At 43.9% G+C, this 285,603-nt stretch overlaps 9 protein-coding genes across 28 annotated transcripts; 3 read left to right on the top strand and 6 right to left on the bottom strand.

Annotated features, from left to right (window-relative positions):
- Positions 1-43,478: 43,478 nt before the first annotated feature.
- On the bottom strand, positions 43,479-52,410 carry CLEC19A (C-type lectin domain containing 19A). Its single transcript, XM_052773016.1, has 5 exons — positions 52,136-52,410; positions 46,271-46,436; positions 45,682-45,775; positions 44,783-44,915; positions 43,479-44,015 (listed from the first exon to the last, which is right to left on the bottom strand). The coding sequence occupies exons 1-5, from the start codon at positions 52,224-52,226 to the stop codon at positions 43,936-43,938; spliced, it is 564 nt and encodes a 187-aa protein (XP_052628976.1). The 5' UTR covers positions 52,227-52,410; the 3' UTR covers positions 43,479-43,935.
- A 4,044-nt stretch (positions 52,411-56,454) lies between these two features.
- On the bottom strand, positions 56,455-98,314 carry SYT17 (synaptotagmin 17). 2 transcript variants are annotated; one of them, XM_052773350.1, is made up of 8 exons: positions 98,140-98,314; positions 94,684-94,701; positions 93,169-93,317; positions 87,823-87,971; positions 86,779-87,398; positions 74,899-75,019; positions 73,939-74,094; positions 56,455-57,646 (listed from the first exon to the last, which is right to left on the bottom strand). In XM_052773350.1, exons 1-8 carry the CDS (start codon positions 98,152-98,154, stop codon positions 57,450-57,452), a joined length of 1,425 nt encoding a protein of 474 aa, XP_052629310.1. In that variant the 5' UTR covers positions 98,155-98,314; the 3' UTR covers positions 56,455-57,449. The 2 variants fall into 2 exon arrangements, with proteins under 2 accessions (XP_052629310.1, XP_052629309.1); XM_052773349.1 differs by lacking the exon at positions 98,140-98,314 and adding an exon at positions 94,845-95,450.
- A 13,352-nt stretch (positions 98,315-111,666) lies between these two features.
- On the bottom strand, positions 111,667-126,166 carry ITPRIPL2 (ITPRIP like 2). The gene is made up of 5 exons (XM_052772554.1): positions 126,150-126,166; positions 125,851-125,907; positions 123,903-123,969; positions 120,791-121,014; positions 111,667-117,066 (listed from the first exon to the last, which is right to left on the bottom strand). Exons 1-5 carry the CDS (start codon positions 126,164-126,166, stop codon positions 115,503-115,505), a joined length of 1,929 nt encoding a protein of 642 aa, XP_052628514.1. The 3' UTR covers positions 111,667-115,502.
- An 11,066-nt stretch (positions 126,167-137,232) lies between these two features.
- On the bottom strand, positions 137,233-141,298 carry COQ7 (coenzyme Q7, hydroxylase). 2 transcript variants are annotated; one of them, XM_052773271.1, is made up of 6 exons: positions 141,184-141,298; positions 140,789-140,988; positions 140,268-140,382; positions 140,020-140,159; positions 138,528-138,596; positions 137,233-137,829 (listed from the first exon to the last, which is right to left on the bottom strand). In XM_052773271.1, exons 1-6 carry the CDS (start codon positions 141,257-141,259, stop codon positions 137,752-137,754), a joined length of 678 nt encoding a protein of 225 aa, XP_052629231.1. In that variant the 5' UTR covers positions 141,260-141,298; the 3' UTR covers positions 137,233-137,751. The 2 variants fall into 2 exon arrangements, with proteins under 2 accessions (XP_052629231.1, XP_052629232.1); XM_052773272.1 differs by lacking the exon at positions 137,233-137,829 and having other exon boundaries at positions 138,527-138,742.
- A 354-nt stretch (positions 141,299-141,652) lies between these two features.
- On the bottom strand, positions 141,653-158,663 carry TMC7 (transmembrane channel like 7). 5 transcript variants are annotated; one of them, XM_052772995.1, is made up of 16 exons: positions 158,469-158,663; positions 158,005-158,251; positions 155,186-155,334; positions 154,668-154,835; positions 154,402-154,487; positions 153,731-153,876; positions 152,978-153,125; positions 151,250-151,420; positions 149,636-149,793; positions 148,600-148,717; positions 147,951-148,048; positions 147,445-147,628; positions 145,902-146,032; positions 145,474-145,629; positions 143,940-144,018; positions 141,653-142,266 (listed from the first exon to the last, which is right to left on the bottom strand). In XM_052772995.1, the coding sequence occupies exons 1-16, from the start codon at positions 158,527-158,529 to the stop codon at positions 142,243-142,245; spliced, it is 2,124 nt and encodes a 707-aa protein (XP_052628955.1). In that variant the 5' UTR covers positions 158,530-158,663; the 3' UTR covers positions 141,653-142,242. The 5 variants fall into 5 exon arrangements, 4 of the variants coding, with proteins under 4 accessions (XP_052628955.1, XP_052628954.1, XP_052628953.1 ...); XM_052772994.1 differs by having other exon boundaries at positions 141,653-142,865; positions 158,469-158,623; XM_052772993.1 differs by having other exon boundaries at positions 141,653-144,018.
- A 2,095-nt stretch (positions 158,664-160,758) lies between these two features.
- TMC5 (transmembrane channel like 5) lies at positions 160,759-193,067 on the top strand. Of its 2 annotated transcripts, none has more exons than XM_052772404.1 (23): positions 160,759-161,059; positions 173,677-173,822; positions 174,424-174,623; positions 175,028-175,132; positions 176,741-176,833; positions 177,630-177,729; positions 178,322-178,412; positions 178,726-178,974; positions 180,240-180,391; positions 180,950-181,094; positions 181,657-181,812; positions 182,414-182,580; positions 183,241-183,319; positions 183,684-183,781; positions 185,513-185,608; positions 186,198-186,273; positions 187,137-187,270; positions 188,453-188,626; positions 189,917-189,995; positions 190,336-190,428; positions 191,478-191,579; positions 191,879-191,924; positions 192,505-193,067. In XM_052772404.1, exons 2-23 carry the CDS (start codon positions 173,752-173,754, stop codon positions 192,624-192,626), a joined length of 2,628 nt encoding a protein of 875 aa, XP_052628364.1. In that variant the 5' UTR covers positions 160,759-161,059; positions 173,677-173,751; the 3' UTR covers positions 192,627-193,067. The 2 variants fall into 2 exon arrangements, with proteins under 2 accessions (XP_052628364.1, XP_052628363.1); XM_052772403.1 differs by lacking the exon at positions 160,759-161,059 and adding an exon at positions 164,197-164,342.
- Positions 193,068-194,926: 1,859 nt separating this feature from the next.
- GDE1 (glycerophosphodiester phosphodiesterase 1) lies at positions 194,927-201,751 on the bottom strand. Of its 4 annotated transcripts, XR_008232783.1 has the most exons (7): positions 201,405-201,751; positions 199,514-199,689; positions 198,107-198,212; positions 197,242-197,334; positions 196,392-196,603; positions 196,080-196,198; positions 194,927-195,988 (listed from the first exon to the last, which is right to left on the bottom strand). XR_008232783.1 is itself a non-coding variant. In XM_052772410.1 (6 exons), exons 1-6 carry the CDS (start codon positions 201,657-201,659, stop codon positions 195,841-195,843), a joined length of 990 nt encoding a protein of 329 aa, XP_052628370.1. In that variant the 5' UTR covers positions 201,660-201,747; the 3' UTR covers positions 194,927-195,840. The 4 variants fall into 4 exon arrangements, 3 of the variants coding, with proteins under 3 accessions (XP_052628370.1, XP_052628372.1, XP_052628371.1); XM_052772410.1 differs by lacking the exon at positions 196,080-196,198 and having other exon boundaries at positions 201,405-201,747; XM_052772412.1 differs by lacking the exon at positions 196,080-196,198 and having other exon boundaries at positions 199,514-199,685; positions 201,405-201,537.
- A 576-nt stretch (positions 201,752-202,327) lies between these two features.
- CCP110 (centriolar coiled-coil protein 110) lies at positions 202,328-222,907 on the top strand. Of its 8 annotated transcripts, XM_052772394.1 has the most exons (16): positions 202,328-202,551; positions 203,271-203,551; positions 204,818-204,974; positions 206,350-206,478; positions 207,926-209,570; positions 210,523-210,647; positions 210,792-210,975; positions 211,661-211,791; positions 212,169-212,285; positions 212,552-212,653; positions 212,930-213,046; positions 213,547-213,626; positions 214,223-214,285; positions 215,233-215,292; positions 215,855-215,937; positions 220,571-222,907. In XM_052772394.1, the coding sequence occupies exons 3-16, from the start codon at positions 204,828-204,830 to the stop codon at positions 220,621-220,623; spliced, it is 3,036 nt and encodes a 1,011-aa protein (XP_052628354.1). In that variant the 5' UTR covers positions 202,328-202,551; positions 203,271-203,551; positions 204,818-204,827; the 3' UTR covers positions 220,624-222,907. The 8 variants fall into 8 exon arrangements, with proteins under 8 accessions (XP_052628354.1, XP_052628356.1, XP_052628357.1 ...); XM_052772396.1 differs by lacking the exon at positions 202,328-202,551 and having other exon boundaries at positions 202,993-203,551; XM_052772397.1 differs by lacking the exons at positions 202,328-202,551; positions 203,271-203,551 and adding an exon at positions 203,777-203,843.
- A 302-nt stretch (positions 222,908-223,209) lies between these two features.
- On the top strand, positions 223,210-283,244 carry VPS35L (VPS35 endosomal protein sorting factor like). Of its 3 annotated transcripts, none has more exons than XM_052772400.1 (31): positions 223,210-223,295; positions 228,618-228,717; positions 229,676-229,843; positions 230,167-230,289; positions 230,643-230,667; positions 231,709-231,785; positions 233,248-233,376; positions 236,592-236,676; positions 237,672-237,731; positions 239,925-240,021; positions 240,435-240,482; positions 241,530-241,623; positions 243,883-243,960; positions 244,337-244,459; positions 245,177-245,223; positions 247,390-247,501; positions 247,708-247,824; positions 248,193-248,246; positions 248,671-248,751; positions 249,613-249,675; positions 250,744-250,829; positions 251,893-251,973; positions 254,429-254,492; positions 256,553-256,651; positions 257,466-257,543; positions 258,725-258,839; positions 269,656-269,795; positions 271,755-271,920; positions 273,673-273,791; positions 281,747-281,893; positions 282,475-283,244. In XM_052772400.1, exons 1-31 carry the CDS (start codon positions 223,279-223,281, stop codon positions 282,571-282,573), a joined length of 2,892 nt encoding a protein of 963 aa, XP_052628360.1. In that variant the 5' UTR covers positions 223,210-223,278; the 3' UTR covers positions 282,574-283,244. The 3 variants fall into 3 exon arrangements, with proteins under 3 accessions (XP_052628360.1, XP_052628361.1, XP_052628362.1); XM_052772401.1 differs by lacking the exon at positions 223,210-223,295 and adding an exon at positions 224,953-226,690; XM_052772402.1 differs by lacking the exons at positions 223,210-223,295; positions 228,618-228,717 and having other exon boundaries at positions 229,737-229,843; positions 230,129-230,289.
- The last annotated feature ends 2,359 nt before the right edge of the window (positions 283,245-285,603 follow it).

Below are 285,603 nucleotides of genomic sequence, written 5' to 3'. Positions count from 1 at the left end.
ATAACGCCATTTTGATATGATATGGCCCAGTGCCCATCAGACTGCGTTTCAACTGACATATGCTTGTGTATCTTAAGTGAATCAGTTTTGTAAAAACAATCAATTCCATGAGCCATGATAGATCTTTTTTCCCCCTTCTTTATAATTGAGATGGACATCCAGGATTACACAATATGCAGCAAAAATAGCTTTTTATAAGTATAGCAACAATACCTACTGCAAATTTGCTCACCCTTTCTGACAAAGTCTAGCAGACCCTCTGCCCCTGGTGATGCAGCAGGTGATGATTTTTCTTTTTATTTCATGACTGACTAGTATCCCAATGGCAACAACATGAATAACTTGAGGGGCAAGGTAACACTAGGAATATATTTTTAACTACCTTTCAAATTAATGTAGCAAGGGGAAGCAAGAAAGCAAGCTGACATACTATGGCCAACAACTGCTTGCATATAGCAAGAGTTTAAGAACCACTGATTTAGTGTTTGGTACAGTAAATTTTATATCAGAAATCCTGTATTCTAGTGGTGAATTTGCTGCAGTCTGTGTGGTCTAATGCAGATCCCTCTTCTGAGTGCAGTTGTCTCCATTTGTAAAATGGATCAGTGATGTTTAGCTTTCTAAACTGCTGTTGTGCACAGCCTTAAAACTGTAAAATGTTATATAGTTGCCAAATGAAAAGACGTACTGGATCCATTTCTACAAGGATGATTATATTGTGAAATTTGAATGGTATTATAGATAATAGTTAACATGCGCTTCAAGATTTGTGAGATAGAGCAGTAATCGTTTGTATAGCACTTTCTCAGTTGCAGATTTCAGTCAGCCCCTTTGCAAAGATGGATACGGTCATTCAGACGCCACTGTATGAATGAAGAATCCCAGGGAAGCTGAGGCCAGGATTTTCAAAACCGCTTTCTAATTTTCTGTCCTCAAGTTTGGGACTTCAGTTTTGGATACTTAGTGGACAGCACCGACGTCAGTTGGAGCTATAGATTCTTGAGTCTTGTTAAAAAATAAATAAATAAGGTGTCTAAATCTGGACCCTCTCAAAATAGAAATATATGGACTGTCTTAAGTCTCAGAATGAGTTGATGACACTCGCAGAGATACGTCTCCTCCGGTCTCACTCCTGGGCGTACGCTCAATCCACTCCATCAGACTGTCCACATCCATCCTAATGCAGAACTCTGGAGTAACAGACACTGTGAACCACACTTTTTCTGCTTTATAATTCATGGTAATGATTTCTGTATTTAATATATAAAAGAAAGCTGTATTGATCTGAGTGTTATTTTTAGTTGGAATAAAATGCAGATTGTATATATTTAATGTGCTGAAATAGGGTAGTAAGCACCATATTGCATCTTTTACCCCTTACTAGTTTATTTCCTTACTAAGCAGTATGTTGAGAAAAACCAGCATGTGCTGAGGATTACAAGTCACTTTTGGCCCTTGGCTCCCTCTGATCCATAACAAAGCTACAGATTGAGAGAAAAACAATCACCAACCACAAGAGGGAAAGAGATGCTATTTCCTCTTCTGGAAATAGGACAGAAGCCAAGGAGCAAAACAGTATTTAACTAGAGCGGAGAAGTACCAGACGCCAAGATCCTCTAGCCTGTATATTGCAGATGGATGCCTCTTAAAAATTGTAAAGGATTCCTAGAATAGTTATTCCCTATACCTGCCAATTCTACTGCTTTGATGGCAGAATCCTGTTTTTATTAGTAACTTAGCAGATTTTCAGCTGAATGGCCCCATACACTATTTTCTGGACATAGCACACGCAAAGCACATCTGATGTATGGCCAATCTGTGCAGGCATAGAGAGCCCAGAGTGTCCAGAACATATTGTACCTGTGGTGCAGGCACAGCCCATCAGCGCATGCACAGTAGGTCCCGCAGGACTCCTACTGTTTTCTTCATTAAAAATGTCGGCTGGTATAATGATCCATGGAGATTGTACTGCCAAGCAAAGATGCCGTCTATCACGAGCAAATGGTGCAGTCTGTATTGGGGCCTACCTTGTTTCGTCCCAAACTGGAATTTTTCCTTATCCTATGGGGTGTATTAATACAGAAATCCAATGTACAAATAGTCCTAATAGCAAGGCATACTGAACCATTCTAGAGTTTTGTGTTGAAAATCTTTCTAAGGCAAAAAAAGTCAATCTTATATTTTAGAATTCCATAATAAATGCACTGTTATTTGAATACTAACAAAAATAATTTTTACCTTCTTCTTGTTATATAAAAGACTAAGGAAAATATTATTTTACTTTTTCTGAGTATTTATAAAACCACTTTGAATTTAAGTGGGATAGCACATGGAACCATCTGCTCCATTTCCTCAAGGTCTTTTAGAGGATAACTTCTACTGAACAGTATTCCTCTACATCAGTGCAACAAATACAATACATTAACTTTCTTAGAACTTGCATTTTGCTCTACTGAATTTCTTTAAGGCTATTACATCTTTAAGGTATTTTACATCTCCTAGGTAAGGTAGCATTAGATACAGTATATGAGTAAATATTTGAGTTCCTGTCACAGGCATTCATTATAGATTTATTACATCATGGACTACAGAAGTCCTTGGTTGTATGCATAAGCTGTTTCTTAATTTTTTGTTTATTGACAGTATGCATTTCTGTTTATTAACTATATGCTTCCTTAAATGTCCTAGACATCATTTACATATTACCAGCAACAGTCATACATATTATATAAACTGAGCACTTCCGTTTAAGCGACTGGTTCTTAAACGAGTAGTCCTTGGAGTTACTTTGACCTGACAAATACATAGCCTAAAACAGTTGCAGGTCTTTAAATATTTAGGTCCTGAACTGTCCAAGGAAATACAGTAGAAAAGTAAATTTTTTGTCAATACAATCAGCCACACTACAGCTGTTAAATTTCAGCCAGGGTAAAAATGGCGTGATAGCCCAAAGCAGTAGTTTCCATGCTGGTCTTCAGGAGAGCAGAAGCTGCAGCAATCCCTTTACGAGTTTTGGAAGCCACACAGAATGCCTTAGAGGAAAGTCATAGTCTGCATGCAGTGTGTTATGTAGTTAAATTAACAGCATCATAGCAACTCAGTTAAAAAAACTTCTCAACATCTCTGAAAATCAAACTCTTTGTGGAACAGTTGCATGTCTGATTGGTAGACAGCACCGGGCAAGACTCAAGTATGCTTTTACTCATACCGAATAAAATGTGTGCCACAAGCAGTAGTTCCCTCTCTTCTGTTCAATGAGACAGTGCCGTACCCAAGGTCCTGCCCAGGATGTTCTGTTATCTGCAAGCCAAACAGCGTGGCTGCAGATTAGTTCATGTTGCTGCAAGAGTTGGCTGTTTCGACTGGCAGCTGGTGGGAGATTTGTGCTGCTTGCATTATTTCTGGAGAGCCTGAGCAGAAGCTTAATGAGAAACACTGCATCCTGCAAGAGTGAAAAGCTGAATCAGGACTTATGAGCAATTGCATATTATGAAATGCTGCACAATGCTGGAATGGAGCTGGCGTTCACTGTACTGCACTGCAGAAAAAGACGAAGTTGGAGCAAGAAGCAGTTATCTTTTACCGTGGATGCCAATATTACAAGACTATTATACTGTGAAGTCCTTTTGAAAAATTGATAGTGTACTTGATGCTTCACCTTTCTGGTGAATCTGAGAATTTCCATCTGTCAAAATAACTGCTCTCTCACATAAATTTTCATGCTCTACAGACCCAAGTTTATGTCATGTTTGTTGAAGGGGTAATTTGAAAGGGGCTGCCAGGAAAGTATCAAGCCCTTAAGGCATAATAAGCCAGGGAGATTTGTTTGGATGGTGCAATGAATCCAACTTGATAATTTAGCTCAATTTGGTGCTTATTGCCGATGGTGGAGTGCTATGAAAATTAAAAGAAAAATTGGTCTAAGACGTGCAGTACAATTAGAAGTGAAAAATACAGTCAACTCCCCCAAGGTATTTATCCTTTAATCTTCTCTAATTTTGACTGCTTTTTCTAGGCTTACTGTCCTACCTGTTTTTTAATGTCTTCCAGGTCTCGACATTACCAAGTTCTTATCTCTCCGTCTTTCCTTGAAGCCTCTGGAAAAGACTTTGATGATATCACTAGAGATGTCACTTGGGTCATACTTCAAATGACAGCTCAATAATCAGCCTCTATGAGAAAAAACGTACTATCAGAGCACAAAAGGGAGAAGCCATGGGGCCAGACTCAGAGACAGATTTAAGCATCAGGTCCTTATCCACCAGAGTTCACTGCTCTGAGCCAGGCGGTCTTCCATGGGACTGATTTTATATGTGAAGTACAACCAGATTATCTGTCAATTCTGCACTTTCAAGTCCCACTTGGGTTTTCTCACAGTCCCACTCAGGTTTTCTCGCAGTCCTTCTGAGGGGTGTTTTTGTGGAAACTCACAAGTTGAGGTGTTTGACCACAGAGCTGGCAATGGGACCAAAAGTTATCACTAGAGGACCCACGGCCCACCTGCTGCCCAGGGAACCACGTAACCTCTGCTTCCATAAGAAACCAGCTAAAACGACAAAGTCTTCCATGCCTCCGGATGTTTGCATGATAACATGCTACCAGGGTGGAAAAAACACTCACCAGCAGAAAACAAATGGAGTTGGACTCCGTCACTTGTGGCGTGTGGATAAAGCTGGGGTAAACTCAGGGTCAGCAGCAGCAGAAGTTGCTCTGCTCCAGCTCGACTGTGGCTCTTCTGCTTGGCGCTGCAGAGGACAGGCATCTCTGTGGCCGCAGTCACCTGGCACTATCTAGAGCAAACCCGGGAGGGTTCAAAGTCTCCACAGGGGGAATTGAGGCCCCAGGCACTACTTGGTTGAAATCTCATCTGCATAGTTGTTATTGCATGTTATTTTTGTGAGAAAGGCTGTGCCCATGTCTAAATAATGACACAATTCAAGCTGAATCAAATGAGAATAAATTGCCTTCTACTGCCAGATACATTCAGTGCAAAGACTTGGTATTAATTTGAGCCTGTGAAAAGCTTGGTGTGGGAGAGCTGTCTAGCATTATGTAAAAGAGAATCTGATTTCCCAAATAACATACATGCATTGTAACCACCAAATCATCTTCCTGTAGTGCCCTATCTAAATCACTACAATTTCCAGCTTCTCTAACAACAGCCTTACAAACCACAGCTTCCTTCAATACGCAGCTTTGACTCATCTCCAGGCCAGGATGAAAAAATAGTATGAGTTCTTGTGCATAAAAAGCATACATTATTCCTAGTCAACCTGACTTCTGACTTTTTCCCAATTTGCAAGTTTTGCTTTTGCAGCCTTCATAAAATTCTCTTAATTCAGTTATTGCATGTTTCCAGAGAAAACTCAAAGGATTTAATCAGAAATAAACAGAAGAAAGACAGCAGATCTCATCATGCAGTATTGACGTGTTCTTTTAACTTTTTTTTGGTGATTTACACATAATTGATACTCCTTAGTCCCCAATACTTGTGATTTCTCCTGTAAAAAATATATTATTCTATAAAACTCTGTATATTGTAAAGCTTTCTAGGCAGAAATTACATCTTTCCTTATGTTTAGCACAGTAAGACCTAGTTGCAAGATCTAGTTGCAATCTTGGAGCTCAACATAATGCTAAGTCTAATAATTCTGCTATAGAAGAGTCCAAGAGCCCGAAGTCTGTGGGAGCTTCATCATTTGAAGCAGAGTGAGCCCTTAAACAGAGCACATCTGTCTCTTTCTCTCTTTCATTGTTTTTCTAGACCATAGTTTACACTACGCTTTTGCCTGGTTCCTTGTAGCCAGCCATCCTCCTTGGACCACAGCTCACGCAGCCAATGCACACAGCAGCATTACAGCCCTTTAACCCAAAGGCCTTTTGACAAACATGATCAGCCTTTCATTGAGCTAGAAAGTAATTGATAAGTGACAAATTTATTGTTGTCTTTCATGTAAGTTCCTTTAAATTCTTTTTGAGATATTAATTAGATTGTTTTCAGCCTATGGTTTGTAAGTACTTAATTCTCTCGGTTCCTTGAACTTGTTCCTCAGTCTTGCAGATACGGCGATCATTCAGAACAAATAAAATTAATCTTGAAATAATCAGTAATGCACAACAATAGTGCTTCATCATGGTGCTTTTTCTTGTTATTTCTGTTCACTGAATATAAAAACAGGAAATGTTTTGCTCTCTCAGCTCGTTCATTCAGATGTTTTTGTAAAACACTGACACTAGAAGCTGCCCTGCATTTAGTCTATGTCTGATGTGCCCATTAGTTAAACACCTGCTCTCCAGATAAATGGAATTCAGCTCCAAGCATGCAGACCCAGTCCACCAACCCCATAATGACATGTTCACAAATCCATAAATCCTGGCTGTATGCTTTCACCAACACACAACTAAAGAACAAGCTAAGCATTTAAACGCTGAGACGAAAACCCATGATGAGACAAAAAGTGACACTGAGAAATGTAGCAGTACAAACCAGAGCTGCACAGGTAATTGCCGTTTGGGTGTAGTTACCCCTCTGAAATGCATTTGCGTGTATGGTGTATAATACATACAAAGACATTTCTGTAGACACTAGCTGGATCAACATAACTGATTTCCTTTAAATCTGGATTCCAAGTTGAAAAGAAGAACATCTAAGTTTGAATGAAATATATCCTTTAAATTTTGAACTTCATAAGATCAAAAATGACACTGAAGCAAATTACAAAGCAACCCATCACTTCTAAGACATACTGAAATCGATTTTTAATGCATTTCCCTGCTCTTTTCGTTCTCCACTCTCTGCAAGTGTGTCGGCTGCAGTGTGCTGGCTCCCTAACACTGAGGGTACTTTCAGGGTATGCTTCCTACACCGGCACAGCTCTGCACTGTGCTGAACCAGCTACAGTCCAGCATACATAAACATGGCCCAATACTTACCAGGGAGATGCGCATCAGCATCTTAAAGCAGCTTAATATATAACTAACTGATTTTTTAAATCAGTGAATAGAATGATTTGCCTAAGTGACAGGGTATGCATGATTCCTTTCGGTTCCCCAAACCCTACTTCATTACAAATCATGTGCCTTAGTAAAATATGTAAATTTGATGTACATTTTTGTAAAATGCCTGAATTGATTAATTACTTAATTTTATTTATATGTTTAGATTCTTTTGGCTGGATTCAGCTGTTCGTAGTACCTGCTGAATATTTGCGGCTCTGTGTTGCACTGAGGCGGTGATTTGGAGACTATCTGGCTACTTACAGATTTCTGGATACGGGTGTGCTCTGATTTACCCAGGGAGGGTAATGGAGTTACTGTCCCCATCTCAGAGCCCTCCTACGGCCTTCTAGCTCCAGTAGCTGAATGACAGTATATCTGTTCCTGAGTTACTGCAGGGCATAGACTGACATATTAATGCAAACTGGAATTGAGGATTATGCTAATATGTCAGACTGTGCACTGGAGTGGGGAAATAGGGCAGGGAGCTGGGAACTGCAGCCTCAGCTGCCATCTCAGCATGAACCGCAGAGCTCACGAGAGGGGCTATAGTTCCCACCTTGAATGTGGAACTTTATTATTTTATAGGCTGCCCTACTTATTTCTGGTTTTTGCCTGCTCATTTGCATCCTCTTTGAAAGGGGTCTTCCCGTGGTACTGAGTCCCTGTTGGACTGGGTTGCGAGGATTATTCTCCCTCCTATCTCAGAAGGAAGACACTCTGGTGTGCTCAAACCCACTGCCTGCTGGCCCTTCAGCCCAGCAGTGACCGCTTTCCTGTGTACCAGCTGTTGTAAACCCCAAATGATAACTTCTCTTATGTCTTGGTTTTCTTAGTAAAGCCTACACTTCTGTACTGGCCAAAGTGGTTTGAGTGCACAGTGCCAGCACACGGTTGGGTTCCTCCAGCCTGCTGTTGCCACTTCTATTGCTGGGATGCTGCTGCTTCTAGCACAACTGCCCTACTGCTCTCTGGGAGTCAAAGTGCCACTGCTTGGCTGACACAAATTCAGGTACTGCTCTGAGGGAGATGCAGCCTTCACCTGCAGTGTCGGGATGCTGACAGTCTTGGGAGCTGGTCAAACCAAGCCGCAGATCCTCCCTCTCACTGCGTACCTCCATGCCCCTAGCCCTGCTGCATGGTTCTCTCTCTCCTGCCCTGCAATGGTGGCCAACAGATCGGTTCTGTTTCCCTCTCTTTTGCACCATTATAGTTAGGCATTTCCCTTAGTTTCATCTGGTTTGCTTCATGTAGTATCCATGAAAGACCACCATACCTGTGTTCTCTGCCCCGATCCTCAAGTCTGTGAGCTGCTTCTGCTGTTATCCCAGCAAGTTCAGTCCCTATTGCTATTTGGAGATTTGTCTCTTAATAGTCTTTCCTGTTCCTCAAAATAAATTATTAGGAAATCCTTAAGGTCTCCAGAGCTACAGTTCACCTACAGCATGCAAACACTTACTCCTTGATCTGAAATGGTCTGTTTACTGGAGATAGCAATGGCATGAGAACGCAAGCTGAAGACCTGGAGAATAAGAGGGTTTTGGACTTGGAGAGTCATGCCAAGTAGCCAGGGCAAGCCTTCGGCTACCTCCCACATGCAAGGTTTGCCTCTGCTTCAAAACTGTCCCCACTGAAGACACCTTTTTTTAGCCCTTCCCTTAGACCTGTGCTGTGTCAGTTCAGAAAGTCTCAGCGCAGACAGTCCCTGGGGTAGCCAGGCTGGACAGTGCAGGTGAGAGGCCAAAAATTAAACAGCACTCCTCATTCTGAGCAGTGAGTTATGAAATACACATTCTTCGTGGGGCACTGGGAGTTGCTAAATGAGTTTCTGATAGTCTCCATAGCAATGGAAAAGCATACTAAGAAGAGAAACCACAGAGAAGATATATGCCAGAGATATGTCTCCTTGACAACAACCGAGGCATGGGACTGAGCGAGCTGCCTGGAGAAGATAAAGCTGGATCCTCATGTCCTCCTCTTCTGACGTGACTCAGGACATCAGAAGGGGCTACTCTAAATAAAAGCAATGAGCACCAAGACAAGAATAAATGGAATCACTAACACCAGGAATGAAACTACCACTGATTTACACGAATTGGAAATATATGTCTGGGTATATCAGTTCCTTTGCCTACCTATATGAATTATGTATGAGTTTTATATATTCACATGCTGCGAAGTCAAGTATTCAAAAATTATCAGGCTTATTATAGGCCATGCAGCTGTCTCCAGTCCTCCTGTTTCTTTGTCTTATGAGATATTCCTTAATAACGTGATCAAGGGAAATTTTTTGTATAGGACTATAGGACCCCTGCCTTGTTCAGCACACTAGGCAGATGATGCTTACTGAATTGGTGAGTCAATATTTTGTCTTTTCCTTGTTGTTCGATAGCTTGCCTCAGGCCTTCTTTATTTCATGCTGTACAAACATATTCACAAAGACAGAATAAATTCCCTCATGACAATTTCTGCAGCAGTTATTATAGCAGCAACGTTAAATGCTACCAAACTGGAATAATGCTAAAAATACTAGCAAAAAATTCAACTGCAACTACAAAGGCAAAAAAAAGCAGGAAGCAGCAAGCCAAAACCATTCTACAGCTGTGCCGCTCATCAGCTCGCCTGCAGCACTCCAGTAGCCAACTAATCCAGCTGTTACTTTTGCTCTCATTTCCCTTTCTGTTTACCCAGATTTCAGTAAGTTTTTCCAGCCTGGGAGTACCCAAAGGCCCCCCTCACATTCCCCTTGCTGAGCCCTTAGCCCCTCCAGGGAGAGATCAAGTTAGTGGTGTGCTCTGTAAAGGAACTATGGTACTTGGGGGGGGGGGGGGGTGTCTAAAAAATATAATTAATAAGTAATACCCAACCAAACAGGGCATCATTCAACTTAGTGCTGGGTTCTCCCAGTGAACTTTGGCACTGAGAGCAGATACTGCTGTACAGACTTGGGATTATAATTTAAAAACAAAGTGTAGGGCCCTGGTTTATTTTTCAGTCAGGTGCTGAGTGTTAAGCAAAGTCCATACCATGGTTTATCGTGTCAATGGTGAAGATAAAGCACGGTATTTTCAGGCACATAGAGTATCGCAAAGCAGGAAGTTCCGTCACTTTTGTGACAGAATAAAAATCACAGCTGAGTTGGTTGAGATTTTATTGAAATTAAATCCTATTGTTTCCCCCATCTTGCTTGTAATTAAAGGAAGTAATTGCTCTTTGATTTGTTAGGCAATTTAAAATGAATTCCATTGTTATACCCTACATCAATTATTAGCTGAAGGATGCAGATCTCCCAAGACACTTGAATGGCTCCTGCCATGTTCCTCCTCCCTCCCTCACAGCTGACTCTTCCCTGCCTTGGAGTTTTCAATATTTCCTGGAAACCAAGAGGAATCTGTGAATCTTCCTGCAGCACTGTCAGCAAAGAGGGCTTCTACCATTTGCTACCAGCAGTCAGCTTAAAAAAATTAAAGAAAGAAAAAGAAGAAAAAAGGGAATCCATGGTCAGAACCTGGGGCCCAACAGGCTCTAGTCTGGAAGTGACAGGTTCCCAAGACAGGAGGCTCGCTGAGGAGCCCTACCTTCCTTCAGACAGCTGCTGCTGAATCCTGGCAGGTCATTCTGGACCACGGTTTGCCCCTGTAAGAGGGAAAGGGCCACCAAGGCACGAGGATGAATTCACTGAGGGCTGGGGCTCGTCCTACAGATGTAATCGCTGGTACAGTGTACAGTACAATCACATTGACTTTGGGCTCATCCAACGTGTCCTCTGCTAGTAGTCAACATTATAATTCCCTTTTATCTTTCTGAGCATATTTTTCATTTTCTGCACAAAAAAAGTGGATTTGTTTTGTAGTTAGCCCAAAGCTGCACGTACTGCCCCTGCTCCCCAAGGAAGTTTTTCTTCCAGAGACCATGATATCATCAGTGACTTGGACCTGGCTATTCTGGACACTGTGTACAGACACTTGTGTGCCAAATGAAAAAGAACAATGGCAAAATATTTCACAGACTGCCAACGAGACAGACTGTGTTGTGTGAGGTGCCTGCCTGTGAAGCCAATTAAATACACAGCACTTGAAGAGAGCTTCAAAATGCATTCAGCATGAGAGCACAAACCCAGCAAATGGGCAAGTCCCGGAAAAGACAACACATCGAAAAAATAAGGGAGATTTCCTTAATGCCTTTTATCCACGTGTGCAAAGCTGACAGTTTTCATAAGCCCTGGGCTAGATCTTGTTCACGCTGTGTGAGTAATACCATTTGTCTTGTGGCAAGAAATGACTCCGTGTCTGCTTCAGTTTAACCTTGCAGCTCTCCAGCCCAGGGTTTCTTTCACTGTTGCTGCAAGGCAGCCACCTCTGGAGCAGGGAGCAATAGCCTGAAATACAGCTCAACGATTCCCCATGGCAAATGCACAGAGGACACCTTTACCATTCCAGGCTATGGGGGTTGCTCAGGCCCTTCACAGGTCAAATATTCTGCTTGAAGTTAGGTGAATCTATACATAAAGATCAATATGGCCCAGCCTGATACAGTGACAGGGGTTGTATGTCAACTTGACTTCAGCTGAGCTACAGGTAAGCAAGACCAAGAGGGTGCACATTGGGAACACTAACATGAGCCCACAGAAACCGCCTTTTCTCCTCCCTTTCTTTTTCAGAGTTGTTTTTAATTTAATTGAAACAGAAGGTGTTAAAGGGGAACACTAAACAAATCAACAATGAACTCAGCATAAAAAAGTTTTCATGAATATTCCAACTTCCAGCTTTGTGATGGATCGATATTCATTCTGTACCAGATGTGGCAAGTATAACAGTAACATTAAATGCTACTCAGAATATTATTAAACTATCAAATAAGAGAGGAAATTGGAATACAATTGCTATGAACGCTGTTAGGCCACAGACAGATCTCAGCCACGCATGGAAAGATTTTAACTTGCAATTAAGGACTGTGGTAAGAGAAAGCGCGAGCCCAAAGCTTTTCACTTAGCAGGGTGAAGGAATTGCACAGGATTTTTGGCCAAAAGAACATCCCACCCCTGGAAGTCAGGCTCTCCCCTATAGGGTCCCCTAACAGGGAATTTGTCCCCATACCTCTAACACAAGTACCTCGCTTTTCTGTATGGCATCTCCACCAATTCCTTCAATATATGTCAGGTTTATTTTTTACTCTAAGCTGAAACAAAAACATAGTGCTGCAGCAAAACAGCTACAACAGCTCCTTAATACAGTCTTGGCTGCATTGATTTGAAACAGCAGCTGGATCAAAATTTTGCAAATTGATCAGGTCTTTATAAAAAGCCAAGCTGTAAGCCATGGAGCAGATATCTCTTGTCCAAAACGTGCAGTTTCGAGTTTGAGGATGTGCCCTGTCACAGAAAGAGCATAAACTTGAATAGCTTCTGGTGAGACATTGAGAAATGTGAAATGAAAAACTGAGTTGGAAAGCAAATGAGCAGACGCGTGTCAATACACTGCCTGTCAAATATAGAAGCGGTTTTCAAACTGATGATAGCTGAAAGTAAAACAATACATATTTTTTTACAGATGCAATCGACAGAGTCCCTGCCTGGCACAAATTCATTGCAGCAGTGGAATGACCCCAGGGCTGAACCAGGGACTCAGGGGTTTCACATGATGGCTTTTGACAGATGATGAGAATTTCTCCTTCTCCCCCAAGAAAGCTAGGCCAGCAGCGACACACACACCAAAGACTACTCCTCATGCTGGAGGCTCTCAGCACTGGCCAGCCTGGGGACCGTACACTGATTCAGCATCCCTGCCATGTATTTGTCACCTTCCCTTACCTGATTCTAGCTCTCACTGTAGGACATGGTCCTCTGTTCCCAGCTCACGACCCACAGCTGAGACTCAGGGTTTGATGGATACAGGTGGGACTGGTGTTGTTATAATGATGCCAGATGCCCCCATCTCTGTTGGGGGTGGGCTTGCAGGGAAAAAACTCTGGCTGTGCTGAGAAAATTCAGGATTAATTCAGCAGAAAGGGGTGTAACAAACATGTTTAGGAAAGATTGAAAGAAAACACCTATAATATTATTTTATCTGTCTCTTCTAGAAACCTTCCCTGACTCACTATGTTTCTGTAGGTTTAAAAGCAAAGTCCTCCTTTTTCACCTCCTAAAACACCTCCTCGATACCTTTTGTGGGATGGCAGGGATGAGAACTGAAAGCTCCCTCTGATGGGAGGAGGATAAGGTAACCAAGTACTGTCAGAGCTCACCTGGCTGCCTTCTGCTGGGCAGACTGTAAAATCACATCCCCTTACGCAACCTTTTTTTGTAAAGCACAATACCAATATCCTGCAATATGTGCGTGTGATGAGGGAAAAGCAGGAAAGGACTGTGAAGACTTCAGCACCAAGTGTCTCCTAGGTGGCACAGTCGGGGCACCCATGTCCCTGTGTCCACCCTGGCCAGGGCCACTGCAGTGCCGGTCTGTGCTGCCACACGAAATGGTGCGGCCGGTCTCAGAGAGGAAAAGGAAAATAAAACCAGCGATAAAACCTTTAACCAATTTCTTTCAGTTCTGAAATGGAGTTGAGGCAAAGTTAGACCGTACCTCTGCTGTCACGGTCTCATGTCCCTGCTGTCACCCCAGCACACAGGGTGTTTGCCCCAGCTCCTCCATCCAGACTGACTCCAGCTCATGAGTGTAAGACCCGAACCCGCCGTTTTCCCCAATCCGTGGGGAAAGCCAGCAGGCTGGAAGGGCACTGAAAACCCCACTCTGCCCATGCAGGGACAATGCATCCCCCTACCATCAGGCACACCAAGCCGAGAAGGTATAAAATACAAATACTGCTGCTGGCAGGGCTTGGACAGGAGTGGAAAAGTCCTGCACCCTCCCCTCTTCCCCCCTGCCCCACAGCCTGTGCAGAGAGAGGAGAAGCACAGGGGACTTTCAAGGGACGAGTTTTTATAGATCATGACCTGGACGGCAGATCCTAACTTCTGAGTAGGGCTCATCACTTCCACCGCTCCTTGCCTTTCTCCTTTTCTCCTCACCACATCTTCCCTCATCAGCTTCTCCTTACTCGCTCAACCTCCATCTCCTCCTTCACACAGCCTCAACCACACAAGCCAAGACCTTCCCACCTTGCTTTTATTTAGACCTTTTCCATTTTGTCTTTTTCTCATCTCCCCTTCTTTCTTCTCCTTTTCCTCTCTCACCTAGATATCGTGCCCTGGTTTTGTTCCTGCGTGCAGTCCATGACCCTATAGGTTACAGGCATTAGGCAAATGCATTTCTAGAAATACCTCCAGCCATTGAAAGCAACAAGCGGTCAATAGCCTGGGGAAAACTTACCGCGGGCCAGCAGGGTCATCTGCTAGCTGCCACCCACAGGTACTATTACAGACCGAGGTAGTGATCCCCAACATGGATTTAGGTTTCTTTTGATGTCAGGAAGACCAGATTAGGCTGTCCCCCCCATCCCGCCACGTGGGGCAGATCCTGGTACCTCTGCGGGGTGCTGGGTTCCCCGCGATCTCTCCTCCACCCGCAGCAGTGCAGTTGGCTGCGGTGCCCGCAGAAGCCAGCGTGAAGGGGCTCCGTTCTGCCATGCCCATGCAATTCTTACTATCATCAGCAGATGGCCAAATATTACCACACATTCATAACATTTACATCAAAAAGGCCACATAATAGGGTAGAAAATGCCTTTCCTTGCCAGAAGCATTTATTTATAAAATGGCATATGTACATTTGGCATTTACCTTTCTATATGCAATATTACAAAATGTGTGACAAATGTTAACACTCATTTCCTTTCCCACTCTTGACATGCTTGCCAAAGTAAAGAGCATTAAGCAAACAAGTAGCAGGATAAAGCTCTGCCCTAAAACACCTAAATATTATTTCTTATTTCGAATTTATTTTACAATAAAGAAAAAAACCCAAAGGCCTGGACCTGGCTGCAGCGAAGCCAGCGTTCACAGCAGCTGGCAGCATGTGGCAGAGTGAAGGCGCTGTCACACAGAGAGGCAACTGGAATTTGAATGCAGAAAGTGTTTCATTAAAAACGTAAAAAGGCCCAGCGTGGGATTGTTTTTGCAAATCCACGAGTTTATAGTTTTAGCTGTTTTGAAGAAAAGCATGCAAATCTGCTCTCACACTGCCTCACAAGAGCGGGGGGGCTTTAACTTCATGCTTTAACATTGCATAATGTCTGAAAATAATCAATACGGGCGCAAGCACTAACATGACTAATAGGAGCAAAAAGCCAAGGAATAACCTTTCCAGCATCACCTCGGGGCATGCCTGTGCAGACAGTTGGGCGCACACTGGGTTGATTCAGCCAGGCCACGTGCCAGACAGTGAAAATGAGCCGGCTGTAATTGCAGAGGAACAGGAGCACAGGCACAGCAGTATTCGATTCTCCATCGCCTTTTCAGGACCATGGCAGAAACACGCACCTGCATTTTGCTGCTTTGGCCAGGACTCCCAGGCTGTTGCTGCTGTTGTCTGCCAGATCCACCTTTCCCCAGGGCTGGTCAGGAAAAACAACTTACTAACTGGCTTTACATCCTTTACTGTACATCAGTTAAAGAGGACAAAGAGCAAGGAAACAGCTCCATCACTCAAGCATGCTTTAAGAGACTGATTTTCCTGAAATGCTGAGTTACCAGCAGCTTGGGAATTGCCATTTAAACTTTAAGGGATTAAAGATAACTCTAGGGCACCAACCATAACCAGAGTGAAATGCCTTCTCTATTGTGCAGTACTGTATTTTACTTTTCCCCAAACTGTTTGAGCTCTATTCCAGCTTGCCAGCTAGCTGGGTAGTAACACAGGCCACCAGGAAGGCTTTTGGTGTCACCACCACCTGCAAAAAATGCACGACTGCCCCATTCCCATACCCTGCTTAATTCTTGGCTGACATTTATCAAGAGTGGTGGCCCATAATTCTCACTTACATGAAGGATATAGGATGGCTTTCTAAAAATGCATGATCTGTGGACCAAGCTGGCACAGAAGGCTGAATTCATACTTGATTTCTGCCTTTTATGCTAAATCAGTAAGACTACAGGTATGCACGCAGGGCTTTCATGCTGGGAGCCAGTGCTCCCACCTCTTATCCCTGCCCACAGCCTAGAAGGAGTGTGGAGATGCTCCAGATGAGATCCTGGGCGTAAAACACACAGCAGCATAACCTACCCTGGATTAAACAGCAGGTGATGTTCAGAGATCACTTCCCCTGAGTAGGAATCTGATCTCTGGTTTGGATGCCGCAGGACTCCTCCTGGCAGCTTCTGACACGCAGCAGAAACCCTCTCCTGCCAGCAGTGTTCAGGCCCTGGTGCCTGACGGAGACCTTCTGTCTCACACAGCATCGTTCCTGAAATAGCATCTGTCCTTGCAATGACATGTCCCTCCCTGATAACCAGGCAGTGGGTTTTTGAGGAGATAGATCCCAGACCTCTGTTCCCTCCCTCAGCTGCCCAGATCAAGCACCTTCCCACCCCAACAGCCATCCCCGCACACCCTAACTGCCTTCCCCTTCCCAATACCTCCTTTGCCTGTGCTCAGAGCGCTGTGGCTCTGCATCACCGCTCTCCAGCTTGGATGCACTCCCAGACATATCTAGTCATACATGGTGAGGAGATGCAAGTGCAGGAACAGAAGCTACAGCACATCCCTGAGGGTCTTGGGCAGACAGGAATAGGATGTGCCCCAGAAGGCGCACACAGCCTCAGCCTGATTTTTCAGGTTTATCAGATTATGCCTGATTTTCCACTTTGTGCAATCTCCAGTTTTGCTCCATGTCCATGTGCAAGCTTTTGGTCACTCTTGAGGAATATTATTTACACTATCCTGGAATTTAAAAAGGATTAAAGGTGCGAACGAGGAGCTGCTGTCCCCAGCTAGGGCCCTGCTGAGGAAGTTCTCGTTCTACAACAGCTCAAAAAAGAGAGTGCTGAGGGCCAGACCATGGTCAAGGATGGCATTAAGATGGTGGATGTCCCTTTCCGCCCATCCACGAAAGCCCCTGTCTTTGCCACCTAATCTCCAAGACCTGTCTGTCCCTTTATGGAGGCTCCTTGGGGCAGGCACTCGCTTGAACCATGCTGGCTGTCCGTCTGCACAGTGGCCATCCCGAAGAGACACTGTCCAACACTGCCACTGAGCAAGACCATCCCTGAACAGAGGCTGAAGGACAACTTTTCTGTCTCAATAACCTCACGTAGTAACTCCTAGGAGGAGCTGCAATACTCTGACTGTTGGAAGGCTGCAGTGGTCTCCGTGTGCAGACGTCACTTTGTCAGCAGCTGGGACGTGCTTGCAATTGCACATCAGCTTGGGCTCCTGCCATTTTGGAAATCAGTCCCTAAAAGTCCTTTTTGTGTATTGTGTTTGTACCTACAGTAACTCATTTCAGGATTTGCCAGCCTTAAAAGGAGCCTGTCAGGGCATGGAGACTTAAAAGACGTTTTTTCTTCAGCTTAACGTATTTATAGAGTTATCTGTGGCTCAGCAATCTGATTTAATCAATTTAAGCAGATATAATTTAAGTACCAAACTTTTCAATTTGAGAAAATAACTCCCTTTGTCTTCTGAGAGCCCTATTATGACTGAGGGTATAACTGACTTTACGACAAACATAATTCCACTCTCAGACACCAGCAATCCTGGTAGGCAGTTTTAGAAACATGCAATTCTATATATGTTAGAGAAAACATATCATCTGAAAGTAAAACAGCTCACCAAAGAATAAACAAAGCATCCTGCCAATCTTTTGTGCACCATGTTTTCTTGGCTGTGTGCTGGGGACTTCCACAGAGGCATATTTTGAGCCCAAGCCCCCTTTTTGATGCATGTTCCCAAACAGAGCAAACCCAGAGGGAGGGGGTCCCCTGTGCCAGAGGGGTGAGCCCAGGACGGGGGATGCAGGCAGCCCCCGAAGCCGGTGGGGGTTGTCACCGCTGCACGCAGGAGAGATCAGCCCTCGGGGCAGAAAACCCCTGTCCCCAGCCCCGCGGACACGAGAGCTGCTAGGTTTTTGGGCAGCAACTGGGTGGAAACCACAAGGTAATCTCCGCACGTGTGCATTAATAACCACCTGCTCCCATTCTAATCATGCCAGCCACGAGGCGGCTGCTAAGCAACTAAACCCCGGCGAGGAGGCACTTTTGAGATAATGCTAAAAATAGTCCCCAGCAGGCGAGACAGAGCGAGCGGCCGTAGCGGGTGACGTCAACTTTCTTACTGCTGCCCGCCCTGCCGTCGCTCGCAGACGCCTTCGATGACAGGGTGAGTTCCTCCAGGCCTCTCCAGGGACCAGCATCCCAGCAGGCACCAGCACCGCTGGCGGTCCCCAACACGCTGCTTCTGTGCATCCAGCCCCAGCCTGCGCCCGAAGCTGGGTGCAGCCCCCCCAGCAGCATCCCTGGCCACCAGCCTTTTGGGGAGGCTTCAGGGCATCAGGATGGCCTTCCCCTGCCCTGCCCGTGCTGGATCCTCGTCTGGCATAGGAAGGAATGGAGAGAAGCCCCTGAGCAAATCTAGTGTTAAAAGGAGCAATTTGATTAAGCTGACAAAGTCACACACATGATTGGAAATGACAAATAACATCTATGACTTCAGTATAAATGAGAGGCAGAGCATGCTCATCCCTCTCTCTTTCCAGTCTGTGGTTCTCGGCAGTTGAAATCACTTTTGTAGCTAGTCTGTACCAAACTCAGTTTGCATCTGTCTTCTCACAGGGATGGAAGAGAATAAGCCAAAACACAGGATAAGGTGCCCTTATGCAGCAGCGTTTGAATTTCTGGGTCCAGACGAGAGAGAAATGGCAGGAGGGAGCTTTGTGTTTTGCCTGTTTGGCCCCCAGCACACTGCCCTCCTCTCAAAGGCAGAGCCTCTCCCCGCTGGCTCAGTCCTGCCCAAATTGGGCCACTATACCTTTCTCAGGGAGGCACAGTGCAAACTACACCAAGGAACTCCTGTGCCTCCCTCTTGTGCTGGTTTCTTTCATTTTATAAACCCTGAATGATGGCTGAAGCCAGCACAGCTGCCGCCTATGACCACCTCTCGGGCATTTCTTTCGGCAGCAAGAGATTTCTTGAGCACACCCTTCCTCCATGAGCAGCAGCCCCCCTCCAGCCCCCTTAACGACATCAGGGAAATTATCAGGCTGAAAAGAGCCCCCCAACCCCCTTTCCCCAGGGTTATTTTGGCCCAGGTCTGCTCATGCAGAGCCCCGTGCCGGCCACCCTGGGTTCGAGCAGGGCTGGGGTGTGATGGAGCGTGCCCGTTCCCTGAGAGAGGAGTGGGCAGGGAGGGTGCGTTAGTCACAGGCATTGAGCAACAGCCTCCTCCACCTCCTTGCAACACCAACCACAGGAACAGGAAAGTCCAGGCAGGTGCCACCCCACATTTAAGGATGACTGTTACTTTAAATAATGCATCCGAGAGATGTGTTCTACTCCTCAAAATACCACTTTCTTTTAAAGCAGCGGCCCAAGATCACAGGGAACTGATAAACAAAGCTGCTTGAGTAGAAAATCAGCAGCAAGAGCCCCCCTGTTCAAACCAGCAGAGGAGCACCCCAGCAATCAGCAGGGCCCCAATGCCACCCATGTGGGGATGCCTGTGGGGAGAAGCTTACCTCAGTGTCTCTGGTAACCCAGGCAATCACCTTTACCATACTTTCTCCTACCTCATCTCTTCTTCTGGTAGAGCAGCACAAAGCCCTTGGTACCAGCCTTGCAAACCTCTGCACCAGACCTCACAGCACTTCCCTCGGAGATACCTGTGATGGTGCTTCCCCTTCTGCCCTTAAGCTGCTGTTATTGACCCCAGGGGTGCAGCTCTCACAGCAAGTGATGTGTTTCCACCTGCAGCCCACACACATGATGTGAATCGGCTCCTTTGGTTACCCAAAATAAGCCCCAGGAGAAGGGAGCAAGGTCTGAAGAGCAGGCAGCTCCCAGCCTCTCCCAGCTGGCACTGACCCACTTGCCCTTTCCAGGACTTTCCTTCCTGCACACAGAAACATAGTCAAATGGAGAAAGAGCAGAGCTAGAAACCAAAGTGTCAGTTTGCTGCAGAGGAAATGGCCTCTCTGCAGCTGGGGACAGGGCCATAATTTTCCTGGCAAGCATAAGTGGGGATGTGGGTGCACATATGTCTTCCAAATACCGATGTCATTTTCAGTGGGAGTAAAAGCTAATGGATCTTTAACATGCAGCACTTAATTTCAATGCCTTTTGTACATCAACACTACTAGTGAAACAAATACCAGATTTTACTAAAATGAGTATGTGTCAACATATTGATGACTCACACACTCTGTTGCAAGGGAGACTGAATTACTGAGCAGGATTCTGCTTCAGTGCTTTTTATCCAGCAATGATAGAAATATCCTGGCTGGAAATCCTGGTGTGTCCTGGGTCTTTCTTGCTCTTGCCCTGAAGCTGAGGTCTCAGTGCATTTGGAAAGAGATTTCCAAGTGAGAAATACTGTACATGTCAGCTGCACACATGCAGCATTGAAAACATCAAGGCAGCAGCCACCACTAAACCTTTCTACAAACCCAGATGGAGAGGGTTCAGCCAAAATAGGATGCCTGTAAACATTTTACACCAGGCTTTTCGTTACCCTTCCTGGGCCGTCCCTGCCACTGAAGCATGCCGGCAATGGGACAGCATGATGAGCACTGGGAAAGCAGAGCTGCCTGGGGCCCACAGATGTCCAGCCTCTGGTTGCAGACTGCCACAGCTCCACGTATACTTGCTGCTCCTCTTTACAGCTTTGACTGAATTACCATTAAAAAGCTGAGGGTTTGATACCTCACAGCTGTGAAGTATAAAGACAGACCTTTAGAGATATCTTGCACCATAAATGTACTTGCCTGTGCTGGTCTATATCTAGGTGATAAATGAAGCCTAAGACACTTGAAAGAGCTTCTTAATCTTTGAAAAGCAAACCAAAGCCAATAATCCTTTGTAGTTTTATTATACCATCCATCCAATTTCTTTTGCTCTGCTTCCAAAAGCGTTTGTGGCAGATGGGCAGTTGCCATTTTCCAGCCTGGCGGGGTTTGCTGCTGGGGTTCATTGCACAGTGCCGCAGGCAGGGTCACCGGCCCCGCTGAGAAGGTGTGGGGTGAGGAGGGGGAACAAGCTTCAGCTGTCCTGGAGAAAAAGGGATGTGGAGGGACAGCCTCAGATTCAGCGAGGGGTGCCTGGACCCTCGAGGCATCTCCCTTCCTAACTGCGGTCACCTGCTGCTCCAAAGACTCTCCCAGGCACTGCAGCCAGCAACAGAGTTTGGTTTCTCCTGTAGGAGTATGAATGCTCTTTTCCAAGAGGTATTACAGCATCCCAAGCCATCTCTGAACTGCCTGAGCACCAGTAACTCTCAGCAAAACCCTCAGCAGTTCTAGATTTTCTGGTTTCTTTTCCAAAACACCTTTTCCGGCCACAGCCCTGACTCATCCCAGGCAGCCAAAGGGCTTCTGGTCTACCCTCCTATCACTGTTACAAGGAATACAGGAAGAGATTCAAGCTCTCCACTATGGGATGCTTTAAAAAAATTACTCAAGGGATCAGCAAGTTGGCCAAATCCAGCCTTCTTCCTGCGTCCTCCAGACCAGAACATTTTTACCCTTCAACCGTTAGGGCATGTTTAGGTCCTTGGTGGGTGAAAGGGAAGGGAATACTCCTGGCACCGGTGCTCTGTGCGTTTGCTAGTGAGACACATTAGGAGGCAACTGAATATGAATTTGTAGTTGAAAAGGGCCAGTCTGAGGATCTCAGCTGTTCAGGAGCTGCAGCTCAAATCGGCTGGGACCTCCACATCCCCACCAAGTTATCCCCACCACACCAGCCTCAGACCTCACCAGGTTTGCAAGCCTTCTTCCTCAAGGCCAATTCTGACAAAACCTCAGATCTAAACCAGAAAATGCAGGTTGACCTTAAATATCTACTAGATACAGCTCCACAGGCCATCTCTCATCTCCTGGGAAATCTCCTTACAGAGCTTTGGTGACTCTCACAAGTCCCAGGCATTCACCCCAGCCTACAGCCATCCACAGCTCTCTGCAGACCCAAACCCAGCTGACGAAGATGGCCTACAACCATCACAACTCCACAGCGAGGTGGGAGGATGCTACAAAACCAAGATCCTGTTGCTGTGCTTTATTTTCCCCCTAAGCTCCACCATGAAGTCTCTTCAATAATGTTTTTATGGCTCCATCAATCTTATTTAAACTTCAGTACAAATAAATTGCAGCACATTCACAGTCCCATCACAGTGCTCTGACTCACCCAGTCCCAGCAGACATCGTATATTAAATTAATTTTGGAATGTATTCCAAAGAAATTGTTTCAGCTTCTTCAGCTAAGAACTCCCCATGCTGTACGTTAGGGCAAAGCAGCGCAAGATATCTAATAGGAGAACTTTAATTAGCTGGTGATTAGCCTCATTAGGACTCAGCTCATGAATAATGTAAGTCACCTCCTTGTCTCCCTCTCCCTTGGCTCAGGGGAGATAACTCTTCCACTGATAGGGGAAAATGCAGCATTGATCTCTGATTTCCTCCTCCTGCTCAGGACTGGATCCCTGGTCAGATGCAGGGACAAATTCTGCAGTTCGTTACACCTGGAGTAACTAACAAATTATATGGACTTCAGATTTACTCTGGCATCACTCAGAGCAAGGTTAAGCCCACAAAAATGTTTACTAACTAGGCGGAAAAAAATGCCTTTTCCAGCTATTAATTTCTGTCCCATCCAGTCCACACAGCTTTGGATACTCACACGACAAGTGTACAAGACTGAGGAAATTAGGGCCTGGGGTAACCACAGCACCTGCTTAAGACAAAAGTTTCTGTACTGCTCAGACCCGTGTCTCATTAAAAACATTCAGGCTACTATTTTCCCGCTAGCTCTGGCCCTTGTGAACCACTGCCCCCTTATAGCAGTCTGAAAGCTCCTCTTTGCTCTGGGCTTGTCTTTTGGCCCTATCCTTGAGATGTAATTCAGGGTCCTGTGGGATGCAAAAAAACTCCCAAACAAACAAAAAGCCCCCAAACCCCAATGTTTTGTCCTGCTTTGCTTTCCTGCAGCAGCGAGAGAGGCTCTGTGCAGTGTCACCCCAGAGACCACGGGTGGTTGTGAGCCCACCTTCTGGCAGAGCCAGGAGGATTAATGATCTGTAGCCTGTGCAGCACTGCAACAGTGCACAGAGATGCCAAAGTGCCAAATATGCTTCCAAATAGCAAAAAAAAAAAAAAAAAGGTGTGCTTAAACTGAATTACTATTTGACTTACTGGCTGACAAGATAATTAGTTGTCCCACACAGTTAATTAGCAAATTCCTGAGGCTGTAGTAACCACCAGACCAAAAGCATACCAAACTCCTTACTAATTCAGCCTTGCTGCATGTCTCCTCTGCCTCCTGTTATTATGCATCCTTATCTCCTTTGAGCAATGCTTATGCAGGAATAGGAAACACCTTCCTATTTAACTGCCTGTGCTCTGGAGTGGTTTCCAATCAGTGGACATCAGCATCAGCTTTGGATGCGGAAATCAGGTTAATCTAATCTGCCTGGCTGGTTGATTAATATCTGTGAGGTTGGTGTTCAAGGGAGAATGCCTTCAGAGGCTGGCTGGGCTGATGGCATTAATAGCGATGATTATGCAGGTTCACGCTTTCCCCATCCCATTGCTTTGTGTGTAGGGAGCTGCCTGGGCAGCAAAGCAGCTTGTCTTCTCCTCAAAGCCTGAGCTGGGCAGCTGGGGCTTTTGCAGGGCAAAGCCCAGGCTGTGCCGAAGCAGCAGCTTTCAGCTCTGCTTCTTTAACTTCAACTGCGTTTCCATTCCTAAGCAAGAGGTAGAGAGGAGCTGTGGCAATAAGGACTTCCGAGGCAAAAGGGCATCTCTGTTGACCTTGAAAAGCTACTGAAATACTTCCCTCAGTAGCAAACTGAACTCAATCTTCCCAGGTCCTGCTAGCATGTTTCATCATTTGCTATTTTTGCTGGCGCCGTGGGTATGTACCTGCACCCGCAAGGACTGTCAGTCGGCTCCAGCCACAGACTTTTGCTAAGCTATGCTGGTCAAGCCTGGAAAATGACTGCAAGTACGGAGGCTTTCCTTTTAAATCACATCAGGCTGCTCAGCAAAAGCTGCTCAGTGACGTCCATGTCCTGCAGCTTTCCCAGAGAAATCCAGGTATTCCCCAGTCCCTGTCTGTGTGCGCGCAGGCCTGGAAGAGAGGGCTTGCGCGGCCTGTGCAGCCCTGGCACTGCCCCGGGGTGCCCGCTCTGCCCTGCCAAGCACCACCCTGGCCCTCCTGGAGACACCAGCCAGGAGGATTTGGGGTGGGCAGTGCCTCCTGCCTGCAGGGCCACGGTGAGCCCCAGGCACTGATCACAGAATCAGAGAATCGTTCAGGTTGGAAAAGACCTTTAAGATCATCCAGTCCAACCGTTAACCTAGCACTGCCAAGTCCACCACTAAACCACGTCCCTAAGCACCACGTCTACACGTCTTTTGAATACCTCCAGGGATGGTGACTCAACCACTTCCCTGGGCAGCCTGTTCCAATGCTTGACAACCCTTTCAGTGAAGAAATTTTTCCTAAAACCCAATCTAAACCTCCCCTGGTGCAACTTGAGGCCGTTTCCTTTTGTCCTATCACTTGTTACTTGGGAGAAGAGACTGACACCCACCTCGCTACAACCTCCTTTCACGTAGTTGTAGAGAGCGATAAGGTCTCCCCTCAGCCTCCTTTTCTCCAGGCTAAACAGCCCCAGCTCCCTCAGCCGCTCCTCATAAGACTTGTGCTCCAGGCCCCTCACCACCTTGGTTGCCCTTCTCTGGACACGCTCCAGCACCTCAATGTCTTTCCTGCAGTGAGGGGCCCAAAACTGAACACAGGACTCGAGGTGCGGCCTCACCAGTGCCCAGTACAGGGGGACGATCACCTCCCTGCTCCTGCTGGCCACGCTATTTCTGATGCAGGCCAGGATGCCGTTGGGCTTCCACATGGGGAAGAAGGAGTTGGACCCTACCAACCTTGCACCAGCTCTGTGCAAGTGGGTGCAAGCGAGGAGCCCCAGTCACGGGTCTGGGGACATGCCCTGGAGGTATCTTGAATTCACACTGGGCCAGGACACCAAGGTGCCAAACACCCCCTTCCCCACCCAATGTCCCGGTCTCCACAAGACGGGCACTCAGCTGCATGGACCAAAAGGGTGCTGCGACATAGCCCAGCTGGCCCTGGCTCCCCTTTGCTTTAATCCTTGCTCAGCTGGGGTAGGGCACGGGAAACACTGGCTTTGCATCCGCAGGGATGCTCTGGCAACAGCTATGGTGGCACAGGGGTGGCCAAAGTGTGTGTGTGGGAGGCTAAAACCAGAGCTTTGCTTTGCTACCTCTTGCAGAGTTCCTGTATCACTATCACAACAGTACCATGACACTCAGCCCCTCGGGGGGCTGCATCTGTGGGATTTGCCAGGCAGGAGCACTGGGCCACCCGTCTCACAGCTCCTCTTCCCCAGCGCCTGCTCGGATAGACTTTGCCCAATCTTTCAGAGTCTCCCATCCCAGTGTGGGAGCAGGGCACCGCTTCTTTTGGTACTGAAAATAAAACATGGCGTCTTCGGCTCCCGTAACCACATTTCCATTCGATTTGATGCCGAGGATGGATGGGATCAGAGTCCCACCCCTGTCAGCAGCAGAAGAAAGCAGTGGGTTTCGGCAGCCTGCACTATGGACCGCTGCAAACACCATGGCAGCTGATACCGTCTGCCGAGATGACTCACCACTGTTGATTTGGGCAGAGGCAAGAAAAACAGCCTGAAATGCGCCAGTTCAACATTCATATTCTCAGCGATGGGCTATTAGCTCAGAGCAGGTCTCTGTGTCCCCCCTCACCTTGTTTCAGTGCAGCATCACTGAAATTTATTTTTCTGTATTGGAAAAGTGATATATTGACAGCCTTATATTTGGGAAAGCAGCTTATGTCACTGCCAGAGATGTCACATTCAAATGCATCACATCTGCATCAACAAAATACCTGGCAGTTTGACCCTCTAATTCCCCCAGGCAATTTTTCTTTCTTTTTTCACTGCTGCTCAAATATTGGCTTTATCTCCACGGGAAGGATAGGACTGACCTATAGAGCAAATGCTCATGATAGCTTTTCAGGGCTATTTTCACAGGGCTGTTCTACCAAAAACATTCACCCCAAAAGAGATGTTTAAATCAGGGTGAGCCCCCAGGGAGGTATTTCAGCCCAGTGCCACGCAGCTGCAGTCAAACCATCAGGCAGGACTGTGGCCGCAATGGAGCCGAACTGAGCACCAATGGCCAGTGCTTCCCAGCCAGGGAAGGGATCACACAGCACAAAGCGACCTCGGTGGGGTTCAGAACACGCCGCTGCAGCATGGGTGGCACCTCGGCTCCAGCCTAGCTTGGGAAGCAAGCCGTCAGGTCGCGTTTCCTACATCCAGCCTCAGCAGCCATGAGTATTCACTTATATTTTTCCAATAATTTCAATTTTCTTTTCCTTTTCAAAGGCAAAGGACCACAGATGATCTATTTGGACCCACACAAATGAAAAAGAATGGCTGCCATGCCGCAAACAACCTCTACAGCCGATGGTGCTGTGGACCTGTCAAAGCATAACCTGTTTTCTTTGAGAGACATCACACTGGTGGATTTTGTGGGGATTGATGCATGGATGGATGGATGGATGGATGGATGGAGTGAGTCATGCTTAGCTCTGGATAGTGCTCACCAGAGAGGGACCAGATATCCTACTTTCTGAAGTTCATTTCTGAAACCTGTTGTGCTTAGTGGTAGTAGTTACCATTCAATCCTGGGCAACACACACACAGAGTAAACGCTCTCTATAAAATAGGGTGCTCACTTGTTTGCTGATTGGAAACTCCATTTTTAAACCCAGGGAAGTGCTAATTACGTGGCTCCAGATATTGCAGTGCACCAGTGAAGCAAATAGATAAGCCTGAGACTTTCCATCATTCAATAATTAATTCTCAAATTTACAGAAAATCTTTATCTATGTTGGGTTGAAACACTAAAAATAGATACTTGATCAAGCATTTGGTTTGGAAGAATGGGATGCTGGTGTCCCACAACACAGTACACTTGCTCGGATGCTCAGCTTGGGCTGTCAGGAGCCACAAAAATGTCCCCTCGGCCAGCACTGAGCATAGCTCTGGGGTCTCCCCTCGCACCCAGGGTCACTTCACATGGTAAAGGGAATAATACATCGTAATGGGAATAATAGTAAAAACACACAGAACAAAGTACCGCATAAGCAACATTCTCCTAGCCAGTGCAAATTGCCATAGGCCCCCTCTATAACTCCTCTACACCTCTCCTGATTTGCATAGCCAAAAGATGGCAGCACTCTCTCACATATGTGCCACTGCAAAATTTGTAGCTCCCTACAAATGCATACAAACATGTATAACTTTCATCCAGTGGCAATGCACATTGGAGGGACATTTCCCTGTCTCGCCTGCTGTAGCACACAGCCAGACTAAGGGCTGCGGGGCTCCAGGGGCAGCCACGCAGGCTGTGAGCGCGCGGGGCAGGGACGATGCTGCTGCCTGCGTATGGCACCTGGTGCAGCAGCACCGGCCTTGCCCCCGCCAAGCATTGCCACCCATGGAAGAAACGGCACTAATCATTTCACGCACACTTGGTCATCCCCATCAGCACTGAGAGGGTGCTGGGCTGTCCACCGAGGCGTTTGCTAGGTGTCAGTGAAAGGACTTGTTCTTCATCTTCTGAGTGTTGTTTGGGGGAGAAAAAAAAATAAGTTAATAGCATTCTTTGCCAAAGTTTACATCTGGAATGACTCTTCCTTCCCCTGCCGCCCCGCACGGTGCAGGTCCCAGCTGCCCCTGGTACACACCCTCTTCTAGTTCAAGTGCCCCAGCAGAGCTCAAGCAGAGAAACTCAGAGAAAACGTTCAGTCTTGATTTTTGCCTTTCCCAAGGTGATAAATCCACCATGGGATTCTGTCCACTTGCTTTTCTTTTTTTCCCACCCTGCACCTATTTCTTGTCTGACTTTGCCGAGCTCTTTTGTGTGCACTCCCAGGAGCCTGCTGTGCATTGACCCACTGGCCCCTGCGAAGGCTTGGTTCCTGTGGGATCCCGCCAGGCTGTTGCTGCTGCCCGGGATCGCAGCCATCCCTCCTTCGTTCCCAGTGCTTTGCAAACAGAAGAACCCGAGGTTCGCTTTCAATAAGTCTGATGCAAAGATTTCCTTTATAATCCCTATGGAAACAGAAGGAACTAAGAGAGGTGGAGAGCTGCAGGGAAATTCAGATTTGCAGAGTGGATCATGGCATCTGCATGCAGAGGAAAGGCTGGAGATGGTAGTCCCTCCCCACCATGGGCGACATGGGTGCCTGCACCCAGAGGAAGCTGCTTTATATTGAGAAGGCCATCAGCAACGGGGCGTAATGGCGTGACAGGAGCCGTGCTGCGTTAGGATAATCACATCTTCAGTGCATTAAGGTCGAAGTCAGGGCTGAGCATTTCCAGCCCCCCAGGGGCCCGTCCAGCAGATCCGGAAAGCCTGCAGCGGGGAAGCTACCCCAGCACTGCAAGTCAGCTTGTGCCAAATTAAGGAGAAAAAAACTTCATTTCTCTGGCCGTGACGAACCCGACATGCAATGCTGCATCCAGGGCAGGCAGAAATGGGGGGGAAACGCTGCGGCTGCTCGGCGCTGCTGGCTCTAACCGGGGCCCCCGCTGCAGCCTCGTGCCCAGCTCCGTGCTGGGTTTCTCCTGCCGCGGGGCCCTGGCCGGTGTTTGCTGTGCCACCAAGCGAGGCAGCTGGGGGATGCTCCAACCTGACCTGCTCCAGGCACTTCCCACCAAATCCCTCATGCACACCCTGCTTCCCGGCCACAGGCCTGCCCCAATTCCCAGTGTTTTGGTTAAAACATCACTTGGATTTTAACTCACAGGGCATAACCTCCCTTACAGGATGCTTCTGGGACTCCCACCTTTGGGGACTCCCAGCCTGAAGCAATGATCTCCCATGAGCGACACAGCAGGGCACTGCTTTTGGAGAGGGACAGACCCTTTAGCCCCGCTCACAGTTGACCATGACCACAGGCAGATTTAGTGTGAACCATGAGCGCGACCTGAGCCCTCTCTGCTTAACGTTGTCATGTCAGAAGTAACAATAGTGAAAGGTGTCAATGTGAGAGCTGGGGAGGGAAAATACATTCTAATTATGACAAATTTTTACAAAGAAAAGCCTCTGAGGTGAGCTGTGTCTGCTTGGGTGGTAGCACTAACCAGAGATGCTCCTTTGCATTGGGTTTCGGGAAGACCTGCGGCTCCTTTCCATCACCCCGGGGAGCCTCTGGCTTGGGTTTCCGTGGTGGACAGCCCACTGTTACCAATATGGGAAATTTGGGTGGAGAAGCACCTGGGACAAAAATTAATTAGTGACAGCATTAATTAGGGGCAGCAAGGTGGCCTCGCCTGCAAACGCCACCATGCCACAGCCTCCTTGCCTGTCACAGAAAGGGAGACCCGAGCTGGCAGCACCTTCCCACAGGGCACCCACCTCCTCTGGCAGCCCGCGGGAGTCAGCTTCTATGGGAAACATTTCGTCAGGGCTCTTCACTTAAAGAAAATGCATCAGGCGTCTTCCTTAGCGTGGAAAACTTGCCATGTGCCAGCTGCTCATTAAGCCCGACTACTTTCTGTCCTCTGCTCTGCGAGGGCATTACTGTTCCAGCTGCCGCTCTCCAGCACAAGTACCCAGAGCAAGGCGTGCTAAAAGCCCAGGTCCAGTCTTTACAAAACAAGGAATCTGGGATTTGGACCAACTGCAAATAAAAACTGATAGAAAACATACTGAGCATGCTTGGTTTAGTGTTTTCTCCTTGATTTTTTGCAGATCTGATGAGTTTCCATTACAGTGCTCCCCAGGCTGCGGGGGCAGACGCCGTGTCTGCAACTCTCATGCAGTCACATCCTTTCCCCTCCTTTTTCTTGGTATTTTCCATGCTGTCCGAGCAGCTTCAGGGCTGGACACTGCCCAAGGGCCAGCACCTGTGCACCGTCCCTGTGGGTGCCGCTGTCGCCCTCGGGGCGAGCAGAGCCGATGCTCCCCTTTTGGGCTGTGCAGCCAGGTCATCCCTGTGCCAGCTGGGCAAGCCTCACCGTGGGGTAACCTTGGGGTTACCCTGGGATAACCCCGGTGCAACGTAGAGTCCCACCAGCCTGGGAGGAAAGGTGTCTCCAGCAGCGGGGCAGCCTCTGTGACACCTGGAAGCTGCTTTTGGCAGCCTGTGAAACATCTCAGCCCCATTGATTTTTGGGCTTCCTTAAAAGGAAGGACCCTGTGCTGGTCCAGCACTGGCAGGAGTGACAAGGACGCAGCAGGCACTGCCTTACCCTCTGGGAAGCCAAGGAGGGCCCAGTGCTTCCACCCAGGCCGAATTTGGCCCACAGCCCCAGCCTGACCTCAGCAGCATCACTAGGGGATGAGCAGCAGCAAACATTACAGAGACCTGCCATGGAAATAGGATCTTTATCATCTCTCTTGCAAAACGCAGAGCATAATGTCTTCTAGATTTGCTTACGCTGGCAGGCATTTCATTTGGTCTCTGGTGGTACTCGAGGATGCCTTGTCTGGTTTAATGGAAAAACCAAACACCCAGAGCCGTTTGGAAATTACATGTTCAAAATGAGCATAATAGAAAAATAAGAGCGCGATACTGTTTGTGTATTTGCAGATGTGCTGCGAGGAGCAGAGTGAGCATTATCGCAGTACCCATCTGTAACTCATCCTACGGGCTCCTCCGATGCCTACCTTGTGCTGAAGTGTTCAAATAAAGCAGAGCGCCGAGCTGCTTTCCTAAGAAAAAGGACCAACAGATCTAATCTCAGCAGGTTGTTTATAAGCGATGGTAACTGCCTCCCTCAGATCACAGAGCGGCATTGCTGCGACTTCAGGCATCAAGCAGCGTTTCGGGCTTTGTAGAGCAGCTCGCTGCAGGGAGGCAAGTGGCACTGGGCAAACTGGCCATCACAGGAGCCACCACATCCTCCCCGGGACACCCCACACTTCATCCTGGCCACCTCAGCAAGCACCATGCCCTGGGTACAAGGATGCCACAGATAAATACAAGTTCGCCAGGAACTCAGCTGCCTGGGGAAGAAGAAAGCCCAAGCAGGAAAAATTGTTATCCACAGTAGCAATCAATAACCTTCAAGAGAAGGCAGAGGCCAGCAGCAGCCATGGCTTAATAACAGTGATTTTAGGCTTTGTTTTTAAACTGCTTATTTAGTATCGCAGAAGGCATTTTATGATGAAAATAGGGATCTTTCTCAGTCTGACACATGGGAGCTGTGCTCTTTTACACCCTGGACATCACCAGGGAAGTCAGTGAAGGGGCACAAAGTAAATCAATGCAGAATTTGGCTCCATGAAAAATCTGTCATTAGCAGAGAACCCAGCTCCCCAAATCAGCTAGCAGGGACAAACCATTTAACTAAAATAAATCGCTGCAAGGGCAATTCAGAGAACTAGAGAGGAAACTGCTTTTGTTCTTCAGTAACCAATTCCACACTGACAATTGTACTGGATCCTTCTGGGCTTGCTCACCACTACTCCCTGTCTGATAGGGATTTTTCACTCTGGGCGTTTTCCCATGCAGAATGCCCAATTCTTTCTATTTTTCATGTACTTACCTTTCTCTTCTGGAAAGATCCCGATCAGGTTTAATTTTTAGGTTTGTTTTCCCCATCCCTGCTCTGCTGCAGGTCCTAGTTTTGCTGTACCTCTGGCTGCAATTTCTCACCTGCAGCATCTTATCCAAACCACTCTTAGTTGTTTCACTCCAGCCAGAAAACTAGTCCTTCACCAGCAACTAATTCTTGTGTGAATGGAAGAAGTGCTAATAAATGGTGAGCCATTACCATTCCCACCATTTGGGAAGTCCTTGCTGTAAAGCAGCTTTCTGCACCCTCACTACCAAGACAGCACTGCACAGTCTGGCAAGCGCAGGGCAGGTACCTGCGACAGCCCTGCCCGCATCTCCTCTTTGTAGCATCCAGCTATAGCATCTTATTTTATCTTATCTTGGAGCCTTCACTTTGCAAAAAGCTGCCACTGGGCCAAATTCAGATCACATAACAATTTGGATGATGGCAAAGGAATTGGAAAATAAATCAGCCCTATCTTTTTTCCTGGCCCTGTAGGGTTGGTTGGAGGTGATAATAGGAAAAAACCAACCAACCCACCCTTTACTTTAATCACACACATAAAAAAAGAAACACATCATGTTTGGGGTGAAATTCAGGGTCAGCTTTAGCACCAACTTCCACTCCCCCAGACCCCCACACTTGGTTTCTCAGACCCACGGAGACCAGGAAAGGTAAGCAGATTTCATCAAAACTGCCATAATCCGTAAGAATTAGGACATTTCAGAGTAAGTTCTGCTTCAAAAGTCTTGGTGAAGTTTTGAAAGCTGAGGCTTGTATAGAGGCGAACTTGCTGCCCAAGTGGGATTTTCTCTCCCAAGCAATGAAAACTCACGAAATAGGGGCAGTAGCTGGATTTCCACCCAGCTGAGGGACACCTCCAGCCCTGCAGTCTGGCTCAAACCCCAGCAAAGCCCACGGGACTTCAGCTGCTGTTGGACCAGACCTTGTGCGGGACCAGGGATGCTCTGAGTCCGACCCCGGTCTTTCACTGTTACCTTCCTGTCCTGACCCCAACCCCGCGGCATCGGTCCAGCCACCACATCATCACACTAAACTGTCATATATTATTGACAACAACAAGATCCAAGCTGGAGACGGCCACATTTCAGCCATGGGAGCCATGATTCATCCCCTACAGCCTATAGCTCATACAACATATGGCAATGCTTTTTTAGAAATCCGGGATGGAGAGATGGAGAGATAGCACGTGCCAGACCAGGGAGCATGGCAAGACTCCCGTCTGGTAACAAAGTCGGCACGTGCCTGGCTGCAAATCAGCTCCTGCATTCCTCTATGCCTGGAAGAGACACATGGACCCCAGGAAAGCCACCACGGATGCTCTCCATCCCAGCATCCCACCCTCCTGCTGTCTCACCCATGTGAGCTGCACTACTAACGCTCGGTCTGTTTGATTTTTTTAATAGTGATTCCAAGCCAGAAGATACCCACAGCAAACCATGTATCCCTCAGTAAATGAAAAGAGATGAGATTTCACCTTGCAAAAAGTATTTGGGTGCCTCCTTCTCCTGTCCTGGATGGTCTCACTTCTCCTGAGATGCCGACAGGCAGTTTTAGCCCAAACTACAGACAGATTGTAGTTTCAACCACACAAACCTAAGTCTAGAAGCAATTCCACTGCCATTAACAGTGTTGTTCTGAGTTCATTCCAGCACACTAGAAATGGGAACCTGGCCCAGCACGTGGGCAGGGATAGATGAATTATCAATATATCTGCCTCTGCCTTCTCCTCCTCTTTTCTTTTGAAGCAATTCAGGAACTATCTACCATTGCTACACACCTTAGTGACTTCTTCCAGGGACTGCATTTGCAACACACACGGCTCCGGGTCAGCACTGCCACTGCGAGCTCCAGTGCGACGTCAACACAAGCCCATCAGGCTGGGACAAATCCCATTTAAATGGAACCGCTCTGAATTCAGGACTAAATCGTTTAAAGAAAATCACAAAAAGTATCCAGGAGTACAAATGTTCAATAAGTCATTGGTGATGGCTGAAACTAATTTAACCCTGTGGTTGTGGAAGTAGCACTTAATCAGCATTCTTATTGCGGAGTCACACACACTGATCATTCAAAATCGTATTCAAAAAGTGGCCAGAGGAAGCCATACTGATGCCAGAGATTGCCAGGGATGCAGTGGAGATGTGCTGCACTATCTGCATGATGATAACTTGCAATACAAGAGCCTACAAGAGCCACAACCTTTCTGAGGAGACTCACACTTGTGACAGCCGAGCCCCCCGCAGAGTAAGGGGCCGCCCCTGACCCAGCACAGCTCTCGCCTGAAGCAGGGCCCGGAGCAACTTCCCGACCAGAGATCGGGCAGAATTGGATTTCTGATTTATCGGGCCAAGATTCAATCCCTGAAGCATGCGATGTCAAACCTGTTGTCCAGCTCTGCAGCTCTGCTTGGGACTCCAGAAGGCACCAGAGATGCAAACTCCGAGTGCTGGTTTTCCCAGGGCAATGAGCGCCATAGAGGCTAATTTATTTCTCAGTCTCCATCCCACCTTTTAATCAAACTCAACATCAGTTTCTGTCTGATGAAGCTGCATGCGAGATCACGTCTGCTTTTCTTCCTAGGATGGACAAGTGCAAGGCAGACCTTCACCATGCTGGAGGGGACACAAGAGACCAGTGACCAGCATGAGTTGCCCCAGAAAGCTGGTGCTTGAGTTCCCAGAAGTGATGAAGGGCTGAGCTGGGACATGGCTGGGTTGGATCCTCGGCAGACCTCGGCACGTTCCCAGGCAGGTGCCGACTGCCGCGGCTCTCAGGGCTCCGTGCCTGGCTCTCTTGTCACCTACTTCTTTAGAAAACTCTTGCACATCTCAGAGGTAACGCTGCTATCCCACAGCTCCCCTCAAATCAGAAAATGGGTCAGAGTCCCCAACATGCTCAAGCGGCTTGGTGCCGTTTCAGGGAGCCTGAGCAAGCACCATCACCAAATCCACTAAATCAGTGTTTGTCCACTGAATCAGTGGAGCTTTAAGCACACATTGAGAGCCTCAGGGCAGGCAGGCACACTTGGAAAGCCTCTGTTTAAAATTACAGTGAGTGGCTAAGCTACAGGTTAAAATAATTTAAATTGTGCAGCCCCTGCTCCCGTGTACAACCCCTCCATGCATGGAACCTCTGCACAGCCAAACACTCCCCTGCGAGACAGGGAGGGCTGAAACACAGCTAGGCTCTGCCCCTGCACAAGCCCAGCTCCAAAATCGGCAAAGACCTGTTATTTTCAGCAGATCCACAATAATAGGCATGGGATTATGAGGGAGAAAAAAAAAAAAAGGCAGAGCTCAGTGTGCAAAACTAATCTAATCAGGGGGATGTCTCGGTCTCCAAGCGGAGCTGAGCTGCACAAATAGCCATTTATCCAGAGGGCCATTCCCAGCACCTGGCTGATCCCAAAATCCCCGTAAACAGAATTACCCCCAAACCTGTAAATATGCTCAGTGCTGCCAAAATCCTTATTGACTATTGGCCCTTTTTCTATAAGCCATTCTCAGCAGAGCACAGAGCGCTCGTCCTTCAGCTCAGCCAGCTAATCAGGCTAATGAGGTGATATGCACTGCAGCTTCCTATGGTATATAATCAGCCTGAAATTAGGTTTTAGTGTAAATCTTACCAAATATGTCGCTTGGAACTTCAAAATGATGTAATTGGACTCTTCTGCAGAAGAAATGCCCATGGGAAAGACCTCAGTGCTGTTTAATCTGCGTGGGGTGGGAGAAAGGGAGAGCAAGATGTGGGACATGCAGAGCATGCGTGCATGTGTTTGTACATAAAATGGTCATGATGTAATAGTAATGCAATACATATATATCTATGTGTGTATTTATATATGGTTAAACACATATATATAATGAATATGTGTGTGTGTGTGTACATATATTTGTGGTTAAGTGTTTTCACTAGGCTTGCTGGAGACTGAGCATTTGCAGGATGCTCCAGAGAAGTCAAGTTTTGAAAGTGCAGTCGAGGGGAACCAACAAATGGAAAATGGGAGGAATGTTATCCTCTTTCAACTTGCATTTGGTACCCTTGAATTAACATATTATCTGCTAGACTAGGAAGGTGTTGTTTAAAGTCACACTTCAGGTGGTGTTTTGGAGGCAGGAGCTCCACCAATGCTAGGGAAAACATATTTCATCTCGTAAATAAAGGTACCATTTTAAAAAAAGCATGTTGCCTCCATCCGAGGTGGGGTTCAGCCAGCCCAGACAGTGCATTTGGTCTCTTCCCAAAATAAACTCGACACTCTTCTCCTCCTGTTGGATTCTGCATTTCCCCTTGCAGGGGGCATCTCTCACAAGGGTCATTTTCTCCACCAGCTTAACGAGGTCTGTGCAAAAGACAAAGAGCAGGGCTTTGGGATGCACTGCCCTGGCAGCCCAGATGCAGGGGCGACGGTTGCTCTCTCCCTGAGCTGCAGCCCCACTCCGTGACCATTCTGCACATCCAAAAATACCCCTCTTGTCCTCTTCTGCTTCTCTTTTGCGAGACATACCATCTGGGGAAGGATCCCCTTCCCCTGGTTATGAGAAGAATTTCAACAAATTTCTAATAAGGAAAAAGCATTAAGCATGTTGTAACTAAAAATGCCCATTAAAAAAGCAATATATCCTTTAAAAAGGCATAGATACTGAATCCGTTGCATTAGGGTGCAGCCATGTGGCATATGTCATTAATTGTATAGGTTCCCTTAGTGAGCACAGACAAGACTGCCGCCACGGCTGGAAAATTCAGACATATCCCCCAAATGGCATATTAATAATGAGATCTTTCAGAGGAAGATCCGTGACTCATGCGAGAAGAAAAATGGGTCATTCACTGCACTGAGCCGTCTGAACAAAAAAGCAGCTTTTTTTGGGGTTGCTCAGTTTAAACCAGAAAAATGGAGAAAGTAGCGAGAGAGAGGATGTGGTGGCTGTAGCTGCCAGATATGAGCAGTGAGAGCCTGCACTGGCATTTTAAAGTTAAAAACCCCACCCTGACAGTCATTTGGTGCCTTGTATGGTTGCATGCTAAAACCAGGAGTGGAAGAAACTGCAAGCATCCTTCACCATCGCCTCACCCCGCTCCACCCAAAGCCACAAACTCGCTAGTCCTTCCCCAAAAGTCACGTCCTGGTGATACCCAGGGCTGAAGGGACCAAACCCACCAGCGCCGAGATGCTTTGGGAGCCCGATGGCTATTGCAGGCATCCCTGCAAGGGACATTCCTGCAGCAGGGAGCACCCAGGGGGCCAGGATAACATGCAATGAAGGATGAATTTACTGTAGATGCAGAATACACCCAAAAATGTCAAATCTGAGCAAGGATTTTCAGCGCCCTGCCTGCATTACTGCCGGAGCAGGAGCTGCTCTGTGTTACCTGTGTGGTTATGGGGCCCAGGGCAATAAATAATACTGAAATCCCAATCGGGCCAGGTGTGCATGGGGGATCAGAGGGATCACATGCAAAATGACATGCAGTCCCCCAGACAGCTACAGCAGATCTCTTGATGGAGTCAATGGAGAAAAAAGGGCAGGTTACAAAGCTGGCATTTAAGATTTCATTAGAGCTGTTAATCTTATTGCTATTACCAAATTATAATCATTTTCACAACCCAGCTACATCCAGGGTACCTATCCATACAACGATTAATACGTTCGTCACTTGCATTCAGCATTTATTTGGGATGTGACTTCATAGGATGCTTTCGAGATTAATAAAGGCCACAGCCCTTTCCTGTGAGCACTTGCCCTCCACACTGATGAAATACCACATTTAATTGCTTTAACCCCCACTTCTGCCATTTTGTTCCCCTCCCTCTGCCTGTGACCTTCACATTCAGTGTCTGCTGGGTGCAACCCATGGCCGGTGGTGGGAGGATGGAGGAGCTTGGCTGTGATGGGGAGGATGAGGTCCGGCAGCCCCCTGGTCCACACGGGCACTGGTGCCAGCACCGCTGAGCAGACCGGGAGCCCACGAAGGAGTTACGTCCTCATGCGGACAAGCTGCACAAAACAACTTCTATCTACAGACCTGCCACGGTGTCCTGCCTCCTAATTTAATTATCTCAACAAGATAAAAGAGGAATTAGCGGCAAGTGGATTTTTGCCATTAAACAAATACTTGACAACAAACACTGAGCTCTTAAACTGCTGCTGGATTGTGGGTCAATAGACTTTTGAGAACCCATGGCCATTGAGTCTAAACAGCATCCAAATCAAATTAATTTTGTCTTCAGAATAAAAAAAAGGAAGCTTTCCACATCCTGTTCTACAGCCACCTCTGAAAATTCAAGCCAGCCCTGCAGCACTGTCCTTTCCCAGTGCTCCACAGCGAGCGCCGGCTTTGCAATACCAAAAATAAGTAAGCATTTCATCTAAGCTGGCGTTTTCCCAAACCTCAGCGTCTCCACGCACTCTGGAAGCAGAGGATGGTGGTTATCCCCCCAGGAGCAGGACCACAGCCCTCCTATCGTGGCCGGCGGCTGCTGCTCCCGGGGCCCCTCCAGCCACGCAGCTCTCACCTCCTCTCCCAATCACACGGGGAGACGGCGATACCTCAAACTACCTTCGAGTTAAACCTCCTCAGCTTCCTACCCCACGGCAGATTTCTGAGCACAGCCAAAGGAGGATCTTTTATTCGAGTCCTCTCCACGCTACGGAGGTGCGAGAAGCAAGCTTCTCCTGCAAGCCTTCCCCTGTCCCGTTCTTAGCAAGGTCTTCCACGGCAAGTCACTCGCATTTTGTGTTATCCCAAGCACAAATGGACATCAGAGGGGATGAGCAGAGCAAGCACACACTTCCTAGGCCAGGGGTTATGTTACTGGGTTTCAGCAGGAGGGATGCAGTTATAACACATGCCATGCTCCAGCAAAGTTCCCATTCAGAAATCTGCTTAACAGCAGCACCAGTCACTCCCATACAGCCCTGACAAACAACAATCTATCAGCCTCCTGACAAAGAGCTTCACAAACGATGCAATCAACAGCCCAGCATAATTTTCAAGAAATACAAATGAGCAAATATCTAGTTGCCATGGTAACCCCAAGAGCTGGACTGGACTTCTTTGCAGATTACCAAATACATTTTGCCAACGCAGCAGGAGCGTGGCACCCGGGACTTATTCGGGGACAGCAACTGGGTATTGCTGAGGAGTATCGGCTCTTTCGGCAATCTGCCCCAAAAAAACTCCACCCTCGCTAACTGACTCCAGGGGATTCACGTTCACGGTGCCAGTTGCGATTCATTTCTCTCTCACATCACCTGCGCTTTGGCTCCGTGGCCTTCAAGGCTGACCGGTTTTACGAGCAGAAACCACAGCAGGAATCACACTCTTGTTAGATCTGCCCTTTACTTCCGATCAGCAGCATCTCTGACAATTTGCACCCAGGAATGAAAGTTTCCAGCCAAGTTACCGAGCCCCTGCAAAGCAAAAGCAGTGAATAAAAAACTTTACCGTCCTTTTTAGGTGGCTGTGCCGCAAAGCCCTGCGCCAAAAGGGGGTCAGGGCTGCGGACCCATGGCCAGCGCTCCCCACCGAGGCAGTTTTTGCAGAAAGCCTGGAAATCCTTGGCCACAAAAAAAGGGGGAGACTTTTGGGGTACCAATGAGGAGCAATCCACAGCGAAATGGGCCCTGAGGCTGGCATGAGGTGGCCCCTGTGCTGAGCCAGCCCCGTCCCGGGGTGCCCCAGGCTGGAGGAGCCCCCGGCAGCAACGAGCCTCTCCGGGAGGGAACCGGGGCTGCTTGAAGTTTCACTGAGCTTTTGCAATTAATTAAGGTGCCCGCACACACCAGCAGCTTGCACGGTTTATAAATCCACCTTCGATCACGCCTCTGGCCCTTCTCTTGACGGCCGTCTCAGCTGAGCCCCCTGCCCGCCCGCGGGGCGGCTGGGCTGAGCCGTGCCTGGAAGGAGATGCATTTCCCAGCAGGTTTGTCCCTGCCGGCTCCTGCCATCCTGCTCATTCCCCAGGGAGCAGCTGGTGGGAGGTGGGACGGGAAAACCCTCCTGCAGAACGGGAGGAACGTCTCAGTTAAGCCAACAGCTGCTGGCACCCACACAGCACCGGGCCAAATCCTGCTTGCCTCGCTCGCGGCCCACTGCTCCGTCTCTCCCTGCCGCACTGGTTTGGGATGCGCTAAGCTGGCAGGTTTAATGCTAACACTATCGCACAGATTGGTAACATCATTTATCATACAGTTTTGTGGTTTGGGGGTTTTTTTGGTGATGGACCTCACTGCTACAGCCAGTAAATGTCTATAATTTACTCACTGAGCTGCTGGAAGCCTTTTTTTTGGCCCTGAGATATTTTTGTTCCCTGTGAACGGGAACCGTTCTACAGCATCCTCGCCCCAGGGCAGGAGCTGCGCCGCTACTCAGGCAATTAAAACCAAGGGAAACCAGGGCGGGAGGAAAGGAGATGCACAAGAAAAAGCTCTCGATTCAGCTGTGCAATCCTCCCAGTAATTTTCAGGGGAAAAAAATCTTACCAAATTAATAGAGGAAAGGACAGCTCAGCCCAGCCCAGCCAGCTGTCTGAGCAGTCAAGATTAGAAACCGGGGAGGAAAATCATCACCAGGCTGCCAGCGCCGGGGCAGGCTGCTGCCGGCTGGCAACACCGGTGTGCCCCGGTAAGCTGCTGACAGCACAGCACTTGTCTTTGCAGCTCCCACCCCTGGACATCCAGCAGTGTATTTCAGGAAATAAAGAATAATAATAGTAGGAAAAAAAAAGAATCAAAAGACAAATGGTGCAGGCAGGCCCATCGCTCCCGCCTGCCATGCCAGGGCCACTCTCTGCCCGAGGCTGGGGGCAATATTGTCTCTACAGACCAAGAAACGGGGTATAGGAAGGTAAAGGCATTTGTCACCAATAGACAATTATTTTTGTTCACTCCCAGGCTACATCACACACTGCTCAGGCTTACCCCAACTTTCATGCTTTACAAAGGAAGATATTCAGCTCCTAAAAAACTCACTGACATAAAAGGACCCTCAGGCATCAGTTACTTGCAAGTGATGTGCAGGAGAGGCGTGGGAGAGTCCTGCCACTGCCAGGTTTCCCACTGCCTGCACCATATGGCAAGTCAGGATGGAGAAATTCAAGAAAACAGGGGAGTTAGGGGTTATGGGACAAGGAGTACAGAAAAATAAAATAAAAAAGTTCAGCCTGAAGAGCTGGAGCTCCTCTCGGCCACCCAAAGCCTGGGACCGTCCGTGCCGAGGGAAAGGGCACGTCCCATCTTCCATCGAGCACTGACCTCACCAGATCCACTAGAAGTTCATTAAGGAGGTGAAAACTCCTGTTGTTTTCTGAATTTTACTTGATTACTGTGAAACAGAAGACACTAGTGAGGAGAGAGTGTTGGTTTTTAAGTAAGGACCCTGGAGCCTGGGGAAAAATCTGGGGGGGGTTGCAAAACAAAGCCCCTATTAACTTTGGTCCTGACTTTCAGGTCATGCATGTTCAGTTCTTTTTACCTGGAAATGAAGATGTTAATTGGAGTCGACAGCTTTCATAGGTTTCCCCATTAGCAATATTTTTAGCCACAGTAGGGCCCAAGTCTTCAAACGCTTTCCCAAGGGAAGGTTTTAACCTTTCTTTTGAAACATCTCATGCCACTTGCAGGAAAAAAAAGAGTTTTTTGGCTCGAGGCGTACCGAGCCCCAGCTGGGACGAACTTCCAGCTCTTCTGAACAGGGGACATGGGAGGAACAAGGAAAAGAAACTGGGGAGAGGCAGCCTGGAGCCTGGAGCAGAGCTTGGCACCGTGTGGCAGCATCACTCAGGGGGGCAGCCGCCCCTCCAGCACCCCGACCCTCCCTGTCCAGGTGATGGGCTCTGGGCACGGCCAAGTCCCAGGGGGGTTCTGCGGGCTGCCTTGGCTCCAGTCCCCTGCGGCACGGCCCATCTCCACCACGGAGACAGGATCACACTTCAGCATCGGCACTCAGAACCAGGAGTCGATCAGACACGTGTCCCGTGCCACACGGATGCCCGACCCTGCTGTCCTCGTGCTGGCAGCGGGCACAGGACCCGTCCACGGGTGACGTCTAGGGCAGAGACCAAAATGGTTCCTCAGATCAGATCCTATATGTCGACATTTTGTTAGCTTGATGGATCCAAGAACATTTTTTTTTACAGCTGGTTTCTTTATAGACTGTTATCATCTATATGTAACTTAGTGTTTTCAGATGAAGCAAAAGCCTTTAGAAACCACATTCAGTGTTGTCTCCTGCCCAGGACTGAAAACTATACAAATTGCTTGCTTTCCGTATAAATATATGGATTGTGTGTGTGTGTGAATATATAATCCATTAAAAATAATATAGTTTTATTTATATGTATTATCTATTTATATATATTTAATATAAAAATATTTTTATATATATAAAAAATACATAATCAGGGATGACAATATTTCCTTATTTTAGTAACCTGCTCCAACACATGTTCCACTTACACCACCACCATTACCCTCACCGAGTTCTGCAGTTTCTCTCTAAGTGGAAACGTATTTTAGCTGAAATCTGCGCTGACACCTGAGGAAGCAGTTTCAAGCTCCCAGTAGAGCCTCAGTTATTTACCTCATTGTATCCAGTGTAATCACTCTGGAAAGTCTTAGTTTTGAAATTTTATGTTTCTAAAATGGTGACATCAAGGGAGACCCAACAATTTTATGGGGATGCTTTTACTCATCTTTGCAGGCAGCAGCCGAGACAGGGCAGCCCAGGGCTGTCCCAGCTGCTTTGGTGCTGCGAGACCCTGGGGCTCTGCCAGAGCAGGGACAAAAGGGACCCAGCACTCCCAAGAAAGGGCAAGGGGCCAGAGGGGGAGGCAGCCCCCTCTGCACAGGGCTTCTTGCAAAGCCACCTGGATGCCACGGGGCTGTGTGGGACCAGAGGTCACACTGCAGGGGCTCTCCAGGGAGCACTGGATTTATTGCATCTGACTGGGTCCAGTAGTGCCCTTGCGGCCGTGTCCCCTGAGGGAGAAGCACGTTTTTGCCTCGATAGTGCTGCCCTTCTCTTGTGCCCGGGCACCATCACAGCCCCACTTGCACCCAAGCCCTGCAAATTCACCCACATGCAAGGAGGAGGGTCCCATCTCCCTGCTGAGCAACTCAAACAAGGCACACTGAGGCTGCCACAACCACACACACCTCCCCAAAAATGATTTACCTGCAAGATAAAAGTACCTCTGTGGTGCCAAGGCAGAACGGGAAGACACCAGCAACGACTACAGGAAAAAGCCTCACCTCCCTAGGAAACACGGTTGCACCGAAAGCCACAAGCTCTCCCCACCCAGGAAAGGTTTGTGAGGGTGAGCTGACCCTCAGCTGCTGCATATCAACCCTTCACCCGCCTTCCTTGTAATTCAGTCAGCCCAAAGCAGCCAGGGCCAAACCCTGCCCACCTGCTGCGGGCAGGGACGTTGCGAAGGCGTGGGGTGCTGCGTGGCCCCGTACACCCCACGCGGCGATGCCATGTGGCTGATGGGGGCCGGGCGAAGGGCAGGGTGTGCACACAGGCTGCCCCGGGGACCCCAAAACCCGGTTGGGGTCAATAAAATAAACCTTCCTAGGCATCCGCTCGCCCCCAACACACCTTTTTAATACAGAGCAGATTGGGGTAAAACCAGCTCTTTTCACATGAGACCCCACGTCCCTGGGGAGTCGCTGCTACCTGAGCGCTAGAAAGACGGAGGAGCCTCCACCTGCTGTTTGCTGTTTATTTTAGCAGAGAGAAAAATAACGCGCATAAGAGGCATTTTGCATAACTTAACAGAAAAATAACACTTTTCCTCCACTCTTCATGGATTAACGGGCAAAATCATTTCCTACACACAGCTATTTTTTGGTGCTAACAGTTTGGTGTATTGATAAAATCATGGCTTTCCTCTAATACGCTGCGATAGTTGATCTGAAACCCAAAGCCAGGCTCAGGCTTGGGGGGGCTCCTTCGCTGTTTAACACAGCTCCCACCGCCGTTTGCCCGTGGGGAGGGTGAGCACCAGGTTCGTCCCCCCAGCACTCCCAGGGGGGATTTTGCAGCCGGGGTCTGGCTGGGGATGTCGAGCAGCTCCGCGGCTCTCGCCACCCGTGCCATGTCCTGGCCGCTCTTCCCCGGCATGGCTGGAGAGGTGACCCAAAATGAGGGGGCGCGGGCAGCGCCAGCAGCCTCAGTCCAGGGCCAGCGAGGGGATCTTGCAGACGAAGGGGAAGGCTCTGCCGCAGGCGTTGTCGTTCCAGGAGCGCAGCGCTACCCCCAAAAAACCCCAAGGCGTTAGCTGAAAAAAGGTACGAGAAGGTAACCGTGCACCGCCCTCGGGACTGGGACCTCCTGCCATTGCGGGAGGCTTTCCCTGGATGTCCTCCCATCTGGGCTGCTCCCAGCCGTGCCCCCTCCCAGTATCCCCGTCCCAATCCTGCGGATGCTGGCAGGGACGCCTGGCCCCAGCTCAAATGTGGGAGCAGGGAGGCAGCTGCAAACACAGTCCCATACCGCACAAAATATCACCAGGTCGCAAGTGGAGAGGACATTTAGGTATGTTCACAAGGTCTGAATACACATGACTGGTCTCACTGGAAATGAGGGTGTGAAGTGGGATTTTTGGACAAGCAGGGTCTTGCCCCGCTTCAGCGAGACGGCCCTGGCCTGAGGGAGGGAGGGAAAAGTTGGCAAACTGAGGGGTGTTTCCACAGGCTGCATGTGGGAGGGGAAATCAGAAACTTTGGCTAAATTCAGTAATTCTTCAAAGTGATGCTCCCCTCCTGCCGCTGCTATGGGAGAGGGAGATGGGCTGTGAGTGGAGGGAAAGTGAGTGTGTGTGTGTGTGTGTATGTACGTGGTGAAAGAGAAAACACATCCCTTCTCTGCAAAGAAAAAAGAAAATAATAATAAAAAATTAAAATGCAAATCCTCAGCCTGCCAGCAACTTCTTCAGAAAAGCACGAGCCACAGTGGATTGAATTTATTGACATGCAAGTCAGACTTCAGGTGCTCTTGATGCCCGGTGCGACACTCACCGCTGCTGTGCCTGTACCAGATCTGCACGCAGTCCTCCTCCTCCGGGATGGAGTGGATCCCGTCATCGGGCTGACTGCCGTCCCAGTAGTGGTAGTCATAGGAGGAGCCGTCCGTCCACTCAAAGTGACCCTCCTGGTGTGGGGTGAGCAGAGAAAGGCCGTGATCGCAGAGCCGTGTTCGAGGCGTGGGGGGGGTCCCATTCCCAGACCCCATCCCTGGTGCCACACAGCCCGGGGACACAGGGAGATACTGCTACCGCTCAGCAAAGGCCAAACAGCACATTTGGGTTTTACAACTGAAAACTTACCTTGGAAGGCCCTAGCATTCACAGCATTCGCACAAGGGGAAGCCCAGAGGTTAAACCCATATATTTTTTAACACACCCACCCCATTCTGTGTTGTTTTTCCTTTTCTTTTCCATTCCTTTCCCGACATCTACAAAAAATTTACTGGCATGGGACTGTTCTCCTGATGGTCTCAATTTTTCTTTGTTACATGTTAGACTGTATATTTCCAACGTGTCAGCTTTGACAAGTTGCAGAGTTTCACAAGAAAGCAATGAAACTTCATGACTTTTGGCGTTGGAGATGTTTTCAGTTTATTTGCTCTTCTTGGACCAGCAGTACAATACTCTTTCTATTAATCCATTAATAAAATATGATGTGAATAATTAGTAATTGTTAATCTATTAATTCTAGTAACACTTTTCTTTTAAAAGCAGACTGGATGGGATGAAATGACAACTTTCCCCCATGCACTGCACAACAGACCCTATGCCACCACCCAATTAATGGGGCTATAAGGAATGAAGAAGAAAACCAAGTGGCTTTCCAGGGGGAAAACATAGGGAAGTGAATTTTTCAAAGCCATTTCCCACATGATTACGGGGAGCTCTCACCTGCCGCAGGTCATTGAGCCCCGTCCAGATGTCGGTGGGGATACCCGGCACGCGGCTGTTCACCAGGTCGTACACGAAAACATTTTCTTCCCAGCTGGCAAAACAGAGCAATACGAAGCCGCTGAGGGGGTTCGTCAGGCAAATGGTTAGGCATGCCCCTAAGCCCTACGGCATGGCCAAATGGGTCCCCCTCTTCTAATTGCTGTTGATTACTTTGCCGGGTCTGTGCAAGAGGTGTGTAGTGTGGGCGAGAGCTGGGGGAGAGGGCGTGGGGGGGAAAGCCCATGTAATCATGTTGTATGTCTACCCTTTTTCCAAGCAGTTTTGGGGAATTCAGGGAATATTATGTCAGTTTTCCTGCCAGCCCAGGAAAAGGCATTTTTTACATTGCCTTTGTGTGCCCAGTGCATCAGACTTGACCCAGTTGCTGCTGCAGAGGGATGCTCAGGCTTGTACAGAGGCATGCTTAGGCTGGGACATGAGCCTGCAGCTGGCACCGAGGTTGTGCTGTGGGAATGGGACTTTGTCCCCATTTTCCTTCTTCCCCAGGCCGTGCCAGGGTAGGATGACAAGATTCTGCATTCCTCACCTGTGGATGGAGGCCAGCTTGGCTGATCTGATGCCAATGGAGAACTCGGCACAATAGAGGTCAGCTTCAGCCCAGGTTTTGTTGATGGGGAAGTACCGGTAGCAATGGCCTTCGTACTCAGTCCAGAAGAGCGGGCAGGAGTAGGCATGGACGGGCTCCGGCATGGCTGGGGGCAGAGCAGAGGACATCCAGCAGCTGAGGATGAAGCAGTGTGGCCGGGCAGCCGAGCAGGCAGCGGAGGCAGCAGTGCCCAGCCCTGCTCCCCCCCACTTCACCCAGGCAAATAACCACCAAACGCACGCATGGAAAAACCAACTGTTGCAGAAGGCGTGCGAAAGTTTGCAGAAGCCCAAACAAATTTTGCAAAAGCCATGGGTTTCCCAGTTTTAGCATCTGCCTAAACCAGGAGGGCCTTTTCAAGCCAGTTTAACACCGGTTTAGGCAGTGGGTGCTTAAAATAAAGGCGCTGACTTTTGCTACTGGGCAAACGGTGATAAGGACTCCTCTCGCCTCTACCAGGCACTACCAGACCTGCCGTGCTGGGATGGGAGCTGACAGCCAGGAGCTGTGGGGTCAGGGCTGCATTCTGCCCTCCTGCAAGGACATCTTGCACCTCCTCCCTCCGACCAAAGCCCCTCGCTGACCAAAGCCCCCCACCGTCCCCTGTGTCCCCGGGCCCGGACGCAGGCGTGCACGTACACAGGGGTTGGATTTCAGCCCCGTAAATAGCCGGACGAGGCGCGCATGCCGCCAGGAGCGGTGCCAGCCTATCTCCTTCCCACCGCCAGATAAGAGCTGGGGCCCACCGAGCCGCTCCTCCTCCCTCACCACTTTTCAGCACAGTGGGGAAGTTACCCCAAAAGAGGCCATTCTGGGGGCAGGACGCATTTCTGGAGCCTTTGCAGTTGCCGCTGTGTAAACACTGGCGCGGCGTTAACACGTCCCTCTGACCTCCTCCACGTCACGCTCCCCCCGACACTCGCGGGGAGGATGCAGTACACACACAACACACCGCCCAACGCCAACGCACGCGTAACCCCCAAATCTTGTGGCACATAGCCTCAACTCTCGCAGCTGCTGGTTTTTGAGCCTTGGGGAATTGCCGGCTCCCCCAGAGCCAGTTCCCGCATCCCCATGGGGTCCCGGTCCATGGTCGGTGTTGCTGTCGGAGCGAGCAGGGAGGTGGGCAGGGTGAAGGGAGCAGGGGGTTATGGCACACATCAGGTGCCATGAAACTATCCAAGCAGGTAACAGGCTCAAGCCCGGAAAGGTCAGGGTGGTGCTACAGGCCCTCCGGTACTGAGGGGCTGGGGGGGGAATGGTTTTCCCCGAGGGTGGGGAGAGCAAAACCCTGCCAGCAGCAGCATGGGACGTGGGAGCAGCAAGGGCGGCATCGGCATGGTGAAAAGGAGAGGCAAGGTGAATTCAAAGCAGCTGTGTTCGTGGAGCTGAATCCTTCCCCATGCCAGTGCTGGCAGCTCTGGGCGATAATTTTATTTTTCATCAGCTCTTTCCACCTGGGGATCTCTCAGTGTTTTACAAACAGCCACCAGCCAGCCCCTGGGTCCCTCCTGTCACACCTCCCTCCCAGGCGACAAACCACAAACACAAAGAGCCTTTTTTTCCTCCTGAGCAAGGCGCAGAGGCCAAGCCGACTGCAGAGCCCCACGGGGCTGTCGCCCCATCACCCCGCCTGGGGACCCCCAGCAACTCCCTTTGGAGGAGCCGTGCCTGGGAGCAGCTCTGCACCCCACAGCAACAAACCTGCCGAGAGCAGCGAGGGGCTTGAGGGGCTCTCCCGTCCTCATCGGCACTAGTTATGGGCTGCGGAGGAAAAAAGATAAGACACGCGGGGCTGGAAATGAGCAGAATAGCTTTAGGGGAGGGTGGCCAAGCTGCAGCCAGCTCAGTGGCAATGCAGGGTTCAGCTCACCGATACACACCTGACCATCCTTGCATTGGGAAAAACCTCAGAACAGCCCTGGGAAATGCAAATTATTCTGTTGTAGCAATAGAGCAGAAGGACCAGGAATGCTGAGAACTCATGCGATTTCCCAGGAGCCAAGCCCTCCTCCCACCATGATGCTGGCCAGGGGTCCCCGTCCCCACCAAAAGCAAAGCAGAGCAAGGGCAGAGGGTCAAACCCACAGGACAAGGCTTCAGCTTCACTGCAGAGTCACGGATGAGGCATATCCCCCCACTCAGGGCAGGCCTGGGATCTGGTCCTGGCTCACAGCAACTCCAGGTGGCTGCTCCCTCCTGCCGAGGGCACCCTGGGGGTTTGCGGCAGACAGGCACCACCAGCTCCCCCAGCAACTGGGATTTTATTATAGAGGCTGTGAAGCGCCTCGACAAACTCTTCACCTCTAGCAGCACGGTGGCAAAATTCACAGGGCTTAACCCAGCAGCATCCCCAGCAAACGGGGCCTTTCGCTCCCGAGTGCTAATTGCAGCGGGTGTCCCAGTGCCCTGGCTCCAAGCCAGGTCCATCAGCACCCCGATTGCCTGGGAAAATCACCCTCGTTTTGTTCAGAGTGGCCGAAACAGAGTCAGAGATGGACAGAGTCCTTCTTTGTTATTCCATACTGCTTCCCATTAGGTAGCATTAATTTGACGAGCTTCAGTGAACCAGAGGTGCCTGAAGGAATTTAAGGTTAAATATACCAAAAAGGAAAATATGGGAGGTCAGCGTTTAATTAGCATCTTTTCTGTTAGGTCAGGATCAGAGGCTTTGGCTGTCTCTTTGGAGGAAAACTATTGCTCCCAGTTTTACAGGCAGGAACAACTGGGGGTGCTGCTTTATCTGGAGTGTTTGGGGGCTATTTTTAGCAGAAAGGCCATAAGAAATCGGATGTATGGTTGTGAGTATAGGAGCCTGCTCACGGCTCTGCAGGAAAACCTCATAACCCAAGCCAGCAGCTGCCGATGGCATTTTGATCTAAAATGAGAGAGGGAAAGCATTTTGGGGCTATTTAGACCAGATCCTCGCTTTTAAGCATCCCAGCAAAACATCACCCCCAGCAGCATCAGCTCCTCTGCACAGGGCAGGAGCAGCACAGCCACCGCCTGTGGGATGGGAGCTCCTGCCAACCCCAAGCGAGTTCATCCATTTGTCCCCAAATTCCTGGTGAAAAATGATGGCAAGAATCCTTCCTCCCTTTGCTTATTTGCACCGCAGCAGTTTTAAGGTCAGGGCCATGTTTTAATGCAGCACCAGCAAAATAGATGTCCAGACCTGGTTGAGGATAAGGTTCATATCAGGCAGCTGTTACTAACTCAGCAAAGCTGGAAGACAAGAACTTGGGGTCAGAAAAAGAGTTTTGTGCTCTCTGGATTTGTGTCAGTGCCAACAAAACTGGACCCTTTTTGTTTACTAGCTGAGACCCACTGCAGAACCACCAGGAAAATCACTTGTCAAAATCTTGCAGAAGCTGGCACTGCTCTGCCAAAAAGTTTCACTTCCCCAAGTGGCTACTTTCCAATTAGAAGTAATTAACTGAGAAAATCCCAGCCAGTTTCATGAGCTTTTTTTATTCCAGGATGCTACTGGAAAAGATAAAATACCAACTGCGTGACTCCCACTGACTCAGCTGGCAAAGAGCAGGTTTTTCCCCAAACAGCGTCATCTGAAGGTGCAATGCTGCCTCACCTCCAGCGACCTGCAGATTTGAGATATGAAGTTTGGGGCTAGGACAATGTTGGCAAGAGATGCCCGTGCAAGGAAGACTCCCGGGGAGCTGCAGCTCCATCAGAGTATTTTGGACAGCAGATCGGATCAGGTCAGTGCTGGCAGCAGATGCTCTTCTTGCTGCAGAGCATTGAAGAGCTCCGTTTCATCGACAGCTGACGACTTACCAAAAATCTTAGAGACGTTAGGAGACACCTCACTGAAAGGCATGGTCTTGAAACACCCCCCCCTTGGCACATCCATAAGCTAATGCTGCCGTCTGACCTGAAAAAGCAAGTGAACCTCTTCAGCTCTCGGCAAGCAGCTGCGTTTGGAGGGTGTCCATCACCGCCCAAGAGGCTTGTCTGAAGTTAATGCCAATGGAGAAGAGCCGAGGAGATCCCTGTCAGATGGAAGGCTGGGTCCTTCCCAGGGCAGAGCTGCCCACAGAGCCTCTCCGCTGGTACCCGAGGGCTGTGATGCCGAGAGTGAGGGATGGGGAGCGCTGCCCGGCTGGCGGTCAGAGCTGGGGCTCAGGACGAGCATCCTGGTCCTCACCAACACCGAGTTGTCTCTTACCAGCTCGGGACCATGGGAAGGGCCAGCAGCGTGACTTTACCCCGTGTCGGCACTGCTGGAGCAGTGGGCAGTTATAGGGGATGGGTGAGACAACAGGGCTGGGACAGGGGAGCCCCGGGACCCCCCTGGGACAGCTTTGGCAGAAGCAGCCTGCGGCGAGGCTGGGGGGTTCAAAGTGCCAGCTGAGCCAGACCTCCATCCCACCACAGCCTCAACACATCCACCAGCCCACGTCCTCTTTATTGAATAAACCCAAAGAATAAGCATTAAAACGGGGGGTTGGTGGGCAGGAGCTAAGACAGTGCTACTGCGTGATGCTGGGGTGCCTGAGGTCACCCATGGCTTTAGGAGCACGTCCTTAGGCCCTGACACTATAGTCATTACGGACAAACAATCCCACCTTCATGTTATTTGCGATATTTGTCTTTCATTAACAGATGAAAAAGTCTCAGGCTTAGTGTCCACCGTCAAAACAAGCAGATCGGGGAGGGATTTTGGTCTCCAAGTGTCTGGGGGATGCATGGAGCTGGAGGGGATGGTATCCACTGATGGATGTGAAGCTCATTAAAAAACTGGGCAACATTTTACACACTCTGAAGTGTTTTTTAAGGTGCATGTTACAAATTTCCAAGTAAAATATTAAACACCAGTTGAAGCACATTGGAAGCGACATCCTTTCACACAGAAGGCTTTGGTTTTTAAAATCCTATATTGAAACCAAGCTGGTTTTACAGCTTCAAATCTTCTGCCAAGTATGTTTAGAGTCATCAGGCTATGGCAGACTCCAGCAGCAGCTCTCCTGCAGCCGGCCCTAACAGATAAGAGTTATCTTGCAGAGTTTTTTTTCCTCCTTAATTAGTTTTGGTGAAGCTCCCACGGATTAGGCGTCTGGCAGGAAAGCTGGGCTCCTATCGAGCCTTTTTCTCACAAACTCACTGAACAGCACTTAAGGAGTCCCTTTCTGCTCACACTCCTATATAAATCTAACAGGGTGCGAACAAACTCGGAGCAGCAACTCTCACTTGCACCAGCTCCATGAAAAAGTTTGCAAGAAACTGAAGTGACATATAGCAGTGACCATCACCAACAGCTCAGAAAAAAAAAAGGGGGAATAAGGGGGAATCACATATTTGTGGCCACTTTTCACATGCAATAAGTGGGAATAAATAAATGGGGAGCCACGGCGGCCCCCCAGCCTGTCCTACCGGGCTGTGTGGCTGCAGCCCTGCACCACTCATACATGTGCCTCCGTGCAGTTATTTCTGCCCGCTGCCCCTGCCATCCACACCGGACCCACGGTAGGGACGGCCGAAGGTCCACGGCAGCGTGCCACGCGAGCACGCCTCGCTGAAGGCGAAAGCGCAGCCTCTTACACACAGAAACAAAGCCAGCCCAGAAACAGCTTTGATATCCCGGGAGAAACCGGGGCTGCTCTTGGCACGTCCCCCCAGCGAAGAAGAAAGTTGATTTCAAGGAAAGTCGGAGATTTCTGGAGCAGTCAGAGGAGGGGGAAAGCCAGCTGCTGACCCTGCAGGAGGTACGCACTCTCCGCTCCCCGCTAAAGCCGTCGCAGTTTAAGGTTACCTTCACCCGAGCCGCAATCAACGCTTTGCACTCACCTTGGCTGATCTTTATGTTTGTCTGGGGGAAAGCCTGGGCGGCGAGCAACGCCGCGAAGAGGAGCGCGCACACGTCCCACCCGGTGCCCATGGCCAGGGAGGGAGGACGGGGTGCTCCCCCAGCTCCGCGGGCAGCCGGTTGCAGGGGTCGCCGCTCGGTCCGGGACCTCCCGGCTGTGCCAGGGAGGCTGCTGGCGGGGAGGTGGATATAGGCGCCGAGCTGCTCCCTCCCCCAAAAGCAGCGGCTCTCCCAGCGACACACGCCTCCCCACCCGCTGCTCCGGCTGAGCCCGGGCGCGCTCATTGCATCCCAGCCCGAGCGACCCGCGCCCAGGGCTCTGCCCGCGGCCTGGTGCGGGGGTGCACGTCTCCTCCCGGAGAGCCTCTGGCACACGCCGCAGGCTGCAGGTGAGCAAGGGAATCCCTCACCTACCCCCCGCAATTGCCCCCTGAGGCGTAACGTGTCCCCAGTTTAGCGCTGCCCAACCGCGCTGGCTGCCTCGCCCCGCCGGGACGCTGGCGGCCGTCAACGCAGAGGGGAGCTCGGCACAGACCTTCGCCTTGGGGTGCCTGGAAAAACGCGCCCCTTTTTCCTGCCGTGCAAGGCCGGCAGCCCCTCGAAGGCAGGGCAGAGTTAGCGGCTGGAAGGCAAGGGCTGCGTTAGGGCCGGGGAAGCAGCCGGGCACCTGGGGGAAGGCAGGCTGCGCCTGGGGGAAGCGGGTGGAGAGGGTGCCCGCGGCCTCGTGCGAGGCTTTGTGCAGCACGTGGTGGTGGGGCTTTACCCATTACTGCCCCACTTTGTGCCCTTTTTTTTTTTGTTTAACCAGGGAAAGGCAATGCTTTGACACACCACAACAGCCTGGAAGGGGAAACCACCGGCTGTGCCCGGGGGTCCAAGGCTGTTGCAGGAACTCACACTGTGCCCATCTGCGAGGTCCGTGCCGGGTTGATGCAGTCCTGTAACAGCAGAAAACCTTCGGCATCAGCCAGCAGTCAACATTATAAACAGTCAGTATTAACTAGCATGTCTCTTCTCTGTGGTCAAAATTTTTTTGGAAATAAACTCGTATAAATTGTATATATTGTATAAAGTCCTTTTCTAGCTGTTGCACTGGTAAGGGAAACAGTATAGGCGCAAGTACTGTGAAATTCTGTGGTCCCACTCCATGTCCAATTTATGCCTTAAATCAGCATTGAATGAACTGCTTAGGAACACACTCAATGCTATCCCCTTTTTATTCTTAGCTACAGATCAACATTTTCAGCATTTTCTGGGACTTTCAGTTGAGATGATCCGTTTTTACAGGCAAGATTCAAGGAGAAACAATTTGGGGTGACACAAAGCTTTCAGTATCGTAAAGCATCCGGACTTACTCCAGAAACAGCAACTCATTCCGTCAACTTTCATATATTAAATTTTCTTTGCATTAAATAAAACCTTTTAAGAAAACTCCCCCCTGCCATTTGCAGTTCCATTCCTCGATCTGAAACTATACGGCTCAAAGAAAAGCCTATTGATATATCAGACCACTAAAAATGAAGCAATTCAGAGCATTAGAAGCCAAGGCATGCCTTCTCCCTTCTTAACTGTGTGCCATCCCCAGATAAAGCCAATGGTATAAACAATCATCTGCAAACTATGGAACAAAACTCTTTGAGCATATTTATCTACTCCCACAGCACAAATGTTTGTGCTTAAAAAGGGAGCAGAGATCCAGAGTAATTTTAATCCTGTTTCTAACGAAGACCCACCACAGCAGTATCCCCCCGCAGCACAGGCAGGAGCGCCGAGCCCCCCCATGCTGCCCCCCCCAAGCCAGCGGCTCTGTGCCCAGCACAGCAGCTGGGCACCAGCTTTGCTCCCAGCACTGGCAAAGCACACACGCATCACGCATGCAGAGCTGCACTTTGGGTTACCTTCCGATTTCACAAAACATGAGATGTGTTTTACCTGCTGGGTGCAGCCCCAGGAGCACAGCCACGTCTCGTTTATTCAGCCTTTTTGCTCCTCTCTCTGCCCACACTGTTTTCTGATTGCCCTCCACGTCAGGAGCTCCTCGGTGTGCTTCCATCCTCCTTTTATTGACCTTTCCCTCGCCAATTTTTGGCATCATATGTACATGACACCCCCCTCCCTGTGAAACAGATACCTCCTGGCTCCAAGGACAGACTCACGAGCAAGAGTGCCTTCTGTTAACATTTCACCCCCAGTGCTTGAGCAAGGCACGTGGCAGGTCTCAGGTCAGCTTCCGTGGATGCCCAGAGCTCATGCTGCTGCCCACAGACCCCGCATGGAAGAACATTAATGTCAATGGCAATAACTGCTGAAACCACGGCCCCTTGTCTGAGCCTTTTTGAGTTACAGGAAGAGATTGGCCTCCTCCAGCACGTGTCTGCCCAAGACACCCGTGGGCTCCCTCTCCACCGTGATTTATTGATGAGACAAACCAGGAGGAAGCCAGAGAACAGATTTGCTATCGACCTTGCTGCAGGACAAAAGAGGAATTTCACCTTGCAGAGACAGAATTGAAACCCAGCATCCACAACATGCTTGGAAAGAGGATGCCCACAGACAGACAGCCCTGCGGCAACCGCCGTCCCCATCGCTTTGTGCTGCTGCCATACAGCAGCTGTGCTAGAGAGCAGCAGGGAGCCACGTGCAGTGGTCAGTAAGAAGCGAAGGCATTCACCAAGGGACAGCGCGCACGACCACACCAACAAGGTAAGCTCCTACCTGTGTTCACCCCCAGCCACAGCCACCGGGCGATGGTTCACCACCGAGATGACCAAGGCCTTTTTTGCCATCCTCTATCCAAGGCCGTGCTGTGCTCTGCCCGGGAGCAGGGTGTCCGTACTGTCACCCTCCCCCAGCTGCTGAGAGATGGCTTCTGGATGCAGAGGGGAGACAGCATCTCTTGTAGCTTCCTTGTATTCATTGCATTCCCTCTTCCACGATGGCAGGGTCACCGTAGCAGACTTGGCTGTCACACAGAGAACGCGCACAGGGATGCTCTGAGCGCAGAAGGGAACGAAACGCCCGTGACTCAATGTAAACCAGAGCAGGTCCCAGACCAAAGACGTGCTGCAGGGATGCTGGTATCAGAGTTACAACACAGACCTTCACACTGGAGCACAAACACCCTGGACAGCAGCAAGGACTATTGACCAACACACCGACATCTGCCCAAACAAGCACTAAGCTTTTTTTTTTGGCTTTGTAAGACTCACCTGTCCTTAACTGTAGCAGCCAAACAACGAACAGAGGTGAAACAGGCATAATATGTGTTGTTTTCTTCTTAAAAATCAAAATATTAAGAGCACAGGAGGTAACGGGATTTCATTCTGGGCTGCATTTGATGAACAGGGGGGAGGGAGATGACTGCTGCCTGCCCCACCACGTGCCAGCTCTGGACTGTCATCACTCTGACCTCCAGTTTCAAAGGTCGAAGGGCCACAAGCAAAGGCAAAGCTTTCCGCAGCACCCAGCCCCAAGTCCTTGCCCCAAATACCACCTTTATTTTGCTCAAGGCAACTCTCCCGCTTCTAGCAAAAAGGGACTGAGCCAGGGCAGCCGGAGCGTGCGCTGGTTTGCACCTCTCCCAAGCAGTCAATGGGGACCGGCACGGCCACGGGAAGGCTCTGCACCGCAGGGCGCATGGAAGAGGAGCGGGCCATGGGCTACCACCCAGCAATTTCAGAGGTCACCTGGGGAGCAGGATACGACCAGAGCCCAGGGCCCTTCCCCACCTCCTCTGTTTGAGCACAGCGGCACTGATGCGGTGGCAGAGCCGACCCATCCGTAACACCCTGAGGCTTTCCAGCCCAACACAGATAAACACTGCTGAAGACAGAACAGATCCTTCCTTCTCCGAAACGAAGACTTGGAAAGACAATAAAGTCATGGGCCAGGCTCAGCTCTCTTCAGGGTAACATCCTTTTTGTTTGATTTCTTGAACGGGCTGTAAGCAAGATACAGACTTTTATGCCGTCTCAATGTTGATAAATAGAGCAATAAAAAGTAATAATAATTTGGGGCCCACTCCTGCGAAGAACCAAGACCCAGAGCCCAGTGCAGAGACTTTGACACATCCGACCCACAGCGCGCTGGGTGTGCTCTGGAGAGACCAACACATCTGGCTTGCCCTCCTGACCGATCTCTATCAGCAGGTCCCCGGTTTCTCTCAAATTGCTCCTGGGTCATCTGCAGAGAGTAACAAGGGGGTAAATGCCAAAATTTTGGCTTTTCTTGTGCCATAAACATAACCAATGGAGCTCAGCACAAAGATGAATTCTGCTAACAAGTATCACCCCAGTCCAGGTGGCACAATTAAATAGAATTTTATTTTCAATAAATATACAATCTGCATCATACCAGACAATATGCTGTGAAAAAATAAAATGTACAGAAGCAACCAACAGGACAGCTTGACCGTAGCTAAGTTCACTTGGTGGCCTGGAGAACTACCTGGGTTAACACACACAACACAGAAAGAGCCACTGCAGTCTGTGAGAGAATTAAAATTGTGTATTTTGGGTCTTCTTAATTGCAAAAGTCCCCGCAGCAGGTTTCTTTTGCACAACACAGGTTTGAAAAGACACGAGCTGGCTTTCCTGGTACAAATGCTATTGGAAATGTTTACTTTGCTATATCATTACTGTATCTACTTGACGCACACAGACTGCTATCGAGAGTGGCAGGTCTCACCGCTGACGTGACATCGGATCCGTTTGACGCGGGGCTGCACGGCCACACGTGTGCCCCAGCACACAAATGCACGCGTACGTACGAACAGGAGCTTAATTCTGTTGCAACTAGTACAAGGACAAAACTGGAGTCAGAATCGATTTCACCACAGGTTCTACCGTTTAAAAAAATATTCTAGCCTAATTACCACGTTCACCAACGAGAGCACACGGGTACTTATATCTCCGAGAGGATGAGCCATGGATTTGGACTGGAAGGACGGCGGAGGCAACTCCCAACTCCTCCACCCGCTCAGCGCTTCCCGCGGCACCTCCACGCGCAGCCCGGCCACGCGCTCCACCACGTGGGACGCAAACAGCTGAGCGGTGCCGGGTGCGAGCAGCGAGAGGGCCGGCCAGCCGGGCCACTGGTGGCCCCAGGGGAACGGCCAGGACCCGGCGGGACGTGGTTCGCCGAGGCCAGCGCGGCTGGTTGGGTGCCGGCAGCCGCTTCAATCCAACGGAGCTGCTGTGGGGTGCGTGTAGGGTGTGAGGTGGGGTGTTTCGGTCGGTGGTTTATTTTTTTTTTCCTCGTCCGCTTGCTTGGTCTGGCTGCTGTTAGTCCCCCACCTCATGTTACCTCCAGGGATGCCGGAGAGACACGGTCGCACTCCTCCCGGGACCGCAGGCTGTGCCACTGCTCCACGGCCGTCCGGTGCGCGTTGAGCATCCGGCGCCAGTGGTTGGACTCGGGGGCACCTGTCGAGTACTGCCCGATCACGATCCTCCCAATGAAGTCGTTGCTGCTCTTCACGTTGTGCCCGTACACTGGGGAGAGCAGAAACGGAGACCGGTCAAGGCAAAAGCATCGCCTGTCTACCCGGAGCCCTGCCCCCAGAAAGCCAAACGTCCTGCAATTGCCCCCTCGCACAGCACGCCAGACGCCAGTGGTTTTGGTATATAACTCAGCACCTCAGAAATATTAGAGGGACCGAATCAGGAGTTTGGAAGAAATAAGATAAGCTGTACTACAGATTGAAATACAATTCAAATAAACAGGATGCAAATCTGCAGTTATCGTGGTATTTAGCATGAACAGGTGAAGCAGAATCATAGAATGGTTTGGGTTGGAAGTGACCTTAAAGATCATCTAGTTCCAACCCCCCTGCCATGGGCACGGATACTTTCCGCTAGATCAGGTTGCTCAAAGCCCCATCCAACCTTGCCTTGAAGTAGAATTACATCATGTAAACAACTGCCAAAAGCTCTGCCTGGGCATTGTGAAATGATGAAAGCAGCCAAGCAGCCCACACCTGGGTAAATGAAGCAGCAGCATCTCAAACTGTCCTCTAAATGCAAGTGTCATGAACCGTTCCCGTGCTAATCGATAGCCTTCCTGACTCAGAGACAGGAATCACACACGTACAGGCTGTCAGCGGGATGTTTATACAGAAACAATTTGCCATAATTATCGCTGCAGCTACTTGTTAAAAGTCCAGGAAAGCAACTGAGGGAGAGACATCAACCCAACACCCTGTCCTTTGGATTAGCCCAGTCTCCTGGAACAAAAGATCGCAGACAGCAGCAAACTCTAATGATGGGCCTGATCCCGGGAAAGGCTGCACACTCCTGCCGCACAGGAGCAAAAGCACTTTGTGTTCTGCAAACTGAAGCCCTGCCTCAGCTCATTAGAAAGTTGAACAAAAAGTCTGTGCAAGCTGAAGCCAGGATATCCACGGGCACTGGCTGGAATATTAAGGATTAAAAAATCTCCTCAGGAAAGAGAGGGATTTTTAAGAACAAATGTCTGCAGGGGCTCCAAATCCACCCAGGCTTGTGGAGCAAGAGCAAGTTCAAAGGGGGAGCTCAACCTGGTGTTGGAGCCGTGAGCGTGGCACGGAGCCGAGCGCTGTCGCCACTGCCCCTGCCAGCAGCGCCAGCTCTCCGGGGCTGCTGGAAACCAGCGCTGGCAGCAAAGCCACATTTGGGATCCCTCACGGCAGCACCCGCTGAGGCAGCGCGCACCCTTCCAGGCAGGCAGGACACCGAGCACTAAGCACTCGACCTCGCTTTTAGCCACGCATCTCTGTCAAGGCTGTGTATTTCCTATTATAACGTATCCCACAATTAATTAGCGTTATTTTAACGTGCCACTCAGTATATCTACCATCTCCATACTCTGCAAAGGCTGGTTCCTAGCTACTGCACCAAAACGGGATCTTGCTCTGGGTGACTCGGGTGCCACCTGCCAGGGCAGTCCCAAAATCAAGCTGTGCAAGGTTACATCTTGCTTTATACCTTCCGACAGCTCTGACACACACAGTTTATGGGCTGAGATGCTTCTGCTCGTAAAATTACCTGGGGATATTTTTGGTAACAGCAAACCTTCAAATGGCCAAATCATTTCTCCAAATAATTGCTCTAAAAAGAAATTACCCTGAAACTCAGAGCATTGTAAGTCTATCTTCAAACTACAGTGAAGAATGAATTGGGGGGTACGGCCCCCTCCCCCGTGAGGAAGACTGCATCTCTTCTGTTTGTCGCCATCAGTTATCTAGGGGTGACGCCATCAGCTCTCTGCGACATGCCGCCGATGAAGTGCCCCTGTCAAGAGCCCAGGCTGATGTTGTCTGGAAAGGCCACCTTCTGAGGACATGGTGAAGAATTTTAAGCCATCTATCTCCAACTAGTACACACCTTGTCAGAGTTATTAACGAGTTCTCCTACAAGGCAATGGATCATAATTGTAGCTAGTATGACTATGCTAAATGTCCTGCTATGATTTATTAACCTAGAGAAATCAAATATTGTGATAAAACTAGATAAAAGTACGCCCAAACCAAATGCCTCCCTTATTTTTTATATAGGATTTTTTTTTCCTTTTTTTCCATTCTTTTATTCCAGAATGAAAGAAGATGAAGCCTAATCCTGGGAGACAATACCAAATAATTTAAACCAAGAAGTCTTAAAGGCCATCAATTAATCACATGATAAATTAACAGTGGGGATGTACCCCAGGCATACCAATTCTTCAAAAATAATCCATGTCAGGACTGTAAAATGAGTAGTTTTAGTTTAGGGTGTGCTAAGGGGACCGTTATTTTACTGTTGATCCAAGTATTCTGAATTCTTGTAAAGCATCTTGCTAATCTCATCGCGTCAGGTAATTAGCATGTTGATTCCTTTAGGGTATTAATGGGCTAATTATACAAGCATTGTTGCTTCTATCGTTAACTAGTTTAGATAGCACCGAGAGAATTCTCTTCCCTTGCTGAAGAACAGGGAAGACGTTTTCCAAGGCCAAATGCTTATTGACACACAGACCATAAGAGGTGGCACTAGATTTGACCCCAAGTTTACAAACTCACAGCTTCACCGCAGCAGCTTTCTCAAAAGATGAGATCTTTGCGTGCCAAAAATTCAGCTTCACTCATCAGTTCATGAGCCTTTAAAACTCAAGGACATGCCTTTCTTAAAGGCCAACTGCTTTATTCCACTCTTAAAATGGCCAGTATTTGCTGAGCAAATTTGCTGATGGTTGAGCTGCACAGAGTTGTTGCGTGGACCTTACCCAGGAGAAGGTGCTAAAGTTGGTATTGCAAAAATAAGCCCTTTGCTCACATTCAGGAGCACAATTTTCCCTGTTGCTTCCACCGGTTCTTCCAAGAACAGCTTGAAAAGGAAAACCGTAGGAGGCCATAAGCCCAGGTGAGAAGCTGGAAGCAGAGGCCGGCTGCGTCGCTGGCACTTGCTGCACCACGGGCTCCCGTCCTGGTGCAGCAAGGGGGAGCAGCTCTCCCCTTTTCCTTCCTCTGCTGCAGCAGTCACATCTCTTCTCAACAGATGAGGAACCGTGTCCTTGGATGCCAACAAGCATGCAACGGCCATTACGCTTACTACACCATTTACACTCATGCCTGACACTTCAGTCTGCTCCAAAGCCCAGCAGAAGGGGTTAACATCACACTCTCCATACAGACCCCATACGTACCACTCATGTACCGACCAGGACCCCCAGGAGCTCGGACACAATCCCAAAATGACAACTTTTCAAGATACAAGACGAACTGCACACCATTCCAGGGCTGAGCCCACCCTGGCTGGACGGGGACCTGCCGACGCAGCAGGCATCTGCGGAGAGACCCGGGTGCCCCTTTGAGCAGGAAAACCCTGCGGAGCTGCCGAGGGGCCACCAGGCTGGGGCTGGGCAGGCTTTGCCAGAGCCCCTCAGCTTTTTGCACACACACACGCGTGTAGTGACCCACGTACCATGGCTGGAGTCCCACCTGCAGTGGAGCCAACTCCACGCAAGCTCACGCCTTCAGCCTCGGGAGGAAAAAAGCTCCTGCTCTTTCCTTTCAGCTTCTTCCACAACAGGTGGAGGTGGAGAAGCCCCTGTGGTCCAGCCGACGGGTGCTGCACCAGGCTCTGAGCGCAGGTTACGGTACAAGTGGACCGAGCTGTATTCCCTGATGTCTGAGCATCCCCTTCCAGAGCCTGAAAGGAGCTCAGAGTAGATTTCAGATTAAATCTGCCCTTGGCCACAAAAAACAGTAACTCTGTGGAGCTGCCCAGAAGCAGAAAATGAGGTAATTATCATTTGGCGTTTTCAGACTGACCCAGACTCTGCTTATAGACAGGTAGACACTGCTTTCCATTTAAGAAACCTATTTTCCTGACAGAAACTACACACCTGATCTCATGAGCTCTTTTTCCACCATCACAGTAATTTACACAATAGCAACATCCATTTCCAGGCCAACACAGCAAAAAGCAATTAAGGAAGCAGAGTTCAAACCAATTCCTTCTGCAGCTGCTCTTTACTCAGGGATTCTTTTGGAAACAGAAAGGCTTCTTTAAAAAAAAACAAAAAACAAAAAACCCTCTTTATAATAGAAATGCTGAAATATAAAAGCAAAGTGGGTTCACTTATGTCCATTAAAAGGGTTGAAGTAATGCGATTGTGGTGGGTTGACCCTGGCTGGGTATCAGGTGCCCACCAAAGCTGCTCTATCACTTCCCCCCTCAGCTGGACAGGGGAGAGAAAATATAATGAAAGGCTCGTGGGTCAAGATAAGGACAGGGACAGATCACTCAGCAATTACTGTCATGGGCAAAACAGACTTTGACTTGGGGAAATTAGTTTAATTTATTACCAAGCAAAGCAGAGTAGGATAATGAGAAATAAAACCAATTCTTAAAAACACCTTCCCCCCACCCCTCCCTTCTTCCAGGGCTTAACTTTACTCCTGATTTTGTCTACCCGCCCCCCTCCAGCGGCGCAGGCGGATGGGGAACGGCGGTTGGGGTCAGTTCACCACACGTTGTCTCTGCCGCTCCTTCCTCCTCAGGGGCAGGACTCCTCACTCTTCCCCTGTTCCAGCGTGGGTCCCTTCCATGGGCTGCAGTCCTTCAGGCACAGACTGCTCCAGCGTGGGTCCCCCACGGGGTCACAAGTCCTGCCAGAAAACCTGCTCCATGGGCTCCTTTCTCCACAGATCCACAGGTCCTGCCAGGAGCCTGCTCCAGCGCGGGGTTCCCACAGGGTCACAGCCTCCTTTGGGCACCCACCTGCTCCGGCGTGGGGTCCTCCCCGGGCTGCAGGTGGATATCTGCTCCACCGTGGACCTCCATGGGCTGCAGGGGGACAGCCTGCCTCACCATGGTCTTCCCCACGGGCTGCAGGGGAATCTCTGCTCCGGCGCCTGGAGCATCTCCTCCCCTCCTTCTGCACTGACCTGGGGGTCTGCAGGGCTGGTTCTCTCACATGTTCTCACTCCTCTCTCTGGCTGCCATTTCCACACTGCACCAACTTTTTTTGCCACCTTAAATCTGTTATCACAGAGGCACTACCACTGTCACTGATGGGCTCAGGCTCAGCCTTGGCCGGCAGCGGGTCCGTCTTGGAGCCGGCTGGCATTGGCTCTGTCAGACATGGGGGAAGCTTCTAGTAGCTTCTTACAGAAGCCACCCCTGTAGCCCCCCCAACTACCAAAACCTTGCCACACAAACCCATTATAGTGATGTAAATAAAACATTTTCATGTTATATACTTATCGATGCAGTGCTCCTAAATGATCCATTTCAAACTGATGGGGGCCTGGGTGCTACATGAAACTTTTCTTCGGGGTAGGGGCCCACGTCCCCCGCAGGGCTCCTGCGCAGGAGGGGTGGCTGGGTCGCACCCCCAGCCTGGCTGCCGTGCTCCTTGCACGCCCGAGCAGCACGGCACAGCGGGTACCAGGCATTGCACAGCCCAGAGCTGCACCCCAGCAGTGGCAGGGACTGCCAGGAGATGCCATGGGACTTGGAGCTCCAACGTTTGGCTCCAGGTGCAACTCCAGCCTGAGCTTTCCCTTGTCACCTACCAACGGCGGTCACGTGCAATTGCTTTTCAGCGGTCAACAGTTTCGCATGTCACTATGTAACCTGGCACTTGCCTCTGACCCGTGAGCTTGCCTGGGTGGCATCAGCCCCAGCACTAGATCCAGCTAAAATGCTCTTTATCTTCCCCTTTGCCTCTACACTGAGACTTGCAAACCGAGTACCTGTGAAGGGCATGACTGCAAAGTATTTGTGATTTATGAGTTATGTGCAATAGTAAAATTTAAGCTGGCATTTCAGATACTAATTCATCCTTTGATTGAACATATTGGCAGCCTTGAAATGACCAGGAAGGAGCACTAATTCAGAAAATTTCCTTAAGCTAACTTCAAGGCTATCAGTACCATTTATGTGATGGGGGACAAGCTTTATGCAGAAGCACCTTGCTCAGCTGGGGCCAAAAAGCATCTGCATCTCCTGCAAACCCTCTGCCAGATGTGCCCAGCAGTTACGGCCACGCTGCACCGCCGAGTACGGCCGCACAGCACCTCTGCTGCCGCCTGCAGCTGCCGGAGCACCTGCTGCAGCCTCGCCTCTACCACTGCCTCTCCGGGAGTAACGGGCAGAGAAATCTCAGCACACTGGAGTGGGTGGGAGCTCCGGCACAAATAATGTAACTCTTCTTCAGTCACCTACATCAGTTACCCACAACGCAATCAAAACCATTTAACTTGGAGAGAAGAAAAACAACAAGCAGGAACGTGCCTCTGTTTTTCATCTGCCTTCTTACTCAGGCTAAACATCAGGCAGAACATCCTCACCGAGTTTATACTAGTCTGCCATTAGCTTATTTACAGCACACCACCACCCACTTGCTAACTGCCCGCAAAGTTTTTTCTTTTTTTTTTTTTCTTTTTTTTTATGAATGCAATTTGATTGCATCCTGCATATTTTAAAACGCCTTAAATAATGGAGCACCCCTCGGTGCAGCTCAGGTGCACCACTCCGACACAGGACGTTGCAGCACAACATGCCAGCCGGCACGATTACAGAGCCAGCCTGCTGCTGCGGGGCGCATTTCCCAGCACAGCAGACACAGCCACAGGAACCAGCTCCCCAGTGGAAGAAACCCCAGAGGAATTAGAGGGCCCTGCCCTTTTCCTTTCCACTACAGGATAAAGCTATTCAATCTAAATACTAGGGAGCAAAAATCCAGCTTAATTTTTATAGCTGGTCTAGAAGAGAAGATTGGGTGCCTGGGTCAATCATCAGGCATGAAAGTCATTAAAAACATCCTACCCATTATTATACACCTGCAATCGCTGTTGCCACAGCCTGTAAAAGCTTCACCTGATACCCTTGGCCCCCCAGGCTAGAAACTGAATAAACACCTACATGGTAAATATTCTTACTGCAAGGGCTTTGCAGCACAGGCACACCGAACCCTGCAGCCCAGAGACGCGACTGCACCCCTACAGCCATGCTTGCTGCCGGCTGGTGTTGTGCTGTGAGCTGCAAAACCCACAGCCAGAAACCTTCAGCCATCAGCGTCCCGCTCCGGCGGCCAAACTGCACGCTGTGCCCAGCTGCATCCTTGGATTACAGCCAAACCAGGGGAAAAGGGAAAAATAAGCCAAGACATGCCCGAGGCTGCACACAGGCAATTGAGCGGCAGAGTCTCCCTGAGGACACAGGTCTCACGAGACCACGGGGTCTCTCTGGCAGGAACCGCGATCCTGTTAGCACTGACCCATCAACACTCCCCGCACTTCCCCACTTTAGTCTCAGGGCTCGGCAGGGTCTCAAAAAGTGCCCTATTTCACATGCTCACACCGCTCACGCAGGCAACGCTTCATCCCTCATCCTTTGCAGGCGGAAACCAATGCTCAGCCTTTTCCGTGCTGGCCGCTGTGCTCTGCCATCAGCTACTGGGTCTGAGCTGTCAGGTCAAGCAGGTCTGAAAACCACTTCTGAACTCCTTGACATCAATATTAAAAAGCTGTTTAGCACAAAGAGGGTGCTACTAGGAGCAGGCAGCAGCAGGACTAATGATGCATGCTGTGAAGATCACAGGTATGGACCAAATTCTGCCCCTTGCTCCTCGCGCGTGGCCCGTAATATTTAGTAGGGAAGAGAGAAAAGCACAGGAGAAGATGCAGTGGTTTCACATTTATCAATTTAATCTCTATCAGGCTCTGATGTGCACATAAATCTCGCTTCCCAGCATCTCCTCCATGAGGCTGCTCCCTGCAACATCTGTGCCTGCCCTGCTCCAGAGGGGACTGGAACCGCTTAAGCACATGGCCGAATCCTGGCCACGCACGGACCCACCGCAGCTCCAGCATCCAGCTGCTGCTGCACGTGGGAGAACACCACCACACCAAGGAAACTCTCTTTGGAAAACCATTTCCCTCCTCGTCCTCCTGCGAGGGCAGCCCCTGTGCTCTGGCTGGGGCAGCCTGGGAAGGGGACCCCACAGATGCACCCGACGGAGCACCCCAAGCCAGGCACTTGGCTAATTGGGGTCTGGCCTCAGATAGGGAGAGGAAAGTCCTGTAGGAGAGCGCAGGGGAAACGCAAAAGCACAAGCGTGTCTTGCACAGATCTCAAGGACGCACAGGGATGACACCTCATGAAATTATCTCATCAGGAGAAACTGGAATAACAGACTGCATGCATCTATTGCAGTAGCCTGGAGGATATTGAAAAGGAGTATATACAGTTGGCTTTTTCCACCTCCAACTCCGTTTTTTGGGGGTTTTTTTTTAAATCACATCTTAATTCTCTGCAGTATGGGCCCCAGATCCAATGAAGCACATGAATGGCTTCATGCCTATTTATACACCTCACACAAACAGGCTCCAACACCGATGCCATACAGCACCCGTAAATGAAGGCAGGGATGGCCGCGCGGGAGAGGCAGCCTCTGCTGGCACGTTCATGCGTCTCCTCTGACAGCCACGGGGCCAGGCATAGGCATTTCATTTCCAGACACGGCTCTACCCCCCAGAGCGGCTACTGCCACTGAGATTTTTCCTCATTTGATACACAGAAAGATTACGGCCTTGTGAGACGTTTGAACAATTTCTTTCACCATGGCATGAGCCAAACAAGATGAAACGCTGAGGTCGAGAGAGGCATGACACTGCTTAAATTAATGGGCTTGGCAAAATGAGCAAGCGCTGACAATCAGCCTGGAGAGATGAGGTTTTGCTCCTTTCTTTAGGAGAAAAAGATTCCCCCAAAATTCCAGAGAGCTCCAGGACAGGCGGTTTCTGCCATGTCTGCAGTGAGGTACTGTTGTTAACTAAGTCAGTCTCCACTTGAAGAATCTAATTTTGCCTTCTAAGCAAGCAACAGATTGGCTCAGGAAGCATCAGCATCTTGTTGCTCTCACCAGGATTAATAGTGTTTCACTCCTCCTCGTTAAAGCAGCCAGTCTGCTGCAAAAAGCCAAATCCATCCCTGGAGCATCTTCCCTGAGCGAGCCCAGACCAGGATCGGGGCTGCAGGACCGCACGCAGCATCTCCAGCCCACCCTCGCTGCCTGCTCTGCTCTCACCTGCTCCGGGCTGGCAAACAGCACCTCTCACGGAGACCAACAAGCCACCGACGGGGATCTGGAGGATGGAGAGCAATGGGGACCTTCCTCCTCCCAGGAGGGTTTCGAAGCCCGTGCATCGTACCTGCTGCGGAGAGGCTCTGCCAGGCAGGGTGGTCTCCAGGAGGCCAAGGTCTCCTGCTGCCAGTGCACCTCCCCATGCCCCCCTCCCACCACCCCAAGAACAGGAGATGTCCTCATAAGACCTGCTGGGTCACCTCGTGCGCCCACAGGGCCCGGAGCAAAGCAGCCGGGACTGCGGGAGGCACCGGCCGGGAGCACTCTGCTCTCCCCAGACCCGAGCACGGACCATATGGTGTCTGGTGCATAAATATATGAAGTATTTTATAACGCCAGACACAAAGGCCAAATTCTGATCTAAATTAAACAGGTGTAAATCCCCAGAAAATCCAGTGCTGACATCAATGTTTTTTCCCCTTTGGCTAAGATAGGATTACACAGGTTTAAGCGCAAGATTAGATTCTGCTTCTGAGCTCCAGATATGTGGAATATACAGACAGTCCAATACTTCAGAAACACACATCTAACAGACAACAAGAAACAATTTTCTAGCAGCAAGTTGCCTAATAATCTATCCATCTAAGAGATGTTATGGTGTCCAACATGATAGCATTTCAAAACAGAAACCACTTCTTCCTCCCATGTTCCAGCACAGGGAAAAAAAACCAGTTTCATTTGCCTCACATATTAGAGGAGATTTTTTCTCCCCAATACATGTGTGCAAAAGACAAAGTGCCTGAATATTTTTTGTGAGAAAGAAGAAGCAATAGGTGAAACGAGAAATGAGCATCTGAAGCAGTAAGTCAAAATGTAGATGTGTAATGACCCCAAACACATCACAGTTTCCATCCCTGCAAACAGGCACCTAAAGACGATGCTGGTATCTGAAGGTCATGCTTTCACATGGCTAGGCAAATCAAAATTCAGGTGTATTTCTGGAGAAGCCTGAGGACAAAACCATTATCAGCCTTCAACCTGCTCAGCTAATTGGGACATTTGGAAATCAGCCTGTTAATTACAAAAATACCATTAAAAAGCCTCACTATCTCTGCATCCCATTCATGGGACGTTTACAAATCCTGTGCAGCGCAGGCGAACACCAAAAGCATCACCTTGTCTCCAGCGTCTACACTGCAAGTCTGACCACCAGAGCTGATGGGGAAAAAATGAAGAGTTTTAAGATCTGAGGAGCTTCAGCTGTCTTCTCCTCAACCAGGACTCAAGCTATCTGGAGGCCCAGTATGAATCCTAGTTAGTTTTACTTCCAGCTGCAATGGGTAAGTGTGGGTCTGAGCTGTAAGCCTTTGGCACAGCAGTTTGCCCCTCCGCCTAACCTGGGCTCTCTTGAAAGGTGAGGTCTGGAGCTGATGACCACCTTCAGCCTTGGCCCATCTCCATACAGCCTCTTCTGCCAGATCAGGGCTGCTCTCCACCCCCCCATCCCCGTCACCACCAACTGCCCCAGACACTCTGTCATGTGGATCAAGAGCATCCCAAAATATTTTCTATCGAACGTTCAAAAAATGCTCATTAGACAACATACAAAAACCAAACTGGTCTGCACCAGAGCATCTCCAACATCCCCGGGAGTGAAGGGTGACAGCGGGCCAGAGCTGTGCTCACCAGGGGCTGCCTGTGCCATTAGTGACCATTTATTCCAGGCAGAGAAACATCCCAAAACATCCACTTCCAACAAGAAGGCAGGATTTCAAGGAAGACCCAATTCCTCTCCTCTCAAGCTGTCATGCTACAAAAGGAATAAATATGCTCAAACAGGCAGTAGTTCTTCAAAAGGAAAATATTTCAGTGAAAGTAAACCAAACTACCCAGAACTGCACCATTAGCAACACACACTGACAATGAATTTCTTCCCTTCTAAAAACTCAAACTTCATTAAACGGTCCTTAAATTTTCCCAAAGGCCAAGGGAAAGGGAAAATGAGCCAACAGAGGAACCAGGTATATTGCTATTGAACAGCAATCTGTTATTTTAATCAAGTACTGACTATTAACTGGAAGTTAATTAGAGCCCTGGGATAAAGCATCAAAGCGATCACCAGCAAAGTGAAGACACATGTTGTTACAGCACTCAGTGCATGGAGATGCTTGATGGTATTGTCAGTGCCCCTCTGCAGTAGCCGTTGAAACCACAGGTATAGGTGTGCAAAGTCTCAATGTTCAACAACGCACCCTCGGGAACTCAAATACTTTAAAAAAGAAATAAAATGAAAAAAAAAATGGTCCTAAATCTTTATAGAAAACAGAGACACCGTCCATTTTTAAAACATATTGAAAAGTGAAGATAATCATATAAGATCCTACAAATGGTTCAGAAGAGAGAGTGCCTGTGAGCTGTGTCCTCAGCCAGTACTCACCAGCTGTCATGCATGTATCGAGACCGATCTCTTCATCAACAAGCAAACCCTGCCCCAGCCTGCTTCCCTCCTCTGGGCAGGGCATCCTGTCCTGCTGGAGCCACGGCCACCTTTCACACGGGAACGGCGCAGTGGGACAAGCCCCACCACTGCTCTCCATCAGACACCATCAGCCCCGATGCTTGTCCCAGCTCCAGCTATGCTCTCAGCCAGGACAGCAAAGCAGGTTTTCCCTCTGCGTTTGCACAGACGGTACCCAGAGCACAAAAATGATTTTTCCCTCTTTGGGGACCCTGCTTGCTTCACGAGACCTACGGATCCCATCGTGTGAATATGTACAAGAGCTTATTTAGATGGAGAAAGACACACAGAGGCACCACGGGACCTCAGGGAGATATATATTACCTAACTGTGAGCGCTGAAGGTTGTATTTTTTATGGTAAGTCATCAAAAGATGTTAACGAGTCACCAAGATGCGGTTTGCCCTGAAGCGCTGGTGTTTTTTATTGGGCCATCTGGGTTTTACTGCAACGCAAACAGCGTTACCAACGATTGTTATTAACAACATTATAATCATTAACAAAATACCACAGTGCTCGGATTTCAGGTGTCATCTTACCTCCTGCTGCACAGCCCAGGCTTTCTGAAGGTTAGGCTGGGATTTAGAGGACAGCCTGCCCAAAATCCCTCAGCGCGGAGAACATGGTGTCTCCAGGCGCCCGGCACCTAGCCCTCCTGAGCACAGAGGCTGCAGTTGCACCTCAAATATCCTTTTTTCTGCTTGGAAATGACCTCGGGCAGCAGCTGACAGCCCTGCTGCCAGGGCCAAACTCCACCTTCCCCTTACCGTGGGACAAAGAATAATTAACACCTTTGTTCACAGGTATATGTGGTTAGGAGAACATACTGGTTTTTAAAGCCTGCCCCATTTCTCTGCAAGAGGTGAACCCGTGACTTGCTTGCACTCGAGCAGATGGTGGCACATGAGGGATATGCGTCAAGTTGCCAAAAACCAAAAAGTGGAAAAAAGAACCGCCCAAAAAAGCGCATTTCTGTTACAGATGCTCATTACCTAGGCAACGTTTGATGGAGTAAATGAAAATCAATCATCATCTCCACTAGCTGTTGCCTCACTCATCATTTTTTCTGTCAGGACACTAGTCTTGTTATGAGTATCAGTCACTTTCCTGGTTTTAGCCTCTTTTGGTGAGAAGCTGTGAACAGACGATACTTGCAGCAGCGATCCTGACCCTGGACGCCTCTTCCTGGAGAGGACATCTCCACCTGAGCTCATCCCACCTCATTTTAGGCACTAAACTGGGACACGTGAGTACGTGACAGCTCCAGTAAGCATCTGAGCTAGGAACAGAGGGGAAGGCAGAAAGACAGCTTGTACAAGGTGTCCTGCACCAACATGGAAGGAGAAGCATTTTGGTCTGTAAATGCCAATAATTTACTGTGTTGAATCCTAGTATGTCCAAGGAGGAGGAAAGATCTAAGAACTAGCCCAACCCTCCCCAAATCTTGGCTAATGCAGAGCTCACCCTGTGCACCCCATCTTGGAGGCACCCACTGCCCATCTCCTAGTCCAGCTGCACATCAACCCTGCGTTTGGTCCAAAGTCCAGCTCTCCAGAGCACCACCAGGAAGGCAGGGAGCAGAACGGTGTTTTTCAGAAAACCATCCATCCAGTGTTTGCGCACACAGTCCTTGCTGAAGTCACAGCAAAACGGCCCATAAATTCTTACCGCAGTGCACTAAACCCAGACAGTTTGATTCAAGATGCACAGGAGAAAAATACACAGGGAAAAAAAAAAATTAATTTTACTTTGTCTAGATAGTGCCTTACTTTGCAGTGTGGTACCAGCCACACAGAGGGAGCCAGGAGTCTCAGCTGATAGGGACTGGCACAGCTCCACTGCTTTCCAGTGAAGCCAAGCCAATGTAAAGACAGCTGCAGACTGAGTCCAAAATACGAAGCCACAAAAAAGGTTCCTTTAAATTATTGAAGATATACTCACATTTGTGGCTCCCAGGACTGCTTTTACAGCTCTCTCTCCATTCAAAGCATCACCATGCACCCTTCAAGCAGGATTATTTTCCTTCTCAATTGGACTTTGACTCAACAGCAAATTTAATTAACTGACCTAATGGACTAGAGCTGTGGATTGAAAAAAATAAGAAATAAAAAACAACTCCCACAAAACACGCAACAGAAAGAACCACCACTGCAGCCAAAAACAAACCCAAGTAGAAACAAAAAACCTAGAGAAAAAAACGTGGCTTATGCTCCTGCTCTGTAGAGATGCAAAATAATAAAAAGATCCTCATGTTGCGAGGTACAGCTTCTCCATTCTGGCAACCATTTGCTCTTTATTGTCTTTTAACAAAAGATCCCAAAGCCTTTTACAAGCTTTTAAGCTGTGCAATACCCTAACATGCCAAGAAGGCAGCTATATGGGGAATACCACCATCCCCATTCCAGAACCTCAGCCAAGCTGCACGCTGATACTCATTTTATTAAATCCTCATAGATGCACACAGGAAGAAACTGGTGCTGCACTCCCCGTTGGGGACACACTGCCACCAACATCTGGAGCATGTCCATCACTTAGGTGAACACTGAACGTGGCTCAGCATCTTCACCACCACTATGTCCCCTGAACCACCTCGCTCCCATGACACCGCAGATGCCTGTGCAGGAGCCCTGATTCAAAGGTCCTCACAACAAGACGGGCTCTTGGCTCCTCTAACAACGGGAGGCAGCGCAGGCACCGAACCAGCAGACGACTGTACACATGACAACGTGACCAACACCTCTGGCTCCAGCTATATCTTGGCTACACAAACCACGTATCTCAAACTACAGAGTCCCGACCACAGCAAAAGCAGCGAGCCCAACGATGCCCACGGCAGTGCCATGCCTGAGCTGTGCGTCACCCTTCAGTCCGAGAGTGGCCAGGAGAACCTGGCCCTGCAGCTCCTCCGAAAAGCTCTGCAGGCTCCTTCCCAGCTTTGGAGCTGCTGGTGACATTTCTGGCCTGGGCTTATTTATTGCAGCGTTTAAAGCAGGCAACACGTCACTTAGAAAGTGAAGCACCACTTAAAAGGCACACCACTGAAATCTGACTGCATTACATATGATTATAAATCAGCTGACTTCCCACTGACTTATTTGAGAAGACATCAATTTGCACAGAAAAAGATAATCAGACATCCACTCATTAATGCTAACTTCATCAGCTATGGTGAGGAGCAGCATATTCCCCTCACCCTTCTGACTGCATAGAGCTGCTACTCTACCTTTTCTTCTTCTATTAGGGAAAGGGCAAAACAAAGAAAAGAGTATTTCGTGCCTGTCACAGTATCACCTGATGGAAGCTTCCAAGAACAAATTCATCATTGCACATGCAAGGTAGAGTCAGGGTGACGTGCATGCAAAGCAGTGATTAATTATAGACTTTTTGCTGAAGAAACTTCTGAGCATGAAGGGCAAAATTTAAATTGCTGATCAGCATCGCTTTTGTTATAACATGTTTGGAAACAAACTAATGGGTTGGAATTAGGCTCCTTGTACCAGCTTTGACACGTGTATCTGCCATGTAAGAAATAAAATTAAAAAACACTTCAAAATATGTTCTTTCAGATGCAGATTCCTTTCTCTTCATCAAAAGATGGTGAGTAATGGGTGGAAAGCTGCCAAAAAACGTGTTTGTGAAGCATGGGAGCCCAGTGTGGCAGAAGAGCGTGGGTCCCAGCGCCCAGCCCCTCTGCTCCTCCAGAGAGCAAGAAGGTCCAACCCTGCTCCCGATGGTGCCCGAGCTCCACAGCACACATAGGCTGGGTGAAGTCACGGCATGGGAGGGAAACCCCCTGCTTCCTAGGGGTCCCTGCAGCCCTGCTCAAGACCTCCACGCTGTGGAACGGCAGAAAAGGCCACCGGCTGCACTGGGTCCACGGCCCCAGTCCAGCTCCACCGCTGCTGCCCAGCCTGCGGGCGAGAGCACAGCTGGGGACTCAGCCCTGTGCTCTGCTACTCCTGCTCCGAGCAGCACGCCCAATTGCCAATTCCCACTGACTAGAGAATTCTATTCATGCCTAGAGAATAAAAATAGGAGATACAGAAATTGTTTAAAAATAGGAATTCCTAAGCCAGCCAAACATCTCCTGCGCTGACAAAGCTCTCGGTGAGGTTAGCTCTGGGACTCCTCCTGGCCCACAGCCTGCGTGGCCTGTGCCTTGGTCTAGCTCAGCTGTGCCACGCAGGGCTTGGCATCGAGTCGAAGCCCTTTAAAAATAAAGGCATGGACAAACCTGCTTACAAAACAGGCGAAGTCAGTGTCAAAACACCTATAGCTGCATCATCTCACTGGCAAATTATGTCAAGAACCAGAAGTTATCTTTGCCAGTGTTTGGGCTCTGGGATCATTCAATACTTCCCTCTCATTCCTCTAATTTTTGACTTTATGCCCAAGCTGGTTGCCGCCGAGAAGTGCAATTAATGCCTCCTCCTCCTCCTCTGCACAAAAGCATTCCCAATGGCGCCAATTAAGCACAGGACCCATGAGGTGTGCTCCCAGCCAGCTCCAGCCATCAGGTGGCAATGCTGGGAACAGCTTCTGCAGAGGACTGAGAGCTAATTAGGCTTCCCTGGAGACCCCAGCGATGGTCACCCCTTGCAGGGTGGCTACTGGGACAGACACCGTGCTGCACAGGCTCATCTGCACACCCACAACTGCTTCTTTGTTCACCTCAGAGGCAACCATGACCGTGCCGAGTCAGTAACACCAGCACATTTACCTGTGAACACTAGGCTGGCATTCTCCAGTTCTTCCTGTGGAACCTTGAAGCTGAAGGACTCATTGTAGAAGGGATCTATCGTCCCCCGCATGCAGGAGGTCTTCTTGGTTTTTGTTAATTTTAATCCATGAACAAGCTGAATTTTCACAAAAGGATCTGACAAAAAACACAAAACACAGGCTCTGCATTACAGGTGTCGTGAGTCAGTACCACGGTTCGTGAAGGTTGGGCACCGCAGGGATGGACCATCCTGGAAAACAGCGTTTGGAAATGACTGGGACTTGTACCACCGCACTGTTCCCAGGGATTTGCAGTGGAGACAAAAGTCAGGCAGCTGGATTAAAAACACTCGCTGCCAAAACCACAATTCACGACAGCCTTGATAGAGGCCAAGCATACTGTTCTTTTTGGAAAATGCCAATATTCTGGCAGCACCCACGGCTGGGGCAGGGAGCAAGGGAAAAACACCTGAGGACATACACATGAAGCAATTACCAGCCAGCACACTTAGAAACGGCAGGGAGCAATGCATGGACACTGGAAAAACCTCACAGCATCCACACAGCAGTTAGATGTCATAAATGAAACCACTGCAACATTAACATGCAGGCAGCATGCAGCATCTGCAAAACACAGCACCGCCACAAAGGGACTGCCTTACAGAACACAACACGGGGGTAATGTAGAGCTCCTGGTTCCTCACCTCATCCTTGTTCAGAGATTTTTACTTTAAATATGGCAAAGGTATTCACACCCTCCATTTTATCTCAGGGTAAGTGTTCCAAATACTTTCATTATTGTTGGCTATATATATAAAATTAATATCCGGAGCCTTGTATTAATAGGAACTGAGCATCCAAATCCCCCGGGTCCCCCACAAATTGCAGCCTCACCACTTAACTGCTTTAAAAGCACATATAATCTGTGCATGAGTAATGTGAGAAATGCACTGCCCTTTACCTGAACCCTGGCTCATGTCTGTCTGAAGAAGCTGTTTTGCTCTAATGATGTCCACGTTCAGTCTTCCCGCGCTGGGTAGGTAGTTTAGTGACAACAGCAGCTCTCCTAGCTCCACTTCATTCTGCAGGGAAAAGGGAACGTGGAAATTCAGAACAGAGCTCAGAGGGGAAGAGCAGGAAGAGAAGTTAAATAAATCCCATTTGTCTAAGTGCCTGAAAAATAAATTTTAGTCACGCTCTAAACTGCAACCAAGAACCACCTGGTGGTACCTTGTGCTGAGCAGAAACAAGAAAGAATACTATCCCCAGGTGAAGATCGTTCTCTAATCGCTGATCCTTCACCAGCTTTTCAGCAGTCATGCAAAGAGGACCTATAAGGAGGAATGAATACAAGGTCAGTAGTTTCTACCTGCTTCATTTTGAACTGATCTTAGCAACCTCACCTCCTTAATTAACGTACAAAACACGGACCTATTGGAGAAGACATCCTCTTTCCTTCCCAGCCCCCAAGGACCATACCAGCCTCTTGGGAAGTTCAGGCATGAGATGGTTAATGCATCCCTGGGTCACAGGAAGGCAATTCAGGAGAGACATCCCCTTGGCATACGCCCTGTTCTACCCAGAGACCACGGCACAGCTTAACTTGCTGTTCATCAGGCTGAACCACAGCCATAGCTTCACATCAATATAGCTGTTCAGCCATTATTTCTTTTCCTTTTACTTAATGATGCTTAAAACTAGTAATTAAAAAAAAGAGCTAGAGAACTGGCATCACTGCTCCTTAGACATGACAGCTTAAAATAACCTCTCCCCCCTAGCACGACCTGGCTCCGAGATGCTGTTATTCTCAGATGCAAAATACACACAATGAAACAACTCTGGAGACAAAACACACCAGCCAGCCCAGGCAAGGCATTGATCCATCCACCTCGTCTCGGGTCCATGCGGGAGTGCAGAGCTAGTTCTTCATCCCAAATAGCCAAATGGTTCAAGACCAAGCCTAGATCAGATGGTCACAGCCCGCTCCCAAATGGAAAAGGAGCTGCAGTGGTATTGCAATCATAACAAAAGGCTTAAATATCCTTACTGATGCCCCAAATATTAGATTACAGAAATCAGAGACTAAAGGACTGGGTAGACAATAAAGAAAAAAGCTCCGAGACACAGTCACAGCCTGAACTGACCCAAAGAACAAGGTTCATCAGCAGATGGGCCAGCACACGAGGTACCCATCCCTGGCAAAGCTATCAACGGCTCTGGGGAAACTGAGGGAAACCCAACCAGTTCACAGCTATTCAGCTGCAAATGGAAAAGCACAATTTCCACCGAGTGCAGATGAACCAGAGGGCTCAGACTGAACCCGAGGAGGCACTCGGGGAAAAGCCCCGTCCCTCTGCCAGGAGCAGCACAGCACCTCTTGCCTGGCCGGCCAGCAGCACAGAATGGCTCCGGCTAATGGCAGGCCATGCGGCTCCTCACCTAACGAGCCAAGCACTAAAAGTGACGTCAGGTAATACTATTAAAAGTTTTCCCTGAGGCACTTTGTCTCCTCTCCTGTTCCTGTTGACTACTCCCAGCAAAGGCAGAGGGACATGCATGGCACACAGGAGCAGGTGGCAGGCTGAGAAAGTCCTGCACCTCCGATGCTTTATAATACAATTCAGTTGAATTCAATGTCCTTTTTTTGGCTTTCCACAGAAAATATGGCAGTAGGCTGCTCAATTTCACGTAAAAGGTCTCTGCCTTTCAGGAACTGGCAAAGCAACCCCTCTGTGTTTAACCCCACACATTTAATGAGCGCAGGACAAGGGAAGCGCCATGTGGGGAGCAGGGCAAAGGCTGCGAGTACAGCAGCATCCTGACTCAGCCCCTGGGTAAAAAGCATGGATCTACATCACAGATCGTAAGGCAAACCTGCGTGCCCTCCTCACACGCCCCGCTGCCCCAGGACCCAGCTCCGGAGCCAAGCCGGCAGCATCCATCCCAAGCCGGCCCACCTTCTGCCTGACCTTCCCCACAGCCCCACTCCCCCATGGGAAAAAACATCTGATTTCTTACCCCAAACTCCTTTTGTCCCAGCATCTCTTGGGTCACATTATGTGGCAGTATACGACTACACAGCACACACTCACGCTCTCCACGGGCATTTTCTTCCATTGCTACAGTATTTTTGCTTCACCGAGAAGGCACTCCTCTTCCATCAACCTTTGCCAACTCCCATACCACAGTTCTGTTCAATACATGGTATTTTAAGTTCTTTCCATCAGAAAGCCATTCCCCAACACAAACCTGACCCAATACGCACATGACCCTCACGACTTTTGCAAGGTCAAGCCATACCTACAGACACCGTTGTGCCCAATGGTTGCACAATGTAAGGATCTAACACAGCCTCACATCCGAGGTCATTTAAATGTCATCTATCTAATTTAAACTATCATCTTTGGCTTGATTTTCCCCAAAACTGCTCCTCTTGGGTCTGTGGCTGGAACAGCCTGAAGACGTGTTTATTGTCAAGAACAGTCAGTGACTTCTAAATCTATTACCAGGACAGTAATGAAGCATCGCAGCACCCACAACAGGATCCACCTGAGGTACCCCTCGACCTCAGCTCATTTTTTATAACATATCAACAACATTTTTAACATATCCAGTCCTACTTCCATTTGCATTCACCGCTGCATTGGGTTCCATGCAGGCTTTAATTCCTAGAAATTCGGGTACATTTGGACAGCACAAATTAGGAAACTAATTAGTGACGTTATTACCTGCTCGGAAGAGACAATCAAACAGCTCTGGCTGCAAATACCAAACTTCTGGCACAGCCAGGAGGCAGGCTGGCACTGGGCAGGGATGTAGGACCTTTCAAGTTACCTCAAGCTGAGAGTGCTGAAAATCCATATTAAGATTTGGGGTAATTCTGGATTTGCCTACTGGTGGAACCTATTGACTTTATCCAAGACCTGCAGGAATTAAGGGGCTTCCCTGGGTCAGGGAGGAGCGATGAAGCTCAGCAAAGGAAGGCAGATCTCCACACTTCCGACGCATTTACATTTATACACCATTTTTTAAAAATTGCCCCACGTTATGCACTGACAATATCAGACCGGGTATGTAACGCCCACCGAGGTACAGGCAGGAGAAGGAAGCATCTGCCCCCACCTGAACTCTCCCCAGCACCGTGTCCCATAACCCCTGCAGAGGTTATTGAAGGAGCCACTATAACGTAACCACCACACTGCTGCCTAACCCATGAGCCTTCAATAGGTCAAGGTAAAACCAAATTCCATGGGACCTAACCTAACGGATATTGGCACCTCTAGAAAAATCTTTTTGACTGTCTGGGCTTAAATTTGAGTGAGGTGAGATATAAAATGCTATACTCTGTAAGTGTGATCCACTGAAGTCAGCGGACAGACTACCGCCAGCTTTAATGAGTCTCAGATCAGGCCTAATTTCCCAAATCTCAATAGCACCTTCTGCCCTATAATGCTTTTCAAGTGTGCCCAGATTTCTGTTAATTATTCTAAGGGAAAGAACGTACAATCCAGCCCACAGAGGCAGGATGTGTGCGCTCAAAGCCAGCAAGAAAGCAGCAGCCCCATTGTAGGCAGAGCACCAGCAGCGTTTGCAGCGATAACAAAAGGTGTTTGCAGAAGGAAACCCAGATCCCCGGATAGCTCACCTCCCCACACAAGTGACTCAGCCTTTTCAAGGCACTTAACTCGAGCAGTGAACTGGCTCTGATCTTATAAATGCATTATTTCTAGCTTAGCCACAAGGATCTAGGAAATGTGCTTCAAATCCTGCCACGGTGCCTGAGGGGACATCAAGCACTCGAGAAAACGAATCAATGGCCAGCAGCCACCACACGTTCCTCCGCGGCACGTCGGACCGGCACTGCCTCCGCCGTGCCGTGCAGCACCACGCTCGCCAGCTCTCTCCTGTTCTTTGGTCACCTGTCATCATTACCAAACAAGCAAGGAATTAACAGGTTGCTCCAAGAAGCCTGAGGTACAAGGCGTACCTCCTCAGGTTTTAGCTCCCCCTGCTTTCCCCGACAAGCTCACACCGCAGCGTACCTTTGCTGATGTGACAGTCTTGCTAATAAGACACGCTGGTGGCCCAGTTTGTGTCAGAGATGAAGATGAGGATGCAGACAGAGCTGTGGCTTAACAGACTCGCTGGGTCGGCGGGCAAAATGGAGGTAACTGGGGAGCACAGTGGGGTCCACCGTGAGATGGAAAAACAGGACCCTTTTTGTTACGGGCCAGGCAGGAGGCTCAGCTCAGGGAGGGACGAGTGGCCACAGAGGTCTCGGGTGGCTGGTGGGGCCACAGGAGCTGCACAGGGTGCTCCTCAAGCCCACGGACCCACCGAGCTCACCGGCACCTTGCAAACACTCTGCGATGCCATAACCATTGACCTCCATGCCCATCACCTTCTTTATAGGCATCTTTACCAGCAACGGCGTTAAGGCACGTCTTGCTGGGGGACTGCAGGCACAGAAGCATGGCTTCTGTTTTGTCACACGCCTGAGCGTCCCCAAACCTCAGACTTGGTAGGGGCTGAGCCGAGAAGAGGGATGCAACTTTATGCGCAAGAGGCATCATCGGCACGTTGTTCACCATAGGGAAAGGAAGTGCCTGAATTTTACTTCTCCTAGGTCTTTTCATCAGGAAAGTAAAATGCTGTTGGTTTTGCCTTGAATATTTTGTTCACAGAACACAGTGTGCAGAGCTACCCCTCAGGCACCACCATGAAAAGGCATCATTTCAGTTGCCATTGTTATGCTGATGACACGCTGATTTGTGCCGAGATCCCAGATGACCCTGGAAAAGCAATTTCCTGTTTGATGAGGTGCCAGAGACACCAAGTCTGGGAAGGCCGAGACTCTCCTGAAGCCCTGATTAACTTTTCACTCCCGGCTGTTCCTCTCTGCAGCTGTATTACACAGCCAGTCATTTGGATTTCCAGCCTTGGGCTCGCCTGTGATCCAGAACCTTCTGCAGTTACCGTTTGGGTTGAACCAGACACGTGTAAGAAGTTTAGCTTTCTTTTCCGTCATCTCTGAAGCACAAAGAGGCCACCTCGAGGGAAGGTGAGTTTTTAATTAATGCCATTTGCACATCTTGTTTGGATCAGGGCAATTCTTTCCTCGCAGCCCCCCCAGACTGTTTGCTGTGCATTGCTACACCACCAGTAAAATTCTGCAGCTGAAACCCTCCCCGGTTCCCAATGGGAACCAGAGCACATTACATCAGCACAGACATCTATGCAACGCTCCTAATGAAGTTTCAGATTGATTTTCCTCCTCAAGGTTATCTGTGATGGTACCTCCAGGCACATTAGAAAACTGATGGTTTAGAACAGTTTGCTCTAACAGGCTTTCTACAGCATCCTGTGACACACAGCAATCATTTCAGGAAGGCTGAGCTACTAAGAACCAGAACCTGAAAAAAAAATATATACTTACTAATGGATAAGAACAGTGTTACCTATGTAGCAGATGCCGAGTAGATGTATAATGAAAAGAGTCACAAAATCCCTTCTGAAGTCTAACTGGCTTTGCATCAGTTTGGACGGCCATGAGAAAGCCTCTCCTGTCCAAAGACCTCTGGGAAGAAGATTTCCTAGGGAGAGGTCCTGTCCACAACCCCCAACAACCCCTCCTCTGGGCTCGTCCTCAGCAAAATACACCCCACGGCACTCCAGTCCTCTGCAGAAAGGGCAAGGAGTGAACAGCACAGAGGGGAAGGCAAGTCAGCACAGACTGAGATGACAGCTGGAAGCAGAAGAGACAAATAAGGATAAAGAAGAGAAAATGATCAAGAAAAATTTCTCAGTGCTGGAGCTTTAAAGACTGGAAAAGGAAAGTGGGAAAAAACCCACTGAAACACATCTGGGGAAAAAATAAAGATACAGAGTGAAAGAAAGATGGTAGAATGTCATAAGCCAAAATACGACAACAAACCACAAGTTAAGAACCAAAAATGTTGTCATCGTGATGGACAAGTGTCTGTCATGGCATCTCATCACAGTTCCCTCAACTCCGGTGACCTGCAGGGTGGTGGCATCCTGCCTCCAGCCAGGCTTTGCCCAGGGCATCTCTCCCACCAGACACAAGTACACTGCCAGGTTGATTTTAACATCCTGTTAATGAGTGAGCATAGCCCCACGTAATCAATCCACGTTCACCATCAGGGATTCTGCATCATTCCTTTAATTAAGCAGCCGCTAAGCTTTTGGATAGCTAAAAAAAAAAAAAAAAAAAAAAAGGAGGGGGGGAAGAAAAGAAAAGGAAAAAACCCTGACAACATTCACTTTCGTATTTAATTTCCCATGACTGTCACAAACATGGACCCCAGTTCCACACTGACGCACACAGCCTTGAGTCAACTGTTGTGCCACCTCTCTGAACCAAGTCTCTGCCTGTCCAATGCTTTATACCTGTATGAGAGATGGATGCTGGCATTATTTTCAATAATACACTGTGCTAGCAAATGCAAGGTATCACCAACATTCCCCGAGGATGGCTCCTTCTCAGGGCTGCAATGGATAAGCCAAAGAACAAGGGTGTCAAGAACAAACCTGGTATACCCAAAACTGGAAGCCTCCAGCCGCACGCCGTAACCACCTGACTGCACGGCGGAATTCAAAGTAGCACCCAAGAGGAATGCTCCAAAATGAGTCATTACCTGAATTTCAAATTCCTTTCTTCCTTTTACTTTCCAGCCAAGGCACGGTAAGAACAACAGTGCAGTACTTGTTGTAGGCTTATCCCTGAGATGGGCATCAAAAATTGCAGAGAGCTGCCACAGCAAAGCTACTCCATTTGTGGAGCACATACCATTTTGAACGTAAAAAACTGACAGCTCATTCTAGTGCACTCACAGTACAAAGTTAAAAAAGCAAGTCCAATACATACTCCCTCTACTATAAAAATGGCTTAATTTGAAGGGAGAAGGAATTTTTATGCTATTTTCCCACCACGACCAGGCAATTTTTTTTTTTTTTGCTTTTGCAGAATGATCTCCAAGCTCTCATTACTGCTGGTCCAAAACATTTATTCCTGCCCACTCAAATCTGCCAAAAGAGAAATGAATCATATGTCAATAAAACTTGGGGTCCTGAACATGTGTTTCAGAATTAATCTTAACAGCAAAATGTGTGAATCTGAGCCCAGCTACAGCAAGGCCTGCCAACTTCATTCATGGTAATTAAGCAAAGCCACACACATTTAAGGGGATATTTAAGGAGCGCAGAGTGTTCCTATGGGGACTGGACTCAAGAGCTACTCCATGAGCAGCTAGTGTGCTTTAGAAACACATTAATTACCCTGCAAGAAAAAGCCTCCCAGAACTACCAAGGATAAAGAATTTGGCAATACCTGCACTGACATTTTCTACAAGGAATAAGTCCTTCCACTTAGTTGCTGGCTCTGACGATACATTGGACGGCAGCTCCCCTGTGCCTCCGCTTTGGACTCAATCCCCTTAAGTGCTCAATGCTTGACTCAAACTAAAAAAGCTTTTATGTACAGGTACAGTCTTTTGCCTGAAGCTTAGCATCAAGTGGTTTACTGCACTGATTCCTCAAGGCTGAGAGGACAGCACGCCACGCACCCATAGTCGGGTTCTCTAACAACCCATTTCTGACATAACGAGCACAGCAATGCTGCGCAGCCTGCCTCGTTACACCCAAGGTAAGTTCTCAGGCTGTTAGCTAACAAGCAACTCCATAAGGTGGTAATGAAGATATTCTGCTATTAATGACGATGGGCTTTCACCCATTGAGGAGCTGTATGTCCCATCCACAGGCCTAAGGAGCTTATCCTGGTCCAGCTGGCACAGTGGAGTCAACGGAGCTGTTGGCTGCAGAAGGTGGACCATGCCTCAGCCTGGGAGAAACCCACCCGTCCCTGCCGACACCGCACGCACCAGAAGATTGCTGGCACCCCCCGTGTTTTTTAGCAGGGCTCACTCATGCTGGCACAGTCCTGAACCGAGGCAGTGTCCCAGCTCTGGGGTTGACGGGGCTCAGTGTGATGGTGGGACAAGGACTCCGCACCAGACTTTATCAGCACTCTCTATGGCAATGGCTTGCAGGTGGATACAGCAAGTGCAAAAGAGATGTTCATCTTAGCTGATACCTTTCAGGCCACTTTCTCTGCTCTTCCACAAACCTCGTCCCATCCCGCTCCCACCGGTATGGAGAGAAAACCTTCTCCACAGCTCCTGCCATCTGGATTCACTTTCTTCCGTCTCTCCAGCTCATCATGTTTCAGTCTATAAATGCCAGTTAAAAAAAAAAAATCACGTATTTTGTCTCTTTCATCTTTACATATCACGTCTACGACTGTCTATTTTTCTCTCCCTCCTGTTACTGGCCTTCCAAGCACCTGCTTCAGCATTTTCTCCAACACAATCTTTATCGCTGGGGGGGTGCTGCTGCCAGCTGCTGCTCCGTGTCAGAGCCCCGGGGCAGCCAACCCAGCCTGGCACATTTTCATCAGCTAATGATCAGAACTGCACCGCAGCGGCTTTGCATTGCTCTCCAGAATCCGACGACACCTTCTGCAAAACAAAATGCTATTGTGTGTAGATTTTTTTTGTCTCTGTCCATCACGATCTCACAACACAAAGTACACTTCAGCAGACTCAGGTTCAATCCAACAAGAAACTAAGAAAGGCTCTCTGTCCCTCAACTAACCAAGCAAAACAGTGAGAAGTATAAAAAAATTGTCAACATGTCAAATCTATCATTCCACAGGCAGAATCTTCCAGCTAGCAATTGAAAAAACCTCACTAATTTCTAGCATAAGCATCACTCTTATTGCAAGACATTAAAATGCAGTTTTTCAAAGTAATAAGCTTTTTTGGTTTACTTCTTCTAGGATTTATTTTAACCCTTTGATCAATAAATTTAACTTTAAGCACCACTAAGATAAAACATACCTTATTCAATGAACTTTAAAAATCTTATCACTGAGAAAACATGGGAAGATGATACCAAACATCCTCCCTGGATGTCCTAGTACAAGTACTGTTGTTCTCTTTGCAGCTGCAGTCTGCCAGCTGAAGTAAAAAGAACAAGGAAGTATGACAAGACCAAAACAAGGCACTTTACTAATCAAGGTGCAAAGGACTTTTTGCTTAAATGAAATTTTTCCATATGGTAGCAAGCAGATAAATGCAAAAGGCTTGTAAGGTTAGGCCTGCCCATTCAAGTGGAGTTTTCTTTATTTCTCCTTCCTTTTATAAATATCAGAAATACCAATTTCTGCTTAAATCATTTATCTTGAATCCTGGTGAAGCAGACAGCACTGCTGAAAACAGCAGCAGCTTTCAATGAAACTTTGGAGAGGGAGGGAGGAAGGGCTGGCCCCAAGCTTGGCACACGAAGGCAGGGATGATCTTGTCTAATCAAGGTTTGCATTAGCTGTGGAATGAATCCATGTTACTAATAAAAAGATACATAATACAGAGAAGTATTTATCATGCAAAAGCCGAGGGAAAAAAAAGCAAGGCTACATGGTGTGAATCACAGAAGGATAACGGGATGCAAAGAGGAGAGCTCTGTCCTGAGATACACAACGCTGAGCCTGTGATGAACCACTAATAAAAAAAAAAAAAAAAAAATTTTTGCAGGCATTTGTAAAGAAACACTAGGAGAAAAGGCCCAGGCAGTGAGGGGTGCCCAGGAATATCTGGGGGAAAAGGCCCAGGCGGTGAGGGGAGCCCAGGAATATCTGTCCTTGTTCATTTTCCTTACGAACCGCTTCATAACACAGCTGTCCCCTCACCCCCCCACTACAGATCCCACTGACATGAAGACATGTCCTACATAAAGAAACGCTCAGGGACCCCACGATTTTGATTTGTGCACAACTTTCAAAACTTTCCTTTTTGCCCGAACATTGTTCAAGCTAATCCCATAACGCTCCTACTTCTATTAGAGCAGATCTAGTCAGCTCTCTTGCAGTTATCAGGGGTCTTGATCTTTTTTCCCCCTGTCGTGGTTTAACCCCAGCCAGCAACTAAACACCACGCAGCCGCTCACTCACTCCCCCCCACCCAGTGGGATGGGGGAGAAAATCGGGAGAAGAAGCAAAACCCGTGGGTTGAGATAAGAACGGTTTAATAGAACAGAAAAGAAGAAACTAATAATGATAATGATAACACTAATAAAATGACAACAGCAATAATGAAAGGATTGGAATGTACAAATGATACGCAGTGCAATTGCTCACCACCCGCCGACCGACACCCAGCCAGTCCCCCGAGCGGCGAATCCCTACCCCCCACTTCCCCGTTTCTGTACTGGATGGGACGTCCCATGGTATGGAATACACCGTTGGCCAGTTTGGGTCAGGTGCCCTGGCTGTGTCCTGTGCCAACTTCTTGTGCCCCTCCAGCTTTCTCACTGGCTGGGCATGAGAAGCTGAAAAATCCTTGACATTAGTCTAAACACTACTGAGCAACAACTGAAAACATCAGTGTTATCAACATTCTTCGCTCTGAACTCAAAACATAGCACTGTACCAGCTACTAGGAAGACAGTTAACTCTATCCCAGCTGAAACCAGGACACCCCCCTTACACGCTGCAGAAGGTCTGAGCAAGAGATAGAAGTGCTCTCAGCCCCCCTGCATACAGAAAGTGGGCAAACCAGACAGAGCTGGCTCCATGTATAAGCACTGCTCGGTGGATTTTACTTCCACAAGTGTCTGATCACAAGTTTCCACTCCAAATCAGACTCTCAGACACACACCATAAATCAGCAGTGAGGTCAATGATTTACTGTTCATCTCGTCTAGTAAGTCTGGCTATGCCACCCTTTTGTGAACACATAAAAATCAAAGAAGATGTGAACCATCCAAGTTCACACATGGTTTTGATTCAGCAAAGGCTCTACAACTTAGAAATTGCAATCCCAGAGCTGGCAAGGAACTGGGAGAGGCAACCCTGTTCCACCAGCCTTGAGTGGTACTCCTGTCCTTAGCGCAAACGTTTGAGATGCTGCTCATGCTATGCTCTTAGCCTGGCTTTTTACAGAGTCCTGTGCCTCTAGCTATGTGAGTGATACTGCTAGTAGCAAATTTGGTACCTAACCGCCATTCCTGGTTGCAAAGCTCAGACCTTCCCGTTGAACAGCTCTTCTCCTGGCTGGCAAGGAGGTGGCACTGACCAGGGCCCTTTCCTGAGAACATACGTGGAAGCACACAGACCCTCTGCATCTTCTCTTCCCATCCCATTGGATGGTTGAATCTAGGCAAAAACACATGCTCAAACTTGCATGCAAGCAACATGCCACTTACATCAGGCAAAATCTATGGCAAGTTTATTTCCTTCAGGGACATGATGAAAAATCTACCAATACCTTGCAATTTTTTGGTCATGCATTATGCCACAAGTCTGTAGAAATTCTGTCTTCTATACACTTTATTGAATCAAATCATTACTGAACTGGCACCAGTGGTTCCCCTCATGCCCCCAAAAGCACAGTCATGTTAACAACCACAGGAGTGACCCAGATGGGACAGCATCACTGCGGTGTCTGGGAATGGATGCAGGCCACTGCAGTGACAACAAAGGTCTTCCAAAAGGTGCGGACTTCCAAAGCAGTCTTGAGTTGTTCTCGTTAAAGCTCACATAGGTTCTTTTGTCACGCCACCTCCTTTGAATATGAAAGACAGCTCCTCTACCTCACACTATTGGTTGTAAGACCAGTTCTAGGCCCACATTATTTCAACCCAGCAGATGCTATATTAACAAGATGATAACGACTAATTAGAAACCACATTACTTGCCAACAAGCAAAAGAACTGCACAAAAAAACAGCGAGAAAAATTGTGGCAATAATCTGATAAATTCTGTTACCTGAGAACTAGGCACAAGGGCTTTCCACCAGTGTCCGCCTTTCACAAGGTCTACGTCACTCAAGGGCATTGACACTTTGCCAATAACACAATGGCGTGAGAATTTGTCAAAATCCACTACGGTTAAAAGCAGAGTTCTTCTCTGGGCTTCTAAAAAGGGGATTTCAAATGTGTACCTCTCTTCAAACACGGGGTTCTGCGTTTTGCGTTTCACTCCAGTCTGCTTGGAGTTCTTCTGATCAGGAAGAAGGCAGATCTTCACGTAGGGGTTGGAGTGAGCCATGTCTTGCCTTGAACCGTCGTAAGAAATTGGAGGAGGCAGATCTTTAGCCTCAATGACTCGCACTATTAGATAATTATGCAAAAGATCATACTGCGTGCTAAAATGCAGCATGCCCAGTTGATACTTTGATAAGATCTCCTCATCTGTCAAGGAGTCCATATCATCACTATTTGAGTCAAGAGAGTAGAGTCTTGGTTCAAATTTTCTAAAATAGTCATCTGGGGTATAGGTTTTTCGCAGGACAGTTGGCTGAACTACTTCTTTCTTAGCTCCTATTATTCCAAACTCGATAGGTTTAATGTCAATTAACGGAGAACTTGGCCTCCTCAACTCTAAACCTAAATGAGACAAATGCACAAATATGATTGTTAGAAACTCAACTGAAGCCATTACAGGCGCAAGTCAACTTGTGCTTCTTTGGGTACAGCTATTCTGTGTTTGTGCAATGCCCAGCACAGCAGGCTCCCCACTGGGACTTTTCACCATTACATTGCCAAGAATTAATAGCACCCTTAGTTACACTGAAGTGCAAGCTCAGCTACACTTTTCCCCCCCTGTCCATTTTCACATGGAATTACCATGCATATGCTTCAGCAAGAAAAACAGGGCTGGTCCCCTCCACTGCGTTCCTGCAGAACAGGATGAGATTTTAATCAATGTACCTTCAACTTGACTTGATTCCCTGTCTAAAAGATGAAAGAGCAAGCACTACAGTTTTTCTTCCCCACAAGAATTACATTAAAGTTGGAAGGACGACCTTACTTGAAATCCGCCTCGTGAGGCTGTAAGCGGACCGTGATGCATCTGAAGACGACCGCCTTCTGTCAGGGGAAACATGCTGAAGAGTGGGAGGCAGCTCACTGATTGTATTATCAGAGTCTCCATCTTTGTCCTCATTTTGGCTGTTTATCCTGTTATAACGAGAGACCTTTGGGTGATTCAACCGAGTAAAAGGAGTATATACAGAATAAAAACGCATTCCGGTATTCTGGGTCTAATCTTGGGTGTGCATCCCTGGATGCTGCAGGGTATCTCCTGATCTATCTGGCAAGCAAAAGGCTGAGCAACTGACTTCAGACCTATGTAAAAAACCAGATTCTTTATCTTTCTGCCTGTCTTTCAAACAGAGTTATATCAGTATTAGAGCACGACACAGGCCACATGGGCATGTGTGGCTCAGATCTTGATCAGAAGTATTATATTTGTCTTTAAGAAAAAAAGAAAGAAAAACAAAACCCCACAAACCACAAAAGCCAAACAGTAGCTTATTGCTGTAAATTCACAGCTACACTTTGGAAGCACTGACTTCACTAGGAATGAACCAGCATGGGAAACCACCATGTTCAGACATCTCAAACCTACCACATACCTCTCTCAGTAAAATATCGCTTTGCAGGTACGCCACTAAGGTTTGAAAATTGGATCTTATAAATATAATTCATTAAGAGCTATTTATTGGCATGCCTTTTAAAATAACTGGCTGCTTTTTATCCACTTGTATAAACCAGAGGTTTACCAGACAGTAATTTTACTGCCCAGGGGTCTCGGCGGGAGCAGGGAAGTTGGCAGGTTCTAAATAACGAAGTAAGTTTTGACGAGAGCTATAGCATCTTTGAGAAGACTCAACAGAACACTGCATCATAAAGAAGTCTATGTGTAATTCCCATTTCAGTTTGGTTTTTTTATATATATATATTCATATATATACATTTATATTTTTTATATATATATATATATATAAAAAATAAATGTATATATGTTGTTTTCATATAAAACAACATTCTGGTTAAAAACCTCAATGTGTCACAGCCACAGTGGCTCACAAAAGCAGTCAGGACCTCCCAGCCTTGACTGAAAGAAGAGCAAGAGCAGATAGTAACAACTACAGGAGATAAAGTCTCCAACTGCATGTTCAGAGGGGAGCAGCTGCCGATAGAAATGAAATCACGCAATGGTACGTGACGTGTAGTGTATCATGCAAAATAAGCCTTTTGGTTAATCTATGAGACAGACTACTCCAAAAAATAGCAGCAGATCAGAAGGAGAGCGTCAGCGTGAAATGAGCAAAGCAAAGGGGAATACTATGCGAGTTTTGCCCCTGATTCACCCCTTCTACTTGCATGGATTGGTTGGGTATAAATGAAATATGTTGAATCATTTGCCTTAGTAACCAATGACTGGAGTCAAGCAATAAATATATTCTGCAAAAAGCAGTAAACTCGCAGAAAAGGCCCCCCAAATATAAAATAGATTTAAACTGGAAATTCTTATCCAAATCCACAAAGTTCACAGCAGGATCCATGCAAATCTCACCAATTCAGAGTCACACAACTCGTCCACATCCAAAAAAAGTCTGTTAATAATCAAAACCAAACCTTATGCTAGAAGGGGCATACAATATTTGCACAACTCTGCAGCCCATTAAAGGTAGTCCAAATCATACGGTTTGACATGTAATCAGTACTTGGAACACAAATAGCTTTTTCATGCCTAAATGCGAGTCTACACAATCATAGGTAGCATTTGGATATACTTCTGTTTGAGAAGCAAATGCACAGAACGAGGAGAAGGCAGGGTGAAAAGGGAATCAGGAAGAGAGGCATTAAGGATGTTCTACAATGGGTAAACGTAATGGTGAGTTAATAACATACAGATGACCTTTAGTAAGGAAATTGCTACTGAGCCAACAATAATTTTTCCTCAAATAAACTTTGGCTCTGGTTAAAGCTGCTGTTTCTGTTTAATCCGAACCTTTGGGAAGAAGAGTCGCATCCTTGATTTCAATTCAGTCTCACAGTCTGCACTGTTTATCTTTGGGGTTTGTGTCGAATATTCCGCAACGGGCAGCTCCAACACACCCCCTCATTCCCAGCCCGTTTATGCAAAGACCAGGATGCGAGCACTCCTCATGAAATAACAAGAAGCTACCATGCATTCAGGTCAATACAATTAGACTCACTTCAGTAAGAATTTTTTTTCCTAAGTTGCCACTGTAAAAAATTCAGAAAGTGAGAAAAATCAACAGTCTCCCAAGAGGAAGGGCTTAAACTTGCAACTTTAATGCCCCCTCTTGAATTTCCAGGACAATGAAGTGTCTCGGAGCTGCCAAAGGGAAAACCTACAGGCAAAAAATAAAGGATGGATTGTTAAGCACGTGCATGCAGATGTTTGCTAGTAGGCCAATGAAGACCATAAAAGCAGTTTTCCCCTAGGGACTGGGTGGGGAGGTAAGGAAGGAGCAAATTGCATTCTGCATTACACCAGTGTCCTGGGCCCATGAAGAAGTGGCAAGATGGAAAGATCTCAGCTGAAAACCTAGATCTATTTTTAAAACACTTTCAGGTTGCAAGCAGAGAATACAATAAATTGATTTGTTCCCAAATTCAGTGCATGCATCTAAATGCAGAATATGGTGGTGTCAAATCTGTCTTCCATTTTAGGGATTTCCACTGAATCCAAAAGCCCCCTTTTCAAAAACAAAAGAAATAAAAGGACAAGGGGTCAATTGGCATACACAGATCTCTGAGCACTTAAAAACATACCCATTAAACACCTTATTCTGAGACCAATTCCAAACTCTTACTCTGCTCACACATCTAACTCCAGATATTGTTTCCTACCTCCAAAAATACATACAGAGATTTAAGAGTGTAAGATCAACACAGTGAAAACAGAAATCTTTGGCTTCTGAATTCTGAGCCAGCAGAGGCTGCGTGGGATCGTTTCCACCTTAAACCCGCACACACAAAAAGCATGGCCCTCCTATTGATCAGCAAACAAAATACGCCGTTTCTGTCTCCTGCCTTTTACTCCCCTTTCTTCTTCATCTTCCAGACTCTTGTTCCTCTACAGGCTCATCTTCTCCCCCTCTCCTCCCAATCACATCCCCTCGGCTCCTTTCCCTCTCCGTATCTCCTCTGCTCTCTCTGCCCTCCTCACTTGACTCATTTCTGGGTTCCCTCACCATTTTCCAAAAAAGTCACCCCGGAAGCTTAAAGCATCGCCATCTTCCCTGGCACCACCCTGGGTCCATCTCAGCTCAAGAGGAGGAGCCAACAGCCTTTTCAAGCAAGCAAAGCCTGATCTCCAGCTTCCACATCAACGTGTGATAACAGGCGTCCTTAGAGATCACAGCATTTGCAACGGTGCCAGAGAAGATGGTGACTCCAGTGATCCTAAGGCACGGCAGCATCCGTGCCTCCTCGCAAAGCAAAGCTACTTCTCTCACGTGCCCTCTTCTTTGGTTCCTGCTGCCCCTCTCAGGCATTACCCCTGGGAACTCACCTTCTCTCAGCACTAGAGCAGAACAGGGAGACCCTAAACTGCACCAGATCACCTGAAGCTGGAAGGAAAGGTGGATACGTGACCTAGGCTGACGTCCTGGGGACCCTACCCAGGGCTGCTAGCATGAGTAGGTGCAGCATAAAGCGCAACATGGTTGAAGAATTGGGCTTTTTTTTTTCAGAGCGCATTGTCTTCTGCTTACAGCCATGCCAATAAGTTAATTGTAGAGGCTTTCAGATGGAGCAGGACTGGGGGAAAACAATATAGGCTGGAGAGAGCATTTTATGAGTCCAAAGGTCTCCATGTTCTCTGCCTGCGACAAAGTCTAGCTCACCTGCAAAGTCACCATACATCCAAGTTTTGAGATCAAAAGAACAGAGCTTCAATGCTTGCAATTCCCCTTTAGCCAGACAGAAGGATCCAGCAGTCAAAAACGACACCATGGGACAACCAGCCCACACCCCCAAACACACGTGATGTCCCTTCTGCTCCTCAGCACACCAGAGAAACTCTGAAGCATCCTCCCACAACAAGCCAACTACTTGTTCCCAAGTACGTAATTGTTCCTGGAGCAATCTTTCTACGTCCAATACTGCACCCTCATCACTGTGTTCTGTGTGCAATGCTTTCCTATTTAGCATTGATTTTGTTTCCATTTCCCATTAGTTGCAGGTGAATCCATTTCTGGGTGTACATCAGACTCTTAAATATGCTGCTCCACATTTAAAAACCACTCTAACACATCTTGAACACCTCTGCTTTTATTGCTTCGGTATTAATTACCATCCTATTCTACCTGGATTCAGAAGAGTATATAGACAAGACTGCGATGTAAACATGAGACAATTTATTTCATGCAGCACCAAGACATGGACCTTCCAGACCTGACACAGAATAACAGTGGGTACTCACAGGAGCAGATAAAATTCACTGAGTGTCTCAGTGCCTAGGTACCAACTTCTGAGCATCATATGATGCACTAAATACACATCTCCTGTGCCACAGCTTCTGGACACTCTGAAGCTGCGTCCATCAAATGATCTGCTCTCACAGAAGACAGCCCAGCCCAGCTGACACAGCAACCACTAAAAGACAGGAGACCTCTGCTCCCTTCTTGGTTTCACTAATGCCTCCACGGGGTCACCTCTGTGCTGCAGATTCCCAATTGAGAGGGAGTAAACCAGGGAAGACTTCACTGGCTTTCTTTGTAATAGCCTTGCAAATACATAATCAAAGCCCCAGATAAAACCTGGCGCTGCTGCTCTTGTTCTTTAATGATTCAAGAGGAAATCTTGAAGAGTACTAACATGACGCAGGAGATCAAGTCTTGCTAAATGAAACTTTAAATTAATTTCCCCTTTAGAGCACATACGAGGTACGTCTTTCATCTGCCTATATGATAACCACCTTCACACTAGGATAAGAAAATATTTCAAAACCACCTCATCAGCATTTCAGCTAAGTTGAAGTGCTCCAAAGGGCTGGTCCATTTGAAGAAGAAATAGGACTGAAGATGAAAAGCATCTTTAGAAAAGGGTGCACAGCTAAACCAATTATCAACTTGCTATGCTAGCTTACAAAATAACTTCCGTCTTACCCATCAGAAAAGTGTTTTACAAAGACTAACCTTACTATTTGAGCTAACAGGGCTGCCCTTTTTCACCTTGCCGTTGCGTGGCCTACGTTTCCACCCTCAGCAGGAGATTCCTCCTTTCTACGTGGCATCCTCTGAATGTCCTATGGCCATTTCGTATCAATACTCTCATCACAGAGGAGCAGCCCTGCTCCTCAGTTAAAGCTAGGAAATTGTGCATCTAAACTTACAGCCAGGCTGGAGTTTGAGCAGGAAAAGGTCCCAGGATTTCAACTTCATCTTCATTTGTTTGACAACAGCTACAGTCGAAACACTTCTGACAACAATTTCTACAAGTCCACCGGCACAGCAAGAGATCCGAGATTCTAGCGAGCAGACCCTGAAGCCATTGGAAACCAAAGTACAAGATTACAACCCATCAATAGCTATTGAGAAATAACATTCAGCTGTATTTATGTTTGTGTTTCTGCAACAGAACATTAAGAACTATATTTATTCCATCTATATCAACAGACAAGTGCTATGCAGTTACCAGCCCAACTTCACTGATGCCATAACAAGGCAGGAAAATAAGCATTCACCGCAGGTATTTTCCCTCTAGTAGCAATGTATTATTTTGTAGGTTGGCAAGAGGGTGATTTACAAAACACTATGGCATAGCAATACGCTAGAGTGGAAACATGCTTATTCTTTCACACACATCAACAAACTAATAGATCGGCAAATGTACAACAGAAGGAATTAAAACCAGAAGGTAAGCGAAAGCTCCGATTTAATCCGGCAAGGGTCTAGTTAATTAACACAGCAACGTGAACACATTTCATCCCTGTAGATGTATCGGTATGTAGTACTTGTACGATCCATACACATACAGCATTACAGCCCAACACACTTGCCACTGAAATGGATTAGCAAAAGCACACTATCCACATGCCTCCCCTCTGCTATGATGATTAATTTAATGAAGAACCTTCAACGAACCTTGACCCAGAAAACTATTTAATTTCTTAGGTTTCCATGGTGGCACTGGCAGCATCACCCGTAACAGTGCTCCTCTGCTGTTACAACCACAGGGTGGGAGCACCCCACTGGAGGGGCAACAGGCTGCTGCCCCATTTCTATGCCATCCCTACAGCCTTCCCTCCACTTCAAAGCTCTGCTTGCTTCAAGAGAGCAGAAAGCCAAACATTAGCCCATTTCCCACCCACACCAGCTCCAACTTCTGCAGTTCGTAAGAAGGCTCATTAAGCAGCACAAGGGCACTGCTAATAAAGGGCATCGCTCCGTAGTCATGGGGGGAGACACGCAGCTGCAATAGCACAGCACGTGCACATCCAGGGTCGAGTCGCTTTACAATTGTATGTGACCTTGAAATGTTCCTATAAAGCTGAAGAGATAAAGCGTGTGAGATTTTCTTCATAGATATCCCCCCAAAATGCTTGAGACATTTGCAGTATTCATAAGTGTGCCGATACAAGGGCACTATCACACCACACAAAGGGGTTTCCTCTGAGGAACGCAGATCTGCAGAGAAGACTCCGCAGAACATTTCTTTTTCCTCCAGTAAAACACAGTTTTTTCCATAAACAAAATCTAAACATTGCAAAAAAAAAAAAAATTACCAGCCCAAAATGCAGTGCATTACTTATATCTAGGACATCAGTAAAGAGTCAGAAAATACGAGACAATCCCCTCAGGACGGAGTGAGGAGACAGAGCGGAGAGTGAATCATCAGATTAACTCACCTCATTTATTGGTTCCAACTGTCCTTTAGACATCCAGGATGAAGCAAAGGGGAACAAAATGAAAAAGACAAAAACAGGTTAGCAATGCTCAAATAACTTTAAATTTTCTGCCATGACATGCCCCGGCCTGGGATGAGCTTGAATTTCTGGCAAGACAGTACCTTGTAGATGTTAGAGGAAGGAGAGGTCTCCTGACCAGGCATCAGCTTCTGCTGTTTCCAGTCCTTCCCCACCAAGCTCCCTCTGCTCCTCCTTCCCCAGGAGTGAAATTCCCAAACCGATCCTGGAGCATGAAAACCCTGCTCATTGCCCCTTGCTAATGGGCTATCACATGCAACCACTTATTTTCTTTTCTTTAATAACGTGTCTCTAATTGCAGCAACTACTTGCTGCTGACAGCAAACCATATCCAAATTTTCCAGTTAGATGCCACAGTGGAAAAAAAGGCTTTCCTCCAGATTCGGCCCATATAAACCTAGTTTCAATGCCAACTTGTTAAAAGCAACATTCCTAGGAAGGGCCACACTCTGAATATTCTCCATTGTGTACACATGACTTGAGGTAGCTGGGCATCTTCAGTCTCATCCTCAGATGCGACTTGAAGATTACGAAAAACAGGAGTTAAGTGCTTAAAACTGGAGTCACGCACTCCAGTTTGAAAATCTGCACTACAGCCACTTCCCCCAAGTCACAGAGAAAATCTACAGTAAAGGAAGAAGGCATTGCAAGCCAGTGTTTTATTCACAAAGACACCCTTGGAATATTATACTGGACCCACTTCATTTATAAGTGGAGGCTTAGCAGCATTTCAGATGCCTGCTGAAATGTCTTTCCTATCTCTTTCCCTTGATAATGTCTAAGGGTTTCCTAATTGTCCTGGCTGTCTTTCTAAAGGGGGAATCCCTAAAAAAAAACAAAACAAAAAACCCAACAACTAAACCAACACAAAACACAAAACAAACACACACACCCCCCCACTCTTCCACATGCAGAAATTGGTTTCTAGCTTTATGCTCATGACAGGGACAAGAGCCGCCTTTCCTAAAGAAGCTGGGACACAGAAGCTGCCTTTAGTTCCAAGAACTCTCCCATGGACCACGTTTCAGTGCAAGCCTCCCTTTTAAACTTCTTGAAAACCAGTGCTTGGTGAAAAGGCCACCACTTGTTAGAAACACAGATTAAGAGACTGGAAATGCTGCAGTGCAATGTGACAAGACAGTGATTACCAGATACCCATGGACCAACTGTTTAAGAAAATTCTAAATGGTTTCAAGGGCTGTATCACTCCTTATTAATGCAAAGTTGCAGCCAAAGCACAGCAGCCAAAGCTACAGCGGTTTAGCGATGCTGCAATGAGAATATTTAAATTGCTCTAAAATGAAGCGGCTGGATCCGTGCCACACAATCGAACGCCGTAGCACGTGCTGTGTGAAGGAAGTGGCATTTCCGAATGGCCCGCGGGGATGCGCGGTAGGCTTGTGTCAAACAGCCCTCCTGGCCACGATCGGCCACCAGCGATGCGAAACCACGCCTGTGTGCCACCAGTCCCAAGAGCACACGCACCGGTCCCACAGGCACCATAATAAAGCGAGTCTGTGACCACCCACAAATCTCCACCAGGAAACGGGAGGACAGAAATAAGAGCTAAATATTACAGTACAGTAAGAGGTAAACAAGTAACCAGTGCCATACAGGGCTTAAATGCAGGGGCCCATGAAAGGAAAGCAAACACGACCAGCTGTGTTCATCCACCTCGCTCACACCGGGCAGGAGGGTCAGGGCTGGGGAAGGGCAGAGGTTTAAGGGAAGGACGCACCAGCCAGCAGGCACTGGGGCATCCCAGGGAGCACGGCTGCAGCGACACGTCAGCACCCCCAGGAGAAGGGCTCAGCCCCCGGGTCAGGGAGGCACCATCATGCCCTGCCCTGTTGTCCCAAGCCAGCCGAGCGGAGAGCCACCCAGCTGGGAGCCTCCAGCCACGAGTGAACCCTCATCGAGGGCCAACCGCGGCTGACCCAGGCGCATCCCCTCGCCCAGAGCTGGGTGCGCGGCAGGGCTGCACCTCCACTTCACACCTTGCTGCAGGGGCCCGGTCTCCCCATTCTGCCCGGGGCCCAGCGCGGGGGTCGCCTGCTCCGAGTCAGCACAGCCACCCATCACAACCGGCTCAACGCACCAGCTACAACGACCGGCCGCGGCGGCGGCCCAGGGATGCCGCAGCAGGGTGGGGTCCCCACTGGTGACAGACCGCGTTGTGCCCCTGCCGTTACGCCCCCAGGGAAGGCTCACAAGCCCCGCCGCAGCCTGGGGACAGCGCGGTCCCCCCCAGCCACGCACCCCCCCACCGCCCCAACGCGATTAACACCGCGGGGCGGGGGCGACGGGGTCTCCCTGCTGCCCTCGTCCCCACCCGCGCACCCCCGCCTCGCCCACGGGGGCCCCGACGGCGGCGCTGCCGGAGGGCCCGCCCGGCCCCACTCGAGATCCCCGCCGAGCCGAAGGGCCCCCGGGGGCCCCGCACCCACCCGGCCCTCCGCCGCCCCCGGCGGGGCTCACCCGCGGCCGGCTCCGGTCCGTCCCTTCGGGGGCAGCGCCCGCCGCGCTCGCCGCTCCCACCCGCCGGGAGCCGCGGCGGCTCTGCCCCGAGTGGGGGGGGGGGGCACGGCCCCACGGGATGGGGAGGGGAGGGAGGTCACGGGTGGCGTTGAGAGCGGGTGTCTCTGTCAGCGCCCGGACTCCCCGCGCAGCTGCAAATGCTCCGCTCGGGTTTATCTTAAAACTGGGCGGCAGCTCTGCGGAGCTACAGATGGGAAACGGGCGGCTGGAACCGCAGGGCCGGCGGGGAAAACCGCTCAGGGTTTAAACCAGCCCCAAATTTAATTCAGCCTCACACTGCTGGGGGGGGGGGGGGGGTCCCAGCCATCACGCCGAAAGGCTGGGGCTCGCCGCAGCCCAGGGCGCCTGCCCCCCCCCCCCCACCCCGCCGGGCTGTGCCCAGGCTGGCGGGGCCGCTTAAGTCGCCAGCGCATCCCGGTCCGCCCGCGGGGCTCAGCGCCCTCCTCCCTCCAAGAAGTCCTTGTGCGGGCTCGGGCCGGCCTCCCACGCACCCGGGGCCACCCCACTCCCCCCCCCCCCGGCAGAGAGGAGAGAGGGCCGAGGGCTGCCCGCCGTCCCCCGCGGGGATCCGCTCCTGCCCCGGCCCCGCCTGCCCCCCCCCCTCCCCGGGAACTCCTCCCCAGAAGTTAGCCCGAAGTTGCGCACCCGCACCGGGCATGGACCACGGGGGGGGGGGGGGGGGGTGGACGGGACGGGACGGGACACGACACACATACCCCCCCGTCCCGCAGACGGCGCCGGGAGTCCCGCCGCACACGGCCTCAGCCCGCCAGCCAGCCCACCCACCCGCAGGGACGCGGCTCACCCCGGGGGCCCTCAGCGCGGCCGCTCCGCACCCACCTGGATGTACGCCATCTTCCGCGGGGCGCGCGGGGCGCCTCCCGCCGCGCCGCTCCACCCGCGCCCGCCGCGCCGCAATACGCCCCGCGGTGCGGTGCGGCACCGCCCCGGGCGGGGGGCGGGAGGGGACGGGGACGCGTCTGCAGCGCTCCGCGGCCGCGCAAGGCAGCGCGGGGGCCGGGGGCGCCGACAGGGCGGGGGGACCCGCCGTCCCCCCCCGCCCAACCCCCCCGGCCGATCGCGTCGGTAAAACGCGCGTGGGGTTTGCGCTCCGAGGGGGCTGGCGGAGGCTCCGAGCAGGCAGGCTCCCGCCCTGCCCTGCCCTGCCCGCGGAGCCTCCGCGGGGCTGCAACAGGTCCGCTGCAGCGCGGGCAAACACTGACCTCCAGAGGGCCCGGCGCGGAAATTCAGGGCTGGAAAGCCTTCCTGGCCCCCGGGGCACACGGCCGGGGGCGGCGCGGCCCGGCCCGGCCCGGCCCGGCTCCCGCGGAGCCGCCGGCAGCGCGGAAGGTGTCGGGAGAAGCGGCGGCAGGGACGCGGGGAGCGGCTGCGGCTGGCGGGAGAGCGGTGGCCTTGTCTGAGAAAGCAGTTCTTCTAGCAGCCTTCTCCTCCAAAGAGTTCGCTCTGTGAGCAGATGCTATCAACGCACCCGAGTTTCGGCAAGGCTGGAGTCGTTTTATGAGCTCGAACCGACACAGTTAAAACACATACGCTCGCATCTTCCCAAGCAAAGGTGAGGAGCCGCAGTAAGGAGCGAGCTTTTAGCCCACAGACCACGCTGAGCGTCGCGTTGCTTGGCTTCGTGTCCCTTTGCTGAGGCATCGGGTCCTAGCCAGAGGCAGGGCGGGAGGGGACGTGGCCCAGCGATGGGCAAATCCCACCAGGCGGGTGGTTGGACCTGGAGAGCTCAAGTAGGGAAACGTTCTTTTGAGGTCAAACTCTTGGAAAGGGAAAGCACGGGAAAGGTGGAGATTTGGGGCTGTTCCTCTTGAGCACCACCTTGGTACCACACAAATTACAGGCTTCCCGACATGCTGCTATAAACAAAGGCTTCTGCCCTCAGCTTCTGGGGAAACTCTCTGGCTCCACTTCTGGCACCTTCTGGCACGTGGATTTACGCTACACCCTGGATAGAGGGAGGGAGGCAAGAGGCAGCAGCTTACAGCTCAGCCCAGCTGGATGGTCCGCAGCTGCGTGCTACAGGGCCCTTCCCTGACTCACAACAACCCTGTTACATTTCAGTTTACTGGGGTGAATGGTGAAAACACTGGGATGGTGCTCCCTGCTCTGGAGAAGGGAACACGTACAGCTTCGGATGTTGGCCGGCCTAAAAACACGGGTCACTACTGCTCCTTGTGGTAAGGAGGGAGCTTCTGGGACAGGATGGCTTTGGAAAGCTCTTGTGTTACTGATCTCATTTAATGGCCCATTTAAGTTCTCATTGAATTCGGTGAAAAATTCGCATTGACTTCCGTGGGAAGGGCCATACTCCAAATTAAAAAAATAAACTCTCTTTTTCCCCAGGGATAGCAGCTACCGCTTTAGAAGAATAATTACCACAGCAGAGATAAGCAAGAAAAAAACCCATAATACTTACTTGTTTCAGGCAGTTTTGAGCATATGATTAAACTGTGGTACAAGTTGTTTGTCAATTTTTGCTCTCCAATTCTTTTTAATTCCACTTCTTTCCAAGTGCCAGTGTTTAAAATGTCAGCCTTTACTTTGAATATCGTTGCTCTTTTCATCTTGACTCACCACCGCCTTGATGCAGCTTGCAATAAGTGAACACATGGATTATTTTTTTTTTCCCATATTGCAAAGTAGTGGAGAGAGGCTTAAACTTTTCAGACAGATTTTTTTGACTCCTTTAAGGCAGAATGCTGTGAGTCACAAAAACTATGGCATGCCTCGCTCTATAACCATCATGTGCATGTTTGTACTTACTCCTTTAAAAACGTTTAGGACAGAGAAAGATCAAATGCTGCATCAATTGTCACCAACGTTTTTTTGGCTGACACATATAAGCATTATGAACCCCAAAAGAGGAGCAAAAGCAGTTTCATAGGGGGGTTCGCTAATACTACTGATTTTTACATGGAAAAATGCCTCCCCCCCCCCGCCCCCCACATGCTTTAGGAGCAGGCTGTAGCACAAAGCCGTAAGATGGATGTGCTTCCCTTGCACACTCGTACATATACATACATTTAAGTACCTTTTACACTGTTGCATGAAGGCTTTTAGATTACATTCTCCCAGCACATATATTCGCTGAGCAAACACAGCTCTAACCCGAAGAATATGATGGATTCAAAACAGCAGACAGGTGGTTATTGTAAAATCTAATTTCAAATCTGCATATGGCTGATGCTCTGATTAAGCTCTGCTTCTACAGCACTCAGAATAAACAGACCCATTTGACATGATGACAACATAACCTTTGGATGTCCTTTGCTGTGCACGCTCTGTGTCTGATAAGACCCATTCCATACTTCCCACATGGAATGGCTACAATGGAGATGGCAAGGCTAGCAAATGCAAAATTTCTGCGCAGAAAAAAAAGGAAATTAACACTGCTTTTGCAGAATATGATTTTGTGATAGATTTCTATTCTTACTGATATTAATACACATTGGGAATAACATCAGCTACATCCAGAGCATGCACTTGAATATTACAACCAGCCCAGCAAGTAGCAAAATCTACCTCCATCACAGCAAATCAGTTCAGCAGCTTCTCAGACAAACCAGAACCAGGGCTGCCGGTATTCAAAATGCCATGCTTGCATCTGTCTTCCAAACCCTAGTCAAAGACTTTCAGCTGCTTCATGCCGTAAAGTTAAGAGAGAAGAGCATCACTCTGAAAAAGCGGAGAAAGGAAAGGAAAAGGAAAGAAGTCTGATGGCTATTTCAAAGGATTTTCATTTGAATCCTCCTAAAGCAATTGCAAGTGCTTTCTGCTGCAAGGGAGAAAGCGAGGAGAAAAGTGGTGGTGCAAGATAAGATGAGATGTCTTACTCTGCTGTTCGCACGCCAAATCCTTATCATCATCACTTGAGCCTGCTGGAATAGCCAGCTACCACTCTGCCTAAAAATAAGCTTCTTATCTCTAGATGTTTTCATAGATGGCAAGCAATTGTAGCTGGTGCTTCCCCACTGCTCTTGGCAACCCATAAAGGTCCAGCTTCTCTCGTCATTACAGGATTAGCTTCGTTCCCCCACAGCATCATCCCTCCAACAAAGGCATCTTCAATTCACTCTTCCAGAGCCATCTCTAGCAACACGTTTGTCTCCTTGCGGGTTGCATGGAAATGCAGTTTCCCTCTGTGGTTTTTCAGGCCTTTTTCTGCCTTGGGTTTGTACCTTGAAAAGGCAAGTCTGTGCGGTGCTATTCAGGAAGTTCTGGGCGACCAGGGGCAGGACTGTCCCCTACACCTGCATCTGGGAGAGACGAAGGGCTGGTAGGCACTGACACAGAGACTCCAAGAAGTGGAGTAGCACAAGGGGTGGGGTGGGGGGACCTGCGTAAATACCCCTGTTCTGGAGTGCAAGCCAGGCTCTGAGAAGCAGATCTACCCCAGCTGTCAAAGTAGAAAGCAGCAAACTCTACTCACCTGCCTTTACCCCCAGCTGCGTCCCAGCAGAGACCCGACACGCAGTGTGGGCGAGAGGGACGGTTTGTTCTGGGGCAGGACAGCTCTGCCTTGCTGGCCCCACGCCTCAGTCTTTCAGCAGTAAGGATTAGTTTTGACTTTGCCGTAGCAACCTGTATTTATTCTAGCTCTAGGACTGACTCGGTGTCAGGGTCTGTGTCATGCTTTGTTACAAGTGCAGAAAATGGCTGAAGTGACCTGAGCTGAGTTCTGCTTCCTGCTGATGGCAAGAGTGCAAGCTAAACGTCGCCGGCTGCTGCCCAGGCTCATGTGCTGATCCCTTCAATTCCTTCTCCCAAATTCCCACATAGCAGTGTGCCCAGACAGCTTTGTTTGGAGTAGGGAAAGGTTATCCCCTTCTCCCAGATCATTCCTGGTGTGCTCCAGGGGTCAGCAAGAAGCCTCGCCCCAAGTGCCTCTGTCCCAAGCTCTGGCCCCATGAGGCATGCAGGGGTCATAGCAGTGGGTCTTGTGCCAGCAATGATGCAGTTTCCAGCAGGAACTGGGCTGACATCAGCATGATAGACAGATTCCAGCTAGTGACAGAAGGGGAAGGTGCTACAACCCATTTCCATGACTCACCCAGCCTTTGGTCTCAACTGCCTCTAAATTAGCCCACCAACTCCACAGACATCTGTGAATCTGCCCGATGTGAAGCCAAGATACCATTTCCCAGGCTTCTACATTTTCAGTAGCCAACTGTTCTTTAGAATTCATTGCATTCCCCTCCTCCTCCTCTGCAATTTTCCTAAGCTGTTATCCCTTTCTGGTTTGGCATTACCTACCCCAGGATCTCCCTCTTGTCACATCTCCCGTACCCGACTCACGCCTGAAGCCAGGAGGAAACCACCGGCGCTCCCCCGGCTTGTCACTGTGCCCTGGAAAGCGCTCCTCTGCTTCGCTTCAGAAACAGCCTCTGCTGATGCTGCGTCTTCTGCAGTGCATCTGGGTTATTAACCGGCCACCTGGCCGTTCCCTAATTGGCAATATCAGTAAAAGCACATTTTTCTCTTTTCTTAAGTCTCCAGATGAAGTGGCTAAATTTGATCTAAAATCCTCAGACCTCATTGCCTCATATAATTTATAATGGCCTTGCTTATGCCATAAAAATTACAGCTACTCTCTTGCGCTCACACGCTTTCTATTTCGTCTTTAACATACGTTTCTGGCAGGGAACTGAATGATGCAGCGTAATCTACTAAAGCTATTTCTATAGTAAACAAAGATAAAAACCACAGCCAAAGGGCACGTGGCCTCCGAGGAAGCAGGCACCACATATTATTGCATCAGGCACTCGAATCCAAGTTCCTGCTCAAAGGAAACCTGTCCCCGGTGGGAGCCGTCACCGCCCGGTGAAGTCATGCTCCATTCCAACACGCTGACCATGTCTCAGCACTAGTCCCATCGTAGCAGAGCCCTCGGTGGCTTCACGCCGTGTCACTACGTGCGAGCCGAGTGTCATCAGCTGACAGTGTTGAAGGCAAATGGTGACTGCTAGGTCACGTGTAAATATGAATTTGAGGTCATGTTCTTTTGACAACCTAATTTTGCAACAAAGACAGGACCTCTGTGACCTGCGACTCGCTTGCTCGCAGGGTTCCCCCGATTCGGTGCAATTTCAGCAGTGGGAGAGTCCCCCGGAGAAGGCACCGCGCTGCCAGGACTCTTCTGCCTTGGAGCTCACTCCTTGCACTGAGGCCAAAAAAGCTTGGACACGGTACGCTTTGGGTCATGCTAAAAAGCCCAGAGTATTTTCAGAGTTCTGAGGAGAGAACATTGTATTTATAGGGAAATTCACTTTTTCAGTTGCTTTTGTAATTAATTTCATTTACGACTGGTTTATTCAAGCTGTAGGGCTGAGGAGTTAGCTGCTAGATTTCTTTTCCAGGCTCACATTTCTAACTGTTTGCAGACATAGGACAGAGCTATTTTTGTACTATAAATCATTACAGAGAGAATATCTCACAGTCCCCACTGAAACAAATTCCTAAGGAAGTGAGCTCTATTTTTAAAGAAAAGTTCTACTTAGTATTTGTTTTAATCTAATGACTGAGAAACGAGCAACATCAGCCTTTCTGAAGCCGAGAAGTAGTATCCCCATTTCTCAGGAAGACAAATTCAGCAGAACGAGAGTCATTCCTACCAAGAGGAGCTGGATGGGAGCTGCAGACGTGGCTTCCCAAGCCCCGGGGGATGCAGTGGGACCCCAGCGAGGGGCTGAGCAAAGGGGGAACAGAGCCCAGGTCTCCAAAGTGACACAACTTTAGAGGTAAAGATACTCAAGATACTTCCAGTGCCCACCTTAAAAAGTAAGAGGGTATCTTCTAAAAAGGTCAGAGTGTGGGATTTTATACAACAAGGCAAACTCAGTCTCACACTCATGCAAGGTCATCTCTCTGAGACTCAAGGATAAAATCGTAAGATAAATGCTGAGAGCTTTGGTTGCGTTACAAACTCAGGGATGACTTATTTTAGAAGAACAGTCTCATCCCCTGGAAGTTGTTTGAATAACTGTACTACAACTCTTCCCATTTGATTCACACTAATATAATAGGTCACAATTTAAAATATTCCTTTTTTATGAACATTAAAAACTATATCAAACTTAGAAAGAGAACGGGGAGGAAATGGCATTTACAGTTTTCTCCTTTCCAGCAGTGGCCTAAAGACGTAAGTTAACACAGAAACAGATGTGGTCAAGCACACTTTCTTCAGCTAAATCAGCAGGGCTTTACAACTGAGCCCCAGGGCTGTGCAGCTGTAAAATGTAGCAAAAGTTATCTAAAAACATTTAAATATGGCTGGTAAGAGAAAAGCTTTTAAATTATGAAACAAATGACCAAAACAGAAAAATAGAGATTGCTTAAAGCTTTTGGAAAAAAACAGTATCAACAGCAATAAAACCCACTTTTGAGCTGCGAAGGAACAGCTACGGGAAAGAGTTTAGGATCATTCAGCTGCAAATACCAAACCATCATTTGGAAAAACATGCCCACGTCGACTTCAGAATTCAACAGGTTCAAAAGGGCAGGACTATTTTTATTACAAAAGGCTCCATTTCCAATCATCCCCTCAGAGCAGCAGAGACCGTTACATCTGGTTTTCCCATCTCATTAAGCAGATGTGCAAAATACTGTATCACACAGTAGAGCTAAACTTGGTGGGTTAAAGGGGTAATTTGCATTCTAAAGAACTGCAATGCTGTAGCTGAGAAATAAATGGAATTACAGAATATTTCTGCCCTGTAGGGACCTCGGTTTCACCCGTCTGTTTCTGTTGTTCGATTCTTTTTCCTCCTCCCCATTCGTATGCATTTACCCTGCGGTTTTTTCACTAGGATGCAGCTCTGCTGAAGAGGGAGGCTGCAAATCCAGCTAAGTGCAACCAATATAAATGAACCGCGTCCTTTCCGAATTAAAATTTCCTTCTCACGAGGAATCTCTTCTCTGGATATTAATGGAAACCAAAATCACTACACACAGCAACACACACTGTGCTCTCCGCCGTTCAGATTCAAAGCTGTACTTGGAAGGCAAACCTATCTTCATCACAGACCGAACCAACCTCATATGCAAAAGTCTGCTCAAATCCAGGTGATAAAATTCCTCATTGCCACTGGGCATTCCCCTGGGCGTCTGCCTGAAGAAACCTGTTCTTACAGATTAGATGGTAACATGTTTGATCTCGGGTTTGCTCCCTATGTCACATGGGTAGCAGCGCGTTATGTTCCTCCCCCCATACTGCACCCAGTAACTTGCAGTTCATCAAGCACACAGCAGTGTGCCCAGGTGGCCAAGAAGGCCAATGGCATCCTGGCCTGCATCAGAAATAGCGTGGCCAGCAGGAGCAGGGAGGTGATCGTCCCCCTGTACTGGGCACTGGTGAGGCCGCACCTCGAGTCCTGTGTTCAGTTTTGGGCCCCTCACTGCAGGAAAGACATTGAGGTGCTGGAGCGTGTCCAGAGAAGAGCAACCAAGGTGGTGAGGGGCCTGGAGCACAAGTCTTATGAGGAGCGGCTGAGGGAGCTGGGGCTGTTCAGTCTAGAAAAGAGGAGGCTGAGGGGAGACCTTATCGCTCTCTACAACTGCCTGAAAGGGGGTTGTAGTGAGGTGGGTGCTGGTCTCTTCTGTCAGGTGGCTGGAGATAGGACGAGAGGAAATGGCCTCAAGTTGAGGCAAGGGAGATTTAGGTTAGATATTAGGAAAAATTTTTTTACTGAGAGGGTTGTCAGACATTGGAATAGGCTGCTCAGGGAAGTTGTTGAGTCACCATCCCTGGAGGTATTCAAAAAGCGAGTGGACAGGGTACTCCAGGGCATGGTTTAGGGGGCATGGTTAATGGTTGGACTCGATGATCTTGAAGGTCTTTTCCAACTGAAATGATTCTATGATTCTAAGCGATGCCATCAGGGAAGACGTCTCTGTTCCTGAGCAGTGTCCTGGTGTGGGTCCAGCCCTACCTGCCACCTCATCCCACTGTGCCAGTAGCTCAACCCGTATCACCTGCCATCATGGGTGACAAACTGCATGCCCACTGACCTCAGAAAAGTAGTTTAAATGAGTAAAGGACTGCACTAGCCCCTTCCCAAGGGAGGAAGCTTACTTGTCCTCCTCCCTGCAGCATCCCTTTTACAGTGTTGAACCTGGGACCTCATTAGCAACACAAATAAGTTTCCAAGCAGAAAAGGGGAAAAAGTAAATCTGATCTCATCCTGGTTTCCTCTGCCACTGGAAGAAATGGAGCAGCTGTGGCCAGCATGTGATCACCATCTTGTCCCCATTCTGCCGGATGCCATTAAAAGGTTATGAAAATACCATGCGGGAGGGAGAAGGGAGTTATCCGTCTGCTTCCTTCGCTGCAAGGGCCTGCCTCCTCTGCAAGCCCAGACCCATCACAGAGGGGGAAAATCTGCTGAAAACAAACCCTAGCTGCTCTTGAGGGGCAAAGGTGTGCCAGAGCAGCCAGGACAGTGTACCTGGAATGTGCAGGCTCCTGTGTTCAATCAGAGCAGCACATTATCCACACAAAATTAACCTTCTGCTCTGCAACTCACAAGTTTCCGGGGCAGCTGTGTTTGCTAACCAGTGAGAGCAAGAACTTTTATTCAGATAAAATACCTATGCACTTCACATGCAGCTACTCCAATGGCAGTCAGGCAAATAGATACTCAAACTCTTGTGCTGCCAGAGCCTTTTGATATGAAAGTCTCATTGTAAAGGTCTTTATCAACCGAAAAGATGAATTTCACCACTGAAACAGCCCTTTTTCAGGTAGCAGACATTGTACCCCTCCAGCTGCCAGAGATGGGTGTACAGCACTTTCACCAGCTGACATTTCAGAAAGCACAAAGCAGTGCTCAAACCACATCTTCTTCCACAAAATCTACAAGCCCTGAAAGCTTTGCCTGAAGAATCCCAGAGTTAGCCCTCAGAAAAGCTGTCATGTTTTCCATTGAGGGCTGACTCTTCTGATGACCATCCAGTTAGTTGCCATCTTCTCCAAGGTGATGCACCTGCCCCTCCTTGAAGCGTAGCTGCTGTGTTCCCTACTTTCCCTTTTCTCCCACCATCTCCCCTCCAGCTTATTGATGCGGAAGTTTCCTTTGTCACTCTAAGTTGGATACTAATTTCATACCACAGCATCTCATTATAATTAGCTCTTAATTGCCACTTAACACAGGAATCGTTTTGGAAGACCATAACAGTTCTTCCTTGAGGAATTATTGGAGAGTTGAAAGCTCGTTATGTGCCCCTATAAACGTTTTGGGTAATGAGAACGATTTCAAGAGGCAAATTTAAAACACCGCTGCTCACACAAGCTCTGCACACAAGATTTGTATGGTTTCTTGGAGCACTAGTAGCATTTCCAAGGAGCAAACCACAGAAGTCAGTGTGTTTTGCTACCAGCCTCCCTCCCTCTGGCACCCACCACGTCTTTATACTAAAAGTGGGAACATTTCAAGGAGCACCTGTAAAACGTGAGGGGTAAATGTCATGGTAAAGTTGCATTGCTACTGCTCTGCTGGAATTGGTGCACTCAGCCAGGTGCAGGACATCACGAAGACTCTGCACTTCAAGCTAGACAGCCACTCAAGGAGCCAAGAGATAAGCAGACTGTTAGAAGAAACTCATCCTTAGGCACATACAAAGCTTCAGCCAAGACTTGCTTTGCTCCTGAACAAGTTAGATTCCTGCGAGATTTGAAAATGGACAATTCGCCGAATTCTTACCAAGATCTCCTGTGTTCTCGCAGCAGAAGTTACAACAGAGTGCCAATCCACTTTATTTAGTCATCTACCTGCCAGGGCAGCAGTGAGGAGATATGGAGAGAGGACTGATGCTCTCTTACCAGGTAATGCCTCATACGCACCGTGCCTCTTAAACCAGCCATCCTGCCAACAAGCGGTTTAACATCTGTTTGCAGCTCTCTGGAAAGCAACACACTGAAATAAAAGGGGAGAGATAGGTTTATTGGTTTGTCAGAGCCTACTGCTGCTGTTCTCCTCCCCAACCCTCCCTTTTTTTTTTTTAAATATTCAGGGGATGTCATTAGTTTTGGTAGGGTCTGAATGGCTGCTGAGCTCAAGTAGCTTCTGGGAAAACACTTACAGGCGCTGTACAGAAATACTTTTTTGGAGAAGTGCCCATGATTCACAATCCTTATGACTAGCAAGTTTCTCCTTTTTGAAACACACTTAAACAAGCCGCCAAGGGTGTATGACAAAATGAGATGCTCGGAAGACACGCCGATACCCTCATACAACCGCCTCTTTGGCAGCAGCCCCTCCACCAGCAGACAGGCTCGGAGCTGAGAACTGCATGAAACACCAGCTCGAGGAAGACCCTGAACAACACCTCCCCACAGAAGCCAAGCCTGCACAACCTATTTAAAATGAAGTAAAAGTCTGTAACGTGCCTGTTGATTCACTGATGTTTGTATGCCTAAACGTGGTCCTAGGAGGAGAACTTCCAAGAAGCAGTAAGAATATATTCCTAAACGCATTGCACAGCGCAGAGAAGTCTTCTGCAACAGAAATAGAGGAATGACTCATTTCCTCTGTAGCTGCTGCTCCAGCGCTTCACTTGCACAGGCAGTGGAGAGGCTCCCTGTGCCATGCCAGCAGGAATTGGGAAACTCAAAAGCAGTTTCCAGCATGCGTAAACCTAGCTGAATTTCGACCTGGACTTATCTTCTAAACCAGTGATCCCAGATTGTCATCTGGGACAGCATCTGGAATAGGGGACAGATTGGCAAACTGCTCCCGAACACTCCCTCCCTTGATGGGAGTATTGTATTTCAGCATTTTAATTTTGCACAGAATAAAACATTGGAAGAGTGAGCGAAGAGTTGCCCTCTCCCTTGCCCTCCCCTGAAGCGTGGCTAGTAAGCACACTGATTTGCCAGTGAATTCAGCTCTAAGTTCCTCTTCTCCCCTACTTGAAACTGGAAAGAGCAGACTGAAATAGCAGTGGAGAAGTGGGCTATCTTGTTGGATTCTGCTACTGTCCTTCCTCTGTTTCTACAGCTAGTGGGTTTCTATCAGTATAGCGAGACTCTTCAAAGCAACTCTTCCACTTTCTCCGCTAGGAGTCCATCATAAGGGTAATTTTTCTTCTTTCATTTGATAGCTACTAACCTTCACAGCATAATCCCTGTGAGTTTGGTCTTCTTGATTCCTTAGCTCCCCTTTCCCCCCCCCCCCCACCCAGATTATTGTATGGACTCTGTGGCAAGGATAGAAGCCCATAGAGGATCACGAGTATCATGAAAACACTAGCAAACCCCTATTACATCCAGTGCAGCCCAGAGAACTGAGTATTCTCTATGCAGCTTTGGTACTGGTTTTGGGGGGCGGGGGAAATTCCCAGGGGTCTCAAGAAATGCAGCCTGTAACTTGAGCACACAGACATTTTCTGACTCTCTGAATCAGCATTGCTATCGTTTAAGAATAAAAAAATAAGGCTTCCTTAACACAGAACACTGGTACACGATGACATTTGATGCATACGTGTTTGTAACAACCTTTAAGAGTTTTGCATGTAAATCGTTATTTGAAACCTAACAGACTGTCGCACAGATAGAGAACATACGTTATCTGTAACTCTGTTGCTGATAGAGTATTACAGTGCTTTGAATCTCTTATAAAGCAGTTGCAAATATGCCAATTCTTGGTTACATATTTAAAACAGGACACTGCAGGCACACACAGGAGAGCACAGGTAGTCTCTTAATTAGGCATACCATATGTTTGAGAAACTCACGACGGTAATATAATGTACAGGCAGATCAACCTACAGTCAGGCCTCCATATCCTGCTTATTTCAGAGTTGTGAGCTACTCGGACCCCTCGAGTAAGCAGAGCGCTGTGCTCTGAAGCATCAGCAAGCACTGAAGGCGAATCCCCATGCTAAAGGTGTGCAGGTCCTTGCCCCTTTGTCGACTGCCAGCTTCTCAGCGCTATCGGCCCAACAAGAGTGGGGCTGGCTGCTTTTCTGCCAGCTACTCAAACTGATTATCATCAGTCAGAATGTCACTTACCTCAGGGAAGACTCACCAGGCAGACATTTAAAGAGGTGACACGGGAAATAAACCAGCCTAGAAAAGCAAATTTCTTGTGTCTGAACTCTTTTGGAGCCTTATAAAAATGGGATGCACAAATAAGAGTCCCCTTCCCCTCCAGGCAGCTTTAACTTGCATTAGCAGTACTTAATCAGCAATTCACCACTGACCTTGGCTGCATTACAAGGAAGGTATCTGCACAGGGATGGAAAGGTTTTAAACAATTATCCAATGAGTTGGATGCAAACAGGATTTTCTTTAAACACAAAGCGTGCAAGTCCTTAGGCCAGTTAATTTTTTGTTAACAGATTTATCGCAAAAGGAAACTCCTATGTTTCTTTAATGATTTTCTGCTGAATAGAAACTCAGGCTTCAAACAGAGAAATATTTCAGAGCAAGGAACGAACAGAGACCAGAGGATGGTTATCGCTTTTAAAGGAAGCCATTAATAAGAGACAATGTTATTAAAGAGGTAAAGATCTAAATACACTTCCTCCGCATTGACTTGTGTGACTGGGTGTTGACACTAAAGGAATGACATGCTTCCAGTCTTTGCCAGCGAGAAGTCCGTTAGCCAGCTGGGCTGCCCTCAGCACTGTACCAATGACTGCTGCCCCTCTTACAGAAGCTACTCCCTCCAAGGTAAGAGGCAGGCACAAAAAGATCTGGAGACAGTTATTTTCAGCCTAGCTGTGATTTAATGATTAAAAAGCTAGGGGTCTTGCTGTTATTTCATTAATAGGGAACATCAGCACAAGCCACGAGTGTATAGTTCTGGCATCTTACCAAAGACTAATACAGGACGGGTAACTTGCTGGCCCATCCACAAAACTCCTGCTGGGTTCAGCAGGACTTTTTCCATATTTAATAAAGTGCGACCTACACAGTTTGCAACGGAGACGTGTCTTACATGCCATGCTGAAAAGCTCACAACAGATACTGTGAAATGAAGATGAAGTCCTAGCTCTTTATTAAGCACCAGAAAAGCAGATTTTTATGCAGTGACCTGAAACTGGAGCAGGGAAACAAGAACTGAAACCTTCTTAACCTCTGAGCAAGACAGCCACAAACCCCAACGTGCTCCATTTCAAAAGTCAGCAACTCCACAGATGGTGCCAGCCGTGCTCTCATCTCTCTCCTGGCTCTCCTCCCGTATCCCTCTGCACAACTCCCAAGGCGTGGACTTCCTGCTTTCCCATGGCTTTGCCACTTTAGTAGTCTCCTCCTAAAGAGCACATAAACCTGCTGATCACACTTTTGTGGCTGCAGGTAGCTTTTACTGAAAAAGATAACAAGGAATTTGAATCTTGAGGCATAGATGCTTTAAAACAGCTGTTTATTACTACAGTGAAACATTAAAACAAAACCACCAACTTTTTATGGAAACAATAAAAGTGCAAATGTATTTTGATATTAAATAGGAAATGAATTTATAAACGTTTCATTAAAATGGGCTGACACTTTGAGCCTATAAACTTTTTTTTTTTTTTTTTTGTTTAAACAATAGCAGCTGAACACCTTAGTTTCATCTTTGGTCTGATTATTAACCAGCAAAAAACAGTTGTACCAAGAATGTCCATTCCAAACAGACACTTAAAATTTACATTACTCTGCAGAAATTCAAAATTAAAAGAGGAATGTTTTTGAGCTATTTAGTCAGATACGAAATAACGATGTCTTTGAGAAATACACAGCATTTTTCAATACAAAATGAAGCCATATATATGCATTTTGGTACTGTAAATAAACTTATTCTCTTGCAGGTGTGATTCTTCTTCCCAATCAATGTTCAGTAAAAACAACTTCATTTGCAGAGAGGTCTTTGCAAAATTAGGTTGCAGATAACGAGAACCAAGAACCCACATTAGTACTAAATAACACGCCCTTTCTTCTGTGTTCGTGTTTCAGTTTACCACACAGAGGCAACCATGCTGAATCTATGATACATTATATCAGTTATGACCTTAACAAAGACGCATTCATAACCTTGTTCTGTGTACAGTATCGATGGGTTGGCAGCAGAGGGAGAAGGCAAAAGGCCCATAGGATTATTCATGTAGGTCAAGTTCTCTGTACACCTCCTTGCAGATAAGGCCCTATAATAGCTCCAGCACGCTGCAGGTACCAGTGCTGTCATGTTTGCTGTGGAGTAAGATGAATACCATAACAGAACCCAACTTTTATCAGCTGCTTTTTTCTCAGTCGTATTCATGAATGCATGCTTTACAGCAGGTAAAGAAAATACACTTGATATCTCAGTTGTACAACAGAACCACAAGTTAGTCTAAGAGATTTTCTCAGACCTCCCACCAACTGCATGCACATTGCCTTACTGGCAGGAAGCCCGCTCTCCTCAAGAAAGCTTGCCCAAGCCTAAGGTTAAAGCAAATGCATACATTTTCTCCCATGACCAGCCATCACAAACTCATAAATGCCTTGCTGAGCAAAAACTCGCACTGAAGGTCTGCCTACACGGCTAATAAACTGAAGGTTTGCCTCACTGTTCAGCCCTGATGGATTCAGCCACTTTGGAAATACTGTCAAAGCAAAACCCACCCACTTAAACCTTTTCCCTACACTGCAAATCCGCCTTGCTTTCAATAGGTCTCCTCCAATTTTATCCCCATGTCCTTTGGCTTGTTTGCAGTGTGTCTTCACTGAGAGCTTACCACCATTCTCACTCACCCCTCAGCTCAACTTTCATTTTCTAAACTATTTGTATTCTCCACCATCTCTCCTTGTCACGCATTTCCTGATGCAACTGTCTTTTCCCAGCATTACTACGTTTTAGTGAGAAAGTCCTTACCAAGTCTATTACAGATTTGCATGTATTGCAGCAATACTAAACACACACCAAATGTGCATCCCTTTTCAGAAAAAAGATCACTTTTCAGAGACAGAGACGCAGTGATGTAAACAAACCAACAGCTGACTGAAGTGGTTATGATGCTAGAATTAACAGCTAAAGGGTTTTTATGTCACGAGTTCAGGCAGCCACAATACCCTGGGCCAGTCATCTAGTTCTTCTTTGGGCAAAAGATTCAATGGCAACGGCGTCGACTGCAGAACCGCGTCTTATTTCAAATACCAAGTAGCACAAGTGTGCAAAAATAGTACGTATCATGGTCTACTACCAAAAAAAAAAAAAAAAATCAAAACACCAAGGTAGCTCACTTAGCCTTAAATACCATGTGCAAAGAACATTTGATCAATACTACCTATAAATACACTATTTGTATTTGTAGAAAGAAGCACAGTGCTTCATATATAAAAATAACCCAACTTGCGGGTGTGACCTAGGCTATAATTACCTGAAAATAAGACTGCAAGAGCAGTTAAAAAAATAGAAGTAGGCAAACATCTGCCTAGGGAGTGTTTCCATTTAGAAAAATAGATTTTTATAAAGCTTCATAGATTTTGAAAATGTTTGTTTTGTGCTCCGATGCGTAGACCTGTGAATAAAGCCCACCGGTATCTCTATGTACATCAGGGAGAGAAGGACTATATTAGTAACTTCAAGTTATCCTAAAGCTTCTGAGAAGTTACACTTGGTCATTTATAATTCATTTCAGACTGCTCACCTAGGACACAGTACAGTGAGTAATAAGGCACATGCTCAGCTTCCGGAGCACCAGCAATTCAGCAACACATTTTGGGTCTTAATACATCAAATACTTGAGCAGGTGACCAATAAAGCAAGGATTTGAAATTCTGAATTTGCTGACACCCTGGGACACATCAGGTTCCCGTACACCAGGTCCCTGCACCAAGAGCTACGGACACTTGCAGAGCTGGCTGCGTTACAACTCGCCGGGTTAGTCCAGCGACTGGGACATAACCAGGCAAGAAATGGGAATTATCTGGCTAATGTTTATGTTTAAAGTACACCAGAATCCATAGCCTAAGACTGCCATTGTACCATGAATCAGTGCTAAATAATTTTGAAGTACCCTGAAATATTTCACTTCCTCCTCCCCGCAATAAGATAACGATTTGCTATAGCACAGTACTAGAAATTCCCATCAGGTTATTTGGTCAAAACACTGCCACATCAGACAACTGGTCAGGCAGTCATCCAAAAATCCCACCAAACTCCCACTGGAGAACAGGAGGGTGCAGCAGTCTGCTTACAGCACTGAGATTTGGACTCGTTCAAGGTTTGTTCCAAAAAACATTACAGAATTTCTTTGTTTTGTTGTTGGCCCTTGAGGTAAAGCAAATTCTAAGAAAAGAATACTTGAAGATGGAAAAAAATAAAACAACTCAACAAGAACCCACGAACAAACAAACCTCAGAGTATTTCCTTAAAAAAAGGTTTTCCTTGGGATGATCCAAATATCATTCCTTTAACAAAATACTAATGCCTTCTCTGTAGCAATATTTAGTGCAGCCAATTATCCTAAAAAAAGGCCTTTGTGAAAATAAAGTGCTATTTGTTTCTTTTTATCTATATGTCAATCCTTCAATATAACCTTCACTTGAACACAGAAACGTGTAACTAGATTCTTCATATTGTTATTGGAGAGGTTTCACTTCTTCCCTCATTTTTACATTAACATACACATTGTATTTCTATCCAGCACAACGTATTCGATTACACAGGAAATTTAAAGCATGTCATTGAGCATTTCAAACTGTGATCCAACACCCACGCTCTAGCGCTCATCACGTTTTAAGAGCATCTTGGTGCATTGGGGGGGGGGGAAGGGGGGGGGCAGAGTGTTGTTTGCACTTACAGGATTTTTAAATCCCAAATGGATTTTGCATCATAAAAAGCAAATCTCAGAAAAAGGTCAATTTTGCCACTAAGACAACAAGTTAACATGGATTTCCAGAAATGTCATTTTGAGGCTGTTAAAGTCAGGTTTGCAATCAGTCGACTGAACGTAACGCTGCTCGACTAAGGCATTTCCCCAGCAATTTCACAATTTTCCCACGAGCAACCAATGAGATTATAAAAAACAAGAATCACAATTTCATTAAGTCCTGGCCTCTGGTTTCCTAGTTTTCTCAGGTCAGGGACAAAGCCACAGAACCACATTTAAACGGGTCCCACCTTCCTCAGCAGACGCGGGCTCTCGACGGACCAGCGGGCTGGGAGCGCGCGCTGCCCCGGCGGGGTCCGCGGGCGACACCGGCTCCCCCGGCCACCGGCTCACTCTCCCGGCGGCTCCTGCCTGGCCTCGGCGACGTGCCGGCACGGGGCGGGCGCCGGTCGCAAGTACCGGGGGCTGCTGTACATCCTGATGAGGTGCGGGGCCTGGATCCAGGTGTTGATCAGCTGGAAGGCAGCCAGGTCCAGCGTGGGCCCGTCAAAGGCGGCCAGCAAGTTCACGGGGGCGGCTTCCTTGAGGAAGCGGGGCAGCGCCACGGCCTCCGGCAGGCTGGCGTTGCCCAGGAAGAAATGCATCAGCACCTGCTTGCGCAGGCAGTCCCTGAGGTACAGCACCAGGTCCTCCAGCCGCTCCACCAGGAACCGCTCGTCCCAGGCCTCCAAGGGCCCCCGCAGCAGCAGAGAGAAGAGGGCCGTCTTGAGCACGTAGGAGGAGAGCACCCGGCCCCACTGGGAGCAGAAGGGCTCCTCCAGGCCCTGCCCGCGGAGGTCCCGCAGGCCCTTGAGGATCTGCAGGCACTTGAGGTGGCAGGAGGAGGCCGGGGCCTGCTCCTTCAGCCAGCTCAGCAGCCGCTGCTCCTGCCGCGAGGCGTTGAGGCCCCAGAGGGCCTCGGGGGCCGGGGGGCCCTGCGGGCCCTCGGGCGGCAGGGCCGTGAGGTAGAGCGCGTCGCCGAGGGGGATGGCAGGGATGAGGCGCACGGCCATGGAGATGTGGCAGCAGACGTAGTCGGAGCAGGGCACGATGTGCAGCGTGGGCGGGCGCCCGGGGCAGGCCGAGAGGCTGACGCGGCAGCGCTCCTGCAGCCGGTACCGCACGGCGCCCAGGCACCGCTGCAGGTGGCCCTGGAACCAGCGCAGCACCAGCCCCGAGGAGAGGTGGCTGCGGCCCCGCAGCTCCACGCAGAAGCCCTCGGCGAAGGGCCGGCAGCGGCGCGGCCGGCCGGCCCTCGCCCGCAGGCCGCAGAGGAAGGCGCCGCGCGGCCCCAGCCCGTCGGCGGAGCGCGGCTGGGGCTCCAGGTGGGCCGGCAGCCGGAGGGGCACCAGGATGTCGAAGCAGTCGGGGCTGCGCACCTTGTGCTGCTCGTAGGCGCTGCCGACGCGCACGAAGTCCCCGCGCAGGCTGAGGGCCAGCGGGCCGGGCTGCAGCCCCTGCGCCTTGGCGGCGCGCACCAGCTCGGCCACGACGCGCCCGACGTGCGCCTTGCTGTGGCCCAGCACGTGGGGCGAGAGCCGCAGCTGCCGCGCGTAGAAGCTCTCCAGGGCGCCGCGCCGCGACCCCGCCGCCGCCGCCGCCCCCCCCGCCGGCCGGACCCCCCCGGGCCTGGGGCCGCCGCCCGCCGCGCCGCAGCAGCGGGCCAGCAGGCAGCCCAGCAGCAGCAGCGCCGAGCCCTTCAGGAGCGGGACGGAGCCCGCCTCCGCCGCGCCCTCCCCGGCCGCGCCGGCCCGCAGGGCCTGGTAGAGGCAGAGGAGCGCGGTGCAGACGGCGGTCGCCAGCGGCCACAAGACCCGCAAGTTGAGGGCGTAGACGGGCACGGCGCGGCGGGGGCTCGGGCCGCGGGGGCGGCCGCCGACCGGCCCCGCGGGCGGGGAGCGCCCGCCCCCCCCGCCGCCGCCGCCGCCGCCGCCCCCCCCCGCCGCCTCCTCCGCCCCGGCCGCCCCCAGCGCGGGCCGCGCCGCTGCCCCCCGCCCCGCCGCCGCCGCCGGCACGGCGCCCGCCGCGCGCCCCCCCTGCCTGCCGCCGCCGCTCCGCTGCGAGGCTTCCTCTTCCGAGAGGAGCGGCGCCGCGTCAGCCGCCGAGTGAGCTCAGAGGAAATGCCACGGGCGGCGGGCCCGGCCGCGGCGTGAGGGCCGGGGGCGTCGTCCGCCCGGGGGCCGGCCGGGCCGGGCCGGGGCCGCCCGCGGGGCGGGGAGCGGCGCCGCCCGCTCCTTCCTTCCTTCTTTCCTTCCCGCCGCCGCGCTGAGGGAGCGCGGCCGAGCCTCGGGGCGCCTCAGGGCCGAGCCCCGGGCGCCGCCACGGGGGAGGCCGGGCCCCCCCCCCCCAGCCCGGGCGGCTCCTTCCCCGCGGGCAGAGCGCCGCCGGGCCGGGTACTCCTGCCTCTACCGGCCCCGAAAGCGGGGCGGGAGCCGCTCTGTGGGCACCGAAGACGCGTTTCCGTGTCCGTCCCCCCTCACCGCAACAGGACGCTGCACGGGGTTTTTTGGTGTAAAACTGGGTGTTTCTGGATCCCCGCATCAGGGGGACGGCAAGTTCGGGAGCGCTGCTTCCCCGGGGAAGCGGTGCCAGCAAGTTCGGGAGCGCTGCTTCCCCGGGCCGCGGTGCCATGGCACAAGCTCCACGGTGCACGTTTTTCCTCAGATAAAAATGTTAAAGGTCCGTCCCGCTGCAGGGGTGTCCCTCCCGTTCACAGCTCTGCCTAAGGGTCGCGGGGCCAAAGGGACAACAATGTCTTCACCGTTAGTTCACCAGGGTGGGTAGGGTCTGCTGCTGTACTAACAACTGCTTGCAGTCGAATCGTTCAAAAGCCCGGTTTTTTTCCGTGTCCCCAAATTATTCAGATGCCGACAACCTAAAAGCAAAGAACGAAGCCTGGGGGAAGTTACTCATTTGTTGCACAGGGACTTTTGGCCTCATCTGTTGTATGACAGCCAGTATGATATCGGGCCCGCTGTTGTTAACTGTGACTGTCACGACACTTCTGCCCACAGCATCACCCTCAGCACGAACCACATGGACAAATCGAGGGTCCATCAGAAATACGACCTCAGGCATCATCCCAAGCCCACGAACAGCAGAGCCAAACATTCAGGTCAGAAGACAGGCACAAAAACATCACTGCACATGCAAAGCCTCCAGGCACTCACTGCTGGAGAGTTGAGCAGTCACGTTAAACCCGATAGAAATCACTGGGACTTGTCTATCACTAAGACTTCTTCACCCAAACTGCTTATTCAGGGCACTGCAGGTCTGAAGAGATCTTTTCAACCTGCATCTCCTCATACCTCGTATGACGTCTCCCTCATGGGTTGTACCATCCTCACTGTAACCAAGCTGGATTTCTGGATGTGTCTTTGTGTCCCAGCTAGCTTTAGTTTGAAGAGTCCTCTACAAAGGTGATGATGATTAAACCTAAAAAATAAGCATATCGAGCTCCTGCTGCTGCAAGTCTTTGGAGATTCCAATTACCTGAAGATGTGAAGGTAGCATTTCAAGTTTAGAGAAAAGGAAAATTGTGCCACATGGTACCACATAGATCCAGTCATCAAGGTGCTCTGACATTTTTCCTGTTTGGGACAAGACTTCCTTATACAGCATTTGTCTGTCACGGTATTTCTTGACCATAGGGCTGGATTGTGTATTGCTCTTGTTTTCTTTCTAGAATTCATTCCCCCTGCTTTCCGCACAGATACTCGAGATCTAGCTAAAAATGCTGCAACAAGGAATGAACGGGTCAGGGAACCAATTGCAAGAGAAAGGCTGTACAAATGTTTGGTTATATAATTCGTCTTTCTATGAAACAAAGCATTACTTCAAGTACATAAAGATCATACTTCACAGAAAGAAGCTTATGTTTTATAGCCAAGATGCTGCACTCAAAGTCAAACTAGGTAACCAAGGTCAAGCAGCCTGAATTAACTCACAGGCAACCAAACCAGGGTGAGAGTCAAGAGTACTCATGAGAGCTACAGAGAGATTTCCTAACCACTCCAATGCTGACCCTTGGAGTTACAATCAGGAGTTTAGGGTTTTTTTTAATTAAAAATAAAGCAGATGTAAAGGTAAGAAACTGTAGGCAATTTTATAATATCTCAACCAGCACAATATTCCATGCCCCACGACCAAGAGCATGTTTCCTGACAGTTGTGGCACAGCTGAAGCCACAACCGTGCTACTCAGAAATGTCATTCCACAACAGCCATATCTTTGAAAACAACCAAGAAGCGAAAACATCTTTCTTCCCCACTCCTTGTTTCATGTTTTCCTGTATTTCTTCACAAAGCCGGATAAGAAGACAAAAACATTCATCACGCTGCTTGTTGCCTGTGAGCCATCACTTCAAGCACTTTGTTCTGCACCCGCAAAACCCAAAAATGTGTAAAAAGCACAACTGTGGTAGTATGAAACCCATCCTTCAAGATGTTTTATTGAAAAATACCATTGAACTCTATGAACCCATTGGCCCATACGTTCGATTTTTACTAGCCTGTGCTTTTTTACATCCTCAAGCCCACCATGTTTCACATGCCTTCAGGTCTTGCTACAGGCATACCAATTTTTCTAGACAACCTGCACTCTCTTTTCATGCAAGGTTGATTTGATTAGCTGCATGACCATGCTCAGGAGACAGACACCTACATCTGCAGGAGCTGGCACGACCCTTCGTGCTTGTCAGGCAGCTGCTGCCCACGGAGTGACCTAGAGCTTAGCAGCACGGCGCTTGTTACTGTGGGACCTGCGTACAGGGGAACAGCTGCAGCCTCCCAGCCAGCCGCGGGCCCCATAGGCTGGAGAAAATGCAGGTGTCAGCCCGGCCAGTGGGACAAGCCCAGGGGCCCGCTGGCAGAAAGCGTGCAACCAGCCACACCAGACCCGCCAGTGCAAACACCAGCTCAGCACGTGCTTGTACACGTACCAGATGGTGCTGGTGCAGGCTCACTCAAGCTGCAGAATAAAAGGTTCTGTGCTAATAACCGTGACCTCAAAATCAGGACCAGAGTGAATCCACAACATTGGTTTTTACTACCACTGTTCAAATTACCAGCTAGTCCTTTCTTACCTCCTCAGCAAGACGAGAGCTGTAGAGCCTGGGGCTGATAAAAGATGGCCAATGGCCTATTTACAGGGACCTTGGCTGCTTCATGACTCCGTGAGCACAGGCTGGATCTCTGGGCAAAACGCTGAATATGTCAGAGGTGGGAGACTTCACACGGGTGCTCGGCTTTACTATCTGGACCTTACTTGGAAAGAGCCAATTTAAGAGGCACTCCATCTATCAGCTCACACAAGCTAAGGGCATTTGGTGGCTGCTGTACCAGAATTGAAGTGGTCATAAACACAAAACTGCTTTCAGTTACCAAATAGTGACAAGCATCATTCCTCATTACCCATCATGTCAGTCCTACTGAAATTATGCCTCGGGGGCTGTATTTACTTTGCAACGGATACAGTTCATCCACATTATCACAGCTTATCCGTAGTTTGCATTTTACAACCCATCACAGAGGAAAAGAAACAAACCATTTTATCTTGTCTGGAGTACTTTGCTCCTCTTGTCACTTCTAGTAACAAGAATATGTTGAATTTGAGAACAAGTTGCAGTGATGCGACTCACCTCTCCTGCATGGTCTTCCACCACTTCCCAAGAGCTGGACCACATGCAGTACATTTACTTCTGTGGTGGCTATCAGATTCGTTTTCCTCTTTCTGTGTCTTCCAAAGAAGTAGCAGCTCATTTGTTTGGATTAAAATATCTATAAACTCCACTGCTGGCAACTTATAATGCTGATGCTCCTCGTTTTTCACTTTAGTAGTAGTCTTCCTTGTTCCTGTATAAAACTGGGGAGAAAAAAAAAAAAGTTTATGAGGTTTTCAATAGCAATTGCATCCTCCAGAAAAATAATAGATGGTACACTAATAACCATGACCTCAAAATCAGGACCAGAGAGAATTCACAACATCAATTTTTACTACCATTGTTTAAATCACCCATTGTTTAAATAGATGTTATCTAAACACTTGCTTCAGAACGTCCCATATCCAGGATATCCTGTTCACTAAATAAGGATTAATGTTATACTTATTCACATACAACTCTGAGCTAAAAATAGGTATCCCAGTATATATGATCTGTATATCTCTGGAGGAGATTTTCAGAGGCAAAAGGAAGTGTTGGGTATATAGCATCCATTAAAGTTTCTCCACAATTAGCAGTATTTCATACATCTGTGTAACTGATCTGTTAATGCTACAGTATGCCAGACACTGTCTGAGATGTAGGAAGAGCGATCTGCACCAGCAAGCTCACCATCTGAGTAGGTAGGAGAAACTGGCGGAAAGACAGAAGGCACAGACAGGTGACATTTGTCTGGTGTTTTCATGATGTACCTGAGACACAAGCCTTAGACCTCCTACTAGCTGTCTAAGGTCGGTATCTGCCTCGGTGAACCAAAGCTGCACGTAGTCTATTGCAGGTGCAGGAGGAACTATATGGGGATCCCTTCCTGCACCAGTGACAAACAGCTGCTCTTCTACAGTGAGTGGATTATACTTCCAACTTATTATAATGCACTATTAAACAGCCTATAGCAGAAAAGTACAATAACTGATTGCAAAAACAAATACAACTCTGAAAGATCGGTCACTTAATTTCATGTCCCAATCATTACTCTTCCAAGTATTTCCTCTGAAACAAAGCTGCTAGCACATCTCCCCCAGCTCACTGGGTGGTCCTGCGTGGGAGATGCCATGATCAAAATAAACATCCTTCACCTGCCATTCCTCTGACTCTCAGGTTTTACAGAATACTATTTGTTACAACACAAACCAACATGATCAGGCAGATATGAATCCATTTTGCATTGTGGACTAATGAATCTCTGCCAGTCACAGCAACAGGGTGACCACGTCCCCATTTAGGGATGGGAAAACTGGAGAGGGTGTCTTGCTACCACAGACAGCTGAGGAGACTCAGCAACCCAGGACCAAGGAGAGCCAGACCTCCAGAGCACATGCATGGACATGGACGAGTTTGAGGGTAGGGGTGTTACTGCACATTCTCTCTTAAAATATTTTCTATTCAATAAGTGGGATGTTCTTGGCAGCTCTGCCAGTCCGTTTGCTCACTAGCTATCGGCAGGATGTAGCATTTCTGAATCAGAAAGCCTGCAAGCAGACCTGGCTGCTATAAACCACGTATAGCCCAATACAGGCTTTCCTTGCTGCAGAAAGATGGCTTCCCGAGTAATTCATACAACAACCTTTTGCCCAAGCCTGTCCTTACCACAGACAGAAATACCCTGGCTCTATGCTGGTGAACAGTACCAGCATTGGCTAGCTCATCTCCAGCTTGTCCCATATTGTTTGAAAACCCTCAAGAACTTTTTTTGTATAGAAACTTGTGTGAGCAGGGCATTTATACTTACGCATTACACTGGCGTTTAGGAAGCCATGCCTATATGTTTCCAGCTAAGCAACAAAAGAGGAACAAAAACGCCAGCCTATCTACATTAGTGTCAGTTGGCATGCTGAGTTCTGTCTGACAAGCTGTGAGCATGGGAGACTGCCATCACATGTCCTCCAGAGAGCTGGAGTTGCTGGTATTGTGAAGAAAGCCAACTACAGCATCACAGAAAGGAAACACTTTTCAGCAAGGGGAGTGCAAGCATACAACCATCATACAGAAGGGTAATCGACAGTAATTGTGAATGGAAATACCCTTAGGTATTTCCATCAGAGATGCGTCTTACATTGAAAATGGAAACATGAAAACTCTCCGGGTCAAAATCATAAGTCTTGCACTTGCTCTTTAAGTTCAGTATTTGATGTGATCCACATATGAATGACAACAGTCATGCTGATATATAGCTTCCAGTGCTATATCTAAAGGCTCCAGCCAACAAGCCCTGCTAACTCTCCTAGGGCAGCTGGTCCTCCCAGCACCCTGCTGGAGTGTGCTGCCAAAAACCAACCCTGTGGCCATGGCCTTACCTACTGCAGTTCAGGCTCTTATCTAAGAGCACAGGTGGCAGGATGAGGCCCTGGTGTGCAGGAGCCTGCTCAGCCTTTCCCTTTCCCCACCACCCCCAGGGCTCAGCAGAGTTTGTCGGTCTGAGGACCCCCAGACGGAGCCAGTTAACCCCCAGGTTTAAAAGGCATCAGGTAGAGCCAAACCTTGCACATGCTTGTGTTAAACTAGTTTAAAAAAAGTTTAATACCAATCTAATTAAACATGTTTGCGTGTGTGTTCAAATGTAAATTTAATCACTGACTGAAATGGTTTAGCTTAATTAATGGTAAGTCACTTAAACGTGTTTGCACCATAACTTGCTAAACTGATAAAAACTGATCGTATAGCTGAGCCCTAACTTGCTGATTAAAGCAGAGTAATTTAAATGAGGATTGTAACAGTTTCATTATACCAGTTTGGGGTTATTGTGCCATTTGATTGATTTTAAAATCAGTTTAGCAAGACTGGACCATTTTAAATAGGTCTGGATCTTTAATGCCTGTTTGCTACCAAAGAGAGGGCTGAGGAAAGAGAATTTAACATAGGTTTCAACTTGCTATTTATTGCTTACATTATTGGAACACACTTTTCCCTTTGCTTTCCAAGGAAACTATGCTGTTTGTCCAGCACTCCCCCTCCAAACAACTTTGCAATCAATTTGGTTGGAATTGGCCTTTGGGAAGGAGAGCCCAAAGCATTAACGTATGCAATTTCGTACAAGAAAGATCCTGTTAAGGTCCTCAGGCTGCAGCAGGATGTCGGCGCTGCCGGGCCATCTCATTCCACTTGAGAGCAATAAAGACGAAACCACATCAGCTGCTCAGAGAATCACCTGGGGTTTTGTAACTTTAAAAATATAAGTTTTCACAAAGCAGGTTAAAACTTCCCTCACCTTCACCACTACACGTATAAATCCTGTCTACCAGTATTTGTGAATTTATCCTGGCAGAGTCTTGAGTCACACAGTGAAAACAACTGCTCAGTGATACGTATCACCTTAACCACAACAACAAAAATAAAAAAGCTTCTGTTTTTCATAAACCAGTGCAAGGGAGTTAGAGAAAAGACCTTGGGCTCATCCCACAGCTTTCCGCTGGTTTCAGGAGCACTGTGTCTGTGTCACTGATGGCTTTTAAAGAGCAGCAAAGCAGCAGCAGCTGCCTCCCCTCCAGTGACTCTTGTTACCGGGTCCCCGCCGTGAGCCTGCCTGGCCTCCATGTCTTTCAGCTTTGGGCTTGTCTACCCCTAAGCTTGCCATGAAATTAGAGAAGGGGCTTTGTGCCTGACAAATAACCTGCAGCAGCGAGCTGCAAAGACGAAGCTTCGGCACAAAGCAATGGGATAGAGCACGCAGAGTCAAAGACAAGCGCACAACAGGGAACAAGCTCTGTTACCGGCTTGCAGCTTCAAATAATGAGATGATCCTGGCTCAGATGACACTCCTCCTGATCAGCCTGGGCTGGACCACCCACCCAGGGAAAAGGAGGGAAAAACCAGCATGGCAGGAAACCTGAGGGAGGGAGGATCAGTCCAGGGAAACCGGCTTATCGGCACTCAGCAATTAGGGTAGGAAAAGCTGATGCTCTGGCTCACAGCACCGATTCTGTGGGGCTGGAGGGTGCTGGTAGCTGTAGGAAGCCTTGTCCTAGACCTGTACCTCATCCCATCAAGCATAGAGAGGGGAAAAGCTCATAGCTTAAAAGGGAAGTGGCCTGTAGAGAAGGAAAAGCAACCCAAAACTGATAAAAAGGCCTGAGACAGCACTGTTTCTCACCCCAGTGTTCCCAGAGGGACTGTAACAGAGGCCCTTGGCCTCAGGGAAGTTTCACTTGACACCTATGCAGGGAGCCTGGCAACAAGCCCCAGCTGGCAGCATCTCCATCGGAGAGTGCCACCCCATCAACACCATCCCACACAGGGCAGTGTCCTCTGCACTGCTCTGGCCCACCCCATTTGGGTGGAAAGATGCTGGGGGGATGCTGCGGGCACTGCTCATCATCGGTTGAAATGAAAACCTTGCAGCACAGTGCCTGGTATAGGAGACGTCTGCACATGCAGTTGTTTAAATCATGCCTAAAAATCAGCCTCAATCATATAATCTTCCTGCTTCAAGGGAAATTCTTTACCTGCTTGGCTGCCCTGTGAGGGGACCAGCATTACAGCACTGGAGTCTGAAATCCCACCACCAGGAAGGCTAAACCTGATCTCTTCCCAGCATCCCTCCACACTGATTCCTCAGGCTGCGCCCCTTTAACTAAGATTAAACATTCCACAGATCAATGCAAAGCAACACAATTACTTCATTAGCAAGACAGCAAGTGCAGCATATATCTCTTTTTGTTTAAGGCCAGTCAGACAAGCTCATTAAATGACAGCTATTTTTACATCTGATGTCAAAGGGTGCCAACCCCTTGAACAGAGGTGGGATCATCTTTCGTGTCCTACCTAATTCAATTTAAATCTATTTTTTTAATTTATGATACAGAAGGCATCATATTTACTCCCTGGAACTGTAAAATACGAGTTGTCCTTCCCATCTCACGTAGATATAAATGCAAAGCAAGCTCACCAAAACAACAGGAACCACACAGGCTCACCTAAAGGAGTCTGAGGTCAAGCCCAAACTGCCTTTACAAGCTGGTTCATGGCTGCATTTTATTTCTTACTTTACCTCCAGGAATATGTTCTGTCTCCTGTTCCCTTTGCCATCTCTGAAGTGGTACCTGCCAACGGGGGAGGAGAACGGTGAATGCAAAAGGTTGTTTTTCTCCTGTCTTGGCAGCAGTGGGAAGGGGCAGGTCCATGACCTGGCTGAGGTCCTACTATTGCAAGTGAGTGGATGCCTCACTAGGGGCTTTTACAGCGCTTGGAGAAACCAGCGGGAGGTCTTGCAGGTGGGACACAAGAGCACCTTCCAGAGGAGCAAGGAAGATGCTGAGACGTCCTCCTCAGCAGCTGTTGGTACCTGATCTCCACTGACATGAGGCCCCTTTGGCTCCCTGCAGATGGCTTCTCATCAGCATTGGGCTCATGTGGCAGTGCCCAACATCAACACCTTCCCTAGCAGCAGGGTCACTGGTGCCTCTGGGATCTTTATGTCCGGGTCATCTCTGAACAGAAAAGAACATGCTCATAATTAAAGGAGAACATGCTCATAATTAAAGGAGGACATAAATGTGGAGAAAGCATGTAGCAGTAAAAGACCACATAAAAAGTGTTAAACAGACTCAGACACCTTTGCAGCATCACACGTTAGGGACTGTGGATGCGGCACTGCAGAGCAGAGACGTCACTAGTCACCCTCGTGATAATTTGCTGATCCTTAGGGCAGCAGAAAAAAGGGATATCCATGGTGGCCAAAGAATGAAAAGCTTGAACTGAAAAATAAAGAGGAACAGTTACCAACCTGAAAACAAGACCGCTGCTCAGATTGCAGCTCCTTAAATGACATGATATTGTCCACGTATGAATGTGTTATTCCCCTCCCATCTCTCTGCTCTGTCTGCTGCCATGGCATGACAGATGACAGAGGCTCGTGGAGAGATGCCTCAGGCTGAACAAATTTCAAGCTCTCTCTGAGAGCACTTTGATATTGAAAGTTACACACTTGAAATTTCCATACCTTTTGCTCCACTACGGTTACAGCTTTTCTGGGATCTGATCTGATGGGAGCTTTAACAACTCATCTCTGCAGGAAGATTTTTAGTCATTTAAGAAGCATGAAGTACCGAGGGTTGCCTCTGAACTCACTCAGAGATTTCAGTTCACACAATTTCAGCACCAGCCTTTGGGTCTGGAATAAATAATATACCCTTTTTCTAGATCAGGTTTTTTGTCAGGTTTATGAATTACAAGCCTAGGAAATATATTTTAAATACTGCTCCTAAACATATTAGAGTACAATGAATTATTCATGATGATTGAATGCTTCATTAGATTTATTTCTCTTGTTTTAATGAATCATTCATGGACTTTTGCACATTTATCTTACTTGAAGCTGTTCACTAAATACTTTGAATGAGCAATATTGAACCAGCAGATTTCTTGGATACCTTTTGCCTCCAGTATCCTCTGTCATTTGTAGTTTGTGCTGCACGTACAGCTGCACATGTGCTACAGCACTGATTTAACTCCCTGAGTAGACGACTAAATAAATCATAACATAAGATCAATTGAAGGCAGGTATTTGCACAAATAATAGTTATCTCCCAAACAGCCAGCCAACAAGTCCATTTACACCCTGTCCATTGATCAAAGAAGCGGCAGGGGCAGGGGGGAAGGGTAGAAACAAACATAACTTAGTTTTAGTGCCCATCTTCATCCCTCAGCAAACGGCAAGCCATCCAGGTCAAAATGTACCTGAATGGGGCGTGGTGGCCCAGTATGTGGAAGCTCAATGGCAGCCAGGTTGTCTTCTCCTGGCCTCCAGCCACGTTGCAAGTCATCATAACAGCACGAAACCACTTCTCCTCTGCTTCAGGGAAACCCAGCTCCTGCTCGCTCAGCAGTGTGAACGCACCATTTGTCACCAGCTCACCAAGAAGGGCTGGGAGGCTTCGAGTCCAGGAAAGGCATAAATATGCCTGTGCGCTCTCTCCATCCCAGGAGAGCACCCAGCAGACTTGAAGACGTGGCTAGTAAAATGGTCTTGCCGGCCCTCCTAAATGTAAATGGCTCCAACTACAGCCACGTTCCAGCCACCACCTGTCCGCTCGTCACCTACCCAGGCGCAGTCGACTCCACACCCGAACGTGGCTCATTGCTGGTGATCACAAGCGGGCCACAGCAGCTCTTATCTCTGTGAACACTCTCTCTCTGAATAAAAGGCACATTGCCCGTTCCTCGGCTCAACAGAGATATATAGTATTAATAAGAGGCACGCACTGATGTGCATTTGCATAGCTACTTTCACCCACCCATCAATAATCAAAATCAATTGTCATGATAATACTTGCACTTGTAATTTGTTACCTTCAGCCCAAGAGTTTGATCCTTTCTGTAACCCTCACAAGCAGAGCACTGCTGGATAAGGGGCGCAGCTGGACTCGCCCAATGACCTAATGATTCAAATCAGCAACACCTTATAAAATTATTTTAGAAGCCAAGGAAAGCAAAGCCCACAGAAAAATCAGACCCAACTTATGCCCAGCAAAGCAAAGAAAAATGAAACACCTAAAATTCATTTAAGAAGTTGCTTGATTTAAGGCAAATACAAATGGGTGGTGGCTATGACTTCTGAAACTTCATAGCATGCAAGTCTAAACAAAGGGGTGAGAAATGGGGGCATGGGTCCAGCTCGAGAAACTGAATGGACTTTGATCCACTTTGGATTCTTTACCCTTAACAACAAACAGAAGAAAGCAAACAAAACCAGCTACTGAATCAAGTCCATGATGGTGTGTTGTAGCAATTTCAGACTGTTGACTGTTTGCATGAGAAGCAGATTAATATCTTGGTATGTGGGAGAACTCCAGAATGAGTAAGTGTTGCCTAAGATGAACAGGGTGAACACTGAGTAAGAGCAGAGTGTGGTATAATAATTGCCAGATGCAGCAAAATTTATCATTGGTTTTACAACGTGGACGAATATTCTCTAGGAAATCTACTCTGCAAACTTCTCCTCTTGGCTTTATGCTATGTTTTCATACCTAACACATGCAGCTCATGTACGTAATTTTTCTATTTTTTTCTCTTGGCTGCAAAAATAAGACTTCATAACTGAAATGTTCGGGGTTTTGTTTTTTTGTTGGTTGTTGGGGTTTTTGGGTTGTTTTTTTTTTTTTCCAGTAAATCAGAAAGACAAGTGTATTACAGTTCTGCTGATTATTTTTAACTCCCTACAGCTCAGCCTGGAATAAGTATTCAGTACGAGATGACACACAGAGGGTATATTATAACACATCTTCTAAAAGCAAAGGCTATATCAGTATCACATGTATTTTGGTAAGTGCAGGGAAGATAAAAAGAGGGAAAAATATAACCATGGATTTTCTTGTTAATAGGAAAGTCACTGAAAACAAGACACAGGGCTTTCACCACTGTGAGTGGGGAGTTATTTCTGTTTGAATGCAAATTCACGGAGAATGATGAGTCAATTGGAAAGAAATACTGAACTATCAGGTCACTCTACAGGTCACTTCAAAGCAACAGCTTCAAGTAAGCATTTTTATCCCAACACTTTTGCAACATTATATCCAAGCAACATATCAGGCAGGTCCAGATGATGGCTGCTTCAGCAGTTACAAATTGCCAGTGATGCAAGCTGAAAACCAGGCTATATTTTGTCTGCTCCATTTGGGTTTTTTCAATGGATTAGGCAACAATCCATGGGAAGGCTCAAGGTTGCTCATACTAGCTTACCAGGATAAATCCTCTTGCTGGTCACCAACCTGAAACATCCAGTGAGCATTAGGATTCACACCACATCTGTTGGAGAGCAGCATATGTTCCAGCTTATGCCGCACTAGTACTTTGTGCTGCAAGTCTCTGCATTTATGACAAATAATAAGCAAATACAGCCAGCTCTAGAGTCTGTCTATAAACACATGTATCTGTCATCTTCCTTCGCAAGGCTTAGCTCCCTGAGAAGAGAGAACTGATTTCTCATGCATTATCCCTCTAAACATATGCCTGATATCTTACTAGATTCTCACATTTTGTGTAAACAATAGCACTTGTGTCACTTAAAATTGAGATATAATTATTTCTCATGAGGAAGTATTGCTGCGATACTTGGCTTGGAGAAATTGAAAAGCGGACAGTTGTTATATTTTTTTAACAAAATCACAACATTTCAGCCACCTTCAAAGTCCTCAGGTAAACTGCATTGTTCCTGCCAAAGTCAGAACAAAGAGGGCTGACGTGATGTGGAAGACAGCTCCTCATCTGTCACTAGCAGTTAGCTTTCCAGGTCAGGGCTGGAAACGAGCCATTAAGCTATACTTGCAGAACAATCTCACCAGTGATTTTAAGTCCTGCTGCTGTTCTTTTGCCGGATAAAAACACTTAAAAGCAGCAAAGTCTGCACATTTTCACCAGATACCAGGAGTGCTCTACACTTAGTACAGACACCCGGGAGGTTCAACTCCTCTCAAATTGTATTTCCAGTGTATTTCTGCCACAGACTTGCTAGGTGACCACAGGCAAGTCACTAAAGCCTCAGAACTCATTTAGCCTGGAGCATCCAATTATCCCCATTGCTCTTGGGTTTAGAGCCAAACATAAACTTACATCTCTAAGTAGACTTGCACCCGGTAGCCTTCTCCTAATCCAGCCCTAAAGCAAAGCCCCTTTCTCATGGGAATGCTGCAGGCTACTGGAGGAGAGACGTTTGTTAAACATGATAGCATCACTCCCGAGAGGAGAGTGGGAGTCTGCTGTGCCTGCCTAAGGATCCACAGCCGTTGGCGTGGGCAGATTTTGGACAACACATCCGGAGAGCAGAGGCTCTACTGTGTTTCAGCATCCGGGCACTAGTCCGGGGAAAGCAAGTTGTGTGCGTTCTCCTTCCTCAGGAGCTGGGTGCCATCTCGGGAGCATGTCTCTGCCCCCACAGGAGGGAGGAAACTCTATCAGCAAGATGAGAGACAGCTTTAAATTAGACATAGGCTAGTGTTTAAAGAGGAAATTTACTTTAATCCAGAGATAGCAACAAAAATCAACAGGACCAAGTCATCTGCCTTGGCACTGCACGTCTGTCTGCTCCTACAAGCAAATGCTTTTCACTCCACTAAATGTTTTATCCATTTGCATACACAGTTAGCAGCCTCTGACTATACAGCTGCCCTCAAACCACAAACTTGGGAGAAATTCATGACAGCTTGCTAAAATGCAGCTGGCAGAGCTTGACTTCAAAATGGATCACAAAAAAATTCAAATCCCCCTCACCCACTGCTGCCTCTGCTCTGACCCAAGCAGTCCCTGGCAGGTGGCTGGCCAGTGGCCACAAAGAAAACAGAAAAGCACTTCTAGTGCCAGAAATAATCTAGTGCCAGAAAAGATATTTTAAATAGCAAAAACACCCACTGTGTGTGTGTGACTTGCTTTCGTTAATACCTTGGTCTGCACATGTCTATCTGTACCATCAAATCAATAAATCCATCTGTCCTAGGCACAGGTAACATTAAAAAACAAATCACTGACATGCAAACAGTTGGGTAGAAAATACCTGCAGGGAAAGAAGACACCTTCAGGCATTCCTATGAAGCCTGGAGTCTAAAACAAATAGTGAGACTGTCAAGGTGGTCACTAGATGCATCTCTTACTTTCCTCTGTGCCAGGTCAGGAACCAGGGGTTGCAAGAAGAGCTACAGCTCTGCACCCTCCTTCCTGGGGACACAGTCCTGCCAGGAGGTACCTTTTGCTGTAAAAGCCATGACTGCAGTGGAAACGCAGCAGGAACGATGCCACCGTAAGAGGAGGAGAGATACGCACCCCAATCCATGCCCTGTTTCCCACCACCTTGCTCACCGCCTCCGAGGCTGCTCCTTAGCACAGGGCTTGGTGAAGGACACATACACTGGGAAGGTAAGAACTGAGGGATCTAACAGTCACCTAAAACCACTCAAAGAGTATTTACCAAGATAGTGGAGCCAAAACCTTGTCCGTGGTGCCACATGACATAACAAGCAGCAGCAGCCCATCTTGGAACGTTCAGGATGGATGGGGGTCAGTGGGGGGAAGCATCACTGGTAGGGTAATACAGCACCGAACGGGCTGCTCATAGAGGCTGTGGAATTTCTGTCCTTGGAGGTTTTCATCACCTGGATAGACAAAAATCACAGCTGACCTGCTTTAGTGCTGGCTGCAGTCCTGCCTCCAGCGGGAGGCTGGACGAGATGACCTCCGGAGCTCCCTTCCAAGCAACACTGCGTGATTCCTGGGCTTCCACCAGAACATCATTTACTTCCAGTTAAGAACAAGCACAAGTAAAGGCAGTGCCATGGCCTTAATTTGTGAAACAAAGATATTTAGCACAAAAAAAAAAAAAAATCTTTTTTAATATCAGCATAGGTGTATTCATCTGCATCTTAACATGATGAAATAATGATGCTGCCATAAACTGTATTACTGGACACAGAGGTGCCATCCCCTGGTCTGGGTTCTGCTCTGTAAAACTGTAGTATAAGGTGGTACTTCTCAAAAACACCTGAAGTGAACTGGAGGCTGCATTTATTGAAAGCACCTAATGACAACAAATGGAATTTTCCTTCTAACGCAATCATTTTAGAGAGCTGTTACCCACTGAACCTGTTCCAGTTAACTGTTAATTCACTTACTCAACATCAGATCAGCCCCCCAACTCTAAACAGGAGTGTTAGCAAGCTTTCTTCAATGCAAGTTAAGTTCTGTCACTCTGGGAGTACAACTGCAAAGCTGCTGTCATTCTCCTAAATCTATTCAGAATTTTCATCTCAGCCACGCTGGGGAAACTGAATTATCAAATAGAAAAATGGTACCTTTACACAATCTCATCCCTTACCACACACATTCCTCCTTTAAACTGGCCAATATTTCTGACTTAACCCTTTAAGCTCCCCAAGATGAAAATATGTGCAGAATTCAATGCAAGTGTCATGCCACAACTTTGAAGCTAGCGACAAAAAACAACTGGCACACAATTTGAAATTATATCTTTCCTGAAGTCAAGAACCAAGGCAGACACAAGGGACTGTATAGATTAAATAACCCCTAAAATGCTAAGAAAAAATAGAGACATACAATCCACATCATCCCCAGCATAGAAATTGTATGGCATATCCTCAGTCTGTATCAAGCCTAACTATTATGCTCAAGTGAGCCAGACAGATTTATTCCAGACAACGATCAAGCCCATTGGATCTGATATTTCTTCTATCTGTAATATTTATCATCTCAGACAAAGATATAGCTCTCTGCCAAACAATCTTATGAGTCCCATTTTACATAACTCATGGCATAAGTCCATTCAGCTTATGTCAGCATCATCACATTAATCACAGCCATGGGGGATTTGATTTTTGCCTAGCCTAGCTGCGGCAGCAAGAGGCTGAAACACGTAGTGGCACAGCCAGACCTACACCGCTGTGGCATCATGTGCGCCTTGCCACCCTGGTAGCTTTCTAGAGCTGTTACTAATGGGTGACAGATCTCAGAGCTGCTTTGAATTTTCATAACCATCCTTCTTACTTTGTGAGACAGAGCTGCCGTTACCTGTTTGCTTTCCTTTGCTGGGTTCTCTTCCTCCCAAGCCAGGGCAGTGCCTACAGACAGTGCAGGGATCCTGCTTCAGAGCATCAGAAAAAGCCCCAATGCTCAGCACAAGGACCACACCATCTGGCTGTGTCACTCGCCTCCAAGCACCTTCATTACCTTAATCTCTGACTCAGAGCAGCTTTGGAGAATAGGGGCCAGATCATCCCCAGCACTGATTGCAGGAGAAAACAGCAAGAGGCGAGATGCTGATCAAGGAGCAGATAACAGCCCTATGGCCCTACGCACACACAGATGGATGCTCTGCTCCTCCTCACTGAAAAATAAAACTCTCTCTCCTTCTGAAGGAGAAAATCAGGATCAAGCCCTTGGTTATCACAGGAGCAAGAAGAAGTCCTCATTACTTTGAAGGGAAGGATTTCATCCCACTGCATATTACAAGACCCAAATGACATGCTTATCTTATGGCTCAGAAGGGAGCCCCAAAACCCAAAGGCACGGTGAAGACCCTGTCATCTTCCCCACTCCCTGTTATGAAAATGCAGCCTTTCACAGCCTCCCTGTCTGATCCAAGTTCCTTTTCCTCTGTCAACATGACCAGAGTTCATCGAGAATGACTATGACAACAGACTTGTATAAGCTATATACTTTGGCCTCTGCCTGCCGTTAACCCCTGCCGGGATGGCTGACATCAGTCAGCTTTAGTTCTGCCTCAAAATAACATAAAAAAGGAACTACAGCCTTGTAGCAGCTGTACAGCACTTGAGCATCTCTAGTCCTTTTGTGACTCTACCACCTTTTGTAGTCTTTCAATAGCTGAAACAGGTTTTTAAACAAAACAAAACAAAAAACCATCTCTTTTGCACGAGGAAAATGAAAAGCAACTCCATTTTCTATGTTAAACAACAAAAAAAGAGTAACTGCCAGTGAGCAGGGAAATGCACAGCCAATGGAAGTGGCAGAACAGCTCACCCATGCTTTAATGGATGGGCACAAATATGCTGCTCCAGTAAAAAGAAGGAACAAATCCTGCTTGGGAGCATAAAGCAGAGTTGTTCTCCCGATTCATATTTTATGTTCACAGCTAGAGACAGTATTACTGTCTGACGGCCTACTCAAATGTGCAGGATGTTTTCAGCTGCTGAGGACAAAGAACTTGCTGTGAGCACTTTCACAGTTACTGCAGATACGGCCAAACACACTGACCTCACATGGTGATTTCCTGGTATTTGATGTTCCCAGCCTTTGGCCAAACTAAACGCATTAAAAATGAGATTTGTCTCTTAAATGTTGTTGCCCCAAGTGAGCAGTGTGTGATGGTCTCGGAGGCCACCTGTATCTTGGACAAAGGATCACATGAACGCTTCTCTATGTCAGCAGCAAATCCCACAACTGTTGGACACCACCACAGACATCTTCAGAGGATGTCTGTAACCACTTTCTTGGAGAATATCAGGCTTCAGCTGAGTACCATCTATCTAGGAAAGCCCCACAGATGCCTTGTCCAGTATTCAATCCTGATGTAACAGCTAAGAGACCAGGAAACTGTCTGGCTTGGTTTCCAGTTTGTATCACAAGACCATTGTATGCATGGGTGTGCAACTTCCAGCTTTGAGTCAAAACATACTGTTGCCCTCCCTCCCCAGCTCTAATAATGGACTTATAAAAGATGCTGTCCCATGCTGCCTCTGTTATTAAAGACTTTACAATGGATTATTCATCAAGCAATCTTTTTTCCCTCTTTTTTACTCAATTATTAAAGTCCATGACTTACATGACTGCACCGCATGTTCTTTAAACACCACTTGTTACCCCTTTAGCCACGTCAGTTAACCATTCCTTTGTGCTGATTCCCCTTCTCCAAATTACCTAGGAATTTTCTGCATGCCAGCTTATTGAATGCTTTAGAGAAATTAAGGCAAGAAATCTGCTAGATGTAACTTTCGTTCAGAGAATCAGTCAAGTTAGGGAAGATACTGTGTTAGTCTAATACGACATACCCTTAGTAAACTCAAGTTTACAGGCAAGCTGCTCGCAACTGTCTGGGGCTGAGGCAAGTAAAACGAGAATCCCTCAGAGCCATCTTCTTATTAGGCAGTCCCTGAGAAATCTGGGATTTAGCTTTGAGTTCCTCAAGTCAAGTTATTCCAGTAGGTGTGCAAACCAGTCACAGATAGGAGAACCAAACACTACTTTGGACAATGTAAATAACATCAGTAGTTTGAGTGTAACCAGGCCATACTTGCAATGGTGTGATAGAAATTATTTTTAAAGAATGTATAAAGTGTCAGTCATAATAAATCATACAGGAGTTTCTATATTAAGATTTAACCTTCAGTTTAAGCTCCTTCACAAAAAAAAAAAAAAAAGGGTAAATAATCCTCTTTAAGAAGTCTTTCATGTCAAATTACACACCAATCAGTACAAACACAAACAGAGCTACTCAAAAAGGTAGACTCAGATGTACCTGGATTAAAGGCTGTCTGGACCCTCAGCAAGCTCCCAGGTGCTTGGATTTGAGATGCTCCGAGATGCTCCCACAGGTCTCGGATTCCTGGCAGCAACTCTGCACTTCTTATTCTCCTCTGGTCTCAAAGCAGCAACAAAGTCAGTTCATAGCATCTGGCCAGCACAACAGAACTGGAACCAGCACACAGCAAAGCTTCATCAAATTACTTAACTGCCTCAATATAACTGTGTAGTTTTGCCATATAAAGTAAAAGTCAAGATTGGCAACGGTGGCCCCATTCCTTATGACAGTAATGGGCAACACTTGCTACTGTTTTATTTCTTGATTTCCAATTCTTTCCTTTTCAACTAGGTTTATACACATTACATCCTGCATCCATAGCTGACCTGTTCAATTAGTTATACCCCACTGCCTGGGCTAAGAAATACTGACTTCTAATACATCATAGCTTTTAACCAGAAAACAAGATGCAAGAAATTCTGCTCCCTGATCTGTCAAGTTTAACTATTCTTACTAAGAAAAAAAGCCAAACAAACAAAAAAAACCCCACAAACCTGCAGAAAGTGGAAAACCTGTAAAATTGGGAAAAAAAGTTAGCTTATGGCACATAAACAAGCTGCGTCTCCCCAAAGTTTTAGAAGCATGGATATGTGCTTTCTATGCGACCCACAATTTTATTCATAGGGTTTCTCTCCCTTACCATGTATAGTCAAAAGATGATACTTCTCAGCTATAAAAATGGAAGTCTCTCACAGGGACTTTAAATGTTTGTCTCAAAATATCAGCATCTTCTATATTATCCATATGTATTTGGAAAGTTATCCTATTTCCATAATGTTACAATAGGAAAAGAATGGTCAGGATATTCTTAAGACATAAAGAACAAGAGACACAATCTTGCACGAAGTCCCTTTCATCCCTACAAGTGTAAGACATTCTAATTCCATTGCTGTACTTTTACCATCTTCAATTAGCATTTAACAGAACAGACATGCACAATTTTGTCTTTTTTATTTCTATTGCTCCATGCCAGGAAGCCAGCAGAAAGCATGGAGAAATTGTTCTAACATGGAGAAAGCAAGAGTGTCTCTATTCAAGAGTCAATGAAGACTAGAAGCACAGTAAGATAAACTTGAAAGCTCTAACAGAATATTAAGTGCAATTCCACATGTGCTCCAAGTTGCTCTCTCCACCGGCTTTGTATCAGGGATCAATTCCTTACACACACACTCACAACAAAAAAAAACAAAAAACCCCCCCCAAAACCCACAAAGACAAAAAACCAAACCACACAACAAAAAAAACCAAAGAAAGAAAAATTCTACTTAAATAAAGAATTCAGAATTGAGCCTGAAAAAAACCAAAAAACCACAAACAAGTCTTCAAATAAAAGTCTTATAATACCAATCTTTATTCAAGACGGACTGAAAAGAAATACTTACTAGTACTTCACTTACCCTGAAAATAGAACTCAAAAATATCCTACTTAGTATTAACCACTTTAAAATGAGCTGACGAGCTCCAGCTTATTTCAAGTACATATAAATTTGAAGGCAACAGAAAATGTATTTATCATTTTTATGTGTGTGTGTATCTATACACAGACATATATTATATATATAAATCATGTATATACATACATATTTTGCTGCCACCTCGTGGACAGTCTCTGAATAAGGAGGTTTAGTTCATACAGACCCAATTCTGCCATCTTCATTCACATTTACCTCAAGTGACTTTAATATAGACACTTTTTGAACAGGTACTCAATGTGACAAAGAATGGCTGAATCAGATGCTTAGTGAAGAAAACTTTAAAAGGCTGAATAAAATAACTATTAGTCTTCTGCAATTTCCATACACTTTTGTGTCACAGTTTATTGCCACAAACATTATGGAAAATATCACTAAATTCTTTCTGATAAAAATATTGCAGCTTTGCATCCAAGTTGTATAGCTGTCTTCAAAACTGAATAAGCTGGTGCCTGTAAAACAAAGAATAAAAGATTAAATACATCTAATGAAGTGTTTTGTTTGAACCAGATTGTCGTAAGGAGTAGTAAGCATTATCTAATAAAATAAAAACAAAAAAACCAAAACAAAGTGAACCACAGAAACAAGAAAACCCAAACCACCAAAACACACCTGTATTCGTAGTCTAATCTACCTTAGAGAAAACTAAATGAAAAACTATCAACCCTGCGGAACGTTCCCACGAATGTAAGTCAAGTGAAAAAAGAAGAGAGAAGTCACACTTTCCTCATATGGTATTCAAGGGAGCACAGAATTTAGTTCAGTATTTCACACTTCCTAACATGGTTGTGTTTGCCTACCAAGATGATGCCTCAAGTTCTCAGCTGTATGGCTAGCACTTATTAGCCTTATCTTCAAAAATGTTTAATCTAAACTTAAAATAAAATTAAAAACTGCTCAGAGGACACCTCTCAGGAAGACACAATCACTTTAACACTTGAAATGAGCTCCAACAGATTCAATTCTGTTCTAGAAAAATGAAAGCTATAATATGCAGTGTTTTCTTATATTTATCTTTGGGAAAGAATATCAAGCACCTTATTTTCTATTTCTCAAATAAAGAACTACATCACAGTCACTGGATAAGGAAAATAAGAATATCACATCTACATCCTCGCTAACGGTGCCAATTAGTTAACATTGTACTTACTGCTTCTGCATCATGCTCAAGCCCAATGTCATGGTGCTCCCGTTCATCATCTCGAAATTGCTTTATTATCTTTAAAAACAGCAGTTAATTAGCAAGTCTACTTGGCAAAGAAATCAAGGCAGCTAGTATACAAAACTATATGCTGTTGACCATTGCATGCACCAGGATAGGCATCTGAGGCCCAGGTCTCTCAAAACCTCCTCAAAGACCTGAATCTGCAATTCAGCAAGAAGGGAATTATTTACAGCATTCCCCAAACATAAAGTTCTTCTAATATTCTCAAAAAAAAGTCTTTAAAAACTAAGCTGCTGTTTAACATATCACTGTGTTTTTCACTGTTTCAAGAAAATCTATAGTCATAGTAACTCGTAGCACTAATTAGTTTCACACATACAAATTATTCGGACAATTTAAATAATGAGATTAAGGTCCCTGCCTTGCCAGATAATCAGTAAGGGTGTTTCCCTGTAAGCCAACAGGGCTTTTGTCCATTCTAGCGTACTCTAAAGAACACTATTTTTCTTTTCTAATTTTTCAACTGGGACAAAAAGTTTTAAAGATTTTTCTCTTGAGATACTTGCAGATAACTAGGATTGCTTAATAGAGTGCTCAGAGTTTACAGACAGCCAAGCATTGTCCCTACGCAACAGGTTCACATTGCTTTTGGTTTCATCGCTAGTCCTCCTCATATTGACACTGTAAATAACCTTGCTGCTTAGCTTTTTCTCTTAATTTTGTGCCCTCTCAGTTTATAGTCTTTATTTGCGGGGGTAGTATTTCCCTTGTGCACGTCAGCACAACCTGGGTTACTTCAGATACAATTTCTGTAACAAGAAGACACATTTGGAGTAACCAGACTTGGCTACATGTTAAACTAAGCACAACTGAACACAGTCAGCAAAGACAGAAATGAACACGCTGACCCTAAAGCAAGGTCCCACCAAACAGAGCACAAACGAGCTCAATGTGCTGCATGCGGAAACAGGTCAGTCTGACAAGCACCCTACAGGAATGTGTCCCAGTTTGATGCCTAAAATACCTGGGAAATAATTTTCTTGCAGAGCTAACAAACATTAGCTCCTTACATGCTCTGAACAGTATTCAAGACTAGAACTATATAATCATATCCCGTGTAAGCAAAATGTTACTACACATATTTTCTCCTTTTGTTTCCCCTCTAAAGCCTTCCTTTCAATTAAAAGTAATCAAAATTAAAGCATAGTTCTCTCAATCAAAAGGGAAATGCTGAATTACTGAAAGCATGCTGAAGCTAATCCAACATACATTTTAAATTTTGGTGCTTGATCAATTCAGTGCTGCTGAAGGAAAAAACATCCTTTTAACTTAAAGTTTCTGTTGACTTCAACATTCTAAGTGATAGAACAAAAAAGAACTACCGTAAGTTCTATGAGCACATTATTTTAAAAGACTAAAGTCACATTAGATAATTCAAGGAATTGGTTAAACTACTTTTAAAGTCATACTTAAATACCTGCAGTAGTTCTTTGTACTTTTCTGGATCTTCTTCCATAAGAGTTCGGATCTGGCTATTGTAGTGATCCGATATACTCTCTTCCACTGCCACTGTGCAAGCCATTGCACCTTTCTTTCCAAGTAAAGCACTTCCAGCCCCTGTGATTGTGGTACCAAACACATGCAAACAATGAAATCTGAAGCAATACAAGTAATTTACACATGTGAAGGCTTCATAAAACAATAACAGTAACAACACAAACTCACCTAAAACAAAACCTGCTACATTCCAAAAAGGCAATAAAACAGTAGGACGAACTCTGTATGCAACCATTAGTTCATTGAACTTTTTCAGGTGGTCTTTTTCTTGATTCCACATTTGCTGCAAAAGAGCCAGATCACAGTAAAGTACAAAACCAGAAAAATTAGAGATTTCCAGTAAAACTAATAAACGAAAAAAACCCCAAACAGCTTAGGCCCCTCACACTTTAACCGCAGAGGTAACGCTATTCACATCACAAAAAGGAAAAGGTGACAAAGGGCAGATGAGGATAGTTATAAATAGGCAACATAAAAACATTCGCAAAACAGGAGTCTCTGTGACAATACCGCAGCAACTGTAGTATTGGTAACTCCCTTATCAAGTAATCCCGCCACTCTTTATAAACCCACACGTTTAAGCGTGTTTAGAAAAAGATGTACAGCTGTCATCTTACAACTTCATTCGACCATTGTTAATCAAACGCACGTTAACCAGAAACACAGCGATGGCTTTTAGGTCCACTAACCTGGATAATCGGTCCCACACTCGATCTACCCAGGACGGCCATCTGCCCCGCATAAATGCGGTTTGCCCCGTACTCCCCCGCATGGTCCACCCGGATGATGCGGTCTATGACGGGCTTGTTGATGCCCTCCAGACTCACCCGCGTGCTGCAGAGCCTGAGGGAAACCCCTCCGGCGGGCAAAGGCCATCTCCCCCGGAGACCTGCCGGAGAGACAAAGGTGACGCGAGCTCTGCCGCCGCCCAGGCCCCGGCCGAGGCGGGCGGCTGCCCCTCGCGGCCCCGGGACGGCCTGAGGCGGCCCCGGGGCGGCGCTGCGAGGCCCGCGGCCGTCGTTCAGGGCGGCGCCCCGACAGGCGGGGGGGGTGGGCCGGCGCGGGAGCCGCCCCGAGCCCCTACCCGCCCCGCAGCGGAGGGGCCGGCACGGCCCCAGCCAGCGCCGCACGGCCGGAGCCACGGCGGCGGCCACCTCCATCCCGCTGACCCCGACGCCTCCGCCGGCGCGTCGCGCCGCCCCGACGTCATCGCCGCGGGCGGCCTCCCGCCGCCATCCCTCCCCATCACGGTTCCGATTGGCTCCCCCGCGCCGCCGCACTGGAGAGCGGAGCTGTCAGTCAGGGCCGGCGTCCCCCGGCTGCCGTGGGAACGGGGGCGGGGCAACCTCCGCAGAGGGAGGGGGCGCTGCGGGGGAAGGCGCGGCGCCGGCGGGCGCTCCCCCGAGCGGCAGCGCCAAACGCCCCCTGGCGGCCCGGAGGTGCTAGCGGCCGGTGGCGCGAGCTGAGGGCCCTGAGGGCCCGGGCCCGGAAAGGCGCCTGCAGACCCAAAGGCCCGTCAAAGCAAACCCGCTCAAAAAACATCAGGCGTCATATCTAAAAAAAGAGTAGTATCATTTATTGAACGTTAGTTTCTTTAAAATGAAGGCAGAAAACATTCCAAAACACGATATAAAAAGAATAGCCTCACATACTAGCTAGCAGTGTGCTACTGGCACATTTCAAGTAATACACACAGTTCTGCACAGAAAATCCTTAAGAACAATCTTTAACGGAAACAGCAGTCTACTGAGAAATACTGTTCCCTCGAAGTCACACAGCTCCATCATTTAATTTAAGCAAGAACACACGTGAATTTAAATGGTACTGACACATAAGTTTCTGAATGCTGCACTTCCAAACTATAACTAAACTCTCAAACGTTCACATTTTAGAACAAAGAGAACAGTAGTCAAGATGTTTGTACAAGAATAAAACACAAGTAATAATGCCTTAACACATTTAAGTTAAAAAAATAAAATAAAAAAAAAAGCTACTCCACAGCAGCGAGGCTGGTACCCGAGCAATGGCTTTCCCTGTGACAGACGTGCACCGCCCGGTGACCCGCCTGGTGGTCTCCTCCTCTATCTCAGGGTTTATTCAGAGCTCTTTTATCAGCTTGTTTTCTCTGAACCATGTTGCAAAGTTATCCAGTGTTCAACTGCACTCGCTATTTCAGACCAAAATAAGTATCAAAATCTCTTCTCTAAAAAGATTTAGAAAACTGATTTCAAACCCATGCCATGTTTTCTTCTCCTGTGCACTATTTCAAAATACTGACACACATCTCTCTTTTGCTTTGGTTTTAAAACAGAAGTGAGTTGGAAACATGTAAAACCACAGACCCCCCCCCCGATTTTTAAAGCATAATTTGTAAAAACAGTACAAAGTTCTTAAACAGAATTTCAGTTCTGACCACATTTTACCAAAACCCCTGAAAAAATAGGGACTTAAACCCCAACAACCCTGAAATTGTAGCAGCAACAAAGTGTCCTACCATACAATTTTTTGGACAGGTCTAACACAATATAAATTAACTAAATTTCCAGTCTTGGAAACTTCCAAGGCCCACTAGCATAATCAAGACTAAGACCGCAGTGCCAGGTTGCCAGTCAGCTGCTTGGTTTTTAAGTGCTGCAGATGCTTCTACTGTCATCTAGTGGTTCTGGGAGTTTCAGGAAGTCAAGTTCTTCTGGCTTTTAGCGGTTTTCAAGGATGCCTCTGAGCTTCTGTTATCTTTCTGATTAAGAACTGCTTGTCACGACTCTCCTGGAAAGACAGGATAAAAAGTAAGCTGTAGATGAACAGAAGTAGTACAAGTTATCTATGAAAAGCTCATTTCTTTATTAGAAATAAATAGGTGTACTCACCACATTGTACTCTAATTAGTGGCTCCCAGCATACCCTCAACTGCCTGAACAATTTTAAGTTTACAATAGTCTTGAATTCATTTATCTCATGTTAGGTCACATATTAACAGTTCTGCGTTGAGCCTAGTAAAAACATCTCATACACCTAAAAACTTAAAACCATACTTCCAAAGAAGCCTAACAACGGTGAACAAACAAAAATAAAAAGCATGCAAGGATTTTCAGAATTCCTGACCGATTTGGGAACCCTTGAAAAAGCAGTAAGGCTTTTGCTCTTAAATTCCTTACTCTTCAAAAATCTTTCCCTAGCACAGTGTTTTTCTAAGGACAGGTTGTTAAATGCTATATCTAAAAGAAGCACATACCAAGAAATGGGCTACTTCCTAAGAAAGTGAGAAGTCTTACTATTGAAGCTAGGTTCTGACTAGAGCAGAGTTTGACAGACCACAGCATGTGAAGGCTGTCAAACATGGCAGCAGGTTTTGATGACCACAAAGCCCTGTGCTCAGGAATAAGACCAGACACGATGCAGCAGAAACATAGGCCTGGAGGGAAGAGTAGGCAGTTGGGTGCCTGTTTGTGAGAGTGGAGAAGGAAATAGAGGTGGGGGTTCTGTAAGATGGTGGAGGGGACAGAAAGCACAAGATTCAGGTTCTTGTTTGGCAGAAAAAGACCCATGCAGATGGGTGGAGTTAAGCAAGACAACAGATGACCAGGGACACCGCTTCTCAGAGGCTTATCTCATATAACCAGACCTTGCTGCACTTGCAGCTGATACCCAGGAAAACCAACTAGACTGAGAAATACTACAGTGCTTCAGTAATTTTTCCTGTGTAATTTCTAAAACATTCTTCACTGCCTGTGTAAACACCAAGTATCCAGAAGACTACGAAAACTGTTGTTCCTCTGCATGCCTGATTACTGACACAACAATGAAAACTTTAGGGGTACAGACAAGTGGGTCAAATCTTACCATAACCAGCTGTTCCCTCAGTTGCTCAACCACTCGTTTGTGTGCTCCAGCCAAGGCAATAAAATAGAACATAATGAGGCTGCGAACGACAACCCAACATTGTATGTTAACAGCATGCAAAACAGAATTAGTCAGAAAAAGGCTGTTATGGGCTAGAGGAATTGTTGGTTTGTGCATTTGCTTCAGATAAGAAGTTGATGGAGAAAAAAAATAATTAAAAAATCAATATACAGCTGGGGTAGATTGGGCATAGCTCTGCTCAAAAGCACCTGCTGAGATATTTGTGCTGTCAGCAGGCAGGGACAGAGTGCTAGGGGATGTAGAGGCATGGCCACTTTCAGATGTTACAGGTTGTGTTCTGACAGCTCTCTCTAGACTGTCAGTTCCTGCCCTGCTCTAAGTGTATGTATGGGGGGGTTGCTCCTCGGAAATTAAGTTTAATGAGGTTTCACTGGAGTAACTCTTTGCTCCCATTGGGGTTTCTAACTATGGTAAGCAGCCACAGATCAGTATTGCAGCCATTCCTTATAGCACATATTCCAGCTGTAATCTGTAACCCAGATTATCCACAGTGCATTAAATGATTACGAGCAGTACCAAGAACTAGAATGGCAAAAAATGCCTATATAAATCATGTATTTTCTTTTCCAAATAATAAGTAGGAGGGTAGCAGTGCAAGTCATCCTCCACCTCTTACACAGGCTTTATGATAAAGTAAAAAAAGAAAAAAAAAAAAATCCCAAACCAAAAAAGAGGACTTGATATTTCCTGTGTACGCAGTAACAGGTTCCGTTCAGGAGAATGGATAAACATGTGTTATGGAACAAAAGGCTGGGTGGAGTCTGAAATAAACTGCATGGTTTCTCAAGTGTAGACGTTGTAGAAAGTAGCAGGTAACAAGGCTGCAAGATCTGAAAACAGTCAGGTTAAACTGAAATGCAAAAAATTCCATTTTAACCTAAGAAAAAAAAATTTTTACTGCAAGAGTGACCAAACACTGTAACAGGTTGTCCAGAGAGGTTGTGGAGTCTCCACCTTTGGAGATACTCAAAACATAACTGGACACGGTTCCTGAACACCTGCCCTACTTGACTCTGTTTTGAATGGCGGGGTTGCATTATATGATCTCTACAGCTGACCTCCAACCTTAAAAATTCTATGATCCTATACTGAATTTTATTTTACAGTATGGCTGTTTCGGGGGTTTTGTTTGTTGTTGGGATTTTTTTTTTAAACCAAGGTTTGCGGATACAATTTGTGATCACAGGGCTAACAATACTAATTTGCAGAATGATTCACAGTTAACACTTTGGAAAAAGACAAGTGTGGGATATGGGACATGCAAGAGGAACTGGAATAAAGCTAATGAGTGTGAACACATGGGCAAAGACATAAGAGCTGAGGATTCGTACAGGCTTTGATGCTTTTGACTGCAGATGGAAAATCTGGTCTAATAGTTGTTTGGTATCAGTTCAGTAAGGAAGGAAATGAACCATGCAGTTGCATGACTGAATCAGGTCTCCACAGTACTCACCAAGTGACCATAAAAAAAGGCACTGCAAAGGCTTCTGATGCTATGCCATGAAGGACCTGCTGCAGACCTGTTGGAAATCCAAGTATTGTATCTGGAACAACTGCCCATGAAGTGTTAAAACTCCTGAATGGACCACATGCCTTGGAGGAGGGGATACTGTCGAAGAAGCAGAACAGAAACGAGATGCTACCCCAAAATGTAACGATTAAATAATCCAACACGAGCCCAGCACCATTTTGCCAGTGGGGTAAAAGTGTCCTTTGTCTTTAAAACTGTAATTTTTGTTTATATGAACTAAGTTATAATTTGATTTATTATACACCATATATTTTATTCCAATTTATCATTCCAAACTTGTGTGCCTGTTTTTAGGGAACTGACAACCTTAGAACAAATGTGAACTTCACAGAAGTTAAATTGTCACTTACTGTGCTATGCTGATTCCCAAAGGAATAAAAGCCAAGATGAGCCCAATCAACAGCACCACCAAGAAGAAAAAATTGGAACTTGATGCTCTGATAGGCCTAGCCGCAGGTTTACATGTGTGTATCAAACTGATCTGAAGAGGGAAAGTGAGCAAAACTGTTACCAGTACATCTACATACATACATCCAGGTACACCTTCCCCACCAACTGAATTTTCAGCTGAACATTCTCAAATATGCTACCAGCTATCAAGTAACCATCCTTCCTTTGATGTACATGGACTGAAAATGGCCAAGAACACTTTACATTCTGGTATAAGTCAGTGTCTCCTAGTTTGAGTAAGAATTTGATCCAGAGGGCCTGTCGTGGTTTAACCCCAGCCAACAACTAAGCACCACACAGCCGCTCACTCACTTTCCCTCCACCCAGTGGGATGGGGGAAGACAATTAGAAGGAAAAAGGTGAAACTCATTGGTTGAGATAAGAAGAGTTTAATAGGACAGAAAGGAAGAAACTAATAATGATAATAATAACAATAATAATAAAATAACAGTAATAATAAAAGGATTGAAATATACAAAACAAACGATGCACAATGCAATTGCTCACCACTCGCTGATCGATGCCCAGTTAGTTCCTGAGCAGCAATCCCCGCCCAGGCCAACTCCCCCGTTTATATAGCGGGTATGACATCATAGGGTATGGAATGCCACTTTGGGTCAGCTGCCCTGGCTGTGTCCCCTCCCAACCTCTTGTGCCCCTCCAGCCTTCTTGCTGGCTGGGCATGAGAAGCTGAAAAATCCTTGACTTAGTCTAAACACTACTTAGCAACAACTGAAAACATCAGTGTGTTACCAACATTCTTCTCATACTAAATCCAAAACGTAACACTATGCCAGCTACTAGAAAGAAAATTCACTCTGTCCCAGCCGAAACCAGGACAGGGTCTCATACACTTGCACAGAGTCAACTGACATAGTCATTTGGTGTATGATCCACGGCACAGCCTTTATCTTCGTTCTGCCACATCTTCACTGGATACATCCCCTCTTCTAAGAGCTAAAGTATCAGTAAGAATTTGACACATCGAAGGAGCTGTGTGGTCACAGAGGAAAGCTTCTGGTATGCAGAAATCACACCTTGAACATCCAACCCAGCTTGGATTTTCCATTCTGCTTCCAAATTTTTAGCAGCTTGGCAAAATTTTGTCCAAGTTCTAAGCTGTGTTGTTAGTAAATAGATTATTGTAGAAAAGTGTTCTAAACTAGTTTTATTACATAAAAAGATTTTATTAAAAAAACCCCAGACAAATAATTGAACAGGTAGTTATTAAAATGTTGGTTTGCTTGATTTCAAAGCAAAATTCTACCTTCTCTTAAAAGCAAAAAACCTACAGAAAATGGAATACCATTACCTCATTTCCAGTACACTTCAACCTTGGGTGTTTTTAGGGGTTTTTTTGTTTGTTTTAAATCAACTGCATACCTGTATCACAAAAACCAGAGATGTGCTCAATTCTGTTTGTTTACCACATGCCTTTGTTACCTTTTTAATGTAAAAGATGATGAAATATTTTATAGTTGCTATTGCAGGGAGAAGTGGTGAAAAGAAGGTTCCGATCCAGCAGAGAGTCTGCCCATAAACAATTTCCAGGACATTGTCAGGAATTCCAAATTCCTGCAATCCACACCACTGAACTGGCTTGCAAGAGCAATGAGTAACTAGGAACCTAAAACCAAAGAATAGCATTAGTTCTAAATTAAAGTTATAGAGCTTAGCTTAATTCTAACACATTTGGAACACACAGATATTTAGCATTTAGGCATTAGACAACATAACAGAAAAATGTCAGAAGAAAAAAAAGACTCAGATATCAAAAACTATACAGCCATCTGAATAGCAAACAAGCACTCAAACCACCAGAAATATGTTTATGTTTTATTTTAAAACTGGTAATCTGGTTAGAAATAGGGGGAATTAATAACAGAAAAAAAGAAAACTTGTTTCATATGTCATTTGCAAAAGTATGCTCAAAAGGCAGAGATACTTACTTTCTAGGAAAGTCCACAAATAGAGTCACAGCAAGAATTATAATAAAATCAAATATCATCAGTTTATACATTTCTTGCCCAACTGCAGATTCCCAGCACTATGAAAACAAGTCAGGAAAAATAAGATTAGGAGTCTAAATAACAAGTGAAAAATCAATCTGTCAATCACTAAAGCAACAAACATCTCAGTTAACACCATAAAGTTCAAATTGGATTAACTCCCATTTCTAAAATATTTAAGTGTTTCAGAGCTTCCATGCCAAGCTTTTTGTTTGTTTTGTTGGGTTTTGTTTGGGTTGGTTTGTTGGTGGGGTTTTTTTGAGGAAAGACCACTTGTCTTATTGGAGCAAAAGGCAGTAACACAACTGTCTCCAAAACAGAGCTACCTCAAACAAGCCTCATGGTAGTGAGAAAGTCTGTGCTAAACAATAATCTGCTACTGGACTAATTCTAATCAGAGTTTTAGACAAACAAAAGATATACGTAAGAACTGTACTGGTCTGCACTGAGCAGTAAGAATCAGCACCAGGTATAACATGAATGGCAACCCCAGGTCTGATTCTGAATACCTCTAGACAAGCAAATCTCATGGAAAACAAATCTCTGTTCACAAGTTCAGATGATTAAAGACCAAGATAAATCTGCTTACAGGATAGAGTTCGTAATTGTATCCACAGGCCTTACACTCATCAGTGGCACAGTAGGAGATCTGACTCCACAGCGAGAACAAGAGAACACCGATATTAGCCAACCGCACAAAGACACACCTGGAAGAAAGGCAAAACACAATTCCAAACTTGCCAAAAAAGAGCCATTCTAACACCTGGCTCAACTTGTACAGGAGTCCAAGGAAGGCTTGAAAGGCAAAAGGGTTGTACACCTTTAATGGAATGGCCAGCTAGATAATAAACACATTTCTTTCCTTAGTAGTAAGTTAAATTGCTTTTCACCTTCCCTGCTTTAGGCTACAGTCCCTTATTCCTTTTCTCGGTATTGTTCCTAGATCAGTCATTTCAGTTGCAGATCTTGATGCTGCAATGGGCTGCGATTCTCTCAAGTACAATTTGAGAAGCCAGGTGAGAACTCTGTGTGCAGCATTTCCCTCTCACATGGCTTCAGACCTTCAGAGGCACTTGGCCAAATTGGAAATACAAAGCACAGGGGCTTGACAAAGTTCAGATGCTTCAGCCCAGATCTTACTGCCTTAAGCTGCCAAATGTTAGTTCTTCATGCTCTCACACTGAAGTATCTTTTATCCCCAAACTTTTAACTTCAGCCTTGAGCAAAGCCACGCTTCAGTCACTGCTGTGCACACACATTTACTCATTCAAGGAACTGCTGCACACAAAGCGATTTGAATCCACAGCTCTGCAGCCACAGTTCTCTACCAACTGTTTATTCAGGTTGTTGAAGATGTCCAGATCACACAGCTAAATGGGACTGAGAGAAAAACTTGGACACTGAAACAACTGCACTGTACTGTCATCAAAACAGGAGACTGTTTCCAGATTTAAAGTTTCCAACTAAAATGTAAGTTAAACAATGCCTGCTTGGCTTCCAGTGCCCAGGCCCTCCAGTGCAGAGTCCAACCTCTCTGCTTCTTGATATTTCAATGTTTACAATACTTATAACTTACCCAGAACACGTTGTTGAAACATCCAAGGCCACAATAAAAATGTCTTTACCTCATGAGTGTCAGCCTGATTTCAAAGGCTGGTGAATAATCTTCAAATCTGATCAGAAATGAGAAGATCTGAGGAGCAATGAAGTTGGCCAATGTGATCACCATGGAAGGCAAATACTGCAGTAAGAGATTAACCTGGAAGTTCGTATTGCTGATGTCCTGTACAAGAAGAGATGAGAGAAAGATAATACTCAGAGAAACACACCTTCCTGACATTGTGCTCTCTCCAGCTACCCACCAGCCTCTTTATCCAGGATTCAGGTAGCATCTTTTACTCTGCCTTCATCCTCCACCTATATTTGGAACTACAAGCCAGACCACTGCTATCTATCTCTGCAGTTTGCTGCTACACACCCTTGCTTTCTCCTGCTTCCTTCACCAGTAACTCCCTCCGCCTCCAGGTATGAGTATTTTTGCGCTTTCCCAAAGCTTCTGTTTGAAAAGGCTCATCTCACCAAGGCTTGCATGTGACTATGTTGTCTATCCCAGCACTAAGGCTACCAGCTTTTACACTTATGTCAAAGTTCAGACACTTTTCGGGTTATTTGCACTGGCACCAAACAAGCCCCCCTGACTTTCCTACCATCTTAACAAGCTCCTCTACCTACTCATTTAGGCAAGTTCAAGATATCAACCCTTGTAAATAAAGCCCACAATAAATTAAGCTGGTTTTTGAGTTGTTCAGTGTTGTGCTATCCTTTCTCTGCCCTCAAACAATACCTCTGACACAAACACTTCTTCAGTCCCCATTTCTTGCTTCTGTCTCTGCAATCCTAGCAGTTTACAGAAGTTAAGAGTTAGGTCCACCACGAGTACAACTTTTCCCATACACAGCCAGTGCCCATCACATCACCAATAAACAGAGGGGAGAGAAAAAATGCTGGCCCCATTCATGTCAGGCTAATTCAACCCTGGGGTCCTACAGAGAAGTCAATTACTGTTGCAAAACTGTTGAAACTATTGTCTGCTCTTGTTGTTCTGCTTCTGAACTGCTCTTCCCATCTGCTTGTCCTGCCAGGGGTGAAGAACCCCACCTAACCTGATTCTTTCCACTACTGATGCAAAAACTTTTTCTTCTGCAAAGTGCTCTGTGTTCGAAGCCTTCCTGTTTCCCCACACAGCTGTAACTCAAGCCACAATACAGATCATAATCTCTACTCTCCCCTTCCCTTGCTGTTCATTTTTTGCAGTTGAGCAGTGAACCAGATCAAGAAACTGATCACAATAAAGCTTGTTTTAACCAGATCAGTTCTCTCAGCCAGTTCACTGCCCAGACACACAAGCACTTGTACTAGCAGATCAGTGAGGTGAGAACAGTTACATAGGAAGGAAAGTGAGGGCTGCTTTTCTTGTCAGCTGCATTAGCTCCAAGGCACAAGACACAGAAGCCTCAGCATCAAAGGAAGACATCACTGGGGTTTTTTTGCACATGGTTCTTATCTTTCTCACTCTCTCCTACCAAAAAAAAAAAAAAAATCTAAGTCTGTAGAAAGCGTTTTCAGATCCCTTGCATGAAAGGTGCTATATTAGGATACTTGACTCTTTCACAATAGTTCCTCTTGCTGTAATCACCAGCCCCGACTGAGTCTGTCCTAATGTCATGCCTGATACTTACATTGGAGTTTTCTTGAGAGAAGACAGTTGCTCTATAAATAGAGTAAAAACATCCTGATAAAACCGCAAAGACGATTATATTTATAAGTATTCTCAGAGAGTAGATGCGTAGCTTTTCTTTCATTGTCCTGTCAGCTATTTTTTGCTTCAGTCTTTCTTCCTCCAAGTCTGTCTACAAACAATAGAAAAAGGATGTGTAGTTTTCTGGTGCAGCATACAGCACTTGACACCATGTCTTCTACCTCTGGGACATGCAAATCCGTAGCCTCTTCTAGGAAGGTCACCCCACCGCCTGCCCAAGCACACCAAACTGAGAGTGCCTTTTCATTGACAGAAACAGGTCCATGCAGGAGTGGAAGCCCCAGTGTGCTCAGTCTCCTCAGGCCAAGGGCTCTGTAGCCAAAGACGTGTCTCATAATCCTCTTATCTCTACTATATCAGTAACATATCTCCTTGAGGACAGAAAGACAACTTGCTTGTTTATCGTGAGTGACTGATCTCAGCTTGGTACTAAACTCTGAAACCAGGTAAATCAGCCTACTCATCTCTTTACTTCTGCAGGTAGGTAACCAGTCCTCACCCCTATGGCTCGAACCTCCTTCTCCTACTCTTTGTGAAGGAAAATTGGGGGATGGTACAGAGAAAGAAGCACAGTCTTGAGCACCTTGTTGTGTAAACTTGATATATTTCACCTTAGCTGATGTGAAAATACAGTATCACCTGTGAAGGCAATTTAACCTGGGCAAACCCACAGATTACCCAGTTATTTTCTGAGGACTTATTTCCTGATAAAACTGCAATGACAATTATATTTATAAATATTCTTAGAGAGTAGATGTGTAGCTTTTCTTTCATTGTCCTGTCAGCTATTTTTCACTTCAGTCTTTCTTTCAAACAGTAATATTAAGGAGCAAGTTCTTCTAAGGTGTGAGTTCTAAAGGCAAAAGTGTGGTAAATGAAGGAGGCTCTGGTTATATGATGAAAAGATGACTGTGAACTTCACTACAGCAGAAAGCAACTCACTGTAATTTATGAAATCCATAATTACTGCTTTGTGGTTTGAAGTAGAAGTATCTTTTCAAAGGTAATTTTTTCACTACACAAACCTCTGCTTCCAGTGTACAGAGAGCAAAAGAAAGTACTGGTTTCACCAGAAAAGCCTTTCAGACTCTTTTTTCAGAGAGCTTTGTGATTTGGGAAATCCATTAGCTACATCAGCATTTTGTACGTGCACGTGTGTCAAAGACACCTAGTGAAAAACTTTCAGTATCTTCTTACTGCAACAGTGCTCTCAACTTGTATGAAGCATACCATCTGAATTTTATTCACATTGCAGACTTACAACCCTGTACACCCAAACTGATTCCTGACAGTACAAGAGTCTTGCCCAAAGCTGGGATAGCTTTTCCTGTTGGATTATGTAGAAACTAACACAGGAAGCAGGACCCAGTGTGAGGAAGAGGCACATAAGATAAGCAGCTAACAGGTTGGCTTCAGTCCCCAGTGGACGGGGGAAGGGCTGTCATCCTCACTGCCAATCCTTCTCACATTGCACCACAATTCTAGCTACCTAAAAAGTATGCAAGAGGATGTGGGTAGCCCTGCCCCCAGTATAAACTACTTCAATCCTTCTTATCCTTATTCCATTATCTGCAAAATTATACACCTCTCCTTCTTAGCCATCTAAGTTATATGAAACCATAATCATAGAAAAACAAAAGTTACTCACTTGGAGCTCATATTGCAAGCTGCGATGTTTTAGCCGTGCTGCGTTTGGATCTGTGATGCAGAAGTCCCAGCCTGCAAAGACTTTGTTACAGTAACTCTGAAATTGGTCTTCATCACGCACCAAGTTCCGCTTAAATCCTTCCACAGACCTAGAGAAAAATGCAACTTTACTTCATTCACAAAGAGACGTATTTTATCCACAGGAAAAGAAACAAAAAGCACACCTGGTTCATCAAAGACTAAATGACACCCTCTCCCCACCCCCATCCCTCCCAAGCAAACAGCCACATTTGCTTTATATCAGCAAGTCTCTGGGAAGCTTTCAGTGTCAGTTTCTGTGATTGACACAGGTTACTTCCCTCCGCGCTTAGCCACAGTCATACCTTCTCACCTCATCCAGTGCTTCTCTGACACTGCAAAGAGCTAGCTCAGGAAATTGAGATGGCAGAAGAAAAAAAACCAAACAGAAAACCAAAAGAAAATCCTCCAACAACTACCATACAGTTGAGGGTCTTCTATTTATATGTATGCATACACATGAAAAACTAACACTTCAAATTTATTTATTTTTATTTATTTTGCTGGCTCAGTTTCCCAAAGACAGACAAAGGCTACTGTGGCACTGCATCCTCAAGCAAAAGCTTCTCCATTTCCATCTAAACCAGTTCTAGAATGCAGCATGTTCCCTACAAGCAAGAATACAACGTCAACTATGCAATAGGTAGCAGAAAGTAAAGTATACCAACATGTTTACCTTTTTATTATCCAGAGGAGACTTAATCCAAGGTAGGCAAATGTAGCTAGCAGATATGCTAGTGGCAAGTTGTACCTCAGGACACTGAGCCATGCAGTATCTATTGTGTAATAGCCATAAAACAAACTTGTCTCTTTAAGGAACCCCTGTGAAAACATTAAGTTTAAATAGAATTTGTAACAGTAGCAGCAACTGCCCAGGTAAATCCAACCTGGTATTAAGCAATCATTTTGTAAATTTAGAATTACTATTGGGGCCCCCAGCAAGCTACAACAGTCTGTAGCTTCTAAATACTGACATTGCCTCTACCAAACTGTAGTGCAGACACTACATGCTTAAAATCCCTCTACCAATCAGAGCTCTATGACAAGGACACTGAGACCCTACACAGAGAGCACAATAGGCAGCGTGCTCCAGAATATGTAATGTTTAGCAGCTGGGGAGGGGAGGTGCAGGCTGCAGCACGTGGCCAACCAGGCCCTGTGGACACTCACTGAAAGCCAGTTTGAAAACTCCCCTTCCCAAGGATAAAGGCTAATTTTACTCCAGTGATGCATATGCCTTATCATTTTTCAAAATTCTCAAAGCTTGATTCGCCAAGTAAAATCTTTTCACATTTTACATGTTAAGCGAGACACAGAAACTTAATAAAAAAAATTCTAATTACTTACAGTGCCACTGAACAAATCTTTGAGGTAAGTATAGAAGTAAACAAGTCCCTTATTACCACTAGGTTTATAAACTGTGCAGTGAGGCTCTGTCAAAAGAAAGGCAGGAAAAGTCACTCAAATGGTAATGCCCATTAAACAGCAAGATCAAGTTAATTCAAACATGGCAAGTTCTTACAAAAAAGCATGTTTGTCCTGGGAGGTGGAGGAGAAGCTGACGGAAGGGGGGAATCTTACAAACAGCAGCAGTACATACAGAAGATGTTTACCTATGTTCTTTGGAGGAATTTTAGCAAAGCTACTGTTGAATATTCCATATTTAGAAATGATGCTGGGAAGGGTAACAACACTGAACATCAGGATAAAAATTATAAAATTCAGCAGGACCAGAAAACGCAGGAAGGAGAAGTAGGACTGGATTCCAGTGCCAAATTTCCCTGGGAATGAAAGAAACACGTGCCAATAATTAAGACGACAAAATCACTGAAAATACAGAATGAGCAGATTATCATTTCAGTTACATTGAGTTAACTGATGAAACATTACTAAAGCTAGTTTTAAGTACTGCAGGCTTTTAGCAATATAACAGAAATGGAAATGTGACTTTTTAATAATTTTCTCTAATATATTTCCTTCTACCCCATCATGGATTTTACATCAGCAATAAAGGAAACAGGTAACTTCTTAACACACATACAGTTATATCTGAAACTATGCTCACACACGTAAAACTACCAATAACAGAAGCAACTTTAAAGAGGAGAAATCGACATCAGACAATAAATACCTTCTATGCTGTGAATATCATGTCGCCAAAGCTGCAGATAAGACAACAACTCCTTGACTTCATTGAGAACTTTTTTCAATGATTTACTGCTAGTTCTTTTCCACTGCTTCCATCCAGATAAATATTTTATATCAGCCTGCTGACAGTCCCTAAGAATCAAGAAATACAGTTACTGAGCACAAGAAATACTTTCTCACTACATGTAACAGGGCCTAATACAATGGAGCCTGCTTGCAGCCTTTGGAGGGATAGTACAGTGCTAAAAGCTGGAGTAACACACACTAGCTGTCCCTATCTGTTCCTCCTGGTAACTGTGACATCAAGTTAATTCAAATATAGTAAGTCCTCTCACAGAAAACACTTGCCTCTCTTGGAGAAAAAAAAAATATCCAATTGACAATAGCACAACACAGGAGAAAATATGTAGCTGAACTTCCCGGTAGGATCTCGGGGAAGTTGCCATTAATTATTTTGTATTTACAAATGGCTGGAAAAGGAAGAGAAGATTCTTTCCTCAAAACTTCTTACCAGAGCATATTCACTAAGAGGCTCTTAAAAAATTTCTCTAAAATGCTTAGCTTTCTTCTTTTAATGTTATAAATGCATCTGTTCAAAATAGAATATTCTTTTTTTGTAGAAAACTCACAGATCTCAAAATCAGAATGAAATGTCAAAATAAGTTGGGGGGAAAAAAATTAAAAAAAAAGTAGAGAGCTATAAAGAGGCTTAAATATTTCATTTGGATTTTATAATTCTAACTTTTATATCACTTTCCAGCACATAACAGAAAACAAATGTTATTAAAATTATTCATTTTTAATTATTCAGTTTTTATAGCATTTTGAAAAAGTTGCTGGAAAGTTCTAACTCAATGTATTTGAGAAAGTATTTCTTTGCCAACATGTGTGGGGGTGTAAGCTGCAAACAAACACCGAGGATGTGCCACAAACTGTCTATAATTTTTAATCACTTCTCACATATTTTCATGCTATATGCATACATTTGCATTTTAAAAATTGCTGCACAGTCAGCAACAGCATCAAGGAGAATTCTGAGTGGCTCAGAGTTTGCATTTTATTTTTTCATTTAAGAAACTTTAAAAACAGAAAAACATCCCAGAAACATAGCTTGAAGATTGACTTGTATGCAGCAAATGTTGTTCCATCCTCTGATGCCACTGAAGAAGGGCAACAGTTAAGCACCCACTGTGCTAGAGTAGAAGACAAAGGTTTCAATTCTAAAAGACTTTGTACGCAACCCTACTTCAGCGCGTGACTCACTGCCACACCATGCCACTGCTACGTGTGCTGTATGTTGACAAAGTCTCCGTATTCTTCTGATCGGCAAGTAAAATTAGCACTTTGGCAAGAAACCAAATTAAACCCTATATGCAACAATCAAACAAGCAGCAGATAACGTCATCTTTATGTGCAAATAGAGCTACTCTCAAAAGATTTCATTTTGTGGAAACTACAGGCTACAGCATGTAGCGTTTTAAACAGACAGTTTGGAGAACTATCTGGCCCGTGTTTGGTTTGCATTTTAGAGGCGTGGGCTGCATATTCATCTGTGTTACAGAAGTTGAGTGTTCAGCTTTCAGGACATTTATATCAAGCATTTTGTGTTGGCAGCTGCTGCACAATATGCACAGCTTACTGATCTGTAGAAGTGCCAAGAAGCCCCACCAGAATCTCTCAGCGCTAAAACGTGTAAACAAGCTTGGGACGTCCCAACTCCACTGCTAACACGCACCACTGCCACAGGACTGCAGTTCCTTTTTCTTGAAGAACTGAGCTTTAGACATCCAACTTCAAATAAAAATTCAATGTATCGAGCACTTTCCTTTACCATGACCTAGATCTTCTGCTATTCTTTGTGTAAAGGCTGTAGGGTTACTTAACTCCAGGGTCAGGCTGTAACCCATTTCCCGCTACTCTTGCAAGCGAGTAACTCTTATTCCCTGTGGAGCACCAGACCTTAATTGTACTTTCACCTCTCTCCTGGTTCATAACCACAACTACAAAGCTGCACTTTAAATCAGGTACTGTTTCCTGACAACATAAAAACACATACTGTATCTTCTCTCCTCCAAGGAGCTTTCAGCCTAGCAGTAAGACACGAGACAACAAGCAGAGAAATACAGGCAGGACAAAGCATGCTCTTTGCAATCCCCTCCCTCCCTGCTGGGGGTTACCACCAGAGGGGCAGGAACTGCTTACAGCTCACAGCAAAGAGCAATTTAAAAAGGGATACAGGAAAAAAAGGAAGAAATGGTCCTGGAAAGCTTCTTTCCACCTGTATTAAGCCACACCAGAGAGAGCACCAATGTATTTTGCAAGAAACGCTGAGAACAGCAGCAAGAACAGCAGCACTCACATAGCAGAAGGCGGTTGCTGATGACAGATAACTCACAGTGACCCTCAAAAGCACAAAACCCCGAGGTGCAAAAAAACAAAACAAAAAAAAGGAAGCCAGCGAGAAACGCGTTTGGCTGCTGCAGGTAGTTCCCAATTCTGACTCATTTCTTCCAGTTCAACCTATTCCTCCATTCCTCCCCTCAGTCAGCTACTCCCTTGCGGCCAGCCAAGAGCACCGGGTCACGCTCCTGCAGCTGGAGGTGCCACAGGGAGCCTGCCGCGCTTTGGCCCGAGTACCTGGGCAACTTCTTGTCAAAACCACATGCCACTGGGTGAAACAGATGCAATTCTGCTTCAGCCTTCCATCACACCTACGTTGTGTTTAGGACAAGTTCGGGGGTTTGTTGCTTTTTTGTTTGTTTGTTTTAGAAAAAAGGGAAAAAACCGCGTGTAAAGATTAACCTGAGTCTCCTCTTCTCCGCCATGCTGAAGGGGAGTTCTCTCGCAGGGCGAGCAGCCAGCTCGCCGCCCTCCTGCTCCGGCCCCCGGGCCTCTGCAGCGCGGAGCCCCGCGGAGCCCCGCAGGGCCGTCCGCCGCTCCTGGGTGCCCCCGGCGGCGGCCCGCCGCCTCAGCGCCGACTGGTAGCTGGGCAGCTCCTGCAGGAAATCCACAGGTGCGGCGGAGCGCGTCTCCTCGGGAAGAAAGACCTCTGCGAGAGGGAAGAAGCACAGGGGCTGCGGAGCGGGGCGCGCCACAACAGGGCGCCCGGCCGGCAGCAACGCGGGACCCCGCCGCGCTGAGGGAGCCGAGCCGAGGCGCAGCCGCCGCTCCCTCCCCCCCCGCCACCTGCCGCCCGCCGGTGGGGGCTCGCTCCCTCCCCGTCTGCGCCCCGCGGCGCTCGGTACCTGCCTCCCCCGCCCCCTTACCGCTGCCGCCGCTGCCCAGCCGCCATCCCGGCGGCTCCGCGGCGGCCCCCAGCCCGCTCATGTCCGCGCCGGGGAAGCCGCAGTCCCGCGCCGGCTGCTGCCGTTTCCGGGCGTTAGGGAGCCGGCGGAGCTGTGGGGCGGCGGCCGCCGGAGAGCCGGGGCCGCCGGCGGGGCGGGGGCGAGGCTCTCCGCTGGGGCCGCCCTCCCCGGGGCGCCTGGCCCGCAGGAGGCGCCCGCCGCCGCCCTCCTGGCAGGCAGCGGGCCGCGCTCGCCCCTCAGGGGCGCCCTGGCGGGGCGTGCGGCGTGTCCCGCCCCGCGGGAGCCGGTGTGAGGGCAGGGGAGGGGCTGGGGCTGGGGCGGGCTGGGCCCGCTCCCTCCCGCAGCCGCGGCCCTGTCTTCGGTCCTGGCTCCCCCCCTCCCTCCGTGGCATCGCTTTGTACCCTCAAACTTGTGGGCCTAAAATAAGTGGTTCGCGTTCTGGGACATCGGAGTCTTTTTATTCTCTCAGTCAGGGCCGGCTTTAAAAATACCGTGAAGAAGCACAGCGGGATGTGAACGCTACTGGCGGACCACCGTCTCCGTTAGCGTGAGGCAGGGCCCAGGCACCCCGCGTGCAGGGCTGTGGGGTGTTCTGACTGCCGGGTGTCTCCCGCTGACCTTTGGCTTAGAAACAGGTTTTGTTTCGATGTCTTCTGTTAATCTTAAATGTCCATGCTGGTGTTGGGTGCTGTAAAAACTTCTTGCAAACTCTGATGGTTGGTCAACTCCCGTTAGCCCGCGGGCCCAAACTCCATAGCTTGTTCTGAGTGACCAGGTCCAGTGACACGGGCTGCAGTGGAAACAACACGGCTTTTCCCTCAAATGTGAAAACTGAGTATGAACTGGAGCAAACAAAGTCAGTAGATGCTTGGATCTCTTTTTCCATCTGAGCGTGAGGGTGGGGTTTGTGTTAAGTTGTAGTAAACATCCCTGAGAGACTTATTTCTTGGAATAATTCTTGCCTTTAGTGTGACAATAACGGCATATGTGATGAAAAAGAAAATGAAACCTCCGGTAGTTTCCACAGTGTTACATGGGGGGGGGGGGGGGGGGGGAGGCATTTCTAGCATTTCTTACTGTCTTCCAGATTTTTCTGAATGTCCCTCATCTGCTTTCTGCAGTACTTTTAAAAATAAGTCATCATTAGGTTTCAGGGTGGTGAATCAGACATAAATGAGCATGTTTCTTCTCTCACCTGTGTGTCATCAGCTCAGGTATGTGATTTTCAAATTGCTTTATTACCAATAAGAATCTATGTGGATAATCAGTTTTCATAATAAAACCATAAAATGTTATTGATAAAAATGTAAGTTCTCAAAGTAATTTGTACATGTTTATGATCAGCAAGTTGATCTATTACTGGCAGAGGAGAAAGACATATCTTAAGGGGAATTGTGAAATACAGACACATGGAATTAAAGCACAGGAACTTCCTTATTGCACTGAACTACTTTAAAAAAAAAAAAAACAAAAACCAAACCCAAACTGTTTCATAGGTGTTCTTGCCTTCATGCTGGTAGATTGGTCTAGAATATAACTAATATGTTTTTTAGCTATTTTTCCATGAGAATAAGCTATAACTTGCCCTCATCCTTCAATAAGTCACTCTGGAGGCTAGATCAAGAGGGCAGGGATTCAAGCCTATTGCTTTTTTTCCCTTGTCCTTTTCACAGATCTCCAGGATTATTTTTCCCAGGATTTTTTGTATAGCAAAGGCTGACGCTGCGTGACTGACTGCTGCCCTCCAGAGAGGCTGGGCTGTGCTTCAGCTTGAGAGCATGCAGGTTCAGCTTGTTTGTGACAGAGCTGGACACCTCAGTGAAGCCCGTTTACACGGGTGATTTTGGTTCCTTGGTCGAGTGTCACATTTCATGGGCTTTGTGTGAACAACTTCCAGTTGATCATTCCTGAAAATTCAGGAGATGGAAATTGAAAGCCCTTGGTAGCATTCCTGAATCATTCGCTATTGTTCAGCATTCATGCTGAGTGTGCGATTCATATGCCAGATATGAATGTGTATTGCGCCACCAGAGCCACTTTTATTGGTCCCTTGAAGCCAACCAAGCGTGGGCTGTCTTTGTGTTTGGCTGTGAACACAGAGCGGTGCCAGTTCTGCCTTAAATAGCAACACTTAACGGTGTAAGACTTCCCTGGGGGTGTCATCTGGGGTGTCAGTTATACTTTTTATTTGTGTTCCTTTTCTTACCACTAAGAATACAAAGAAGAAAGGTAAGTAATACACTTGCTGACTAATTAGACTCTTTCCGAAACTCCATGTGCTAGAAAAGTATTGGGTTAATGACCCTGTGAGAACAAATTTAAATAGAGACTGGAGGAATTGAAACAAGATTGACTTCCCCAGGAATTTTGTGAGAACATTCTTTATTCTCTCTTTTTTTTTTAGTTGAGAAAGCTTTTTAGACGCTTGGAAATGTTGCAGTGAATTTTGTGGATTGCAGAAATCCCAGGTGGGAAAACAGGAAGACAGGCATGCTGAGGAGGAGAGAACGGATGATTCTGCCACAGCCCGACAGTCACATGCAGGAAGTGCAGTAGGTCCCTCTCGTGCATTATTTGTCCAATGTACCTTATTCACAAAAGCAGCAGTTTTCAGTCTGTGCTGAGCATGGATGCCACTGCCGTATACTGTTTCCCTTGATGCTGGAGATCTGTCACACTTGGTAACACCATGTGTTTCCAGGACACTTTTTCTTTTATATCGTTCCTCTTCATAATGCCACAGCCCCAAAATGCTTCTAAACATTATGGGAAGTTCTGAGTGTTTTAATTTGGGGGGGGATCTTGTGTTCAACTACCCCTGTGCTTTGCCCTGTGGCCTGTGCAGCATGCAGGCAGCTCCTGGATCAGTACAAGAGATCTGCAGACAAGTCCTCTGCAGTCATGCCAGGAATGTTGCTTTGGGCAAAACGTAACCTTAAAGTAGTATTAGAAAACTTCACTTAAGTCTATGTTGAATGTGTCTGGTACAGGGTAGACGTGTTTTACCCAATTTAGGAACTGGAAAAGCACTAACCATTTGGTAAAAGTGATTCTTGGCCATTACAACAGCTCAGCTTCTGAACACGGAGCAAATAGATTTGTTACCAATTCCCCACTGGCTAGTGAGGGTCCCTTTAATCCAGAGGTTAACAGGGGTATTTTTCGTTTGTTTGGGTTTTTTTAATCTTGCTGACCAGAGAAGTTACTTAGGAATAGTTGCTGGAAGTTTTAAGATGAGTGTTTTTCTGGGGAGATAAAAATATGCCCAAATGGATGTTACAAGCTGTATTAACACAAAAGTGGCTGGGGTTCTATAATTCTGCACAGTATTAGCAAAAAGGAAAAAAATGTAATGGGCAGAGCACAGGTCTGGGACAGCAGAACCAGCATTGTTGTCCTTACCCTGTTTCTCTTTTCACCTGTGCCTGTCCCGGTGGTGGCTGTTGAGCCCCACATTCAGTCTGAGGATGCTCCTCTGTTCACAGGACAGCATTAGCCTTCGGGAAGGGCACTGGGCACCAGCCAGGCAGTGACTATTGTGTGGTGGGTGTGCTGGGGTAACGCTGCGTCCAGCTGGCAAGATCCAGCTGCTACAGTGTAGTTGAAGTAATGGAGGCATCCCTGCTGAGCTGCTTTGGGACAGAAATTCCTGCAAGAGGCACCACCCCAGCGCTTCACTGGCTTTTTCGTATCACACCCTGCCTGGTGCTCAGCTGTAGCTTTATCCAGTCCATAGTTTTGCCCATGTCTTCCTGCGAGGAAGACAAGAAAAATCACTCTCTCTGTGTCCACTGAAGGAGAAGAAGTTCCTTCTGGTCCCTACAGAGTACAGGAAGACAGAGCTGGTATTAAATTCCCCATCCAGGAGCTGCTAATTATTGCCTGTGTTAACATGAACTATTTTTTTTACCCCTAGATAAGCCTTCCTGTAATACAAATAAAAATATGTGAGGTCAAGATCGTTCTTTATCTCTGCTCTACGAATGATTAATCCAGGTGTTGTGGTTTAACCCCAGCCAGCAACTAAGCACCACGCAGCCACTCACTCACTTCCCCCTCCACCCAGTGGGATGGGGAAAAGAATTGGGGAAAAAAAAGTAAACTCGTGGGTTGAGATAAGAACAGTTTAATAGAACAGAAAGGAAGAAAATAATAATAATAAAATGACAATAATAATAATAAAAGAATTGGAATATACAAAACAAGTGATGCACAGTGCAATTGCTCACCACTTGCTGACTGATGCCCAGTTAGTTCCTGAGCAGCAATTTGTCCCCCAGCCAACTCCCCCCGGTTTATATACTGGGCATGACATCACATGGTATGTGTGAAATGTATATTGGCTTTCGCAAAACGAGAACACTGAAATTTGCCTAACTACTGCATAAGCTACATCCCGAAAGCATGTTTGCCTCACTGCCGCTAAATTAGGCCTTAACATGGGAAATATGTAGTTAATATATTCCAGACATCAATTGTATTTTATAGTTTGTAGGCAATAAATGGGCACAAGCAGAATATGTAGTTTCTTCTGATGAGATAAGACATCCTATAACTCAAGTAATTAAAAGCTGTATAGACAGATTTGTGAAAACATAGAAAAACAGACATATGGACTCAAGGACGAGTAAAATTGAGAACACAAGTAAGAAGATGAGTGATTTGTTAGCATGAGAACAGCATTTTGGGGGTCAAAGATTATTTGACATGAAAGATACAAGAAGAACAAAGGAAAACCAGAAGTTTAATGTGAAAATATTGAAAAGTATGACTGGAGGAAAATGACAGGGTGAAAAGTGCAGCCAAAGGAAGACTCCTGACTTCATCCCTTGCAGATCCCCAAAGACCCCTCCGAACCACAAGAGACGCACGCAAGTGGGGGGTGGTCTGGGGTGGAGTTATGTTAATAGATACCTGAAATATTAAAATAACCCCTTCGAATTACCACAAACACAGTGTATAAAAAGGCGAGTTTGGGTATAACCGGTGCGCCTCTGGTTTTAACCATGTGCCCAGCGCTGTTTGCCTTTGTTCTATAATAAACTTGTAAAATTCATGAAATTCAGCGTGAGTGCATTTCTCACAGTATGGAATATCCTTTTGGCCAGTTTGGCTTGGCTGTCCTGGCTGTGTCCCCTCCCAACCTCTTGTGCCCCTCCTGCCTTCTTGCTGGCTGGGCATGAGAAGCTGAAAAATCCTTGACTTAGTCTAAACACTAGTTAGCAACAACTTAAAACATCCGTGTGTTACCAACATTCTTCTCATACTAAATCCAAAACATAACACTATACCAGCTACTAGAAAGAAAATTAACTCTATCCCAGCCGAGACCAGGACAACGGGGATAAAGGTAACACATCCTGTGTCTGAAAAGTATTTCTCTTTGTCCTTTTATTGTGGTGCTATTGCGATTCAGGCCAAAAGCAAAGCATGTTTAAATTCATGGAAGGCAACTGAGTATCCTGGAGATGAAATAGAAATAAAGCAACATGTTCTCTAGCAGGCACCACGAAATGGACTTCTCTTTGTTGTTTTCCTTTCTCTCTCTGAGCTGTGAGAGCAAGACTACCGCTCCCCCTTTCCGGGGGGGTGCAGTTCCTCGCACGGCCCGTTCGGGGGGAAGGGAAGGGAAGGGAAGCGAAGCGAAGCGAAGCGAAGCGAAGCGGGCGGCCGCGGCGGCACCCCGCGGCTATCAGGGCCGGAGGCGGGATCGGGGCACCGCGAGGAGCCGCCCCCGGGGCGGGGGTGCCGGTTCCCGGGGCGCCCGCCGCGGACGCCGAGGCAGGTGGCGCGGGCGAGCCGGAGCCAGGCAGCCGTCTCCCGGCAGGCAGGCAGGTAAGGGGCCGGGGCCGGGGGTCTCCGGGGCTTGGGGCCCCTCGCCGCTGCGGCTCTGCGGTCGCGGCAGCGGTTGGTAGGGCCGGGGTCGCCGGGGGCCGGAGCTTGCGGGGGTCCGAGCAGGGTCTGCTCCAGCTCCCCGCCGGCGGGGCTGGAAGGTGGAGGAGTCACCCGAACTGCCTGTGTGACAGGCGACTGCAGTTTTACTAATGCTGGCTGTTAATTTAGCGTGATGGAACTGTTGCGGCTGGACTGCATGCGTGCTCAGGCATCTACTCGGCTTCTGCTATCTGAGAGGTAAATAGCCACACGGAGCACCGCCCTGACCTTGGTATCAGCCCTGCTGCAGGGCACCTCACAGCTTTATCGCCCCGTTAGCCACATATGACCTTCCGCTGTCTTCAGCTGGAAGGGTTGGTCCCATGGGGGATTAACAGCCACGTTCTTCCCTGATGTATTTAGCCGGTGTGCCACGCTTCAGTCTGTGAGATGTTGCACCAGCCTTGCTAGGATCGCTAGCTTGCAGCATGACATTTGCTTTTGCTTTGGTGTAGCTTGCGTGTTGAGTCTGCTAGCTAGTGAATGAATGTGGCACTGCATTTTCCAAGTAGGAGGCTGTGAGTTTTGTATGTTACAATAGGTGACGGGAAGCCAGAAGTACTTTTGTATTAAATAGGTGGGAAAAATCCCAGGTTTAAGTATTCATGCTCTTTGTGGTCAATCATTTTGTCATCCCCTCAAAACACGCAGGCTTACTATTTAAATACTACTCTCTTTTTCTCTGTTCGCAGCATTGCTTTTTTTTCCTTTATGCCCTAACCTACAAAGGTTGAAATGTTTCTATGCAAAGATTAAATATACATCCAAAAGCCAAATCTTTACATCCAAGATTTTATTGCTAAGTCTCTGTCCCGTAGTAATGCTCCATTAGTTAAGCAAACCTGCAAGCAGTCCATGGTACTGCGTGGGAGCTGTGCTAACTTCTGCTTCCACTGACCTAGCGTCACTACAGTCGTCTCTGCCGGTCCTGGGACTGACAGCAGCCTGATCCTGCTCTGTGTAGCAGAAGCAGCCGGTCAGTAGCTGTAGAGCCACGTTCAAGGTGTGATGGTGTGATGTGTCAGTCCCTGCCCACGCGACACAGCCCTGGCACAGGATAAGGATACCAGCAGGCTGCCTGTGCTAAGCGGTGTGGTTGAAATGGCACCTGTTCCGGGCTGGTATGTCCATACTCCACCCAAAGCAACTTATTTCAATTTCTCCCCCCCCCCCCCCGAGTAAGCTTGTCGGGAGGACTTTTATTCTTGCCATGAAAGCGGTAGAGTGGTGAGGTGGTGTGGTATGGCTGTAGGAGCTGACGTAACAGGAGCTAGCACTCTATGGCAGTGTCCCCATTCACATTTTTGTGAAATAGCCTCTAATTGTGACTTGTATAGTCTAGAGCTTCTTTATGTTCATTGTAGAATAGAACCCTAACGTACTAACATGTTACACTGCATTTTAATGTAGGCGCATTTTGTCTGAAAAAAGTATTTAGTTTATGTGAAATTATTTGTCCAACAATTTGAAAACTGCATATAAGGATTTTGAAGAGTTAGGAGAAATCTGTGATGAAACTGGTTCTCTTTTCTTCTGACTGGTTCTTCCCAGCCATTTTCTAGCTTCTTAGATGATTTGCCAGAATATTGTGAATAGCTTTTGTTTTCCCTCAGGGTCATCTTAAATGCTGCTTGTGCAAATAGTGATGAGATGACAATATCCTAACAGGAAGTTAAGCTAGAAATTACAAACAGAACAATGCCCTTTTTTTAGTTCAACAACATCATGTTTCTTTAAAATCTTGTTTATTATCTAAAATGACTATATGTCTAGTTTTCATAAGCTTTTCCAACTGCACTTGTGAATGAGACTCCTGTAACTGATACTACTCATTAAAGTATAATTTGAAGGTTGCATTTAAACTGGAGAGGTATCCATTGCAAGTACAGAATAAACAAAACTTTCTTTTAAGGCAAAACGTTAGAACTGTTCTAGTAAACAGTATCTCATGCCTCTAATAGATTTGGTGTGGTAGGCTGCCTTTCCACTGAAAGCAGAAAACTAATTCCAAACAGGTACTCAAAAACTGCTTTCTTTTTTTCTGTAACCAGTCATTTCCTTCAAATACAAGTAGCTGGTAATGTTGGTTAATAGACAGACTTAAAAAACTTGTTTTGCAAAGCAAGATTTAGTCCTGCTACATGCAAAGAATGTGATAGTCTGCAGTTTGGAAATTTAGTCACAAGACTGACTTGCACTGGTATGAAGTGATTCTTGCCTTAGCTTTTTTTTTCCCCATAATGGTCAGACTATGAGCTAGGTAATGTCTTTCAAGTGTTAAAGAAATACTGCAGAGTTTTGTTCACGGTTTCTTATTCTTGTTAATCTTTCTTCTCTTTGCCAGGTGTACTCTTCTTACTCTTCAGTTCCCTATTTTTAATTTTAGTAGTTGTATACCCCTGATTGTTCCTCTTTACCAGTGCTCGTAATTTTCCCAGTGGATTAAGTTTGCAAGTTCCCTATTTTTAATTTTAGTAGTTATATACCCCTGATTGTTCCTCTTTACCAGTGCTCGTAATTTTCCCAGTGGATTAAGTTTGCAACTTGTGGTCAGAGTTAAGAAAATAAAAGCAACAAAGCAGCAAACAAAAAGACTTGCTCTCAAAGGGGTCTCTGGGGAAAGGATTAGATAATGCAAAATCACTGTGATATGTACTTCAGTCCATAAGAATTGTGATCCTTTGGAGCCTTTTGGGTGGAGAAGCGGGGATTTCTGTGGTAGATTAGGGAGGATACTATGAATTTCATAGAATTAATGAAGTATCTGAACTTTCATCCACTGCCATTAAGCAAAAACTCTGAAGTGTACACCACATCTTTATGACACTTTACTGGACACTAAAATTTAACTATATGTTGTAACGATTTTTTTAATGTTTCAGGAGCGTGTTTATAATAAAGGTGTCTAAACTCAGGTGGAGAAGTAGAATCCTGCTTGAGACACTGCAAACACAAAGTGGTTGGCAGTCCTTCTCCAAAAGCTGTATTTAAGCAGCCACAGGTGATAGAAGGGATTTAACTTTCAAACAAAGTGAACAGGATGAAAATATTGTAGTCTTACTATGGGGGGCGGGCGTATTACAAGAGGAATGTTAAATGGAAAGGACAAGGCCAACAAACGAGTAGGTGCAAAAAATGGATAAAGAGCAGGTGAGGAGCAGAGTTTGTGATGCTGAAGCAGTAGCTGCAGGCAATGGGAGCAGCCAGCCGAGGGCAGAGCTAGTCTGACAGTAGGATGTTCCCCCATGTCAGACAGACACTATTCTGCCTGCTGCTGCCAGCCTGCCTGCAGCTCTGCACCCCACTCTCACCAAGAAGGGCTGGGGGGACAGGGAAGATGGGATCTGAATTCTCGTAGGTAGCATTGCACTATGGGACTAGGAAGTACCTTCCTTTGTGAGCTCGAGATCCAAGAAGCTATTGGGAGAGACGGCAGCGTTGCGACCGTAATGGGGATGCTGTCACTCTCTCCTTTCCCTTCCCAATTTGGTTGTCTGTCCTTTGCCTATGCAGTAGTAAGCAGATGAGTCTTTAATGCTAGCACATGTCATCTTTCACTGGGAAGATCTTTTGTAGCAGAGGGACAATTTACAGTGCTGAAATTGATTGAAGGTCTAAAATAACAAAGTTGACGTTGGCTCCTGTAATTGGCTCTGCTGACATCAGTAAAAACACAATGGAAGGCCGGTAAGAGGTGGCATTTGTCAGTGCAGACTGGGTACTTTGGCAATATGCATAAAAGGTGAGTGACTTTCACTTCCGTGTATGATTCACGCTTGTTTGATTGCTAATATGTCAATTAAAGATCAAGTTTTCTTGAGTGTAGTGTTTGATTAGCATCAGTTCACAGGCTCTTTAGATTTTCTGAGAGGATTTCCTGGTTTGTTGCAGCAGTGTTGAAACTGTTGGGATTGAGACAGTGGAAGAGTAGCGGTCAGTACTGGAACCTGGTTGCTGATGCAGCATGTTATCTAGTTTTAACTCTGGTCTGTCTGTCAAAGTCATTTTTGGCTTCCAGAAATCAATCTGATTTTTTCAGTATCAAGATGTGTGGAACACGTTAAACAGGACAGGGATTCATGAATAAAAATAACTTAGGTAACAGTGAAGCCCTGTCTGGTCGTACCCTACAAAACTAAAAGATTTTTATGGAAATAGAGCACATTCAACCTTCTGAATCAGTTCTTCCATGAGTTCTGTTCCCTTCATTCAACACTAATAAGTCAACTAGGATGTAATGGAACTTACTGTTTCCATTGCTCTTCAAGATTTGTGTAAGTAGAATTTAGTTTATGTAATCCTTTTTACTGAGGGATTACGGTAAAGGACTTGAAGGTCTCAGTGGCTTTCCTGAAACTTGATACCAGGACAAAGTGCTGTTTTAGCAAGACATTCATGTTTGTTTGATTTATATTCTAAATGAGGATTAGTGGCTATAGCAGAGAATTACCTGTACAGGAATGGATGAAACTAACCTGGAATATTTTGTCAAGGCTGTTGGTCTGTGACGTGAAGGCAGTTATTTTTCTGGGAAATGATCCAGAAGCTTGAGTCTACACTGTTTGGAGTTTCCTGTTCTATATCACTACAGTGCATGTTGAATGATTTAAGCGGAAAGCACCCACTCTCCACCTATCCTGTAACTTACTTACATATCGATGATTTTTAAACCTGCTGATCTTAAGGCCTTCTGTCCTCCAGAGGAGGAACACAAGATTTGTCTAGTTGCTTGCCGAAATCCAAAATGTCAGCCAACAAATGGACACCACTCTGCAAAGGGAAGATTTGTCAAGCTCCTGCTTTCTATCTTTCTTTCACAAATGACCTCTGTTGTCCAGCTATTTTTTTTTTCCTTCTGGAAAATAACTTTTTAAAGGGAAAGCTAAGTCTGAATGTCATAGCTTTTCTTGGAGCTATGGTTTACTGCATCCCATCATAGGTCAAAAAGAAGAAAGAGATGGTTTAGCTTGAGCATTACCTGCTTTGGGTTCTTTCCAATGAACTATGACTGGTCAGAAATTTACAAACTGCCAGTCCATCAAACCCCAAACCAAACCTATAATGTAGGCATCTGATTTGATAAGAAGAGTTTCTCATGATCTTTGGGCGTGGGATGGAGCAAGTGGATGGATTGGCGTGCCACCAGTACACCCTGAGCATGTATGGTCATAGACACCTCCATCCCACCCTGCAGCATTTAGGTACCAGGTAGCATAGTAATCTTTGAGTGACTACAGCCTCAGTCAAGAAACATATGGGTTATCCATGTTAATGTTCTTGCTCACTCCAAATGCCTCAAGGTTTGGGATCTAATGCTTTCAGGCCACAGAGGAAAATCTCTAGTTTTTTCAGGAATGAAATGCAAAGATTTGAATTTGCCTCAGTGTACATGGGGAATTTACTTAAAATCGTTAAAACTTTGGGAGTGGAGAAAAAACAGTGGCTTCAGATCCTGGGTTCAGTGTTAGGCTGTAAATGTCCCTGTGGATTTTCATGGAAATCCTGGCATAAAGCACATCTTAAGACTCAAAGGAAATAAAGTGGATAATGATGCAACCAGTAGACAGTCTGTCCTGGGCATATTTGAGTGTCTTAGCCAGCCTTTATGGATATGCCTAGAGGTCTTTAAAATGATTAAGAGAAAGAAGTGATGGACGTATTTTTTAGCCAGGCTGATCAGTTTCTTTTGGCTTGGTTGTACTTTAGCAAGTTGGTTGATAGAGCTGGTTGATGCTTCCTTTTCTGGGTAATGCTGGTTCTACACAACCCATACATTGCCGTCAAAATAGCCATTCTCTCTACAGTTTGAATGAAGACCAGGCAAGTTGACGAGCTCTTTAGATCAGTGCTCAGCTTTCCAGCTGCCTTGGTGGCAGGCTTCCCAGCTTTCTGGTTGGCTGAGTCCAAGTGAGATGGGTTCCTGGGAAACCAGTTAAAAAATAGAAAAATGTAATTTTGCACACTCTTCAAAGGGAATTGTCTAAGAATTTTCTTCCCCTGAGAAAGTAATCTTTTCCTTTTTAGCTTTTCATTACAGTTTGAAATGTAAAACACTTTTATAGGGGGAAATTTAGTTTTCCAAACAACTCTGCAGAAGACCATGATTATCTTTTTCAAGAATTGTTTCCATGCTTTTTAATGGAGTATAAGGACAGAATGTACTTATTCCTGAAGAGTTTGTATAAAACTTCAGATATATTCTAAGCTAGTTCTCAAAAGATCATCAAGAGCTAAGTGGATCCTGTCAAAGAAAACATACCTCTCAGGAGGTTTAAACTTCCCATGACTTTTATGTAAGAGCCTTCGATTCCTGGGGTGTTTATTGGTTTTCTTTGGAGGTAAGGAGAGGAGGCTCTGCTAATTACTTTTCTGAATACATGAGAATCTCACTTTGTCTCTGTAGGTGTGAAATTGTTGCCTGAAAAAACCACAAGTTTCACCTAGGGGAGACTATGTTTAGAGTTTCTTGTGGCAATAATCACATTCCACTATTTACAGAAGGGATGGGTGATGCACCGTATATTCAAATTGCCTGGTATGCTTTTTTATGGTATGGTTGCTGAAGATGTGGACCTCATAAGCTTAACCTCGGTACCGGGGAAGATTATGGAACGGTTCCTCCTGATTGCGCTCACATGGCATGTGCAGGACAAACAGGGGATCAGGCCCAGCCAGCATGGGTTCATGAAAGGCAGGTCCTGCTTGACCAACCTGATCTCCTTCTATGACCAGGTGACCCGCCTAGTGGATGAGGGAAAGGCTGTCGATGTTATTTTCCTAGACTTCAGCAAGGCCTTTGACACTGTCTCTCACGGTATACTCCTTGAGAAGCTGGCGTCTCATGGCCTGGACAAGTGCACTATTCACTGGGTGAAAAACTGGCTGGATGGCCGAGACCAGAGGGTCGTGGTGAATGGGGTGAAATCCAGTTGGCGGCGGGTCACAAGTGGTGTTCCCCAGCGTTCAGTATTGGGGCCAGTTCTCTTTAATATCTTTATCAATGATTTGGACGAGGGGATCGAGTGCACCCTCAGCAAGTTTGCAGACGACACCAAGTTGGGAGGCAGGGTCGATCTGCTTGAGGGTAGGGAGGCTCTACAGAGAGATCTGGACAGGCTGGATCGATGGGCTGAGGCCAATCGTACGAAGTTTAACAAGGCCAAGTGCCGGGTCCTGCACTTCGGTCACAACAACCCCATGCAGCGCTACAGGCTTGGGGAAGAGTGGCTGGAAAGCTGCCCGGCAGAGAAAGACCTGGGCGTGCTGGTTGACAGCCGGCTGAATATGAGCCAGCAGTGTGCCCAGGTGGCCAAGAAGGCCAACGGCATCCTGGCCTGTATCAGGAACAGCGTGGCCGGCAGGAGCAGGGAGGTGGTTGTTCCCCTGTACTGGGCACTGGTGAGGCCGCACCTCGAGTCCTGTGTTCAGTTTTGGGCCCCTCACTGCAGGAAAGACATTGAGGGGCTGGAGCGTGTCCAGAGAAGGGCAACCAAGGTGGTGAGGGGCCTGGAGCACAAGTCTTATGAGGAGCGGCTGAGGGAGCTGGGGCTGTTCAGTCTGGAGAAGAGGAGGCTGAGGGGAGACCTTATCACTCTCTACAACTGCCTGAAAGGAGGGTGTAGTGAGGTGGGTGTTGGTCTCTTCTGTCTGGTGGCTGGAGATAGGACGAGAGGAAATGGCCTCAAGTTGCGGCAAGGGAGATTTGGGTTAGATATTAGGAAAAATTTCTTTACCGAGAGGGTTGTCAGACATTGGAACAGGCTGCCCAGGGAAGTTGTTGAGTCACCATCCCTGGAGGTATTCAAAAAGCGCGTAGACAAGGCACTTCAGAACATGGTTTAGCGGGCATAGTTGATGGTTGGACTCGATGATCTTGAAGGTCTTTTCCAACCTAAATGATTCTGTGATTCTATGATTCTATAACATGCTTCATCATGCTATAATGAAAGCGTAGGCAATGTTCTGATTAAAATGTAGGACTTCGAATTCAATCAACCACCTGTGTTTATATGCAAATCTCTTTGCAGGCCAATGTGCAAAACCTGGGCAGTGTTTTACAACTGTATGTCATACTGCAAGATTTTAGACTGTCTTCCAAGATCTTTAGGTGTGTAAATGACACAATAGTAATTTAAGACCTTCTGTTGGCAAAACAAGAAGATTTTGACAAGCCTTCAGAAACTAGACGCTGTACAATTACCCATTTTGAAGATGCTTTTCTTCATGTGATACTACCTTTACTGCAGTAGAAATTGCAAAGAAAAACCACTGCAGACAGAAAAGTTGGTTGAGACTGTACCGTTAAATGAGATTCAGCTCTGCTTTTCTGGGAGTGGAGCTGAGTTGAAAGCAGGGTCTGATGGCTTTTGCCAGATGTGTCCTTTATTGTTTATTTTTTTCCTTCCCTGTTGTTGAATAGCTTGCCGGCAGATCAAACTTGGCATGGTGCCTTTAAGAACAAATGCTAAAAATTGCTTCCTTTTTTAATTTTGAGTTTGACTTTTGATTAATTGCAAGAACTACCCGTTTAATTTTGATTCTGTTTTTCTAATATAAGGTTCTCTTTTCACTGACTTACCTGGACTTCAGTTCATTAAACTCTGACCATGTTTGGTTTGCTTAAGACTAAAATGGAGCACTCTCTGAGAAATAAAGCTAAACCCAAACCTATTTACAGGATAGAGACATATCATTAGAAGAGCCCTCATTAAGAGGGGGTCTCTAAATAATGTCAGCTCTGTACATAGCAGTGGTCCAGTGGTTCCCTTGTTCAGAACTAAGGCTTAGAGATGCCACAGCTAGTAAGGAAGTAGGCAGACCTCACCTCCTCTTTGTTTTTGGAAACGTAGTACTTGGAGAAAATTTGTGTATTTGGTTTTTCCTGTATGAGGAGGAAAGACAGAACTTATTTTCTTCTTCTTAATGTTTTGACATGCTTCTAAAACCTGGCTTCATTGTCAGTGTTGGGGAAGACTTCATGTGGCACTCCAGTTCCTTAGTTTTGTAGAGAACTTACTATACAGAAATATTAGTTCCTGTTTTACCTGTGACTTCTGGTGGACCCTGATTTCCCGGTGGTAAATAGCACAAAGTTAGAACCATTTCCGATTTATATAGTTTCATGTAATTTGTTAGCAGGGTGGCAAAAATCTTGTAACTAAGATGTTAAAATGAAGTTCCATTCTTTTCTTTTTGTATGTACCTGCATCTGTTTTGTAATTACGTCTGTAATCAGCCTTCCATGAACATATTAATGAAGCAGTAGAGACGAAAATAAGGACAATTTCATTCCTCAAACCAAGGACTTGTCATGTCTTATTACAATGAAGCCTTTGAAAATCCAGACTACCACTTCTCAGAGACACTGGAAATTGATAGAAGGTGAGTTTATTTAATTTTGCTGTTGTGACTGTGCCATAAGAAATTAAATTCTCTAATTATATGCAGGAGAAGGTTTTTCTCCAGAGTTTTGATTTGTGGAATTATTTTAATCCCTCCTTTATGCTTGCATTCTCAGACACAATTTTTGAAAGCTGTTAACAGGAAGGTGGCATTCAAGAGAAATGGCATGTTTACTTTTTACATGTTAGATGAATTTATCAGTTAAATGTATTTTAGGATTTATGGCATTTATCAGTTAAATGTATTTTAGGATTTATGGCATAATGTCATAGATAGTTTTTTAGTTCCAGTAATTTTCACAATGTGCTATAACCATGGATATCCTCGTTTTCCAAGCAGTTATTCCTGTTTGGGTAGAGTCCAACCTAACTTCAGGTGAGAGAAAAGTTTTAGTCTTTCTAATTCAGTTGACAATCAAATCAGAATTATGATGTTGGAGTTCTAAATACAAAATACCTCGCAGTATCAGCGTTTGTTTTATAATGTACTCAAATTTGATGATAATAGGTAGCCATTTATTAAGGATATCTATGGAGAGTTTTTGTGGCACTCAGGGTTTTCCTTTTTGTTGCTCACACAGGAGGAGTCCTCAAAAGAATTCGTTCTCTCGCCAAACCCCTGATGATGCTTCACTGCATGGTTTCTGTGGAGAACATGGTGGAAGAGGACAGAACTACCCTCTGGCCATACCAATGGCCTCCATGAGACATAGCTCTGAATACAGTGAAGGTTTACCGGGAGTTAATGACCTAAGCAGAAGTCTGTATGGAAATTCCATGGGTATGTAATTTCTCATATGAACAGCTTACAGAAACACTGGAACAAATAACAGCTTACTCTGTCCTGAGGGAGTCCTGCAGCTCTGGAAGGCTCAACTCTGTATATATTTGTATGTGGTGGCAGTGGGGTTTTTTTGCTTTTTTTCCTAGTAGTTCAGATGTTACATTAACAGATCCATGGACTGTCTGTTGTATTAACAGATCAGTAAATACTGACTTGTATGGACTGCGTAAGTTGGTGATTACTAGGATGTATGTTGAAGTGAGATATAGGAGTTTTGTTAATGGGAAGTATTGCTGTGTTTGCAGTAGAGCTGTATTTGGTCAATAGGGCTTATATTCTGTGTTAGTAAATAATCCATAGCAGTATACAACTTTCTGTATAATTCTGATTCCCTTCAACAGATACTCTTTTCTTTGAGCCTGAGCCAGAACTGGCATATAGCCCACCTTCCACCTTCCATCTGCTGGATCACCCCTATACCCGCAGAATTTCCAATGTATCAGAAGGTAAGACGTAAGGATTGTGGTACATCAGAATATTGCATGTCAGTCTTGGCCCCCATAAAATAATAAATATTTAAAAGCCTTCTGGTTCAGGTATGAAGATCTTACCATAATAAAAGAATCATAAAGCATAAACTCTCTTTTACTATCCTACATTGTTGTAGCTGAATTTTTCAATATCTTTCTGAAGGTGACGATCTTTGTTTCTTGAGCAATGAAAGATACAATGCCTACCCATTTTAACCCAAACTCCCTATAAGTGGGTCAATATAAAACAAACTTATACAGTTGTCTGAAGAGGCTCATTGTAGGAGGAAATAGGGGGAGGATAGGATGCATTTTTGAGACTGCCTTTATTGAATTTTTCACTACGTTGGCTCCATGTAAATTCTAGACTATAATAGAAATTAGAGATTTATATTCATTAAAGTACAGGGGGTCTGGAATAGTATAATCTGGATTCTGGTTTAGGCTAGGATAGTAGTTTATTGTTCATGTTCTGGGTCGGAACTGTTCTTCCCATATCATGTAATTTTTCTGTTACAATCAGTTCAGTTCTTCTCTGCTGCTTCTGGAATGTAATTAAGAGTTCTTTTCTGGAATTGTTACCTAGATGCATTGAAAGAACCATCTCTCTGTGCCCCCAAAGTGAGCGATTCTTGTTTTTTTTCTCTTTTTCATCTTTAAGAACATGGTCTTTGTGTTAAGATCTGATTTGGCAAAATCCTGTATTCATATTAAAAAGCAAGGGTTTTATTGGTACCTGGAAATGCCTCACTCTATGAGTGACCATAGAAATAGGACATTTCCAAACATTAACTGTCATGCATGGCTTTTAATACCTGATGGGAAGTTATTAAAGTTTCCAACACAATCAACTACAGGATAAATGTCTGGGTGCTGAAAGTTCAGGAAGTACCTCCACAAGACGTTTTTCTTTTTCTGATTCTTTTTAATTGCTACAAAGGAAGTTGGCTCAAAGTAGAAATGACATTAACATCAGGGAATCGTTAGATCTAAATAGTAAATATGGTGAAGGAGCCTGCGCCATGTGCATTAACTAACAGGCACATCAGTCAGTGGGGGCCTTCCACACCAGAGGGTCAAGCTCAAAAGGGGGATGTAACATTGCACAGACTGGCCATTAGCTTACTGGGAAGGTGGGGCAAGGAAAGCTGTGGCTAAACTCATCTGCTTCATAGCTGGAAGGTGGGTGCATTTAAGGAATATAGTCACTGGTGTTTGAATAATTGGATGAAAGAAGGTTGAGAGAACAGTTGCATTTTGGCCCCAGGGAAATGGGAATCTGGTACATATAAGTTGTTCAGCGTGATTGAGTGTGATTCTAAAACAATCCCTCTGAAGTCAGTGGAAGGATTTTTAAACAAAGGACCTGTCTTCTAGGAAGAAGGTCTTGAATAATCGATGCGCGCATTTATGAGTGGGTTACATGACACGATTTTCCATGATGGCTGAAGGCTGGGTGCAGTACCTCTTTTCCAGCATGTATCTGAAAAAGCGTATACGGTCGTCAAGCATGACCAGGAACAAAGTGAGTGGGGGAGTATATGTTTGCATGTAGGTACTTACTAAACAGTGCATGTTATTTAGATAGCTTTATTCAGAGACGCAACAGAAGACCACCTGATGAGATCTTCATGACTTCTTCCAGCCTGTTTGAAACAGATCCAGTGTGCAAAGAAGGTAGGAGTTTAGATAAGTGGTTCAATATTAAATAGCATCCTGCACAAAGTTGGTGTGGTTGATACAGTTCTTGGTTTATCACCAGAATTGCATGTACAGTCTTTCTGTGGTTATGGCAACAGCTTCGTTTTATGTTAACACTAGTGATTAATCTTTTATACTCTACTAGCACACTAAAATCCCATGATAAATGAAGCACAGTGGAGTGTGAATATGTGTTAAATTGTAGAAAGAAAAGCTAAACTCTATTAGAATTTGTTTGACCAGCTAATGGATTGTTTTCAGCCACTCTGTCTGGAATTAGCATCAAATTCTAACCACGCGAAAACAGCCTGATTGTCAAGTAATACTGTTCTGTGTATTTCATAGATAGTGCTAAGTTTGGGCATTAGCATCAACTAAAATTATAGAATAAATAAAACAAAAGTTTAGCTTTCAAGTCAATATGTAGCATCATAGAAATGTAACTATCAAACAGTGATCAAGCAATAGACCAGAATCTTGGAGTTTGTCAGTATTTTGTTTTCCTTTATATTGCAGCTCTTTGTATTAACATTAAACAAGCATCAGACAAGTGATATTTAATTTTTAACATTCAGCGTTGTGCTACTTACTTATGTCTGTATTAGAGTACCGATGGAGCTGATGATATTCTGAGGAGTATTATTAAGTCTCAGAACTTGCCACACCTTGGTAGCAGTGAAAATGGGGAATGTTGTTATACCCATTTTAGATTTTGTGTAAGAATTACTGTATTATTATCCCCAAATTTGGATTTTTCATGGGTTTTATGCAGAGGAAGAGTTAGTTGGAAATCTTGCAAGTATGTCTGCCAGTGAAAGGATTAAAGCAATCCAGAAGATGCCAGAGACCATGAAAAAAAAGAGAGAGATCAGGTAAAAATAAAAGTTTATCTGTTCAGTCTTACAAACACTATACTTTCAACATCTAGCTATCAAATATGGGTGTTTGCCATCTGCTCAGCTTTGGTTTGTCACTTTGAAAGTACTTTTTAGTGCACTTTTAAAAAGTTAACGTCTTGCAAGGGAAAATAATTTAAAGATGGTTCATTGTCCTTTCTCTGGGTGAGAAGAATCTCTCATGGTAATATAAAACAGATTATCAAGGCCTTGAGATTTGATTATGAATGATGACTTGTGATTTCTTTTCAAAGGAAACTTGGATGTTGGCCATTGAAAATGGAGAAGAGACCACATGGTCTCAACCATCCTTTTGTCTCCTCACAGAATATATTTAAATTTTGTTTCCAGAGTGAGTTAGTGGAGGGGTTAGAACATGCTGTCATAGCATGGACAGGAGCCATGGTATCAGCTAATAGAAAAAAACCCAGCAGAACATCTCCATGTTTTATTAACTCTGTTCATGTGCACATGTGTGAAACTCTGTTTGTAGCAGCTTCTTCAGCTTCATGTTTTAGTTACAACCCATACTATAATGCTTATCACCCCCTGCCCTGTTCTTCCACAGGAATAAAGTTCTTAACCGAATAACAAAAAAATCAAAGCACCGCAGTACTCAACTTCCCTGCTGTGCAGAGTGTCTGCAGGGAACAGTAGTGGTAAGTGTCAGAAACTTCTATCAGTCACAATACAGTAAAGCACTTTAACTGCAATGTTATCACTGTCTCCAGAGGTATCTGTTATCTTGCTTTGTTACTTACCAAAGAGCCAATTAATTGCTGCAGTGTTCATTAATAATGCATTATGGTAGCACTTAGGAACACCAGTTAAGCATCTTCTGGTGCATGTAGTGTGGGAAATCTGTTCTTATCATCAAAATGGAACTGTAGAAAATGTGAGGCTTTATTATGTGAATTTGAGTCCTGTTTAAGACTGCTTGCTGAGATTCATCTCTCCTCTTTTGCACTTCAGTCATTTCGGCGATTTGGAAATAGCTTGTCAGAATATTTTCACCTACTGCAGTTATGGCACAAGACTCTGAAGATCATTGGTGCCAAGTTTGGAACAAGTGTTCTTTCTTATTTTCTTTTCTTGAAGTGGCTGCTAATTTTCAACATCTTCTCATTCCTCATAAACTTCAGTTTCATCACAATCCCTCAGTTTGTTGCTGCAGAACCAAATAACCTTTCATTCATGGGTCTGGAGCTGTTGACTGGAGCTGTAAGTATGTAACAACAGATTTGTATTAGTGCTGTGTGCAACAGATCTACTTTAAAAACTCATGATGTGAAAAAGTTAGTATTACTTATTAAGAGGTGGAGTTAGAATTTTACGTGACTAGAAACAATATTTAGTACATATTTGAAAAAGAAGCTACAACAAACATTGACTCAGGGTGAGATGAATGGAACTCATTCTGATGCATTTGTCTCACTGCAAATGATTGCTGTGTTTGGCACTATTTCAAGACTTTCATCACTGTTTCAGAAAGCAATGGAAGAGACATAAAGGAAGCCAGGCCTTCCAGAGATAGCTACAATAGTCTTCAGCAGAACATTTTTCCCATGCTAATTTTCCTCTGAAAATACAGTACAGATTTCCATATGTAATCCTGTGAATTTTGCTTATTTCCAAAGCTTTAGCCTTCCAAGGAACATGCAGATCCTTTGTGGCAACCTGCTGAACTCAGTGGGGTCTGGAAACAGGAGGATCTTTTCATTGTGTGGAGATCTTTACATTCAGAGAATAAAGTCCCAGGCTGTTTTTAAAGGAAGATTTTGCACTGCTTTAACTCTACTAGTATTCATCAACTAAGTGATCTGAGAAGATGACTTACTCTTTTTTTTCCTTCTTTGCTGTAAAAAATCTGCCAATTTTATTGTTGTTAAAGGATTTCTCTAGTTAATAAACAAGGCTTTGCTCTTACTAATGCTTAGTTGAGAAGAGATCTTTTTAAAGAGGAAGGGTGTCAGCCTTTTCCTTCTAAAATTGCTTGTAAAGTGCTGTGTTTTGTAGTAATGCTGTTTAACTTTGCAAAGTACAGTCAGTATTGCAGGAGTTCAGCTATAGTGTAGTAACTCTAGTGTTGAATGTCATGTGCTTCCTTCCTGGTTCCTTCGTAGTTGATAGAATTTGTCAGTACAGAACCTTGCTCCTAAGGAAGAAGCAATTAAGCTTTTCCCTCTTTAGGAATTTTCAGAAAAGACCAAATCCTGCAAAGGTGTTGAACGCTCATGACCATCCCACGTGAACCTTAAGAAAGATACAAGTCATTTATATATCTCTAGAAGCTCTCAAAACTGTGGAATATTTTAGCTGATAGAAGGAAAACAAAAGGCCTGATATTTAGAAATTTAATCACACCTGTGATTTCACAGTAGGGAATGGAACAGCTCCCACTTCCACTAATTGGGTTTCAGATGTTGATACTTCCCACCATATGCAGGTGATAGCAAACATTCTGAATGATGTCCATATCTTTTCAGGGTTATTTTCAACAAACAGTACTCTACTATGGCTTTTACACCAATGCTACAATCAGTAAAATAGAGAATGGTTCATCTTACAACATGCAGCTGGCCTATATTTTCAGTGTTGGAATATATTTTGTCATCTGTTTTCTCACCTTGTTGTTCAGGTAAACTAACTATATATTCTTATATCACTTATATTAAGGAAAAAAAAAACCAAACCAAACAACCACAACAACAACAAAAAAACCCCACCCTGTCAATGGTTGGCAGTAATAATTACCCAAGTATGTTTCTTTAAGTCCTTATTTCCAGGTCTAGAGTTTAAGTAGAAGTTTCTGCTCAAAAGACAGTCTCCAGAAATCAAACCTTTATTAAACAAATGAAGAATAACTGCAAAATAGTAAAGGACATGCAGAGAATCCCAGTTCAAACCAATGAATATCATGATTTGCCTTTTGTAAGCTGTTGCTCCCAATATCTTCTGGTATTGATGTGGCCTTCCAGAGGTAAAGATTGTCAGCGACAACTAGGAGAAGGAAATGTGAGAGTTGTTTCCTACATGAAAGTTTATTTTCCATGTTGTCTTATGTGACATGCTCTGACATAGCTCCAGTAGCCTTGGGTTGGGATAGAAAAACTTGACAAAACTCCCTTCTTGCCCTGCTGTACAGACTTGATGTATTTCCCCATTACACATCTCACAAATTTAATTTTCACTGCAGCATGGCAAAATCCTTCTCCAGGAACTTCACTAACCCTCATACACACTCTGGAAATGCTAGTAAACTTCTCTGCACTTGGGACTTCAATATAACCAATGAAAAAGCTGTGAAGCTGACACAAAAGAATCTCAGCACACAAATAAAGGTACAAAACACAAGAGGTACAAAAAGGTAGAAAGGTACAAAACCGGCTTGCATGAGTCACTCTGCCAGAGACTTACTTGTGCATACAAAGTTTCTGGCAGAGTGAATCAAGCATGCTAGTCCTGTTCCTAATAGACTTAAGTCTTCCGGACTGTTAAGTTTCATTTGGTTTGAACTCTTGGAGTTGGCTTAGCTACTTGTTTTTCTTTTCTCTTTAAGCTACATATAAATATTTGTATGCTTCTGTTCTACTGAATGAATCTCTGTGACTATTAAATATTTGCCAAACAGAATATTTCTGCTGTTTTTCCTTCCTGCTATTTAACCATTTTGTAAACAAAAGGCAGGCTTGTAATATTACCTGTGAAATACAGTGTGACCGTCAAGAGAAAAGACTTTTAGGATAGGAACACAAAGTTGTCCAGTAAATGTTCCCAGGATATTACTCTGCCCATCTTCTAGAGAAATAATCTTTCATTCAGTCTCTCAACTAGTTACTTGAAACAAGTGTTGCTTTATGCTGTTCACTAAGGAATTCTTCATTAGGAATTGTTTCCTTGCAGGAGGACTTCGCTGATGTAAACGGAGAAGTTCTAAATTTTTCTCTAACAGAGAGAGTTGTTCGTATTGTTATTCATCTTGTTTCTTGGGTCGCTTCCCTGGGAACAGCAGTAGGTGCTTGTGCTGGTGTTTACTTCCTCTCCATTAGTAACCTCAAGGTAAGGACAGATTTTGCAGTCTGGTTTTGGAGATGCGTTTTTCCACATGGATATCTTGCGCTGAGTGCAAGCAGTGGTCTGTTCACTACTAGAACTGTAGGGAAGCACAGCTGTTGTTTCTGCCAATGCAAACACAAATTCTGCTGTACCTAAAAAGCTGATTTGCAAAGGTTTGCACCACTGGGGACTATGGCAAGAGCATAGGACCTGAGGCGTCTGAGCAATTCTCCACCCTCACCCCAGCAGCTGCTTGCCTGGACTTATGGCTAGCTTAGGTGTAGTGCAGCTGGTGACCTTGAAAGAAACAACAAGAAGAAGCCTCAGCAAGGCCTGCCTCTCCTTTGCCTAGGAGCTGCTAAATTTAAGCTGGGGCTCCCACCCTTGTCCCATGTAATGTGGGGGAAGGGGAGAGGGTTGCTGTGCTGCAGGGCATGGGCCTATAAAACATGATAGTCTCTAACCTGAGAACATACGGGGAGGTGTGCCAGGTGTCTTCCCTGTTGACACAACTTGAGGCAGCATTTTGGTTAAGGCTCTAAGTTGGGGTGGTTTCGTTGGGGTTTGGTTTTGGTTTGGTTTTTGTTTATTTTTTCTCTCTAAGCTGTTTGTGAAAGAGCATAAAAATGACCTAGAGAGCCAAGCTGCCATGTTGGTGCTACCTGTTGCCACATCTCTCCTCAATGCATTCATCCCGTTCTTCTACTCGTGGCTTGGACACCTGGAGAGATTTCAGACTCCCAGGCACCAGATCTATGTCACTATTACCAGGTATTTGTTGCTATCACCTCTCAGCGCTTTTTGCCTGAAGTTGTCTGACTCTTTTTGACAGCAAGCTGTGTCTAGGTGGTGTGGTGGGCAGTAGGGAGCTGTGGAGGAGAGTTCATCTGCTCCAAAGGCTTCTGTACACTCTTCCCTCCATGTTTTGTTCGTCTTCTGTGAGCCCTCTGGAGTGTTACATTTGTGCCTGAAGACAGCATATGGTTTCCCTCTCAATTAGGCAGACTGTAACACTGGGCTTGGTTTTGTTAGTAGCTTCACTAGATAGCCCCTGGGCTGTTGGCCCCCCAGGGAAAGGAAGGGAAGTTGAGAGAGGAGTGAGGAGGTCTTACTTAAATACAGATGCCTGGAATTAACACCATGTAACCCCTGGTGCCCCTCAGACCTTCCTCCCCTGTGGTGCCCACACATCCAACCATCAGCTTGTTGAGCAGAGGCTTGTGCCAAGGTTGTCATGCCCCTTCTGCCAGGACAATAGAATAATGCTGCACCTAAGCTCCAGGGAGAGCTCCTGTTAGTCCTGGCACTCTGCAATGCTATTGTTGTAAGAGGAGGTAATAAAGTGTAACCAACGGTCATCCCGCTGTCATTCCCTCCAGTAAGCTTATGGACCAGCTGTCAATGCAGTTACTGTTAAATTTTTTTTTTTAGAAATATCATCCTGAAAATATCAATTGTTGGAATACTGTGCTACTACTGGCTTAACATTGTGGCTGCATCAGAGTCACAGGTAAAGTTTCAAAAATACAAATCTTTGACTGACTTACAATGCCAGCTTAGGAACCACTTTGATAAGAGGCTTGCTCCAGCAAAGAGAAGTACATGAAGTGTCTTGGAAAGCTGAATTTGCAACCCTAACATTTTTTTATTAGCATCTCTAGAGAAATGAACTGTAGGAAAAAATGAATCACCCAACTCAGGTCTCAGCTGGTTTGCAGCATTGCTCAATGAGAGGTCAACTATGATTAGTCAGGCTGTTAGCAAATCTTTCATCCGTAGCCCAAGTTTCAGATGCCCAGGCATTTAGGAACAATGTTAGAAAAATCGCATGATTTTTGACTTTTAGATATGCTTTTTTTTTTTTTTCCTTAAAGTGCTGGGAAACTCTGGTTGGCCAAGATATCTATCGCCTTGTTGTAGTTGACTTCATGTTTTGTTTGCTTGGCTCTTTCTTTGGAGAGTTTTTACGAAGGTGAGTACTGCTTTTCTAATTCTGTTTTTATTAATTAACCAAAGACACCAAAGACATAGTCCTTTATTCCAATGTGAGAAAAGAAGTCCAACAGAAGCATGGCTGTGGCACCACTGAAGCTTCCTTGGTTGTCTCTACCAGGCATAGGTTCTGGGTACATGCCTCGTGTATATTGCAGCTCCTTCTTAGGAGGAGGTCAGAGGGTGTACCGTTCTACTCTCCCAATGTGTCCTTTTTTCCTTTGGAGATGGAAATACAGGCAGGGAGGAAGCCACATTGTACTCCCATGGATCTCCTGAATGGGATGGCAAAGGACCAGGTGTCTCAAGCAGAAAACCTTGCTTTTCTGCATATGCACAGGAACACTGCTGGCTTTCCTTGGTATGTCCCCCTGTAATTTTTTTCCTCTTAGTTTCGTCACTTTACAGAATGCGCACAAGTTTAAAATCTTATTTTAATCAGTCTTATTAAGGACGTAATATGATTCTCAAGTGTAGAGGTCTGCAGCATGGTAAGGAGAAAGTATTTGCAACTGAACGTGAATACAGCTAAGTGTGTAAGCAAAAAGTCAGTTACTTCTGACATCTGCTGTGTGTACCTTCGTATTGCCAAACACTATTTATGACTTAAGGTAGTAGAGTATTTAAGTGCTTGCCAGCTCTACAGAACATTTAGGGTTCCTGGCCATACATGTGTAGGAGATCCATTGTTTGCCCTTTGCACATGATGTGAGCAAGACTGGTTTACAAGGTAGGACTTTGTTAACTTTATGTTAAATCAACACAAAAAGACATTGAGGAGCCCTTGAAGACGTTTTCTCCACAGCTTTTGCCAGTGTACTTTAATCCTCCTTCTGTTCTCATTTTGTTCAGGTAGGAAACCACCTCCCAGCAAAAGGTCACAGTACCAAAACTGCAGTGTCAGCTGTGATGAATGTCCTACACTAAGCTGTGCAAAAGCACCAGATTTAGAGCCGTGAAAGATTAAAAGTACAATTGCTCCTATTTATTTGTATGTATTCAGAGTAACCCCCTGAAAGCCCAGCCCTGAAACACTGTTGATGATGCAGCTGATAAGGTGGTACCAAGACCTGTATTGAAGGCAAAATGGGATAGTTACCAAAATCTTTATTGTTCTTGCTACAACAAGCAGAAACTGAATCTCCCCAGCTCAGGAAAAAGGAGGTGATAAAAAGGGATTGTTGGTCCTCACTAGGAATCCTCTGAGTACTTGCTTACCTGTCTGTGTCTCAGCTACCTGCAACCTCAGTTAGTTTGAAGTAGGGTATACTTTAGGATATATTAAGAGTATCAGTCTACAAGATTCAGTTTTTTGATTGAGGCTGAAAATTCTCAGGACTCAGGAACTGAAAAGCTGTTACAGTTTTGTACTGAGGCAACTTGCCTTTTCAACTGTTTTAAGCGTAAGCATACTTTTCTGATATAGTTACAAATCTTTTTTTTTCTTTTTTGGGGGGGCAGTTGCATGAAAAATATCCTAGGTCTTATTTCAACCCTGCTATGTGTTATGGGAATCTGCTTTTGCCAAATTCTGTTTCATTTTTGATGTGCTGTCTAATCAACAAGCTGTGGCTGCTTTGCATGACGTGGTTAATGCAGCCCCATGTCATTGATGCATGTATTCAGGACGTCATTTGTAGAGATTTCTACAAAGGGTTTTATCGTTTAGCAGATGCTATTGTGCTGTGGGTTTGGTTTTTTTTTTCCTCAGAATTATTGGAACTACAGTCTGTGTGAGCCTGGGGCTGCCAGAATTTGATATCGGACGAAATGTTTTAGATTTGATCTATGCACAGACTTTGACCTGGTAAGTGTTACATTTACGGCCAAAACTTCATTTGCACTTAGAAATACCATGGAACATTCTTATTCTGACATTTCTGGGGGGTTCGCATCACGGGGAAAAGAACAGGATAAATGCCTGAGATGACATATTAAGTACCTTTGTAAGGATTGTGACTTGCCAGTTCTCTTTGTAATTACGCAGGTAATAACGATAACTTTAGTCAGTAGTTTACCCTGTGGCCACCTGGTCTGGGAGAAACCTGTAAAAGGAACATCCTAGAGTTTTGTTTTCTTCCCCACTGGGATGGTGTTCCTGTTGAAATAGTCTCAGTATTAAACCCTGGAAAAGATGCCTTATTTCTAAGAATGAGTATGTTACTCCAATTACAACAGAGTTTTGCAGACATGTATATAGGTATGTATGTTTGAAGTTGCATATTTTTAAAAGTTGACTTACTGTTACAGGATGATTGTTAATATAATTACATTTCCAAATAACTAAACACTAACTGTGTATGAAGTTGGTGTGATATTTTCTGCTTTCAGTGCACTGAGAGCTGTGTGGTGAATAGTGAAGATTTAACTTTTCTCTTACAAATCCTTTCTTGTAGGATTGGTATCCTCTTCTCACCTCTGCTGCCTGGTATCCAGATCATATCATTTGCTATAGTATTTTATGTGAAAAAGGTAACAAGCATTACATGTAGTCATCATAAACTTACACTGTTTGAAATCTGGGCAGAATTTATTGCATTAAAGTGCTGATTTTGTCTGGAGGCTGTGGGGGTTTGCAATTAGGGGAGCAGGTTTTTTTTTGTTGGGTTTGGGGCAGGGTGTTGCTTTGAAGGAACACAATTTAGATGCACGCCCTTGAATTACACACCTGTGAAATTTGAGAGAGGTGAAAAGTGTGGAAGGGTTATAGGAGGGGTTAAGAGCACAGTTAGAAAGGGGAGAGAATAAAGTAGTAAAATTAAAGGCTGGGCAATTAATGGTGTACAAGTGCAAATGTCAATATAGACATTCAGCCTGTGGCTGTGACTTTAGCTTCCCGCTTACTCCCCAGCACACCCTCCCCACCCCCCCAAGTTATCTAAGTGCAAGCGGGGTGATTCAGCTAAAGATCACGGTGGAAATTTCTTCTTTTCAGAATTCCTTGTCTCAGTAGTATGACTAAGATTGTTGGGTCATTGAACAGTTTGTAGTGTTGAATGTAGAACAACAAAGCTATAGCTAGAAAGATTGATTCAAACTTCCCTGAACAGTAGGCTTGCGTATGCTACAAGAGCAAACTCTACTCAACAGAGTTCTGAAAAACCCATCAGAACCTCGTTTTGCCTCTTACTATTTAAAGACTATATTCTTGAAGTTTTCTCAAACTACAGTATATCTATCAAATTCATATAAAAATAGTTCTCGGAAACTTTTGATAGATGCTATTCTAGCAATTGCGACCAGCGATTTCAGTGGCATTGACTTAAACATCAACTTAAAGTTGAAGTGGCAGGTAACACCATTCTAAGAGTCAGTGTACCTTAATCTCTTTAAAGGTCAGTCTGTTGATGAATTGCCAACCCCCTCGCAAAGTCTGGAGAACTGCTCAAATGACAACATCCTTCATGTTCCTGCTGTTTTTCCCTTCCTTTCTTGGAGTCCTGTCTGTCATTGGAGTCACTGTCTGGAGGTATGGAAGGTCACTGGCATTGAAGCCTACTATGTTACGCTGTGTGGCCTGATACCAGGCAGAGGAATCTGCATTTTTGTATAGAGAAAACTATATTAATTGCTAATGGAAGGTTTCAGATGTTCATGAGATGTTCTGTATTCTGAAAACAAGACATGCTTAGTGAGTTTGCAAGGATGTGTTTAATGCAGTAACTTGTCCCCTAAGAAAGTGGGAGGAGACACAGTTACCTTGAAGTTTTGGGTTCCTATTTAAATATCATGGCAAATTTGTCTTTTCCTTCTCCTTAAAAGCTTCTGCGACCTAGTCCTGTTTCCTGGACTTATTTATGTTATAGGCCTTACTGGCTCTGCAGTGGAGAAACACCTGGGAAAACTCAATTGAGGTCAACTTCTGGAGTATTTACAAACTTCAGAGGCTCTTTTTGCAGGCAGTACTGACCTCTGCAATAGTGCATCTTGGTTGTTAGCAGTATTTTAAAGCTGCTTCGTATATGTACATGTTACTCCGGCCACAGTAATGAGGGCAGCATGGATACCCCTTTTCTTTTTCTTGGCAATTCTCAGCCATGTGATTTCAAGATTTAGAAAGACAGGTGGCTACACATGAAACTGGGTGGGATGAAATATTTCAGAGCAAACACTTCCAGATGGCAAGTGGGAATTTCAGACTGTCTGGAGTGGTTCAATTTCAAAGCAAACAATGTTTTCCTATTTCAGCCTACCTGAAAATGTTAATTCTTGCTATGGGCTGCCTTAGTTCACCACATCTTGTTGTTACTGAAATCTGTAGTGACTCATGTCCTCAAAGGCAAGGTGAAATGATGGTTCCCTTAAGCACCTGTGGTGAAACTTTGAAAATCCAGATTTTCAATTTGCTGTAGTTTGCACTACAGTGATTGACTTGTTATGTTTAGGTCGAGATTGTGTTTACAGGGCTTGGTCCCAATGCATTGCAGCGAGGTCTTTTATCTCTCACTGCGTAGTCTGGGGTGGGCATTTTAATGGCTGGAGAGTGACCCAAGTTAAAAATCAAACATAGATCATGGAAGTTCCCTGAGGGTCCAAAGAGAGCAGAGGGCTATAGCAAACTAACGAGCATCTTGCTGTACAAAATCACAATATTAGCTAAATCACTGGTTAATATATGAAGCTTGAAGTAACTGTTTTCTCACACTTTCAGGATAAAACCTTCAGAAGAATGTGGTCCTTTCAGAGGTTTGTCTTCTATGTACGCTGCAGTCTCTGAGTGGATAGAAATACTGGAAAATTACACTGCCTCAAAATGGGTAGTGTGGATCTACCATAACTTAATTAGCAGTGAACTTTTCTTCTTCGTCCTCTCTGTTGTTGTCCTGTAAGTACCTGCTAATGAAAAGCACTGGAAAAGGACCTGAAGTGGAAAAAACTGGCTATGCCATAGCCATTCTTCATTAAAAAAAAAATTGCAAAGTGCATTTTAAAGCATCAGAAATGGCTAATATATTAGAAATGCATGTATTTGAAGTATCCTTTTATGTTAGGATGCCAAAGCTCTTTACAAACCAGCTTCATGCTAACCCTAGGATACACTGTTGTTAATTTAATATTTCTAGTCTAGTACTGCCTAGGCTTCAGATCTTATTACCACTGGCACACTTAGCTTTAGGAACATCAGCAAAAGGGAACGTGCTGCATACAGTTGGCAGGATAAATTGCCTTCCCCCCCGCTCCCCGAGGTGAATAAATCAGTAGGGAAAGAGCAAGCTTTCACAAGCACAGGGAATACAGGCCAGATCTATACTAGGACCTTGAGTGACATAAAAACCAGAAGTCTGGGAGATGGTTGCTTTGTCTTTTCTGACCATTTCTCATCAGTGGAGTCATTAGAGGAGATGATACCAAGTAAACAATAACTGAACTACCCTAGGGACGCTGCGGTGGAAGGGCAAGGTGGTACACAGCCAGCATGTCAAAGTGAGCACACCATATGGGGGAATGCTAATAAGTAGGTTGCAGTCTGCTTCCAGCTATTCTCAGGTAAATTCACATACTGCCCCCTTGGCTGAAATAAATTATTTTGGCAAAACTATGCGTATTAAGCTATGTGCCCACTGGTAGGGTTTGATGTTTTAGCTGTACTGCTTGATATTCCTAGCGTGGACCATGCACTCACTTAAGAGTCCAAACCTGTTTTCATAAAACAAGTTCCCACTCATTCTAGCAGGACCAGGAATGTCGTGGAAGCAGTAAGCATTCAGTGTCGTGATTTAAGGTCCAGACGTGTCTAAGCAAATGACACAAAGTTGGGTAAGAGCATTAGGTTCCTATTTGTTAGCTGAAATGCACCTTGTATTGCTGACTTACTTTAATTGTACCTCTCATCTTGAATACAAGTCTGTAAATCTTTGGGTCTTTTCCAAGAGAATGTCTTAAGCTGTTTCATGTGTTTGCCATTCCTTGTGAAATTGTATACATACTTTTTTTTTAATATCTCTGTGTGTATATATACATATATGCATATATATGCATGTATAGATATATGTATATATATCTTTTAATGGATAAAATAAACAAGATAACATTTTTTAGGCAATGACTAGGAGGAAATTCTCATGGGTATGAGTGCTCATATGTTGGACTTCTGTTTTGTTTTGGTTTTGTTTAGAATTATTACTTATCTTCACTGGCAAATAATAGAAGGAAGAAAGACCATGACCAAACTCTTAAAAAAGCAAATTGCTAATGTAAGTTTGACTTTCAGCTTTATTTTTTTTTAAATTTGGCTTTCTTGTGGATTGTCTCATCCTGCTATTGTAGAGCTGTAAACTGCTTTTCCTATGATGGTTCAAGGGAGGGTGGGAGCCCTCCCCCGTGTGAATTGCAGGGAAACTTAACTCACAAATAGAGTTGTTGCAAAATAATTTTACCTTCAAGCTGTGCTGCTGCAGCTCCCTCTGTAGACAGACTATTTCAGAATAAAAGGAATTTTAATGATTATTCTGGTCAATGGTTGCTCATAGGCCTTGAGCCTCTCAAGGATGATTAGTCCGTTCCAGCTAATGATCAAATGTGTCTTGACTATAGGAAGGAAAAGATAAAAAATTTTTACTTGAAAAACTATGGGCACTGCAAAGGGTAGACCAAAACCCATCTGCGCCAAGAGGACAAGACCAGCAGGTCAGTTTGATAGTTCAGATACTGCTCTTTCAATTATGTGCTTGGTACGATTTCATGGGGTGCCTCTAGCCTTGCAAATAGGCTGTCATTTTGGGATATGTCTGTATTTAAAACTTCACCTAAGTTGACTGATTACTAGTTAACTCCAGACAGCAAAAGGATACCGTGGCAATTCCCTAACTATTTGTTCCAGACTGGAATTTAGCCTAGGAAGGATATAGAAAAGTCATTGCCCTCACTAGACATTATTTATGATTATGAAACTACAGGAAAACATTCCTAATCTAGGAGTGCAGTGATGGTCAGTAAAGGGTTCGGCCACACTTGAACCTTGCCTAGACTAAGAAGGAGGCTGCCTTCTTCCCCTGACCCTGGATTTCCTCAGGGGTTTATAGTTTGTGCACCCCCCCCAGTCTTTTCAGCCGAGATAAAACCAAGTGCTTTGACCTCACCCCATTTTAAATCCCATACAACATCAAGGTAGACATCTAACGTCTTAAACTTGAATTTATTTTTCAAGTCAATCCTGCCTGCTGAGCCATCAAATTAGTGTTAAAATGTGCACATATTTTGCTGTGCAGTCTTTATTTGGGTTGACCTACATGCTGGTGAAGAAAAAGGGTTTGTTAGGTTCCCCTCCCTCCCTCAACACCCCCCCCCCCAAATCCCCCTGTATGACTGGCCATCATTAATGTGATAATATAAACAAATACAAATAAATATTGACTTCAGAGAGGGGAGCTTAAAGTCAATGGGCATTTTCTGTGTGCTGGGCATTTTCAAACACTAGACAACCCTGTGGCCATGTCCAGGGTAAGGAGTGGGACTCCTGAGGGGCGGGTTGGATAGCCTACAAAATGTGGATATTCTTGTAGTCATTAAGGTGAGATTTCAAAAGAAGATGCCAGAATAATCTCATTGTGGGTCTAGTAGAAGAGCCATCTCCTTAAAAGAAGGGTAATAGCCTTGGGTGTGAGTAGTGCTGACCATAAAGTCATGGTTGGAGGCCAGAATATAGTACTGCTAATGCCAAGTATTCTGTCTTTCAGAGAAGCTCCTCTTCGTACTACCCATCCAGGCAACCTGCCCAGCAAGCGTCAGGCTACCCAGGAAGGGCATTTGATAGAAATGAAAATGCATCCTACAATGAGGTGAGATGGTTGAAGTCTCCACTAGATTTCCCTATACAGAACCTGGGGGCATGCTATCGACAATGGGTGTATGTTGAACAAAGAGGACATGGTGTACGTATAAAAATAATTTTAAAGATTGATTTGAACACGTACAAAAATGTAATCAGAATAGCTGTTGGAATACTCATACTCACAGACCTGCTTAAGATCTGGAGGGTATGGTTTTGTTACAGGTAACTGGTATCTTTTTAAATACAAGGTAACAGGCACATGAGGGAAACACTGACCTAAATCAACTTGCGAATGTTTTTTTTCAGTATCCCTCTTCTGCTGGGATCTTGAGGGGGACTGGCTTCCCACCAGGTGAGCAACAAATGCTAAACACAGAAAGCAGCTCTTAGAAGCTCAGCTCAGTAAAAACGTTTGATACAGTATACACACAGCATATAACAGCTTGATGTAAGAGACACAGAATTTTAGCATCTTGTGTAAAGAGAAAACAAAAAGACTGGCTTTCTGGGGTAAATGTTTTCTGTAGGATGCACTTATTGGTAGCTTGTTGCGGTGTTGGTGGTGACTGCTGAAGACTGATCACAAGCTTCTGTATACCAGAGTTGAATTTCTGTGGGTAAATGAGCCATTTTGTCTTATGCGAGCAGCCACAGGCAAATGTTACGTCACATTAGACATATACTTCTCATCTTGGTGTGAAGCTCAGAAGAGGTTATTAATGATGCAGAGTCCCTAGGACATCGTATGTCCAGAATAAAAAAAGCTATGGAAACTTGTGTGGTAGCCCAAACTATTCCTGGTTTACACAAACAAGTAACTTCATTCCAAATACTTGACAGATGAGACACTTAAGTAGCATGGGGCTTTTTAATGGGGGGGGTGGTTATACTGACACCAGCCCAGTTAACGTTACTTCCTTTGCGAAAACCAGATTCAGAGAAATCCGAGCCCAGCAGCAGGCCTGGCGTGTCTGAGGCCGTGGCACTCGCCCTGCGTGCTAGAGAAGCAGCTCAGTGGGAAGATGAAGGTGATGACGAAGATTTTCAACCGTGAGCAGGCAGAATCAATAATAAATGCTAAGTCATTGACTGAGGTTCCACAGAAAGCAATAAATACTCCTTTGCACTAAGGACTGAAAGAACCATTCAAACATTTTTTAACCCTTAAATGGAAGAAAAAATAGAGAACAGATTGCAAAATGCACCCTGACTGCAGTTTATAATGGCAGGGAATATCCTGTGTGTTTGGTTTGTTTTTGAAGCAGTGATACTCTGGGGACAGCCAGCCTTCCCCCAGGACTGGCCCTTACCTCGGTACAGTAAGGGTCCCTCCACAGCTGGTCACTTGTTGACTAAATAGAAGGAAACTTGTGCCTAATTGTAAATAAAAGCTTTGGCCTAAAATATTTTTGTATCAGTTATATTGTACAAACTGCTTTTATCTGATCTAAACCAAAAGTGAAGTATTAGTTAAATAAAAATAGATGGAAATTAAGTGCAGTTGTTTTTAATGACTGAGACGTAATGGCTGCAAAATAACTTGTGTGAACCAGGTTAAGCTTCTATTCCATTTTCACTTTTCTGAGCCATTTTTACAGTTTATTAGTCACTCAAAAGCAGCTTTGGTATTAAAAGTTATCAGAATTCTTTTTTAAGAGTAACTACTTACCAAAATTCTCATCTGTGTAAAACCACTGCTTGTAACCAAGAAGTTTACACATCTCTCTTCCAGTTAAGGATAGATTGGAAGTAATGCAATTGAGGGGGTTTTTTTTATTTATTGTATATGCCTTTGAGACACTTCATGCAGCTTCTTTTTGTCCAGAGCCACAACTTTGCCACGATGATACTTTTTTTCAGCCCATTTTCCACTACTGCCTGGTTTATCTCTCCCTCGTTCCTTTGGACATAAAAATCCCTTAGGAAAGAGGCACATCTTTTCCTCATGCTCATAATTTAGGTTAAGGACAACCCCAAAACAGCCACCAAAGGTATAGAAAAAAGGACAAACTTTACACACAGTGCAAGACCAGAGATTCAATTTTATTATGTTTTTCTGCACGTATAGCTGTGGAGTCTGGCTGTGAACAGTGAAAATGGGCCTAGCGTTTGCACTGGGGGCAGTGACTCCACAGTGCCAGCAACTCAAGCAGCAACAAAAATGGACTGTTGGAGCAAGGGCCACTTGCCATGAAGGGTCACTTGCTCTTCCGATGGTCCGATGGCCGCTCAGGAGCGTCTGTAGAGCACAGCAGGAATGGTAGAGGCTACGGCACTCATGAAATGGCTGGACAGAAACTGGTTGAGGGCGTAACGTACACATGCTATAGGATGTGCACGAGACTGAGATTGTTGGTTCTGCAGTGCCAGGTGGATGAGTGACATGAACTGAAGGGGCTCTCGTCATCCTGACAGGAAAAACCACCTCTTTACTCCTGTGTTTCTTTGTGCTTACATATAGCTCAAGATAAAAGCAAAAAAAAAAAAAAAAAAAAAAAGATACATCACCCTGTGCAGAAGGTAGCGTTAATCTGCTGCTAATTCAGAAGTTTGGACTTACCTTAATTGGGACAATTGTGTAGTTCTTTCCACCAATGACTGATTTTATTTTTTGTTATTACCTTTTGCCTCTTTTATGGAAGATTTTTTTAAAAATCTCAGTTGGCTCTGTGCATGAGCACTAACTGGCTGTCAGGCATACTATCAAGAACGTTTATATCCAAAGCAATGCACCACACTGCACCACCAATCCACGCAATGCGCTCTTCCGTTTCTGGTGAGCGCAGCTTTCCCCTAGCACATCCTCAAGCAATCACCCAGGGTACAGTGCTGCACATCAGCCAAAACACAGCAACCTGGAAACAAGGAGTTCAACAGCACTGAAGTAGCACAAGGAACGACCTTACTAAAACACGGTTACGCTTTCTAGTCAAACATACAAATCGCTACACATGCAGTCCAAGGTATCTTGTGAGATTAGGTCTGAATGACCTGCAGCAGGTAACCAGTCAGTTAAATGTTCAAATTCCTCATTTCTGTTGAAATTAGTATCACATTCTTCTGAAATCAAATTATTAAACTTAGTAATTCCATGTCTTGGCCATTAAGAAAAGGTGGTCTAATTTATGTTTGGGCGGGCTCCACAGGAGTTTTCTGCTCTTGCTAATCACTGACCATCATCTCTAACTACCAGCTCCTTCCAAAGCAGAGCCAAAATTGTTCACAGCACATTGATGGTAGCTGTGATGAGAACAGCTGGGGGTCTTATTTGTTAGAAAAAATAGCGAGGAACCTGCACTAATTTTGACATTTTACATCAGTCTACTGATGCACAGCTGATAAATACCATACCTGTCAGCTATCAGATACTTGTTTATTGTAACCACAGGCGCTTTTGATTTCAAGTTAAATCTGGATTACAGTTTCCCACATATCCTTGTGAGTGCCCTTCAATCATGCAAACAATAAGTAAAATAAAAAGACATTTCAGCTCTACTTGTTCTACTACTACCACCACTTAATATATAGCTTTCTTGTAAAAATAAATACATTCATGTGCTGTATCATTAGAAGATGTAATCTTCTATCTTCCCTTTGTTCTTTTAAAAAGTCTGGAAGATAGGAAGATGCTCAAGTTTTATTCGTTAATTCTCATAGTCTTCACATTGAACATGGAAAGTTGGCTTTCTTTTCCTTGTCAAGATGCAGCACAGCCATCTTTCCATGCAGTGGGAGGGAAATACACTCACCCTCTATTTTGGCACCATTATTTTCAGGTTCTTTTTTGAGAACAGCAACGTAGACATTTTTAAGATGCCATAAATCAACCTCAAATTATTATACAGTTGTGGAGCAGACTCTTTGAATTACTAAAATCAAGGTATGAATTTAAATTTTTCCACCAAAAATTGCTGATATGACTTTATAACCAAGATTTAAACAAAACAAAGCAATAGTCTGAGAATTATAAAGCAACCTGCACACACAGTGTACTGCCCAGTTAGCTTGTCAAATCTGATCTTTCTGCGTTACAGTGCCATGTCCTCAGACTGCAAATGGCTGCACCTCAGCTTTGTCTGGTGTTGCAACAGAAGGGTTTTCTGCATTCCAAATCTGACCGTACAGCAGAAGTAAACTACTGCTCCTCCTTTTCCCAAACTATCGTCAGTGGTCCCGTCTGCACTAGTGGATACCCCCTCGATGGTGAATTCAGACCTGTCCGAGTAAGATAGCTTATTCAGGGTGGTGAGTGTCTACAAAGCACAGGTCTAGTAATGAGGATCACAGTCTTCCACCAAGCTGTCGGTGATGTAGCTGGATTCAAGGACGCTTTCGTAGTAGCTTTTTTCTGCAAATGTGTTCACTGTCCAGGCAACCACTTGAATTCCTTTTGAAGACCAGTGCCTCACATACTCTCTGCAATGAACAAAGACACCATAAGAGGAAGGCTGATGCTACCATATTTAAGGCAGACAGTGCTGAGGCTACAACCGAGTTTTAGTCTTACATCAGTATCACATCAAGAACAATAGTGTGTCATCTTTACCAACATCATCTTTTTGCGTTTTATTATTGTAAACAGGCAAAAGCAACAGTTTTCTTCCCCTTTGAGATTAAACTTAGGATCTAACATAAGATAAAAACACAGATTGAGAAGATAGAGTCTTGAAATAATAAAACAGCACGCAGTAAAGAAACTAAACAACCTTAAACAACACGAAATGGAACATATTGATTAACATATACTATGTTAACTCCACCCTTATATACTAATAGAATGCTACTGCCTCCTGGTGTATCAGCTAGCTTTAACACTTACTGAGAAACAAAATTTTTCTGTATGAGGAAAGCTGAAACCCCACATAATCGCCACAAGAAACTGTGTAGGCTCCAATCTAGAATGACATCCATCATCATATACAAATAATGTTTCCAGGAAGAACTGAAACGGGGTGTCCCATCTCCAAAATGACTCAGATGCCAAGGCCTGTGTGTTAGTGCTGTTACAACATTTCTGTCAGCTTGTCTCATCTGGAAGATCAAGGAGGAAAGACTGTAATTCATACAAAAGCCAAGCTGCGTTAAATATAAATTGGGAGAGGTTAGATACAAAGTGCTAGCTTGCATTTGCAGCTCTACCAGAAGCCTTCTCCCCCTTCCCCCCAGATTCTTTTGTAACTCTTTTAGAAAGCTGTTCATGAAATTTTACTGATTCTTCTTTCAAACGTACTGAATAAACAACTGCTCTTATGTTAAAAAAATTGCGTAACAGTCAGGCAACAGAATAAAATACATAGTAAATGGATTTGGCAATGAGAATTAGGAAACAGTTTTAAGAATAGTCTACATTTACATCAAAATATGAGGTTTATTTAACAGGTACCTTGCGCACAGATACCTGGCCATATGCCAACTGTAAGAGTGATGCACTTTTTTTCTACATAGCTTTCAGAATGGAGGGAATTGCTGTAGATTCATATGTGCATCTAATAAGCACAGAGTGATGTGATGAGATTATGCAGGAGACTTACAATTTATGCTTCATTTGTTTTTAAAAGTCTTGGCAATTTTAACAACCCAAAAGTCATCTGGAACTGGGACTTGTATATCTTACTGAAATTCCCAGACAGAACTAAAAAAATCCAAAATAAACTTTTAGGAAACATCACCTTATAAACAACATCTGGCATGAAAGAACAGACTACGCTGTTGTTATACAAACGCGGAAATTCCAGGTAGAGTTGTTTTAGGGCGTCAACTGCCTGCCAATTAGAGATACACACAGATGTTATATAAATATATACACTCATATTTACTTTACACTGCAAAGTCATTTTAGAATAATCCCCTTTAAAAATACTTTCCTGTTTTGTGTAACAAGATTGAAATGGAAAGGAGGGAGAAGAAAAACAGCATTGTGTTTATACCATTAACACAGAAATGACATTTTGGGTTTTGCCACAAAAGTCCTTTTCATGATTCTGTTTACAGCAATAAGTAGCATTCTCAGCGTTTGAAATACCCTTAAACATATTGTGGATAAAATTCTGAAGTACTACCTAGGGTTTAGTTCAAGGGGAAAAATGAATTTATTTCCATATTTTGCTATGCTAAAGAAAAAAAAATTCTAATTTGCATAAAATGTTAATGATTGATCACCTGTGTCTCCCTTCATAATGCAAATTATAGACAAGCAGGATCCTTAGTTGGAGGCTGAAGATGAGATACTAGCTCCCCTCAGCATAGGCAGGGAATTCACTTTGCTTTGTTTCATGATGGTGCTGTGAGCTGAACTCAACACACAGACAAGGCTCATGCTAATTTTAAGTTGCAGCTTCCCAGGACAACAGAATGGGACGAGGGAAGATGTCTTTGCTTTGACAGCCCAGCTTTGGATGACAAAAATAGCAGACCCAGTCTCACTCATGTTAGAGAAGGAACTGTACCACATGTATCAGTTTGAGACCAACAAAAAAACAGGTTAGAAACCCAAAGAAAGGGTGAAGGAAGGTGTCTTAATACAGTAAGCGGTACCTGATTTGCATGGCCTTTGACATCGAAGTAGATTATAAGATTGCGATGCATAGACTCCACAACAGCTTCTCTCAGTGTTGGTACCTTTTCACCTTGGAATTTGTTCCTGTAGAAATGGAGAACTCCTCACTGGAATGCAGTCAAGATACACATGTGCACACACGGGCACACACATCCCCAACTACAAAGAGCTGTTTCCTAGGGATTCCTAAACATAGTTTGCTGATACACTAGTATTAGGGGTGGGATCAGGCACCACTAGCAATGGCAGCGGTAGCTCTCTCACCCAGTAAAAGGCTGCACATGTAGAGGGATATGTGCACATCTCCTCTTCCCCCAGAATCCCACTAGACAATTATATCCTTCCAAATTCAAGGTCTAATGTGATGCTCACTGACCCTGTGTCCCACACCGAAACACTAACCTCAGTTCTTCACCTCCTTCCTCAACTACCACAAATAAGCGTTCAGTCCCAACTGCTGACCACCAATGCACCCACTTCACCCTGCTTTGACTGCGCTCCCTAGCCCTGAGCCAGAAATGCAGATCCTGGCAGAATAAGCAAGACAAGCTGAGGATGTAGGAGAAGCAGCTTCACACACCAGTAAATTATTGCTGATAAGGTGAGAGGGAACAACAGCTCATCAGTGGTAACTGCCTATGTGGAAGTTCTCAGTGTGGTTCAGGTGATCACCTTTCCAGTAATAGACAGGGAAGATGCTACTTGTACCACAGACTCACAGGTGGTACATTTACAAGAGTCTGGAAATCCCTAATGCAGTGTCTCAGGAGCACAGACAAAAAGTTCTTCCTCTAAAATGGATTCACTTACGATACTCTAAAAGTTGCATTGTCATCAAAATTTTAGTAATGTATAAAAATATCTTCCCCTGCATACCACTGGAAAGGACCTAATCAGCCACTGGGGTCACAGCTCCTACCTCAGACTACCCAGGAAATTTGTCTAGCTCCTTTTCAACAGTATAATCCTGATGTTTAGAATCCCCAAGACACAATCAGTCAAGAACTGTATGTGAATAAAATTAGTTTTAGAAGTAATTACTCAAGCCAATTTTGACATATAGCGAAACACCCAGTATCTTTAGGGTCCTGTAGTCAATATAGGGGAGGCTTATGTAGAGATTAACCTGTTTCACATTGGCTTTCAAGGACAAAATCCACAGGCACCTAATTATCTTGACTCTGCTTCACTGTTCCTATTGCAAAGATGGGTAAGGAGATATAGTCTCATACACTTCTAAAATCAAATGAGGATTAACATATGGGACTAAGTTTTAAATTTACAAAAGTTTTCATCAGTAATAGATCAAATAAATAATTCTGTTTATCAAGAATGTTTTTTTCACTGTTGAAACAGTAGTTTCAGAATAGCAATAGTTCATTTACCGTAGCCTATGTTTTGCAGATGGATTAAGCCTCCTAATTTCATCAAAAGTCAAGTCACGCAATCTTCCAGACCCATCAGTTGTTCTTTCTACTGTTTCATCATGCATTAGAATGGGAACACCATCTGCAGTAAATTCAAGATCCAGCTCAACACCCGTTGCTCCATTCTCAGCTGCCTTAAAAAAAAAAAAAAAAAAAAATCACATACACAACAGAAGAGAGAGCTTTATATATTTAATATAGCTATAATTAGTTTGTATTCTGGTAAAAAATCATAAACTATTAATGTTCCTTTCAGAAAGCTTGATCTGCAGAACAAAGTAGGTTTTATCCAAGTTATTGTGAGAAGCATTCATAGTCAACTGAAAGCATATAATCTATTTTACAGAAAAAACCATAGTGATAATGTCTCAGTCTTGGGATTGGGGCTGTTTCAGGATAAAAATGCAGAAAAGAATCTTGCTATATCCTTCTGGCCTAATAACTCCCGAGTCCTTAAGTTATGTTACTTTCTAAAAGAGAAGGGAACCAAATGCCTACAGTTTAGATAATTTATAGATTAACACTTACAAGCCAGAATCAGAGCAGGCCACCAGAGCATAAAGTCTTTGCTTGCACATGGAAAAGCTATCATCCCTTTTTTTTATGGCACACAGGTGCAGTATTTCCTTTAAGAGTCAGATTTGCCATTCACGTGCAGTACGGTTGATCCACCATAAACAGTAGATACAAAACTTCCCAGAAGCACCACTTACCACGCTTGTACTACATAGTAGATGTATGTAGGCAAATCCCTGCTCCTATCTGAGGAATCCCCATATCAGAGAGCAATAAGCAGCTGGGCTGCCTTAGAACATTTCATACATCCTGCTCCTGCCCTGGCTCTTTCCCAGGAACTCCTGAGAAAAGCACCTGAGCGAACTGCAAGCAAGACGAATTGTTCTGAAGGCCAAACGCCCTCCTGGGAAAAGGGCCAATGCACCAGAAAGACAAATGTCAGGTATGCACTAGAGGTTATTCTAGGGGTATCTGCCAAGTAAGGGACTCTATTGTGCAGCTTCAGAATTTATCAAAACAAAGAGCCCTGCCTCACCCAAAGGTAAGAGACCACCAGAGCAGCAACATCTCATCATCGCAGATAGCCTACATTTGAGAGACTGCTAATCACGATTTCAAATGATTCTCAGCTTTTGAACCCTGACTGCACCATGATGCCTCGCAGATGAGGCAGCACTAAGTTTCATGGCAGGGCTGTACACAGTGAAGCTCTCACAATACCAGATTTTCCCGTAACTGTGGATTCTCCTTACAGATCTTCAAGGCTTAAAAAGCAAACAACCTGTTACTAGGTTGCTGTCCACTCTCTATAATAGTCCATTACAACATCAGCAAAATACAGTCTTTCATTATTGGTGCACTGCTAAAATATACACCAGCACCAAGGATATAACACAGTTCCCACAAGACTCAGCTCTGATCAAACTGTTCTGAATCGACTTGTGGGTGAAGGACTGACAAGCCACACAGCTTCGTGCAGCAAGTCGGAAGAAGCTGGAGTTTTTCAGGGTGACGAGGGCTTGGTGCCTGCCGGAAAGGCAGATTGCCACACATAACCCGCAGGCTTGTATCACCGCCCACCGATTTCAAGTCTCTCACACACCAGACCTACGGGGAGACAGGCTCCCCGAGGCGCCTTCTGTCTCTACAGAGCGTTTGGCAGCTTTGCCTCACACTCCTAACCTCGTCCCAGGCCCCGTACGTCGCTTGGCGGCCGGGCACGTTAAACGCGCTTCCAGCGCCCGCCGCGGCACGGTCGGCTCGCCGGGCCGGGGCAGGAGGGGCTCGGGGAGGGGCGGCGGGCACGGCCACCGTAGGGCCCCGCCGTGCTGACCTGTCGGATGGCCGCCAGCGTGTTCTCGGGCGCGTCGTGGGCGCCGCCGCGGTGGGCGATGCGGGCGGCGGCGCCGCGGGGCCGCAGGACGCGCTGAGCGCTCTGGGGCGCGGCGGGCTCCAGGCTGAAGAGGTGCAGCGCCAGGTACAGGCCGGCCGTCAGCAGGCAGGCCAGCGCCGGGCTGCGGCTCAGCGCCAGCACCACCCCTAGCAGCGCCGTGAGGGAGCTCAGCAGGCCCTCCCCGTGGCACAACATGGCGGCAGCGGCGCCCGCCGGGCCGGGCCGGACCGCACCGGACGGGACGGGACGGGACGGGAGCGGAGCCGCGGGCGCCGCCGCCTCTCCTCAGGGCGAGGGCGACGGCAACACCTCCGCACCCAGCGCCAGCCAGCCGGCCAGCCCTCAGCCGCCAGCAACCAATCGGCGCCCGCCGCTCGCCCGCCCTCAACTAACCAGCGCGGGGCGGCTGTTACCGCCAGCCAATCCCCGCCTGGCACCGCCCGCCGGCAGCCGCCGACGGGCGGGTGGAGGCGGCGCGGGGCCGAGGCCGAGGCCGGCAGGTCCTGGGGCTGAGAAACCCCCTCGGGTAAAGGTCGGAGGAGCTCTGCGAGAGAATGCGGATTATTCCAGATAAAAAATGGCGCGGATAAAAATAAATGGTGTTAGTTGAAGGAAAGGTACCGCTGCCCAGACTGTCGTGTAAGACCCGTGTGTCTGGAGAGCGTCAGGGGTTCTATCCAGCTATGCCACCTAACTAATTCGAAATATAATATTAGTTATTTTCCAGTTAATTATCGTGTTTCTATATACCATGTTACCTCTTGTATACGTTATGCAGCTGACTCTCTGTATGAGGTGGGTAACCATCCGCTCGTGCCTCCTCACAAACCCACCCCCGGACGAGGCGGCCCCGGTGCTGTGAGGAGAGCCGAGATCCCGGAGTCACCCGAGGGACCGCGGCTCCCGCCCGCGTGAAGAGAGGCTTCTGCTGGAGCGGGAAGTTCGCTTTTACCGCTGTGCGTGACAGAAGTGTAAACAACGGGAAAGAATCCAGAGGGAAGAGCAACAAGACAGGGAAGTGGGAGAAGGCTGAAGAAACTGGGCTTGTTTAGTCTGGAGGTAGAATAGCAAAGCAGAGGAAATAGCAGTTTGTATTAACAAAAATGAGGATTTTTTTTTTTGTGTGTGTGTGTGTGTTCTCAGTGGGAAGGATGGGAAGAAACTGACTTTGCAGGGAGGCTCTCTTGCCAATCAGAGGTGGAACAGGCAGCAGGCAATCTTCTAAACACAGTTTAATTTTTTCTTTTAATAGCCAAGGTAAATATTTGTCACATATTGTCCTAGCTGGTTCTGAGCATCTCAAATATTCTTTTCTGTCTATGGTTTTGTGCATCTGCCAGATGTATCTAAAGAAAAATCAGATGTATGTATGCAGACACATAACAAATACGGAATGGCTGATTAAATGTCTTACATATTTAAAAATCTTGTGATAAACAACAGCATTTGTTAAGATTAAAGGTGTAGATTTAAAAAACCCCTCAATAATTAACATATTGAAGAGGTTTAACAGGTGAAGGAGTTGTTTTTTGAAACAAGAACGATAGCTTTAACATCTCTAAATGCTCACCGGGAACTAGATGTTTCCATAAATTTAAATTAATTTGCCTGGGCCGAGTGCTGGCAAACAAGCATGTGTTTTCCGCCTGACCTGCCTCATGGGTGAGTATTACCTGCTCCTCCAGCCGGCTGGACCAGCAGCTGCCTGCCGCCCGGGCGGGAGGGATAGGATGTCTGCGGTGACACCGTGATGCTGTGTCCAGAGAGCGTATTAACAAGTTCTCATGTTTATCTTTCTCATCACAGCGCATTCAATGAAACCAGTACCTGCTGGCGGCACGTTTGTGGTCCTGACTATACAAGGACTGCACAGCCATATGATATTTAACGTGATGGAGCAGAACAGGCGTCACTCGTGCTAACAGGGGAACTTGTCTCGGAGACCTGCGGGTGGAAGTCGCTGGAAATCAAGAGGACCAGGGCGGCCCTCAGTCCCATCTCGTACCTCTGAAAATTGGAGCTACCTTTGCCTGGGAGCTCGCCCAAAACGGACAGATTTGTCCCGCGGGGCTCGGCTGCGTGAAGGGGTTTGTAGATGGAGCTCACGACCTTTCCTAGACCAAATCGAGAGGGGGTTTTTCCCTAGATTTTCGGCCCAAGAGAAGACAGCGCCCCGCCCGTGTCCCCCGCGGCCCGCCCCGAGGAGGGAGGAGCGGGAGCGGGGCCGCAGTGCGCGCTGGGGCTTGTAGTGCCGCGGCGGGGAAGCGGGGCCGGGCCGGTTGCCGGGAGGCAGCGGGGCAGCGCCGCGCAGGCCGCCCGCCCGGGCTGCGCGGGTGAGGGGAGCGAGCGGGCCGCGCCGCGGCTCCGAGCCCCGCGCAGGTACCGAGTGGTTCGCCGAGGGCCTCGGGGCGGGCTGTGCGCCGGGCCGTGCCCCGCGGTGGCGGGGGGCGACGACACAGCGGCGGCGGTGGGCGCGCTGCCGCCGGGCGGGGGGGGCCGCGGGGCCCGGGCCCGCCGGTGCCACCTGCCTCCCGCGGGCGGGCGTGGGGCAGGGCAGCCGAGGGGAGAGGCGAGGCGGGGCGAGGGGAGGCTGCCGCCCGGGCCGGGGAGCAGGGGTCCTCCCGGGCGGCCCGGGGAGGGCTCGGTGCGCCCGCAGCGGGCGGGAGGAAGGCGGAATCGGGCCGAAGGGGTGTGCGAGGGGAACAAAAGCGTTGGCGGGCCTTGGCCGGTGTGCTCGGCTCTGCTTTCTCTCCGGTGGGGATGGGCAGTGAGAGACGCGTAGGCTCTTCTAAGGAAACAAGGCTGTAACGTCTTTTTCGGGTGGAAGCATTGGCGGCTGTTGGTACAGGGATGTGTCGAGGAGGAGGCTCAGGGGAGGGAGACAGCTTCCTCTCAGGCCCCTGAATATAAAGGCTGGTCTTGCTTTAATACCAGCTTAATTATTTTTGCAATATTTACGATTGGCTGCAATTTTATTTATTGGGGTTTTTTTACGGTTGATAGCATCTATCCGATAGTCGTGGGAGACCTTAAAGGTTTAATCTGTGACGGAAATTGTTAAGGTTATTTGTAGTGTGTGTAGTTTTGTAAATCCTGATTATCTCAATGCTTGCTTGCTTCTCGGTGTACCTGTCATCATCTTTTTTTGCTCATATATGCAGATTCTATTTTTGTATGGGAAAAAAAGAACAGCTTTGCAGCTTTTGTTAATGGTAGGAAGATGAGAAACATAACTGAGTTTTCCAATGTTTAACTTGTTTCCCGGAATATAGTGATACAGAATTAGTTGCGATGTTGTTTTCCCTTCGTGGTCTTGGAAGTACATGGAAGGGTAATGTTATTACTCTTTGCAGCTTAGTTAACATGAAGATGGAGGACTATGAAATATTCTGTAAGAAGCATCTTTCCAGAATCCAAGAAGAGGCAATAAAAAGAGAAGCCTCTGTCACTGTTCAGCACAGAAATATCTCCCTCATTCAATTCCATGGCGTTCCTGTGCTTTCCCCTCTGGTAAGGCCTTTTTTTTGTTGTTGTTTTTTTCTTTTTCTTTTCTTTTCTTCCCTGGTGTGCTAACTGTGCTATTGGCACTAGCTTTGACGTCCACATGTAATGATTCTGCTGAAGGTACAGCTCTGTGTCAGGTATCATCTGGCCTGCTGCTTAGTGTATTCTAAGCATTCTTAGCCCTAATTTTACAAAGTGAAGGGGTAAAATGTATTTTTTTTTCACACCAACTCCATTGGCTTTAATTTCTTGGAACTTCCTGTCTTCACAAGGGGAGTAAAAATGTTTGTGGTATTAAATAGATGAATGTTATTGCTGGGCTTAATTTCATGTAAAATCGTGTTGACATTCCAAATATTGAACGTGTGAGTTCATTTAAAAGTGTCAAAAAAAAAAAAGTGCACATAGGAAGTACTGAGATAGTTAAGCTTTTAAGTAAATTTCTTTTTTGCATGTGTTTGCAGCTTCCTCTAATGTATTTCACAGGCTCATCAATTATGTTAAGTCATTCTATGCTTAATGCAAACAGCCAAGCAGAAGACTGTTGGTAGTTTGTGCAATAATGCAGCTGACTTCCTTGTTTCAGCGAGGGGAAGTATGAACGGAGAGACTTTCTAACAACGATGTCCAAAAATCGTGATACAGATATGCATTGGAGACTAAATGATATATTGTAATATTTTTCATTTACAAATGGGTGGATATTTTAAGGTTTCATAGAAGAAATGCATAATTTGACTTGAGACTATCTAATTTTGTAGAACTTTGTGAAACCAATTTTTGTAGATGTAGCTTTGTAGATCTAGTTTTGACTTTTATCCAAACTACATATTCTAAAGTAGTAACTCGGAAGATTTTCAGATTCTGATTGTCAAAAGGATCCAGAAGACTGCTTGCATACATTTCTGCCTTGTTGTGAAATTCACCTATGGTTCAAGAGGGCAAGTGCAAGCTAGTTCTTCATAGAGCTTAATAGTTGGAGTACGGGTAGGAAGATTGGTCACAGAGGGCTCTACAGGATGCCCAAACCTCCCATCTCCATAGGGGACTGAGGAAGACCTGCCCTGCAGTCTGAGTCCTGTGTCATTTGAAGTTGGTACTGTAGCATGTAATGTTCATGCAGTTTTTTTCTAAATGACCTTTTATATTCATGTTTATTTGCATGTGTGCCTAGAAGGCATTTTGTGCACCTTCCATTAAAAGAAAAGTATAATTGGTTAAAAAGAAGCTGGCATTTAAAATGTGCAGAAAGTCTCAACTTAGGTGATTGTTGTTCTTCTATTGTTTTGTTCTGTTGTTTTTCTTTCTAATTTACTTCTGTAATTCTGTACTGAAATCTGCATTTAGCGATATAAACCATGTTTCTTACACTCTTTTGCAGCTTAACCTTGAAAAGAAAAAGGAAATACAGCAATATAAACAGAAAGCACTGGACCTAGAGACCTGGAGACAGAACTCCCGGAAAAGAGCTTTATTGAATCGTGTTCAGGAGATTCTAGAAAATGTTCAGGTAGTGTTAGTCCAAAGCCTTCTTATAGCTTTACAGAAAACCTCTGCTTATAGACATTTTGAGAAAGTGCTGGGGTTTAAGTATTCACCAATATAAGCATGAAATTAATAGCAGGTAACTCTCTAGAACCAGCACTTGCTAGTGTTTCGTGCTATGTGACCTGATAATTGATTATTCATTGATAGTATCTACGTTCGTTGTAATGCATGGGACTTGCTTTTCACTGCTTGTTTTGGTATATGCAAAAGACAGACCTCACCAGGTGGGTGACTGTTGCTTTTGTAACAGCGTTTGAAACAACTAGATTGTAAAAACAAATGAACAAAACCCCCAGTGGTAGAGCAACTGGTTTGCTTTATTTGCAAGCTTATAGTTTAGTCAGAAGATGATCTATATTCAACCTTATGCTTACAAAATTAAAATTACCTTCGCAACAACTTGTGTTCTCTTGTGAGCTTTATAATTTTACTGCAAATATTTTGTTTTCTTTGCTGCTTCAATGGTGAATTTAGTAGAGGTTTAAATGGAAAAGACTATTAAATACATCTAATCAAGCAGTATTATTTGTCTTTGAAACAGTTGTAATATAGTCTTTAAATTAACCTGTTGCTTAAACAAGTACAGTTAACACTGAATTTGTTGAGTTACTAAGGTGGCAAACAAAACTTACTAGTTTGCACTGTTTACTGGAGTGTACGTGGCAACAGTCATCTGGTTTGGGATTTGAAGAGCAGACCAGGAACATAGGTTCAATACAAAAATAAGTTAGCTTTTTTATTTTTTCAAAGGTGTCCCCTTGATAATTGAGTTGCAACACATAGGATAACCTATACGATAATTGTAGTGTGAAAATCCTTTTAAACAAATGCTGGCTAGAAGTAGCATGTAATTCTTGCTTAAATAAAGTTGGTTTTCCAAGTACTTGACAAATGAAAACTCGTATTTAATTGTCTCTGGATTAATAAAAAATGAACAAATTATTTTATAGTTCCACTATTTTTATTAGGAATTATGTTGATTTGTTCTTAGTTGTCTATAGATTAGTCTATTTTTCATGCTGAAATTTTGCAATTACATTTCTTATTTAATGTCATCATTTTTTAATATTTTAAGAGGAATCTTGCAAGATAATTTGAAGCCATAAAATTATTTGAATATATCCAAATTACCTTATGAAGAAAAGAGCATCTTTGCATTCAGATACTTGGTATGAGTAAAATTCTGAGTGGACCATTATTCAAATTTATATTTTAATTCCAATAATCTCCTTCTCATTGCAAAGAGCTCTGTATTGTAGGAAATTGGTAACAGTCAAACTGAAAATTTTTATTGGTTTTAAGGTGGTAGTATTCTTTTTTTAATAGTCAGGTGAAGCTTGCAGAAAACTGAGAATCTGAGATTTCATTGAAAATACGTGATTTTTTTTTTTCTCAATTTTTATTTGCAGATCAGGAGAGGACCTAGCGTGAGTGATGTGAACGCACAGGAGGCTGAGAATAATTGCCCTGATTCAGATTCAAAAGCTTCGACTGACTTCGCAGCTCTATCAGATGTCAATGTGGCGTGTTCTCCTGAAAGGCATGGTTCCACAGAGCTTGAAAAGACACCAGAACTTACGCCATCAGATACTACTGGGCAGATGACATCCACTGTGACAGAAGTATTTAAAGCAGCAGAAGAAAATGTTTTTTCAAAGCAAAGTGAGAATTGCATCTCAAAAGACGTACCTTGTCCAAGGGCTGCGTCTCCTGACAACATGCATAATAAGCTTGCGTCACATGCTTTGCAAAAGAAAGAGGGACTAGGAGGGTTGCCATCAGATGAGGAAGTCCAAGATCCATACGTAATGAGTCTTCAGAACCTGATGAAGAAATCTAGGGAGTACATAGAGAAAGAGCAAACCAAACGTAGCTCAAAAAGTAATTCAAAGAGGAGTATGAGTGAAAGTCATTCAGATAAAGAAAATGATGGTGTTATAACAACTGACCCTGTGAAAGAAAGAGGAAAGCTTATCAGCAGAAGTTGCACCACTCCAACACTTGATAAACCCAGTCTTAATAAATCAAATACCCTTCTCCAAGGTGCCTCTACTCATACAAATAACACAAGTATGTCCGCTTTATCCAGTTTTTCTAAAGTGGACATACCTATGAGAGTTGGAACACCCCCATTGGTGGATTCGGATTCAGATGAAGAATTTAAAAAGACTTCTATGTTTGATCGTGACAGTAGCATTGTCAGGAGCCTCACGGGCTCTTACGCCAAATTGCCAAGCCCAGAGCCAAGCATGAGCCCTAAAATGCACCGAAGGCGCCCAAGACCTTTATCAATGGGACACATCGTTATAAATAACCCTGTGAATGCTTACGAGTTAAGTCCTAAAGGCAAGGGTAGAGCGATGGATTTAATCATGCAAGATATTGCAGATAAAAATAATGTGTCTGAATCAGTGCCAAAGTTCATGGTGGACTTCACTATGGTTTGCCCTGGCAGAGTTCCCAGTGTCAACAGGAATTCTTCAGGCCCTTATGATGGGCTGGGGGTGGGCAAACCGAATCGCCATTCCTTTGGGCACTTGGAAAGCAAAGGAACGTTGTTGGCTGCAGTGGAAGGACAGGTAGTGATGGACAGCAGAGGGCCATATAAGGTAGAGACTAGTACTAATATTGTAGCTCCAAAATTGAATGACCCATTTGCCATCAGTCAGTCTACAGTAGCACAGAAGCTCCTACCTGCGAATGAAACCAAACCGTCTAGTTTGCTAGAAAATACTAAATGTAATTCTCCAGTAGAACTCAATAAATCTTACGATGTAGAAAACCCATCCCCGCTACTAATGCAGAGCAAGAATATGCGACAGCAGATGGACACTCCAAGTGTTTCCCCAGCAAGCGAGCAGTTTCTAGAAAATAGTTTTGAAAAGGTAAAACGTAGACTTGATTTGGACACCGACAACTGCCAAAAGGAAAATGGTCCCTGTGTTCTAACAGTTGGAATGGAAGAACAAGAGAAGCAGTGGTTGCAAGAACAGAAATACCCTGTGGCATCAGTTTACATTACCAAGAATGCAGCCCCTGATAGTATGGCAAAAGGTAAAAGATTTCCTGTAGTTGAGGGTTTTTCTTAAACTTACTTCTCAGTTTATAAATCTCTTAGAAAAAACCACAATGATCATTGGTCACTGGTGTTTCTAAGTATGTATATATATCAAAAGGCTAAAATTTTATTGAGTGTAAATTATCTTTTTTTCAGTAACCTCATTATTTAATTTATAATTAATGACAAATTCTGAAATTCAGCTTGCTACTTGAGCCATTTTTAACTGCTACAGAATGGAGTAATTGCTGTCTTAGAAGTCACTTGGAGTCAGAAGTCTTATAACAGTTATTTGTAACAAATATATGATTAAACAATTTATGAGGAAACATCAGCTAAAACATTGTGTATCAGTTCTGTGAATTCCGTATTTATTCTCAAGGGTATCATTTGACAGCACAAATATTAATTTCCCATTTGAATGTAGAAACTGGAATTTAGTTTTACTAAGAAAATTATGTTTTATTCCACAAGGTCTAAATAAGACTACTGAAAGAAGAGATAGCCTATGTAAATTAAAAGAAAATACCTTTTAATGGGTTGCAAATCACTATGTTGGTATTGTCTTCAAATTCAAGACTGTGTTACATCTGTATGTGTCTACCAAGTCAAGCTGAAGTGGCATGAATAATTCTAATTCACTCAAGCAAGTGTAGGTATACTATTCTTAGAACTAGACGTTTTGTGTTCTTATTTTAATACTGGCTCAGTTGGTGTTACTGCTGTTCCATTCACATGCTTATCCCACAAATATGAACATGCATATATTTTGAAGGACTGTAGTAACTGATGAGGTTCTTAGCAATACATAATGGAAACCTGATGTCAAAGATATGTTGTACTTTTTTACTGATGATGCAAATTACTCCTGTTAAATGCATGTATGTCTGTGGCAAAGATCATATAGAAATTATTTAATACTTGATTCTTTGTAATGTATCTTCTCAGAAGATATTTTAAAAACTAAAATGTTGGCCTTTGAAGAAATGAGGAAGAGACTTGAAGAACAGCATGCACAACAGCTGTCGATTCTGATAGCTGAACAAGAGAGAGAACAGGAGAAATTGCAGAAGGTAAGGTAAAAAGAGGAAAAATTCTAAGCAAAGGGCATATGTGTTGTATTGGAGTTTGTCAGGAAGCAGCTGATTTTAAAATGTATATCCTATTGTTTTGCAGAGTTAGAAAAATAGTCTTATAGTTGATTCTTTCTTTTGTAGGAACTGGAAGAGCAGGAGAGAAAGTTGAAAGGAAAGAAGGTTGCTACAACGGAAATAGAAATTTCTAAAGTGAATATTAACAGTAGAATGGAGTTGGAGTGGAGGAAAAAAAGCGAAAGTGGCTTGCTGGAAAGTGTGCAGTCTCAGCTGGAGACAGTCCATAATGCAAACTCCACCAGCATTGGTAAAACTGAGAGGGTAGAATATAGATTAAATGTGATACATTTTGCTCTACAGTACTTGACTGGACCAGCTGCCCCATTGTATTGATAAATGCAGTGTTCCTGTCCTCGGGCACTTGTTGGTCAGGATATGCAGACAGCTGTTGCCTTCAGCTGTTGACAGCATATATAAAACAAATTCTGTATTGCATCTTTGTCTAGCTGGCATTTAGCACAGTTTCAGCTATCCTTGTACTGTTCCATGTATTGCATTTGTTATAGAATTGTTATAGGGCATATTTGAGGAAAACAAGCTAAGAGTAAACTCATTTGATCAAGGATGAGGATGTGGATTTGCATCGTGTCACAGAAGGTTCATCCTCATACGTAGCTGCACAGCAGCGGGCCAGGTGTTCTTGTTTGTGCAGGAGGATTAGAGGGGCTATGCCAAGGAGTCTCAACTGCAAGGAAGTACAGCTATAGCTGATGGAATACCTCTCACCTGTTCCAGAACGTTATGAAATGTTTTGGTTTGTCTTCTGTTTGGCAAATTTTGCTAGGAAGTGAATCGGAAATATTCAGATTGCTTCTTGGCTCTAATGGACCTCGTAAACAAAGCTGCTGTCTCTGAGCTGAGTGTATGCACACACATGGTCATTACTTTATGGAAAAGTGTGTGTTGAACTGTACATTCTGCTTTGTACACAGGTTTTACTACACCTAACACCTTTGCTTCAACAAGTGAAACTTCATTCTTTCTCTGGGGACCATCAGGTAGTGGAGTTATAAAAACCTCAGTATCTAGGCCAAGTAACAGGATCAAAACTAGGTGGACTCAGGTAAGGAAAAAAAAAGATTTATTTATAGCTTAAAAAGCCCTCTAGTTTTTGTAAGACACTGTTAACTTGATAATAGCTGTGCAGTAATAAATCTCACAGAAAAGTTTAGTATCCCTTCCTATATCGACTTCGATTACACGAGAGAACTGTATAGGATATTTTTCTAGTTGTTGATATATGCAAAATAATTCTATAACAATATATTGCTTCTGCTAAGTTAGTATTATGGTGGATACTTCTGGCCTAGCCAAAACCTTTATCAACAGCTTGTTTCTTACCTGAAAACTTATGTCACATGATTGATGTTATTTGAGCAATAATTCATAAGCCTTGCTGTTTTTTATCAAATGCTTAGAAAATGCTTCTTTTCTTTTAAGGTTTTCAGTCCAGAGATACAAATGAAGTTCGATAAGATCACTGCTGTGGCAAAGGGTTTTCTCACTCGTAGACTCCTGCAGACAGAAAAACTGAAACATCTTAAGCAAACTGTAAAAGTAAGATTAGCATTTTTATATTATGCAGCTTATCCTCCTGTTTGTTTTTGTTCCTATCTTCAGTTGACAGGTGAAATGATGCATTTTCTGCTTTCAGAAGAATTTGGGAATGTCTGTCACGTGGACATGTTTGAGTGTTGCGTTGCTTAGAGTCATAAGGTCCAAGTCAAACAAAGAATATATGTCCTATGCGTACAGTTTGTAATGATTGCTTTCTTGTGAAGGATTATTCTTGGTGCTTAATCTTATTTTTCTGCCTTACCCAGGATACTATGGAGTTCATAAAAAATTTTCAGTCTGAAGCCCCGTTAAAAAGAGGAAGTGTTTCAGCACAAGATGCATCCCTTCATGAAAGAGTAATGGCTCAGGTGACGCAATTTAAACCTTTTTTTTTTTTTTTTCTCCTAGCTATTTTGCTTTTGTGGTATAAATACCTAAAATCTTCACAGTGACTTTGTTTAAAGTACAAATTTTAAATTATGGCTGTGAAGAGAAGATTCCATTTTTGTGCTGACACATTAAGAGAGATTTCAAAATTATCTTTTCAAGTGCTTTGTTTAGATTGAAAGTGAGAAGAGCTTGATGATCAAAAGCATGGGAATGTTGACTGAATATTTCATTAAAATTTTAATTATTCTTTGCAGCTGCGAGCTGCTCTGTATGACATCCATGACATCTTTTTTGCAATGGAGGCATCGGAAAGAATGAACATTCTGCGTCATGATCGTGAAGTTCGTAAAGAGAAGATGCTCAGGCAAATGGTGTGTTATATTCAAGATAATGTAAACTGTTTTAAGACTTTTAAGTACTGAATCGTTTTGCTTTTAAGAGATTATTCCTCACCCAGTAAAAAGTTTTTTAAATCTGAATTGTTGTTTAATTATGCTTCTGTAGGTAACTTCAAATAAAAAAAAAAGGGGTCAGTGCAGTAGCAGATTATTATGTTGAAACTTTTAGTGTGTAGATGTATAAAAATTACAATGAAAAACATGGTGAAAGTAATAACAAAAAGTCCATAGCAAGAATTTGTTATGGCACACAAACTTTTTAAATCTGGTAATATAAGGAAGATCCTTTAATTTTAAAAAAGAAAAAAACCCCTTTAATTTAGCCTGAATGTGAACTTAGTACTGAAAACACTGTTGGTTTTGTTGTTTGGGGTTTTTTTAAATTTTATTTCTTTGAATACAGGCAGGTCAGATCAGGTTAAGCTCAAAGAGAGCAGTAACTAGAGTTATTGTCAGTTCTTCTGCTTTTTTAGGATAAAGTAAAGAGCCCAAGAGAGAGAGCAACACTTTCAACAGCTACGCAGAAATCTCTGGACAGGAAAAAGTACATGAAGTATGTGCGGATCTCTGTTTGTGGTGGTGGGGTGTGGGGTGCAAGAGGATGAGTAGGAGGCTTTGGAAATAGTGAAAAAGAAGTTTTTGGAGTAAGAGGTTCTTTGCAAACTAATGTTTCTCCTAGCAAGAATGAATAAAAAACAGTCTTTGGGTGTGTGGTGTCTTAGTAATAGTAGTTCGCTCTTACTTTTAAGGGACTTCTTGTTTGAATGGGAGAAGAATGTTTGTTCTAAGTTGTGCATTTATGCTATATTCCAGTGGTGAGCACTTAGTTTATGGTTGATTCTGTAAATTGTAAAAAGTGCTCTAAGTTATTTTATCAGTCCTTCTAAAGTGCCTAGCAATAGAGATACTTGATAGAGTATCTCTGGCAAAGTTTGGGGGGGGGTGGTAGCAGGCATTATCCTGCAACACAGTGGACTGAACAGTTGTGTTACACTTGCTCATGAGTCAAAAGTGATAATCTGTAGTACTGCTCTGGCAGTATTACATGTAGATGAAGATCTTGTTGCAGGTATTCTCTTACTGTTTCTGCTTAAGACCTAGATGATGGTTTTATAATTTAAATATGTTTCAATACTTCTGTTTCTCTAGGGCTTCAGAAATGGGAATGCCAAGTAAAAAAATAATCATAAAACAAAAAACTCCTGAAAGCCGGTGAGTGAAGATTACTTGTATTAGGATGCTTTTAAAGAACTGTCTCATAATGACAGATTCTTTGATCTGTGTTGCTGGTTTTGCATCAGTCAGCTCAATTCCTGTCACTATTATGGTGGACAGTAATGAAATCTGATTTAGCATGGTCTGAGAAAGGGGTTTATTAGCTCATTAGAAGTTAGAAAAGATCTATTTTCTTCAGAGTCAGTTCTGAAATGTTATCTTCAGCATTTTTTTATTTATGGCTTTAAATCTCTGTGCTCAAGCTCAAGGTTTTTCACTGAGATACGCTATTAGTATCTCTTAAGCTTCAGTTTGACACTACTACTTTTCTTAATACCCTTTACTTTGCAATGTAATCATTGATATGTTTATCATTAGGAAGCTGTCAGGAGTGGCTTTCTGTTGTGAGGAAAAGTTCTTGCTTCTAGATTGTGTGATTGTTTGCTTAGATCACAGAATTACAGTGTTCAATACTTGCTGTTCAGGAAGACAACAGCCCCTCTCTTATGAGGCCTATCTGCACCTTTTTCTAGTATAAAAAGTCAGATACCTGGCATCCTTTCAAGACAATTTTTATGCCATGCTTAGCCAAAAGCTCTGAAGACGTGCTGTCTACTAATACAGTTCGGTCTTCAATGACTAGTTGAAGTGATTCAGTCCTTTTTTCCTGCATGTTCTTATCAATGACTAGGAACCCAAGGCACTGCTGAGGGAGTTTTACCTGTGTGCTTTTTTGTTTCTTTGTTTTAAATAGCGGAAGTAGTAATCCTATTCTGGAATTTTAATTTCTGCCACTTTTGCCTACATGTCATCTGCATTACAGAACCTGTTAGCATTTCTGAGATTTGTTATGTGAAACATGATGCATAATTCAGTATTCCTTGTGAGTTGTTTTTTTTCTAAAAGAGGGGAAAAATTGCTAATAAAAGTTTGTGTTTTAACAGCGTACTTCAACCAAATCAAGGACAGAATGCCCCAGTTCATAGACTGCTTTGCAGGCAAGGGTAAGGGCACAACATGTTTAAAGCCTAAAGATGAAAGTAAATGCAAAATGCAAGAGCACAGTGATTTCTGAATACTGTTTACACATACTGGTGCAACTGTTCAAAGTAAAAATAATTACTTCTCACAGTATTTTGAGAGAGTGGTGAAGCTTTGTTTTACCTTATACTGCAAGAAAATAGTGTTCTCATCCTCTTGTGTATTGTCTCCATTTACACTGTTCCAGCATTTGTATTTGTAACATTCATTCCATGAAGCTTTGCTTCCACTTAATGAAATATATAATTTTTATATGTAGACTGTAATGCCACAGTATCTGAACTGAATCAGTTTCTTGAATAGAGTTTTAAAAATCTGTTCATGGGGAGATGTTCTCCTATTTAATGTATCTACATAAGCCGTAATAATGTCAATAGGAATTGGACACATACTTAGGAGGCGGCTCTGTGGGACACTGTAAAAATGTTTTTGTGCCAAACACAGTTTGATAGTGTCTTTATATTTTTGGATACAGCCTTTCAACTTTGTTGCAAGTGACTTATTAACTCTTTTATATTTAATTAGAACCCCTAAGACCTCAATGAAGGGGGTTGAGCAAAATAGAAAGAAGGCCTCAGAGAGCAGAGTGTCTAACAAGGCTGTTTCAGGTGTGTAGAAAATTGGTGCTTGGATCTTATAGTAAATAAGTTACTAGTATCTAGAAAAAGTAAATGGGCGATATATTGTTTTCCTTTTCTTGTGCGCCTGCTTTGCTATGTGTTAAATCTAATCTATCTTCAAACAAACATGTCCTGGTAACTTAACCATCCACTTTCAAGTTCTATAAACATAGTATATAGAATATACTGCACAGCTCATTTGCTTTCGCTCACGAGATGCCCAGTCATAAAAAAATTTGCCAGGTATATTCACTGTAACTGTTTGAGAAGCTAATAGTAGTCAAAATAGACTTGGATTAGAATCTTAATGTCATTTGATTCTTAGTTCTGTACGCATGTGTAACTTGTCTTCAACATGAAGCCTATTGAAAGGACAGGAAGGACAGTTTCAGACTTATCAGTGGGCGTTCAGTCCTCATACAGTCCTAAAATACTGTATATTACTGTAGCATCCTACAGAATGTTTGAGTCTTAATGACTCAATTTTAAAAGTGGGGTATTCCTGTACTTACAGACAGGGATTACTGATTGGTTACCTTTTATTAAAAAGGTTTGATAACAGTGCCAAACCTCTCAGTTTTCAGCCTGTTCAGGCATGAAGGGAATAAAACACTATGAAACATCTTACACAATTTCCATTTTTTTAATCGGATATTAAATTTCTTAAGTGACAAGCCTTAATTTATCAAAAGGTAAAGTGATTTATAGATTTTAAAACTGTTTAAGATCTTAATTACACTTTGTTCTTAAAGGAGAGTTCCACAAGTCAAGTATAAAAATTGGGCATTTTTGGGCTTAATAAGGCAAATTCGTAATGTAATAGGATTTCAACTGTTTTCCACAGTGATCTGAATTACCTTTATGTATTAAGTATCAAACCTTTCCTATAAGGGAAAATCTTACTTATGACTGCCCTGGAGCAATGCTGGCAGAGAGTATCTGCGAGTTTTAGTGCAGTGTGTACACTGTTTAAATATGATGTTTTCCCAGAGTATTTGGTCTTTTCATAGTACTTTGTGAAGCCAAGAGAAGTGGCCATAGAAGGATGTATAGTAAGAAATTATGCATACACTTTTGTAGCATTTCAGTTTGAAGAAGGAAAAAAAAAAAGGAGAAAATAAAAAAAGCAAATGATGAGATTACAACCAAGGTTTGTTAATTTATTTTTCTGTTGCAAATGCTCCTGGCAGTGCTGTCGCCACTAAAGGAGAGCAAGGCAGTTCTGTTGCACACAGTGACAGTACAGAAAAATTAGCAAAGGTAGTAAATAATCTCTCTGAAATATGAAGAAGCAAATAAAGTAAGCAATATAATTTTAGCAACCAGAGGTAGCCATTAAGGCAAGTTTTCATCTGCAAGTTTGCAAAAATGTGTCTGGTATTAACTAGTAAATGAGAGTGCTGAAGAACAGGGACAACAAAACAATCAAGACCTCTACGAGTTACAGTATGACAGAGGTTGTAAAAGAGTAGTAGTATAAGGGTGGTATCAGTGTCAAGTTTAGTAGTGATTTGAGATTTGGATGCCATCCCCAATCTCGTATAATTCATTCTCAGCTCAGCTCATAATGATCTACAGTGTTTTTTTACATTTGTGTCTGGCATCAGACATCCAATTAAAGCATTCTTTCTTACTCTTCTGTGTTGGCAGCATGTGCTGCTCTGCTAAGTAAGTCCCTGAGTTTATCTTGGTCATAATTATTTAAGTCGTGACAGTTGATACTTGGCAATGAAAAGAATCCTTTGGGATGTATCTCTAAATTTCTCTTTGCCTTTCCTTACTGCTATTTGTTGAATATCTGGAAAGCTATTTAATGCCTTCTATAGTGGCCTTCTTGGAACTTAAAGCAGATGTGGCTAATCAGTTGTATGCTCCCTAGTTCTTGTTGCACAAAGTAAACTCATTTAGTGGTTGGACGTGTCATGTTCCCATGGCGTAATACCAATACTTCCATGTGCTCCTTTATAAATAGGTTAGACTACTTGTACTAAATGAATAGAAATGCTTTCTGAAATTATTAGATGAGGAACACATCGCATGAAAGAAATAATCTGCATGATTTTGCAATAACAAAACTTAAGTTGAATACATTTAAATAGAACACGGTTTTCTTTATATATGAATAAAATGTGAATAGGGAAAGGCTTAGCAGTATGTTGAATAGGGTTTTTTTGTTAATAATTTTTTTAAAATATGGGGGTTTTTTTGAGTAATAAAAGTGTCTTCTTCAAGAGAGATCCATGAAAGTCATCTGTAGTGAGGCAATAAGTTCTGTCTGGGAAGGACCATAGACAGAGAAACTATAATCTCAAGTCAATTTGAAAAGAAAGTGTAAAAAGCCAAACAAATGCATATACTTCTCTTATTTTAGTAGAAGTTGTGCATGTCGGAAAAGACAGACTGGTAGCAGTGGCTTGTTCTAGGCAATACAGAGATTTTTTTATATCTGCAACTATACCAGTCTGCTGTACTCCTAACGCGTAATATTTTGATTAAATTTCTTGTCTTCATTCATCCCTGACTCCCAGTTAAATTGTGCTTATCAGAGGGGCGAAAGGGAAGGAGGGTTAGTAGAATACAGCTATTATAAATACATTCAAATTAGACAAACCCTCAGAAGAAAACAATAATGTACTCATCCAACTTTCCTTTTACTTTTTTTTTTTTTCCATTCTTCTAATTGTTGTTTTAAATTCTGTCTGCAAAGTGCTTTGTAGCTTTAATACCTCTCTGATTGATTGTTGTCATTTTCTGGCAAAAAGTTGTTTTGTTTAGGAATCAATTGGTGATTGTAAATTTAGTTTTTGTTGTTTTGTACTTCTTCAATCCAAAGTTCTGTGCTAAAGAGAAAAGTACAAACTGATAAATCCATAAAGAGTCTTATCTAATGATTTTTTTTTTTATTATTATTATTTTAAATAGGACCAAGGTAGTCAGTCAATAGCCTACAAGCTGTGCCAGGCAAGGCATTTAATGTGGTCTGATTGTATTAGAAAGAAGGTGCTTGAGATCAGGCTGCTGCTACAACTAGGCATATTCATCTCCTTTGTTTCTGGCCAGTCTGAGTAAGTGTTGTGGAAAAGAAACGTGGGGCTTGAGGCACATGGAGTATTTGGGTGGCAGCAGCACTTGGCCAAGCGTGGTCTTTCCCACATGCCTGTCCAGCCTGAGCAGGGCGCAGATGGCCCGTGTGACATGGTGTGTGCTGTGAAGTGTGCCAGCATTCAAGCCAGCACTTCAGGAAGGCATCAGACTTGCTATGTGTGAGTAGCAGGTCAATTGCGTGACATAGGAGAGAGGCCTCGTGTAATTGCTCCCCCTGGCACTGAGAAAGGTTGGGTGATAATTGTATTCAGAAGGACTGTAACTCTTTTTAATAAAATTTGGCTTCTTCAAACCTAGTGCTGGGTTTTTTACACTTCCCTATACTGTCCTATTCCGTATGTGAGATTTTTACATAACTCGTGCACTTGAGGAGAATTAAGAGGTTGTGTTAAATCACTAATAAAGCATCATGCCTGTCAGCCTGGTTGTTTGTCCTACAAGATCACAGGTGAGCTGAAGAGTACAGCACTGGAGAGTGCTGGGCCAGCGAGAATGCCTTTTTGTATAGTGGGAAACAGTGTTCAGCTGTGAGGGATCCTGCTGTGGTAAGGTCTCTGTGGGCATTTCCAAAGCTGCTTTGCACTGTGCTGAATGTAGCCCTTGGACACCTGTAAGTAACTGCTGCAACTCTGACAAAGAGTAACTGAAGAGCCTAAAAAGGACTGGCACTTTATCTGTCACGTTCATTTAATTGCTTGCCGATTATTTCTCTTCCATGGCTGTCTTCCATTTCCACTGCTCTGCACCATGTGGTAAATGTTTGCTCACGTTGCTGGACACTCTCGGTAACTGCCTGAACCTAATGAATGCTGAGTTGTGCTACATTTAGCAGCCTGCAGTGCTAAATCCTTATTACTGGAAGATACATGTGCTATGCATAGTATACTATGGTTTTCTAAATATACATGGAGAGATTTTTTTATTTGTTATTATTTTTATACTTGAGCAGCTTTCCTTTTACAAGGGCTCAGCCTGATGACCTTAATCATACTGCACTTTTAATTCTGCTTGTGTATATTGATATATGGAAACCTGCAGCTGTCTCTTCGTTTATTAATGTGGCAGCTGGGGAAAAGGAAAGAGTTATCTTAAATATTTGACTTGTATTATATTTTTTTAATTATTAAATTCTTCTAATTGATAATTTGCTTGAAAGTACATGGCAGAATTCCACTTATCAGTCATTTAATCTCTGTCTTGGTGATGTGACAGACTTATCTTTTAAAAACCTGGGAATTGTAGTTGTGGATGTTTTAGAGAAGCAGAAAAGAAGGTGGAATAGTTACTGAGGAGGGAAATACTATAAAATGTCATTACTTTCCAAACCTATAGGTACTTTTTGTAAGGCGTTTTGGGTGTAACATGAAAACTGTAATTTTAAAAGTAGCCAATGAATATATAATATTGCTTAAAAAAAAATTGTCCTAAACTTCTTCAGCTATTTTTGTTGCATAATCCTGTTACAAAAACCAGTACTGATAATTGTAAAATGGTAATGTTTTTACTTCATTTTTAGGAGCATATGCAGGAAGAACCCAAAGAAAGAAGCCAAATGTTGTGACAATTTAAGAAGACAACACTCACTGGGATAAAATGGCTGGTTTTTAATTATGGCATTTGCAGCACTGATTCAAATATTGCATCTTCTATATGTATATGTATATTTAGAAATGATAAACATACTTTGCCATTTCCAGACAATGACACATTAATACAGTCATATTGAAGTAATAAAGGGCTGTGAAGCTCTAATACTTGTGGAAAAATTGCATGTTAAAATTTATTATATATTCATACTACTGTGTACACGTAAGATTCATAATCTTGTTTATTTAAAGACCACCACAGGGCAACATTAAGTTAATTTGTGACTTTTTCACACTCTCTAATTCTTGTGTCTGACATACGCTTTTTGCATTACTTAAAATTGCAATTTCTGTGTATGCTTGCCACCATAAGTCGTGTGTATATTTTTAGTTTCATACCATAAAGTTAAAGCAGTTAAGTAAGAAAAAAAAAAATTCAAACAAAACTGAGCTCTTGCATCAGTGAATTTGTCGGCAGCCTTTTTGAATGTACTTTCTGTATGAATGAGATTACCTCAATTTAAATATTAATGGCCTAGAAGTTTTACATTTCTGCCGAGTTGGACAGACATGGATCCAGATTAACTGCTGGGCAGACAGACTATACCGAAATTGCGCATTTATATATGTGGTGGATCAAACACTGTGCTGAAAGAGTCCTTTATTTTTTCCTTGCTGCCTCCTGCATTTCTTTATGGAAACAACTTCTGGCCAAGATGAAGAGAAGTGTATGTTCTACAAAAATTTCAGAAGGCAAGATTTTAATTGTTTTACCATTTCAGACTTGCAAGTGATTGTCCATAATAATAATTCAGATATCTTATGTTTTGTTGATGACAGTTGCAATTTTTCTAAGCAGTTTCTCTTCTACCAGGATCTAAGAGGCCCTTGTACCAAAATCATGATTTCAGGGGAGGAAAGGGTAAATCCCTACCAAATCCCAGCAAACACACTCTTACATTTATGAAAATCTAACATTAAAAGATCATGCTCATATTTTGTCTTGGTCTTCATATTGGTGGATGTTATGCTTCAACTTGAGGAGAGCAGAAGTCTGTAACTTCTGTCTTTTAATTATCTTGAGACATGATGTTAACATTCAAAGTCCAACAGAGAAAAGCTTGGCTCTCTTAAGTCTTTGCAGCGCTTACTGTTTTGCTCTGTAACAGTAGTAGTAGAGAACTGACTACCAAAATGTGAAAAGAGTAATATTTTGTTGCTTTCCCAGTATCGATACAATGCAACACCCTAATTTTGGAGGCTTTGTAACATTTTGACAGGGATGGAAGAGAAAAAAGACTGAGCAGAAATTTCATTGTGTTAAACAGTCAGCATGAAAGAGGAACGTTAATGGTGGGATGAGGAGAGTATCTTCATGGGCAGTGATGAGGGAATTGGCTTGCTTGCAGCACTAGTTTTGGCTTTTATCTATCACCAAGTCTGTCCTCTTCAGCTAGTGACATTGTTCAAATGTTTTATACCATGCAGTAAATGTTTTATACCATGCAGTAAGTTACCCAAATTACATACTTAGAAAATGGCAAAAATGCTGCCTGAACACCTTGAGGAATGATACTGCTCGGTGGCTCTTTACAGTGGTGTTTATTTGAAAGCTTGGGGGGGGCTCCCCTAATGGTATAAATTTAAGAGTTTACACCAGTGGAGGACCTGCCTCCTCCATCCAAATGCTATGGATCTTTACAATTGCAGACAGAATACTGAAAATGCCTGAGGCAAGCTTCCTGCTCGCCCAGTAGGCATCAAAGCTCTGTTTTGGTTCCCAACTTTCCTTAGGAGTGGAAAACATCCTAAGAGGGGAAAAATTTACAATGGCAAGAGTAACCTGTGTCACTGGTGACAAGATGTGCTGTTGATAATGCTAGAGGTTGATGTTTTTAAGGGAAGTTTTATGTGCTGTATTTATTATTAGCGTAGGCAATATGTTGATGTAAAAATAGGTTTAGTTTAAGCGTTAGTAAAACTGCTTACCTCCTGTTCAGGTTTCACATCTAAACCTCTTTTACTTTAAGCATGCCTCCAGTATGTGTAATAAGACATTGTAGCACGAGGTTTTTTTAACTTTCATGAGGCCTTTCTCTTGACAAGTGCCAGAATTTGGTTTTGTACTTGATGTTTTATATTTATCTTTTTATTTTGTGTGGAATTGTATTACCATTATAAAAGTGTATTTATTTTTGTACTTTATTTCATGTTCACCAGTCTTGCTTTTTACTTAAAACATACTGCACAATAAACTTTAAAAAGAACTGCACTTCTTTTTCTGGGTTGAAAATCACTCGATGTAAAACGAGGAAAAGGCAAATCCTGTGGTGCAAGGCTTTCCACCTCACAACTCGCTGCAGTTCGTACTGGTCAATAAGGGTCTTCCGACCCGTCCGTGAAAAGCTCCGGCTGTGGCGTTACCCCCGTGTGGTATTTTACACGAGGCTCCAAAATAAGGCCTGGAGAGGAGCTTCCGCGGCCGCCCGGCTGCAGCGGGAGCCAGCCCGTCACCGACCGCCCCGAGGCCGCCGCTAACCGCCGGCTCTGAGGCGAGCCGCTTCCCGCCGCGGGGCGGGGCGGGAAATGGCGGCGGAAGGCGCTGCCCGGCCGCGGCGTCATGTGACGGGGCGGCAAGATGGCTGCCTTCCCCTGGTGAGGCTGTGGGAGGCGCGGGCGGGGGCGCCGGGCGCTGCCTGCCCCCCTCCCGAAGAGGGGGTTGCGCTCCTCCCGGCCCCGAGAGGGCGGGGGGGGGGGGCCGGCAGGGTCGGGTAGCAGGCTCTGAGGAGGCCGCGGGTTCCCGCGGCTGGGTGAGGGCAGCCGTCGTCCTCGGCGCCCCTCGCAGCCAGGGGGGCCGCGGCGCTGAGGCGGGGGCGGCTCGGAGAACGGCCGGGCGTGCCGGCGGGGGAGGCTGCCCTGCCGAGCGAGGGCTGCGGCGCTGGGGACGCCTCGCCCTCGGGAAGCGAAAGCTCTCGCCGCCGCCGGGGCTCGGGGCCGCTCGGCCCGAGGGGACTGGAACCTCCGCGAGTGGCGGGAGGGAGCCGGGGCGCTGGGTACCGCGGCCGCGCTGGCGTGGGACGGCAGTCCGGCGGTTCTCCTGGCGGCCGTCGGGAGAAATGTGAAGATGCAGATCGGATTTATGAGACGCTGGTTTTACGTTAAGCCACCTGGGGTGCCGGGGCGGTGGTACAGCTCTGCACCGTGCTACGTGGGGGCTCGCCCGCCGCAGCGGGCCCGCCGGAGAGCCCCCGCGGGAGCCGGCCCCGCCGCCGGGCCGTGCAGGAGGGCGGCGGAGGGGCTGCTGCGAGAGCCCGGGCGGGAGAGGACGGCCGCTGGCCTCTGCGCACTGGCGTGCGTTTATTGTCCCCTAACTAGGCAAGAAAGCTGCTGTCGGGCAGCTCGCCTTCGGCTTGATCTGATCCCGTTGCTGTGTTCTGTACGATGCGCGTCCTCCATCCAGGGCAAGGCGCCGGTGAGGGAAAGGCGTGTTCCTCCCGCCGCGACCGGGCGGTGTCACTGTGGGGTCGCGGCAAGCGGCCGCTCGCGCCTTCCTCAAAACTCGCCAGGGAAGACGAAGATTTCGTGCGGTGAGCTTAGGTTTACTAGCACCCCTTAGCTTCTGTTAGTTGTCTTTCACAGGCTCCTTAGAAGTAGACGGGGTGTTTACGGGCTACAAACTGAAGAGGCAGAGTCGGCTTCCAGCGGCGTGCGGTATTTCTACAGGAGAACTTGGGTGTACAGCTGAGGAAGCTGCACTGCCTAGGACATGGAGTAACTAACTCACAGTCTGGTGTTTGTTGTGGAAAGAAAGGGATAAAATAGGCACCCTTTCTCTGACAGAGGAAAGGAAAATATGTTCATAGTTAACTTTTCTTCAAACTTGTTCTTGTTTACAAATGAGCTGATTTTGTGGAAGACTTGCTCTCCTGAGGCTATTGTTCTTTTAACGCATTGAATATCTCTAACTTCCAGGTTTTGATGTGGCTGATGGGTTATAGTCCTGAGCAAACTAGAAATCAAACCTACTGTGGAATCAAGAAAAGTGATATACAGCAATTAGAGCATTAGGATGCCAAAGAGTTTTCCCCATATACATTGTGGTGCTGAAAATCATGTCTCACTCTTTCGTGTCATTTTAATGTGTGAGCCAACTTTCATATTTAATATGAAATATATTTAATAAAAAGTGGAAATATATTTAATAAAAAGTGGAAATAATCGGTGGATTTGAAAGTCATTGTTAATGAAACCAGTTGAGGTTTTATAAAAACACCAGAGCTATGCTTTTTAAAATAAATTCACTGGGCTGTGAAATATTTTAGAACTTGAATTTATGTAGCTAAGAAAATTTGAGGGTATAAGACAGCTCTGACACATTAGTTGGCTGTTGGAACTGTTGGTACTTACTTTGAGTGCAGTAAGTTTAGTGGAATACCTGTGTGTGGTCAGTGACCTTGCAGAAACAGGAATACATATGGCTGCGACTTGAATTTCTAGCAGTACCAAAACATAATGAAAAACTAAGGACTGCAGCCACAAAGCAGAGCAGTAGAGATACTGATAAATTGATTTTTACATAATACAGCAATGAGGTAGTAGGCCGGTAAGTAGGTCTGGTACTATGGATGGAGAAGTGCCCATGGAGAAATAATGAACAAGAGGAAAATGTTTTAATGCATGTTTTTCTGTAATATGGAAGATGTTGTCATGCTATAGGGTTCAGTAGAATGCTAGCTATTTTTAAGCATTGTTGGATGCTAATTTTAAAAAGATGTTTTGCAGATTAATTGTCTGCATACTGATTAGTCTTCATATGAGGAAAAAAGTAGCACCTGTTGCCACTGAATAAAAGGATCTTGCAATAACATAGTGTTCAAATTAAGAAAATTACTACTTTAAAAATCTGTTGGAGTAGCAAAAAGAATTGGCAGATCTATAAAGTAAAATAAAACTTAGGGCTAGAATTCATTTTTGTAATAGCTATGTGTAAATGTCTAGAGATATTCATAGAATCATTTAGGTTGGAAAAGACCTTTAAGATCATCGAGTCCAACTGTCAACACAACACCACCGTGCCCACTAAACCATGTCCTGAAGTGCCACATTTATTTTGGGGGTTTTATGTTCACTATTCAAATAATGATAGGTACATTCACTTGTGGGATGCACGTCATTGTATTATCAATACCAATATATGTCTAGTGTTGTAAAGAAATTATTTTCCATTTTACATGCCTTGTTTGTGCTCCCTGTAAGCTTTTTGAAGCCTTTGCTTTAGGAGGAGCACTGGCTCTGGATGGGTGCTGTGTGCCTGGAAGGTGTCATGTCCCAAGAAGGGAACGTGTTGAGTCCAGGCTGGTTGTTCTGCTGTTTAGGGGCTGGCTGTGTGCTGAACCTGGAGTGCGAGGGAGGCACCTGGGTTCGTAGGGTGGGCTGGGTGCTGGAAGAGCTTCAGTAACTTAGGGGTAAGGAGGAAGTATGGTGGTCCCAGGAAAAAAGGTTGTTTACCAGGAGGAGAGAAAAAGGTTGGCAGTTTGGCGAGTGTTGAAGGCACGAAGTGGTCGCAATCGCAGTGATGCTTGTGTGTGTAAAAAGGTTGAAACCTGCTGTTAAAACAGCACCTGCAAGCAGGGCTGTATCTTGCAGTAAGCACTGGGGATCAAACCCCGGCTTGGCCTGAGTCTTATTTTTATTTACTCTCAGAAGTTGGCTGCACTGCTGTGGCTGAGAAAGGAATGCTTAATCTCCTTTCCCTGGAGAGTAAATGGAACATAATGTCAGAGCAAGCTTGAACTTGTCCCCTGTATTAGTTGTGTTACAAGCTGTCTTATCACTTGAATAGCCACATAGTAAATGTACTTTTTAAAGACTTATTTGCAGGGTGAATAGCTCTTCTTCATTCCCATGTGTGTATTAGACATGTATACTTGCCCAGTGATGCCTTACAATTATAATTAGAGTACGATTGATTTTGGCCTGGGAGTGGTATGCCAAGTGTGAGCTATCAGTGACGTCTTTACTGCTGTTTTGGAAATACCTGTAAAGGAAAGGTATGGAAATACTGGCAGAACTGTAACAGAGTAATAGAAATGTTATAATTAGGCAGCCAGAAAGAGTTTGAAAGATTTTTCACCCTAATGCTAATTAACCCATGAAGCAAGTGAGCAAGGAGAATCATTGAATCATGGGACAACAGTAAATTAAAGAGACTGTTCATGTATAAAGAAAAGGAGATGCAGATCAAGAAAACAAAAGGAATAAGCACCTGGATTTCACTGGACTCTTTCTTTTGCTCTGCTGTATCTCATTAGATGTCGAAGCTTCTCCTTGGAGTAGCACAACCATAAATTAAAGTCATTCTTAATATTTTTTTTAAATGATTCTGGGTTTTTTGGGGGTACATAATATCTATAGAAGAGCTGGCTGCTTGGCACTGCTGGAATTCTTCCTAATGAGTTAGTTCTCCGAGTAGAAATGGAATTCTTTGAAAGTTTGGATTAGTTTTTGTGGGAAGGATGCGTATTATGTGGGGGGGATGCTGTTTGTTTTCGTTAGGACTCTGATTAAAGAAACCTTTGTGTGTCCACTGGTTTTACTTATTCAGCTAAGGCCTTAGTGTGTGCTATAAACATTCTCAGGATCCTGGATGAAACAGGAAAGAACAATTAGCTGCTCTGCATGTTTCAAACACTAAAAAAAAAAAAAATCAAGAAATTATGGAGAGTAGAATGCAGAGAAAACATTTGCAAATATATTTTTCTAGATTTTACTTGGATATCTTTCTGCCTTAGTATTTAACTATTGCTACTACTAAAGGAAGGTACCATGTGGTAGCTATGATGGCAGTTGTTCTAGGAAGCAGCTGTCCTATGTATTTTTGTGACTTCATATTTTCATTTCCCTGTTTAACCATTACTACTACTCCATACAATTAAAAGGAATTGATTTCATATATTGATGTGTTGTCAGAGATATTAGAAAGCATTTGTAACTGTTAAGTCACTTTTGAAATTGTCATCTGGTGCTAGTCAGGGAACTTTTAATCCCCCTTTTTTTGCCTCCTACATTGTCAAACATGCTTTAAAAGCCTTTTAAAATATAAATTTATATTTATATTTAAGCAATTAAACCCAGAATGAATGATCTATTTTATAAAAGAGCAGTGTCCTTAAACTGTGATTGATAAATAATGTATGTTACTGTTAGTTCCTAGTGGCAGTGTTGTTTTCCTCAAATACTTGTGTTTATGTTCTTTTCTGGAATCAAGTCTTTTTTTAATTAGCGATGGAGGCCATAGTTCTCACAGTTCTCTCTTAATATCAGATTCAAAATAAAACCTGAAATATGTATATTTTTGTGATTTATTTCACTTAATGGCATGCTTAATTTTCATAGGAGATGCAAGGCTTTTATACAAGAACTTATACACAAATGCAAGCATATGAGTACTGATAGGTTTTTTTCTTATAATTTGACTTTTGCAACTTTTGTTATGAGTACAGTGAACAGATATAAATAGATTTCTCAGGAAAGAGCTTTGTAGCTGCACAAGTGAATCTGTGTAGTCCCTCATTATATCTGTGCACGATCACTTTGATTTCTTCCCTTGTGTTTTCACACTTACCTTTTTCTTTCACTCATACTATTCAGTTTAAAAGATGTGTTTAGTAATCTCCATCAGCCTGTCACACATACAAATGCTTGGTTATATTGCCTTTTTGGTGTCCAATGGAGTGGAATAGAATCCAGGTGTAGAGGCAGAATACATTTGAATGGCTAAAAGTAAAATTTCTTCAGTTTTAGTTGATGTATCTCAATAGAGAGAGAAATTTTGGTCTTTACAGCGACTTATTTTTCAACATGCATTTCTTTTTGTAACTATGCCTGCATCTATGTAGATGTTGGATATGTTTCTCTGTTCCCAAGTATGTGGTTATTTATATGCATGTATCTTTCCCTTTACTCTTTCTTTTTAAGGCATGCGCGATCAAGAAGCTATGTTTCAGAATCAGAAGTGTGCAAACTGGAATCTGTACCCTTGGATTTTGGCGACTATCATCCGCTAAAGCCCATTACAGTGAGTTTCTTTTTGTGCTTTTGGAAAATAAATGTGAATTAAAACTGATTGTGTTCCTCTTCTTACTTCCACTCCTTTAAAATTAAAAAACTTTGAAGTTGGTGGTGGTACTAGTGAATTTGCTTTCTGTGTTAGTGGCCTGTTATTTTAGAGGCATCAAGGTATATTCTGTTCCTTGTCCTTTACAGAAATTTGCTGGTGCTGTTATGTGTCAAAAACAGTCTCCTTCTGACTAATATAGCATTTCAACTTGTGGTTTTTCTTGGTTGCATTAAATGCTGAATAATGGATAAGTTTAAAATCAAATTGTTGCATTACAAATAACCTGCATAATTGCTTGATGTAAGATTTGGTTTTGGGTTAACTTCCAGTCAGCTGTATGCTTTAAAACATTTATAATTTCTTTAATGGTTGAGAGGCTTTTAAAAATGTGGATGTACAAAAAAATCCAGCTTCAAAGAGATGATAGTCATACGCTAATTAATGATAAATGGGCAGCAGCTTCTACTTAGGAAGGTCAGTGGGGAGATAAGATGGAGGCTTTAGGAATGGATTTGACGTTTCAGGCTTGAGTATTGTACAAGAAAAGTAAAGATGAGACTGGCAGAGGAAATCAAATAGCAAGAAAGAGGTTGGAGGAGAGGGAAAAAACCAATAAAACAGAGGAGGGGTACTAGAAAGAAATTTAGAATGGCTGTTCTTATAGTTCTTTATACCCAGAATTGGAAAGAAGAAGAAAAAAGTAATGGAAATGCTAGGGCAGAGTGCCTCCAGATTCAGGGGAAAAAGAGGTGCTTCAATTTAAATGCTAATGCTGATTCTAAAGAGTTTCTTTTAGGTGGGTCTTTGCTTTCATTGCAACAGCATAATTTATGTAGTGCATATTTTGATGATTTATTAAAGAAAATAGGGGGAAGAGAAAGTCTTTTTGTTTAATAGTTTTGAATTTTTCTTTCAGGTTACTGAATCCAAGACCAAGAAAATGAACCGGAAAGGAAGTACTTCTTCTACCTCCTCCTCTTCTTCTAGTTCTGTGATGGATCCATTGAGCAGTGTATTGGATGGTACCGATCCACTGTCATTATTTGCAGCAGCTGCAGATCCTGTGACGACTACTGCTACCATGGTAACACTGGAGGGCAGTTATCTCAACTAAATAAAATAAAAACAAAAACAAAACCACAAAGCCAACCCTGGATAAAATGTATTTGTCTCACCAATTTGGAGGTTAATGCAAATAGAAAATATACTGTATTAGTAGATTAAAGTATTTTTTATTTACCTGCTTTATGTTGACATTTATTTAAATATGGAATTTTTTTTTTTTTAGTATTGTTACTTTTTGGATCAGTAACCACTTGAAACATTAAGCTGACTTTTATTAGCCTTCTCTTTTTTTTTTTTTTCCCAGATTTGTATTTAACATTTGCACTCATACTCCTCTCATAGGATAGTACACGAAAGAAACGAGAGAAAGATGACAGCTCAGCAGTAGGAAGTGACTTTGAACCATGGTCAAGCAAACGCAGTGAAATCCTTTCTAGATACACAACAACAGAGAAGCTCTCTATTGTAAGTGGCAGCTTCTCCAGTTTTATTTATTTGTACTAGACCTTTAATGGATTTTGGATGTTGCTGTTTTGTAATTATTTCGTGAGTAAATACTGGTCCTCTAAATTTCAGTTTTAATATTGTAGAAAGCTGTACCACAAGCTCTCACTTATAATGATTGTTTTGGAGTCCAGAAGTCTGTTGATACTTAGAAGCCATCACTTTGTCTTTTTGTAACAATACAAATAACTGCTGGTCTTATGTCTACTTCTAAATGATTAGAGGCTTAATTAGCAGTGTAATTATCCTGTGCATTCTTGGAATGCTAATGAGTATGTGTTTTCTAAAAGTCTGCTGCTTCTGTTTTCTCACAGAATCTGTACATGGGATCTGAAAAAGGTAAGCAGTTCCTTTATATGTAACATTAACAGATTTTGCTTGAGGTAGGTTGCAGTGACAGGTTTGTGGCAAAGAATGGTTGAAAGGTGATTTCCTCCCCTTCCCGCATTCTGACATATGGTTGGATCTATGGGGTTTTTGTGAATAAGACCTCTGCTGGATTTTTACTTAAAATAATTATTGAAAATCACCCAAGCGCCTTGTCTTGTATGCCTTGTAGGCTAATGAATTCGTGATTATGTGTTGTGGAAGGAAATGGAATTTGCTGCCTTCCCCTGTAGTTTAAAACTTTCTTACATTTAAAGTGAGCAATGATATTTTGAGAATCATGTTTATCAACTCTTCTGCTTGCTGGAAGGGAAGGCAAACAAATCCCTTGGGAACTTGTTCAGTTATTCTCTTTTCATGAAAGTGAAATGATTTCAACTATATGCTGAGTGCTCAAAAAAGAACCAAATACTAAATATTTTATCATGTTTTCTAGCAAAGCAAATCCAGGCTTAAGTAGTCATAGCTGATTGCATAGTAAATCAGAATTTTTATATATGAGTAAACATGCAGCATTTCAGCTTCTGTAAAAAAAAAAGATACTTTTTTGGAATGAGGTTGGTCAAACACTGGTACGGGATGTCCAGAGAGAGTGTGAAAAATCTATCTTTAGGTATCATTAGATTGACTGGATATAACCCTGTGCAACCTGTTAAACTTCAAAATTGGACCTGCTTTGAGGAGGGGAGTTGGACGCAGACCTCCATAGGGCTTTTCTAACCTAAATTATCCTATGGTTCTATCCAGCGATTCTTTCCTTACCAGCAAAACTTGCAAGAAAATCCTTTTATATTCAGTTTTGCTTACTTGTCATTCCCTGTTCAAAGTGAATGAACTGTAGGTATGGTTAAATGTGTCTCTTCAGGCATAGCCACCAAATGGCTATTCCATCCACCAGATGGATCACACCACTTGTTTTCTGTCAGGTTTGTTTCCCTTTAGAAGTCCAAGTGTTTAAATGTTAAAGAAACGCAAACATATAATTCTTTACAGGAAAAGCTACAACTACTGGCTCAGCAGTTTCTGAAAAAGTGAGGACAAGGTTAGAAGAACTGGATGATCTGGAAGAGGTGAGAAAGTTCTCTGATCCAAATACATCACCATTTTAAAAGTGAAATAAATTTGTGAAATAAAAATCTTTTATGAAACTTTTTAAGAAGGTCCTGATTCTGCATGTGCTTATGCAGTATTTAGACAAATATATACTTTCCATGGGACTTATCTAGTAATTTCAATCCTTATTGTTATAGGATGCAGGCAGAATCATATTTTTGTATCACTAGAAATTGCGATTGAAAAATTCACCTGATCTACCAATGTTGATTTACATTGGTACTGTGTATGGTCTGCAGCTGCTGTAAAACTTCATGAAGTCTAATAGTCTTAACATCTGATAATTTTGTTTGCCCCTGTTGCAGAAGCTGCATACTGTCTACCTGAGCTTAAAGTTACATTTATGTGTGTGATAGAAATACTGAGTACTCAAGTTATTTCTCAAACTGCAGTATTTTACTGTGCAAAGATGAGGTGTTCCATAACTTACTTTCCTAGAACCTGAATCTGTGGGGTACTTCTAGAATTGTTTTGGGTAATGTTGTTTTTAAACCTCTGCGTCTTAACTAACTTCAGATTGCCTGTTGCCTGAGCCAGCACAGTTCTAATAGCTGCATATCACAAATAAAGGATTGGATTCTTTTAGTAGAAGAATAAAGTACCCTTTACCATAAGGAAATATGTAACCTTGTGTGAAACTAATTGTGTTTGCATTTTATCTCTTCACCTGTGATTGTTTTTACTGATGATTGTTTCTAGACTCATATATTATGAACTCTGTTCTGTAATGCAGCTTAATAAACTCCTCAAAACTAGTCCTGAAGGTAGTTTTTAATGTCACTCATACTTCTACTGAAGGCTGTTCCAGAACCACCCTTTGATTTTTCTAACTGCATTTATAGTCACATTGTTCCTGTGTCAGCGTGGTTCTAAAGCTTAAACAATTATTTCTGCTTCCAGTGTTTCACAAGCTTATTTTTGCTATGTAATGTTTTTATAAGGTAAGGTCTTCTGGAAAAAAGATAGCAAGAATGCTCCAGTACTGAGCGTGAAATGAAGATAGTTTTATTTTCTTGCTGAGAGTGAAGCCAGATTTTTCTTGCTGTCAACAAATTTCTTAGGACCTTGCTGGCAAAACATTTCATTTCTCTCTGATACTACTTCTACATAGGTGCTAATATGCTTATGTATAGTGTTAGTGTCTTAATTATACCACAAGTACAATACCACTGAAAGAGTCCAGCATTTCTGATCTCACGGACAACTTTGGGTACCAGCATGTATGTCTCTTGAAAACCAAAGCAGTTGTGATGCACTCCTGTGCCAAACACCTGCAGTATTGATGCTGCAAAGGTAAGAAGTGAAAATTAGGTAATTCTTTAATAAGTTTTGTGGGTTCCTCCCCATTGACTCTATAATAACGGCACTGTCCTTCCTTCCCTCCCTCTCTTACTGAGTAGACTTGTGTTTTCTTGCCAGGGGTCACAAAAAGAGCTGTTGAATTTGACTCAGCAGGATTACATGAACAGAATTGAAGAACTAAACCAGTCTTTGAAGGATGCTTGGTCGTCTGATCAGAAAGTAAAAGCTTTGAAAATAGTCATCCAGGTCAGTTTTACATTTTTGCTGTGTACAGAACTGGTGAATTTGGTGGTGTGGCTTGTCTGATTTCTTTCTTGGGGAAAGAAGGGTTTCTGTTATTTTTCTACTATTTGCTTCTGTTCTTCACTGAACTCATTTCTTTCAGAGTTTTATGACGTCTGAGAACAGTTGGATTTTCAACTTCATTGTTTATATTGATTTTGACTAGGGTATGTGGGGTGGAGTTCTCATTAAAGAGAGTGGCCAAATGACAGATGTGGAAATTTTACCTGGTTAGAGAGAATTAGAAAGAATAGCATGTAGTGGTATCAACTCTTTCTAGGACATATAATTTCCTGTCCTCTCCTCTTCCCCATCTACCCTCTTGCACCCCATCCCAAATAATACCAGAATGGCTTTTTGAACATCCATGTATTCCCCATCCAGATTTACAAAGGCAACTGAATAATCTGATTTAGCACCCTAGCAAAGTACAGAAAACAACTCCAGATTTTTTAAGTGTTTGGGGGTTTTTGTTTTGTTTTTTGTTTGGTTTTTTTTGTTGGGGTTTTTTTTTTTAAACTTCTCCACAGTCTTCCTCTGGCTCATTTGGGGTGATGGGCTGTGAGGGGGGTAGGGCGGAATAGGACAATTAAATGGTCTTTTGTTTGGCTTGGCCTTTAAAAAAAGGCCAGGGGCAGAGTGCATCAGAGGACAGAGGAGATAATGACATCGTTAAAAGCTGTAAAACTGATGTAATGCTAATAGTCATCAAGCAGGGTTATATAAAGTCAGGATTTTTTTTTCTCATGCTGGATACTCTTGTGAAAACTGTTTGCAGTAATTTGAGCTTAAATTGTGGTAAAGACAATAAAGGAAATAAAACATAAATGAAGTGAGATCAGAAAAATTGTGTGACCTAGGGTGACTAATGCTCTATTGTAATACCATGAAATCAGCACTATTATTCTTTAAAAAAAATAAATCCCTATATAGCTTTGTGAAGTGTGAATATCTTAGTGAAAAAGAATACAATATTAGAAGTCTGGAGGAGGAGAAATGGGATATGGACATACTGTATTTACAGTGCATTAATACGTATATATACAGTGTCTGACATACAGTGATAATCTACATGTTAATACTTTCATATATTCTTTTACAAATGGTTTCACAAACAATTTTTGTAATACTGTAGTTTTTAAGATGGGATTTGGTGCTTGCTTTTAGAAAAGTAGGATCAAAATTGCATATGTTTTTCTCTCAAAGTGTTGTCTGTGTATTGTTCACTTTGCACTTGAACTTTGTGCTGCAGGTGGTCATCATTAATTAAAAGACTGGGTAAGAATGAAATAGGTGTTTGGGTATTTAACATGAATACAAAAATCTTTCATAAAGGAGATTATAAGTAACTAATAATAATTCTATACTTACAAAGCAGGATAGGGTAGAAACCTAACCGAACTTTCCTTGCTGTGGTTGTTCCTAGTAAATAACGTAATTTTAAGAATGTTCTCTTAAAGAACTAAGCAGTTTTCTTGACATCAAGCTGTGGTTATATATATAGTCTATCATTATTAGTATCACATACTGATTAGTCTGCAACAGGAGAAGTAAGTTTGGCCTTTTTTTGGTTGTTATTTTCAGAAATGTATACTGGGCTGGAAAAACCAATTTTAATTTGAATGCCAGAATTACCTTTCATTTGGACACAAGATCTTTCATTTGGACATTGGGGGTGGAGCCTTCATTCTCTGTATGAGAGTTTTACAGAGCCTGAAGTGCAGGAAGAATTCTGGTTATTAAGGCAGGGTCTGAATTTATAATGTGAATTCCTCAAGTGCCTTTTTATAAGATACTTTATTTGTCAAGATGGAATAAGCTAAGCTACTTAGAGTAAGCTGAAGTAAGTTGATTATGTATGTGAGCTCTAAGAAAAGTGGTAAGTAAGTGTTTATGGTGTGTGTAGGTCCTAAACAGCTACTGAATTACCTTTCTTTGAAGGTGACTGACTTACCACGCAGTAGGGAAGATTCTACTTCGGTTGTAAGATGTGAGTGCTCTCATCTGTCTTTTTGTTGCACTCTTCCTCCCCGAAGAATAAAGCAAAAACACTAAGTGTGCCCCTTGTTTAGGCATGTTCAAATGTTACGATTTTCTTGTTTAAACAAAGCAGTCTTGTGGGATATTGGATTGCTTCCTGGATTTTTTGAATGTAATGAAAACTTGAACTTTATTTATTCCATTGAGATTGAAGAATTGTGTCCTGATGAAGGAGAGAGAAGGGACAGAGATCACAGAGAATACTGTACTTCTCAGTTTTAGAGACCTGAGAAGACTCATGGTCAAAGGCTGTGTTTGGCTCATGTAGGGAGGAGGTGGCTTTCTCTCCCCCCTCAGTCATTTGCCTGTTTTCTTCAGGTGGAAGTTGATTCTTTGTGCCAAAGTTTTTGACTGCAGTTTAGTCTGCAGTCTTTGCACCATCTTGGAAAACTAAGTATAGCTTAATTAAATATCTTTAAAATATCTTCATTCCTCACTGTGTTTTTTGAATTAATATCATAAATGGCTCCTCCTGGACTCGTATTCAATGATACTAGAACGATGTTGGCTAATATGTTTTCAAATGTGATTTTGCACCAGCCATCATTATAGTCCAACTGTCATGATCATGTTGGATGCCTGTGGGTGGTGATTGACTACAGATTCCTTCCTGGAGCTGACTGTGGACCAGCTGGCCTGTTTCCAAAATGTTTGAACTGGTTATGTGAGCCGCAAAGATGTGTTGAAAGGCTCATTTAGCTAAACTTTTAAAATTGTTTCTTAACAGTTCTTATAATGTTGTGTTTTATCTGGATGTTTAGAGAGATGGTGAGAAACTGAAAAATGCCCTGAAAAAAGGTTGTTTTAGAAAGTAATGCCTTTTTATGCTTCTGGGGGAGGATTTGTCTTGTCTGAACAAATGCACAGATCTGCATGGTGAGCTGAAATTCTGCATTGTAGATGAACTTGTATAAAGGAAAAACAGATCTGTGACTAGCTCTGCTGGAAATGAAGAATAACCTGAAAAATACAAAGAGTACCATGACGTGTTATGTTAGATGTTCTTGTGCTTTTTGCTGCATAGTTGTTTGTGTTGTTTTTTTCCATCTGTAGATACTCATCTGTTCCAGCCTGTCGGGAGTAAAAACACTAACTTGCATTGTCCTCTAAAAATGTTTCTTTGTTTTTTTTCCTTCTAGTGTTCTAAGCTTCTTTCAGACACAACAGTAATCCAGTTTTATCCAAGTAAATTTGTTTTAATTACAGATATCCTTGATACTTTTGGTAAGTATCTAATGCGCCAGACTTACTACATGATTGTTAATAAGCTGAAAATAATTTTTTGTAATGTTAGAAAACATCAAAGTTATCTGAAAAGTGCTGAAATGACTCTTAGTTTTAACACCAAACTTTTCCAGCATAAACATTTGGACACCAGTGATATAAACACAGTATATAATTGTTCAAAAACTCGTATGAGTGAAGTATTTAAAATAAAAATAATTAATTTTGTAGTTCTGTGCTTTATGTATGAGTGAATATCTAGAACAGAACCTTGGGAAAAATCACGATCTCTGCAGTTTGAAATTTAAAACACACTGTCATTATTATGAAAATATTTTGGTTTTGGCAGCCTCTTGACTCAAAATTTCATTCTATTTATATTTCAACTATAGAAGTCAAAGTTTTCTTTAGCTGAATAGGGACTATGAAGTGATCAAAATGTAGTTACTGAATTTTTAAATCTATTTTTATCATTTTTAAATGATCCTTTAAGTAAAAATGTTTTCTGCTTCATACAATTCTCTTCTTTTTCTGCCATGTTATGGAAAAGATTTATGACAGCATTCAAAGTTGAAGGGTATTTTGATGTTTAGCAGGATATGCTATGACATAGATCCAGTTGTTTTTTCAGGTCTTGCTTCCTCTTTGTGCTCTTTCCTACTTACTGAAAGTTGCTGAAGATAACGTAATATCCAAACTCAGCAAAGGCAGGACACCAGCTGTCCTTTCCTGGCCTGGGAGAAATCTGACCTTCGTGCTACCTCTGCACTTCAGGGAGCCAGATAAATTTTTTTTGTAGTGTGTGAAGTGCAAAATTCAGACTTAACATTTCAGTCTCACTAGAGGGCAGCAAAATGTTAGTGTTCTAGGAAGTTTTTTCCAGCTAACTTCAATGTATGTTGGAGAGGGAACCTTTTGTATTAACATTTTGTGTTTTACAGTTTGTTAGTGTGTTATGAGTGATTTTTTTTTTTTTTTTTTTTTTTTTTAAACAGGGAAGCTAGTGTATGAAAGAATTCTGTCAATGTGTGTGGACAGTCGTGTCTCTTTGCCAGGTAACTTTGCATTTGTTCCTACTGTTCTTCTGGTAAAAATCATGTCTGAACTAACTTGAGAAAGGTTAAACAGGACCCATGGTATTGTATCTCCTATGCAAAAAGTTCTGATTTGAATCTAGTAATTTTTAGTTTTTAACAGAGTAAAATGCATTGCTTACAGCTTCCACCATTCACAGTGTTTATGCTAATTTCCATTTTAACTGTGAAGAATATACCTAAGGTATAATAAAATATGCTTGTGGCTTTGATGTTACTAAACATAAACTGGGTCTTCCTGACACTTGAAATCACAAAGAATGATACATAGGTAGAGGGAGGATTAAAGATGAATGTCCAAATTAGGTGAAGGAAGACTTTTTTTTCCTTTTTTTTCTTAGCATATGCTATTTTCTGAAAGTACTACATTTTAATAGCTTAAAGCCAATGGTACAAATTTAACAAAGCAGAGAGTCTCAATTTTTGGTAAGTAGATGTCTTTGTTGCTACATTGGAAACTTGATAGTTTTGCTTTAATTAGGGAAGAATTTTGGAAGAAGCAGCAGGCTGTCATTGAGTTTGCGATCAGTTGACTACGATAGCATAATCTTTCTAACTTGGGCCCTTTTTTTTTTTTTTTTTTATTTGAAGTTCCAACACAATGTAAAAGTCTAATTTGACATTTACAGTACAAATGTGTATGGAAGAACCTCTTTAGGAAGGCACCGAAACATTCCATAGAAATACAGACATTTCCTTGCAATTTGGAGTGCATTAACTGCATGTGCTTGAAATACGAAACATTCTTACTCTGTAGTTGGCAACGCGACAGTACAAGTAGGTTGCAGTTAAATCCACAGAATTTGAGCCAGAAGCTTGAAACCAACAAATACTTAAATTTTAAATAAACTTACAGAAAATACTTAAGATCAATTTGGTTGTTGCAGATCTGACAAACTGTTCTTACAAACATTAATGAAGGCAGACAGTTCCCGTAGCATGTCACGATTACTGGGCACAATTACCTCCGTTCTGAAGAGCTGAGCTCACACTTCAGCTGTACAGCTGCTGGGAGCATTGCTGGTGGGAACTTCCCGAGCAGCTATAAAAGTGGGAGGGAGAAGGGAAATCTGTGCTGTGCTTGCTGTGCACGGCAATGTGAACCCCCAGGGATTTCAGGCCCAATGTCCGTGCTTATCCCGTGGGAACCAAGCAAAAAAAAGTTGGACGAGAGCTCCTGTGGTCCTAGATGAGAAGGAGCATCTTCCTGTACACAGGCAGCATCTAGTGTGTGGCTTCTCTTGTCTTGGAAGTTGGAAACTTTCTTGTGGAGCAGAAAGGGAGCTTCTCACCTTCTGGGGCAGGGGTGGGAGAGCACTGGTATTTTAAAGCTGTTTCACAAGGAGTTTATAAGCAGACGTTCACAGCAGAAGCTGCTTGTGTTGCTTTTATCACTGAGAGAAGAGGGACCCATCCTTCCCAACCATCTTGCTTCAGACGTGAGTTGATCCCAAAAAGCCTATTTTTGCCTTCTGTTCCAGGCAATCCAGAGAAAGAGGAGGCATTTAGCCATGCAACTGTGTGCCCACCTGACCAGAGCACTGTCCCCATAACCCATCTGTTCCACCCTGGGGTGGCAGCTTTTTCCTGCTGGCAGTTGACACAGATAGTCCCAGAGCTCATGAGGAAAGAACTGCACTGCAGTGTTAGATGTTTAGCGTACAAAAACAAGTGTTCTGTCAGTGTTTAATACTTCCGACTTCTTGCAGTATAGCTTTAAATAATAAAATTATATTAGCCTTTTAAAGTAAAGAATTCAAGTGCTTAAATCTCTTTTATATGTATGCATTTGTTACAGATTTATATACATGTATTTGTTACACATTCCCTATATTTTTTTTTTCACTATTTCTGCTTTTGGCGGGAGGCAGAGGTTAGATTTCAAAGTAGCAGATCTGAGATTAGCTTTGAGTGCTTGACTTCAGCTTCTGCAATGTTACTTAATGCAAGATGGAAGGTCTAGTTACCTCTTGCTGTGTACTCAGCTCTTACTGCTGCACAAGAGAGCTGAAAAGCAAACATATTGCCTGGTTTATTATGGTGCGCCTAATTTCTTGTTGAACAGAAAGAGAATACAATTTTAAACCTAGAATGAAAAGTAACTTGTTTCCAGAAAGAATGTAACTATTTCTGGGTGGTTGTTTTTTTTCCCAGATAACTTTTCTCCAGAGAGTGTTAATGATACGGCTAAAGAAACTTGCTTAAACTGGTTTTTCAAGATTGCTTCAATCAGAGAACTCGTTCCCAGATTGTATCCTTGTCAAATGAGACTCTTAGAGTGTGTCTGCAGGTTTTTCATAGACTTTTCAAAAAATGAACATGTTTGTTTCAGTAAAACCCACAGCCATCTGATGTTTATACTGACTGTTTTGTTTGTTTCAGGCTGTATGTTTTGAATTTAATTTTGAATCATGTTTCATAGTAAACTGAATGCTGAATTATTGGCTATGAGCAGGGTGTCAGTGATAGAGTAGAGTTGATGTGTGAAAACTTTTGAAACAATAGAAATCTTGTAGATAAATCAAAGATCAACAAAGTGTACTGAGATTAATTACAGAAGGCCTTGAAATAGTTCCTTCAATGTGTATTCGGTATACAAATTTGGTTTTGTGTTTTTAAATGGCATGCATCTTAGTTTTGTTCCTTAACTTGACTTCATTTTAGTTACGTGGAAGCAGCAATACTGAAGTGCAATAAGTTCCTATCCAAAACGTAAGAGTAAATGTTAAGCATGGGAAGGAAGTGAATGGGCAGGCTTATAAACTAATTTAAGGAGTTATGCATGCAAGTTCTGTGATTAATGGTGGATAGGGTCTCAATAGATCTGAGAAGAAGCAGTACTGAGAGGTTTTGGAGTTTTTAGTGAGAATGCCATAGAAAAATTAAAGGTGAACTGTGATACAATTTGAAATGCAATAGTGCTCGCAGTTTTGGAATATATGTATAATTCTGACATCAGGAGTTTGCAAATTAAAAAACAGTGGCTTCAGATGGCAGAGGGGGAAGCAAGATTGTTGAGAGATGTGGAATGTGGCAAAAAGACGGGATAGAAAACTAAAAGGAAAATATTGATGTGTCATATTGCTAGAGACAGTGTTGGAGAAACAATTTAGGAGCAATGAGCCATTATCTATTTAAAATCTTGGTATAAGCTTCATATGTTGCCAAACAGTGTCAGTTGCTGAGCTGAAAATGTTCCTTCACATGTAATCGTTCTTTTTCAGTTATATTTTGAAATGAGTGTTGTAAGCCAAATTGCTACTATAGTGACAACTTCATTATCCCTAAAAAGCAGTTCTTTTACTGGAATTGATGGGCCTCATCTCCAGGCACTAGTACAGCTTTGTCAAAAAGAACCTGTGGGAAAATGAGACATAAAAGGAGTTCTGCCAGTTCTGCCTTAAGCGGCTGCTTTCTTCACATTGAATTACAGCCCTTCTGTAGCTCTGCTGTTCCTCCAAACTAGCGGAGGAGTTTTTTAGATGTGCTTGTCTTTTAAAAGCCAAGCATCCAGCCTGGCTATCTGCACTACTCTTAATAGCAAATACTGCAATCTGAATATAGGATATGTGTTACTATACACATAAAATTTTACTTCTGAAATAAAATTTTGTGCTAATAGGCTGCTGCTTTGGTAGGTGTTTCCATAACTCATGCTCAAATTGTCAATCTACAAGGCAGCTACTGAATTATCTGTAAGTGATACAATTCTGTTATTGATTGTTAAATCTCATTTTTGTTTCTGAAAAATCTTAACAGGGGGATTTCGGAATGTCTCCCACGGTTGACGTCTATGATTAGAGGAATTGGAGATCCACTGGTTGCAGTCTATGCAAGAGCATACCTTTGCAGGGTAGGCTGTCATTTATCACTTCAGACCTGTATCAAAGATTTACTGCAGCTAGCTCTGCCACTAAAGGAAAATTTCTTTTAACTACTGTTTTTATCTGAAGTAGTCAGCAGCCTGTCTCTTCCTTCTAACAAGCCAAAAAATAAAATTTCTCTTTTGTTTTAATAATGGGGAATCTTTCTTTAAGTGTTTATAATAAGTAAAAATAGTTTTATGTGCTACTTATGCCAGTTTTTCATCTTCAGGTAGGGCAAAATGTTAGGGACCTAAGTGGAAGGAGAGTTTGGACTTTGAGACTACATGCTGTTGTCTGATTGCTAGGTGCTGCTTTTCATAGTTAATATGTGCACTTCCCTTATATTTATCTTCCTTCTCCTACTGCTAGAGCATATTTGGCAGGCAGAGGGCTGGCAAGCTCCTTGGCAGAGGAGCCGCTTGGTAAAGTGTTCAGATAGTGAGTTTTTGTCTGACTGCGCAGTGTGGCTATGTTCTTATCCTCAGCTACTCCTGCAGTTACCTTAACAGCTCAGCTAAGATAAACTTACCCAAGAAGAGACCCTAAAATGATTCAAAAAGTCATCAATAGTGGAAAAATATTTGTGAAATACATTTCTGAAGTAGTGGCAAAGATCTCAGCTATAATTGGAAAGTGGTAGGGCTGCTAATTAGCAATACTTGCATGAAATCAGCTGCCATCATGAAATGCAATGAGTTTGCTCAGTGTTGATATATCTGTTATGTTTGAATAAACTGTCCAGTATACTTTTGGTATACTATTCAGGGGTGTCCATCTGAATTCCTGTATCTGCAAGTAATCGCTAACCTCTGGTCTACTCTGATACATGAGCTGCTTAGTTTATTTGAATCTTGAAATACAGTAATGCCTGCATTTTTTTCATAGCCTAATCATTCCTGCTACATAGTGCAAGGTTTCTGAAGTCTTTTTAGGAAACACTTTGTATGCACAGTCCACCTTTTACTGCTCCTGATACAGCTAAAAGAGATGCATAATGATAGAGCAGTTACGACTAATAATCTAGTAATAGTAATTGCAATTATGTAGTAAGGAAGAGCTTAGCATGCTCCTTTTTGTCCACAAAGATGATCATATGAAATAAACAGTGAAAATTTTCTTGGAGTAAAAAATAACTGTTAAAAAACTGACCTGTTTAAAATAAGAAAACTTATTGGAATGGAAGGCATTTAATCTTCTGTATTCCACCTGCTGACACTATAGTAATACTTTCACAATTAGGATAATGAAAACAGATTTTTAAAAAACATAAATTGTGGAATAGGAAACCTGTAGTATTGATATGAATGATGTCTAAAGCCACAGCATAGTAAAATGTGGGAATAAACACTTGCATGAAACCAAAGAACCAGATCTTTACACAGCAAGGTGATGCATTTCTCTTTAGCTCCATGGTTTGAAAGGAAATTATATGCAAAGAAAAGTGATAGATGAGTGGCTTGGGTCTGTGCAAGGTATCCCTGTTTTGTGATGAAGTCAGCTAGAATTGCAGATGCTCAGGGATCCCAAAAAGTGAGACCCCTGGGTTTGTTTGAAGAGGGGAACCTTAAGCTGTTGAGATTGATTTGTTTGTGTGTGTGTGTGTTTTTAAGCCTGATCTGTTACTAACTTCTTACTTGCTTCTGCATCTTTCTCTTTAGTAATATGCCAGATTTTTATTTTTTGATATTTTTATCTGTGTTATTGAAAACAGTCCTGTACGGGTTAGTTTCCTTTGCAGTTCCAGCTTAACTACATAGGCCTTATGTTTGTGCATCACCTTGTATTATTTATCAATATTTTATCTATATCTATCTATATATTCACATTTTCCTTTGGGGTCCTTGCTTTATTCTGTCCACAGAATAGATACACATGATTTTAAGCAATTTCTGAACTTTGACCGACTTTTTAAATGTACTTTGCTGTAGGCTCTCTGAATACAATGAATATAGGCTGTTGCAGTACAGGCACTGGGGTAGACATTGATTTCCTCACTGCTTACAGATACTTGGAGCTTATGTTAGGAGAACCATGTTTAAGCACAGCTGTAACTACCTCAGGGTAGTAGTTAGTGGATGTGACTGTAAGAGTAAGCAAGGAAATAATCAGTCAAAAGCATGTGATTCAGTACTGTATGTTGACTTGCTGTGTGTGACTAGGTGTACTCCTTCAGACAATGCATTTTTGTCTTACAGTTGAAGGAGGTGATAGATGCAGATAAAATCTTTCTCTTTCTGTTAATACAGGTTGGGATGGAAGTGGCACCACAACTCAAAGAAAGCCTTAACAAAAATTTCTTTGACTTTCTTCTAACATTTAAACAAGTAAGCAAATAGAGGTTTTATTCGCAAAATCGCATAAATACACTGCTTAACCAACTACCGCATACTATTAAAAAATCTTTGAAGTTCTTAAATCTAGATTTAGGGATGTTCCTGTACCTAGGTACAGTATGGGAAATTTTACATACATTCTGATAAGTTGAAACTGCTCTATGCAGCGTGTTTCCGTACTTTAATAATATACGCTACGAGCTTGATATTTTTTTCCCCAGCATGCAAGGAATGCTTCAAAATATCTGTGTGTCATTGTGATCTTGTCTGTTGTCATTTCTATTCATACAGAAACTTTGTCCAGTTTATCATAGCTCCTATTAAATACCTTTTCACAGCAACATGTTTTTGTCTTTTATTTCAACAGGTTCATGGGGATACAGTTCAGAATCAGCTGGTAGTACAATGTGTGGAAATTCCTTTGTATTTGACTCTATATTCTCCTGCTATAGACTGGATTTTACAGTGTATTGCATACCATGCTCCTGAAGTAAGTAAGCATGGTAATTCTTGATACTAAAGGAAGTGTTGGGGTGAAGAGTTAATTTTGCCTATTAAAAAACCCCCTCAGTCAGTACTTACATGAGTGTGAAAGCGAGTATAAAGAGCCTAGATACAACTGTCTGTTTCCCTCTGCTGTACAGGAAGAATGTTCATTTCCACAAAGCTCAAGTTAGATCACTTTAAATTCATAGGCAGTATTCCTATTTGTTTCTTGCTGTCCTTTAGCTAGTTTAATCTTTATTTCCTGACTTCATTAGTTTCTTCTGTCATACAGATATAAAAATGATTTGAGTAAACTGCAGCTTTGTAATTGCTTAACATAGTCAACAGGCTATTTTAATCTCAGTCAGTCTGTTTTGCATGCTGTGGCAGAGTTGGTAATCTTCACCTCTTCTGCCAGAGATAATTGACCTGGCTGGCAAATAGTAATTACTTTGAGAAATGGCATGGCTGAAGGATTGCAAATTTGACTTCCATAAAACGGTGGTTTTGATTAAAATGCCACTGTACCTATTTCAGTAGGTGGTTTTTATGTTGTACTACACCATTGTTTTCTTGTGTTGTCAATACAGGATAAGACAGGATTATTGGAATGTATTGGGTAGGTAATTAAAACAGCTTTTAGTAGACTTCACTACAGTAATTAAAGCTGAATTTATTTGCAGAGTCTCTACTCGCTAATTTGAATAAGTAATTCTTCCAGGTTCTGCTTACTGAGATGATGGAGAGATGCAGAAAATTGGGGAACAAGTAAGTATGGCACGATGTAGAAGACAGGAATCTGTAATGAGTACCTGTAAGTCCCTGTAATAAAATTCTCTCTCCCTTTTGAAAACACTTTTTTGATGCATAGTATAGCTTTTGTTCTCCCAGTAGCTTACTAAATCATGATTATGAACATCTATTTTCCAGAGATTAATTCTAAAATATGGTAAATTACTTGTAGAGCAAAAGTTAATTAATTAACTTGGTTGCTGTATTTTGGCTCCTAAGCCGAAGTTAAGGACATGTAATGGGTTCTCCATCAGCCATGTCTCCGATTCCTGGTTGTGCTTCATTTTTCTCTGTTTTCCTCCCCTTCCTTCCCCTTAGCCTCCACTGGCTGCAGTCAGCCCATACACACATTTTGCAAGGGAAGTTGTAAAGCAACTGACACCTTTGGAAGATGGTAATATTTAGGCGACTGCTTTTTTCAGCATTAGAATTAGTATCCCAAATGTCTCCTAGAAGTCTGTGTGCAGACTAATCACCCTCAGTGAGTAGTTCAGGAAGATGGTCTGAAAGTTTTGGATGTACTTTGAGCTGTGTGAATGCAATTTGGCCTGCTGATGAGCTAATCTCAGTTCATTTTATTGGGTAGGTAGGCTGAGTTCTGTGAAAGTTTTCAGCTACCTATTTTTTTTCTGATGTGCTTTGCACAGTCCATTCTGCAGTGGCTGAAGAACTAAAATATGTTAATCACTTAAATGAGGAATGCCAGCATTAGCATTCTGTGACTGAGCTAAGGAGTGCGGGGAAAGTGTGATTTTAAAAATGTGATGTGAAGATGCTATTGTATCAGAGTGTATAATATGGGTAAAAACAATCCACATAATCTGCTGTATTGATTATTTTGTATAGCGTTGATTTGTTTTGTGGAACTTATTTTTAAATCACCTTTTAGCATTTCTCATTGTAAAAATGGGCTAGGTGCCTCCTCTTTGTGCCTGTCTGTTCTTTGAAGGAAGGACAAAATGTTGAGTATAATGAGGGGTTTTTTTTAAAGAAATATTTCTGGGACACGTCCTTTTTATTGGGAAGTTGAATAATCCAGTTTAAATGATCTATAAAGCATGGCTGTTTTCTTTTACAGTGGAGTTCTGTGTTTTTATGTCTTCTCATGACTGTCAAAATATTACAAAGCAAGAGGCATCAGTATATAAATCTTTAAATAATCTCAGTATGTTCCATGAACTATGTTGCAACCATCTAAGTGAAAAGTGGCAGCCTGCTTCTCTGTATTGCAAGTGAACTGGAAGTACTTGTCTAATGATAAAATGCAAATTCCAGTCAAACTGCAATGGGACCACTAATGCTCAGTCAGAAACACAGAGGACGCTGGGCTATTTTAAGCACTCCATAGAATTTCCCTCAAGGTAAACTGCCCTGTATTCAAACTGTCTGTTTCAGACTAGTGAAGGACACAGTGTTTTATGAGGCAGCGTCTGTGCTAACTCATGGCTGAGTTTGCCCGAAGGAATTGCCTTTTGAATGATACTAGATTTTGCTGCTTAGGTTTGCATAATAGTATCAGTAAACTGAGTTTTACAGTAATGCAGTGAGTTCACTCTTCCATTGGTAACTTTGACTTGATAGTAATACACATATGGGTCTGAGTGATTAATCATAAATGTCTAAATATGTCAATGCCAGTTATCATATGGTAATGACTGGATTTATTTTAATCCTGACAATGCAGCTGCTAGGAATCTGAGTTTTATAATGCATATATATTTTAATTCAGTGAGAAAAACTTCAATAGAGATTTGTCCTGCCAAAGTATACTTCTGAACTGTAGTTAAAAAGAGAGAGTAAGTTTCTAAACATGTCAGCTACTCCTGGTTTACTTTGTCTTTCTAGTAAACTTATGGTAAAATGATGGCTTCAGAAAAACCTGTGTGGAACAAGTATTGTAGAGGCTGCGTTACCTTTTACTTATCTGATGGCTTCATGTTTTCTTGTTTTGCTTATGCACTATTAATCCTCATGAATCCAAGCTCGATTTTGAGGGGTTTTTCTTCCTTATCCCCTTTTTTTAAAATTTAGAATAGATGCTGGGCAGTTCTTAGTCTAAGAAGTTCAGATTAATGTAAACGAAAGGACAACAGAATTCTAGTCGATGTTGAGCTGTATTGATATATGTTATGTTCATTGTAGTGCTTTGCTGTTGAATTCAGTAATGTCAGCATTCAGAGCAGAATTTATTGCTGCCAGATCTATGGACTTCATTGGCATGATTAAAGAGTGTGATGAATCTGGATTCCCTAAGGTAACTTTTCGTATGTAATTTGTAACAATTCCTGTTCCTTGTCTGACAGAGTTCTTTATACTCTTAGTTGCCTACATAACTTGCACATCACTTAAATAAAGGGTGCTATGATCCAAAAAATATTTCTGCACAGTGTACTTGCTAGAGCAGTGTTGGATGGACATGCACCTTCTGCTTTTAATTTAAAATTTCTCATTAACTTTCAGCATCTCCTCTTTCGCTCCTTGGGATTAAACTTGGCATTGGCTGATCCTCCTGAAAATGATCGCCTTCAAATATTAAACGAAGCCTGGAAGGTTATAACGAAGCTGAAGAACCCACAGGTGAGTTATTGTGCATTCTGTTTCAACTACTGATCTGTGTTTAGGGCAAAATTGTAGCCAGTTGTTCAGTAAGCATATGCTTAGCGTGACACGGTTTACCTTTTCTAGATACACACAGTTGCCAAAAAATATGATGCCTGGTATTATCTTTATATAATCCCTGCTTTTCTGAGTTCTACTTAAGCATAACTTAATTCTGTATAACGTAATTCTACATAAGCAACTTTTGAGGTTTGTCATTAGTGCTAGAACTTTAGGTCTGCATGAATCATACCTCCAGGATTTAATTCTTTCAAGTGTATTTTTTTGCAAGTGTATTTCTTGTAACCTTCTGTAAATATTGGTAATCATAAGACATGTATTTCTAGGATTATATCAACTGTGCTGAAGTGTGGGTGGAGTATACATGCAGACATTTTACGGTATGTGAAAATTACTTTGTTTCCTTTGAAGGTTTTCTGATACTAAGTGGCTATATTAGCAGTTTGGTATTAAAAATGGAAAAGCTATGGCTATTCAATATAAGTGTGTAGGACTTCAGTAGTGAATTAAAAAAAAATGTATTTCCCTTCATGAGAGATGAATAGGGACAAAAGATGCAGCTTTGAAGGAGTCTTCACCATTCCCCAGCACTGCATATTTCTTACCCTTTTATTTTAATGGCAGATGGACCAGTTTAAGTAAAGGATTTACTGGAACTATGGCTGAAGTTCCTGGCTTAACTAGAGCTCTGTAGAAAGCTGATGCCTTGGCAAATGGAAATAAATTATCCAACTGGTTTTCAGTGACTTGATTTATGTGCTGATTTCATTATTGTATTTTGTAACCTCATTTTTCGCTACACAGAATCGAGAGATCAATACGGTTTTGGCTGATGTTATCAAACACATGACTCCTGATAGAGCATTTGAAGATGCTTACCCACAGGTAAATAATTTATTTTGCCAAATCTGTAAAAATCTGATGTGCGTTTTCTTAGATGAAGTTAATTCTTAAACATTACTGATGTCTGTTACCACAAAATAATTATTTTTAAACACTGGCTATAATTTGGGAAGCCTTTTGGAACAGTGTAATGCTGTGATTTGTTCCTCCTTTTTTTCCTGCACATCAATATTTCAGTTCAGAGAAATGCTAAACCAGAATGATTTATGTATTTAGAAGTAGTAATAGTTAACTCCTACATCAACAGTGGTGTTCTGCTGAAGAAAATTAGCAATCATGGCAGGCTGTTTAAACAGAAGTAAACTATAAAATAATCCATCTCTCTACTTGGCATTGTTAAGGCTTCAGCGAATTACTGTGTCCAGTTCTTGAGACTGCATGCCAGGTGAGATATGGATTAGTTGAAGAGGTTCTAAAAGAAGGTTTTTGTGGTTACTTGGAGGATAGATAAAGTGCCTGCAAAAGAAGACTTAACAAACTGGTGTGGGGTTTTTTGTTTGTTTATTTGTTTCTTCTTAGAAATAGAGAGCAGGAGGATATGCAGACTATAAATTGGAAAAATCTGCCTAGCTGTAAATGTAAAGAACAAATAAAGCCTGGGCAGGCTGGTCAGCCTCTATTTATATGAGTTCTGAAGAGCATGTTGGAAAAACATCTGTTAGGAACAGCATAGCTGTAGTTGATCCTGCTTTAGGGAAAGAAATTACACTGATGAATGCTTGAAGTGTCTTCCAACCCAGTTTTCTATGAATAACTAGAGAAGAATAATCTCTGGTGTGGATAGTCGTAATTTAACTTGTATTACAATAATTTTCCTCTTTTTTTCTTTTCTTTTCCCTTTAGCTGCAGTCAATTATTCAAAAAGTTATTACCTATATCTATGACTTCTCTCTGCTTTTTTCAGTGGTAAGTGATACTCTGTTTAATAAATTTTTAAGAAGAACTATTTTGCACTGTTTCTGCAAGAGAATTTACCTGACTTAGATATTTAGATTGTTTGCAAGCTCACATAGTGAGAGGACTTTTTATCAAGTAGATAGTAAGTGCAGAAACGTTTTGGAAGCTCTCTGCTGCTTACTACTTAAATATTCATTATTCTAATTCCAATTTTCTGTACTTTTTTCCTTAGGCTGTTACATTCTCTAAGTTTGTTTGTTACTATGGCATAAGTGACAATCAATGGAAGATAAAATACCATTTATTTGTGTGTGCGTTCGTGTAGTTGCTGATATCTGTTTCTATGTTATTATATATACTTAACATGCTCTATCATAGGGCTTAAGTTTGGCGTTGAAACAAAGTGAAACTTAGAGAGGTCAGAGACTATATAAGGTAGAGAATGAGGAACAAAGACGGCAGGTATCAAAGTACTGAAACCAGTTGAAGAGTAAAATTCAAGACTGACCCTGTGGATTTGTAGTCAAGTCTTGTTCGCAAATTGTTTAGATAATTCTGAAAAACTTACCTGTGCTATATTCTTGAGATGATACTGAAACTAAGTATTTCAGTATCTTAACAACCTTAAACCCTTATCTTTGAAGAAAATTTTAATGTCTTGGACCTTCATAAGTTGCCCTGGATAAATGTAAAATGGTTGCTGGTGTGTGGCCTGTTTTCATTATTTTTAATATCCTACCTTTTGTTCCCATAGATGTCTGAATTTGTCATGATCTTAAGCTATTTCAAGTGTATGATAGCTTTTAAAAAATTTGCAACATTTCATTCAAACAGTTCTGTGTTTTGTGTTTTATTCTGGATCTGTGCAATCAATAAACTGATACGCCTTTCAGCCATCTGTGCTTTTCCATTTGTTCCACTCCTTCATCCTTCAAGATGAATTGCTGTCTTCAAAAAAGATTTAAATAATTTTAACTAAACCAGCTATGATTATAAAACTTATCCAAAATTTTCATTGTTTTAGTGTGTTGTTTGTAAAACACCTAATTTTACTTGTTTATGTATTTGTACTTTCAGGAGAAATTCTTGCCATTTCTGGATATGTTCCAGAAGGAAAGTGTGAGAGTGGAGGTTTGCAAGTGCATTATGGAATCTTTTATTAAGTAAGCAGAGAATATTGAGATTAAATGCACTCTGGAGGGTCTGGGGAATGTACTGAAAGATTGCTAGAGAAGATGAGTCTGTATATAGGCCACTTAGCTTGTGAAGGTGTTCCAGGCTAGGCTATGGGAAGAAAAATGAAAATGTGTAAATTTTGTCAAAGCAAGCTGAAATTGACGTAATCATATTGATGCTGACTTGCTGTGGATTAACAGAATAGTTCTTCTCTGAGCTTTTTTAAATTTATGTTGCCTTAGTTGGTTTATGAAATTTATTTCATATTCCAGCTGATGTGACAGCACAGAACTGTGACCTTGGTATAATGGAGGAAGAGAGACAGACTCTTGTTACAAGCTCCATTATGTAGAAAAATGGGTATTTCCACAGTTGAAAATGAACTTAGAAGATGAGGCTTCATCTTTAAATATTGTAAAAGTCAAACAGTCCTTTTCTTTTCAAATAATTAACAGGTTCCTTGAAACTTCTTTTTTTTTTTTTTTTTCTCCTTTTTCACTTTCCCTTCAGGTATTTATATACACTGCTTAGCTCCCGCAAGCCTTCTCTTCTCTAGGCTAAACAGTCCCGGCTCTCTTGGCCTTTGCTCCTATGAGAGATGCTGCAGCCCCTTAATCATCCTAGTGGTGCTCCACTGCACGTGTGCCTCTGTACCTAAACGTGACATTTATCTTTCCTGTCTGTCCATCAGTAACTGAAAAAAACTATATTACTTCTTGGTAGATCTAGGATTGCTTTGTTTTGATCTTAGATTGCCTCAATGTATCACGTGTCTAGCTTATTGTGTCTCTTAAGGAGTCAGATTCTGTGGTTTGGCAGTAAAGCTCCCTGTATTAAGATAATATTTCTTGACTGGCATTTGTTGGAACTGTATGTCTATTAACCATGTGATTTTTGGAGTTCTGTTGGTTAAAAAATGAATTTAAAGCTTCTGTAGTGTCATACAATGCTGATGATTGGAATTATGCATTAAATTGGTGTTATTCTATTCATTGTTTTTCATTTTGACAAAGCAGGATTTTTCATTGCTTTTTCTAAAACATTTTATAGGCATCAGCAGGAATCTACAAAAGATCCTGTTATACTTAATGCTCTTCTGCATATCTGCAAGACAATGCATGATTCTGTGAAGTAAGATTTACTTTACTCATTCTAATAACTATCGTTTATGCAAAGTTTGGCTGCTTGGTATACAGTTTTATGTTTCTGAGGCTGTTTGTTTCATGGTGGATTAAGACACGAATCCAATTAGTGGTGAGGGAAGAGCTGTGCAGTGAAGTGGCAGCACGTACCATTTGCTCTTTAATTACTGCTTTATTTTGAATAGTGAAGCAGAATTTTAAAAGGAAACTAGCAATGGTTTTGTAGAGTTTTCTAGTGAAGCAAAGACACTAAACAATCCAATCTTTTAAGAATGTTTTTGAGAGTGAAACCAATGTAATCTTTGAGTTACAGTGAATCATAAACTATTTTTGAGATATAAGTGAATATGTAGCTATTAAAGCACAGATTGCCATACTCAATTATACTTTTTTTTGGGTCACTTTTTTCAGCCATTACAAAGGGATGTGAAATCTTTAAAAGGACACCTGGAAGATCTCTAGGAACTTGAGTAGGGGAAGCTAGAGCAGAGGACAAGCTCTTGAACCATCTGTGTCTTTCCCCTAAATCATCCTCTTCTTTTGTCCCCTTGACTTTGCTGAGGTTGTTCCGGAGCCTGTATGCCCTGTTGCACCCTCACTGTTTGAGTAGTGGTTGTGCAATGTGGAAAATAGTTGTGGTTTGTAGGTAACTAGCAAAAAATCACACAGAAATCTGTGTCGGATTGCAAATAGAGCCAGAATCATATTGGTGCAAATTTTAGATCTTAAGAGCAAAAAATTTTTTTTTTCTTCTGTTTTGGGTTGAGTAGAATTGTAAGGGCACCATTTCTTTTGGCACTCTGAGCCAAGAGCCTTTTAGTATGGCAGACACTGTAAAGGAACTTGAAACTTTCTCAGCCTTGATATGCCATGAATGCAAGATTCACTGCCAATAAAGTAGTCAGATTTGGCATGTAATTCCAATTTATACCAGCTAGAGTGCTTTATTTTGGGTTAAAGCACCTTATTTGGCTGTATGTTGCACTAAAAGCTGCTTCAACCTTTAAATAGAACAATATATTGAAGCTAAACCAGCTTATTTTAAAAAATTAAGCATTTTATGGCAATCCATATTTGGTGCTTCCTCTGACGTTTTGCCAAAACAATTCGATAGTTTACTGGGTTCCTTAAAATCCCTTAAACCATCGTTAGCTTGGTTCTGTTGTGTCATCTCTTATCGGCCAGTCATCATAAATTCTAACTGCCTTAAAGTAACTTCTGTATCTATTTTTACATCCTGGTTCAGGAAACTCCCAACCCATTGTGTAGGGCTCGCTGACCCACCATAACAGCTGTTGGAGGATAACAGCCTTCAGACTGGTAGGGGTCTGGTTCAGAATTGAACTGGAAACCTATAACTGACCTGGAGATCTCATTACAAGTCTTCTGAGCCTTTCAGAGCCCATCAGTTGACTCTTTTGATTGGCAATGCACTAATGAGCTAATCATGCTGAGATTTTCTTTCCTCCGTTACTGAATTTGTATAATAAAACTATTGTTCTCTTCCCATCTGGTGTCTGAGCTAGTAAATTGGTAACTGATATACTAAAGGTCAAAGCTGGAGCCAAGTACATAATAGTAAAAGGATTAAATTGTATTAGTTAATTGTAATTTAACTTTTTGTCTATCCATTTTCACTGAAGCAGGTTTGACTTATTGGATTTTCATATGATGTAAATTTGTTTCAAATCAGATTTGGACTCTTGCTATAGAACATGTATCTGTGATAATCTTGAAAAGAAACTCTTTTTACATACCAGTTTAGGTTGGTTCTTACTAAAACATCAAAAAGGCAGCACCATAACAGTGATGTTAATTATTTTTTCAATTATGTGGCAGGGTTAGTTAAACACCACCCCCCCCCCAAACCCCAAAACAACAAAAAACAAAAAACCCCCAACAAACCAAAAAACCAAACAAAACAATAAACTAATGCTGTTTCTAAAATAAATACATTAACTATTACATATAATATCTAAAGTGTATTTTAAAAGCTTTTCCCCTTAAATAGGCTAACTTTCTTCTAAGAATAGATTTACTAATTTCTTTAGGTTTTTATAATCAGTTCCTACTCAAGTTCTCATGTTGTAACATAAGACTGAAGGTGTTTGCTTGCTGCAGTAAAGAACATAAGCTTAGCTTCTTTTTCCTGATGCCAAAATCCAAGTTTCTGTAAAATCTAAAGACACTCTTAGGAATTTTTACCTTTTTTTTTTTTTTTTTTTTTTTAAATTTGGAATATAGTTTGGTGCATGGTTGACTTGGTGATGTTCATATTAAAATTTGTGTTATTGCTTTATAACTGAAATTATGAGCTTAGTGGTCTTAGTATGCAATAAATACTTTATGTGGACATAACTCTATATAATTAGTATGTATCATTTGAACCTTTACAGATAAATAAGTAATATTCTAAAATTTACCATGTAAATTTTCTCTTACAGTGCACTAACACTTGAGGATGAGAAAAGAATGTTAGCAGCTTTGATAAATGGATTTATAAAAATGGTGAGTGACAATTGTGTGCAACTGTTGGGGTGTACCTTATAGCTTGGATTTTCATGACATCCCCATGAGAAACAGGTGTTTATGTAGCTGAATCAGAGACTGTGTCTGACTTGCTTAAGACCGTTGAAAACCCCAACTGGTGTATTTTAGTGAAATAAGTATGCATGGGTTGAAGGCAATATCATACATTGTTGAAGCTGACATGGTGCAGTCTTGAGAGTTTAAAGTACACATGTTGTTTATTTAATCATATTTTCTGCTAGTTTTTTAAATCTCATGTAAAACATGATAAGTATTTAAAAGTTAAACAGCAATTAAAGTCTTGCCTATTATAGCATCAGAGAGATCAGTGATTTATGTGAATGAAGTTCCGTTACCCAGCTCTAAATGAAACCAATACCAGCTTTAAAAAACACAAAATAAATATAACTTGTATGTTATTCTTATCTCTTTTTATTTTAATTTACAAATAAGATAATTTGTATCATCAAAATAGTAGTCCCACAAAAACTCCAGTTGTTTCGCCTTGAAATTAATTTTTAACCCTTCCCTCCCTCTTATCCCAATAAAATCTTTTGTTCTTGTCTGTTGTGTTTGAGATGTCAGGTTGTTTTAGGAAGATGTTATCAAGCCTTTTTTTATTCTCTAACCAGGTACTCTTAATGCTTGGCTTTTCTTTCACATGGTCAGAGCTGACAGGCTTTGTCTCTACTTGTCCTCTTTGTCCTTTGTTACAATTCTATGAATTTCTCTCTAGATGGTTGCTTTCTCTTCCGCTATAATAATTTGCGATTTAATATGTTTTTAATATAATTTTGCTTTATTAAGCTTTGTATGCAATATAATATTGTATAATTTCCTTTAGGAGGATTTCCTACATTTAATAATATTTGATGTGGCTTTATGGTCTTAGTTTAGAGGGAAAAAAAATCCCATAGCAGCAAAATGACTGGTTATAAATTTTAAACCAGCTGACATTAAGATGTGTAGGGAAAACCAGTTGTAACACTCATCTTTACAGTCAGGCTTTTTTGTGGAAAATTTTATATTTTTAGAGAAGTTTTCTTGAGACTAGGACTCAAGAATCAGCAATTGCAAAAATAGAGGAAAGGCGAAGACAGTTGTCTCTAATGTAAGAAGCAATCCTTTGTTTTCTGGTGCAGTTCCTTTGATCTTTCACTGTATGGATTAAATATAATTTTTATTTTAATTCTGTAAAAACTTCTTTTGCATGTGACTTGAGAAATAATAAATAATGCAGCCTTTACTTCTATTAGAAAAAAAATTCCATTTGAATACATAAATGTAGACTGCCTGGAGACTGTTTTCTCTTGCTAGGCTTTTAATTGACAGCTGAGACACTCCAGCTGACAGCACTTGTTTTTTTAAAATCTGGAGGATTGAAGTAGGGTGTTCTCACACAAGGGTTGGTTTTTGACTTCTCTTCTTTCCTGCCAGCAAGCAAGGTTGCAGACTTTTGCCATACTGTATAAGCATATATTTATTAACCAGACTCAAGGGAAACCTGCTTTTCTTGCTGGTATATCTAGTTAGGAAAATGCTAATTTCTCTTGGAGGCCCTATATAAACTAGAAATTACAGGAATCTGAATACAGATTCACTGATCTGTTTCTATTTTTCTGGGTTTTTTTGTTTTGCCTTTTAAGTATGAACTATACCAAGCCTTTGTCCCTGTTCCATAAAGAATCAAGAGTTCTGCTAGTTTTGAAAACACTTCACAAATCTAGGATTTAAATTTTGTTTTCTTGATAAATACTTGATCTGTAAAGTAGAAGATCATGTGGAGGATGGACAAAAAGCCCCCAGCAAAACTTTCAAGTTTCCCTGAAGGTTAAGTATTGGCAAGCAGGCAGTTAAAAGGACAGAGATTCTCCAGGTGCTATTTTGTTGTTAATGGTGGGTTTTTTTCTTACCAATATACGGGGATTTTGACTTTTGAATATCTGTGGTTTATCTGCATGCAGTTTTATATTTCATAAAGTTAATGGCCTACAATGGCAAAATCTAGGGGTTTTTTGTTTTTGTTTTATCTTTTATAGGTTTCATTTGGCCGTGACTTTGAACAACAGCTGAGTTTCTATGTTGAAGCCAGGTCAATGTTTTGCAATCTGGAGCCTGTTCTAGTCCAGTTGATTCATGTGAGCTACAGTTTATCTACATTATCTTAATAAGCAGGGATGTATTTGCTGTTCTCCCATTCATTGCCCAGATCATTGGTCTATGTCAAAATAAGTCCGAAGTCTTTTTATCAGGTGTTTTTAAAGTAGACTTTGATCTCATCTCTCATTTTATCACCCTAAACTCTCTGAAGTTCTTGCTTGACAGGCATGCATGATATCATTGCAACAAAGAAAACTGGCTATCTTGCAAGAGATTTCATGTCTAATAAAATAAATGGCACTTTGTGCATTCAGAATTTGGGTTCTCTCTGCTATAATCCTCCATCTAGGAGAGATTAGACTGTGTCTGGCTGTAGATACAGGCAGAGTCCTGCTGTGATTGGGAAGGTTAATGTCTTTTCTGTATTGAGTCACATGTCAGGTGAGCATTATCTGCATCTGATTCCTTTACAACATTGTATCTTCTCTTAAATCCTTTTATTATTTTGTCTTTGTTTTTTTAATAAGTGTGTTAGCTGGAAATCAAGATTTTTACGCCAGGGAGGAGGTGATGACAGCACTATAGCTGGGAAGCAAGGGATGATCTAAAGCCTTGAATAAATCAACAAGTCTACTTTCACGAACCTTCAGAATCATATTTGCTTTAAGGACCAGTCACTAAAATTCTCCAAGTAAAAACTAAATAGTACAGTGAGGGCACACCATATCAGGGGCCCTTTTGACAGTTTCTGTTCTCTAAATGCATGCAGTAAAGCATGCAGTTTGTTATTTGCCACTGACCTATTAAATCTGTGCATTTTTCTTAATGATTTCCTTTGGGTTTTATGTGTAGTCTGTGAACCAGCTAGCAATGGAAACAAGAAAGGTGATGAAAGGAAATCACTCCAGAAAGACTGCTGCGTTTGTCAGGGTAGGTCTGACCCTAATAAACTTTGAGCCTGCCTTCTTAGCAGGTAATACTATCTGCTGCCACCTAAGTTTATAATTTTTGCAAAAACAATATGTTAGTATTTTTTGACACTGTAGTCTCATTTTCTCTTGTTACCATTGATCTTTACTCTCTAAAGCCAAATGCTGCCGTTTAATAAAAAAAAGACACAAAGCATCTAACAGCAGCCTTGTGTTAAAAAAAAGCAGTAACATTGTCTCCCTCTCCAAAGGAAGGTTGATTGGAGATGTGTTTGTGTGAATCCTAGAAAGCTCAGCTTTTCAAATTATATTTAAAAGAAAATACTTAATTTCTATATAACTCCATCACAGAGAGAATGGGAAATGGGGGGAAAAGAATATATTTAAATATCTCTCTCGTAATATCTGTGGTGATATGCTGAAATCAGTATTTGAATTTCAAACAAAGTGCTTCTTTTGGCTTTAGTGCCTCTGAGTCTATATATATGGTCAAATGAGCTTTGAACTATGCACAGGCTGTGCAAGTTGCTTGTGTTCCCCTCTTCTCACCTGAAATGTAGCAACTAAGATGTCTTTATCTTCACGTTTTGGGAAGGTGTTTGCATATGCTGCCATTAATGAATGGATTTTTGATCACAGCAACTGTGCATGATGTCCTGGACAAAGGATAGCTAGGGTGACACTGTCCAACTTCTGTATGCCTGGGAGCTACTCACTTCATCTAGGTGTTTGGGCTGTTCCAGTAGGTCTAAAGCTGCAGCATGCTGCACTAGATCTGCTTCCTCCCAAATACACACAATGCCCCTGCTTTGACCAGTTTGACAAATGGATGGTCCCTGAGAGCAGGTAGTTTGCTTTTCTGGTTAGATTTTCGTCTTGAGCTGCAAGCTGGTTACCTGAAGAGAGAGGAACTCTTTGAGCTAGAGTCATAGAGTAAGTTTTGATCTAATCTACTCATAATAACAATTATTATTAATAACAAATATTGTTATAATTATTGAAATAATAATGAGAAATCTGAAGTTGCTGATTTTGGACTTCACATAATATTTGCTTTTTATTGAAAGTCTTTCCCAAAACTGATTTACAGATTCTGATTCTTAATTGTATATAAAATAAGTAATGATTGCTATAACACTGAGTTAGGAATTTTCTTCAGTTTCATTTTTTTATTTCCTTTAGGCTTGTGTTGCCTTCTGCTTCATTACAATTCCATCTCTGAGCAGTATCTTCACACGTCTTAACCTGTATCTACACTCCGGACAGGTTGCTCTGGCAAATCAGTGTCTTTCACAAGGTAAGGCGCGAATTTGTCTACTTAAAGGTGCTCTTACTTCAGAAATATTCCTAGCTGTGAATAATAACTTGGTTGAAATCATAAGTCATATAAGTATATTTATGATGTAATTAAAATACAGCCCTGTTTCAAACACTGTTACAGTGAAAACTTGTCATACTAAAGCAACTCTTCAATTCTAACACTAATCCTGTGATCTGAATAACCAAGACAGCTGACTGTAGTTGACATAGTCATGGCTATGAGGTAGGTTGTCCTAAATTACTTAGAAACTGTGGAAAGCGTGGAATGTTTTTCTCCTGCATAATTATGCAAGCACTCTAGTCACAAATGATGTGCTTTATTATAACTGTGGAAAAAGAAACTAGTTCATCTATGTAGTATTTCACAGGCTGACAAAATCCTGCAATGAGCTGGAAAAGAATTAAAACTTAGGTCAATGACCTAAGTCAGAAACTTGCGGTCAAAGCACATGCATGATAAACACTTAGCTAAGAAAATATGTCACTATATCAGTGAAACAATAGAGTAATACCAGATAATATGAAGAATGAAAAATGTATTTTCTTTTTTCATCTGAATTATTGATTGAACCAGGGCCTGAGTACAGTTTTTAGCCATCCTGTTAGCTCAGTCTTAAGTAATTGGAAATTCTGACAAAAAGTGTTTTGGGAAAAAAATTGGAGCTACTCTGACACCAGAATGAGCATTAAGTCTGTATCACCATTTAATATGATCTTGTTCCTGTTCATATCACAAATGGAAGACAGTTACCTATTCTCAAAGTCTTCTCATACTTTTAACTGTTTGTAGTGTCTTTCTTTTCCTTTTTAAAGTGATGTCATTCTACTTTGTTTTGCAGTTTTAATACTGACTTTAATTGTCTGCTTTCCAATGGTAAATGCTTTTCCTTTACATGTTTTCAGTGGAGCTGTGAGAGTAATAAATTGGATTACTTTGCAACATCTTTTGTTGTGGCTATTAATTCTTTGTTTTAGTTCTGTACTTCTTCACGAGAGCTTGTTTTCCAAGCTCTGCATTTACCAGTAAGTTCCAACTGCGCAAACAAGCTGATTTAGGATGCTGATTAAGACTTTTTAGTACAGGGTGACTGTTGTATTTCTTTGTTTTCAATCTGATGCTGCCCATATAGCAAAGCAGAGGGATTTAGAGTAAAGCTGGCTGTTGTGTCCAAGTATGTTGTGCAAATAAAAGATCTGCAAAGTCTGTTGTTGTGCAATTAGTATTGTGCAGTTTCTTTGTAGACAACAGAGTTTACCAAAAATGGACTTGCTTTTTCTTCCTATGGTGTTTTGTTTAATTGACCAGCTTACCTTATCCTTTGTATCAATTTTTGTTATTGTTGCTGTGTTGTAGTGCATCTCTTGTTGGAAGCAAATCCAAAGCAGTTTTTCTGTAATATTTAGTCTTTGAGGACTATGTCCTGCCCATGTTGGGACCAACTCTGTGATTTAATAATCTTTCAATTTATAAACTGCTTTTCCACTATTTTTGTGATCCAAGTCTTCTCTGAGTGAGACTTCTGGACCCCAACAATTGTCCGGATTTTTCAGTGCAAGAGTTTATAAATGTGCACACCTGTTGTTTGACATGTGAACACAGTGCACTCACTAAACAATGAATAGGATCCCTATTCTGAAATCTTTTAAGGTACCAGGTATATGCAAAGTATTATGAACTCAATCACTGCAATGCATATTTATTAACCACTCCCTCCTGAAGTTTAGACCCACAAGCTAGAGAGAGGAGCATTTGGTCCATCTCAGCTTTTGTTGAAATGAAGCATGTGCAAAACCCTGGTGTTCAGTAACTCACTTTGTTTACCAAGGTTTTCTTGTTATACACTTTTTTTGCTTTCTTAGAAAAGCTATTTTGGGCATAATTTGTATCCAGAGACATGTCACTTGTGTGAATAATTTAGCATGTGTTAACCAGTTAGGCAACAGTGACACCAGTTTTGGGACATTTTTTGTGAACTGTCTTTGCATATTCTGATATATTGTAGTTAGACAACATGTCCTTGAAAGTTACTTTTAACACAGTTTAATCTGTATCTCAACTGAATGCATTTGATGTGTATAAGAGGTACTGATTAATTCATAACAGTAAATTTAAATCCAGTCAGTTAACTGATGCCAATTAGACACTGATCTGCTAAAACCAATGCAGCGCGAAGTGAAGTTGTAAGAGTGTGCAATTAATGACAGCATTAGGCTAGGAAGTGAAATTGTGCCTTGTGTGTAACCTTTATTTCATGCTGTTTGGAATTAGTTTAATCAGTTTAAAATTGGGAAGAGAAATAAAACTGAAAGGTAATGTACCGGATCTAATAGCTCAGTCAGTAGTGAGGCATGCATGTGTGCATGTGCATGCAGTTTCTCTTTAAAGATTCCAGCTGTTATTTTTAGTGAGTTAAATTCTTGGATTTTTTTTAATTTTAAGTTCCTACAGGGAGTCTAGCTATTTCAGTGAGTTGAGTTTTCACTTAAACACGTAACAAAATTGAATTTCACAGGATAGACTTCTGTTGGCAATAGGAAGATTTCTCTGAATTGCCAATGTACCTAACTTGAAAAAGGAGTAAAATTACCTATTGGGGTAGATAAGGGGAATTTACAAGATTGCTTTTTTATAAAGAGGATGTGCGGGTCATAACAGTAAATAAAGTTTGCTGATCTGAGGATTGCACTGATAAACTACCATCAACTGGAGAGCCACAGCTATTCTGCTTATAACTGGAGGAGGCTGGTTTTTGCCACATTGCCATTCTCAAGGGGCAGCAACAGTAGTAGACCATCAGTCCTAGTGTGTCGCTGTTCCAATTTCCTCTATCAAATCAGAGCCTTGCTTGCTGGGATTCGCCACACTGTTAATCAAAGCAGCTGTGTGGTGCTTGTAATTGTAATTTTTCTTGGAATAGATTTGCTTCAATACAATTAAATTGGGTCAGAAATGTGAATTTATAGGCTCATGAGAAGTCCCATATTAATACACTGATGGATGTCTGTCCAGGTATGCTGTTCAACATGTATTAAACATTGTCTCTTTAGTCTCCAGCTCCCAAGAGGTGCTTTAAATAAAGTGAATTTGTAATTAAGTTCAGAACGTTTTAGGTGACTTTGTCCTGGATGCATAGTTTGTACCTCTGGAGAGCCTATCGAGAGCCCACCCTAGTGTCGTGGTTTAACCCCAGCCAGCAACTAAGCACCACGCAGCTGCTCGCTCACTCCCCCCCCCCCCCCCCCCCCCCGACCCAGTGGGATGGGGGAGAAAATTGGGAAAAGAAGTAAAACTCGTGGGTTAAGATAAGAACGGCTTAATAGAATATAAAAAGAAGAAACTAATAACGATAACACTAATAAAGTGACAGCAGTAATGATAAAAGGATTGGAACATACAAGTGATGCACAGTGCAATTGCTCACCACCCATGGATTTATGCCCAGTTAGTCCCCGAGCGGCGATCCCCCGCCCCCACTCCCCCCAGTTTCTATACTGGATGAGACGTCACATGGTATGGAATACACCGTTGGCCACTTTGGGTCAGGTGCCCTGGCTGTGTCCTGTGCCAGCTTCTTGTGCCCCTCCAGCTTTCTCGCTGGCTGGGCTTGAGAAGCTGAAAAATCCTTGACTTTAGTCTAAACACTACTGAGCAACAACTGAAAACATCAGTGTTATCAACATTCTTTGCATACTGAACTCAAAACATAGCACTGTACCAGCTACTAGGAAGACAATTAACTCTGTCCCAGCTGAAACCAGGATACCTAGAAAGGAGGATACTAGATTTTAGAGAGGTGTGCTTTTCATTTTTTTAACTGAGCCACAGAACGCTGCATGCTGCCAACATAGAATAATAAATTCTAATTGGTCATGCTTTCTGTCATAGGGATTGCTTGGACTAAATTGAGATTAAATGCATGCTCCATTGTGTTACTCTTCTGGATTTTTGAGATATAGGTATTATTTTAATTTCACATATTTCCTTCCCCTGGAAATGCTGCTTTTGCCCATCAAAGAACAGACAACATGACTTTTTAATTGTTGGTCACAGCATTCAGCAGGTGGGTAGAGGTAATGCAACTTTCTGGTAATGTGTATTGAGCGGCATTTTTATTTTAAAGGCTGTGAAATCCTTGCCTCACTTCAGAAGTAACATGCTGAGTGAATAAAGTAATTCAACTGATTCTGTGTGACTAATTTCACTGGGATACTGTCAAACGTAAAACTTTATAAAAATGGAGAGTCTTTGTCCCCCAAATAACTGACACAGATCTTTATTTTGTTTAGCGAATGCAGATTTTAATTCTGAAGTGTACAGTGCTTAATGTACTTCTAGATATTTGTTTTGTTCTTCAAATGTAGTTGAAACACAGTTTCATTAGTAGATTGCGAAAGGAATTTCTTTTTCTACTTCAGAAAATGTTACTTTTCTGTGAATGTTCTCTAAATGTGACAGGCTTCAGCCACACTTTGGAGAAAGTGTGGTATGCAACATCTAATAATTAATTTTTGATTGTAGTCTAATAATGTTTTAGTGTGTTTTCTCAGTAGCATTAGATAACAATTTTTAGTATTCCTTCCTAATCTCCTAAAATCTTTATAGATCTGAAGAATATAAATAGAGAGAATTTGAGGTAAAGAATTTAGAGAAATAAGAACCTGAAGAGGTTTTCTCAGTTACAGATTTTGAGACTTCCTGGCTCACACTTCTCTGGTGAGATCAGTATATGCTGTCTCCGTTATCTTTTTAAATACTGTTTTCCTTGAAGGCAGCAAAGTAGATTTGGGAGAAACTGATGAGATACTGTTTTCCTTACTAGTAATACTAAATGTTGCTTTATTTGAACAAAATTATGACTAGTACTGTTACCTGGGATTTCCACAGCTGGAAACATCTCCCATTCACTGAGCTTTTTCTTGTCCTCTACCCCAGCCGATAGCTTTTTCCATATGATTTGAGAGAGATGACATCTCTATCTCTGTAAGCTTTTCAGACTAGCATTTCATATCAGTTTGTCAGTTCTTCAAGTCTGTCTAGCCCATGACCTGGTTTTGAAAGTGTCTAGTAACATCTACTAATGGAACATACAGGAAACAATAATGCAGAATGATGCTTCCTAGCTTTCAGCTGCAGGTGGTCTAAATACATCCTTCAACAAAGGTTGCATATGGACCACGGTATTTAATGAAATAGATGGACCAATCCTTAGGATTTAATTTTTTTAATCAATTTTTACTTTTTGGCCTTTGTAACTTCATGTGACAGTGAGTTCCTGTTGCATTCCGATTTCTACATGCTACCTAGAAATCTACTACTTGGGGATTTATTTCTGTATGGTTTTCAAATGTTAGCTGAGCGTTTCAGTGCATGCAGCTGATCTACTAGTGATACTGTGAAAAAATCAGTCATTCTTGGTTCATTTCCTTCATGCTACCTATGAGATGATGGAGTTGATAAGTTCCTGAAGAATTTGTGTCAGTACAGTCTCTTCTAATAAGGAAACAGTTCTATGCCTTAGCACCTTCTTAATCTTTTTATTCTTTTGGAAATGGGAAGGTCAGGACTGTCTGTATTCCAGGTACAAATGCACAACAGCGATATAAATGATACAATGACACCTCAGTTTTCCATTACTGTCCTAATGATTCTTATAATTGCCTTGCCTTTTCAACAGCTGTTTAGGATGTCGTTTTCAGGAAACCATCTATAATGTCTCCAAAATCTTTCATGAGTGTAAATAGCCTATTTAGAGCTTATCTTTTCTATAGTTATAGCAAGGGCTGTTTCTTTCCCTACATGCCTTACTAATATTAGATTTAGTCTGCTGCTTTATTGCTCAGAATCATGACATCCATTTGCAATGCTTTGCAGTCACGTTCCAGACTAGTCTGTAAACATTGTCATCTCCCAGCTCATCGTAAGGACATGTGTCTCTGCAAAACCTTAAGGAATGCAGCAGTCATTTCACTCCACTGTGAAAACTTTTTCTTCCTGCTCCTTTCCCCCTTCACCCCATCCTTAAGTTATGAATTCTCAGGAGGACTTTCCTCCTTATCTTTTGTCACCTTAGTTGTTTTAAGAACCTTTTGTATGAGGGACATTATTAAACGTTTTTAACAATCTAAGTATTTACATTGGCTGGGTCACTTTTAAACACAAACTTGCTGGTTCTTTGGAAAACTTGAGAGACTTCTGAGGAATGATTTCTTTCTGCAAAAAACATATTGACGTTTCAGTGTTGTATCGTGGTTTTCCATGTGTCTGGTCATTTGATTTTTTTTTTTTTTTTTTTCCCCCACCTCATAATAATCAGGAGAAACTACAATATTTAACTATATTATTTCAAAGTTTCCAGTATTACTAATGGAGCTCTCTTTAAAGACTGCTGACGATACTTTACCTCACAGTCTTTAGGGATTACATGGAATATAGAGAGGCAGGCTGAAATTTGTCATTGGTTTTTTAGTTTATTGTGGGGGGTGGGGGGGAGTGTGTAGTGTGTGTTGCATTTACTGATTACAGCATAAGAATAAAACATCTTGTATCCAGTGTTCTTGCTCATACTGTATGATCTCCCTGTACAAATCTTCCCTTCCACTTATGCCTCTGTATTCCTTTGTCTGAAAGTACTAAGGCCTTGCTAATAATCTATAATCAAGCTATTCCTAAAACTAGCACTAGCAAGCTTCATCCACACAACTACCTTTTCATCTGCAGCTAATTCATAGTATGAATTAGTATGAAATAGTATGCATTTAACATAGTACATTCCAGTTCTCCAAGCAGCAGCACATTCATTTTCTTATTTCATCTTTGTTACTTGAAATAATTCTTCGTAGTTTCTGGCCTGGAAGTGATGTGTAGAGGATTTTAAGATGGAGAATGTTCAATAGCTCAAGGGAAAAAACACATTTTAACAGTGTGGCAAAACTCTTACAGTGACCCCACCAATGTGAGGAGGAGTTCCAAATGTTTGTGATGGTTGGTCGTCAAAACAGTAAGGTGTTAATTTATTTAACAGGAAAAAAAAGAAGGCAACAAAAAAAACCCATGCTTGCTTCCCATTAATATTTTTGCACTGGAGTACAAGGCTTCATTAAATTTCCAACATCTGTCGGATGTGGAAGCAAAATCTTTGGAGTATTAAAATATGCTTGACAGTGTTGTAGGACATGAAGGTGATGTGGAATGCAGAAGGCTGCATATGTATGGTCCCTGGTTTTGTCCTTTGGGTGGACTTAGCTTGTGTAATTGTATCTGTGACTAAAAATAGTTTGTGTAGGTATGTCAAACTCACTCCTTTTTGCTCTTTGAAGGTGGACCTAAGGAGCCCATCTCTAATGGCTTTTGTTCCTCCTTGGTTTTTTGTCTGCCTGAAATCTTAAATTAGTACAGTCTAATTGACTATCATAGATGGAGCAAATATGATGTAAGTTAAATTTTTGTATGTAAAGAGATTGATATATAGAAATATATGGAGGTACATACATTTGTGTTTATGTACCATCATAAATATTGACAACAGCAAAACATTCAACACCAATTTTACTTGCTTTTTCTGTAGGAGAGTGTTACTAGAAGTGCTGACTTGGATATACAAGACTGTTAGTTTATGTAGCCAGAAGGTCAGCCTGTATGCTCGGGGGAAAGATTTATAGGATTATGGTCAACTAAAATGAAGGAGCTGCTGTGAAAGGATAAATTTAGTGAAGCATGAAGTATGTCATGTTCGGAGCACTGCACAAGATATTAACGGCAGTCTGGGAAGACTTTATCATGATGATTTGTTTTAATGCGCAGGCTGCTCTCCCCTTATCCAACTTAACAGTGGCTCACTTTAGAAGCAGTATCATACTTTAGGCAGATAAGAAAACAGCATTCTTCACCGGATTCCTTTTTGATCCTCTCCCCCCCCCCCCCTTTTTTTTTTTAATCAAGGACTTTTTTTTTAATTTTTTTTTTTTTTAATCAAGTACATAACATTGTTTTTGATGCTTTTTAAGTGGTTCCTTACACCTTTTGGAGGCCAGGAGAAGCAGGTGTATGGTTTTCTCTTGAAACATCTCTACAGTAATAGCTTTATAAACTGACTTTTAAAAGATAATAGAGAAAGCACCATTGCATAACCTCTTAATTAGCGTAATTCAGAATTAAATACTGATGCTTATTTCATACTTATTAAGAAAATAGCACGTCTGTGACAACCTGTGTAGTGAACTTTTTCTCCAAAGTCAGAGCACGTGATGATGCATACTTTGACATCTCTCTACAAGTGAATAGGGTGGTAGTGTTTGGAGGTCAGTTAGTTTTCTGCAAAGTCTCTGATAAAACCTTTGCATTAATGTGAATTTATTTTTGCTTCTTATAAAGCACGTATACCTTGGATGAATGTGCTTTTAGCGTTCCAGCGTAAGAACGATTTTGTGGTTAGCACAGATTGGCTGAACTCGTAGTGAAATGAACACGTTCTCCTTTGCCAGTACTTCTGGACTACAGAAGTATCCATCTCTTTAATAGAAAATGTAACTAACTGCTTTTATGCTCTCTTGCTTTTTTGTCTTGCCTTGCTGCATTGTGTGGGTGACAGGGGGAACGAGGCAAGGAAGAAGAGTTAAAAGTGTGGGCAGGAGCCCCGCAGTCTCCCCATTGTGCTGCGACAAGCGACAGTGCGCGGGGCAGTCGCAGGGTGACCTGCAAACGCGACCTGCGGCGCTGGCGAGAGGACAGCAGCCCCACGGAGACGGCAGGGAGGCAGCGGCTGTGTGACTGCCCTGGTTAGGGAAGAAAAAGATGGAAGCGCAGAGGAGCTTGTCGCAGCAAGGGCAGGGCCCAGTGAGCCGTCGGTGGTGTGGACGGGTCTCTCCTCATTCCCAGCAGCAGTCACCTACTGGGCACGCTGCTCTTACTGGTCGGTCTGATGAGGGAGCTCAGGTCTCTGAAGGTGCTCGGCCAGATCAGAAGGCAGATCTCGTTCACAGCAACGGCAGGAGGTCAAGAAGAGGAAATCGAATCAAATTGCAGTTATTCGTAGTGAAGATAAGAGGTTTTGGTTTTGTGCTATGGCAAAAGTTTAGAGGAGAATGTCTAGGACTGTGATTGTTGGGAAAGCAGGCAGTAAATTAAGGTGAGGTACTTTGCAGCTCTTCTCTTTCATTGCGGAGAACGATTGCTGCACAGATCATTCCTGTCCCGTTATGAAATAACTTCAGAAGGCAGGAGTATTCTCTGCACGGACATGGGTACTTTGGTATGCAGACTATTTTCTGAGACACATTTTTTCATTTGTCTGGTCACATGTTTTCATTATATGGTGATGTGGGGCATGCATTTTTCTTTTCTGCTGAGACAACTGTGGAAGTGACAGCGATTCATTTACTTGTGCTAGAATGAACATCTGCTGCTGCTTTCCTTCCTCTAATAAAGCTTGGAGAAAGATTGCTTACCTTCCTTTGGGTTGGCTGTTGTTTGAAATAAATAAAAAACATTCTTTCACCTCAAAATATATGTGCAGAGTAGAAGGAAGATGTTTGACTGAAGGGGTCTGCCTTCTAAGCACTGAAAAGTTCAGAAGGGCTTGAGCATTCATGTGCTGAAAAGAAATGAGTCAGAAGAATTACAGTTTTTCCAAAGCACATGTTTCCCTGGTATTCCTCATAAGCTTAAATTAGCTATCAGTTGGTACTATATTTAGCAAATTTGCTTGGAGTCTCATGTGCTCAAATGAATTTTTCCAGAGCAAGCTGCACTCCTGGAAATGCCCATGCATGCCTGTCAGCAGTATCTCCATCCCAGCCATGTAACACCTCTTGGCTTTCACCAAGAATTCTCTTTTTCTCTTTGCTAAAATTTGATTTCATGGCCTTAGTCTCTGTTCCTGTAAAAAAAAGATACAGTATTAATCCTGAAGGATGCTTTGAAGTATATGGCTAAACAACTTGAATGGGATTTGGATACTTGGATATTTTGAAATGTAGCCAGGAAAGTGCAAAAGAATATTGCTGTCAAATTTTTTTGTCAAATCTTGGCAAATATAGGAGGTCTTCTAGGGTAAGAGAGAAAATATTGTTGGTTTTAATTTTTGAATATTAACTTAATAAACTGAGGAATAGATGTTCTAGTGTGTTTTTTGTTTTGTTTGTTTGGGGTTTTTTGTAGGATTAGAGACAATAGTTATGAAAAACCTTTGTAGGATTAGAGACAATAGTTATGAAAAACCTTTTAGTAGCTATATTGCCAAGGCCATAATGGTGGATGGTTTCTGTAATTCTTGTATTGTGATTCTTGGAAGGAATCATTTTACCTAGGTAACCAGGAATACCTCAGGTTCTGGTACTATATTAGTATTTTACTTTTAATGACTGTAAATACTTAGAGAAATGAAGTTGTCCATACTTCCTTGTAACCTTAACAGCCTTTTGTGAATGAATTTGTGAACAAGATAGCATGATCTTGGCACAAGCATTTCTTTAGATATCTAAAGTCAATTTTGAATCATGTGCTGATTTTTTTTTTATTATGTATGCAATATATTTGAAACAATGGTGTCCTCTTGTTAAGCAAAGGAGAATTATAATTTCAGAAGTCTCAAGTGATGCTGAAAATTCTTTTGAAAAAACAGCATCACTTGAATTACCACAGATTTTGACTGCTGAGTCTTGAGTTTCTTTGCCGTTAAGCATACGTTCGTTTTCTGTGGTCTATTTGAAACAAACTTGAAGCAGTCATTGGATCACAGGCATGACTGCCATCGCAGTTGGAGTGATAATACAGCAACTATATTTTTATTTTGTAGCTGATGCTTTTTTCAAAGCTGCAGTGAGCCTTGTTCCTGAAGTGCCAAAAGTGATCAGTGTAGATGGAAAGATGCGACCTTCTGATGCCTTCCTCCTGGAATTCCTTTGTAATTTTTTTTCCACATTATTAGTTGTTCCGGTAAGTTTTGCGTGTATGAATAGCATATAGGCTAGTAGACTATTTTGACTTTCCTGTTTAAAAATTTAGAGTAGACTGGGCTTTTGGGAGTGGTAGATGCAGGAGTTAGTTTTCCACGAGCAAGCTGAACCGATTTGTTCATTGGCTGCAAAATCACCCACCCCAGTGCAAAATGGGGAGGCAGAACAATTGTTTGGAGGTGGAGGTACAGCATTGCCTCTCTCAGTAGCACCTTGCACTTAAGTGGATTTGGGTAGAGTGAAATCTTGCCATCATTTAGTTGTGTAAACATAATTTACTGTTTTAATAGATCTGTGCAGAAAAGTGGTATTTTAGCTGAGCGCTCATAAAATCTAATACCTGAGGACAGGAGGAATATAGAGCTCTAGTTTCTATTAGTTTCAGTTACTTTGTTATAGGTTGCCTAATCTTTTGAGTGAAAACGATAATTAGAAGATGCGTTTTGGCATAACCTTCCTCTTCTGATGAATATTTCACAAAATAGTACCATTCTACATCCTTCCAATTTTTAACCAATTGTCAAGTTTAGAGATCTATATGTAATTTTCCTTCCTATATTTTCAGCTATAGCTAAAAGATGAGGAAAAATTGTAAATTAATCTGGAAGACCTGAGATAAAACTTACATAGCCAACATATTTTGTTGACCTTAGAGAAGAAAGACAGGCCTCTGACTCTCAAGATTTCACCACAGTGGAAACCTAATGCATGAAGACTTTTACCTCCCTCTGTTAACAGCTCTGGCCCTCTCTGAGAAGATTCTTCTTTCCCAGCAAGGGTTGGCTTAGTATCATGGCATGTTAAAAAAAAAAAAGAAAGAAAGAAGGAAAAAGTTTGAGGCTTATTCATTTGTTCTTGGAGAAAGTAGGTTGTTACTCCTCACTGAAACGTTCCTCACGGTTTCCTCCTTCCTTTTTTCTTTGACTACGTTTGGTGAAGCAGCACACGGTATAGTGCTGTCCACATCCTCATAATCAGAGCAGTGGATTCCCCTTTTTCCAATGCCATGCATGTTCATGTCTCCCAAGCCATACATGTTCAGCAACATGGAGGTGCTCTGTTGTTAGAAGGGAAGAGTTAATTGCCACTGTGATGTGTCTTTGCTGTCCACTGACTGCAGAAGACTTTGAAGGAAGGCTATGTCAGAACTGGATGCTGCTCAGAGAAATGACTTGGATCATTAATAGAAGATTGAAGGAGGGAGATCCAACCTCTCAGATTCAGTAATGAAGAAGAACTTGCAATGAGATACCAGGATTCAGAAATTAGCTTCCATAATTTTTTCTCCTATTTACTTTACAGGAGAGATGATCAGAAGAAAATGTCCCCAGTGGACTGTGATTTGTCTTACGTATGTTGGTATCATTGCACCAACTGCCAGCTTGAAATAAGCTGGGTGCAGTATTAAAACTGCTTGCAAAAACTCATAGCTTATGTAAAGCAGATGTCTTTATATTCTTTTCATATTAAAAGATTGTTGGTTGTCTGTAACTTTGACTTCCCAGTGTAGGTGTTCTTCTGAAACTCATAATTATATGAGTAATATACTTGTTTCTATAGCTTACTGACATTATTTTAATAAAAAAATCTACCCAGTGTGTTTAATTTTAGACACTTAGCTGTTAAGAAGCTGACAATTAATTTTGTATTACTCCGCTGTGACTACAAAACAAAGCATTTGAAAGTTTGTCTGCAGGATGGCTAGATCAAGTTTATGATTATGGGTCAAATGGGCATTTTAGAAGGAAACCAGAACAAATTTTTAAAAGGATTTGCAGGAAACACACTTAAGTAGTTGTCAGCTTTAATTATATTGTAGTTTTTGCTTTTATAGAGCTAAAAGTGTGACTCTAAACCTCTGAATGACCACAAATAACCCCATTTGTGTTTTGGGGTTGTTGCATTGTTGTTTTTAACTTCTCTTTTTTCTTTTTTGTAGGACCATCCAGAGCAAGGAGTGTTGTTTCTTGTGCGAGGATTACTAAACGTGATCCAGGATTATACTTGGGAGGATAACAGCGATGACAAAGTCAGGATTTATACTAATGTTTTGCATCTGCTGTCTGCAATGACTCAAGAAGCATACATCTACCATGTAGATAAAGGTAATAAATAAGGGTGGCTCTGGATCCTTGTGTTCCACCATGCAATTTGTAGTATTGTGTTATCACCGTACCTAGTTAATGAAGATCAATGGTAGTCAATCTTACAGAATGGATTATTTTCCTGTGTAGGTCCAGATTTTGTAACTTAAAATAATCACGGGAGGTGAATGTACAGAATGAACAGATGTACAGTCTGTTCTTTAAAGTGAATCTGTGCAGAGTGGTTTACTTAGTTTGTTCCGGTGGTGATGATGCAAATACTTAGAACTGTGAACTTTTCAAGTAAATATTAGAAGTTTGTACTTATGGAGGGTTTTCTTCTAGTTTAAAGTATCAACTTGATTTATACTTGTCGTTGGTGTTTCATTCACATTTATGAACAACTCCAGTTTTCAGAATGCATTGTTTTCGTTATTTAAATGCATGTACTTGCTGCTTTGAAGGCAGGCTTTCAGTTTTGGAAATTGTGATGGTAACTTAAAAAAATCTTCAGAATAGCTAGAAAAAAAATTCTAAAGATTTTGCATTTTATAAAATGGCTGTAGACTTTTTGTAATAATATTTTGATATGTTCTAAAATTTGAGTGCCTTCTGATCATAGAGAGGTTACTAAATTAAGGTAGAGTATTAACTGAGTCTTTTAAAGCATACTGGCAAGAGCGTAAGGCCAAGCTAGTTTGGCTTTTTCTTTTAGTTGCACAGGGCTTTCACAAAGAGGCAGGCTGGAATATATTCTGCAGTTCTTCTGGTGAATAGTCTGTCAGAGTTACCAACCATGACAAAATGTACCTTGCAGTTAGCAGCACAGAAAATAGTTGAACAACTACTCCATAGTAAATCTGCTGTTCAAATTCTGTAAGGAAACATGGTTTAGCTGCTTTTTCCTTTCACTTCATTTTTTATATGACCAAAATAGCTGCATAATCCCAAAATAAGAAATCTAAATGAATTAAATTTCAATGGAGAGAAGCATCAAAATATAAATTAGTAAATTTTCCCCTGTAGTTGGATGATGGGTTTTTTTCTGGGTGGACCGTGTACCTTAGCTTCTTAAAATGAACAGGGCATCACCTTTTATCTTACATGCTCTCTGATTTATTCAGAATACACTTAAACTTACAAATCTCTTGTAATTTACTTCTTGGTAAGACATTATAAATAAATGAGGCCAAAACACATGTTTAAAATCACAGTTATATAAGCTCTAAAAACTTCAAGAGCTCTCTCCCTCCAAAATTGAAAATACACTTTCTGATTTTCTCTCCATGACTTTGAGGTAATCAAGGTTTTATTTTAGGGAAAAAAATAAATTTAAAATGCAGCTTTGAAAGTCTTGTTTTCTCTAAGTAAAATATAAACTGTTTGGCCCAGTCCTGCTGCCATTGAAGATGATGGCCATACTCTCATGAACTAATGGGAGCAGGGAGTCTGTCTCTGTGGAAAAAGTGAAAATTGACACTATATGTTGCTTTGCATTTAAGTCTAGCAGATATTTTTGAACCTGGCCGCATCCAGGAATACAGGACTGGCTTTAAGCTAGAAGATTCTTTGCAGTCTTTTATTCCTAAAATCAAGAGGATGTAGTAGGCAACCAAGTGGTAGGCACTTAAACAAGATTGTTCTGTTTGTGTTTCATGGAGGAAGGTCATTTTATAACTTCCAAATCTGGTCTTCTATAAATAGCTGGTGTTTTCAGCAGCAAAAAAATGCATAGCTTTTTAGCCAGACCTAAGCTTGAATTCATCTCTGCAGTTGATTCCAATGATACCCTGTATGGTGGAGACTCCAAGTTCCTGACTGAAATTAATAAACTGTGTGAAACAGTGATAGCACAGATCCTGGATCATCTGAAAACCCTTGGAAAAGAAGAGGTATGTTCTTACTCAGCTTGATTCAATACAAAACCAAAATTACTTTGGAGTTGAATAAATGGACCACCTTCTTGACCATGCATTGGTCTTTTAAAAAGCTCCAGGAGCCTTACAACAAGAGGAAATTAGGTAATCTTACTTGTTTAAAAAGTGAGTCAGTCACATAGGCAGGCTTGTGGTGGAGAGACCTAACGATGTGAAAGAGATTATGTAGCAATTATAATACATTTTTAAGATGCATGCTAAAGTGACCTGCTTAGCTGTATGCTGTACATGGATAGTCTGACAGAACTGACAAGCGGTAGAAGCTACTCTGGTATACTCTGTGGTATTAATTGTGGCAGTGCACCAAAGGATGTGATTCTGCTACAGTACAGAATGATGATTGCAGAGCAGCATAGTGAGGTTAGAGTTAGCTTTAAATTAACTGGCTTGAGTCCTGGTGTAGTTTGGTTATGGAAATATGATGCTCAGTGTGGGATAACTTTTTTTGTATGAGAGTCTTTCTGACTATAATGAGCTCCACAATGCTGGTATTGCAATTATTGGCCGAAGAGAGAGAATTGGAGACAGTGCCACAGTCACTCCTATGATTGCAGTACAGTTAAGCCTAAAATCTGCTCCATGTCTGTCCCTCCTGTTGTGTCCTCCTGGCTGTCAAGTTTCTCTCTCTGTAAATAAACCGTATTTTATTGCTGGCTAAGTTAACCTGCAATGTCCAATTCTGTAATGGGCAAAGTGAGAATTCACAGTTAATCTGTTATTGGATGAAATACAATGGAAACCACCTTTAAGTGGTAAAAGTTTCAGATCCCAGACACTAGGATGAAGTCAGAGAGGTGCAGAGGGAGGGAGAAGGTGTTTTGGCTTTACCCTGTTTTTAGTACAGGGTTATATTTGTTCAATATAAAATAAAGAAAACTGTAGACAGCTAATTGGATTTCTTGATTGGAGTTCAGAGGCTCTGAGGGATCAAATATAGCTTAATGGATTGTATGTGAAATGCAGGTGACTAATGTTTTCAGTATTACTGAAATAATGAGAACTTACTGTTCTGCTCATGTACCTGTTTCTGAGACTGAACCCCTCCACAACTTCCTAATCACCCCTTACTAAACCACTGTATATTGATAGAAATCTTGTGGCTTGTAGACTGAAATGGGAGGGCAGGGGTTGATTAATTTGATGGAATTTTTTAGATAGCCTGTTTGCACAGTAGCCTGTAGTGTTAGCCAGTACAGAATGTGTTAAGTGATGCATATTTGGAGGACACTATGCTAAGTTTAGCCTTTTCTCTGCTTTTGCTATCCTGTTTATCCCTCCTTGAGCAATTGTAGAGATGCAAGATGAATAAATCCTTTTGCTCAAATGCCTCTACATCATTGTACACATTGCCGCAGTGAATAGGAGTTCTTTTTCAGAACAGTAGCAGCAGAAAACAACCATTCTTGCACAGCTAAGAATGTCCAACCAGGTATTGGAAAGAGATTTTTAACAGAGTTTTCAGGACTGTAGGTTGTATATTAAGGATTTTTTGCATCTGACTCCTGTATGGAGTATGTGGGTGGGAACGCTTGTAGGGCTTGAAATCTGTGATTTCTGAAAGCCTTCCCCCCCCTGCTTTCAAGCTTAATACTTTGAGTAAAGAGATCCTGTGTTACTTCACTGAAGCAGTTGCATAGAAAACTGGATTTAGAGCTAAGCAGCACAGATATAGGTCCTTGCCCTGCCTTTGCCTTTGTGGTCTTGGATTTACTGCTCTGCCCATCCTTATTTACAAAGGGGGATCATTTATTTTGCTTCGTTGAGTAAAAGTCCTTGAGAGATTTAGATAAAAATTGTTTTGTAAGAATGAATAGTTTTTTGAGGAAGCGTTGTTGCTGAGGAAATAGAGGCGACAAGAATATTGTCAGAGACCTCTATTTGTGCTAAAGTAGAACCAATTATGAAATCACTGTGGTATTTGGATTGCTTCAGTGTTGGTGACCTTTTATTATTCATCTTCTTGGCTGCTCATTTAAGTGAACAAGCCTCTGATGATTCTGTGTTTTTATTGGTTCATTTCCTTTAAAAGCTATAAAGGAAAATAAATTTTTCTCACAATAAAATGCTTTCACCAAAGTGGCAATTTGGAAGAGAACAATGCATCTTATGTTAACACAGTGTGGTCTTTTTGCAATATTAGAGAATGCTTCATTTAAGTGACAGTGTTGGAATGGAAATTTTCAGTTCTGGACAGTTCTGTAAAGTTCAAGCTGTTTCTGGTCATGAGAGCATGTACCAGTGAATCCTCTCTGCCTTTGTGTGGGTGGAGGACTAATCTTATGCTCCAGGTTTCTTAAAATGTAAATACCTTGCCTCTTGCTACTCCGTGATAAATGTCCAGATGGAGTATGTTTTACTGAAACACGACTTTTGATGCAAAATGTTAGGAGCACGTTGTTGTCTCCTTGGCAGTGCCATGTTAGGATGGCAATCTTCCCATGTACCATATGATAGATACTGGACTTTTTATGATAAGTATAAAAAATGGAGCAGTAGAAAGCAATTCCTGGGTATGCTCTTGAAGCTTGTCCTTTCAACACATCTGATTTTTAATTTTATATAAATTTATAAAAACTTCAGTTGATTTCACATGTGTTTGATTACTGAACTAGAAGCAGAGTTGGACATAGTTCTCTGTGTGTGGGTATGTTTTAAATTGGGAAGAGGTCGCTCATCCTGAAGAATTTTGTGTCCTTCGCCAAGATTTTGTAAAGGTGGTTAAACATTATGTTCCTCTGTGGGAGGAGGGAGGCAAGAGAATTTACCTGCTGCAGTTTCCAGAAGACATTGCAGGTGGTGGAGGTGCCTCTTTCGGCATGCTTGCAGCTTGCCTGCTGATGGCTCAGCAAGAGGGTCGGTGCATTGCGGTGAGGAGCTGTGGCTGGTGATTGCGTATCAGCTCCACTTCGTCACAGAGTTGGAGAGTCCTAACTCCCAGATTGATCCTTTTATTACACCATTGTCGCTGGCATGGTGGTGGAGGTTAAAGACTAGAAATAGTTTCATTGGGAACATTGTTTCTGCATATTTGTAAGATACTTCCTTGTGGTGGGTTGACCCTGGCTGGATGCCAGGTGTCATGGTTTAACCCCAGCCAGCAACTAAACACCACGCAGCCGCTCACTCACTCCCCCTCACCCAGTGGGATGGGGGAGAAAATCGGGAAAAAAAGTAAAACCCATGGGTTAAGAACGGTTTAATAGAACAGAAAAGAAGAAACTAATAATGATAATGATAACACCAATAAAATGACAACAGCAATAATGAAAGGATTGGAATGTACAAATGATGCGCAGTGCAATTGCTCACCACCCGCCGATCGACACCCAGCCAGTCCCTGAGCGGCGAATCCCTGCCCCCCACTTCCCCGTTCCTATACTGGATGGGACGTCCCATGGTATGGAATACACCGTTGGCCAGTTTGGGTCAGGTGCCCTGGCTGTGTCCTGTGCCAACTTCTTGTGCCCCTCCAGCTTTCTCGCTGGCTGGGCATGAGAAGCTGAAAAATCCTTGACATTAGTCTAAACACTACTGAGCAACAACTGAAAACATCAGTGTTATCAACATTCTTCGCTCTGAACTCAAAACATAGCACTGTACCAGCTACTAGGAAGACAGTTAACTCTATCCCAGCTGAAACCAGGACACCAGGTGCCCACCAAAGCTGCTCTATCATTGGCCCCCTCAGCTGGACAGGGGAGAGAAAATATAACAAAGGGCTCATGGGTTGAGATAAGGACAGGGAGAGATCACTCAACCAATTACTGTCATGGGCAAAACAGACTTGACTTGGGGAAAATTAACTTAATTTATTGCCAATCAACCAGAGTAGGGTAATGAGGAAAAAACCCCCAATTCTTAAAAACACCTTCCCCCCACCCCTCCTTTCTTTCCAGGCACAACTTCACTCCCAGATTCTCTGGCTAGCCCCCTCCTCCCACCCCCCAGCAGCACAGGGGGACAGGGAAACAGGGAATGGGGGTTGGGGTCAGCTCACCACACGTCGTCTCTGCCGCTCCTTCCTCCTCAGGGGGAGGACTCCTCACTCGTCCCCTGCTCCACCGTGGGGTCCCTCCCACAGGAGACAGTCCTTCACAAACTGCTCCAGCGTGGGTCCCTTCCATGGGCTGCAGTCCTTCAGGCACAGACTGCTCCAGTGTGGGTCCCCCGTGGGATCACAAGTCCTGCCAGAAAACCTGCTCCAGCGTGGGCTCCTCTCTCCACAGATCCGCAGGTCCTGCCAGGAGCCTGCTCCAGCACGGGGTTCCCACAGGGTCACAGCCTCCTTCGGGCACCCACCTGCTCCGGCGTGGGGTCCTCCCTGGGCTGCAGGTGGATATCTGCTCCACCGTGGACCTCCGTGGGCTGCAGGGGGACAGCCTGCCTCACCATGGTCTTCCCCACGGGCTGCAGGGGAATCTCTGCTCCGGCGCCTGGAGCATCTCCTCCCCTCCTTCTTCACTGACCTGGGGGTCTGCAGGGCTGGTTCTCTCACATGTTCTCACTCCTCTCCCGGCTGCAGTTTCTGTGCTGCAGCAACTTTTTTTCCCTCCTTAAATCTCTTATCCCAGAGGTGCTACCACCATCACTGATGGGCTCGGCCTTGGCCATTTATCCCATGTTAGGACAGTTGTGTAATGAAAGAGTTGAGCACCTGGTCTGCCCCATGCTGCTCATGATCTTTTCCAGTGAAAAGGTTAAAAGGTTCCCAAAGAGCTTCATGCGAGAGCTTTTAAGGAAAGGCAAGGCTGCCTGTCATGGCTTTATTTAGGAATATTTAGATTTGGATCACAAGGATGTAACCACCAGCATCACAGTAGTGCTGGAATTAATTTCAGGCTAGGTAGTTCAGGTAATACTAGCAAACAGATGCTGTATCAGCATGGAGACTTGGCCTAGACTGATATATTTAGTACCTTGAAGGAGCCTTACAGGCCACGCTGAGCTCTGTGCTGCCACAGATGGACTGTTAACAAGTATCAGAGCCAGTTATTTTAAAGCTGTACATGGGAGGCAGCAGCAGGCTAGACACACCTTCAGAGGAGCAACGTATCTAAATGCACAAATGCTTTTCTAACAGAATGCTCAAGGTATCCTTATAACACAGATGTCTGGCAAAAGTCACTGAAAGATAGGAATGAATATTTGAATTGCTAGCCAGAATTTTGTGAAATACGATATTACATGGTCCACTGTATGAAAGATCCTAATTTTTTCTGTTACGCTGTATGAAATTTGGACATTGCTCTGCACTTTGCTGGAGGAGCTAGGACACAAGGGGTCACATTCTGGGATGATGTAGTTTGTTCTTTGTTCCATTGTCATCAGCATTATTCCAAAGATTATGGAAAATGCGCTGCCTAGAAGGCTGGCAGTTCTTTTTGGTGTGGGAATTGCTAGCCCTGTGATGTATGTGGTTGCCAAATAGCTGAGCTGTTGCTTTCTCCTTGCTGCCTGTGCATACATCCTGTGAGCTGGAGTGCCACCCGCAATTCAGTCTCAGTTACGTCAGCAGGCTTGGCAGCATGCTGGCATAGATATCTCCCTCGGGTTGGAGGTCAGTGCCATGTTACACAAATATTCCTGTTCATCATCATGTGAAGCCTCATCTGACTCTTGTTAATTTTCAGATGTGGTGGCATTTACTGTATACCTGAGCCTGCCTCTCTCTTCACTTTGCATTGTGTAACTGATGACTAGATGCCAAAATCTTGTCTGTTAGACCAACCCCAATACAATGAGTTAGTGTGCAGCTCATTTTTCCAGCTTTTTTATGTGATTCTAGATCCTTTTTGAAGTATGATGCTTTTTGAAGTACGTATGTTTCAAATTAGTCAAAATGTCATCCTTATTTTAAAGCATGGGGTTTGTATTTGCATTGTTACCGCCTGGAAAACCTTGCTAGTTGATATTCAGACTGGAGTACTGCTGCTTTTGCATTCTGCCCAATAATTTAACTGTCCCACTTCTTGTGAGGAAACCTCCAAGCAATTCCCAGAAACCTCTTTGAAGTTTGTATTCAGCAGAAGACACACAGGCATTAGATGGTCAACGGGAAAAAAATTATAGGTAATATGGGTTATTTTGTTAATTCAGGGAACATGGTAATGTGGCAGGATGCCTTGTGAATAATGCAGCAAAGCATGGACTAGCTGGCTGTACCCTGTATCTGTTTCTCCCTGAAGGATGTTAGTCCTACAAGAGAAATACTACAGTAATATTCAAGCATTTAAGCATAACTACTTTCCCTTTTATTGTCTTTTTGAGTTGTATTTCTGCTCTTTGTGTTACTACTACTGGACTAGACTGATCAATTATATTTCTCTTTCTGATAGGGAGTGCAGTTCAATGCTCCCAAATGATGGTTGTAGTTTTAGCCTATAAACAGGTTTTGGAGCTATTGAGATGGAAATTGCTAATGTAGATAACTGTTACAGGAAAAGCTGTCTTCCTGGTAGTTTCATGCAATTAATTTAGTGCTTAGGGAACTTCTCCTGGGGCCTTGAGCAGCTCTGGGCATTGCATATGCATGTGTGTGTGGGTGCATGGTTTCTGATGTGTCAGATTTTTTCTGTGTGTACAAATCTACTGTGTGTGTCACGTACATACAGTAGCAGTCTGATGCTTCTAGTTTGGGGCATGAGCCAATTCTTTAATGGCATGGCTTTCTCCTTTTCCATATTTATCTGGAGGACTGATAGCTCAGTGTGTGCCATTTCTTTGACTAACAGCATCTGACCTCTCTTCTGCTGGCAGTGAGAAGGGAAATCTATTTACTTTCAGTCCCTTAGGGAAAGGGCAGAGGCTGCATGGCTGCACTGGTATCATGTCAAGAGTGCGCAAGTCAGAGAGCACTGCACTCCTCTTTCCCCAATCTCTGCCTCATTCTTCCTGTAACTTCCTATCTGAATGCTGTGTATTAGCTACCCTAGCATATATTGAACTGAGAGGGCTGAAGTGAAGTACTACGTTCATTAATTGAGGTGCTCAGCTGACAGTTTCAACTACTCTGCTGGTTTGGTTTCTGTGTAAGATGGACTATGCCTTTATCAGTGTTCTTTCTTGAGCAAAAAACAAAGGACAGCTGCAGCAAAGCAGTATAAACAAATACTGTGACTCAGATGCATCCAATAATAATTCATCCTTTTAGCCTTTTAAAACTTACTCTGTAGGAATAGGTAGAATCTGCAATAGCATTTTAATTACTTCTGTTTCCCAGTCACCCCAAATCAGGGTGATAGCACCCTGTAAGCTTAGTGCAGGACTGTCTGTGCCCCAGAACTCCTCTACAGAGGCTGAAGGGCATGGTGCTCCTCCATGGTAATTACCATGAAGCAGGGGTCCTCCTGAAGGTCCCCCCCTCGGCAATTTTAGGGAAAGTAGCTGCAAATATGGTGCAAATATGTTGGTATCACTGAAGTTTCAGTGAAAGAATAGCAGGGAAAAAACATCTTTGGATAAATAAATAAAAGTAGAATAGACTGCTGGAGAAAGCCTGAAGTTGCATTAATCTAGATTGATGATAGTGGTCTCTAAAAAATATACAGCTGTGGTGAAGTAAGTGCAAGGTTGATTAGTGGGAGGGTGATTTCTATGCAGTTGTAGGGAGTCTTGAGTTAAAAGTGTCAGAGCTACTTGCTGTGCTGTGCCAAAGTGGTAGGAGATGTAGGAGTTCTGTGTAATTATTTTATTTACAGCAACTTAGGTTGATTCATGACTATTACTACTTGTTGCATTTTGAATGGAATATGAAAACTATGCCTGTATTCTTGTGTCTGTAATCATTGCTGTGTATTACAAAATGAGTGTCTGCCCCTTGCACTTCTAAGAGTTCAGAGAACCTGGCAACGTTATGCTGGATATTTTGGGATGACTGTATGGTAATACAGGAATTTTTTTTTTCATTATAGACCCTAAAGCGACAAAGCCAGTTGGCACTCTATTTCTTTAACACTATTCTAGCTCATGGGGATCTACGAAACAACAAACTAAACCAGCTTTCAGTCAATCTCTGGAATCTTGCTCAGAAACATGGCTTTGCTGACACCAAGACTATGGTAAGGAAAACAGATAATGCACAGAATTTTAGTTCTTAAGATCTTTTTCAACTCCTCATTTGGGAAAAGGTAACATTTTCTTGATCTGAATAAACCTAACCTCTTTACAGGTTGCTCTCTTAAAAAAAAAAAAACACCAAAAAAACCAAAAAAAACCCTAAATGAGCTTAAAAAAACACCTTATTTTTTAAATGCTGCTTAATGAATAAGCAGCTTCTCTTATTTCAAGTGGTCTCTATCTTTCTAGCACTTTTAAATGTATTTCACACATTAAGGAACCTGGAAATGTCAGGTGCTATAACTTTTTTTTCAGTACAGAAAACTATCTAAGAGAAATACAGCATTTTTATTTAGTGGAGGAACTGCATGGTGTAAGTGGGCATTCTAGAGCCTTTAAGATAGATATACATGATAATGACCTCTGGAGTAAGAACTGTAAGTGTTCATGTAGCCAGTGAAATTTAGGGAAAAATCATGAGAGTGTCTATTAAAACACCTGCATATAGATTAAATGATGGCCTATGAAAAGAGAAAAGAGAAAGACACTAAAAATCTCAAAATATCTCTCTTTTCATACCCAGGTGAAAACGCTAGAATACATCAAGAGGCGAAGCAAACAACCTGAAATGAGTCACTTCACAGACTTGGCCCTTCGGCTTCCTCTGCAGTCCAGGACCTGATTAATGCCTCATTCCCAAGGAGTCATCTGTACAAGAGAGCATGTAGCCAAGGCCAAAATCACTGATCTAGATTTTGACCGGAGGAGTTAAGCATATTTTTATTTTACTTAGTGTGACAGATTTACTTGGACACAGGTAAAGGTAAAACTGTTCTGAGTGCAATAATTTAACCTGAATTTCTGCTTCCAGTTTTACCACTATGCTCTGATTTTAAATGCTGATTTAGATTCAGTAAATGGTATTTTGAACCTTTATGGTTGCAAAAGCCTTTTGAAATCTAATCTGTTGTCATTTTAGCAACAAAGGAGGAAGATAATGTGCACGGATCAATTCACAGCCTCCAAACTTCATCCCACTTGCAGAATAGTCTTTCTCCTGTGTAGAAATCAGCATTTCAATATAATAATCCTGCTAAGTCGTCTTTCTGCTTTGGGGTGCTGCCAACATTTATTTGGTCAGTTCCAGTAGAAGAAAATAATGGCCAAGGTGTTACTGTTCTAATTTCTACAATACATTTTCACAGGCCTGTTTATGCTTTCATTTTAGTTCAGTGGTGTTTTGTAAAATGGAAGGAATATTTAAGTGCTGTCTGCAAAGGAAAATGGAAATGTATGCAAAGTACTCTATGTTCGCAAAGTACGCTGTCACTGAATAAAACAATTTGCAGTTCATTTGTTTGTACTGGGGGAGTTTCTTTGAGTATACAAATTTATCACCTTACCCTTGTGGAATTTAGTTACATGTACTGCTATTACACCTAATAAAATTTCACTCTCACCACTTCTGTCCCACGGTAAGGAACTATGTTGAGACCTTGCATCTATTGCTGCTTTTGCTTAGTGGTAAGTATTTTAATGAGCTAAATCCTTATATAGATATTAAGATATATTTTTGCATAAAAATGTTTTATTTTGTTAAGGCTAAACCAGTAATCAGTTTTGCTAGAACCATATATTTAAGGATTAGCAAGCTGATAATAAATACCACCCAAATCATTAAACCATTCTTGTTGCATGTTTTTCATCTCCTCAGTGGTTATTGAAGCAGGGTACATCTAAAATATGTATTTTGTGTTAAGGTTGTAAAGAACTAAACTAGGACCCTTTGGTATGTAAGCTGAGTAAAATTGCAGGAATACAAGCTAATTATGAAGCTAATTATCAACTTGATACATAACCTTTCCAACCTTTAGTACATAGGTATTTTAATTATACTGTTTCCTTAAATCATTCTGTATAAAGCGCACAGATAATGAAATGATAGTACTGCATATGTTATCATGTCCTGCTTCAATTTAGCTTTCCTTCTTGCTGCAGCTGCACAAAACAACTCTCAACAGCACATAGATGATTCTTCCTGTTGGGCTTGGAAACATAAACCACAAACTGGGTAAGTGGGATTAAACTCTGAGCTTTCTAAACTGCCAAGTGGGTCACGCTAAGCAGCTGTGGTATGGAAGAAATCGCCCTCTGGGGCCAAATGTACTGCTTTAAACCCAGTGTGGAGTTGTTCCAGATTCTGTAAAATGGAGACTCTTACAGTAGGCTTACAAATGTCCCAACCATTCCTCTTCCCCACGCAGGCACCAATTTTTGCCTGTTCTCTTTTGAGCACAGTGCAACTTTGGTTTCTTATTGATGCAAGGCCACCGTAAGAAATGTTTTCAGATGTTTTACTACTGTTTTTATTAGTGCAAAAATAGCTCAATGACAGGCAGAAACCTCTGGTTAGTTATCAGGAGCAAACTCTAAACACCTAGCTTAGAAGCTAACACAACCACTCCAATAAACTGCTTTTGGCTTAATTCCATGTTAGAGCAAAATTAATTTTATTTAAAGCACTCTACTTATTATAGACCTCCTCTTTCTTCTGTATATAGCAAATATACAATAGGCCAGACAAAGTTTGTCTGCTTGAAAAAAGCTGAGTTTTTTCCCCAGGTACGTGTCTCATTTTCCAAACTACGACATTTTCATGTGCACAGTATTACCAAGACCAAGGTGCCAGGCCATCCACAATGCTATAGTCGAGCAACACACTGGTATACATTATGCAATTCTAGATGGGAAGGTCCTTATCCAAAGGCAAGGCAGTGCAAGACCAGTCACTACCCATCCAAGACTGGCTCTGCAGCAGAAAGCTGTGCATGCTGTCCCTCTCCTCCTAAATGAAGTCACTAGTTGACATTTTCCTACCTGTTCCTTTTTTTTTCTTTTTTTTTTTTTTGCCAGGCAAGTAGCTGAGGGCCTGAATTCAGCAGTTGTTTTAAATCAGAAGAGAAAACAGAACCTCCAGTACCTGAATTTAAGTAAAGCAACAGCTGAAGCCTAGAAGGGCTGGCTGAAGCCAGCCACTGAGCTTTGAGAGCACTGGTGCAAAACAGACTCACCCTGAGGTAGTGGTGGTTTTAAAAGACACTTTAAAGGACATGGTTTCCTCAAAGACAAGTTCAGACCCTGCAGGAAGTGGTTCAGCATCTCTCTCTTCCCAAGTATGGGAATGGATTCATGGCAACCCCTTAAGCTGGAGCCCCTGCATAATCTTCACTTCCACTCAGGAGCTGCCCAAAATGCGCTGGAACCAACTGCTGGTTTAAGTGCATTTTCTGCTGGAGGCAGCTGCTTTCAGGTACAGCGGTCCACTGGAGAAGACTATTGTGGAAAGTGAGTTTGCCATAAAAGAACAAGAATTTAGTAGTTCAACTGGCATGATCTTATCAAAAAGGACAGGTAATTTGGCAGAACAACAATGAGCCGGGTAAGTAGAGGTAGTAACCTAATTCTGGGAGGCTGGTGTTCCCCTGTAAGTTGGCCACTATTGCACTACAGCAGGCATGGACATAAGAGATGGTCACCTTGCTCTGCTTAAAAAACAGAGCTACGCTAAAACTTAACACTGTCTTGCATAACAAATGGCACAGCGAGTAATAAAATACATGACAGTTTTTCCACTATCTTTTTGTAACTTCAAGCAAGACACTGAGAGATTGCTTTGGACCCCTAAATTCTGAACACGATGTAAACAAATGTC

The sequence above is a fragment of the Harpia harpyja genome, chromosome 21 (assembly GCF_026419915.1).
Source record: "Harpia harpyja isolate bHarHar1 chromosome 21, bHarHar1 primary haplotype, whole genome shotgun sequence".
NCBI lineage: Eukaryota > Metazoa > Chordata > Aves > Accipitriformes > Accipitridae > Harpia > Harpia harpyja.
The sequence above is the reverse complement of the archived record's forward strand: the minus strand, read 5'-3'. Positions and strand labels throughout refer to the sequence as shown.

Coding starts and splice junctions, on each gene's coding strand:
- TMC7 (XM_052772993.1), bottom strand. CDS start 158,529: ATGAGCGGGCTGGGGGCCGCCGCGGAGCCGCCGGGATGGCGGCTGGGC. Junction 151,421..152,977: donor GCTTGCAATATGAGCTCCAA/GTGAGTAACTTT, acceptor TATTGTTTGTAG/ACAGACTTGGAGGAAGAAAG. Junction 144,019..145,473: donor CCTTTTTTTATGGTCACTTG/GTGAGTACTGTG, acceptor TGTCGTTCGCAG/CCTCATTATGTTCTATTTTA.
- TMC5 (XM_052772404.1), top strand. CDS start 173,752: ATGTCTTATTACAATGAAGCCTTTGAAAATCCAGACTACCACTTCTCA. Junction 176,834..177,629: donor AGATCCAGTGTGCAAAGAAG/GTAGGAGTTTAG, acceptor GGTTTTATGCAG/AGGAAGAGTTAGTTGGAAAT. Junction 181,813..182,413: donor TCTCCATTAGTAACCTCAAG/GTAAGGACAGAT, acceptor TTTCTCTCTAAG/CTGTTTGTGAAAGAGCATAA.
- CCP110 (XM_052772399.1), top strand. CDS start 204,756: ATGTTGTTTTCCCTTCGTGGTCTTGGAAGTACATGGAAGGGTAATGTT. Junction 212,654..212,929: donor ATGAAAGAGTAATGGCTCAG/GTGACGCAATTT, acceptor TATTCTTTGCAG/CTGCGAGCTGCTCTGTATGA. Junction 213,627..214,222: donor GACAGGAAAAAGTACATGAA/GTATGTGCGGAT, acceptor CTGTTTCTCTAG/GGCTTCAGAAATGGGAATGC.
- ITPRIPL2 (XM_052772554.1), bottom strand. Junction 123,970..125,850: donor AACATATTCCTGGAGGTAAA/GTAAGAAATAAA, acceptor ATTGCTCTCAAG/TGGAATGAGATGGCCCGGCA. Junction 117,067..120,790: donor TGGAAGACCATGCAGGAGAG/GTGAGTCGCATC, acceptor CGGCGGCGGCGG/CGGGGGGGGCGGGCGCTCCC.
- SYT17 (XM_052773349.1), bottom strand. CDS start 94,886: ATGCCTGGTCAGGAGACCTCTCCTTCCTCTAACATCTACAAG. Junction 87,972..93,168: donor GCTCAAACTCCAGCCTGGCT/GTAAGTTTAGAT, acceptor TCGTTATAACAG/GATAAACAGCCAAAATGAGG. Junction 75,020..86,778: donor CCCTTGTGCCTAGTTCTCAG/GTAACAGAATTT, acceptor TTTTCCCTGCAG/AATGAAGTGGAGCTAGGAGA.
- COQ7 (XM_052773271.1), bottom strand. CDS start 141,259: ATGGAGGTGGCCGCCGCCGTGGCTCCGGCCGTGCGGCGCTGGCTGGGG. Junction 140,989..141,183: donor GCCCCTCCGCTGCGGGGCGG/GTAGGGGCTCGG, acceptor TCTCTCCGGCAG/GTCTCCGGGGGAGATGGCCT. Junction 137,830..138,527: donor TTGAGCATGATGCAGAAGCA/GTAAGTACAATG, acceptor TTTGTTTTACAG/GCACCAGCTTATTCAGTTTT.
- GDE1 (XM_052772410.1), bottom strand. CDS start 201,659: ATGTTGTGCCACGGGGAGGGCCTGCTGAGCTCCCTCACGGCGCTGCTA. Junction 199,690..201,404: donor CGCTGGCGGCCATCCGACAG/GTCAGCACGGCG, acceptor TTTTTTTTTAAG/GCAGCTGAGAATGGAGCAAC. Junction 195,989..196,391: donor CAGAAAAATTTTGTTTCTCA/GTAAGTGTTAAA, acceptor TGTTCATTGCAG/AGAGTATGTGAGGCACTGGT.
- VPS35L (XM_052772400.1), top strand. Junction 241,624..243,882: donor CAAGAGCATACCTTTGCAGG/GTAGGCTGTCAT, acceptor CTGTTAATACAG/GTTGGGATGGAAGTGGCACC. Junction 243,961..244,336: donor TTCTTCTAACATTTAAACAA/GTAAGCAAATAG, acceptor TTATTTCAACAG/GTTCATGGGGATACAGTTCA.
- CLEC19A (XM_052773016.1), bottom strand. CDS start 52,226: ATGGGCACCGGGTGGGACGTGTGCGCGCTCCTCTTCGCGGCGTTGCTC. Junction 45,776..46,270: donor AAGCTGGCCTCCATCCACAG/GTGAGGAATGCA, acceptor CTGTTTTGCCAG/CTGGGAAGAAAATGTTTTCG. Junction 44,016..44,782: donor CTGGTACAGGCACAGCAGCG/GTGAGTGTCGCA, acceptor TTTTGGGGGTAG/CGCTGCGCTCCTGGAACGAC.